The 288,358-nt window shown below is 41.6% G+C and overlaps 2 protein-coding genes across 5 annotated transcripts; one reads left to right on the plus strand and one right to left on the minus strand.

Annotated features, from left to right (window-relative positions):
- The first annotated feature begins 2,825 nt into the window (after positions 1-2,825).
- LOC134357391 (uncharacterized) lies at positions 2,826-134,916 on the plus strand. Its single transcript, XM_063068927.1, has 5 exons — positions 2,826-2,915; positions 16,263-16,369; positions 106,645-106,780; positions 125,290-125,419; positions 134,496-134,916. The coding sequence occupies exons 3-5, from the start codon at positions 106,660-106,662 to the stop codon at positions 134,914-134,916; spliced, it is 672 nt and encodes a 223-aa protein (XP_062924997.1). The 5' UTR covers positions 2,826-2,915; positions 16,263-16,369; positions 106,645-106,659.
- A 13,748-nt stretch (positions 134,917-148,664) lies between these two features.
- cnr1 (cannabinoid receptor 1) lies at positions 148,665-180,291 on the minus strand. 4 transcript variants are annotated; one of them, XM_063040366.1, is made up of 4 exons: positions 179,466-179,806; positions 159,789-160,957; positions 158,298-158,336; positions 148,665-153,912 (listed from the first exon to the last, which is right to left on the minus strand). In XM_063040366.1, the coding sequence occupies exons 2-4, from the start codon at positions 160,905-160,907 to the stop codon at positions 153,853-153,855; spliced, it is 1,218 nt and encodes a 405-aa protein (XP_062896436.1). In that variant the 5' UTR covers positions 160,908-160,957; positions 179,466-179,806; the 3' UTR covers positions 148,665-153,852. The 4 variants fall into 4 exon arrangements, with proteins under 4 accessions (XP_062896436.1, XP_062896435.1, XP_062896434.1 ...); XM_063040365.1 differs by adding an exon at positions 180,174-180,291 and having other exon boundaries at positions 148,665-160,957; positions 179,466-179,596; XM_063040364.1 differs by adding an exon at positions 179,876-179,966 and having other exon boundaries at positions 148,665-160,957; positions 179,466-179,596.
- Between the last annotated feature and the right edge of the window lie 108,067 nt (positions 180,292-288,358).

The following is a 288,358-nucleotide window of genomic DNA, read 5'->3' on the forward strand; positions in this document are numbered from 1 at the left end:
TGAATTGTTTGCCTGTGCTGTAGAAATTGAATTCTTTATCCAAATGCTTTGGGATTATCGTAACCATACTCCTTAATACACTTGTTCATCCTGTTAAGTGCTGTAGTAAAGCCGAACTTCACACAGTTAGTTCACTCACTCCTTCTGTATCTTCAATAGCCCCATACTCTGGCTTAGTTTTGTGACTCTCCTTCCTTCTCCTGTTCTATTCTATTCTATTCCCTCTATTCTTCTTGTATCCCCATTTCTCTCTCTCTCCCGCCCCCACACCTGTGAGAAAGGACTGTTTTTCTCAGTTATTGAGTCTTTGTTCTCCCTGCCCCTGTCTCCGCTTTGTGTGAGTGGGTGGGTCTTCTCGCCTTCAAACTTCTTCCTCTCTCTCTCTCTCTCTCTGTCATTCACAAACACACACACACACACACACACACACAGTCTCAGCAATCTCACTCCCCACCATTAAATCATCACTGTCCCCCCTCCCCTTATCCATCTGTCTCTCACTTGCTCAATATGCGCAGCACTGACGGAGGATTTCACACTGGAAGTTAACTGCAAATATGCCGATTGTGCAAGGATCATTTGTATCGTGAAACATCAATTACTATTATGTTGGTCTTATTTCACTGACAACCTCTAAATCTCCCTGAAATTGTACAAATTGCATTATCCTTCGCCCTTGCGGTTATTCTGATGAAGTAGGAGTACTTACACAGCATGAGACAGAAACTGTAACAATCTGCCCAAACCAGTGATTAAGTTATCTTATACAAACATCTGCTATTTTCCCCAATTCTATTATGTAGAAAATCAGACATTGAGATACAGATATTGCCTTCAGGATTGGGTGTATGCTGGAGTGCATTATACTGTTTTGCCATTTAGAGTTTTAGGTGAGTCTGGGGATATATAGATTTTGTTTCCATGAAATAATATTTCTCTAGGTAAAATTTCTTTGCTGAATTTTGGTAGGTGGTGCATGTTTACATGTTTTTGCCTGTACACTTTTTTTCATAATAAGAAGACAGACTTTACATCCTGTGGCCATACATCCTATAGGAAGGTTTAACATATCACAGCTTTGGCCAGAGAGCATGATTGACATCTGGTGTACAAATACAGGTGATTCCTACATTATGGTCATTCGGGTAACAGAAATTCGCCCTTACAGAATTCACAAATTGCTACCCAAGTATTTAAGATACGGAATAAAGTTTGCTCTAACTTAATTTATGTGAAAAAATAATAAATAAACAAACAAACAAAAAATTAATTATTTTCCAGGCAGCACAGCTTCATATTACAAAAAAATTGCAAGATGGCCCATTTTCAAGAAATGCAAGCACTCCGTAATGCGGAGGTCACTCACTTGTAGTATCACAGCGAGGAAGGTAGAGAAGAATATGGCCCAGAATTTGCAGTCAGCAGCAAAGCGTTGTCACCTCCCAGAGACTGAGCAGAGAGATCTCCATGGAGATCTAGCCATTCTGCATTAAGGATTTTCCAAGCACAAGTCTGACAACGTTGTCCTTGGACTTTGAAAGCAGAACTCAATATGCAAGTGCCCCTCTATCACTAGGTTAGCAGTACTCGTCCAAGGATGTATAGCTCCTTTCTGTGAATATAGAGATAGCCCAATGCTTTGTTATGATGGCGTTCATTCTGACTTCAAATTGGATTTCTATTTAATTTGTTATTTCATCCTTCTGTGGTGTAAGATCCCTTAAAATTTTCCATCATAAATATAATCTCATTCCAATACAGTGTGTTCTATTTAGACTGGACCACATATAGGCCAGGCAGATAAGTCTAGCTCAATTAGGCAGCTTCATTGACGTGGATGAGTTGGGCCAAAGGGCCTGTTTTCCACCCTCTGCACTTCATTGATTCCCTGTGACTCTATCACACCAATGAAACAACACGGCAGCAGTAAAGCTTATGACATGCCTTATGCTAGGAAAGGACAATCATTCTTCTAAACTCTAAAATACAGGCTTGGCCTTCTCAATCTCATACAGCATAGCGATTGTCCTTGGAACCAGTTCCAATGAACCCTCTATGAAGTGAGTAAAAAGAGTGGAGAGTCTTTGGAACCGCTACCTAAGAGGGCTGTAATTGCAATAAAAAAACTGTGATCAGTAGGTATCTGGATATTAGAGGAATTAGGAGATAGAAGTATCAAGCAGGATGATCATATTAAGATGCAAAATGGCCTGCTCTAGCTCTGATTTCTTATTTCCATTCTGTCACACCTCGCTATCAGCTGTGGGGAAGTGTGCCTGATGAGGGTCACCAGTTGGAAAAAAAACAGCACGTTAGTGCAAGGGGTATTATTTTGAGTGAGGTGAACGAAAAGAACAAAAGCTGCCCAAAAGTTGTGAAGAAAAAAATTATTTACAAATAGACAAACGAAAACAAATGTACAAAAATTTACAAATGTACAGAAGCTTTCTCCATGACACATTTTGTCATTAACTTTCCAGTATAACTATTCACCAACTGTCAAATCAAACCACCACACCTCTCAGCAAAGCCAAAGTGATGGTTTAAATCTGCCTGCGTTGGGTGTAGTGTGCCTGTTCCCCTTAACCCAGACATTATTTTAGAACGCCCCAAACTGTCCCTTGGGTCCTTTGGGCTGTTTGCTGTCTCCAAACCAATGTAACAAATAAATGAAACTGTTTGGAATGCCTGTGTCTAGAATCCTTATTTTTATGAGTTATAAACCAGTAGAGCACATTAGCTGAAGGGATTGTTTTGATCAGCTGGAAGGATTGTTTTGACTAGCCAAACTAGCAATTGTTTTTATTGTTGGAGTGTGTAAATGGTGAACTTCAAGAACTTCAGAAACGAAGGACAAAGTGTGTGAACTACTGGGGAAACTAGATCAGGGACAGAGTGACTAACCAGGCAAAAGGGTAAGATTAGCGGGGCAATTAGCATTGCCAATCCGTTCTGGCACACAATCTTGTGTATGTTCTTAAAGAAGAGTGGCAAAGCGGTGGAGATTTCATAACATTCTGGCACGAGTAATATTTCTACATTTTGTAATCATTTTGAGAAACAGAGTTTACACTTCAGGTCAGTGACCCTGTATTAGAACTCTGACAAAGTATCATCAATTTAAAACTTTGTTTCTCTTTCTACCAACGCTGCCCGACCTGCTGAGCATTTTTAACATCACTTCAGATTTCCAGCATCTGCAGTTTTTTTATATTCATAGTGTGATTTGAACTTATATTCTCTGTGTTAGCAGTCCTGCATCAGAATAATTATAGTACTGTATCCAAGAAGAGTGTTCACTTGCAGTCCTGGTAGGCCTTCTGGTGTTCTTTTTAGTGGTATTTAAATAGTGTGTCATCAAATGGATACTATGCCTGTAGTCTCTGCAGAACTTTGTATGATAGGCACAGGAAGGGTTAAATAGGGTTATATTCCATCTCTATCTGAAATGCTTTCACAGTGCTCCAGAAACTGCTGGCACTAGAAAAAGATCAAGTAGTCGTCCATCACATTGCTTGATGTGGGAAAATCTTCTCACAAGTTTTACAACCATAAACACCAAGGAGAAGAACATAAATTTCTACAGGGTCTGACTCCCTCATGGCAATGCAATGTGTAATGTGGCAATACGGGAATGATCATAGTCACCGATTATGTAAGAGATGCATTTGTACATAGTGAGCTCCCTCAAGCAGCAGTGTTGACGTTGATCGAGGAGTAATTATTAACATTTCAGTTTTCAAAATAGCATCATGGACTCTATTAGGTACAGCTGAGAGAGTAGGTGAGATGGACATCTCATCTGAAAGAAGGTATTTACAATAAAATAGCTCCTTCTTGTTATTCTTCTGGATTGCCAGTCTAGAATCTGCTTAAAACCCTGGTGTTAGACCTGAAACCATAGCCTCCTGACTCACAAGCAAAGTTTCTGTCAACTCACCTACTGCTGGAATAACAAAATTCCTGTTACTTACACAATAGTGAAGTATTTTGGCACACCTGTTTTATAATGTGTTGCATTAATGAGAATCAGCCAGGTATTGCCTGGAATTGCAAGCATTGTCAGAGGTAGTGGAAAATAAGATTAAGGAAGATACATTTGAATTGGTAAATTATTGTATATTATTATCACAAGTACAATGAAAAACTTGTTTTGCATGCCTTTCAGACGGACCATTCCATTACAACAATCCATTGAGGCAGTACGAGGGAAACTATAACAGAATTCAGACTGAGTTTGTGTGTGTTTTCATCCAATTTACCTTTTCCTGATTTCAGCTGATTCTTTTACTTAAGCCCACCACCTCTGCTGTGGCACAGGCCGCTGAGAGCAGCTCAGCAGGACCCTCTGTCCTGGCCAGTCTTTCAAGTTGCCTCCAGGTGTAGCCCGCCTTTGAAGATCCTTCTCCTCCCAGGAACGAGGTCTTTGGAGCTTCTCTCGGCATTTCTGTAGCTCTGGGTTTTTCTAGGTTGGGATTGCTAGCCCCTTGCCCAACCCTCCTACTTTCACAGCCAGGCTTGGGACTGTGCGTGGCAGAGTTATTTCAATGCACCTGATATCAACAAGTAGACGAGAGCAAAGGTAGAGCAATGGCTGTAGATGGAATAACATCCCAGCTCTCGAACCGAAGACATGCACTTGAGAACTAGCGACATCTCCAGACAAATGTTCCAGTATAGGTACAAAATTGACATCTATCCAGCAATGTGATCATCCAGTTGCCAGAAGTGACAATCAAGGAGCCTAGCACCAGCCAGGACAAAGCAGCCCACTTGTTACCCCATCCACAACCATCACCCCCTTCTCTCCACCACAGTTACAGTAAGGACCATCTGTAAAATGCACAGCATTTACTCACTCAGACTATTCTGACAGCAGTTCCTACACCCTTAAGTGTTACCACCCTGTAGGTCAAGTGCAGCAGGTACATGGAAACATCATCAGTAGCAGGCTCCCTTTCAAGTCTCTAACTTGAAAGCTGGTTGCTGTTTTTTCATCATTGCTGGGTCTAAACCAGGTGCAGAAGAACTGTGGAGGTATCTTCACCAGAAGCACAATGGTTCTTCAAAAAGTTGTTTGACATTTATGTCCTCAAGGGCAATTAGAAATGCCAGCTCTATCATGAGCACTAGCTTCTGTAGTATCCAGGATATCGTCAAGGAGTGGTGCCTCAGAAAGGTGGCATCCATCATTCAGGACCCTCGTTACACAGGTCATGCCTCGTTCTCATTAATACCATCTGGAAGGAGGTACAGAAGCCTGAAGGCACACATTCAACGATTCAGGAACAGCTTCTTCTCCTCTGCCATCCGATTTCTGAATAGACATTGAACCCGTGAACACTACCTCACTACTTTTTTTATTGCTATTTTTGCACCACTTATTTAACTATTTAATATATACCTACTGTAATTCACATTTTTCTATTATCATGTATTGCATTATACTGCTGCTGCAAAGCTAACAAACTTCTTGACATATGCTGGTGATACGAAACCGAATTCTGATTCTGCTCTCTTAGATCTAAATCACAGGAAAATTACACCTACTAACCATCACTTCTGCCAATAGGAGCAGTACAAAGAACCATTGCATAACGTGCAGTTGCTCTGTGGCCATAGGTTTCCGCACCCTTTACCATTTACATCTCCTGCCTTGTCCTCAGGTTGCTACTTTGAAGTGTTAAGGCAAGTCAGATTTTCCTTTGCTGACTATATTGTAAATCACTAGTGAAGCAAATGCTGGTTAATTTACAGTAGGATTTGAACTTGTCTGAGACAGGTATCACGTCAGGATAAGCCATGCTTTGAGACGTATTGGTTTTATTCTGTGCAAGTGTTTTTGATTATTTTAGAGGGCTGAGTGCAGAGGAGGCTCCTGAGAATGAAGGATGAAATATATAGTATTTGGTGCCAAGTCTGCGTTTTTATTTTCTGCATCTACTTGATTCTAATCAGCTTTCCATCTTTTCTGGATAAAATGCTGATCCTTTGGGCATGACTGCAATCCATTTACCCTCCTTATCTCCTTTAGAATCAAACCTCTTCAGCATTGTAGAGAATTAAATGAGTGCTACGAAGGCTGTACTGCCAATTAACTGTTCATTGAGGGATTATTTCATTAACAAGAGATGATTCGCTATTTGATAATTAGTATTCCGAAACCTGATGTTCTCAGGCTAACTCGCTGCTTGCTGGCTCAAATTGAACATTACAGAAATTTAGTTCTGTTAAACCACAGGTCCCCATCATTTTTAAAAGAACGTAGAGAAGTCCTCTCATGTTTGAATACAGAATATAGAACAGTCAAACAAAGTTACAGATCTTTTGGTCCACAATATCTGTGCTGATCATATATTAAAAAGAAACCCAATCCCAACTGTCAGCAAATGATTCAAATCTCTCTATTCCCTTTATGTCTGCAAACATGCCTCTTAAATGCCACTAGTATTTGACATTTCTCTCTGGGAAAAAGTCTCTGTCTGCCCTATTTATAGTCTTATCATTTTGTAAACTTCAATCCTGACTCCACTCGAGCTCTGCCACTCTAGAGGAAACAATCTAAGACTGTCTTATTTTCTTATTGCGAAAATCTTGGCGTAGATACCCCAGGCTTCCTATTCTAATTGGTTCATACCCAGTTTGACGCCCTTGTTGGGCGAAAAACATCAGCAAAATGATAATTCATATTGATCAATCAGCTGAATGCATATGGCCTTGGGGAGTAATGAGAACGAAAGAAAAGAGAGATAACATACCCACAATAGCAGAGTACAAGCTGGCGAGAATTGTCCTTTCACTGAACACTGAATAGTGAGAGATGTTCAGACTGTACCTTGAATCATATGTGCAGTTCTTGTCACAAGAATGAAAGAGGGTGTTCTTAAGAACAAAGGAACTAAATGCCTGGTGTTTGTGTAGAGAAAAGGAACAAGAAACAATGGAATCAAGGCAATGAACCACAGGAGAAGTTGCTCATGTTCCAATAACAGAATAGCCAGTAAGGAAACAGATTTTCAAAATGTAACATAAGCTGCTTAAAAGCAAATCTAGTCAAACAAAGTATTCATAAGTGGATTTTCAGGATACATAGTCTCACAAGATTCTAGATGGGTCATCGATTAATGTTTTGAAAAGGAATGTGGAGACCTTCCGGAATAAAAAAAATTTATTAAGCTGCCTGAAATGGCAAATGATATGTCGGAAAGAAATAATGACAAATAGACATCGAACTGATCCAAGACTGACCAAGAAAAATGTTTTTGTACATGGTGTATGGGAGTGCCATATTGAGTTATTTATCATTATACATACGATAGCAAAGACAAATATGTAAAATTGTTTCAAACAAAACCACAATGAGGTAATAATGCTGCATAGGTACAAACTAGTATAAGGAACATTGACTACAGCTCTGCCTTTAATACCATTATTCCAAGTAAACTGATTCCTAAGCTCCGGAACCTGGGCCTTAGCACTCAGATCTACAGCTGGATCTTCAACTTCCTCACAGACAGGACCCAGGCTGTAAAAATAGGGGACAAGCTCTCCTCTACAATCACTCTTGAGCACCAATGCCCCACAAGGCTGTGTACTCAGCCCCCGGCTGTACACCCATGATTGTGTAGCCAAGTTTCCATCAAACTCAATATATAAGTTTGCTGATGACACCACATCATCGGAGTGGGAGGAGAAGGTGGCGGTGCGCCTGAGCGTGTGCAGCCCTCCGGTGAAAAATGATATCGTATCTGTTAAATAGGGGCTGTGGACAATTCTGATTTGATAGAGAATGGACGTGAAAGCACAGAGGAACATCTGAAGAAACTTCTGAAACGCTCGTTCGCTGCTGTCGTTACTGCGTGGTCGGGAATCTTTCAGAGAGTAGGCCTCAAAATCCCCGGCCTTGCCTGCTTTTGGCGACCGAGAAGGAGGTTGAATCGTTTGGACAGAGATGGCACTCAGTACTTGGTGTCGGAGAGCTGATCAGAGCTCGAAGTTTTCAGATGACTCAGAGTTGGATTGTGGTCGGCATGGCAGGGAGAGTTTTTCTTCCTTCTCCTGTCTGCGTGAGATGTGGGACATTTGAGAGACTTTGAACTTTACTGTTCTCATGGACTTCTTCATCAAGTTATGGTATTGTTGCACTGTTGTAACTGTATGTTATAAATATGTGGTTTTGTCAGTTTTTTCAGTCTTGGTCTGTCCTGTGTTTTGTGATATCACACCGGAGGAAATATTGTATCATTTCTTAATGCATGCATTACTAAATGACAATAAAAGAGGACTACGTGTCTTCATAATCTAAATTGTAGGCCGGATCTCGGGTAATGATGAGTTTGAATACAGAGAGGAAATTAAGAACCTGGTGGCATGGTGCAAAGACAATAACCTTATCCCTCAACGTCAGCAAGGTGAAGGAATTGGTTGTTGACTTCAGAAGGAGTAGGAGACTGCACGACCCCATTTACATCGGTGGTGTGCAAGTGGAACAGGTCAAAAGCTTTAAGTTCCTCAGGGTCAATATCACAAACGACCTGATTTGGTCCAACCGAGCAGAATCCACTGCCAAGAAGGCCCACCAGCGCCTTTACTTCCTGAGGAAGCTGAAGAAATATGGCCTGTCCCCTAAAACCCTCACTAATTTTTATAGATGCACCGTAAAAAGCATTCTTCTAGGGTGCATCACAACCTGGTATGGAAGTTGTCCTGTCCAAGACCGGAAGAAGCTGCAGAACATCATGAACACAGCCCAGTACATCACACAAACCAATCTTCCATCCTTGGACTCACTTTATACCGCACGCTGTCAGAGCAGTGCTGCCAGGATAATCAAGGACATGACCTACCCAGCCAACATACTTTTCGTCCCTCTTCCCTCCGGGAGAAGGCTCAGGAGCTTGAAGACTCGTATGGCCAGATTTGGGAACAGCTTCTTTCCAACTGTGATAAGACTGCTGAACGGATCCTGACCCGGATCTGGGCCGTACTCTCCAAATATCCGGATCTGCCTCTCGGTTTTTTTGCACTACCTTACTTTCCCTTTTCTATTTTCTTTTTATGATTTATAATTTAAATTTTTAATATTTACTATCGATTTGTACTCCAGGGAGCGCGAAGCGCAGAATCAAATATCGCTGTGATGATTGTATGCTCTAGTATCAATTGTTTGGTGACAATAAAGTATAAAGTATAGAATTCTCAGAAAGTTATTGCTTCACTGATGTTTTGTGGGAGAGAATTGATGACCAACTGTCAATTCTTTGAGATTGATCCATATCAGAGCAATGACATTAAGGTAAAACAGGAGAAACTTGGTAAACCTTTGAAAGAAATTAGTCAAATAAATCAAAGTTACTAAAGAAGCAATAGGTTTATTGAGTATGCTCACAAGAAAATGGATCTCAAGATTGTATCTGGTGACATACCGCGTATATACTTTGAGAATAACATTTAGTGTTGAATTTTTGAACTTTTTTTAAAACAGGAAACATCTTCTCCACTCCCACTCTATCTATGCCTTCTAAAATAGGATGCTTAAAATTTTCTCCATGATCCTGCCCAAGTTATCTTTAGCAATACCAGAGTCGTCATTCTTTGCAGCAATGAGATTTCCAGCACAGGAAGAGCTGCTGCACATATCAAATGATATGTGATCCAGGGAATTGAGTTACTTCCCCCAATTAGGAACATCTAGCTTCTTTGGTGGGCAAACGGTGAACAAAATGGACCAGATTGACTTTCTTACCAGCTTTTTCAGTTATGAGACCATAAGATATCGAAGCAGAGTTAGGTCATTCAGTCCATTGAGTCTGCTCCACCATTCCACCATGGCTGATTTATTATCCCTCTCAACTCCATTCTCCTGCCTTCTCCCCGTAACCTTTGGCACCCTGACTAATAAAGAACCTATCAACCTCAGCATTAAATATGCCCAATGACTTGTCCTCCACACCCATTTGTGGCACTGAATTCCACTGATCCACTACACTCTGGCTAAAGAAATTCCTACTAATGTCTGCTCTAAATGGATGTCATTCTATTATGAGGCTGTGTCCTTAGTCCTAGATTCCCTTACTATTGGAAACATCCTCGTAACCTCTATTCTATTTAGGCCTTTCTATACTTTCCTACCCATTATCTCCCCCTCCATCCCCTCCTCCTCCCTTCCTTCTATGGTACACTCTCCAGCCCTTTACCCTTCCTACCCATCTGGCTTCACCTGTGACCTTCTAGCTATCCTTCATCACGGTGAAGGGCCAGATCCTCCAGGCAGCCGACAACTTCACCTACCTGGGCAGCATACTCTCTCGCGCAGTGAACATAGACGCTGAGGTCAACAACAGGATTGCCAAAGCCAGCGCCGCCTTTGGGAGACTCCATGAGAACGTCTGGGAGCGGAGAGAACTCAGCCTTACCACCAAGCTGAAGGTCTACTGTGCAGTGGTCCTTACCACCCTCCTTTATGCCAGCGAGACCTGGACTGTCTACAGCAGACACGCCAAACAGCTCAACCACTTTCACCTGAGCTGTCTCCGCAGACTCCTCCACATCAGGTGGCAGGACAAAGTCCCTGACACGGAAATCCTGGAACAAGCTGGGCTCTGCAGCGTCTACACCCTCCTGCTGAAAGCCCAAGCCAGGTGGGCTGGACATGTGGTCAGAATGCCAGACAGCCGATTGCCTAAGCAGCTGCTGTACGGAGAACTGTGTCAGGGCAAGCGCTCAGTTGGGGGGGGGGGGCAGAAGAAACGTTACAAAGACTGCCTCAAAGCATCCTTCAAAGGCCTGGGTGTCAACATCAACACGTGGGAGACGCTTGCCCTCGACCGTCCAGCTTGGCGCAGCAAGATCACCACAGGAGCCCATGCAGCTGAAGTCAGGCGCACCATCGAGGTGCAACGAAAGCGTGCTGTGCGCAAGGCCCAAGCAGCATCCACTGCCATGACAGCACCCACCCACTTGTGTCCCACATGTGGGCGAGCCTTCAGGGCCCGGATTGGCCTCATCAGTCACCTCCGGACCCACAGCCACCAATCTCCCATTTGACTTTGAAGCCATGGTCAACTTCGACTATGAAGGACGAACAACAACAACAACAATCCTCCTTCCCCTCCCCCCACATTTTTATTCTGATGTTCTGCACCTTTCTTTCCAGTCCTGAAAAAGGTCCTCAGTTTGAAACGTCAACTGTTTACTCAAGTCCATCGATGCTGCATGATCTGCTGAGTACCTCTTACATTTTGTGTGTGTTGCTTTCAGTATTAAATAGGATTCAATGACATCCTTCCTCATTCTTCTAAACTCCAATAAGTACGGGCCCAGCACAATCAAATAGTCCTCCTACATTAACCTTTCCATTCCTGGAATGTTCTCATAAACCTCCACTGAACCTTTTTCAATGCCAGCACGTCCTTTCTTCGATAAGGGGCCAAAACTGTTCACAATGCTTCACATGTGGTCTGACCAATGCCTTAAAAATCCACTGCATTACAACTTTGCTTTTATATTCTAGTCCTCTCAAAATGAATGTTAACTTTGCATTTGCCTTCCTTACCACCGACTCATCCTACAAGTTAACCTTTAGGGAATCCTACCCAAGTCCCTTTGCACCTCTGATTTTTGAACTTTCTCCCCGTTTACAAAATAGTCTACACCTTTATTCCTTCTACCAAAGTTCATGACAGTACACTTCCCTACATTATATTCCATCTGCCACTTCTTTGTCCATTCTCCAAATCTGTCTAAATCCTTCTGTAGTCTCTCTGTTTACCCAAAGTTACTTGCCCCACTACCTGTCTTCATATTGTCTGCAAACTTGGCCACAAAACCATCAATTCCTTCATCCAAGTCATTGACATACAACGTGAAAAGTAGTGATTCCAAAACCATCCCCTGTGGAACACCACTAGTCATTGGCAGCCAACCAGAAAAGCTCCCTTTATTCCCACTCATTGCCTTCTGCTAGTCAGCCAATCTTCTATCCATGCACACAGATCTTTCCTATAATACCATGCGCTCTTTTCTTGTTAAAGAGCCTTATATGCGCCCCTTGTCAAAGGCCTTCTGAAAATCCATGTAAACAACATCCACTGTCTCATTTTGTCTATCCTGCTTGTTTATTCCTCAAAGAATTCCAGCAGGTTTGTCAGGCAAGATTTCCCCTATTTTATCATGTGCCTCCAAATATCCCAAAACCTCATCCTAATAACAGACTCCAACATTTTCCCAACCACTGAAGTCGGGCTAACTGACCTTTCTTCTGACTCCCTCCCTTCCCAAAGAGTGGAGTGGTATTTGCAATTTTCCAGTCCTCCAGAACCTAGTGATTCTTAAAAGATCGTTACTAATGCCTCCATAATCTCTTCAGCCACCTCTTTCAGAACCCTTGGGTGTACATCATCTGGTCCAGGTGACATATCTATCTTCAGACCTCTCAGCTTCCCAAGCACCATCTCCTTAGTAATAGCAACTACACCCACTTCTGTCTCCTGACACATACAGATTTCTGGCGTATGGCTAGTGTCTTTTACAATGAAGACCGACGCAATTTCTTTCCAGCATAATTTTTCAGTGGTTGGATATCCACTCTTGCCTCTCTCTTACTCTTTATATATCTGAAACATATTTTGGCATCCTATTGGCTATATTACCTTCATATTTTATCTTTACTCTCCTTATGGCTTATTTTAGTTGCCCTCTGTTGGTTTTTAAAAGCTTTCCAATCTTCTAACTTCCCACTAATTTTTGCTATATTTTATGCCCCCTCTTTTGATTCTATGCTGTCTCTGACTTCCCTCGTCAGCCACTGTTGCATCATCATCCATTTAGAGTACTGTTTCATCTTTGAGATGTATCTGTCCTGCTCCTTCCTCATTGCTCTCAGAAATTCCAGCCACTGCTGTTCTGCCATCATCCCTGCTAGTGTTCCCTTCCAACCAACTTTGGCCAGCTCCTCTATTGTGCCTCAGTAATTCCCTTCACTCCAAGTAGTTCAATATGATAAAAAGAATGGAATGCAAATTCATATGATTACTTCCTTAGAGGGATTCCAAGTCTAGAATAAACTTGCATCATCTCTTCTAACAGAGCAGGTTGAACAATTTAATTTGCTAGGTATTGCATGGGGGTTGTGAAATGTAATCTAAAGAGTGGAAATATTTTGGCAAGAAAGAGAAGCAGCTGGGCCATCAAAGAATTTATTATGATTTTGTTCTCACAGCTATCACTATTAATGTGTTGGCAGAATTCCTTCACATGAACATACAAATTAGAAGCAGGAATAGGCCATACGGCCATTTGAGCCAGCTTCACCATTCACTGATATCATTACTTTCTATCATGTTGACTTTCCTGTCTGATCCTAAGCTCCGGAAACTAAAGAAAACTAAAGCTGAGAAAACTAAAGAAATTTGGCCTGTCCCCTAAAACCCTCACTAATTTTTATAGATGCATCGTAGAAAGCATTCTTCTAGGGTGCATCACAACCTGGTATGGAAGTTGTCCTGTCCAAGACCGAAAGAAGCTGCAGAAGATCGTGAACACGGCGCAGCATATCACACAAACCAATCTTCCATCCATGGATTCACTTTACACCGCAAGCTGTCGGAGCAGTGCTGCCAGGATAATCAAGGGCACGACCCACCCAGCCACTTTTCGTCTCTCTTCCCTTCAGGAGAAGGTTCAGGAGCTTGAAGACTCATATGGCCAGATTTGGGAACAGCTTCTTTCCAACTGCGATAAGACTGCTGAACCGATCCTGACCCAGATCTGGGCCGTACCCTCCAAATATCTGGACCTGCCTCTTGGTTTTTTTGTACTACCTTACTTCCCATTTTTCTATTTTCTATTTATGATTTATAATTTAAATTTTTAATATTTACTAATATTTTTAATATTTAATATTTGTATTCCAGGGAGTGGGAAGCACAGAATCAAATATCGCTGTGATGATTGTATGTTCTAGTACCAATTGTTTGGCAACAATAAAGTATAATGTATGATCCCTATATCTCTCGGTCACTTTAGTACTCAAAGAATGAGCACAAGTGTGCGTTCTCAAGCCTCTGAGGAAGAGAATTCAACCTTGTCATGTTGTAATTATAAGCCCCTCAAATGGTGTCGAGCTACGGCAGTAAAGTGAAATAGTGGTAGAGGATCAGTCAGATCTTAACAGCTGGTTGAACAGACTAGAGGGGCTCTATTGGTGAATTCTGCTTCTATTTCTTCTGCTCTTCTGTAATGATTTTCAATTTTGAGAAGAGGAAGGTGATATTGTTTTTCAAATAGAGTAGCTCAATTAATGTTTCATTAGTCTGTAGTTTGCTTTTATGATTTATTGTGGTCTTTTAAAAGAAGAAAGCTACTATTTGTTACATCAGCTGAAGCTATTTTAAAAAATCCACTAATGTTTCAACTTAAAATAAATGATGTACAAAGCACATATTTATACTTGCTTCTTCCACTCTACAATTGAGCTGCTGGAGAATTTCTCATAATAATCAGAGTTAGAACCAACCAAGACCAAACTTCTTATACTAACTGAATGATGATAAAATTGCAGAGCAACAGGTACACTTTTATATTAGTGGAACAATTTAAAACCGAGAATAGACAATTTTTCTTCAGAAGATTTCAAGGGTGATAGATAATCCATCACATCCTATATTGTGTGCTTTTATAATGGCACTTTGTTATACAGCTCGTAAATAAGCCCTTTGACCCAATGAGTTTCTACTAACCATCAGGCATCTACTTATACTAATCATATACTACTCACATTTTATTCTCCCCATGTTCCCCTCAATTCCCTCTAGATGCCACAATTCACTTACAGGCTCAGGATAATTTACAGTGATCAATTAATTTACTAACTCTGCTTCTCCAGATGTGAGAGGAAGCAAGAGAACCTGGAAGAAACCCATGTGGTCAAGCACGACAGCTCCATACAGACAGGAGTGGAGATCAGGACTGAACCTGGGTTGCCGGAGTTCTGAGGCACTGTCCTACCAGCGGCCACACTATGGCACCGCAGATCTGTCCTAATCCTACTGCAAGTCTGCTCCATTTTGCTCACCTTCCTATCCGGATCTAATCAGGATCTGTTATTTCTATACTGTTAACAATACTCAGTGTTTTAATCTTTTCTTTCCTCCATATCACACTCTGCACCACAGTTTCCAATTTGGCCAACTTTCACAACATGCTGTCTTAAACCACAAGGACTTTTAAAATTAAATCTAGGCCTTTAATTAGTGAGTAGTTCAGGTTTTAGTCACTTATTAAAATTTCCTTAGAATTGTTATTGATAGTCCAAATATTTCTGTTTGACTAAAGATGTTGACAGGAATCTTAAACTAATGGCTTAAAGTAGATCTGGGACAGGTTACCAAAAAGTGTTTCCCTTAGAAGCCCAATAAGAAGTTGGCCAGGCTTTGATCTATCACAATTTACCTTGCCCAAAGCGTCTTGCATGTGAGATCTGTTCTACAGTTTATCATGGTACTAATGAAATAATAAGGAAATGACTTTTGATTTATAGCTAGGGCCTAGATTAACTTTATTCAGACATTTCATTAGTAATCTGATTTGGATCAGGAAGTTTGTATTGCTAGAAATTCATCACTGGGGAATAGATTGTTAAAATGTTAAACCCTCCCACAAGCTGTTCATGCTGAATGAGTTGATATGTGTTATGTTTTGTAACTGCAAAACATAAAACTAATCAAAATAAAAACAAGAGAGTCTAGAATACGAGTCAAACTTCATTTTTACTTAAGTGAGGTGCATACTTATGATATGGAGGTGTGATGACATTTGCCATGTTATATGTAGCCTGTAATGAATTATCTAAACAACAAAGAATTCTTAATCAAGCTATATACACACACACACACACACACACACACACATATATATATATATATATATATATACATACATACATACATACACATTATTACTGATATATTAAATAGTTAAAATCCGGGCCAGTACAATGGTATATATGTGAAATGCCCAATCAAACCCATGGATACTAAAATTGTGAGAATAAACACCAAATAAATCAATTCAGACACTATTAAAGACAAGTTGGGACATGAAAGAGTCCTCTAATAAATGAGCCAAAGTCATACTGGGGCACAGGAGAGGGAGTGGGGAGGATAAAGGGAATTGTCCTAGACACTTGAAAGGGTGTTAGTTCTGTCAGCATTGGCTCTGAAGCATCATTACTGAATGAACTGTCTGACTCTTTCTTCACTTAGGGGGCAAACCTGTGTATATATCCGATGATGAGGTAGAGCTTCAGTGCATTTTCACTAATCCATCAAAGAAGTATGACTTTGTCTGGAAGTTGATAGCTACAGATCAGGTGAGTGATAATGCCAGCACAACCCTTCCGTGACTACTAATTTTATAACCAGCTATTGCACCATTTACAAGTTTTTTAAAAAAGAAAAAGAATGTCTGGCAAATGCTGCCACTTGTGAGGAATTGTATTTATCTTAACCAGAAAATATGAAGACCACTTACTGTGGTGCTAGAAACTTCGTAAACGCTGTAGAACTTTCTCTTTTTCTGCTTAAATATGACCTAAAATGTGATCAGATCTTCACGTAAATCCTAAAACTAGATAAAGAGAACCCAATTAACTAAATAACACAAGAAACATTATACTTGATCCAACATTACATGTATGTGTTTGAAAAAGTATGTGAACCTTTGCTTTCAGTAACTGGTACGACCCCCTTGTATAGCAATAACTTCAACCAAGCTGATCAGTCCTGCACATCAACTTGGAGGAATTTTAGGCCATTCCTCCTTACAAAACTACTTCAACTCTGGGATGTTGGTGGGCTTCCTTGCATGAACTACCTGCTTCAAGTCCTTGCACAACATTTCTGTAGGATTCAATAGGTTTCAATAGGTACACTTAAGGTCAGGACTTTGACTCAGCCATTCCAAAACATTGATTTTCTTCTTTTTAAACCACTCTGTTGTTGATTTACTCCTGTCTTTCTAATCCAGTTTCTGTTTATTAAGCTTCAGGTGACAGACTGCTACCTTGACATTCTTCTGTAAAATGTCTTGATATGATTGCAAGCTATCCAGGCCCTGAGGCAGCAAAGCAGCCCCAAATGATGCTCCTTCCATCAAGCTTCACAGTTGGGATAAGGTTTTGGTGTTGGTGTGCAGTGCCCTTATTCCTTCAAACATAGCACTGTGCATTTCTGCTGAAAAGTTCAACTTTTGTCTCACCTGTTCACAGAAGATTGTCCCAGAAGTGTTGTTGAATATCCAGATAGTCTTTTGCAAACTTGAGATGTGCAGCAATGTTTTTTTTTGAAAAGCAGTGGATTCCTCCATGGTGTCCTTCCATGAACACCATTCTTGTTCAGTGTTTTTCTTATAGTGGGCACGTGAACAGAAACCAAGTTCCAGAGATCCTTGCAGGTCTTTTGCTGTTACCCCTGGGTTCTTTTTCACTTCCTACAGCATTGTCCGTTGTGCTCTTGGTGTGATCTTTGCAGGATGTCCTCTCCTAGTGAGAGTAGCAACAGTACTGAGTTTCCTCCATTTGTAGATAATTTCTCTTACTGTGGACTGATGAACACTCAGGTCTTTAGAGATGCTTTTCTAACCTTTTCCAGCTTCATGCATTCCACAATTCTTCTTCTAAGGTCCTCTGAAAGTAGTTTTGATCGAGGCATAGTGCCAATAAATAGATCTTTCTTAAGAAGAGAAGTCTCTGACTTTGTGTGTCCTTTTTTAGGGCTGGCACCTCTACAATCCATACCTTCAATCTCACCTCATTGATTGGAACAACTGACTCCAAATGGCTTTTGTAGAAGGCATTACTCCAGAGGTTTACATACCTTTTCCAGCAAATACATGTAAAATTGGATCATTTTTGTCAATAGATAAATGAACAAGTATAATAGGTTTTTTTTGCTATTTATTTAGTTGGGTTCTCTTTATATAGTTTTAGGACTTACATGAAGATCTGATCATATTTTAGGTCATATTTATACAGAATTAGAGAAAATTTTACAGGGTTCATGAACTTTCTAGCACCACTGTAGATCTCAGTCTCTTCTCTGACTGCTCACTGAAGGGTCGTCTAATGCAAACCATCACTGCCCAAGTTTGTGGATCTTCATTTTGTACGATAAATCTTTGAAGTCTCCCTCTAAAGGGTCTGTTGGAGAAATTGGGGAAAGGGAGGTGAATGTGGTGTACAGGGAAGAGGAAATGAATGCACATGTGCGTGAGTACTACGCTTGCGCTCAACTGACACAGGTAGCATTTGATAATTGAGCAGTATACCTGGGCATTTTTTGAAAAAGTAACAAGGCTGTACCTTAAGTGGAACTGGTGGACGTACTAAGATTTTCACAAGATACTTGAAACTGTTCTGCATTAAAAGTTATTATGAAAAATAAAAGCTCATAGTGTAGGAGGTTACAGTAGATTGGCTGGCTAAGAGGAAACAGAGTAGGCATACTGCTTTTTTTTCTGTCTGGCAAGATCTAATGAACAGAGCACCACAGAGATCACTGCTGGGATCTCAGCCTTTCATGGATAACGCAGATGAAGCCACCAAAAGTATGAATGCTAAATGTTCTGACGACACAAGGATAAGATAGAAAGTGTGTTGTGAAGTGGATGTAAAGAGGTTAGAAATGAAGATAGATAGAATGACTGAGTGAGTAAGCAAAGCCCTTGAAAATGGCGAGTCATGTGGGGAAATGTGAAACTTGTGCAAAAATAAAAAGTTAGTATATCTGAGATGCAGAGGAATCCGGGGGGAGATTTATTAAAGGCTGCATGGAGGTACAGGCAGTATCTAGGAAAAGTAACACAATGTTATTATTCATTCCTGGGAGTGCTATAGCTTCTTATTTGAGGAAGGATGTTCATGCCCTGGGAAGCTGATATTAAAAAGAATGAGTCATAGAGCCATAAAACCTGGGAACAGCTGCTGAGTTCCTCCCGCATTTAATGTTTGCTGTGCAGGAGGCATGGAGCGTGCTGCTGTCTCTCCCGTCACGCATACCCACAGTCCTTTGCTGGTCCACTCAAGGGTCGGTGATGTTGATTTGCAAAGCACCCTCTGCAGCTGAAAAAGGGGTGCAACGAATTCATCTGGAGCTCCACGCAGCCAGTGGGCCGACAAATCATCCCATGCACACCTGCAGTGACTGGAATATAAATGAGATAGTTTTCCTTACAGACGGCTCACTGCAGGCCATGTATCTTTCATAGCCCTGCTCTTTTTAGATTTAGATTCAGGGACTCAGCACAGCAGTTTGGCCCTTCCAGCTCAACAAGTCCACGTTGCCCAATTATACCCATATGGCAATTAACCTACTAACCCTTATGACTTTGCAATGTGCAAGGAAACCAAAGCATCCCAAGGAAACCCACGAAGTCGTTGGGAGAATGTGCCAATTCCTTACAGACAGCGGCGGGAATCGAACTGGGGTAGCTGGCACTGTAGTAAAGTTACGCTACCGTGATCCAGTGAAAGTGATACATTAGGTGGGACCAAATGAAGAAGGATCACACATGTCACATTGATCACATTGCAGAGTCTTTGTACGCGCATCACTGCTCCCAACGTTCATCTGCTAGCTGGCAGGAATGGGAGCTGTGTCAGAGCTAAGTGCCAAAATGCGCTGTGTGGTGGGCATTGTGACAGATGCCTGTGATGTGAATTGTATGATCTGTTGTTGATGGTGGCAAGTACATTGAATATTCATACAGGGAGCATTTTTCTGAGTCATATTGGAACTGGCATTGTGCAGAGAAACTTGTCAGACCTCATGGGGTTAAATCTAAATGCTGCCACTCAAAAGCTGCAAAGTCCGCTCATGCTGTTCACAGTTGTCAGCAGGGGAAGAAGCGAAATAGGTGGCTGGACCGCCAACTTTTCTGCTTTGACAGACTGCAGGTTGGTTTACCCTGTTGATACCTCCAGGGAGAGCCAGAAATGACCCAGGTATACATAACATTAAAAACAATTATGAGCCTGACAATCCTGTGACTGTAGAGGGGTTTAGATGCTGATCTCTTTATGAAATGCCTTATATTGTAGAGCCCTAAGCAGTCAGCTTCTTTGAGAGAGATGTATGGCTCAGTGCCGCATCCAGATCCACTTATGTCCTTGACTTTATCCCCCAAACAGCACAAAGAATGAATGATTCACGGCAAGATTCATTACTGCAATTTTCCGATCATTTGCTCAAAATATTACAAATCATGAAGAAAAATTGGAGGTGTGTTTAGAATGCTTTCTCAGTTCTTCATTTCTGCCTACATACATCACGTCCACTTTGGGAAACTGTATGGAAATCATAGTGCATCCATTTTTAATGAACACTCAAATGTATTGGTGAAAATACATCAGCCACAATAGCAAATTTTATGCAAAATAAATAATTCTCACCCTATTTTAAGATTATAAACAGCAAACCAGTGGACTCTGTAATGAAACTTGTCTGCAAAATTTAAATGTTTTTTAAATGCAGCAGAGAACCTAAAAGAGCAATTCTAATATTTCAGGTAACTTGTCTGCAGCTATTTTCTCTGGTGTATTAATTATTCAGAGATTAAATTTAGTGGAATATTATAAAGAGGAAGGCAAAAATAATTTCCTGAAACTACAATTTCAAAACCGAGTTTACTTCACAGGATAGAATTGTTTATTTAGAAGACTGATTCCCCATTGGCATCCACCTCCAGAATATGAAAATTTCATTTCGGTTTTCCTTATATTGCCTTCATTTGGGCAGCGCAGCCATTACTTAATGATACGCTACTCAGCGGAGCTGGGAGGTAGACAGGCAGGTAATGATTTGTAGTAGAGGAATTGTTTATGGGAATCCAGCTGCAGTTCTGGAGCAGTACAATGGAGCAGTGCGTGGTGCTTCTACCTCACTGCTCCATTCGAACCAGACCTTCAGTTCCGAATGCTTGAGTTTGCCCGTCCTCTCAGTGTGAACACATGGGTTTCCCCAATTGCCCGGTTTCCCTCTCATATCCTAAAGGTGTACTGGCTGGTTGGGTCATTGGCCCTGGAGTAGTTGGGTGGCAGAAGAATCAGAGTGGTGTTGATGGGCATGTGAGAGAGAATTAAAGTGGGGAAAGGAGAATTGATGAGATTGCCTCATTGTGAGCCTATTGGCACTGCTCGTTGAGGAGGAACCTACACAGTGGTTCTCAAGAATCAACCTTATTCATCAGATACATTTACATGCATTGGGAATTTGCTGTGATGTTTTGATCAGGATGTAACGTGCAATAAAAAAGATAATTCAACTTTTGAAAGGTTAATAAAATTAGAGGTTAGATGACAGATATGGCATAAAATGTGTGTATATAAGTAAATACCAGAATGTGTTTACAATGTAAATCGCAACATAAAAAGTGGTTTAAAATGTCTACAGTGCAGTGACAGGGGTAATAGATTGAGGGGGTGGGTAGGCTGGTGGGGGGATAACTAGAATGGTGGAGCAGATTAATCTGGGGAAAGAATTTTTTAAGATGGCTTGAAGATTTTATCATAATAGCCCTACAGCACTTTACAGATGGGAGCTTTTGGAAAAGGCAGTTGGGTGTGTGCTCCATAAGCCCAGTCATATACTGGTTTTGGAGGTCCAGGTACCTGCCCTTCCGAGATCATGCAGACCCAGAGAGTCAGCTAGCTCCAAGCGGAGGAGCATGCATTTGCCATGAGTAGCTTGCAACTGAATCACTAGGGTGAATACTTTGGTTTAGCCTCCAAGAATAGTGGTTCAAAATAATGCCTTCCGATTTTCTGCTCACTCATCAACCCAGCCAGACAATTTTAATATAATGGAGAATTCAGGACAATTGTTGTCTGTAAGAAAATTAACGTTGTCCCTTCCGTTATATTATTGATAGGTGACATGTGGATGAGAAATAGTCAGTGGGAGGTGAGGGTGTATCTTTGGAGGACACCAGATATTATGTATAAGGAGGGATCTTTTGATGGTGGCTCCTTAGTTCCAACAGTGTGGTAAAGAAATTCTTGTTGCTAAACAATAGTGGAGAGGTCCATTGGAGATGGTAGCATCCACAGCAAAGGGTGAGAATGAATTTCCAATGATAATCGTCAGTGAAGCCCATTAGAACCATTATGGTGAGAAGCTAGGTGGAAGAATCCAAAGGTGATACGTTTAGATTTGGGAGGATAAGAAAAACATGCATTTCTTAATTTAAAGCTTTTGTGTTTGATTTAGTAAGTATCCGTAGCCATTCTTTTGGTATTAAAAGAGACTGTAACACAAATGTTGCGAGGGATGATTTCAAAGATTGCAGTACAGAAATTTCATTCACTGGGGAACTTACTTTGAGTGGTTGGTCCAACAAGAAGGTTACTCTACCAATGTTGCTGCTGGGAGCTGAGTTAGCTTCAGTTGAATGGGTTTCTGGTTAAGCAACATTTTGATTTGAAATTCCGTATCTTTGTTTTGAATTCCTCCCCCTATCTGTTGCACCCTTTAACCTTCTTCTTCGATGTGCTCCACCCTTTCTAGCTTGGATTTCTACTTCCAAGGCCATAATCTCTGGAAAATGTTCCCTTAATATCTTTGTTTCTCTACCAGTATTTCCTCCTTTAAAACACTCCTTAACACTATCTCTTTGACCATAGTTTCAGTCATACGTCCTCATTCCTAATGTATCATTATGCTACTTAGTGTCAGTAAAGTGCCTAAGGGTGTTTTACAACTTTATATAAGCTGCATAAATACCAATTGTTCTTATTATAGTTAAAACCATGCCTTAATTATTATTAGTCAGCACAGGAAAATGTCTCATGGTTGTAATGCACTATTTAAATTCAGCCACTGTCTGGACTGCTGATGTGCAAATGGACTAGAAATTCATTTTAATAAGGTAATTAATATTTAATCAGGACATTTTGATCTGCTGACTTTAACTACACATAAAACCAGCCCTGTCCGACATTGTGCATTAGCCTTGAATGCCAATGTATGTCTCAAATTTGCGAAAGCAAATCCATTGGGCATTGAAAGGATATTAACATTCATAATGCTAGCTCCATCTGAGGTTTACAATGTAGAAACAGGTATGATATAAAATGCATATCTGTTGTGCTCATTTGGTACACAGAATCTATAAGCATTCAAAACTAATATGTAGATTTTGTTTTCAATTTGGGAGTATATTTTCATTGATGGATGTAAATTTTAGCAAGTATTTTAAATTCCTATGTTTTACTACTGGAGGTAGTCAATGGAATTTTGTTTATTCATTTTCATGTAGAGTGGCTATCTATTGTAAATATTTTTTTGTAAGATGCTAATCCTATTTCCTGACTTCTCACATTCATTGATTGTTTAATGGCTCTGTTTACTAAATGATCCCAGCATTACTGCAGTTTAGGTGATAAAAATTCACTCTCACAGAGTTCACCAATCACTATGCATAAACTTGAGATATACAGAGTTTATGTGGAAAAAAGGAAAGAAAGAATTCCATTTCTTTTTGATCTCACATATGCAGATAACGTAGCTTCATATTATATACAGTTTACTGGGAATGTAACCCATCCCTCCCCCTTGTAACACGATGGTCACCTGCAATGGGAGCTTGCTTCACCGAGCACCTACGCTCCAGCTGCTAGAAAAAGCAGGATCTCCCAGTGGCCAGCCATTTCAGTTCTACTTCCCATTCCCATTCCAACATGTCAGTCCATGGCCGCCTCTACTGCCGCAGTCGGGGCACACTCAGGTTGGAGTCTGGGTAACCTCCAACCTGATGGCTTGAATGTCGATTTCTCAAACTTCTGGTAATGGTCCCCATGCCCCCTCTCCCTCACTATTCCCCATTCCCATTCCCCTCTCTGACCTTATCTCTTTAGCTGCCCATCACCTCCCTCTGGTGCTCTTCCCCCTTCCCTTTCTTCCACGGACTTCTGTCCTCTCCTATCAGATTCCTGCTTCTCCAGTCCTTTTATCTTTTTCACCAATCAACTTCCCAGCTCTTTACTTGACCGCTCCCCCTCTCCTGGTTTCACCTATCACCTACCACCTTGTACTTCTTCCTCCCCTCCCCCCACCTTCTTATCCTGACTTATCATCTTTTTTCCAGTCCTGATGAAAGCTCCCAGCCTGAAACGTCGACTGTTTACTCTTTTCCATAGATGTTGCCTGGACTGCTGAGCTCCTCCAGCATTTTGTGTGTGTTGCCTGTGTTCTCTGTTGGTATTGGTTTTAACCCTGGCTGATCAGTAAATGAGAGTGAAATTTGATTATATCTTTAGCGTATACATACATTTCCACTTATAACGTAGGTATATTTTAATGATTAAAATATTTCTCCTCTTGTGTCAATAAGTGATTCTCTCTGCTGTTGGAAAAATTGGCATTCTGAGCACAAGAGCAGGTGTGATTATGATTTTCAATTCACTTCACAAAGGACTTTTATCGTTATTAACTTCAGGTGTGCTGTTGTGCAATTAGGTATTGAATAGGATCGGCATATTCATGAATGCTGGACTACTCATGCAAATAACCTGCAGCTCTGAACCCAAGAGGAAGCTAAGGCAGATTGAAAGTTCAAACAGATGCATTAATACAGCTTTTATTCTTTCCTTAGGAATACACATAATATCTCAATACTGACCGGAATGAGTGAAATAAAACAACATTTTGTGCCCTGCATAAATGTCCCTATCTACCAACATGTACTATAAATGCAATTATATTGGATCACAAAGTTCTTTCCATCGTTCATCATATTTATGCATCGTATCAATCCAACCTTTGGGAAAGGTGCCCCACACTATAAATAAACATTCATTCAGATCACCTGAATCACTCAGTCACTCTTTGCCTTCTCTGCACTAGAACTAATGCTGTCTCTGACTTGCTAAGGGTAATAGAAACAGTTGCTTTCTGGCGTTCTTCCAACTCAAGCAGCTTGCTTCTTTATAAATCTTCCTTCCTGGGAGTTAACAGGGATGGAGATGCAAATGAAGAATTCAACTCATTTTTAGCAAGGTTGCATTGACGGATATTGTCTGCATAGAACGTGGCAACTGAATGATGATTTCTATTGCCATATTTTGTTTTAGATTCTGCTTGTTTGAACATTTTATAGGGATAAATTATTTGTTTTCTTTCACACTTTATCTATTTCAAGATTCGGTATTGACAAATGAAAAACATTACCAGATTTTATCATTGAAAATGCATGCAATTTACATACATGCAGAGTCAAATTCCTGAGCTCTGTTGATCTGCCACCAAACCTATTCTTTAACTCCTTTAATGCAGCAATGGCCTTTCTATTTCCTTACACCTCTCAGTGTTATGACTGACATGACTACTGTGCAAAAAAAACCGTGCACATCAATTTGTCCCATGCTGTGGAATTGGCCTCAAGAAGTGGATTGGAAGTAGTGGATTAGTTTAGTAAAGTGAAATTTTGTTGACCAAATTCTAAACAAATTCATCACCTCCCCTTCATCAACTGTCACTTGGAACCACTGGCATTGTAGCTGCTTTGGGGATATTACCAGTACAAAGTAATTGATATGTCCAGAACATTGACCCAAGGGTCTCAGTTTCATAAAACTGGAGACCTGTGGAATCTTACTGTAACTGTATAGCCGGTGACTTCTTAAAAACTGCCTGGTCTGACATCAATTCTTCATTTCAGGCTAAGGAGATCTGGAGAAAGTTATTCCTGCTCATTGTGAGCCTGCACTAAATGTCTTGTCTACTCTTCAGTGGCTTTTACACATAGCTTCACAATCTGCTGGTTAGGCCACACAAGCTTGAAAGTTATGCCAAGTTTCCCAACTTTCACCTGCAGTAGACACTTAGGCCCTTGAATAAAATACTCAAAGGTTTCAACTTTTCTATTTTGAGTGCAGTACTTAATAATTACTTGTTCAGTGACAATTGGGAACACATAATCAATCTCAGAAAATGAACTTCCCTACTTGTCCAGAAAATTGGCATGGCCTAACGAGATTCACTCCCCACCACCCCCATCAACATGGTCTAGTTTCCACTTGCAAGACAATAATCTAATCTCCTTTACTACTCCTATCATTAGGTGCAATATCAGGGCAGATTTTTGTCATTGCAATATACTGTCCACACTCAGTGCTGGCCTAAAGATGTGTCCTTGCCTGATGTGATTAATCCAGCAGAGCCTTGCCAGAAAAAACATTTCAGAAAAAATGCAAACTGAGGGAAGTAAAGACCAACACACACAAAATGCCGGAAGAACTCAGCATGTCAGCAATATCCATTGAGGGGAATAAATAGTCAACGTTTTGGGCTGAAACCTTTCATCTACAACTCAGTCCAAAATGTCAAAGGGTCTCAGCCCAAAATATCGACTGTTTATTCCCATCCATAGATGCTGACTTCTTGAGTTCCTCAAGCATTTTTTGTGTGTTGCTCAATATTCCCAACATCTGCAGAATCTGCAGAGTTTTTGAAAATAAAAACAAAGCTTATTCAGCCTAGTTTAAAGCTTACTGTAAGGTTACCCACAATAATTTGGAACTGAGTATGTTTTTTCCTGGCATCCGATGTCACGGTCCTGACTGTTAATTCCCCATATTCTCCTAATTCCCTTTGATTGCGCCGCACCTGATTCTCATCTAAACCTGCAGCATTACTATCCCAGCTTTGCATCCACTCATTGCCAGATCGTTGTTTTAGCCAGTGTGGTAACTCATGTTCCCGGCCGCTTAGGATTATGTATTCCAAGTTTTACTTCAGTACCGAGGTTTACCTGTGTAACTCTGTCTCTCCACGTCAAGATAAGTATTGCCTGCCATTTGCCTTTCCATTTGTCGCACAGCTCAGCAACACTCTGTGTCAATATAAGTATTGCCTGCTGTTTGTCTTTCCTATTTGCCAGTTAGCTCCAGCAACGCTCCGTATCAAGATAAATGTTGCCTGCTGCCTGTCTCCTGTTTGCCGTTCAGCTCCAGCCACGCTCACACCCTCGTCTGCATTCTAACTCGTTCTCAGTGCCAGTGCCCTGCGTTTGGGTTCACCCGTTCAGTTCAACCTCCTAACATTGAGTGAGATGTTAAAATTGTGTCTGCAGATAGGGGACAGTTCATTGGAAAGGCTGATGTAGGAAGTCACTCACGTGGGTTTAATGGCAGTGTGGACATATGTATAATCTGGAGGCTTTGATGATCTGGAGATACAAGTACACATCCTACCACAGAAGCTGGGGACCTTAAGTTAATTAAATGAATCTGGAAGTATGCTGATGTAAGCTACTGAGCTCTCATTAAAAAAAAAGTCCATTGAATTCATTAGTAACCTTTAAAGAAAGAAATCTTCACCAAAACCACCGCAGACTTACTGATTAACTTCTCACTGGTCTCTGAAATGACAAAATTTGAAATTGGCATTGAATGATGGTCATTCTAATGCACAGTAAAGAACATAGATCAACAATCGGCCCATCCTCTTAGGAGAGGTGGTCGGCCTCAACAGGCTCCAACTAGAAACTGCAAGGTAACACCAAGTAAAACACTGGAACAGGGTGTGTTGCCTTTCATGCTGTGTTGTATTTCACATTCATTGGCCATCCATGGCAAGGACCATAGTGCAGATTCACAGCCTCTTCCATGCATACAACACCTCATTCAATATGCAACTAGTGGCCTTGGAGTACTTACAAGGGGATCAAACAGTCAGTCAATAAAATACAACCCCGACGCATAGACATCCTACAATGCATTTGATCCTCAAGTTATATTTCAAGAACATGTTCCTACTTTCACAGTAAGATTGCATTGAAGGAGAATTATAATTCAGTTCCCGACAGGAAGCCTTTCCTATAGTGAATTCATTTTAGAAAATTTTGTGCAGCATGCCCTCAATTTTTCAGTGTCAATTCTTGGCAGGCAGCGTTTACTGCTGGCAGCAAAAATGCTGGGACATTACTGGTACAGAGACAAGCTAAAGAAAAATTGACAAACCATGTTACCTTTCCTTTATTAGGAAGAGCATCAAAACATGCAGAGAACATCCTCCCTAATCTCTTACTTGACATTAGTCTGTATTCTGTCTTGTTTTTTTTTATCCAGTCACATGAACGAAACTCACAAATACTATTTTTCAAACATAAATTCACTCTGTGACTGAATCAGGAAGATGGCTAGCATTCTAACACTTAACATAGAAACATAGAAAACCTACAACACAATACAGGCCCTTCGGCCCACAAAGTTGTGCCGAACATGTCCCTACCTTAGAAATTACTAGGCTTACCCATACCCTCTATTTTTCTAAGCTCCATGTACCTATGCAAAAGTCTCTTCAAAGACCCTATTGTATCCGCTTGTCCCTTTTCTGTTAACCGGGACCTGGAAAAGCTGCTTGCCATTGCCAGCCAAGGCACAGTATCCTGCATTCCTCTCACTGACGCTTGCTGGCACTAACACAACTTTACATGTTGGAAGATGCAGGTCACGATTTTGTTAAACTAATACTCCAGTGCAAAGTTGAAAGAATACTGTAATGGTGATTATGCAGTGGGTTTCCTCTGGTTTCCTCCACATTCCAAAGATGTGCTGGTTGATAGGTCAATTGGTCATTGTAAATTGTACCGTGATTAGCTTAGGGTTAAATCGGGGGTTGCTGGGCAGTGCAGCTTGAGGGGTCAGAAGAGCCTGTTCCACACTTTCTAACCACGTGGCCACATTGATGCCATCTTCAATTCTCTGCAACCGGCTCCAACTCATTCTGTGCACCCATAAACAACAAGTGACTTGTAAAGATGCATACACATACAACAGCAAATTTCATCCTCCAGGGATGGCCATTCCTCCCAGTTGAAAGGAGTCCTCACCACTTGTAAAGTTGACAGACATTTCCCTTTTTTAAAGTAAACGGATAAAAAAACAGGCCTGCTCTGAAATAACCAGATTGATAACCTATGTGAGAAAGTGTACGCCTACCACATCTATCTCCCCAGCAGCTGAATTGATTTCCTCTTCACACTCTGCACCATTCTTGAAAGCACCAAATCACTTGGTATTTGTGCAGTTTATTTCCAGCTACTAAATTGTAAATCAGACTGTTCTGGGAAATGGATGATACATCATAGTTTTGCTATGCAGTGAACTCTGCAGATTATATGAAGCAATGTACCAATGAAAATGTAGGCTCAACTAAGTTCAACCAAGATTAACATGATTTTTAAAGAATAACTTTCTATTTCCATTCCTGGGATTTCCTCTTTCAGAAGGGACAGTATTTTTTTTATCAGGAGTTGGTATCCAAACTCAACTTGTTTTCTAGATTCCAGGTGTGCCCTGAAATAATGGACCTCGATAAAACTAGCCAGAAAATTTCGTAAAAATCTTTGCCATTTTTCAATGGCTTTGATCAATCCCAACTGAATTATGTTGGTACTTTTATGTAACCTATGTTGGTTTTCTGGACACTGTGATTTTTTCGGTAACAAAACTGGATCAGAGAAGAGCTGAGAAAGAAATCCAGTTAGACTGATCTCAAAGGCACCAAGTTAATGTTCTATCCGATGGTTGTTTATAATGTTTTCTCCCTTAGTAGTAAGAATAGATGTCAAAGCCAAGAAGTGACAACTTGGCTCTCCTATAAGCCTTTCTTCAAATAGGTTAACTTATGGTTCTTACAGAGTTGTACATTTACTTCCACGTGAAAGATTACATTTAACCAACTGTATGAAAGATGTTGGTGCTTTACTTGAGCAGATAAAATATTGCAGCATTCTTTTAATTGAAAGTCAGCCTGAAAGTTCCTTTTGGGCAGTGACAGAAGTCAGGTGGTCATAAATCCAAGGCCTGCTTTCACAGAGAATGTAATGTGCACCTTTCCCTTCTCAAACTACATTTCTGTTATTTCACATATGCATCCTCGTACCTTCAACTTATTGAATTAGTGTGTGTAGATCAGGACTGGTTTGTGCCTGTTTTCCCATGACTGTGTAATCAAGGGCAGGCATGTGCGATGGACAGCTAAGCTGTTATCACTCATCCCCCAGTTCTACAAGCTATTTCAGTGAGCATCAGAGACACTTTTTTTTTGTGTGCCATACTCTACCAGAGTCTCAGCAACCACTTTTGCAAGTGGTTGTCTTGGAGGAAAGATTCTGTGACTGGTCCCACACGTCCTTCTCACAGCACAGTTTTTTTTTTACGAGGCCAAATTGCAAGCTTGACGCACAACCCAGCACAGATGGAAAGCGTGCCCGAGAGCGGCCCGACTGGATTCGAACTCGGGAACCTTCTCTTTGGAGTCCAGTGCTGATGTCACTGCGCCACCAGTCGTCAGAGACACTAAATCTCAAAATTTGAATGAAAAACATGGATTTTTGTAAGCACAATTTGTTATTTAGTGGCCTATTCAGCAAAAATTTGGTGCTTCAATTCCTAATGCCATCCCAAAATAGGTAAATAGAACATCACAAGGTAATTTTCAACTTAAGCACAGGGTCCTACACAATCTTGATCAATCTCAGTGCAGTTCAAATACTTCTGTAGAGCAACTGAGATTATAGACTAGACCAGGCTCTACAAGTATATAGGACACAGCTAATAAAAGTGGCCACTAAGGATATTTCTGAATGTTCATAGTTTTCTGCTGCTGCAGCCTATCCACTTCAAATTTCGACATGTTGTGCTTTCAGAGAGGCTCTTCTGCACACCGCTGTTGTAACACATGGTTATTTGAGTTATTGTTGCCTTTCTGTCAGCGTGAACCAGTCTAGCCATTCTCCTCTGACCTCTTTCATATTAACAAGGCGTCTTCACCCATAAAACTCCCACTCACTGGATGTTTTTATTGTCTTTTTTTTTGCACCATTCACTGTAAACTCTAAAGACTGTTGTGCATGAAAATGCCAAGAGACCAGCCATTTCTGTGATGCTGATGCCACCCCATCTGGCACCAACAAACTTTCCATGGTCAAATTAACTTACATCATATTTCTTCCATGTGATGATGTTTGGTCTGAACAACAACTGAACTATTTGACCATGTCTGCATAAAAGTTGCTGGTGAACGCAGCAGGCCAGGCAGCATCTCTAGGAAGAGGTACAGTCGACGTTTCGGGCCGAGACCCTTCATCAGGACTAACTGAAGGAAGAGCTAGTAAGAAATTTGAAAGTGTGAGGGGGAGGGGTAGATCCGAAATGATAGGAGAAGACAGGAGGGGGAGGGATGGAGCCAAGAGCTGGACAGTTGATTGGCAAAAGGGATATGACAGGATCATGGGAGAGGAGGCCTAGGGTCCCATGATCCTCTCATATCCCCTTTGCCAATCACCTGTCCAGCTCTTGGCTCCATCCCTCCCCCTCCTGTCTTCTCCTATCATTTTGGATCTCCCCCTCCCCCTCCCACTTTCAAATCCCTTACTCACTCTTCCTTCAGTTAGTCCTGACGAAGGGTCTCGGCCCGAAACGTTGACTGTACCTCTTCCTAGAGATGCTGCCTGGCCTGCTGCGTTCACCAGCAACTTTGATGTGTTTTGCTTGAATTTCCAGCATCTGCAGAATTTCCTCATATTTGTGTGACCGTGTCTGCATGCCCTTATGCACTGGAGTGCTGCCACATGATTGACTGATTAGATCTTTGCATTAACGAGCAGGTGTACAGGCATATCTAATAAAGTGGCAACTGATTGTATGTTCTGTAGTTGATAATACAAAATAAAATGCAACCATAGTGCTATAGGGAAAAAATGTATGACCACTAAGTTTGCTAAGTTATTGTATAAACCAACTACTGTCATTCAGATAAAGCAACCAGTGTTGCTTTCCTGCTCTGGTTATGTTGACTGATTCTCGGCAGCCTACACATATTGAGCATTCTTGATGGGAATAAAAATAGCTTTACTGGTATTCTTATGCTTAAAGTGAATACATTACAGAACCCTTTCTTTCAGGATAATGTATTTAAGCCTCCTGTATTTTTCTATCAGCTGTCATCAGTTGTTTGAGTAATCAGTACCTGTCTCGTCACATGTTGTTCCCATTCACCTGCTGGCTTGTTTCCTCAACTTATTTAGTTTAAAATTGCTTTATACAGTAGTTTTGAGTTTCCCTTAATGCTGCATCTGAGTTGTGAATTATCCGGTACAAGTCAATGTAAGGGAATTTTCACTGGTGCCCTGCAGTCTGTATCAGCTGTGAAAAGATTATTTTTTTTACTGCTGACATTTCTCTTTTGATTGCCTAGTTTTGCATTGCCTGGGACTCTGGGGTGTTTCAAAATCCAATAAATTTCAAGATCCATTAAATATTAAATATTTAACAGTGCATAATTATCTTGGCAACAAAATACAATCCCCTTTCATTGTTTGTGAACACCAATAGCACAGAGGCAACATGAAAATCAACAAAGAACAAGAGAAAATGTGCAGATGCTGGAAATCCAAGCAACACACACATAATGCTAGAGGAACTCAGCAGGCCAGGCAGCATCTATGGAAAATAGTACAATCGACATTTTGGGCCAAGACCCTTTGGGAGGACTGGAGAAAAAATGCTGAGGAGTAGATTTAAAAGGGTGGGGGGAAGGGAGAGAGAAACATAAGTTTATAGGTGAAACCTGGAGGGGGAGTGTTAAGGTGAGAGAGGGAAAAGGGGATGGGGGAAGGGAGAGCGTTACCAAACGTTTGAGAAATCGATGTTCATGCCATCAGATTAGAGGCTGTCCAGACAGAGTGTAAGGTTGTTCCTCCGTCCTGAGTGTGGCTTCATCACGACAGTGGATGGCCATGGATGGGCATATCAGAATCGGAACGGGAAGTGTAATTAAAATGGGCGGCCACTGGGAGATCTCGCTTTTTCTGGCAGACTGGTAGGTATTTGGTGAAGCAGTCTCCCAATCTTCGTTGGGTCTCACTGATATACAGGAGGCCCCACCGGGAGCACCGCACACAGCATATGACCCCAACAGACTTCACAGGTGAAATGCCACTTCACCCGGAAGGAGTGCTTGGGGCCCTGAATGGTCACGAGGGAGGAGGTGTGGGGACGGCTGTAGCACTTGTTCCGCTTGCAAGGTGAAGTGCCAGGAGGGAGATCAGTGGAGGGGGGCAACTCAACTAAGTGATTAAAGACCTGAAACACCTGAAGACCCCAGGTTGCATTACTGATGATATGTCCCAGTGCACACCCTGTTAATTAACAAACACAGGAAAAGAGCACTGCATCAGAGTAAGTGCATAGTGCTTTAACCAGCACAGCTACGAATCAGAAAGATGTCCTGGGAACTTGAACATAAAACACAGTATGTCTCAGCTGAGTTTACATTTATTAAAATTCACAGACCTTGGAATTCAAACACTCATGCACATATATGGCTACAAAGTTAGACAGGGTGGTAAAGAAGGTATAAAATATGCTTGCCTTTATTAGTTGATGAATTCACTTCAAGTGTTGGGAAATTATGTTGCAGTTTTATAAAACTAGCTAGGTTGAATTTGGAGTCTTGCATTCAGTTCTGTTCACCCTATTATAGAACTATGTTGAGGCTTTGGAGAGAGTACAGCAGAGGTTTACCAGCTTGCTGCCTAGATTAAAGCGCATGTGCTATAAGGAGAGGTGGGAAAAACTTGGGTTGTGAGAAAGGCTATGAGAAGATCTGACAAGAAATGAGAGGCATAGGTAAAGTAGACAGAGGCTATCTTTCTTCCCGGAGTTGAAATGCCGAATACTTGAGGGCAGGCATTTAAGGTGAGATGGTATAAGTCCAAAGGAAAAGTGTGGGTCAAGTTTTTTTTCACAGAGGAAGTGGTGGGAGCCTGGAGTGCACCACTGAGGTAGTGGTGAAGGCAATCCAGTAGAGGCATTGAGAAGGGCTCAGACAGGCACATCATTTGCAGGAAGTGGAAGGATATGGACATTGTGTAGGCAGAGGGGATGATCTTAAATGGACACTTGATTACAAATTTAATCAGTTCAGTGCAGCATTGTGGACCAACAGGTCTGTTCCTTTGTTGTACTCTTCTATGAGCTGTATGATTGATTTGAAATATAAAAATTGGTCATAAAATATGATCAACATTTTTAATGCATAACACAAAAGAACAGAAGAAAATAGGAGACCCTCGAGCCTTCTCCCACCATTCAAAATGATCATGATTCATCTACCTGACTTCTCTTCTTCTGTGCCAGTTTTCTATAACCCTTAATTCGATGACATAAAATGCTTATCTGTCTCCATACACCTCTAATGATTTGGAGTCTATTGCCCTCGAGGGCAGAAAATTCCAGAGATTAAGTTTCTATGTATCTCTGTTTTAAATGACAACTCCTATTTTGTATCTGTGTCCCCTCGCTTGTGACTTTCCCAATAGTGGAAACATCCCGATATCGACCATGCCAAGCCCCCTTAGATGTTTGAACGTCACCACTTGTTCTTCTAAACTACAAGAACTACAGACCCAGACTCCCAGCCTCTCTCGATAGGACAACCCACTCATCCCAGGAATTAGCCTGGTGAATCTCCTTTTTACTGTCTTCAATGCCATTATAACTTTTTTACTTAAAGGACCAAAATAGTGCACCATATTCCACCAAAAACCCATATAACTGTAACAAACCAACCTATTTTTAAATTCCTACTCCAGCTCCTTTACAATGAAGGCTGTTTTCCTTCTTAACTACTTGTTGGCCAGGTACCTAAGCATGCTTAGCCCACTGCTCTACTCTTTTTACACCCACAACTGTGTGGCTCGGCACAGTTCAAATGCCATCTATAAATTTGTCAATGATGTTGGCAGAATTTCAGATGGTGGCTAAGAGGATGATAGGAACGAGATAGATCAGCTGGTTGAGTGGGGTTGCAACAACAACCATGCACTCAGCATCAGTAAGTCCAAAGAATTGATTGTGGACTTCAGGAAGGGAAAGTCGATGAAACACACACCAGTCCTCATCAAGAGAGCAGCAGTAGAAAGGGTGAGCCATTTCAAGATCCTGAATATCAACATCTCTGATGATCTATCCTAGCCCACTATATTGATCCATTACCAAGAATCCACAACAAAGACTTGCAAATTTCTACGGATGGAAATTTCTACAGAGAGCATTCTAACTGGATGCATCACTGTCTGGTATGGTAGGGCCACTGCACAAGATCAAACTCAGCCAGTTCCATTGTGGGCAGTAGCCTCCCCAGCATCAGGGACATCTTCAAAAGACGATGCCTAAACAAGGAGGCATCCATCATTAAAGACAACACCCCGCCCCCCCCCCCAATCGTCCAGGTCACGCCCTCTTCTCAATGCTACCATCAAGGAGGAGGTACAGGAGTCTGAAGACACACACTCAATGTTTTAAGAACAGCTTCTTCCTTTTCACCATCAGGTTTCTGAAAAGATAATGTAACCCATGTACACTACCTTTTTTTTGGCTCTCATTTTGCACTACTTATTTAATTTAATTTTATATGTATATGCTGTATTTCTTATTGTAATGTATAAGTTTATTATATTATTATGTACTGCAATGTGTTGCTGCTGCAAAACACTGGATTTCACACCATTGATACTGAACCTGATTCTGATTCTGATCTTGTTAACTTATTGTGTTTCAAGCAGTAAACCACCTAAATACCTTTGAAATTCTCTCTCCATTTAGATAACAATCTGCTTCTTGATTCCTCTTACTGAAGTGCATGGACTGGCACTTCTCCACATTAAACTCTGTTTGTCAGGGTTTTGCCCAGTTAATCAAACTATCTTTGGCTCATTTCAGAATCACAATGCCCTTCCAACTAAAATCATATTGCTGACAGACAGACACCGCACATTTCATTCACTCCTCTAGTCCATTAATGTAAACAACTGTAAACAACTTTTGGTCATATTTATCTTTGCCTGTAATGCAAAATAAATGTGTGAGCTGCTATGATAGCACAGTTGTTAGAGCATCGTCTGACAGTGCCAGCAATCACCGGTGTAGCTATGGGCACCCGTATGGGTCCTACCTATGCCTGCCTTTTTGTTGGCTTTGTGGAACAATCTATGTTCCGAACCTATTCTGGTATCTGTCCCCCACTTTTCCTTCACCACATTGACGACCGCATTGGCGCTGCTTCCTGCACGCATGCTGAGCTCGTTGACTGCATTAACTTTGCCTCCAACTTTCACCCTGCCCTCAAGTTTACCTGGTCCATTTCTGACACCTCCCTCCCCTTTCTAGATCTTTCCGTCTCTGTCTCTGGAGACAGCTTATCTACTGATGTCTACTATAAGCCTACTGACTCTCACAGCTATCTGGACGATTCCTCTTCTCACCCTGTCTCTTGCAAAAATGCCATCCCCTTCTCGCAGTTCCTCCGTCTCCACTGCATCTGCTCTCAGGATGAGGCTTTTCATTCCAGGACGAGGGAGGTGTCTTCCTTTTTTAAAGAAAGGGGCTTCCCTTCCTCCACCATCAACTCTGCTCTCAAACGCATCTCCCCCATTTCACGCACATCTGCTCTCAATCCATCCTCCCGCCACCCCACTAGGAATAGCGTTCCCCTGGTCCTCACCTACCACCCCACCAGCCTCCGGGTCCAACATATTATTCTCCATAACTTCCGCCACCTCCAACGGGATCCCACCACTTAGCACATCTTTCCCTTCCCCCCCCCGCTTTCCGCAGGGATCACTCCCTACACGACTCCCTTGTCCATTCGTTCCCCCCATCCCTCCCCACTGATCTCCATCCTGGCACTTATCCTTGTAAGCGGAACAAGAGCTACACGTGCCCTTACACTTTCTCCCTTACCACCACTCAGGGCCCCAGACAGTCCTTCCAGGTGAGGCGACACTTCACCTGTGAGTCGGCTGGGGTGATATACTGCGTCCGGTGCTCCCGATGTGGCCTTCTATATATTGGCGAGACCCGACGCAGACTGGGAGACCGCTTTGCTGAACACCTACACTTTGTCCGGCAGAGAAAGCAGGATCTCCCAGTGGCCACACATTTTAATTCCACATCCCATTCCCATTCTGACATGTCTATCCACGGCCTCCTCTACTGTAAAGATGAAGCCACACTCAGGTTGAAGGAACAATATCTTATATTCCGTCTGGGTAGCCTCCAACCTGATGAAATGAACATTGACTTCTCTAACTTCCGCTAATGCCCCACGTCCCCCTCGTACCCCATCCGTTATTTATTTTTATACACACATTCTTTCTCTCACTCTCCTTTTTCTCCCTCTGTCCCTCTGACTATACCCCTTGCCCATCCTCTGGGTTCCCCCCCCCTTGTCTTTCTTCCCGGACCTCCTGTCCCATGATCCTCTCGTATCCCCTTTGCCAATCACCTGTCCAGCTCTTGGCTCCATCCCTCCCCCTCCTGTCTTCTCCTATCATTTTGGATCTCCCCCTCCCCCTCCCACTTTCAAATCTCTTACTAACTCTTCCTTCAGTTAGTCCTGACGAAGGGTCTCAGCCTGAAACGTCAACTGTACCTCTTCCTAGAGATGCTGCCTGGCCTGCTGCGTTCACCAGCAACTTTGATGGGTGTTGCTTGAATTTCCAGCATCTGCAGAATTTCTCTTGTTGGTATTTTTAAAATCACCGATCAGTGCTCAGTTCCCGTTGTTGTCTGTGAGGAGTTTGTATGTTTTCCTGTGAACGTGAGGGTTTCCTCCAGATACTCCGGTTTCCCTCCATATTCCAAAGACGTATGGTTAGCGTTACTGAGTTGTGGGCATACTACGTTAGTGCCAGAAGCCTGGCGGCACTTGCAGGCTACACACACTCCAGTGCAAACACAGCATGAGCACATTGCTCGGCACAACACAGAACACAACAAGCAACAACCAACAGCTAAAACATGGCCTGTACCTCCCTCCTAACCACACACATACACAGTCAGTCAGCCCCAGCACAGGGTTCCATGCCCGGCCTCCAGCACGTACAGACTCAGGTCTACAGACGTTGGGCTCTGACCTGCACAGCGGACTCGCAGATGTGGATTCGGCACAGTTACAGGGATGTTACCAGGACTGATTTAAAAGGTGCCCGAGGGGCAACCTTTACACACAGAGGTTGTGAGTAGATGGGATGAGTTGCTGGAGGAAGTGGTAGAACGAGCACAATTACAACATTTAAAAAGTATTTGGCCAGTTACACGGATAGGAAAGATTTAGAGGGACATGGATAAAACGCAGGCAAGTAGGATGAACTCAGGCAGCTTGGTTGTCACAGACAAGTCATCGAGTCACAGAGTCATAGAGGAAGACAGCACAGAACTAGGCCCTGCAGCCCAACTCGTCCATTGATTCCATTTCCCTCTGTACCTTTCTCATTTAAGTATCTGTTCAGGTGCCTCTTTAATGTTGTTATTGATCCTACCTCCAACACCTTTGTGGCTTATTCCAAATAGCAATTACCCTTTGTTTGAAAGTTTTCCATTCAGAACATCTTTAAGATTCTTCCCTCTCACCTTAAACCTGTGCCCTCTTGTTTTTGATATCCTTACCCAGGGAAACAGACTCTGCACAATTACCCGAGCCTCCCGTCATTTTATTGAATATTATCATGTCACCTGTCACCGCCTTTACTCCAGGGAATGCAGACCAGCCTATCCAATCCCTCCTTTTAACACAGCCTTCAGTCCAGGCAACACCTTAGTGAATATCTTCTGACTCACTATTCACTTTCCCTTTGAAGAAGCGCAAACATGATGTGAATTAACTGAGAAGTTTTATATTTCAAATGATCCCCTGAAATTATTCAGAGCAAGTTGCAGTAATGAATAATACCTTATGATGGGTCATCTGTGAAATTTATTGGTCTTTGCATAAGATGTAGGAACTGAAGTCCCATTTAGATCATGTCACTATAGACTTCCACACGTTTCGGTGCAAGTTCAAAGAATCTTACAGCCTGGAAGAGGTTTCTTGGTCAGTTGCATTAGCCCTTTGAAAGAGCTCTCAATTTATTTGCCACTCCTGCCCATTCCCAGTAGCTCTGCGTTTTCTTTTCAGATAGATTAATAGATAAAATTACAAGTTAGAAGGCATTACGCACTAGAAATTGAATATGTTGGGAAAACCCAGTTTCTTGTCAACCTATAACATGGATTCATCTCAGAATAATCTGGATATCTACTTGAGACAGGAAAAAAGAGGGGCACAGTTTAACTGCATGATGAACAAGGGTAGAAAGGAATCTGAAATGAAATACAAATGAGAGGTTGTACCCTTTGGGCAATGTAGTTAGTTTCCTTTGCATTTCTATGTAGGTTGATTTCCCTTCAATTAAATGAGTACATGGCCTTTTGCAACCTCATGGTAGTATTTGACATTTTCAATCAGAGACTCCTTCTGAAATGAGGCTGCCCTCAGAAATTTGTGGCCATTCTGCATTCCCACTATGATGAAGTGCAAACTATGCTCTTCGACAATAGGTTCATCACAAGCCTGGTCCAATGTAGACTGATATAAAAACAGACTGAGTAATAGCACCAGCCCTCTTCTCAATTTCTCTTGTAATACTGGACCTCACCTCCGGAATGGTTTCCCCCTGGAGTGCAGCTAATCTATAGGAAATTGTTGAACCTACACTAACTCTACATAAGAAAGCAAAGTAACCCTGAACTGAGTCATTGATATAAACCACCTGAAAACTAAACTCCTCCATTAAACTACCCTCACCATGCAACTGCACAACCCAATAATCAATATGACACTATAAAGTATGGACCACTTTCCATATCTTGTGAACTGCGTGTCTGCAAAGACAAACATCAATAATAACAAAATTCACCCGCAAAAGCCTTTGGCTGACTAAAGATAAAAAAAAAAGTGTTTGAAGACCAAGTCTATGCTCTACCATCCACTGGTGACCGCCACCCTCCTCCCTACTCCAGAGAATGCGCAACTTACAGAAAACACTTCAAAATACTGAAGAAACGCCATCAATTCTGTCTTCATAAAATCCTCCAGATCCATTGGCAGGAAAGAAATATCAATGTCAGTGATCTTTCTGTTGCTGTTGTTCATATCACTTTCTCAGTACCATCATTTCACCCAGCCCGAAGTGATGGTGAAACACTAAAACAAGAGGGAGACTTCATTTTAACAGCAAAGGTGGGAGGGAAAGGCCTTTGTCTGTGTGCCCTTGTGTGGGCTGCATCTCCATTTGCCTGTGGAGGGTGGTACAGCCAGAACACTGACCTCAGGTTCATTTAATTGTCTAGACAAAGAATTACATAGTGCTGAAAATAACCTGCACTATGCAATCCATTTTTGGAGTAGGTGGCATTATCTGCACTCTCTGCTGAATTGCACCAATTGAAAAATTGAACCAGCAGTTGCAGTCACAATGTTTGCTGGTTATCTAATAATTTTCCTGTTTCTCGATCAATTACCTTTCCTCCGCATTCTGATTTAAGTTGGAGTTGAAAGCTGCACACTGTTGGGGAAAAGTCGCATTTGAACTAGAAGTACGTGGTATCAGTCTGTTGCTTTTACTTAAAGGGACATTAATCAGGTCATGACTTTCCAACTGTGGTGCCTTCATGGCCGAGGATCAGCGTATAGTTTAATTCCAACTCTATTTGGTTTGTGTCTCTGCAAGCGTAGTTGTTTCAGTTAATGCTGCACCTTTCAGCCTATTTTAAAGGTTGCTTAAAAAACTTGATGCCTACAGCATGCTAGAATATGACCTTGGTCGACTTTTACGTATAAAAGGCCTTAAGAAAATAATTTACCGAATAGATCCCTGACTCTATTAATGGGGTTTATTTGAGGTAACACATTCCTTCTCTACAGAGTCCACCCCCAAAGTGGCTAATAGCTAACTCCTGTGGAGTACCAATTTCACTTATTCTTCTGAAAGAGAGATCTCATGCATTTCTTACTTCCCTGAGGCAGGGCAGGCTGCTGTTTCATTCTTCATTAAAATTTTTTCAACGGGTAATTCAGAGCTTCTCCATTTCTGTTTTGAGCACCAGAGGCTGGCCTTAGTTAGTAATGCCAGAACAGCCCATGAGGCAATCGAAGGATAGATTTCAGTACTCATGCCATATTCCATCAGGATGAGTCATTCATCATTTGAGAGATCTCCTTCAGAAGCTCCTTCTGATTGTTTCCTTTCAAGAAGCATAATCAGAGTCTATCTTGAGATTCCCTCTACACCTCCCCATTCCTCCAACCCCACTCCATCCACCCCATTCCATTTTCTTTCATAATGTTGGCTGAAACTGTCCTTGTGATTCCACAGGCCTGACTGCAGAAACATTCACCCCCATAGCTGCCCCTTCCTCCACAACTCCACCAAGAAACTTTGCCTCCTGTGTCAGAGCTGCCAATCTTCCCAGTAAGGTGCTGGGAGCCAAGAAATGTAACAAGCCCCTTGATTTAAAATCTCCCTGACCCTACATTTCCAAGGTTGTTATGTGATGCTTCTTTCCCTGACCCCATCTTATCCCCATATTGACTGAGATTAAACTGGAAATCAAGCTGCTTGTGAATAATTAAGTAGGTGAGGATACGGCAGCTGAATAGACGGCAAAGTGGATCTGTGTATCTGTAGTGGTTCCAGAGTCTGGTAGGCGAAAAGAGCAGATTGACAGGTGTTCCACAGGGGTTGGTGTTGATGATCAAGATGGCGCTGGTGACACATGGTGACATTTTGCAGGCTGCACATAAAACCTCTCCTGAACTACTATCAATGCAATTTGTAGTTTCCAGAAGTCAGCACAATGAAGAGGTTGTCATGAGAGGCAGAGGAGCAGCTATGGGATTGCTTCAAGTTGGTGGACTGGGCTGTGTTCAAGGAACCTAAGGAATGTGCCACAGTTGTCATGGACATCATAAAAACAAGTGTGTCCCCACAAAATTGTTCAGAGTCTTCTCCAACCACAAGCCCTGGATGAACCACAAGATCTGCAGTCTGCTGGGGGTCAGATCAGTGGTGTTTGGGTCTGGTGACCAAGTAAAATATAAGAGGTCCAGATACAATCTCTGGAAAGCTATCTCATATGCGAAATGGCAACTCTGGACCAAACTTGAATCACTGAAGGTTTCTCTCCAGCATTGGCAGGGCTTGAACTCTATCATTTCCCACAAAGTGAATCAAAGGTGGTGACAAATCAGCATTCAGGAGGGAGATTGAAAACCTGGCTGAATGGTGCCACAACAACCTCTCACCTCTCAACCTCTCAGTTCAGCAAGGCCAAGGAGCTGAATATTGACTTCAGGTTGAGGAATCTGAGGATCCACGAGCCAGTCAAGATTCAAAATTTGAAGTATATTTATTATCAAAGAAAGTGCAAATGATACAGCCTTGAGATTTGTTTGCTTACAGATAGCCACAAAGCAAGAGACCCGAAAGAACCCAATTAAAGAAGAAAATAAAAATGAAAAACCAACACCCAAAGTGCAAGAGAAAGGAAAAAAAAAATCTCAAATCAACAATATTCTGAACAAATTGAGTCCTCAGATCCGAACCCTTAAGCAGTCCAGAGTAGGCCCAAAGCCTCACTTATCAGTTCATCATATTAGCGGGCATGGAGCATGGCAGCTGGGGCAGTCTTCATAGCCTCAGCACCAATGGAGAGAGGACTGACCATTGTGAAGAGTGAGTGAAATCAGCTCTCACCTCAGATCCCGACACCTTGTCTTTTCAGCTTATCTGGGCCGGCGAGTAAATTGACAAAATGATAGAACAGCCAAAGGCTCTGATGCCCTGGAGAGAGGAGTGAACATTGAGGAGAATGAGTGAAATCAGCTCTCACCTCTGGGTCAGTGCTAAGCAGCAGACAGTGCCTTGCACTAAGACCCAACTGTTCCGAAGGGCGCAGAGCTTAGACCACACCACCTAGCGACTCGCTCTGGGCCCAGACTTTCCCACCCAGCCACTCTCAAACTCTTCAGATCAGCTCGGTGCCCAGAGCAATTCAACCTCACATCCGGGCCAGTTGTATGGGAATTGGAAACTCCACTGCCCCAACCTCTCCTCTCCGAATGGCTCAATCCATGGGCACTGATTCTCCAAAACACTATCCCAGCTCACCCCCCGAACTCGCCTCACCATCGCTTGCTCCCTTGTTTGTGACGATAATTTAGCACAATTTACCTCAGAAAAGGTGTTTTTAGTGATGCTTTTAGTCGAATCTCTTGCACTTTGAACTACAGTGAGCTGTCACACATGTTCGGTGGCACCATCTTGACTGGAAGTCAGAAAAGAAGAGGGTCACCAACTTTAAATTCCTTGTTATCATGCCCTGGATCCAGTATGTAAGTGTCTTTACAAAGAAAGTACAAACCTCTATAGACGTGCAGTGGAGAGTATATTGATTGGTTGTATTACAGCCTGATATGGAACTACCAATTCCCTTGAATGGAAAATCCTACAAAAAGGAGTGAATATGGCCCAGTCCATCATGGGTAAAGACCTCCTCATTGAGCACGTCTACATGGAGCGCTGTCACAGGAAAGCAACATTCATCATCAAGGACCCCCACCATCCAGGACATGCTCTGCCATCGGGAAGGAATCACAGCGAGCTCAGGACCTATTCCACCAGGTTCAGGAACAGTTATTACCTGCCACCATCAGGCTCTTGAAACAGAGGGTATAACTTCACTCACCCCATCACTGAACTGTTCCCACAATCTCTGGACTCACTTTCAATGACTCTGCATCCCATTTTCTTGATATTTATTTATTTATTTATCTATCTACTTAGTTACTTGCTTGCTTGCTTCTTTCTTTCTTTCGGTCTTTCTTTCTTTATTTATTTATTACTATTTCTTTTGTCTTTTGCAGACCGGTTGTCTATCCATCCTGTGGGGGGGGGGGGGTGGCGGGTCTTTCATTGATTCTGTTGTGTTTCTTGTATTTCCTGTGAATGCCCACAAGAAAATGAATCTCTGGGTTGTATATGGTGACATATATGTACTTCAATAATAAATTTACTTTGAACTTTGAAGATTGTCTCAGCAGCACAGTGTTCTGATGAGAGGTCCCCTCCCCCATCTCTGGAAAGGCCATCCTACAGCAACAGAAGTAGTCCAATTTGTCATAAGCTCACCGTGCTTCCCAAAGGATCTATCGTTGCTAATTATCTGGATGATTGAGATTCTTCCCCCTTGCAGCCGAAGACAGTCCACCTCAATTATCATAATGAGAAGCTTTGCTGATAGATAAACCTTTTGTTAACAGAAATCTTTCCTCCTTTCCACATCCCCTCCCCCCACCCCCCCATGACGCTGTGTGATGAACCTCATTAAAGGACAGACACAGCTACTTTATTTCACTTGCATTGTCCTGGAACAGTCCTCTACTTGAGCCACCACTGAGTCTGGTGCAAACCACACAAATTGGGCTAGTTATTCTGAACAGTATAATCACAATCTGTAAGCGAACATACCCTCAAATCTCCCTGCTTACAGCGACTGTCAAATTCTCTTTAAAGGAGATAAATGAAATCCCTCAAACAAAGAAAATGAATTGTGCAGTGCTTGTTATTATTTCTAAGACAAAAATCAGTTTCCAGTGCCTTAACCTTTTATGTCCTTTCCTCACATAAACTCAGAAGCTGACAGGATTGAAATATGCTTTGTATATAGCCAGCAGCTTCAGGGTTCGAAGTTAACATGGGAATGTTGATATTGCGGTCTATGTTAATTTTTCCACACTCCATCCAGCCCTTTCATTCGTTTATTCCTGGAATCAAGGCAGCATTTAACCAAGTATGGAATCAAGGAGCCATGGAACTCTAAAATCAAAGGGCGAGGGCAATGTCGAGGAATGTTGTGTTTAGGCTAGGGAAGGTACGAAAAAGATTCCCAAGGATGGTGGAGTCACAAGACCTCACAATTGCAGATACTGCCATGAAGTCTGCGTGCTCTTGCAGGCAGGTAGCTGAGAGAAAATGGCGATCACACATGTGAGAATGCACACATTCCAACCGGTTATGGTCTCTTTGTAATAGTATGTAACTCTCTCCCTTTTGGCTCAGTCTTGCCAAGTATTAATCAAGTACAGCAACAACAATTCTCCCTGCTTACATTAGTTCCCGTTCTGGGAAAGAAGATGATTTCAATAGGTGCTTTTAAAGGACTAGTATTAATTTAGTTCTAGGTTACACTTGAGCTGCAGTGACTGTGTTGGTGGATATGTTGGCCTAGCGTTTATTGTTTTCCTAAATTCAGAGAAGTTCTTAACAAAGCCCACTGAACTGTCCATTTTGTGTCTGTGTCTCTCCCTCTGCACCCGAGCCATCACGAAACTCCTGTCAGCAAGACTTGAACACCAAAGTGGACCCTGCAGAGAGGGAAGAGTTGAAATTAGCCCTGAGTTTTGTAGGCCAGGTGGGGAGAAGTTAAAGTCAGTAGAGGTTGGGTTAGCAGTAATAGTTCCCACAGTGTGACAGCTACTCTCAGAGTGGCAAGCCCAGTCCAAGCTGGAAGAACGGGTAACAGCATTTGAAACGACTGTTCAGCAACTCACGACAGACAGGTAGAATCAGCTGGCAGCCATTGCTGCTATTCTGCAGCTCTCAGCCAGGACAGCCCCACTTCCCGCACCAGCACCTTCACTATTGCGGTCTCATCAGCCTCTGCCACTAACTTCCCAATTCCCCTGGCTGTTTCCAGACCTGAACCAAGCATTCCTCCACCAGGTAGATACTCCAGTGACCTCACAGCTGCAGAAACTTTATTTCCCAGTCTGAGCTAATTTCCAAGCCCAGCCAGGTTGGTTCAGTGACGCAGCACATAAAATCTCTTATATGGACCCCGCACCCTACCTCCGCCCCACTCAGCCTGTTCAATGAGCTTCAAGGACAAGGTTCTCCTGCAGCCTGCTCTTTCCGGAAATTTGTAGTCGAGGTCGAGAGACTGTTTCATGAACAAAACAGCCTGGATGACCTAAAGAATTTGGCCATTCCGATAGACAACTGGACAGTGGAGTGGCCCAGGCCTTCTACTCACCAGGTCACTGCCTTTCCTACCGCCTCACTCATCAACCAGTGCATAGATTGTGGAGGAGTCCATGCAGGTTGAGGGCTTGCACCTTTCTCAGAAGGAATGAGATCAGCACAGAAGAACAGGTTGCTGCCTCTTCTGTGGCTCTCCAGGACATTTCTGGGCATCATGTCCCAAGTGACTAGCAAAAGAGGAGGTCTGTCAGTAAGGTGGGGAACTCTGATGGGTTGATTCTCCCTGCAAGCATCTTCCCCTAATTGAGCAATGCTTCCAACTTCCCTGTTGTGGGGGTTACAGACCCATGAGCTTCTGGCACTTATTGACTCTGGGGCATTCGGGAACCTCACAGATATCTCTCAGGCTCTAACGATGGGGAATTCCCACTCAACAATCGAGAGAGAATATTGATATCAAGACTCAGGATGGTCGGTCTCTGGGCAGCAGCAAGATTCACCTTTCTACAGAACCCCTGTAACGTACTAGAGGGCAACCATTGGGAACAGTTCTCCTTCTATCTCGTTGATTCACCAGAACTGGCACAGGTGCTTGGCCTTACCTAGCTCTCTCAACACAAACCACAGATCGACTGGAATGGGGACTGGAATGCCTGTCTACCTGCCTCAGGCCCCTGCCAGGGAAGCCCCTCGACCTGCCTGGTGTTCTGGCTGAAAATGCTGACCTTCTTGAGGTCTTCAGTAAGAAGTTGGCCACCTCCCTGCCTCCACACTGGCAATACAACTGAGCCATTGACCTCTTAGCTGGTTTTAGTCCTTCGCAGGGTGGCTCTTTTCCCTCTCTTGTCCTGAAATGATGGCAATGTAAGAATACATCAAGGGGGCAGTGGCCTTAGGATTTATCCGTCCATCTACCTCACCAGCAAGGATGGGCTTCTTTGTTGTGAGAAAGAAGGATGGCATACTCTGTCAACAACATCACAGCGAAGAACCACTACCCTCTTCCCCTACTTGACTCTGTATTTGAACACCTCCAGTGAGTAACCATATTCTCTAAGCTAGATCTTTGCATTGCTTACAACCTGATTCGCATTCAAGAAGGGAATGAGTGGAAGACAGCTTTCAACACCCTAACTGGCTATTATGACTCCCATGTGATTTCCTTTGGTCCCCAGCTGGTTTTCAGGTCCTGATCAATGATGTGCTCCGGGACATGTTGATCAGTTTGTTTTTGTGTAATTGGACGACATTCTTATCCACTCCTGCTCTCACCAGGAGCATGTTCAGCATGTTTGGAAGGTTGTCAACCTTTATACCAAGCCAGAGAAGTGTGAGTTCCATCAAGAGCCAGTGTTGGTCTTGGGCTACCTTCTCACCGTTTCCAGTGATCAAATGGACCTATATGGAATTCAGGCAGTGGCCCAAACCCTCTACGGTTAAACAGGTGAGGCGCTTCATGGAATTGCCGAACTTCATTAGGAACTTAATTTCCATCACGGTTCCCAAAAATGCACTGATCTAGAAGATCTCTGCAGGATCACAATGGACAAGTGAAGCAAATCAAGCATTCTCAAAGCTAAAGTGACATTTCCCCACTGCCCCATTGCTACAACATCCAGACCCATCCTGTCTATTTATCATTGAGGTTGATGCATCTGACGTTGGCATTGGAACTGTACTCTCCCTGCGTTCCTCAATAGATATTCATCTACACCCCCGTGCCTTTCTTTCCCGTCGCTTGTCTCCTGCAGATTATAACTATGACATTGGGAAACAAGAACCTCCAGGCCATCAAGGAGGCCCTGGAGACATGACAACACCAGCTGGAGGGAGCAGATCACCCCTTTCTGGTATGCTTATTAAGCCCTTCACCACTACTAGGGCATAGACTGCTTCTCACCAGGGACCTCTGTCCTGGGCCAGTCTTCCAGTCTTTCAAGGTGTAGCTCATCCATGATCCTTCCTCTCCCAGAGATGAGGTTTTTGGATCTTCTGTTGGCATTTCTGTAGCACTGGGTTTTCAAGGAATGGGTTTGCTAGCCCCATAACCAAGCCTCTTCCTTTTGTGATGGGCTTGAGACCACCCATGACGGAGTTTTTCTGGTATGGGCAGATCACAAAAGCTCTCCTACATTTGTGATGCCAAGAGACTCAACTCCTGTCAAGCCCGTTTAATTACACCCTCACCTACTGTCCTGGCAGCAAGAGTACCAAGGCTGCTGCTCTCTCCCGCGAGGTTGACATCTCTGATGACAATGTCAATCCAGAGCCCATCCTTCCCAGCAGATGCGTAGCTGCTTCGGTGATTGACGAATAGAAACAGCGATGTAGGCTGCCCAACAGTCGGATCCAGGCCCGGGTGGAGAACCTCCCGGCCAACTGTTTATCCCTGCCACTGTGCACCTCAGATTGTTGGAGTGGCGTTGTTCTTCCTGTCTTGTTCACCACCCAGGGATTCAACTGACCCTAGAATTTAAAGGAGATAAGTTGGATAGCTGTCAATATCCCAGGCTGTCCTCGATTTCATCTCTGCCTGTCCCGCTTGTGTCTAGAAGAAGACGCTGCTGGTCTGCTCTACCCACAGCCTGAGCCTCACCGTCCCTAGTCCCACCTCTCGGTGGATTTTATCACTAGTCTGCCTCTGCTAGATGGGAACACCACCATTCTGGTAGCTGTGCACAAGTTCATCTCATTGCTCTCCCCAAGCTCCCTCCAGTTTGTGAGAGTGCTACCTTCGTGCTTCAGCACGTGTTCAGACTGTACAGCTTCCCACAGGACATTGTGTCTGAACGAGGAACATCGTTCATGTTCTGTTTCTGGAAAACTTCCTGTTCTCTCTTGGGAACCACAGCCAGACTCTCATCAGGTTTCCACCCCCAATCTAACAACCAGACTGAGAGAGTGAATCGGGAGCTGGAGATAACCCTGTGCTGCTTTGTCACTTCCAACCCAACAACCTGCAGCTCCCAAATGGTTTGGGCAAAGATTGCCCACAGTAACCTCCAGTGGTCACCCACTGGCATATGCCCCCCCCTTTTGAATACCAGAAGGAATTCCAGCTGTCACTCCACCCTGACAAAGAGATTGATATGGGAGCCCCTGCTGCTGAACAGGTGACCCAACATTACAAGCACACGTGGAGATATGTCAGGGCTTCTCTGCTGCACACCCAGAAACAATACACCCAGCAGGCTGATCTGCTTCACCAGGCCCCTCAAGCCAGAGGAGAAAAGTCTGGCTGGTGTCTAAAGACCTTCCATTGAGAGTACAGACTGCAAGTTGCCCCCAGGCTATCTGGGACCATTCTCAGTGGAGAAGGCTATCAACGGAACCTCCTATAGGCTGCACCTACCATCATCCATGAAGATTCACCCAGTGTTCCATGTTTCCCAGCTCAAAGGGGGATCTTCCTCCCTATTTTTCCCATCACCCCTCCCCCTCCTCCCCACCGTGGATGGGTCCGAGGTCTATTCTGTGCATCTTGCCGGGTGGGGGTAAGTGTCCAGTACCTCACTGATTAGGAGGGGTATGGCCCAGAGGAACATTCTGGGGTTCCGGCTCAACACATCCTGGACAAGACTTTTAGCTGGGACTTCCAGAGGGCACAGGCCTCTGGCGCTTCAGGAGCTGCACCAGAGGAGGGGAGGCCTGTCACAACTATGGAGTCTGGGCACTCTCATAGGTGGGCAGCTGATAGATGGCAGCAATCATCTACATGAGAATGCACACATTCCAGTCAATTGGGATTTCTTTGTAATAGTATTTATCTCTCTTCCTTTGGTTCACACTCCTGGGTAATCGTATTTGTAATAGTATTTATCTCTCTTCCTTTTGGTTCACACTCCTTCTGGCAATGCCTTGATCACAAAAATATGTATATTTAGAATATTCATTGGTTATTGGCAACACACACAAAATGCTGGAGGAACTCAGCAGGCCAGGCAGCATCTATGGAAAAGAGGTCAGTGAACGTTTCAGGCTGAGAACCTTCATCAGGACTGGAGAAAAAAAGATGGGGAGTCTGAGTAAGAAGGTGGGGGTGGGGTGGAGAAGAGGAAGAAGAAATCCATGGTGATAGGTGAAACCTGGAGGGGGAGAGGTGAAGTAATGAGCTGGGAAGTTGAATGGTGAAAGAGGTACAAGGCTGGAGTAGTGGGAATCTGATAGGAGAGGACAGAAGGCCATGGAAGAAAGACCAGAGGGAGGTGATGGGCAGGTAAAGGAGATAAGATGAGTGAGGGTAATGGGAATGGGGAAAGATGAAGGGGGGGGGGTGGAATTACCAGAAGTTCGAGAAATTGATGTTTATGCCATCAGGTTGGAGGCTACCCAGATGGAACATAAGGTGTTGCACCTCTAACCTAAGTGTGGCCTCATTGTGACAGTAGACATGACAGAATGGGAATGGGAAGTGGAATTAAAATGGGTGGCCACTGGGAGATCCTGCTTGTTCTGGTGGACGGAGCGTAGATGCTTAGCAAAGCAGTCTCCCATTCTACGTTGGGTCTGACGCAGGGAGCACTGGACACAGTAAATGACCCTAACAGGCTCACAGGTGAAGTGTTGCCTCACCTGGAAGGACTGTTTAGGGCGCTGAATGGCAGTGAGGGAGGGGGTGTAGGGGCAGGTGTAGCACTTGTTCCGCTTGCAAGGATAAATGCCAGGAGGGAGGTCAGTGGGGAGGGATGAATAGACAAGGGATTTGTGCAGGGAGTGATCCCTGCGGAAAGCAGTAAATGTGGAGGAGGGAAAGATGTGCATGATGGTGGGATCCTGTTGGAGATGGGGGAAGTTAAGGAGAATTATGTGCTGGAGGCGGAGGCTGGTGGGTTGGTAGGTGAGGACTAAAGGAAGCCTACCCCTGGCTGGGTGGTGGGAGGATGGGGTGAGGGCAGATGTGTGCGAAATGGAAGAGATACATTTGAGGTCAGCGTTGACGGCGAAGAAAGAGAAGCCCTTGCTTTGAAAAAGGAGGGCATCTCCTTCGTTTTGGAATGAAAACTCTCATCCTGAGAGCAGACGTGGCAGAGTGAGAGGAATTGAGAGAAGGGGAAGGCATTGTGATCTACATTAGATATAGATCCAGATTATATTATTGACCTTAGCTTATCCCACAGAACTTATATAAATATATTCTGTTGGATGGCACATCACCCTTACTTTAATGCCTGCTCGCAATTCCATGGGTTTTAAATTCCTGCTAACAAAAATTCCTGCCAAGCTAACAAAATCTATTCCTTTTATAGTCCAGCCAATACCTAACTTTGCATTGGTTTCCTATCAAGATTCTTTTAAAATAGCAACCCTTCATTATTTAAAATAAAAATTTCAGGTTGTATACTGTATGCATTCTCTGATATAAAATGGAACCATTTTAATTATGCAAGCCATTATTAACCACTATAGTCGGATCCTTCTGAATATTTTGCATTTATAATACACGGGCTTCATTCAAGACGGCAAAGATAGAAACTTTTATTATGATCAACATACACACAAAATACTGAGGAGCTCAGTGCATCAGGCAGCACCTATGGAGTGAAATGAATAGTACACATTTCAGGCTGAGACCCTTCTTTTCCAGTCCTTTTACTGATTTTCAAAATTTTAAACATAACAATAATATTGATAAACAGAGAATGGGATTACGTTAGTGATAACCAACATTTGCAAATATAAAATTGCTGATAGTACAAGTATGTTAGATCTCCCCAACTCTAAGTATATTTGAACATTGTAGAGACCCTTCATCAGTACTAATGATCAAGGACAATGTGCCCTGATGTAGGTTCTCAGCCCGAAATGTTGACTGTTCATCTCCCTCCATAGTTGTCACCTGAGCTGCTGAGTTCCTCCAGCATTTTATGTGTGTTAGTCCAGATTTCCAGCATCTGCAGAATCTCTTGTGTCTAACTTTTATTATGATATACTTCAATGTCATAAAGGAGAAAACGTTGGATTGAGTACTGCTGGTGCAGATTTTGTAATGTTTACTTTTGCTCTTGTGTGTAGTTCATCTATTTTTTGCTAACAATTTGTGCACTTGGTTTGTCATCATTCTCCTGGGCAGTGGAGAGTTATTGCCCAGCTCTGTTGAGATTTTCGTTTTCTTATATTTGTGCGATTCCTTCTTAAGGAAGCATGACTACGCCTGAATACCCACAGCAAATTATGGGTTGAACTGTACTGCAGTATAGCTCTTGAAATCTGAACATAGTGTTATCTCTTCAATGAGTGTCAGGCGATGGCTATATAAACAGTAGACAGCATGTTAGACTATTTTGCTGTCTGACCTATCTGTGGCAATATCATGCCAAAATTTGTAAGAGCTTTGACTATAATCTACTTTATCATCATGGGATTCTTGATGCCCAAAATACTGTACATTCAAATTGTTCCAGCTGGACATTGAACATAATAAGAAATACAATATTTCAGTAAGAGTAAAACCTATTGATGCAGGTTCAAGTGCTTAACTATATTAAATAACTTTATATCATAACCTGAGATGATTTTAGGGTTTTGCACAAAATTCCTGATACAAAGATGACGGTGGCTCACTATTGTTGCACAATCTAGCATCCAGCTAATTTAATTTCTGACAGCTTGTCTTAATGTGTCAGTAAATCACATTTATTCTTCATGTTCAAAACCTATTCTGTGCAATTTCAATTCCAGGGAACAAGTTCAGTGCAAGTGACAGTCAATCACTCCTCGCTTTCTAGAAGTTGCTCCTGATTAATGTCCCTTCAGAATTCTTTTATTATCGGTCTGTGTCAGGAAGTGAAATGAGAAGAAGGTTTTTGCAGTTGATGCACAATTTGAAGTAATTATTCTTGGAAACAATTGCTGGGGATATGTGGTTGACCACATAATTTGTGAAACTTAGGACAGATCCTGCTGGAGTGAAGATCTAACACTTGTTTTCAGTTATTCTCCTGCACCATTTAGTTCAGTGATTTCTATGAGTTGTAACTTGCTGGCAGTATGAGTTTACAATAGGGAAACAAGATCAAGTAGCTATCTGCTACCTTGGGGAATGGCAGAGCCAACAATTCACCTTCTTAACCCATAGAATTAAGAAAGGAGGACAGAACTGTCCTCTGATTCCCAGCAGCTGAAGGTCTTCTTTTCCTGACAATATTGTTAAGCTACCAGGTTTAAAACTGGACATTCATGAGGACAGTAGGCCTTCAGCAGTGCATCACACCAGAACCTATCATGGCACTGTAAATCCTTCAAGTTATCATTACAAGGCAGAAAATCAACAGTGGCTCAGTGAGGATTAGTGAACATAGAACATAGAAAAGTACAGCACAGTACAGGCCCTTCAGCCCACAATGTTGTGCCGACCCTCAAACCCTGCCTCCCATATAAGCTCCCACCTTAAATTCCTCCATATACCTGTCTAGTAGTCTCTTAAACTTCACTAGTGTATCTGCCTCCACCACTGACTCAGGCAGTGCATTCCATGCACCAACCACTCTCTGAGTAAAAAACCTTCCTCTAATATCCCCCTTGAACTTCCCACCCCTTACCTTAAAGCCATGTCCTCTTGTATAGAGCAGTGGTGCCCTGGGGAAGAGGCGCTGGCTATCCACTCTATCTATTCCTCTTATTATCTTGTACACCTCTATCATGTCTCCTCTCATCCTCCTTCTCTCCAAAGAGTAAAGCCCTAGCTCGCTTAATCTCTGATCATAATGCATACTCTCTAAACCAGGCAGCATCCTGGTAAATCTCCTCTGTACCCTTTCCATAGCTTCCACATCCTTCCTATAGTGAGGTGACCAGAACTGGACACAGTACTCCAAGTGTGGTCTAACCAGAGTTTTATAGAGCTGCATCATTACATCGCAATGCTTAAACTCTATCCCTCGACTTATGAAAGCTAACACCCCATAAGCTTTCTTAACTACCCTATCCACCTGTGAGGCAACTTTCAGGGATGTGCCAAGGCACCACCTGATGTATGCAAAATGTGGTGCTGCTAAAGTTCAGTCAAGGATACTATTTTGTAAGACAGAAACCAAAAGTGATGGATACTGCCCAGTACATCACAGGCAGCCCCAACCCTGTTACCACCACCATTGAGCATATTTACAAGGAGCACTGCCACTAGAAAGCAGCATCCATTATCAAGGACCCCCCACCATCCAGGCCATGCTGACTTCTCACTGCTTCCATCGGAAAGGGGATACAGGAACCTAAAGTCCCATACCATCAGTTCAGGTACGGTTATTACCCCTCAACCATCAGGCTCCTGAACTTCACTCACCTCAACACTGAACTGATTCCACAACCTCTGGACTCACTCTCAAAGTCTCCATTAATCAAGTTCTCAGTATTATTTATTTATCTTTGTATTTGCACACATTGCCTTCCTTTGCATATTGGTTGTTAATTGGTCTTTGTGTTGCGGTTTTCCAGTCATTCTATTGTATTTCTTTGTTCTACTCTGAATGCCTACACGAAAATGAATTTTAGGGTTGTTTATGGTAACATATATGTACTTTGATAATAAATTTACTTTGAACTTTGAATATTTTTGATAGTACTGTATATGTGAATTAAATATAATAACTTATATACACCTTTAAGAAAATGCCTAACTACTCCCTGGGCATGTGTTGTTTCACTGAGAATACTGAACCTGTGTGAGATTTGACCCAAAGGAAAATAATGTTTTTCCTTTTCTGTACACTCTTTTGCTTAATAAAACTCTTTTGCTAGATTAACTTAATGACCTTCCTCTAGTACGGCGGCAGAAGCATTGGTGAATGAAATTATGTCATTTAAGCTCCATTCCAGAAAATTACACCAACACTCGAAGGGACACTGTGTGACATTGAGCTGTGTGACTCAAGTGAGCTATTTTGCCCCAGAACAACTAAAGGCACCCAGGCAAATAACCTGTCTAAAGAATGAAGACTGTGGAGGAAAGAGCTTACACTCTATTTTAAGTAGCTGATGTAAGATAAACTAGAACAGATGAAAGTAAACACGTTGTTAAATCTCATTGGACACGGGCAGAGTATTGTAGCACAGCACGAATTCCTGAGATGACTCCCTGGAGAATGCTTTAGATGCATTACAAGCACTCTGTAACTTACCTAGAAATGAAACAGTCAGTTCTCTCGTTGTAACCAGAAGCAGGCAAACTCCTTTGTTACTCGCTTAATAGAATATGGATTGTTGGTAGATAATTGCAAGTGAGCAGATTTGTAGGACTCCGTTATCGGAGATTGGAAAGCCATAAACTGCAGATGCTGGAAGCGCTGAGAAGCTCAGGGAGCAACTGCAGAGAAAATTACAGAACAAATACTTGGACAGTGACCATCAGATTTGTAGCCATGCAAGGAAAGAGAAGGTACAATTTGAGACAATATAACTAATATCAAATCAAGTGGTTTCCATGAAAGGAAGATGTACTGGATGCATATAGATCAGGACAAGTGACAATTCAGTATTACCTGGGAGTACTGTGTAATGTCCTCCAAAATGAGGTTCTGTTTCATCAAAAGACTGGATTGTTTATAGAATCCAGGAGTTCAGCTGAAGAGAAAAAGCAGGGATCTTTAGAAAAGTTAAAATGGACATGAAAAGCTGTTCTGCTGTTCAGAGCCAAGCTAGAAAAATGTGGTGGCCAACATTAGGAAGCTCATGCTGTGAAATATGACAAAAGACAGGAAAGTATTGCCAAGGTGGTTTCGATGTTGCATTTAGCGTGGAAAGTGGCATTTGCAACTGGAGAAGAAATTCCTTGAGAAAGGGAGTGAGTGATAGGGATTGTAAAATAATTTCTGCAAACAGAACTCTATGAAAGGTGTAGTAACTTCTACTTTGAAAAAGGCACACTTGATAACCTCATGCCCAAGAAACAACTTTATCTTGAACTTCAAAACCGTTATATATATACAGAGGCTTTTACAACCTGTACGGCATGGCAGGAGCACTATATACCAAGCACAATGGAAGTAAAACCCCCCCATTTCCTAATTAGTATTAACTTACTTTTAATAATGCTCACATTACAGCACTTCTCCCCCTTTAAAATCCAACATTCCCCAAATGTAAAAACTAGGAAATAAAAACAGTGGTATTAACTAACTTGCATACCCCTGAAAACTTATACTAGTATCTCAGCAACAGTTTATCAGTACAAAACATCTGGAAAATGTGACGGATTCAACATTCAATCTAACAGCAACAAAAAAAGAACTGTCCCGTCAAAGATTCAGTCTGTCAGGAGGTTTACGAGTGTGCTTTGATCTGCGCACTACCCCAGTGACGCAGCAGGCACTGCTGGTGAGGGTGTTTTGGGTGGATCTGGTGTTGGGGGTATGAGAGGGGTCTGTGTGTCTGCATGAGAATGTCCGTCCTCCTCAGGGGACCCCGACCCCTCTGCCAGCATCTCGCCCTCTGGCAAAGTCGCTGGTGGACATGCTTTCACAGTAGTCTGTCTCAAAAATGGAAACTCCATGGAACTGTCTGCCTTTGAGCCAGTATCATGATGCAGGCGCACATGGTCCTGATGTCTGTGGAAAACATGCCCATCAGTCAGATTAACAACATAGGAGATGGGACCACTCTGTTTAAGAACAACCCCAGGCAGCCATTGCTGATTGTTTCTCACACAGACATTGTCATCCGGTTTTAACTGTCTCTCTCGCGCATGTTGATCATGTACCTCCTTCTGCTTTTCCTGCTTTCTCTCCACTTTTGCCTTCATGTCCGGGCACAGCAGGTCCAATCTTGACTTGGGCCTATGCCCCATCAGCATCTCTGCTGGAGTGTCATAGTCTGTGGCGTAAGGCGGTATTTAAACAGGAAACGTGAAAGCCGCATGCTAAGAGAGTCCCCTGTCATCCGCTTCAGGCCTTCCTTCACAGTCTGAACAGCCCGCTCAGCCAAACCATTGGAGGCTGGGTGGAAAGGGGCCGTCTGAATGTGATGAATGCCATTCTGCTGCATGATCTCACTGAACAGCTCACTGGTGAATGTAGGGCCATTATCAGTGACCAGAGTGTCAGGCAACCCGTGGACTGCAAACACTTGCCTGAGTTTGTCTATGTGATGTTGCTCATGTGAGCTTCGATCCATTTAGAATGCACATCTACCATTACAAGAAACATCTGCCTCATAAAAGGGCCAGCAAGTCCAAATGTAGCCTAGACCAGAGGTGGTCTGGCCACTCCCATGGATGTAAAGGAGCTGGTGGTGGCATATTCTGATTAGTCTGACATTGCATGCATGATTTTACCTTGTTCTCCAGATCCTGATACATTCCTGGCCACCAAACATAGGATCTTGCAAGGCTTTTCATTCGAGACACTCCTGGGTGAGTCTCATGAATTTCCTTCACAATCTGTGAACGGCTAGGGGGAGGCACGATGACCCTTGCCCCCCCAGAAAATGCAGCCATCCTGCAGACTGAGTTCCGTCTTGCGTTTGGCATAAGGCCTCAGTTCCTCTCCTTCCACAACTCTGGGCCAACCTTGTAAAAGAAAAGTGTTGACTTGGGACAGGACTGGGTCCCTCTCTGTCCACTGCCTGATCTGGATTGCCTTTACAGGTGTCTCTGACAGCCTCTCCAATGAAAACACAGTCCCTAGAGGCACATATGTAGTAAGAAGCGTCTCAGGTAAAGGTAGTCGACTCAGTGCATCAGCATTTGCATTATTCCCACCCGCTCTGTACACTATAGTGTACCGTTAGGCAGACAATGTAAGAGCCCAACGCTGTATCCTGGCTGAGGCTAGCGGTGGGATGCATCTAGTCTCACTGAACAGGCTCATCAGTGGTTTATGGTCCATATAAATTGTAAATACGTGTCCATAAAGGTACTGATGAAAGTGTTTGACCGCAAAAACAATGGCCAGACCTTCTTTGTCAGGCTGTGAATATCCCTTCTCAGCAGCTGTCAGGGTACATGAAGCAAAACCAATAGGCTTCCCTGAATGGTCCCCCATTACATGTGGGCGAACTGCCCCGACTCCATAGGGCGAGGCATCGCATGCAAGGGTGATCTCCTTGTCTGGGTAATAGTGAACAAGCAGCTTTGCTAAGTGGAGGAGTTTTTTCACTTCCTTGAAAGCTTTCTCCTGCTCTTCACCCCACTGCCACTTAGTGTCATTGTGAAGCAGCTTATACAGTGGGGTCAAAACCCTTGAGAGGTCAGGAAGAAACTTGCCATAATAATTCACCATGCCCAAAAATGATCTGAGTTCCGTGACGGTCTTAGGGCTTGGGGCCTTCTTAATAGCTCTCACTTTGTCCTCCACTGGGCAAAGCCCCTCAGCTGTGACCTTGTGTCCCAGATAACTCACATTCATTCGATGCCAGGAACACACATTTTCCGCGTTTCAACCACAGCCCTGTGTCTGAGAGCCTCTTCAGCACCCGTTCTAAATTAGCCAGATGCTCCACCTCCGTAGCCCCCGTGATCAAAATATCATCAAGGTACACTGCTACGTGTGGAATCCCCTGCAGCTAAGTGTCCATTGTCCATTGGAAAATGGCAGGGCTGGACGCCACTCCAAACAGCAGGTGATTGTACTTGAATAATCCCTTGTGCGTATTAATTGTGACATACTCCTTTGAATCCTCGTCGAGCAGCAGCTGTTGGTAGGCGTGGCTCACGTCCAGTTTTGTGAACAGATTACCCCCTGAAAGGGTCGCAAACAGATCATCCGCCCATGGCAATGGGTACTCCTAGAGACCCGATTCACTGTAAATTTATAAGCCCTACATATCCTCATCATTTTGTCTACCTTCAAAACTGGAACAATGGGAGCCACCCACCTTGCAAACTGGACAGGCTTAATAATGCCCAGTCTCCTCAGCAATTCCATTAGCACAGAAAAACTGTCCCAACCTTTCCTCATACTCCGGCCAGTCCTCTATTCCTTCCAGAAATTCACCGATAGTTCCAAACGTAGCCATCTGAAATGTGAAGCTCCCGTTCGAAAAATGTGCCGATATGTTCACGAAACCAGTTCACCTCATCGCCAAAAATATGTAGTAACTCCTACTTTGAAAAAGGCACACTCGGCAACTTCATGTCCAAGAAACAACTTTATCTCGAACTTCAAAACCGTTATGTATAAACAGAGGCTTTCACAACCTGTACGGCATGACAGGCACACTATATACCAAACACACTGGAAGTAAAAAGAAACGGAAGTAAAACCCCCCCATTTCCTAATTAGCACTAACTTACTTTTAATAATGCTCACATTACAACAAAAGGGAAATTTCAAGTCCATACGAGTGAGTGACATGATTCATGGGAGGACCAAGACAGGATCAGATTCTGAGTGATTCACTCTGTTACTATTTCCCAGATGTCACTTCTCCTGCTGAGTCTTTTTTCCCAACACTTTGTTTCAGATTCAGAGTACCAAATGAAAACAATGTAGCCAGTGCCAAAGTCAGTTCTGACACCCAACATACCAGTGGCATGCATACGCCAAGGTGTCAGTGCCAGCACAACGGGTGGCATTTCAATGTATTGTGTGACTTCCTACTGAAGCAAGCTCATAAATCTTAAGACACCACAGTTAAAACCGACAAGCGGTACCCTGTTGATATTTGGTACATACAGAAGTCAAGAGAGAGGTGATCTCTGAAGATGGTAAACCTAGAAAATCAAGAGAGTGATGAAGTGGAATTAATTGCAGAAGACCAGAAGTTCACACCAATGGGACTGATGCAAATACACCCTGATAAAATCCTATAGGTAGCCCAAAGAACGAATCTATGCCACTATCACAGCTGGTAGAGTTTGTGACCCACAGCACCAGAATCCCAGCTTCAAAGCTGACCTCTGGCAAAGTGTGGAGTTTGCATCTCCTCCCTGTGATTAGGTGGGTTTGTCCCCACTTCCCAATTGCCTTTAGAGTGTAGGTGAGTGGTGGGGTCCAAGGGAATTGATAGGTACATGGGAAGAATGAAATGGGATTAGTACAGGATGGCTGCTCAGTGGTCTGAAGGTTCTGCTTCTTTCGATGCTGCATGAATTGAAGTACTAGAGGCCTGGCACAATAAAGTAGAGACAAATCCTTTATCTCACTAACTTCTGACGTGATAGGGGGCAATGCTGTCGAGAATTGTAGCTCCTAATCACGTGGGGTCATGATGGTGGAGACACTGCAAATCAGAGAAACAGCTGTAGAGCTGGATTCAGAAGCTCACGAAGAGTCCAGAAGAGTTGAGAGCTACATAGTGTTACGTACCCCGTAACTGGGTTGCCAAACCAGCAAAAATGGACCACTAGTTGGAGTCTGGATTACTGGAAACTAATAAAGTTTTATTAAAGAAATAAGTAACACAGTACTCTAATCGTAAGGATATAAATGCAACAGGTTAGCAGTGATAAAACACACATGTACACAGAACTATGGTAATAGGAATCAACCAAGCTCCATCGCAGTCTAGGGGTAAAATGATCAGTCTCTAGTCGCAGAGTTCAGTTCAGCTTAGTACAGTTCGCAGTAATCGCTGTTGTGCCGTTGGGGGGGGGGGGAGAGAGAGAGGGAGAGAGAGAGAGAGAGAGAGAGAGAGATGCAAATTTTGATTCAAACAGACCTTTGATGTTCTTCGCAGTTGACTTTCGGGCGGACCCTTTTATGTCTTCTATCCCGCTGTGGTCACAGACTGTAACCCCTCCGTTCCGGATACGACCGTTCTTCCGTGGTGAACCCGGCACCCAGGCAAGGACGGACACACACACCAGGTTCCCGCCGATCGTACCTTTTCACCCTGTGAGTCTATGGTCGGTTCCCTTGAACCAGGCCTCCAAACTCCCACCAACTTGTGGGGGCACACCGCTCTTCCAGGGTCTCGTTATCTCGTGATCTCGTGGTCTGTGTCATGCCTTAGTGAACCTGTTATTTTAATCCCCCTGCTGGGGTATCGCCTGTTCATCAAACTTCAAACAGTTCAGGTTCAAAGCAACCGGTCTGTCAACATTCTGAATTGTGTCTCTTTTCGTTAATCTCTCTCCTCTCTTATTAACATTTTGAACATTTCTCCATTTGTCTCCTTTATCTCTCTCTCATTAACATCAACCTACTGATAACTTGGTTTTTCGTCACACCCCTATCCTTCAAAATATTTTTACTGGGGTAAAAATTATGGGCATGAATACATTATCAGATACATGCTAATATACAGGGTCATCAGCTATTCGGCTAATACAGAGAACTTTAAGTTTTCAACACCTTGACAGACAGTCAGCAATCACATTGTCCGTTCCTCTTATATGTGTTATTTTAATACCAAATTCCTGTAAGACCAGGCTCCAACTTAGCAACCTTTTGTTTTTATCCTTCATTGTGGCCAAAAACACTAATGGGTTGTGATCAGTGTAAATTTTCAGTGGTTTCCATGCCGGACAAATATAACAAAGGTCGTCCCACACAAACTTCGCATTGTTTTGCAAGAGCTTAGTAAGAGGGAGGGTAATATCCGCAAAGTTTTTGCAAAACTTCCGATAGTACCCCACCATCCCCAAGAACCTTCTCAGGGCTCTCTTGTCTGTCGGGGTGGGGACTTCAGAGATAGCCCGCACCTTAGCCTGCATCGGTGCAAGCTGTCCCTGTCCTACCACAAATCCCAGATAAGTGATCTTCGCGTGGCCGAATTCACTTTTTGCGAGGTTCACTGTCAGGCTGGCATCAGACAGCTTTTTAAACAGTTCCCCTACTGCCACAATGTGTCCCTCTCACGTGTCACTCCAGACCACTAAATCGTCAATATACGCTTCTGCGTTCTTTAGCCTTTTTATCACTGAATTAATCATCCTATGGGGTGTTGCGTACTAGGCTGACCTGATGTGACAACAACACCATGTACAGGCTCTTTGCATCGCCTCGGGACATCCAGACATACGTCTGCGTGCCGGTTAATTAGCTTTCTCAGCGGCTCGCTCTGTTCGGGGGTTAAGGGAGAGACCTTATCAGCAAAGCTGGCCAAAACAATAGAGTTCTCCCATCTGGTCGGCACCATACTTACCTTTTCAAAATGGGTTTTCCCCTTATCAGGTGGCACCCTAGCCTCATTAATTTTCGTGATAACACCGACTAGGTCTGCTCGCTTATCGTGGCAAGCTGTTAACATATCAATAGACTATAACTGTGTGGGCTCACGTCTACAATACTCAATAATATCCTCCCTCATGCTCGGCCAGTAAAACTCTTTCATAATACTATTGACTGTCTTCTTCACCCCAAAATGTCCACTGAGGGGTATCTTGTGGGCCAGGTTAAAAATCTCATCCCCATAAATTTTTGGCACTACTACCTGGTGCACCACCCCCCATTCCTCATCTGCGGGCACGGTACTTGGTCTCCATTTCCTCCTTAGTACTCTCTTCTTCACATAATAGCCCACTGGCTCCATTTTTAATTCTGCTTCAGAGAGAGCTGTCTCCGTCAAAACCATCAGCTCCTCGTCTCGTTCCTGTGCCTGTATAAATTCCTTCCTCGCTAATGATAAATCTACCTCAACTCCCTCACTTCCTTCCACTCTACTAACCCCTCCTGGTACAAGGCTTCTCACTTTCTAACCCCTCCTGGTACAAGGCTGGTAAAAACGTCTCAGCTAAATCTACATTCGCTTTGGCAGCCTTTCTGGACATGCGCCGAGTCACTGCGCAAACGGGATAAACCTGTGAGTCCAGGGGTGGGGCTTCAATGTTTGTCAGTTTTACTGCTGGGTACACCTCTCCGCCGACGAGGTCATTACCGAGTAAGACCTCCAGGTCTTCCATCGGTAATTCGGGCCTCACCCCTATCGTGACCGATCCGGAGACCAAGTTGCTTTTTAGGTGTATCTGGTGCAAAGGTACTGCTTCAGTCCCTTTCCCAATGCCTTTTATCACCCTGACCTCCCCAGTCTCGGTCTCTGAACTGAAGTCTAAAATACTCCTTAAGGTCAGTGACTGACAAGCTCCAGTGTCTCTCCAGATCCGTACTGGAACCGGGTTTAACCCCTCCTTCACCGACACCAATCCGGCCGAAATAAACTTCTGGCACCCTTCCTGAACTTTATCAGACCTCTTCTCCCCTAGCGGTTTGTTTGCCAGCTCAATAGAGCCAGTCGGGGTTGTTTTTCCTTTCCCCGTCTCCTTCTTTGGGGCAAAGCACCTGGACGCAAAGTGACCAGCTTTCCCACAATTATAGCATAAGACCCCAGGAGACTTCCTACCAAACTGCTTCCTGTCTTCCTTATCCTTCTCACTAGTGCCTGGCTTACTTTCTGGCTTTTCCAGCGGACTCTCTCCACCCTCTTGACTACCCTTGTGGTAGCTTTTACTCGGGGTAAACTTCGCTTTGAGTGTTAACGCGTATTCATCCGCTAACTTAGCAGTTGTGGCTAAGGTTTCTGCCTCTTTCTCATCTAGGCAGGGTCTCATACCCTCAGGGACTCAACTTTTAAACTGCTCAATCAGTATTAGCTGTAGCGGTCTGTCGTAATCCCCATTGACCCCTTTCGAGGCGCACCAACGCTCACAATACATCTGCATCTCACAGGCAAACTCTAAATACGTGCGGCCCCACTGCTTCCTCACATTCCGGAACCTTCGCCGGTATGCCTCCGGGACCAACTCATAAATCCTGAGTATCGCCTCTTTCACCACATTATACCTCTGGGCATCTTCTGCGGACAATGCTGAGTAAGCTTGCTGAGCCTTCCCTTTAAGTACGCTCTGAAGCAAAACAGCCCACTTATCCCTCGGCCAGTCCTGACTTGCAGTGACTTTTTCAAAATGTAGAAAGTACCGATCAACATTGGCCTCCTCAAATGGGGGAACCAGCCTAACCTCCTGGGTCGCCCTGAACCCTCCACCGTGGTTCGGCATGGGCCCCTGCACTAGCGTCATCCTTAACTTCTCCAGCTCAAATTCCCTTTCCCTCTGTTTCTCTCTCTCTCTTGTCGTTCTAACTGCTTCTCTTCTTGTTCTAGCTGCTTGTCCCTCTCTTCTCACTCCAGCTGCTTTATTCTCTCTTCTCATTCTAACTGCCTGTCTCTCTCTTCTCGTTCCAGCTGTTTTACCCAGAACTCGTGCTCGAGTCTCAATTTTTCCATCTGCAGCTGCACTGCTTCTCCACCAGGTTTGCCCATAGATACCACCTCCAGCTCCCCGTGGGGAAACACACCTTTAGATACATAATGCTCAATGATAGCTCTGTGCATCTCCGCCCTCCTCATTGTCGACTTCCCCTTAAAAAGATTCAACCGTTTGGCAACAGTCGCCAATTCTGATTTCCTGGCATCCTCTAATGCCTCCAAGGTTGGCGCCTTTAGAAATTCCTCAATCTCCATTTCTGCTGTTTTCCCTTCCTTTCGTTTGGGAACTTTAACCCAATCAATTTACCCAGTCCCAAATTTGGCATTCAAAATCCCAGACGAGATCCCCACTTATGTTATGTACCCCGTAACTGGGTTGCCAAACCAGCAGAAATGGACCACTAGTTGGAGTCTGGATTACTGGAAACTAATAAAGTTTTATTAAAGAAATCAGTAACACAGTACTCTAATCGTAAGGATATAAATGCAACAAGTTAGCAATGATAATACACACATGTACACAGAACTAGGGTAATAGGAATCAATCAAGCTCTATCGCAGTCTCGGGGTAAAATTATCAATCTCAAGTGACGCAGAGTTCAGTTCAGCTTAGTACAGTTCGCAGTAATCGCTGTTGTGCCATTGGGGGTGGGGCGGGGGGGAGAGAGAGAGAGAGAAGAGAGGAGAGAGAGAGAGAGAGAGAGAGAGAGAGAGAGAGAGAGAGAGAGAGAGAGAGAGAGAGAGAGAGAGAGAGAGAGAGAGAGAGATGCAAATTTTGATTCAAGCAGACCTTTGATATTCTTCGCAGTTGGCTTTCGGGCAGACCCTTTTATGTCTTCTATCCCACTGTGGTCACCGACTGTGACCCCTCCGTTCCGGATACGACCGTTCTTCCGTGGTGAACCCGGCACCCAGGCAAGGGCGGACACACACACCAGGTTCCCGCCGATCGTACCTTTTCACCCTGTGAGTCTATGGTCGGTTCCCTTGAACCAGGCCTCCAAACTCCCACCAACTTGTGGGGGCACACCGCTCTTCCAGGGTCTCGTTATCTCGGGATCTCGTGGTGTGTGTCGTGCCTTAGTGAACCTGTTCTTTTTATCCCCCTGCTGGGGTATCGTCTGTCCATCAAACTTCGAACAGTTCAGGTTCAAAGCAACTGGTCTGTCAATATTCTGAATTGTGTCTCTTTTTGTTAATCTCTCTCTTCTCTCATTAACATTTTGAACGTTTCTCCATTTGTCTTCTTTATCTCTCTCTCATTAGCATCAATCTTCTGATAACTTGGTTTTTCGTCACAATAGAAACTGGACACTTACTGTGAAAGATTATTGTTTCTCATTATTAAAGGAGCTCCATGATGTTTGTGGCTTGTCTGACTACCCTTTAAGAGTCGTACCATATGATCAGCTGCTCTCCACGAGTGTGTTATTACACTGTGAGAACTGAACTGACTAGTTGCCCGCACATAAACAAGATGCTATGTCCCCCTTTATAAGCTTGTTTGCTGAAAAAAGCATTTTGCTACCATTCTAGTCCTGACGAAGGGTCTCGGCCTGAAACGTCGACTGCACCTCTTCCTATAGATGCTGCTTGGCCTGCTGCGTTCACCAGCAACTTTGATGTATGTTGTTACTTTAATACCTGCTATTCTGCTGTACCTTAGGGGAAGACATTGATGGCTTAAACAGAGTTAAGCACCCCCATAGCCAGTGGATCAGATAATAACTGACATATCTAGTCGTGAATTGTGAGGAACAGCTATCAGATGACAAAAACACGCTGTGAGTGTCCACATATGCTTCAATGACAGAGCTCGGTACCTGAAGTACAAATATAAACAGCAAACAGTTTATAACCATCTTCAGCAGAGAGGGTCAAATAGTGACCCACCGGTCCCCAGCATCACAGGTGAATCACTTTCACTTCACACAGTATCAGGTATGGTTAATTGCACTTGACATGACAAAAGCTGTGAACTTTGACATCATCCATTTGGTGTTATGATATCTCCCAATCCAAAGCTAACTGCAGCCCTCACCAAACTATTCCAGTAAGTTACACTTCTGGCATTCACCCAAATATAAAATTGTTCAAATAAATCCTCTTTTCAAAACGGACAATCCGATTCAGCCAGTTACCAAGTCATCAGTTTGCATGCAGTTATCAGCAGAGTGATGGAAGATGCAGTTAAAAGTTCGATCAAAGGCATTTATTCACTGCTCACCGATGTTCATTTTGGATGTTGGCAGCAATATTCGGTATAATATGGAATCACAGCCATGGTCCAAATGCAGATAACAAAGATGAGGTGAGCACAAGTGCTCCTGTTATCGAGACATCCTCAGAACAAGCTCAAGATTAAAGAGCTTTACTCAAATTGCACTTACAGAGAACCAGGGAGAAAACAAGTCAAGTCAAGTCACGTTTTATTGTCATTTTGACCATAACTGCTGGTACAGTACACAGTAAAAACAAGACGATGTTTTTCAGGACCATGGTGCTACATGAACAATACAAAAACTACACTGAACTACGTAAAAAACAACACAAAACTACACTAGACTACAGACCTACCCAGGACTGCATAAAGTGCACAAAACAGTGCAGGCATTACAATAAATAATAAACAAGACAATAGGCACAGTGGAGGGCAGTAGGTTGGTGTCAGTCCAGGCTCTGGGTATTGAGGAGTCTGATGGTTTGGGGGAAGAAACTGTTACATAGTCTGGTCGTGAGAGCCCGAATACTTCGCTGCCTTTTGCCAGATGGCAGGAGGGAGAAGAGTTTGTATGAGGGGTGCGTGGGTCCTTCATAATGCTGTTTGCTTTACGGATGCAGCATGTGGTGTAAATGTCTGTAATGGTGGGAAGAGAGACCCCAGTGATCTTCTCAGCTGACCTCACTATCCACTGCAGGATCTTACGATCCAAGATGGTGCAATTTCCGAACCAGGCAGTGATGCAGCTGCTCAGGATGCTCTCAATACAACCTCTGTAGAACGTAAAACATTCCTGCATCTGAAGTCGTACCTAGCACAAAAGTTGCAGACACAAGAGACTGCAGATACTGGAATCTGGAACAAAAAAAAAAAATTACTGGAGGAATTCAGCATGTCAGGCAGTATCTGTAAAGGGAAATCGTCAGTTGACATTTTAAGTCGAGATACTTCATCTGGACAAAAGTTGTAGTTGCTGGAGGTCTATCATCTCAAACCTAGGACATCACTGTGAAGTGTAGAGTTTATCTGCTCTTGCTCCATTACAGAGTCAGACATCCACTGGTGATTACTTTAATATATGGTGTCAATCGCAGCACTGCAGTTATTGAGATGTGGACTATATTCATCCCTGGGTTGGTAAGTAAGAAGTAGTGTACATGCAAGACATGTTTCAATCAGTGACCATCTCCAACAAGATGCAATCAACCCGCACCCTTTCCCTGCACTTGACATTCAAATTACTATTGCCAATTCTCATTCTCATTACAGACTGAGGTCAGTATTAACTGGATCAGCTACATGTAGGTACATATCAACTGCTCTACAAAGCTTTGTCAGAGATTTGGTACTTTGCACTTCTGACTTTCCAAGTTACCTATCTATAATTCACATCAGGGTTCTGATGGAATGTCGCTCACTTCCCTGGATGATTACAGTGTGATGCCATTCGGAAACAGGTATCCCAATGATCTCTTTATATCCTCCACTGGCTCATCAAATCTTCTTTGGCAACTGTGCAAGAATCTGTGACTACTACCTCCACAGGAAAGATAGATGCATAGAAACACTGGCACTGCCAAGTTCCTCTCCCTTTAAGTGCCATCTGGACTTGAAAACATATTGCTGTTCTTCTTCCTTGCTGGAACAAACTCCTGGAATCCTATCTAACAGTAACTACACAGCCACAAGGTTCAAGAAGATGATTCACTCTCACAAGGAAGGTTGGGGATTAAACAGCTGGCATTGCCCACAACACATATATCCTGTAAATGCACAAAGATAAAGCAAATTCCAGACATCAAGGTTCAAGGTTCAAGGTTCAAAGTATATTTATTATCAATGTATGCATGCAGTATACAACTCTTGAGATTCATCTTCTCCAGACAGCCATGGGACAAAGCAAACCATAAAAGTAGTTCAAAGAGAAACAACAACTCCCACTACCCACCCCCCCCACAACATGCACACATGCAAAAAAACAAATCGCGCCAATGGCCACAAGAACCTTACGCCCATGCACAAAAAACAAATCATGCAAATGGCTACAAGAACAGTATCCCCCTGTGCACAAAAAACAAATCGTGCAAATGGCCACAAGAACCTAACCCCTGTATTGGAGAGGTCATGACTGTCACGTGACAGCACTGCCCATTACCTGGTCGAAAGGCACACCACCTGCCAATCAAGGTTTGACCCCTCCTCACCTATTAATGCACACCTAACCATTGGCCCCTATAATTAGCCTTGTACTTGGCCTCAGGCAATTGGCCTTCCTGTGAATTACCTGGGTGGGACCCTTCAGCCCTGCTACACTATAAAGGGTGCCACGTGTGCTAGACCCTTCCTCTTTGCCATCTGAGGGATCACCCTGCTTCACTCCAGGCTGAGAACTGTGGAACAGTGCTGGAGAAATTATTGGTGAGTTGTGCATTGAATAGGGTTGGCAGCGTTGATACTTCAAGAGTCAAAAGACCCTGTCATCAAGAACACCCAGCCGGATGTGAGATCAGGCAGGAAGTGGTCAGCCCGTGTAGCAGTTGATGAGTCAGAGTCTAGATTGAAGCACAAGGAGACGGTTGGGGCTATCCAGCTAGGCTGCCAGGGACTTGGATGGACAACCCACAATTGGTGGTCATCTTCTACAGGTAAGGAGCGCTGTGAGCTTGTAACACAAGAAATACGAGAGGTAGAAGAGGGGAAGAGGTTAGCTAAAACAGCTGGCCTGGCCAAACAAGGGGCTTGGACCTGGCGGGAAAGTGTTGAACAACGGCAACTATCTCTGAATGTTCTGTGGCAGATGGAACTGCTCTGCATTTCTTTTCTATGCAGAGCAGCGTATGATCTGCTCCCAACACCTGCCAACCTCAGCACCTGGTATGAAGATAAGACAGACAGGTGTGCTGCTTGTGGCGAGGAGGGAACACTTCAACATATTTTGAGTGCATGTAGAGTCAATCTTTCCAGCAGCATGTACATTTGGAGACATAACAACGTTCTCAAAGTTGTAACAGAAGCAGTTGAGCAGAGAGTACTGCAGCACAACTTATCTCATGCCCCATGCTGCACAGAACATCGCATATCATTTGTGAAAGAAGGCTCCAAGTCAAGGGTGCACAGCGCAGGCTCATGATCAAGCATACTTTCTTCAGCCAATGATTGGTGTGTCAAGGCCGACCTGGATGGGAAAGGCAGTTTCCTGGAGCAAATAGCTTTCACCACATTGTGTCCAGATATAATTGTATGGTCTGACACCAGTAGAGAAGTGGTTATTGGTGAACTCAGTCCCCTGGGAAGACAACATCGATGAAGCACATGAGTGCAAGTTAACCAAGTATGCAGAATTAAGATCAGAGTGCAGAGACAGAGGGTGGAAGGTCTCACGCTATCCATTCGAAGTAGGCTGCCGTGGGTTTATTGTGTTCACTTTCCAGAAGTGGCTGCGTGACCTTGGCTTCACTAGAAGAGAGATCAAGTCAACCAGCAGGGCTGTAGCTGAGGCAGCAGAGAAAGGATCATCATGTGTGTGGACCAAGTATGTCCAGAGGGGCAGATAGTCAGACAGTGTATACATATTTTGCAAACCCTTCAGTAGTTGCACAGACACCTGAAGAGCAGACTATCTGTTGGATGGAAGTGACCAACAACTCTGATAGAAGCAGATGCCAAGTTTTTAAGCTCACCAGTGGGAGGTGGTGCTTTAGCACTGCTGGCCCACCACCTCAAGGGAGTCTTGATCATAAGCGGGCCGAAACTCCTGAAGACAGGTGGCAGATCAACTGATGATCCCACTGGTGATAGCACAGGACAGTTAACATCTTAGTCTACATGTATTTTTAATTCTTTGTCCCTAAAAGCAGAGAGTAGTGCCTGCACAGAGTTAAGGGGTGGCGGGTATCGTATTGACTTTTCCCTTGGTTGTAAGAGTGTGTGCATGTGCAGGTATTTTGTCCCCACGTGATTTTCCCACGTTCGTTATTAATCGTCTACTTGTGCTTTATTGCTGATCGGACTACTGTAAATTGTGCGCGTGTTGCTATTTTCCCACGTTTGCCTCCTGTAAATATAATCCTTTACACCAAGACTGTGTCCAGAGTCCTCGCCTTTGAGACCTATCAAATCTTTTTCCTCACTTACAACAACCCCCCATGCACAAAAAACAAATCGTGCAAATGGCAACAAGAACCTCAAAACCCAAACCCCCATTCGCACAAAAAAAAAACAATTTGCACAAACAGCAACAAGAAAGAAAGGGTAAAAGAATCTAAAAGCACAAAACTGAGAGTCCAAGTGAACTACAGTCCAAAGCATGAACCGTAAATCCAGAACTTCAGTCTCACCCTCCAACAGCATTGAGGGATATAGAGGCCATTTGAACACGAGGACCTTCCCTCGGCAGCATCTTCATAGAGTCATTGAATTAGAGTATACAGCACAGAAACAAGCTCTCCAACCCAACCCATTCATGACCTCCAAGATGACTATTGAGTTACTCCCTACATTTACCTGTATTGGTCTCATCCATCACCTTTTCTAGCTTGTCTAATTCGAATGTCGTTATTCTACCTGCCTCTACGGTTTCCACTGGCAGCTCATTCAGCACACACAACAAGCTTAGTATGGAAAGGTTTCCCCTTGGGTCCACTTTCATTCAGTCTTTCCTGTCTCACCTTAAATCTATGCCATTTAGTTTTAGACTCCCCTACCCTGGGAAAAGGTTTGAGGCCCTTCTCCTTATCTATGCCCTCGTGATTTTATACACTCTCTTTTCAATCTTTGGACCTCACTTTAATTCTCCCTTGAGATAACATGGCTGGACCTGTGAGTGTGATCATGCTGCACAGGGCATCATGTTGTGCAGCAAATGTGATAGACCAGCTGGACGTTTCTTGCCTTCATTAAGACTGAAATTTGTTTCTAGTCACCTGTGTGTGGGAGGATATTGGCTGTGGGTTGCATCACTACTCCCGCAGTTCGCTTGGCTCCAATGGAGCTGAGCCCATCTGGCAGCTGCTACTCACTTACGCATTAAGTACAGGATAATTTTTCTCCCCCATACATGAGCTCACAATAGCAGAGAAGGAGGGCAAATTAAAATGGGGTGAATTAGAAAGAGAAATAAAGTGAGAGAAATGAAGACCCATTTAAGAGAGAAGATAACACAAGAAATTCTGCAAATGCTGGAAATCCACAGTAACGCATACAAAATGCTGGAAGAACTCAGCAGATCAGGCAGTATCTGTGAAAAGGAATAAAGAGTCGACATTTTGGGCCGAGACCCTTCATCGAGACTCTGATGTCTGATAAGAGAGAGGAAAATCTGGATACAGAAAGAAAAAGTAAGCAGTACGAAATCTTTAGTCCACCTCCAATGACAATTTGACAACTTGAGGAATTAAACTGAATAGTTTAAATTGTAAATTGGTAAATTTGTTTATTACTGTCGTATGTATCAAGTTACAGTGAAAAACTTCGTTTTGCATGCCATATGTACAGATCAATTCATGACAACCGCGCATTGAGCTAGTACAAGGGAAAGCAATAACAGAATGCAGAAGTGTTACAGCTTCAGAGAAAGTGCAGTACAGGTAGACATTAAGATGCAAAATCTAACAAAGTAGATGCGAGTTCAAGAGTTCATCTTATCATACTAACAGACGGTCAATAGTCTTACAATTAACCATCTCGAAGTATGAAATTGAATGGTTTAAATTGTACCTTTTCTTGGATAGAGAGGCCAATTTTTATTGCATTAACAATTAGCATGCCATTAAAAAAGTACTTATGTTGTTTAGTTACAACCCTGTCAGTAATAAGATTAATGTACAAATCGAAAAAGCTTTCAAATAACAGGGAGTTTCAAGATGAGAAGCCCTTTATACAAGGGAAAAAAATAGAGCAACATAAATCAACCAGCGAGTTCCAAGATATCTACTATTACTGCTTCTGTCTGGGTCCTCTGAACTTCCTGCAGATCTGAGCATTAATAATGCGTGTGTCATTAGCACAATAAATTTTTCCAGCCATTACTCAGTTCAAAAATTGATGCCACCAAGTACTACTTTAAAGGAATATGCAATGAGCTGGACTAGAAGGTTCACTATACTGGTGTGTAAATGAGAAAAAAAAATTCTGAACTCAGTTTTGGAATCACAGAAACAGAGAGCAGAGGAAAAGGCAATTCAGCCAAATTTATCCACGCTGACCAGTGTGTATCCTTTCCACATTAATCCCATGTCCCAGACGCTGGCCCATCACTTTCTATACTATGGTGATTCAAGTACACATCTAGACACTTCTTAAATGCTGTCAGTGACCCAGCTTTTCTGGCTGTACATTCTAGGTAGTTACCACTTTCTGAATGAAGAGAATCCCTTTATATTCCCTCTAAATCTCTTCCCACTTATCACAAATTTTCATCCTCTTGCTTTATCTAGTCCTGATATGGGAAAATGTTTCCTACAGTCTAGTCTATCTATATTCCTCTATCATGTCCCCTCTTAATCTCATCTGAGCTTCTTCACACTCTCTCCTTATAAATTAAGTTCTCTATCCCAGTTCTGTTTAAATCAGAGATGCAAGAAGTTATACAGATGCTAGAAATCTAGTGCAACACACACAAAAATGCTGTAGGAACTCAACAGGTCAGGCAGCAACTGTAGAGGGAAATACACAATCCATATTTTAAGCTGTGACCCTTCATTAGGATATTTTAAATCAGTAATATTTGAAAAGCAGTCATGAAGTTCTAGGCCAGAAACTGTTGGGTAGCCCTTTGTAGCACCATTCTACATCAGCTTGACAATACCCTATTTTATTTATCTATTATAGCTGCTACACATTTGACATTAAGAGCCAACGCTAATGTAGATACATGCACATTAAAAACAGCACTCTTTCAGTGTTGCTGTTTTATGAATGGATGCTCTAATGAAGGAAGAAGGAAAGTAGAGTACTTCTAAGGGATTGCAGAGGCTGGGACAGGCTGGCGGGAGAACAGTTTTCACTGAGAGCATGACCATTTGTTTAAAGGGGCGGGAGTCCTCAGTGCAGCAATAAGTGGAAAATAGCAATATGTAGTGGAGGTCAATGACAGGAACCTGGAATTAGCGTGGGAAGTTGCTGTAGACATTACCTGGATCATCATGGGGAAAATCAGCACAGGCACAGCTGAGATCTGAGACTGTCGGAGATGACAGATCTCAGGTTAGATTGTGTTGGTAAAGCTTTGTCTGTGTGGACATCACTCCTTAGAGAAGATTAGCTATGAACATGAGACTCTGTAATCTGCATGTGGTGGGTCTTCTGACATGTCCAAATGAACCACACATGCTCTGAAACTAAGTCTAGATTCTACATTTTGTTTTATTTTTCTCTTTTGTGCTCCCTTAGTGTACTTGTGTATGGAATGATCTGTCTGGATGGAATGCAGACAAAAGCTTTTCACTGTGCCTCAGATAGATGTGTTAATAATATACCAACTACCAAGTACATGGTCCTGCTAACTGCCTGTATTTTCTCTGATGTTTATGGTCCTTTTGCATTTCATCTAACAAGAAAGCATTAAGAGCAGACAGCTAGCTCTTGGAAGTCAGAAAGATTGTTGACGATGCTGCAAGTAAATGTTAGTCTCAGCAGTGAGTAGAGTTAGCACTGTGCCTTGAGAGTTCTGTGGAGTGTGTTGGCAATGATTGCAATTTCAATGTATGTCCTTTAACGCAGCATGATTTCAGGGCAATCAATGTTTATAAAAGCTGTTTGTCTTGAAAATAGATAAGAGTTATTTCATTTCAAAGAAGCATTGTTGAAAACTATTCTGCAAAATTTGTTTGTACTGTTGTTGAAGTTGTTTCAGAGAAATCTTAGGTTAGAAGACTTTCTCTGATGTTGACAAAAATCCTACTAGAAAGTTAAGGATCTTGAAATAGGCACAATATTGTTTAATATATTTATTACAAAATTCTGAAAAAAACAGGGCCAGATAGTACTTGTAGAAAGAAAAACAGTTGACATTTTAGATTCAAGATTCTCTGATGAAGGAACTCGCTCCTGAAAGGTTAAGTTTTCTTTTCCTCAGATGCTGCCTGATTTGTTGAATATTTTTAGTATTTCAGAAGTTTTATTTGAAATTCATGGCGTCTGCTTTTTTTTAAACTTTTACAATATTACTTAACTGTGGTTTAGGGCTTTTGCTAAGTGTTTCATACCACCTTTTCAGCATGGTGAGAAGATTCCAGGCTACCAGCATTTATCCCAATGTCATTATCTATAATCTGATCATTCTGGCTCTGTGCAAAATTTTTTGATTTGTTGAATTCATTTCCATTCTGAAGAGAAATCCTACAGAATAGCACATATTTACTGTCCTTTGGCATTCAGGCCAGGCGTGAGCAAATGAATCCTCACAAACAACAGAATGTAATCCATTAGTACCATTCTGAAGTGGCTGAAGTTTTAAAGAGAATCAAAATTGTAATATTTTAGCAAATTCATGAATAAGATTGCAATGATAAGGGTAATGGTCTGGAACTACCCCAGGAAGTTAGACTCTGACATCAATCACTCACGTTATTTTTTTGTTTCCTGGACAATTTGCTCCATGTTAATAGTGCACACTACAATTAAATCATTACCCATTGTTGCTTTGTCCTTGCTACGTCTTTTATTATGAGCTGATGAGCAATATTATTTTATATTTTTAAATAGCATTTTAGTTGCTAGCTTTATCTAAATTTTACAAAATATTTCATCCTTTATTTCATATTCTGTGTAGTATTTAGCATGATAATTTTAAAAAAATATATTTATTTCCTGTTTTATCTTGCCTGTAAATTGTTCAAAGCAATACATTGCTTAGCCTGCTTGATGCTGTCACTGCTATTAGATGTCACAAATGCTTGACAACAGCTGACTTTGGGGGTGGTGAAATTCATTTCACTGAGATTGTTAGATCGTTCCAGGCAGTTCTTTTCAGATTAGCAGCAAGTATTGTTATTATATTACTGATGGGAAAGAGTGAGCCATGCCGCCTAGTAACTTATGTCAGTTTACCCTTTCCTCTCATCTTTTAATAATATAGAACCAATGACCATACACTCATGGCTGCTTTATTAGGTACAGGAGAGAAACCTAGTGTGGTCTTCTGTTGCTGTAGACCATCTATATCAAGGTTTGATGTGTTGTGCGTTCAGAGATGCTCTTCTGCACACCACTGTTGTAATGCACGGTTATTTGAGTTACTGTCACCTTGAACCAGTCTGGCCATTCTCCTCTGACCTCTCTCATTAGCAATATGTCTTCACCCGCAGAACTGCTACTCACCGGGTGTTCTTTTGTTTTTTGCACCATTCTCTGTAAACTCTAGAGACCTTTATGCACGAAAATCCCAGGAGATGATCAGATTCTGAGATACTCAAACCACCCTGTCTGGCACCAGAAATCATTCCATGGTCAAAGTTACTTAGATCATACTACTTCCCCATTCTGATTATTGGGACTGAAAAACAACTGACCATATCTGCAAGCTTTTATGCATCGAGTTGCTGCCACATGATAGGCTGATTAGATATTTGAATTAACGAGTAAGTGTACTGGTGTACCTAATAAAGTAGCCAGTAGCCACTGAGTGTAATTCCTACTTCTACATTTCATCCTGCCTACAGGGATTTTAATAGTACTTCAATCATAAATATCAATTATTAACCGCTTACATCCATCTTCCTGAAAAACCAAGAATATAGTCAAGAAAGAAAAATTAGTCGTGATGTGAAAATGAAAAAGAACCATTTAAATCAAGCCCCCTGATCCCCAAAGAGGTAGCTCTTTGGAAATAAAATTGTTCAAAATGCCATGAGTGTATCAGACTGATTGTTTAATCAGAAGAGAGCTGGACGGTGAAAGAAGTGAACTCTTAAAAATACAGGAAAGGAAAGGTACGTCACATCTGGAGTTTCTCCGGTTAGTGGACGATTTCCCTCCACGCCTCTCTGACGTAGTGGGGAACCGTGTATGAGGCAAGTTACAGCAGTGGTTTGTCATTGCTTTCTGCCAGGTGAGTTTCCAAAGAGATTACCAGCTTGTAACCCAGCACGGATGGAAAGTGTGCAGGGGAGCCGGCTGGATTCGAACTCGGGACCTTTCGTCCCGAAGTCCGGCACTGATGCCACTACGCCACCAGCCGGGTCTTAAAGATAGAACAGCTATTAAAATGTTACAATGTAGATGAGGCAACTTCAGGCTTACCCCAAAGTTGCTAACCAGCTCAGATGGTTGCTTACATAAGGTCTTAAGTTGCAGCTCTAGTTTAGTCTGTGAACAGTATTAAGTGCCATGACATTTATCATTAGTTACGTTTGGAAAACATGCCATATTGTACTATCAGTGCATTGATGCTATTGAATTCAAGTGCCACTATACTGTGTGTCTGAGGCAGTGGCCTAAGGTGAATTTCCCAATGAACGAGATGAAGCCATCATTGGTTAACAACTGCCCTGATGATTGTTAGAGAGCTGATTGAAAATTCAATTGCCTGCCGTTCTCTTCATGGAAGATTTTGGATGTCATTTTGTGAATAATGCATCATTTAGCAGCCTCTCTTAACAGACAATGCAAGTGAGTGAGTCATTGTTGAGCGCTACTTACAGCTAAATCACCTTTCCCTATTCATTTGCAGCTGAAGGATTGAAGATGACTTTTCAAGGGGAACAAGACACTCTGATTTACTTTGTCAAGGTGTCACTGATACTCTACCACTGTTCTCTGACGATGCCATCTGAAAAAGAAAGAATTCAGTAGCATTTCACGTATTGGATACATTATTGGAATTTCCAAGAGAAAGGGATTGCTTGGTCGTTGGGATAATAATTGTGCCTCAAGCTATGGTGCTTAGCAATTAGGACTAAAGTAGCATACTGAAAGCATACGTTTAAATGGCTGCTATAATGGGTGCAATTACCAGTGGGCAAAAGAACCTTTCCTTCCTAGACAGCCCTTCAAAATCACAAATGATAGATGGGCTTCCACTCCAGCTGTGTAGTTTGCTGGGTGGCCGTTAAGGGCAAAGAGCCGACAGATAAGTGTGGAGGTGTTTGACAAAGAAACTGAGTGAGTGCACTCATTCTGCTGTTAACGCTGGGCTTCTGCATGCTCCCATTGAACGGACTTGAGGTTCTCAAGACATTCTTGAAGACACATTCTCTACTTTGAGTGGTTATGGACCTGCGATTTCCCTGAGCCCCTCGGACTCTTGTGTCACAACCACGGATTCGGCCGCGCCGTAGATACGGCACCAGGTTCGGATAAGGCCCGAGTGTGGAGTGAGAGACATTGAAGCAGGTCGATAGTTCACAAAACTTTAATGCAGTGTTAAAGGGAAAATAAAACAATAAACATTGGGCCAAACAGGGCCGTTAACTAAACCTCTGAAACAGGAATCAAAGCCTACACTGTGGCTGAAAAGAAAGTCTAATTATTAAACAAATACCGCTAGTGTTCAGAATCAGTTGACCAGACAGTCCAATTTCTCAGGCAAGGCCGATGCAAACAAAAGCAAAGCATTGTTGTGCTCTGTCCACGTCTCGACAAGTACTACGACAACAAGTATGGAGTTAAATACTATCATGATTAAGTAATAATTAGCTGACACGTGCAAATTCACAAGCACAGTTGCTATATCTACTGTGCTGCCAAATCCATGGTTATGACACCTTTTTCATCGAGGCTTTGAGCACATCTTGAATCAATTTCTGTCTGCCTGGTTGTCTTTTGCCATGATGGAGCTCTGAATAGATTGTCTGTCTCAGGATTTATGCAATGGTGGAATGAAACTGCAGTTGAGAGCAACTAGGGTTCATTGTTTTGCTTTTGGTCTGGAAGAGTAAACTGACATCAGTTCATTTATCCTGCTAGTGAATTTGGAGGATTTTAGAGACCCATTGGTGGTCTCATTCTAGGTACCAGCTGTATTACTTTGAAACACACAGGAGGGCAAGGATCACTGTTGCCATATCAGGTTTGAAGGCTTGATCTTCAAACACTTTTCTCCTCACGTGGCTACCAATAATTGCCGCCTTTGAGATAACCATCATCACGTTTCTCAGGGAAGCAGCTGGACCTACCACACAATGTCTGCAGTCTGTTACATCTTACTCCAGTGGAGTCACACATGGCGTCAGCCTTGGCTCAGTGTTAGCATTCTCACTTCTGAAGCAGAAGGTTTAAGTCCCGCTCCAGAGATATCAGCATGGTTCTGAGAATGTATATGTTTGCTTGAGATGTTAAACAGAAAGCCATCTGCTTACGTGGGTAGATTTACAAGAACCTGTGGCTCTATTTAAAGAAGAGCATGGAAGCCCTCAGCAGTCTCAGTCAATACTTAGCCCTTCATCAACAAAGTAATGAATCTTGCACCAGGTTTTGACTTTCTTTCTAAAAAAAAACAGGCGCTGCTTCAATGGTGTTTCATTTCAGGATGTCCTGTTGTGTATAAAGCATTATTAAAATGCAAGTAATTCTTCCTTTCCATGTGGTATCCTGCTTTTCAAAGGGAATCCACAACATTCATGAAGGGAAAACACGTGCGGTGTGTTAATATTCATGTACATCTGCTACCATTATATAGGGTGAATGTTTGATGTCTCCCATCTGTAACCTCTGTATCCCAAGCTACTGAGCACGCTGAGCAATTTCAAAACTGCAGAAAATATATTTTGGACTAGATGCCTCATTTTTTCCTTAACTCAGCAGCCGCTCTGAAACAATACTTGTAAGAACAGATGGGAGCGATTAGGTTTGTCACTGTTCATGAGCCCATAATTGAAAACATTGATCTGGGTCTTCTGATTATAAGTTGAGTTATATTGTGGCAACACACACAAAATGCTGGAGGAACTCAGCAGGTCAGGCAGCATCTGTGGAAGGGAAAGAACATCAACGTTTCAAGATGAAACCCTTCATAATGTTGATTGTTTATTTCCACAGATGCTGCCTGACCTCCACCATTTTGTGTGTGTCTTGCTTTGGATTTCCAGCATCGCCAGAATCTCTTGTGTTTGTAAGTTATGCCTGGAAGTGCCAGCACTCTCTGGATTATCTCCAAAGAGCAGCAAGTGCCCATGATGGCATGCTTCACCTTTCTTCCTAGACGGTGACATTGAGCTCATACTTAAGCTCACCATGACAGCACAATCCTGTGGCTTTTGCAAGCGCTTTCTCACACAGGATACAGTCAGACTGCGCAACCCTGGAGGGTAGTCGGGGAGGTGGTGTGGTTGAGCGGGGATGTGCGAGGGGGAAGCTGACAAGTATCTAGGTCTCACTGTGTCTGGTGAAGGAGCAACCTTAAATGCGTGCTGCAACTGACTGTGAGAAGCCAGAGTAATGCTTCCTAACCTAGCATAGTACACAGAAACTTATTGTAAACTGTTGCATTTTGGGAGGTTAAAGGTAAGAGAAAAGTATATGGTAAATGCCAGCACACTGAGGAGCATTGATGTAAGAGGTATTTTGGAGTTCCAAGTCCATAACTCCCTGAAAGTGGCAACACAGGTAGACAGGATGTCAAAGAAGGCATAGGGCATGCCTGCCTCCATCATTTGGGTGCTGAGTATAAAAGTTGGAAATCCATGTTACAAGTCGAATAAACCTGTGGTAAGCTCACATGTGCAGTGCTGTTTGCAGTTCTGGAACGATGTGAAGGTTCACTGGGATGTTGCCCGGGTTGGAGAACATCAGCAATCAGAAAAGGGAAGGCAAACTTGGATTATTTTCTCTGGAGCACTGGAGGTTGAGGGATGACCTCACAGGAGTATACAAAGTTATGGGAAGCATAGATAGAGTGCACCATTCAGCTGGCATTGAGAGGCATGCAGAAGTGAGATCGACTGGATGGTTGACTGGGGACGCAACAACAACCTTGCACTCAGCATTAGAAAGTCCAAGTGGTTGATTATGGACTTCAGGAATGGGATGTCAAGAGAACCAACACTAATCCTCATTAATAACACAGAGAAGATGCTGCAGGAACTCAGCAGGTCAGGCAGCTTCCATGGAAATAAACAACCAGTTGACGTTTCAGGCCGAGACCCTTCTTCGGGACTGGAAAGGAAGGGGGAAAACACTGGAATAAAAAGGTGGGGGAAGGGAAGAAGGATAGCTAGAAGGTGATAAGTGAAGCCAGGTGGGTGGGAAAGGTAAAGTATTGGAGAAGGAATTTTATAGAAGAGAAGACTGGACCATAGGAGAAAGGGATGGAAGAGTGCACTAGGAGGTCATAGGAAAGTGAGGAGAAGCAGTAAGAGATCAGAGTTGGGAAATGAAGAAGAGGGAAGGGGTAGGGGAAAAAGCTGGGTTTTCCATGCTGGGTTGGAGCTGGCCCCTCCTATCAGTGCTGCCATCTAGTGTTTGATCGGTGGAAGGACAAGCTGGACTGCCTGCATGCATATGTATTTTCATCTGCTGGCCGTTGAAAACTGTTTGTTCTTGCTAATAACACCCATGCACCATCAGCTTACAGGACATAACATAAGAACATAAGAAATAGGAGCAGGCCTAGACCATCTGGCCCATCGAGCCTGCTCCGCCATTCGATAACATCATGGCTGATCCGACTTCTCATCTGACACTCAGGGACTTGGGCTATATATTTCTTGTGTGACTGTATGTTTACTTGCTATCATATATGTGCTGTATGTGCCTTATGCTGGGTATGACTGTTGGTACTGTGTTTTGTACCTTGGCTCTGGAGAATCACTATTTTGTTTGGCTGTATTCATGAGTATGGTTGACTGACGATTGAACTTGAATTAAATATGAGGTGTCACTCCTGCATCCTGAGACTCAACATGCCAAAAGGGGAGGCCATGGACAGACATGTCAGAGTGAGAATAGGGATAGGAATTCGAATCATTGGCCACCGGGAAATCGCGCTTTTTGTAGATGGAGTTGAGGTGCTCGACAAAGTGGTCCCCCCAGTCTGTGTTGGATCTCACCAATGTAGAGGAGGCCACATCGGGAGCACTGGATGCAAATACATTTATCCCACACAGCTGAGAGTAATGCATGAGGAAACTAGGAATTTGCAAGTACCTGACTATTAGCTGCTTGATAAATTACATATGGTACGAGCTTTGGTCAATTTTATACATAATGCTGTTCTTCACTGGTGATTGGTCTAGAGCAATATATATATATAGCTCCTGTATATGCACCAGTCATCATAATAAATGCTTATGAAGTACTCACTGGCCTCAGATTACACTGTATGTTACAGGCAGAATGAGTTTCTAACGAACAATATTGAATTCAGTATGAACTTTCATTTTGTGTAGGAAATTATACCATGTGCTATTTTGGATATCAAATCCATACTGTGTGCTGAGTTTATTAAAATCACATATTTGGATCCATAAATAAGGTCACTATACTTGTTGTAAATCATTTTGTAAAATAGGTCACCTGTGCCTGACCAGCTACCTTGCTCAGAATACTGCTATGCCAACAGCTCAAAGCACTCACCTGCTCTATAAAAAATAATAGTTTGTCCCTTCAGGCTATCATTAAATTCTGGGGCTATTTTCAGAGTTACAAGGGAACTTGAAACTCTGCTAACAAATACTTGTTAACACTATATTACTTTTCTTGGCTCCAAGCAATTTATTACGGCTATGGGTTATGTGCTCAGCCTCTATTTGTAGAGTATATGTGATTTCATCCTCCAACTAGTAAGCATTATCAGGGCAGCTAACTCCAAGTGACTCATCCTTTGGGCACTCATCAGTACCAGATTAATATCTGCTGCATAAGGTTGTTGAATTGGCTGAAGTTTCCAATCTATGCTTTACTCTGCTCAATCACAAGTGCAGTTTTTAAGTTGTGCTCTTTCCTACAATCCAGGTTCAAGACAACCACTGTATTATCCCTCATTATCCTTCATGGCTCTGCCTCCTTCTACTACCCATTGTGTTTTCCCCTATTCCTTCTTCACCTTTCCTGCCTATCACCTCCCCGCTTCCCTTCCCCCACCCCTTTATCTTTCCCCTTACTGGTTTTTCACCTGGAACCTACCAGCCTTCTCCTTCCCACCCTCCCCCCACCTTCTTTATAGGGCCTCTGCCCCTTCCCTCTACAGTCCTGACGAAGGGTTCCGGCCCGAAACGTTGACTGATCGTTTCCACGGATGCTGCCGGACCTGCTGAGTTCCTCCAGTGTGTTGTGAGCGTTGCTATTGTATGATTATGCCCAGGTGCAGATGTATAATCTCGGACTCCCACAGACCACTGGTATGTTTACCAGAAGCCTGCCTATCCTGCAGTATGGAAAACCAATAGCCCAGCAGGCTAGGCAGGAAGGAGATACAAGAAGTTGCCTTTGCTGGCTTCTAGAGCAGAAAGTGGACAGTTGAAGGTTTGGGTCGAGACTCTTCACTTGAACTCAAACTAGACAGGATTGAATCCTTGGCTCAGCATCCAAGAGGTCTGAATCAAATTCATGCTCTGCAACGCTCATCTAGCTTGTGAACTACAGAGAAGGCATGGCTGATACATGATGTGCCTTGAGTGCTGGTCAAAGATTGTCCTGAAGTGGAAAACTTATCTTACAAAACCTCATTTCACCATTCACAAGGCACAGGACAGGACTGCAAGGAAACACTTTACAGCTGCCAACAGGAGTGCAGCTCTAATGATACTCAAGAATCTTGAGTATAAAAATTGGCAAGTCACATTGCAGCTGTAAAAATTTGGTTCGACCTCATTTGCAGTATTGTGTTTGGTTCTGGTCTGCAGGCTTCGGAAATGTTAACCTAGCTTTTGCCTGGATTAGAAAGTTTTAGCTGTAAGGAGAGGTTGCACAAACCTGGATTATTTTCTGAGTTTCAAAAGCTGAGTAGGCCTAACAGAAGTATATAAAACTATAAGCATAGAGATAGGGTAGACAGTCTTTTTCCCCAAGGTAGAAATGTCAGATACTCAATGGCATGGCCTTAAGGTGAGAGGGAGAAAGTTTAAAGGAGATTTACAAGGTGAGTTTTTCCACACAGAATGTGACAAGTTCCTGGATTTTGATGCCGGGGGAGGTAGAGGAAGCACATATGGTATCAGTTTCCAAGAGGCATTTAGATGGGACATGTACAGATGGAATAGAGGGATGTAGACCATGTGCAAGCAAATGATATCAAGGTCAGGAGAAGTGTCGTGGGATGAAAGGTCTGTCCTGCGCTATGCTGCTCTGTGTTCTCTGTACAGACTTTATACAGTGAGGCTTTCTCAGGTCACTGGAACACATTAGGAAATGTTTATGGGCCAAACCAAGACTAAAATTGATGGGAACATTGATCAGCATGGACCATTTGGGCCCAAGGAACTGTTCCTATGCTGTATGACTCTATGATGCTATGCCATTAGATTCTCCACCATGACAAACTTCCAGACCAAGGTGAGAAAGCCAAGGGTTTCCTTAACTCTTAGCTAACATGCACCTGTCAATTACCCATCCTACAGACCCCTGCATCTAACAATAGAAGATGTGTTGAACTTTTTTCTGAGTTGCTGCTTTCTGGGGCGGCTGGAGATCCAACAACTTCTTCAGAAAGGCTGCCAATTACCTCCCTGAAAAGGCACAGGGGACTTGGAATTTTCAGTACATGAAATGAAAGAGCAGCATGACTGGAAAGCAGAGGGGAAAAGCTTGTTGAGACCAAGGGAGCATTGGTAAGGTGTTAAAGTTGTTGGATGAGGACTGTAATTGGTTGTCCAGCGGGAAAGTCGATCCCGCTCCTGACGAGACAGCTGAACCTCAGCAACCCTAAATCTATAAGATGAAAGAGCCATTGAAAATCTTAGAAGCAGACTCTCAGCTCTCAGAATATGGCTGCAGTTCAGAAAATCTCGACGATCTGAGAGCAGGGGTTCCCAACCTTATTTAAGCTATGGTCCAATACCATTAAGAAAGGGGTCCGTTAACCCCAGGTTGGGAGCCCCTGTCTTAGAGAAACAGCCCACCCATTTACATCAATTATTTTATTCTCAATGTATTGTATTCAGAATGAGCCTTCTCAATTTCTGTTCAATATTCTATATACCATTCCTCCCTCTCCTACTCTGCAGCTCTTGCTTGTTCAGACTTATCAATGCCCATTACCCCACGTCCCCCAGGCTGCAAATAGAACTGTGAACAATAACACAAGCTAAGCTTTCAAGTAACTTTCTGGGGTCTTCAGGAGTCCAATTTATTTTTCTGCAGATCACAAAAAGAATTGTGTGGCTAAGCAGCACAAATCCTGAGTTGTCTTTTAATTCAGTGCATTCATTTCTGGGAGCTGTGCCTTGCTGATAAGGCCAACATTTTATTGCCCATTCTTCATTGCCCTTGAATAGAGTCCAGACCATTTCAAAGGGCAATTGGGGGTTAAGCACACTGATGGGTCAAGTGTCATAGGCTGGAGAGGGATGGTAGATTTTCTCCCCTGAAGGACGTTAAGTGAACTCGATTGGTTTTTATGGCAATTCAGTAGTATTCTGATCATTATTACCAATAACAGGGTTTTAAAAAAAAATGTCAGATTATTAACTGCAACAGCTGTGGTGGATTTGAACTCAGGACTTTGGATTGTTAGTCCGGGCCTCTGTATTTTAAGAATGAGGTACCCTCCCCCCATTTCTTCCAGTCATTTTAATTCTCTAACAACATTCACCTCTCTTAGAGTGAATGTCACCTTAAAGAGATGGTGGTTGTATTAAAATGTAATTGCTGAAAGTTGACTTTTTATCCTCAAACAGACGTGTACTAATAAGCTGTGTGGGCAGCTGAGAGCAATGCCTGGGAAATTTCTGGTTCTCCCTACAGTCCCATGAACAGGCATGCACAGTGAATCTCATTCATTGTGTTTCTCTTTTCAATTACAATTAAATCTTAGAGCCACTTCTACTTTTCCATTCCAAACAAACCCCCCCCCAATGTTAAAATAATCACAGATCAAGTTGGCGCGATATGTCAGGAGAATGTCTGACGACAGAATACCTAAGCAACTACTGTATGGAAAGCTGACTGAGGATAAACTATCACACAGTGAATGGCATAAGAGAGTGAAAGGCTCTCTTAGACCATCCCTGAAGATTCATACCATTGAGAACAACAAGCATCGGATTGTCCTGTTTGAAATTCCCGCAGAAAACAAAACGACACTCACCCAGAAAAGGAAGCAAGAATGCAGGAAGTGAAAAGGAACAGAGAATCTCAAAGCTCAAGAATCATCGATGCTACGCCATCCCTACACCTTTGACACCAGTGTGGAAGGAAATTTCAAGCCGCAATTGGCCAGATCAGCCATCTCCGTATACATTGCAACACTAGACTAGGTATTATGGTTTCCTCAACAATGATCAGCTAATTTTTTTATGTCCAGCTTAATTTTGTAGCCATTGTTAGAATAATGGTGAAACTATTAGACGGGACCTTAACATATGGAGTGTATTTCTGTTAAGAAAAATGGAAAGTGAAACCTCTGGAATAACTTGATGACTGTGTACTGTTACAGTACATGACAGGCAAAGGCTCTGGGAGAGTTAAAATTAGGCAAAAGCTTGTTGTTATTCATATCAAATAGAGTGATCCAATGTAAAAAATGAGAGGACAGCTCATTGATAATAATTGGAAAATTGTAGAGAATGTAGATCTAAATTTATAATCTCTGCCACAGTGAGTAATAGATTGTAGAAAAATAAAATGAGCTCACAAGTTCATGCCTTGCATGACAGCCAGATGCACAAAGTATAGCCTGCTAATGTAGTGTCACCACTGCATAAAATAACTTTGTGTCAGGTCATGGAAACACTAGTATAGTCAGTGTTGTTCTATTGTATAGATTATAAGCAACTGTTACATACCTTTATGTTGCAATAATCATTAACTTAGTGAACTGAGAAATGGTTTATATGAGATTATGAGCTTGTGAATCACTAAAGAATAATAATTTAAAAGATTCTTTCATTTAAATTCTAGATTTTGATTCTGAGTCCAGACTTGTGGGCTGCATAATTTTTTTTTATTTTAGTAGGCCAAGTGGCCATTTGTTACCTACATTCAGTGGCCACTTTATACTTTATTGTCGCCAAACAATTGGTGCTAGAATGTACAATCATCACAGCAATATTTGATTCTGCACTTCCCACTCCCTGGATTACAAATATTAAATATTAAAAATATTAAAATAGTAAAAATTAGTAAATATTAAAAATTTAAATTATAAATCATAAATAGAAAATAGAAAAATGGAAAGTAAGGTAGTGCAAAAAAACCGAGAGGCAGGTCCGGATAGTTGGAGGGTACGGCCCAGATCTGGGTCAGGATCCGTTCAGCAGTCTTATCACAGTTGGAAAGAAGCTGTTCCCAAATCTGGCCCAACGAGTCTTCAAGCTCCTGAGCCTTCTCCCGTAGGGAAGAAGGATGAAAAGTATGTTGGCTGGGTGGGTCGAGTCCTTGATTATCCTGGCAGCACTGCTCCGACAGTGTGCAATGTAAAGTCACTTTATTAGGTATGTCTCTATCCCAGCTCATTAATGCAAATATCTAATCAGCCAATCATGTGGCAGCAACTCAATGCATAAAAGCATGCAGACATGGGCAAGAGGTTCAGTTGTTCAGATCAAACATCCGAATGGAGGGGAAATATGATCTAAGTGACTTTGACCGTGAAATGTTTGTTGGCGCCAGACGGATGGTTTAAGTATCTCAAAAACTGCTGACCTTCTGGGATTTTCATGCACAACAGTCTGTAGAGTTTACAGAGAATGATGCAAAAAAACAACAAAAAAAAAAAAATCCAGTGAGCAGCATCTCTGTGAGCGGAAGTTCCTTGTTAATGAGATATCAGCTGACAGGAAGGCGACAGCAACTCAAATAACCAAGCATTTAAAGAGCGATGTGTGGAAGAGCATCTCTGAACAAACAACACTATGAACCTTAAAGTGGATGGACCACAGCAAGAGAAGACCATGAACATACGCAGTATCCACTTTATTAGGTACAGGACGTACTAATAAGAGCAGAATCGGGCCATTTGGCCCATCAAGTATGCTCCCCCATTTGATCATGGCTGATTTATTTTCCCTCTCAACCCCATTCTTCTGATCTTTGAAGGCCTTATTAATAAAGTACCCATCAACCTCTGCTTTAAATATACCCAGTGACTTGGCTTCCACAGTTGCAGGCAGCAATGAATTCCACAGATTTACCACCCTCTGGATAAGGAAGTTCCTCCTGATCGCTGATCTAAAGAGGTATTTTTGTATTCTGAAGCTGAGCCCTCTGGTTCTAGACTCTCCCACTATTGGAAACATTTTTTCAATGTCCACTTTATCTAGGCCTTTAACATTCTGTAGGTTTCAATGAGATCCTCTCTCATTCTTCTAAACTCCAATGTGTACCGACCCAGAGCCAGCAAATGCTCCTCATTGAATGAATCCTTTCATTCCTGGGACTATTCTCCTAAACGTCCTCTCAACCCTTTCCAATGCCAGCACATCCTTTCTTAGATATGGAGCCCAAAACTACTTGCAGTTCCCCAGTCTGACCAATGACTTATAAAGTCTCAGAATTAGATCCTTACTAGTCCTTTTGAAATTAATAGTAGCATTGCAAATGCCTTCCTGACTACAGACTTGCAGGAGATGGCATTCACATGCATTAGTCTCTGGTGATAGAGTTCATATATAGGAAGCAGTTGTGTGTGGGTTGTGATATTTCTGGAAGGCATGTCAGCCATAGTTCAATAAGTATGAAATATAGCTTGTAAAGCTTGTAGTAGAGGTAGATGTTTGAGACTATTGGGTTACCTGAATGTTGGATGGATGAGCTGTTGGAAAGAGGTTATTAGTAAGAGTGTAATGCACATACTTATTGTGGAGGCCAAGGTGCAGCTATCAGGCAGCAGAGTTTGCTGATGTCTCCACTGACTTTGACTACATGTGTTAAGTCATGAAGCTTCTTCTGCCACTGCTTCATCTCCTAGCATTGATCTTGAATACAGTCTTATGCTTAACTATGAACATGAACAAGAAGAAAGCCTCTTTACCTGACTTATCCACCAAGTTCTTCATCACGTTTTCCCCTGCTATATCAAGTGCCTTAAACCTGTAGAATGAAGTACATCTCATGTAAGATCAGAATCAGGTTTATTATCACAGTTTTATATGACATAACATTTGTTTTTTTACATGCAAAGCCATAAAGATGTATAAACTGTGACCATTTCCCCTTTAAGAGATGTAGCCCTTCAATGGGCTGAAGATAGATTCAGCTGGTTTCAGCCAGTCATGAACTTGACCCCGGAATACATGCTGAAAGCAGCATGTCCAGCACTGAAATCCTGAAAATGAGATGGGACCATGAATTTAATGTGCATCTTGCACCAGGTTAGATGGGCACTGGTTAATCATGCACTGAGACCCCGGTGTATATTTTCCTGCAGTCTCTAATTAGGACCTTTGGACTTTGAGAAGATGACATAGTTGCTCTTTATCATTTGGAATCATCACATCAGGAAGTCCTTCCAAGATGGTTTTTGCAGATTACCAGACTGACTTTGAAGCTGGTTCTGAACAAGGTTGATGTATTACTGCACCTGGAGCACTCATGATCAGACATTTGTTATTTCCAGCATCAGTCTATGTCCTATGCTGAATGCTTACTTCAGATACAAGTGGGATCCAAATCATTCTCTGAGCATTCAGAACTGATGCATTCACCATGTTCAATGTTTATTTAAAGGCTCGGTATAATGAACAAATGAAAGGAAAGACCACAGAAACCAATATCAAAGTGCCCATATAAAGCATGTAAAATCAGAAAAATGTTATTTCTTTGTCCATTTCATTTAGGAGATTTTCTCCCATGTATGAGTCAGTAAATTACCATTTAAGCTTTAGTTCTGATGGGCAAGACCAAAAGCTAAGGAAAAATATTAGTTCATTATTGAAGCTATAGGGTATTTCTTATCCGTATCCTAGTTTAATATCCAAAGTTGTTACTATACCTATTTATGTGGAGTTAAACATACTTCAATGAACATAATTTTTATGTTAGTAATTTGGAGACGATGCTGAGTCAGAAGAGGCTAGCCATGAAAATTTACCCTGAGGCTGCATCATCAGAAATTGTATTTTCACCTATGATTGTGTGCGGAGGACCAAGGAGACAGAAATTCCTCTTTTTACTTACACTACTATGCAATAAGCATTCAGTGGCATTTTATTTGGCTCCTCCTGTATCTAATAAAGTGGATACTGAGTGTATGCTAATGATCTTCTGATGCTGTAGCCCATCCTCTTCAAGGTTTGATGTGTTTTGGATTCAGAGATGTTGTAATGTGTGGTTATCTGAGTTACTGTTGCCTTCCTGTCAGTTTGAACCAGTCTGGCCATTCTCCTCTGACCTCTCTCATAAACTAGGCGTTTTCGCCCACAGAACTGCTACTCGCTAGATGATTGTTTTTCATAGTATTCTCTATAAACCCTATTAACAGCAGAGGTTCCCAACCTTTTTTATGCCATGGACAAATACCATTAAGCAAGGGGTCCATGGACCCCAGGTTGGGAACCCTTGGTTTATAGAGACTGTTGTATGTTAAAATCCCAGGAGATCAGCAGTTTCTGAGATAGTCAAACCACCTTGTCTGGCATCAACAATCTTTCCACAGTCGAAGTTACTTAGATCATACTTCTTCCCCATTCTGATGTTTGGTCTGAATGGTAATTGATCCTCCATCATGCCTGCATGCTTTTATGCATTGTGTTGCTTCCACATGATTGGCTGATTAGATGCTTGAATTAATGAGCAGGTGTACAGGTGTACCTAATAAAGTGGTCATTAGCAAATACATGTCATAATTTGCTTCGGAAATTTGGTTCCATTAACTTTACATTTACTACAAAGGACTTTGGATGAATTCCTACTCATGTTTTAAATCTTAAAAAAAAAAAATCTGCTTATTTTGCAGCTTTTGTTTCCTCAGAACAATTGTAATATGTTGTAACTTTGGTAGTGATAGAATAATAATTGGATCAGAAGGCTTATTGCTTTTCAATTAGTTTTGAGTACATAGTAACATTCACATGAGAACATAGAACATAAGAGCATAAGAAATAGGAGCAGGAGTTGGCTATCTGGCCCGTTGAGCCTGCTCGACCATTCAATAAGATCGTGGCTGATCTGGCCGTGGACTCATCTCCACCTACCTGCCTTTTCCCCATAACCCTTAATTCCCCTACTATGCAAAAATCTATTCAACCTTATCTTTACTGAGGTAGCCTCCACTGCTTCATTGGGCAGAGAATTTCACAGATACACCACTCTCTGGGAAAAGCAGTTCCTTCTCGTCTCCATCCTAAATCTACTCCCCTGAATCTTGAGGCTATGTCCCTTAGTTCTAGTCTTGCCTACCAGTGGTCAGTAAGGACAGTAAGGGTGTCCTTACTGAGAAGGAGAACAAAGGCTTGATTTACTATTTTATCTGAAATTGAACTCCTTCAACAGTGCAGTTTTCTCTTAAGGATGAGCAAGGATTATATAATAGAAAGTCAAGAATAGGGCTTGAACTCAGTCCAACTGGAGTTAGAAGGCCACAGCGATGGTCACCCAAAAGAACTTGTGCATTAATTAACAGTCATGAAGGGTGTCACTTTTTTGACCTTTCCGTACTCTTTATACTCTGGATGTATTTTATTTCATTGTTTTGGCCCAAATTCATGTTGAGTCTTTCTCTCCACATCCGTAAGAATTAACACACCTGCCCTTGGTGACTGGGGAAATATAGCACACCCAAGCTAATGATCAGACATTAATTTACAATAATCTCTGCCAGTCTTGTATTCAAATTTCTTTATAGAATTACATAGGCTTGGAAACGGAAGAACTGATAAAACATCTGCATGACTTGTCCCCATATTTTACCTTGAAATGCGAAACATTTTGTTATAAGTCAAATGAATAAGCAGACACAAAGTGAATATATTTACAAGTTAATTTTCAACAAATACTCTGTACAGTATATACAGCAGAATCCAGAGCTAGATTGAGGGCATTACTTTTCATGTAGATGTTTTATCAATTTTCCTTTCCAATTACAGAAGTTGTCAAGCTTCCAATCAAGCAGTAATTCAGAGTTTATAAACTCTAAATGAAGCTCAGTGAAGAAAAACAAAAATTGGCTAATAAAGGATCCTAGTAACAGAGCCAGAACCAAGCAATTACTATCTGTTAAAAGCTAACTGCATATCAAGCATATTTGTAAATTGGATCACTTTGTTTAGATAGTTACCTTAGTGCACAAAATTAAAAGTTCATGGGATTGTGGTAATATATTGTAACGTCTCAGGGGATCTATCCTGGGTCCTGCACATTAGTGCAATCCCAAAGAAGGCACACTATCAGCTCTACTTCATTAAGAGTTTGAGATATGGTTGGTCACCAAAGACTGTAGCAAATTTCTACACATGCACAGCGGACAGCATTCTGACTGGTTGCACGGCTGCCTGGTTTGGACCCAGGAAGCTGCAGAGGCTTACAGGCTCAGCAAGATCCATCATGGGCACAGCCCTCTGTACCATTGAGGGCATCTTCAAGAGGTGGTGCCTCAAGAAAGCAGCAACCATCATGAAAGATGCTCAGGGTTAAATGTAGCTGGGTTTCTGGGTGGTGTGGCTCATTGGGCCAGAAGGTCCTGCTCCGTGCTGTAACTCTAAAAATAAATAAACGTGCCCTCTTAGTGTTACCTTCTCTGAGGAGGGGCTACAATCTGGGCCTGAAGACCCACAATCAATGTTCTAAGACCAGCTTCTTCCACTCTGCCATCAGATTTCTGAACGGTCCATGAACACATGAACCTTATTATTCGTCTTTCGCACTACTTATTTATCTTTTAACTTACAGTAATTTTTATGTCTTGCCTTGTACTGCTGCCACAAAACAATAAATTTCACAACATAGTTCAGTGGTAATTAACCTGATTCTAATTCCGATACTGATTACCATGGATGGCAAAGTGGTTGTCAAACAGGATTTCAGTCCTTTGTGGGGGGGCGGGTAAGCAGTAAGCCATGGGATACGGCATTTATGTTGATGATTCAAATGTAAAACTTTAAAATTTTGTTAACAACACTGAACTGGGTAAGATCGTGAACTGTTAGGAGGATGCAGACAGGCTTCAAGATAACTTAAGATTGAATGGGCAAACACATTGCAGATCTAGTATGACATGGAAAATTTAAGCTTACCCATTTGTCAGAAAAATGGAGAAAAAAATACGTTACTTAAATTGTTCCAGACAGGAAGTGGTCATGTTTTTCAGAGTCTTGCCATAAACTTTTATGTTTGGACGGTACTGTGATGTAGGAGGGGTAGGCTGATACACAACTTTTGCCTTACAGATGTTGAGTATAAGGCCCATCCTCATGAGTAATTCAGTGTAAATGTCAATAATGTGTAGATACTTGGCCTTTGAGTCTTTACGAACACAAATATCGTGACGGCTGAGGTTTGCGTATCTTTAGTTCTGTCATGTGGCTGTCATACGGCAAGCAAGTTCTCAGTTCTGAAGCTTAGTTTCACTCCTGCAGCATCTTTGTTAAAAATGAAATTCAGTATCATAACATAAAAGATCGAGAATACCATTGGGACAATGACGCCACTTTACTTGACACCAGTTTTCACTGAGAATAATTCTGTTGTAGACCCATTGGTCAATATCATGGTTTCATAAAATCCTGATGAAATTGGTGAAAAAATAACAATTCTTAAGATAAAATCTTTATCTGTGCAGTTCTGACTAGAGATGTATGCAGAACATGTAGCTACCATACCATTGCGCTGCTTGCAACTGAGAAACCATAAGGCATAGGATCAGAATTAGGCCATTCGCTTATTGAGTCTGCTCCACCATTCCATTATGGCTGATTTATTATGCTTCTCAATCCCACTCTCCTGTTTTCTCCCTGTAACCTTTGATGCCCTGACTAATTAGGAAACTATTGACCTCTACTTTAAATATACTCAATGACTTGGCCCCCACAGCCATCTGTAGCAATGAATTCCACAGATTCTCTACCCTGTGGCTAAAGAAATTCCTCCCCATCTCTGTCTAAATGGACATCCCTCTGTTCTAAGGCTGTGCCCTCTAGTCCTAGGTTTCAATGAGATTCCCCCTCATTCTTCCAAACTCCAGTGAATACAGGCCCAGAACCATCGAACACTCATCATACATTAGCCTTTCCAATCCTGGAATCATTCTTGTGAACCCCCTCTGAACCCCCTCCAATGCCAGCATATCTTGTATTATATATCGGGCACAAAACTGCTCACTGTATTCCAAGTGTCATCTGACCAATGCCTTATAAAGCCTCAGCATCACATTCTTGCTCTTGTATTCTAGTCCTGTTGAAATGAATGTTAACATTGTATTTTTCCTTCCTTACAAGTTCAATCTTTGAGTTAACCTTTAGGTAGTCCTGTACGAGGATTCCCAAGTCCTCTGAATTTTTCATTTTCTCCCATTTAGAAATTAGTCCATGCCTTTACTTACAGCAAAGTGCATGACCATACATTTCCTTGCATTGTATTCCATTTGCCACTTCTTTGCCCATTCTCCCAATCTGTCTAAGTCCTGAACAAAGAGTTCCTGCTCCCTCAATGTTAACTGTCTGTCCACCTGTCTTTGATTGTCTGTAAACTTGACCATGAAGCCATCAATTCCGTCATCCAAATCATTGATTATATAACGTGAAAAGGAGAGGATCAAATTCTGCTGCTAGTCACTGGCAGCTAACCAGAAAAGGCCCTTTCAATTCCCACTCTGTCTCCTGATAGACAATCTTCTATCCATGCTAGTATCTTTCCTGTAATACATGGACTCTTATCTTGTTAAGCAGCCTCATGTGCAGCACCTTGTGGAAGGCCTTCTGAAGATCCAAATAAATAATATCCACCGGCACTGCTTTGTCTATCTTGTCTGGTATTTCTTCAAAGAATTCCAACCGATTTGTCAGGCAAGATTTCCCCTGAAGGAAACCATGCTGACTTATGTGCCTTCAGTAACCATGAATCCTCATCCTTAAAAATATGCTCCAACATCTTTCCAATCACTGAAGTCGGGTATAACTCATCTATAATTTCTAGAATTTCCTTTCTTTTGACTCCCTTCATCTTAGAGTGGAGTGGCATTGTAATTTTCTAGTCCTTCTAGTGATTCTTGAAAGATCATTAGTAACACCTCCATAATCTATTCAGCTACTTCTTTCTGTAAGTCCCTCTGATCCAGCTGACTTATCTACCTTTAGTTTCCCAAGCACCTTCTCCTTAGTAAAGCAATAACACTCACTTCTGCCCCGACTCTCTCAAATTTTGGCGTACTGCTAGTATTTTCCTCAATGAAGACTGACACAAAATACTTGTTTGTCGGCCAGTTCTTGTACCTCATTACCAGCTCTCCAGTGTCATTTTCCAGCAGTCCAATGTCCAGTCTCACCTTCTCTTTTATTCTTTATATATCTGAAAAAACTTCTGGTATACTTTTATTTTACTGGCTAATTTTACATCATATTTCATCTTTTCTCTCCTTGTGTCTTTTTTTAGTTGCCTTCTGTTGGATTTTAAAAGCTACCCAATTCTCTAACTTTCCACGAATTTTTGTTATATTCTCTACCTTTTACTTTTATGCTGTCTTTTACTTCTCTTCGCCCATGGTTGCCTCATCTTCCCTTTAGAATATTTCTTCATTTTTGGGATGTATCTATCCAGTGCCTTCCGAATTACCCCAGAAATTCCAGCCATTGCTTTTCTGCCGACCTCCCTGATAGTATCACCTTTCAATCAACTTTGGCCAGCTCCTCTCTCATGCCTCTGCAATACCCTTTACTGCACCGTAACACTGCCTCCTAAGAGTTTCTTTCCCTTAAGCTCACTACTCAAATCTGGTTCATCACACAACACCCAGTCCAAAATTGCCTTTTCCCTAGTGGGCTTAACTACGAGCTGCGAAAAAGCCACCTTATACGCACTCTACAAATTTCCTTCTTGCACCAACTGGATCTTCCCAATTTATCTGCATATTGAAATCCCCAGTGACTATCATAACATTGCCTTTTTTTACATGTCTTTTCTGTTTCCTGTTGTAATTTGTACCCCACATCCTGGGTACTGTTCAGAGACCTGTATTTAACTCCCATAAGGATCTTTTTACCCTTGCAGTTTCTGACCTCTGCCCACAAGGATTCTGCATCTTCTGATCCTACGTCACCTCTTTCTAAGGATTTGATTTAAATTTACCAACAGAGCCACACCACCCACTCTGCCTACCTGCCTGTCTTTCTATGCAATGTGTATCCTTGGATGTTAAGCTCTCCACTATGATCTTCTTTCAGCTATGATTCAGTGATGCCCAAAATGTCATAGTTGCTAGCCTCTAAATGCACAACAAGATCACCTACCTTATTCTGTATGCTGGGTGCATTCAAATAGATCACTTTCAGTCCTGTATTCATCATCCATTTCTATGTTGCCCCCATGTTACACTTCAACTTATCCCACTAACTGCAATTTTGTCTTATTATATCCCTATCCTTGCTCACAGTGCCCCATCCTTAGCCACAGCACTCCGGTCTCCATCCCCCTGCCATATTAATTTAAATCATTCCCGACTGCTCTGCAAGCCTACCTGCAAGGATATTGGTTCCTCTTGTCCTTTTTTACAGGTCATACCTTCCCCAGAAGAGATCCCAATGATCTAGAAATCTGAAACACAAAATAAACTGCAGATGCTGGGGTCAAAGCAACACTCACAACACACTGGAGGAACTCACCAAGTCCTGACGAAGGGTTCCGGCCTGAAATGTTGACCGATCTTTTCCATGGATGCTACCCGACCTGCCGAGCTCCTCCAGCGTGTCGTGAGTGTTGCTAGAAATCTGAAACCCTGCCCGCTGCACCAGTTCTTCAGCCACACACTTACCTGCCAAACCATCCTATTCTTACCCTCACTGGTGTGTGGCACAGGCAGCTGCCCAGACATTACTACCCTGAAGGTCCTGCTTTTCAGCTTCCTACCTAGCTCCTTCTATTCTCACTTGAGAACCTCCTCCCACTTCCTACCTATGATGTCAGCACCAATATGTACCACGATTTCCGGTTGCTCACCCTCTCCCTTTATAATGCTGTTGAACCAATCTGACCGTCTCTGACTCTGGCACCTGAGAGGCAAAATGCCATCTGGATGTACTTTTCACATCATAACTGCATAGAACGTAGGACAGGACAGGAACATACTCTTCAGACGGTGATGTCTGTGCCAAGCATGATGCCAAATTAAACAAATCCCTTTTGATTGCATGAATTCCAAATCCATCTAACCCTGCATATTCATGTCCATATGTAAAATCCTCTTGAATACCACTATTGTATTCATTTCAACCACCACCCCTGGCAGTGCATTCCAGGCACCTGCCATTCTCTATGAAAATTAACAGCCTGTGCATCCCCTCTGAACTCTCAGCTTCTCAGCTCAGAGCTGAGTCCTGGAAGAACGTTGTTCATGGCACAATCATACAGCAGCATTTAAAAACTCCCATGAGACTGAGGGAAAATGAAGGGTGAGACGGAGACACAATATTCTCTCAGGTGGCTGGGCTTTCCCTGCAGGATGGGCTGCCCTGGTGGAACTTTGTGCTGCAAAGGCTCACACTCCCAACATTGTGCTGCAGTGGAGGAAGCAGGCTGCATGACCTTCTAATGCCATTAGAGCTGTCTGTGACTTACACTGGGAAAATGCCAGGATGCTATAGGGGAATCCAAAGTTTCAACATTACTTTTCTGATGTTTGTGGAGGTTACACATTCTCCTTATAACCACACAGTGTTCCTGTTTCCTTCCACACCTCCAGGACCTGGTTGTTGGTCAAACAACTCTTGTAAATTCCTCTATTGAAGACAGGTGATTGGAGAGTTAAAACTTGTAAGTGAGTATGTCACAGGGAAATAAATTGAGGAATGTAATTGCTCAGAGCATTGGCTTGATACACCATTCAGCCTACAATAGTCTCAAAGTTTAAAGTAAATTTTATTATCAAAGTATGTATATGTCACTATATACTAGAGATTTGTTTTCTTGCAGACATTTACAGGGAATATAAAGAAATACAGAAGAATTTATGAAAAACTATAAATAACCAAGACTGATAAACAACCAATGTGCAAAAGACAAATTGTACAAATAACAAAAATAATAAAAATTATCTCCTCCAATATTACAATGAAAAATAAAGCAGGACACAGAAATAGCCAATAGTTTTGATCTAACAAAAATACATAAGACCATAAGACATAGGAGCCGAATTAGGCCATTCAGCCTATTGAGTCTGCTCTGCAATTCCATCATGGCTGACGTGTTCTCCCTCTCAACCTCATCCCCTTGTCTTCTCCCTGTAACCTTTGAATCCCTTACTAATCAAGAACCTATCAAACTCTGCTTTAAATATACCCAATGACTTGCCCTTTACAGCTGTCTGTGCCAATGAATTCCACAGATTTACCATCCTCTGGCTAAAGAAATTTCTCCTCATCTCTATTCTAAAGAGATGTCCTGCTGTTCTGAAGCTCCACTCTCTGGTCCTAGACTCTCACTAATCAAAGCATTCTCTCCATGTCCACTCTATCTAGGCCTTTCAATATTCAGTAGGTATAAACGAGATCACTCCTTATTATTCTGAACTCCAGTGGGTACAGACCCTGAGCCATCAAACACTCCTCATACATTAACCCTTTCATTATTGGGATTATTCTCGTTAACCTACTCTGGACCTTCTCCAATGCCAACACATCCTGTCCTACATAAGGAGCCCAAAACTGCTCACAGTACTCCAAATGTAATGCATCAGCATTACATCCTTGCTTTTATATTCTCTTCGGTTGTCCATCGAAAACCAATGACGATGTCCACTCCTTTAATGGTGAGATCTTTGATGACTATACAGTCCTATCCTGGACCCACGAGCTCTATTGCAGGTGGGACATGTATATGTAGTATTGGTGGTATTGATGGCAACCATGACTGCATTTCTCCTGGCTCTCTTCTGCTGTCTTCTGGTTGGTCTTTCCATCTCCAGAATACGAACCCGTCCCTACACAGCTGTCGCCAAGTGGTACGGTCAGCAGCAGCAGCCTCCTCCTCCAGGTCCTCAGGTCTGATCTTGTACTTCCTTAAAGCATTCTTCATCTGATCCTTATAGCGCTTCTTAGGCCCTCCAGCTGAGCGTCGACCATGATGTAGCTGGTCGTATAACACTCTGCGGGGTAGCCGACATGGGGGCATCCTTATCACGTGCCCCAGCCACTGCAGCTGACATTGGGTGATCATGGTCTCAATACTCCTGCAGTTGGTCTTTACTAGTATTTCAGTGTGAGGCATCCGCTCACGCCAGGTAATTCCCAGGATGTGCTGGAGGCAACTTATGTGGAGGCGCTCCAAAGACTTGATGTGACGGCTGTAGGTTACCCAAGCTTCACAGCTATAAAGGAGGGTGGTGACACAGACCGCTTGGTATACGGTGACCTTTGTGGAGAGAAGAAGGCTCCTGTTCTGAAAGACTCTACACCGAAGTCTCCTAAAGGCAGCCGATACCTGTTTAATGCGGCTCTGGATGTCGTTGTCAATACCGCTATCCTCAGAGAATGCTCCCCAGATATCTGAAAGATGGCACTACTGACAGCTTTTCATCACCAACAGTGAAGGCAGGTAGAGTGGGTGGGACACTGGTACTCCATTTGCAAACCACTTCTGTCTTGGTGGTATTGACAGTCGGCCCCATCCTGCTGTATGCTCTCACTTTTATACTCTAGTCCTCTCAAAATGAATGCTAACATTGAATTTGCCTTCCTTACTACATGCTCAACCTGCAAGATAATCTTTAGAGTATCCTGCACTAGGACTCCCGTGTCTTTATAAAAATAATTTAAAATACAACTCTTGAATACAAAACATCCACAAGTTAGTCCATGCATTCCTTTCTTTTTAAAAAAAGAGAATTTATTTATTGCTCTATAATTTCAGTAGAATATGGAAAAACCAATATAATTTCTAGATTTTGGAAAGAGATAGCCAAACAAGAAACTATTGGTAGATGAAATGACTTTGCACTGTTCATTTTTTAATAAGGTGTTAAACTGGCCAAGGCTAAAATACAGTACATCAGTGGGTGATTGGAGATGGGAAGGAGAGGCATATGGTGAGACTGATTGCTGTTTCAATTCTGATCTGGACCCAGTTGCAGGCAATAAAGGAAATGAAGGATTTTAGTAAACATTAAACATGTATGAGTTTCAGTTCATTTGGGAAAATGCTTTAGAACAAAATTATAATGAACCATGTCACAGGTTCTACAGGGAAATGTCTCTAGCTGCCTCATCAACAAGCCACAGAATGAACTAATAGGAGGTGTGACTAGCTGTCTGGGCCACACAAGAATAACCAGGACTACATTGCACCTTCAGAATTTTCTCCTCTTCTGTGAGAAAACAAGTGAATTTTCCTTATAATTCCAAAAATCGTAATGGTAAACTGTGAGATGCCATGAATGTGACTCTTCATTCCAGAGCAGGATGGTAAGCGCAGCCCTACAAATCCTGTCATCTCTTGAAGGACTGCTGAATCAGAATGTGCTGGACACTAATTTTTACACAGTCGGGTAGTTATTACAATCTAAGGCCAGCAGTGTGGAATCTAAACCTAGCCTTTGCAAACATGAGAAAAATAGAGCACAAGAAATCTCTCTCATAGTTAACAGAGTTAACTCTTGCTCATTGTCAACAGAGTGAAATTCTTTACCAATAAGATGAGCGTGTGATGGAGTGAATCATCTCATTTTTGATAAACTTCCAATATTTGGGGTAGACCTATCATTTCATTTTCTCAATTATAATGTCTTTGATGCATTGTTCCTGGGAAACAAACTTATAATCCCATTTCCCTTCCTATAGCCCTGCAATTGAACCTCCCTCATACATGTTCATTAACTCATCTCCGATTCTTATTGCCATTAAACCACCCAAAGACATAATTTAAGTGGCCATTTAGCAAAGTTTTATGTCTTTGGGATATGTTTGACAAACCTTATCAAATTTTTTTGAAGAGGTTACTAGGAAAGTTGATGAGGTTAAAGTGGTGGATGTTGTCTAAATGGACTTCAGTAAGGCCTTTGACAAGGTTCCACATGGAAGGTTAGTTAGGAAGGTTCAATCGTTAGGTATTAATATTGAATTAGTAAAATGGATTCAGCAGTGGCTGGATGGGAGACGCCAGAGACTAGTGGTGGATAACCATTTGTCTGATTGGAGGCCGGTGTCTAGTGGTGTGCCTCAGGGATCTGTACTGGGTCCAATGTTTATCATATATATGTTTATGATCTGAATTAAGGGGTGGTAAATTGGATTAGTAAGTATGCAGATGATACTAAGATAGGTGGGGTTGTGGATGATGAAGTAGGTTTTCAAAGCTTTCAGAGAGATTTAGGCCTGTTAGAAGAGTGGGCTGAAAGATGGCAGATGGAGTTTAATGCTGATAAATGTGAGGTGCTACATTTTGGTAGGACTAATCAAAACAGGACATACATGGTAAATGGTAGGGCATTGAAGAATGCAGTAGAACAGAGGGATCTAGGAATAATGGTGCATAGTTCCCTGAAGATGGAATCTCACGTGGATAGGGTGGTGAAGAAAGCTTTTGGTATGCTGGCCTTTATAAATCAGAACATTGAGTATAGGAGTTGGGATGTAATGTTGAAATTGTACAAGGCATTGGTAAGGCCAAATTTGGAGTATTGTGTACAGTTCTGGTCACCGAGTTATAGGAAAGATGTCAACAAAATTGAGAGAGTACAGAGAAGATTTACTAGAATGTTACCTGGGTTTCATCTCCTAAGTTACAGAGAAAGGTTAAAGAAGTTGGGTCTTTATTCTTTGGAACTTAGAAGGTTGAGGGGGGACTTGATAGAGGTATTTAAAATTATGAGGGGGATAGATAGAGTTGACATGGGTAGGCTTTTTCCGTTGAGAGAAGGGGAGATTCAAACAAGAGGACATGACTTGAGAGTTAAAGGGCAAAAGTTCAGGGGTAATATGAGGGGGAACTTCTTTACTCAGAGAGTGGTAGCTGTGTGGAGTGAGCTTCCAGCAGAAGTGGTTGAGGCAGGTTCGATGTTGTTATTTAAAGTTAAATTGGATAGATATATGGACAGGAAAGGAATGGAGGGTTATGGGGTGAGTGCAGGTCGGTGGGACTAGGTGAGAGTAAGAGTTCGGCACGGACTAGAAGGGCCAGGATGGCCTGTTTCCGTGCGGTAATTGTTATATGGTTATATGAGATGAAACACCCAGAGAAAACTCATACTATCAGGGAGAAAATGATAGAATTCTGCGGAGGGGATCAAGACCGAACTTGGGCCCTGGGCAATAAGATGGCTTTGATATCTGGTGAGGGCCCACCCCTGTGCTCACTAGTGATCAAATCTGCTAATGAAATTGAAAGTTGATGCTCAATAATATTAAATATTAAATATAATACTAATAAAGCTAGAACTACTAATTAATTTTAAAATAACACTCATACAGCACAATAACAAGCCCTTCAGCCCATCTGGTCCATGCCAACCAAGATATACATCTAAACGCATCCCATTTGCCACAACCCTCTAAACCCTCCAAAACCCTCTAAACATTTCCTACACATATACCTCTCCAAATGACTTTTAAATGTTGTTAATGTACTTGCTTCAGTCATCTCCTCTGCTGCCAGCAGAAGTCCTAGATGCGGGTTCAATTGTAACATTTATGAGAAGTTTGGATAGGTATATGGATGGAAGGGCTATGGTCCTGGTGCAGGCAGATGGGACTAGGCTGAAGATCAGGTTGACATGGACTAGACGGCCCTTTTCTGTATAGTAATGTTCTATTACTCTGAGGAGTGATTGATAAGTTTGTGGCCCAAGGTAGAAGGAGATGAGTTATTAACGTCAAACTTTCTGCATTATCACTCAAAGAGTTGAACTGCATGTGCATGTAACGAGAGCGTCTTGGACCTCCAGGTGGTCCACAGCAGAAGTGATTGATAAGTTCGTGGCCTTGTGTCAAAGGAGATGAGTTATACAGCTCTCGTTACATGCACGTGTAACAAGTAATCTCATAGGCATTCAACAAATTCCCTCTCTTGTGATCCAACACCAACCTGATTTTCCCAATCCCCTTGCATATTGAGGACCCCCATTACAATGGTGACATTACCCTTATTATATATCCTTTCCAGCACTCTTTGCAATCTCAACTCCACATCTTATCTACTATTTGGAGTCCTATATATGATTCCCATAATAATTTTTTTACCTTTGCAGTTTCTTAACTCCACCCACAAAGATTCAACTTCCTCTGACCCCATATCACCTTTCTAAATCCATCTCTTACCAACAGAGCCACACCATTACCTATGCCTTCCTGCCTGTCCTTTCAATACAATGATACAATCCTTGTCAATAAGCTCCCAACTATGACCACCTTCAGGCATGACTCAGTGATGCCCACAATGTCATACCAACAAATCACTAATTGCACCATGAGTTCATCTACCTTATTCTGAAAACGACATGCATCTAAATATAGCACCTTCAGTCCTGCGTTCTTTTGAATTTTGCCTCTATGGTACAATTTAACTCTTTACACTGTCTGCATTTGTACCCAATTATTGGCTTGACCTTCCTTACATTCGTATTAGACCCATAATCTACTTGTAAACCTGCTGGCTCATCCTCAGCTCTATCATACTGCTTCCCATCCCCCTGCATTGTTAATGTAAACCACTCCCAACAGCTCTAGTCAACCTGCCTGCAAGGATATTGATCCTTATCGGATTCAACTGCAACCCTTCCCTCTTATTCAGGCCACACCTGCCCCAGGAGAGCACCCAATGATCCAGAAATCTGAATCCCTGCCCCCTGCTCCAATTCTTCAACCACGCATTTATCCTCCACCTCATTCTATTCTGATCCTCACTGTCGTGTAGCAGAGGCAGCAATCCCGAGATTACTACCCTTGAGCTTCTCAACTTCCTTCCTAACTCCCTGTATTTTGTTTCCAGGACCTCCTCCCTTTTTACACCTATGTCATTGGTACCAACTTACGTGACCTTTGGCTGCTCAGCCTCCCTTTACAGGATATTGTGGACGCGTTTGTAAATTTGGACCCTGGCACCTGGGAGGCAAACTGCCATCCATGTTTCTTTTTTGTGACCACAGAATAGCCTATCTGTTCTGTTAAATATAGAGTTCCCTGTGATTGCTGCCATCCTCTTTAATTCACTACCCATAGGGCCAGGCTCAGTGCCAGAGGCCCAGCTGCTATTGCTTCCCCCAAGTAGGTTGTCCCCCCAATGACAGAAGTCAAAATGGAGAACTTATTCTTGAGAGGGACAGTGCTTGCCACTATCTGACATTTTTTCCTTCCCTCTCTTGACAGTTACCCATTTATCTATCTCCTGTAGCCTTGGTGTGATTACCTCCCTGTAGTTTCTGTCTATCACCTCCTCACTTTCCTAAACAAGCTGAAGGTCACCGAGCTGCAGCTCCAGTTCCATAACATGGTTTCCAAGGAGCTGCATCTCGATGTACCTATGCAGATATGATCTCAGGGGAGGCCAGGAGTCTCCTGGAAATCCCACATCTGACACGCAGAACAGAACACTGGCCCTGCAGACATACCCCCCATTCTTTCAAGAGTTAGCTTAACAAAAGATGTAAGAAATATACTTACTTTCTTACGTCGTTTCCGCCTGTTCTCGCCGAAGCTTGCAGAGCCAAAGCTTCACCACCCTAGCTCAGTCTACTCCAACAATAACCGCTCCACTAGACGGTACCTCTCTTTTATGGACATTGGGTTTTTCAAGCTACCCTCTAGACCTGTGCAGGAATGCTTCTATCACATTTGTGCCGCTGTTCAATCAAAGACTCCCGCTGAAAACTGGCTGCTTTCTCAGGTTCCGTTCCAGACCTGCGCAGAAATGCTTATACTACGTCTGGGCCATTGTCCAGTCCTTCACAGTTGAGATGAGGTTTTGGTGTTGGTGTGCAGTTCCCTTTTTCCTCCAAACATAGCAATGTGCATTTCTGCCAAAAAGTTCAACTTTAGTCTCATCTTTCCACAGACCATTGGTTCAGAAGCATTGTTAAACATCCAGGTGGTCTTTTGCAATCTTGAGACATGCAACAATGTTTGTTTTGTAGAGGAGTGGTTTCCTGCACGGTGTCCTTCGATGTTCAGTGTTTTTCTTGTAGCGGACACGTGAACAGAGACTTTAGCAAGTTCTAGAGATTTCTGCAGGTCTTTTTGCTGTGACCCTTGTGTTTTTTTTCATCTCCTTCAGCATCACATGAGGTGCTCTTGGTGTGATCTTTACAGGACACCCACTCCTAAAGAGAGTAGCAATAGTACTGAATTTCCTCCATTTGTAGACGATTTCTCTTGCTGTGGACTGATGAACACTTTGGTCTTTAGAAATGCTTCTGTAGCCTTTTCCAGCTTCATGCATCTCTACAATTCTTCTTTAAGGTTTTCTGAAAGTTGTTTTGATCGAGTCATGCTGCACATAAACAGATCTTTCTTGGGAAGAGCAGGCTCTGTCAGTAACCTGACTGTGTCTTTTTATAGGGTGGGGCACCTCTACAACCCACACCTCCAATCTCATCTGATTGATTGGAACACCTGACTCCAAATAGCTTTTGTAGAAGGCACTACCCCAGAGGTTCACATACTTTTTCCAACAAATACATGTAGTATTGTATCATTTTTCTCAAAAAAAATAAATGAACAAGTATAACGTTTTTGCTGTTATTTACTTAATTGTGTTTTCTTTGTCTAGTTTTAGGACTTGTGTGAAAATCTGATATTTATGCAGAAGTAGAGAAAATTCTACAGGGTTCACAAACTTTCTAGCAGCACTGTATGACATGCAATGAACAGTTCATAGAAGCAGAAACTTTCCTAGAACATGGGGATAACCTGTATTACTTGAGCCTCCCTTCCTTGTCCCTATTTGATTTACTCTGGATGTGCAACCCTTTGCATAAAGGTTGGGATTCTAGTTTAGTCGATGAGCCATTGCTGTCAGATAAGTTGTTAAAAAGAGATCCGGAAAATGAGTCACTAAGAGACCAAAATTTCAGCATTGCACCCACCAGATGTTGTGATGGTTGATCAGCATTCCCAATTACTTATCAGGAAGTGCATCTGAAACATATTTTGTTGATAACAGATATATATATATATATATAAAAACAAGTCTCTCACGGCATGAGAGACTTGTTTTTGTCTCCATTGATCACAGTTTTGCCTTGTGTTTGTCACTGTAAATATTCTGCATAAAAGAAATTAACGTGGTTATTGATTTTCCCCATTTCCACAAAGAGTCTTGATTAGCCAGGGCATCAAAGGGTATGGGGAGAAGGCAGAGTATGACTGGAAGAATGGGATCAGCCCATGATTGAATGGCGGAGCAGACCCGATGGGATGAATGGCCTACTTATGCTCCTATACCTTATGATCTCATGATCTTTCTTTCTTTATTAATCTTTTTATTGAATTAAAAAAAAATATAGATGCAATCAAGAGGAGAATTAGTTCAAATATATACATCAGTAACCAAAATTAAAATAGACACTGTCAAAATCATAGATATTGTTAAACTAGTATAAAATATATAATAAAAAAAGAAAATAACAATTCTCCTCTTACCAGTTAAAAGGAGAAAGGAAAAAAAATGGGTTTTAAATAGAGGGGGAAAAAACCCTCTACACTATATATAAAAAAAACAAAACAAACAGAACGAAAAAAAAGGGACTGGGCAGTCCATTTTCAGGAAACAACCAAAACAAGAGAAGAGAAAAACTTTCTGATCAAATCTAAAACCTCGAGGAAAAAAAAACTTGTAAGAGTAATAAATCAAATTAAATGAAAATATTCGATAAAAGGTCGCCATATTTGTTCAAATTTAGGTCTTATGGTCTTATGTGTCCCTGCTTTGGGAGCTTACTCTAGGCATTTTTCACTTTCCTCTAGGCTCTTTAATATAACCACCATCATGAAATCTGGCAATTGGCCCAGCAACACTATCAAAAGTTTGTCAAAGTTTGCCTAAGTTTGCCTCTTGTTGCTGTTTCAGACAGTTTGAGAATAGTACAAACACTCTACTTACTGCACCAGTTACTCACCAAAATACTCAGGAGAATGGGTATAGCAGGCAATCTTGGATATATATCCAAAGTCATCTGTGTGGGAGCGGGTATCAGCTTGAGAAATGTTTACTTTTATATCTTTGTCTGGACAAGTTCTATTTAAACCTGATGTTTCACCTCTGGCCAGGAACCAACTATTCTTATGGACAATGAACCTACCATCCATGTTGAAAAGGAAGACCAACCAGAAGCTTACCAGTGTGACACAATACTTGAAGATGAGATTGTGGCATCTATAAAGTACTCAGTGTATACTAATACTGGTATGTATTAAGGAAACTTTAGCCTTGATGATGCTGCATAGAACATTTTCTGAGATTCATGATGTTACATACTAATTAAACATATTGGAAGAAATTTACAGTAAGTGTGAAGCTAATCGCCAGATTAAATTACTAATGCAGTTGAAGTATGCCGCAGACTGAAGGAGAAAAGGCTAATCAGAAACACTTTGAATCTTCTGAAAAGTAGGAGTGAACTTAGGGACTCTGCTGTGCAGACACTGCCTCCTGCATCCCCATTGATATCTATTCAGATTCTCCCACTTGCACCTTTATCCCTGGAGTTCACTCCCTTGCACTGCAGGAGCTGACCAGCTCCCAGCTCAGTTACCACTCCTGCCCACTAGCTTCCTTACACATTTTGCACATTATGCAGGGCTGTGGCCCTACAATTAATATCAGCCAAAGCAACTTTCTTTATAATTGTCGGATGTGTATTTCACTTTTGCAGTGAAGTGCCACACCTGCTTCTCCAACTCCCACCAAAGCCAGGGTTGTTAGAACCATCAGACGTTATGCCTGTTTTCTGTTCAGTGCCTGTAATGTTTACTTATCTAACATCATCATGTCCTTGACACACTCGACCAATGTACATATTTAAAATAAACAGCAAAACTGAGTGTTTTGAAAAAATATACTGTATGTAACACAAATCTCAAACACAAGAGGTTCTGCAGATGCTGGAAATGAAACCTGATATCTTGATGAAGGATCTTGACCCAAAACATCTCAATTCTTTATTCCTTTCTATAAATGCTGCCCTAACCTGCTGTGTGCTCCTCCATCATTTTGTGTGTGCTACTGTCATGCAAATTTCAAGCTTGTTTAAGAGATCATACTACTACTTGACACAATTATTGTTACATTGTTTACCTTCAGACTCTTCACAATGCAAACCTGCTTCTAAATAGCTTTTGGGAAGCAACGACACTTGGAGATGTTCCTTTACAGTCCAGTGTTCATTGTCTATTCATGGAGCACAGTGGTTTAAGGGGAAGAGAAGTGTCAACCATTTCATTATTGGCTGGACTGTTAAGGACAGATGTTTCTTTCCCTAAGGATCTCAGTGAACAAGTTGATTTTATATAATAATCTGGCAGCTTCCTGGTCATAACCATTATATGGGAATCTGGACTGGAGATAATTAATTGAAGTTTCTGTTGCCCATTATATGACCTAACTCCTACTTCTAGTCCAGAAGGATATCACTCTGTAGCTGCCCTATTATAATTGTTTGAGAATATCTGGAGGTATCTGAAATCCCTGAATTTGACAGTGCAGCTGAAATCAAGAGGTTTGCCTGTTACAACTGTCCATCATTACAACCACTATTTGAAAATAGATCAGCTGTAAACCAGTCTAATCAATCTTAAGCTCTTATTATTTACCCTATTATTTTGATTTTGATAAATATTGTTCCTTAAATGTTTTGTCATATTTTGAATTATTTTATTGTAAGTGCACTTATAAATTTCCATAGGAAGGGAAACTGAGGTAGAAATCCATTTAGCATGTAAATTGCAATGTTTTATCATCAAGCATGCCCGACTTTTCTATAATTACCAGGATTGCACACATTAACAGGGTTAAGTAACTCTTGTGATGGCACAGCTCTTTATATAAAACCTGATTATTAATATACTTCAATGAAAATAATTTTACATTTCTCCCAAATTATTGCCATGTTCCCCAGTGCCTTGAAATGTAATGTTCAATTTCCTATAAAAAAAACACTTTCAATGAGGTTACGAAATTAATCCATTTTCCCAATCTAGACTATTTAGACTTGGATTATTTTCCAGTTTCCTTTACAAATGTGGGTCCCTTACAGAGACAGAAGGATTTATAGTGGGGAATATACGTAGATATGGCAGAGGAATTTAACAAATACTTTGTGGCAGTCTTCACAGAAAACTAAAATTAAAATTCCAAGATTCCTAAAGAATCAAAGGTCTTAGCAAGTGAGAACTGAAAATAAATTGGCATTATTAAAGAGGTTAATGAGCCCGAAGTATGATACATCCAGAGCATCTGATGATCTATATCCCATTTTGAAATAGATGGCATTAAGATAAATGGATAGATAGAAGAAAGATGGTGACTGGCTCTGTTTATCATTTCCATTCTTATATGACTGAGCAGATTCAACATGGCTTTATGATAGGGAAATAATGTTGAACTAATTTACTGGGGTTACTCAAGGCTGAATCTAGTTGAGTAATGAGAGTAACCAGAAATCTGCAGCAGATACAATCTCACCAGCTCTCCATTTGACTCTGGAGCACCCAGATAGAAAAAGTACATGCTTCAGGCTGCTATTGATTGATTACAGCTTGATGTTCAACAGCATCATCCCCTCACTACTAATGAACAAAATCCATAACCTGGACCTCTGTACCTCTTCCTGCAACTTGATACTTGATTTCCTTATCAAGAGACCACAATCAGTGCTGATTAGTAATAACATCTCCACCTCGCTAACAGTCAACACAGGCATCCCTCAAGGGTGAGAGTTCAGCCCACTGCCCTACTCTTTCTGCACTCAGGACTGTGTGGCGAGGCATAGCTCGCAAGTTGCACTAATTATTTAGCTAGGAGGGAGCAAATACAACATTTCCAGTTTGCTGGTGCCACCAAGCTAAGTAGGATGAGTAGTGATAAAGATGCAAAGAGGCTGCAAGGGGCTATCGGCAAGTGAATGTGTAATAAAAAGACAAATGGAGTACAATATGGAAATATGTGAGGTTATCCACATATAGAAAAGAACAGTAATTCTGAATATATTTTAACATAACTTTAACAATACAGAAACAGCTTCTTCCTTTCTTCCATCCAATTTCTGAATGGATATTGAACCCATGAACAGTACCTCACTTTTTTTATTTCTATTTTTGCATTAATTTATTTAACTATTTTATATATAAATATGTACACTTACTGTAATTCATAGTTTTTATTTTTTTTCTATGTATTGCATTGTACTGCTGTGCAAATTTAACAAATTTCATGACATATGCCGATGATATTAGATCTAATTCTGATTCTGGTTATATTCTATATTTTAAGAAACATTGATATAAAAAGGGACCTCATTGTCTTTTAAAATGTCATTTAAATTAACATGCTGGTCTACTAGACGATTAGAAAGGGAATTGGTATGTTGCCTTTTATTGCAAGAGAACTGAGTTGGGAAGGCATTACTGTCATATCAGGAGAGACTGAGTATACTAATACTTAAAACACATATGAGATGGCCTTATTAGAGAGCTTGACAGGGAAGAAGTAAAGATAAGGAGTCTAAAGCTAGGGAATGGTAGGGTAGGTTGTTTGGATCTAATTGAGGAGAAAATTCTCCAATAAAAGCACTATGACTTTTAGAATTGTTTATCTTGAAGGGCTGTGGTAGATCAGATATTTTCATTCATATTAATAGATATCAGGACATTAAAGGAATTAACCAAAATGGGGTTAGGACAGGGAAATAAATTACCTTGTTGAATAACAGAATAGGTTCAAAGGCCTAAATGGGTCGAGTCCTATTCCTGTTTCTATGTTCCTACAAAATAAACCTTGGAATTTATTTCTATCTCCCTTTCAGAAGTCCATCTGATATCAAAACAACTCATCACGATTATATTAAACCTCCTCTGCACCTCCATCTAAGGCCTAAAGGGTGTTGTCCTGAAATGGACCAGTTCTAAAAAGAATCTCAGGTGCTGGCACAGAATAGGATCTTCCTACATTTGGCCTTTTCCAACAAGATCCAATGATCTGGAATGTAATTGAACCAGCAGTCCATTACTTTTGACACGGTGACATCATCTTTTTCAAAGTCCAGTATCAACAAGTTCAATGTAAATCTATTAAATTACATATACGTCGCCATATACAACCCTGAGATGCATTTTCCTGTGAGCAAACTCAGCAAGTCTATAGGATTGTAACTATAACCGGATCAATTGAAAATCAAACAGATCAAATTGCAAAGGCAAATATAAATAATGAGAACCTGAGATAATAAGACAGAGTCCTTAAAGTGTGATCATTGGCTGTGGGAAAAATCTCAATGATGGAACAAGTGAGTGCAGTTATCCCCTTTTATTCAAGAGCCTGATGGTTGAGGGGTAGAAACTGTTCTTGAGCCTGGTGGTGCGAGTCCTGAGGCTCTTGTACCTTCTACCTGATGGCAGAAGCGAGAAGAAAGCATGACCCTTGGTCTTGAGGTTTTCCAACGTAACATTTGTTGTATCTGGTGATTTTGTGATCCAAAGGTTCTTTGAAAGTCGAGAAGAAGGCATAAACTTGTTGGTTACCTCTGTTTATTACAGTAAGTGTTTTAAGAACAAAGAACAAACAAAGAAATAAGACAAAAAAGCAAAGAAGTCATGGGCATCTTATATTAAAAGCTAACTCAGATGAGACAAATAACAAGATATTCCAGTGCTCAGTAATCAATGAAATAGACAGCTTCAATGGTGTGGCACCCACTGCAGAGAAACTTCTGGAAAAATACAGAATCAGTCAGCTATACTGCAATTACAGAAAAATTCACTGAACAATTGCATGCACATATGTAGGTGATTATATAAAAGTACAAACGAGCATAGGGAAAACTAAACTATGAAAAAAATACCATTTTAACACACTAAATCCAACGCACTACACATGACCATCATGGACAGGTATTGACAGATGGGCAAGCTTTACAGTGGGATTTGAGGTGATCAGAGATTGCAAAGCATGTTGAGTCCACTGAAATTATGGCAGGTTGTGGTACTTTCTATTTGGGAGAGTTGGGGTCCACTCAGTCTATTATTTACAAGGCAATTGAGTTTCTCCCCCTCACATTTTCCACATGTTTGGCTTGAGATTAGCACATGCTTTAGAATCTATATAAAGCATCAACTCTTGCAGCCTAATTCTCCAGCCTGAAATCCTGGGACTTAGATTTCACTTAAAATCATGCATGCTGAGGTCAGGGTGCTCGCTGCACTCTGCAGTTACCATGTTGCACCTCAGATTTAATCCATATGATCGGCATTTTTCATGGCATAGATCGTTGACTGCTTTTGTTTTGGTGGGCACTGGTGAACGATTTCATACTCCCATTTACTATCATCGGCAATGTGCGCAGTCGACCAAATATGGGGCAACAAGTCCCACACAGGTGGAGCAGCAGCAACTGTGAAAAGTGAAATCTTGTCCCATCAAGCTGGTGGAAAAACTTTAAGCAACAATTCTATCATCAAGGAGAAAGTATTGTACAGGAGGCCAATGTGATGACTACAGGTCCATGGCAGCATGACCAAAAGCAGTTTTGTATCCTCAGAAGGGTCTGTAACTTGTTCTGATATTCTCTGGTCATATTGCTCAGTCTCCAGCATTACTCAAGTTTGCTCCCCATGTGTCCCGTGAGTCTCCTGCAGTCACAGCATCACACTTCAGCTGGCTCCTACTCACACTCACACTGACACACTCACACGTACACACACGGAAACACAGACACACACACGTACACACACCCACCCACTCCTTCTTGTCATAGACACTTGCAGATCGCACTACCTCATTCCCGGGTTCACACTGAGCACCAGATCTCCCAACATGATATTACACTCTCCAAGCACTAGATGAGAGCCTGACTTACACACTCACACCATTCTTGCAGGAGAAACTTGCACACAGCAAGCCACTAGCTAAGAATGTGAGTCCAACTGTGTGCCTTTTGCCCTTTAAAATAAAGCTGTGGGCACAACAGTCTTAAGAGGCACTGTGGTACTGTGGAGATGCTTGCAGGGATAGTCAGAGTCATAGACAGAACCTGGCCCTTCAGCCCACAAACTGATGCTGACCATCTTCTATTATTTCTCTTGTTAATCTGCTCTTCATGACATGCTTTCACAGGCCACATCCCTCAATACTCTTGATAATTTAACTTTTTAGGTGGTGAAGACTTGGATTCCCCTCTGCCACCTCAGGAGGAGGAGTCAGTCTTGATGCTGCAGATCTCACTTTTGTGAGTACCTACTCAGAGGCAGATATCACTCAAACGTTAGAGGTTCAACCAGTAGACAAGTTTTCAGGAGTTATGGCAGTAGACTTGGATTCAACAGCTTCTTGTCTATGGGTGTGGTTGTTAAACCCACTGCACTGGTCTCAGATGAGGACTTTAAGGAGACAGGCTATAGAGGAAAACGGGTGCTGGGTAAAGAGAAAGGCACAAGGCAGGCCAGCAGGTCAAGACTTTGCACAAATCATGGAAACCACTCTATTCAATGTGGACCGGGGAAATACTCTTTACTTTCCAAGCGTACAGTCACAAGAATTGGCCTTGTTGAAGAAGAAACTTATAGCCTTCCATGGGTTGTCAACCGACCTCCCATGCAGCACTCTACCAATGGCAGTTGGCCAATGCCACGATGATGCCGTTGGTAACCAGACTCTTAAAACTCACAGCTAGTTGAAGTTGCCCTCACTCTCACCTGATGCTCAGGAAAGTGGGGGGAGAAGGCTGGAGAATGGGGTGGAGAGGGATAATAAATCAGCTATGATCGAATGGCAGAGCGGACGCAATGGACCAGATGGTTAAATTCTGCTCCTATGTCTTGTGGTCTTCAAAACTGTGATGACTGGTGAAATGCTCCATAAGAGCACTGGATAGTTTGACAAACCCATAAGGAGTTGTAGGGTGTTTCTGCATGAATGATTATTACTGTTCATTATTAGATTCAGTTCAGATTGAGTCAGTGAATGAATTTGGAACTTTTGATGGTGCTTATATCTTTAATGAATGGAGTGAAGGGGAAAGCTGAGCTGAAGCAGAATAATTGGATGTGGTTAGGTGGACATCACTGCCCTGAATTATGACACTCTTTGTGAATTGGAGATGTAGATGAAGGCTTAAATAAACAATCTTCAATAAGTTGCTGATTGTTTTGAATAAATTATGTCTGCCCTAATTATTTTAAGTACAATGGATTTCAGTTAATTGTGGAGCCGCTTATTTGGGAGAACTCTTATGGATCAAAAACTAATCAAAAAATATTGTTGGGATTTGCTTTGTTTGTTTGGAACACTATGCTACTTAATTTGGGCAGGTAACTTGCCGAACAGTTTCTAACTAGTGTCAGTCACCTTTAGACACTACACTGTGCTTAGCGTGATGAGTTTTTAAAATAGCGTCACTAGTGTGTGCTTGTGTTATGTTATCCATTTGGGCTGACAGATTCCGATTCAAAAAGCAGCAGGAATATGAAGACAAGGAAAGTTTTGAAGATGACCCACCTGAACTTGAGCTGGTGTCTACAGAAGGTGCCAGGGAATTTATTGCTGGGTTTTGATACCGCTTCATGCAGGAAGGCAATGAAGGCAGTCCATTACCTGCACTGGGTGTCTGTGCTGATCTTGTTCATTTACAGTCAATCAAAAGACCACAGCAATGTACATTGGATGAACTCCTCTGTTGATAACTATTTGGAAATAATATACAGTTTTATAGTACTGTAGTAGTAGTGGCAGTGTTCTAATTTGTTCTGTATTTCATTTAAATATATAATTTAATACTCAGTTAAATCGTAGCTTGTCTTTTTTATACGTTTTTAGCTATTTCCATGGAACTTTGGCTAATTGGGGCCACCACATAATCGGGCCAAAATGTATGCATCCAGATGTGTCCCAGTTAACCAAAATCCACTGTTAGGCAATCCTGGCAATTACCTGTACAGGTGGTCACTGTTTCACTGGACCTTCCAACTACAGTTGTATTAATGCCTAAATGATGTTAAAGATCTACTTCCTGTGAATAAAACAATGCAAAAATGACCACAATTCTGAATACTTCCTCTTGGAATAATTAAAAATGCAGAAGTGTTTGTTGAATAGACCAACTATTTATTCAGTAATGTTTAGGCAGTACCTTTTTCCCAGGGTTGAAATATATAATACTAGAGGGCATGCATTTAAATGGAAGGGAGTAAGTTCAATGGAGATGTGCTGGACAAGTTTTTTGCAGAGTGGTGGATGGCTGGAATGTGGTAGTGGAGACAAGAATGACACGGGTATTTCAAAGGCTCTCAAGTAGGTACATGAATGTGCAGAGAATAGAGGGATTTAGACATTGTATTATGACTGACATATGATGTGAAATGTGTTGTTTTGCAGCAGCAGTACAGTGCAAAAATATTAATATTGTTATAAATTACATAGCAAATAAATTGTGTAAAATAAGGGAATGACGAGGTAGTTCCAGAGAAGGCGGTGAGAGGGAAGGATGGCTGAGGTCAGGGATGCCATAAGGATGAGCTGTTTTGGTCAACCAAACAGTGGATTAATGGGATCTGATAGAGAATGAGAATAAAAAGTAAATGAGTATTAAAGCTGCAAAACACAGGGCTGTGGGACATACCCAGCAGGTCAAGATTTGTTAATGGAGAGACAAAAACTGCGCCAATGTCACAGGTGGATGGTTTACAGTAGAAATAACCAGTTGTGATACCAACAAAGTGAATTGTAGAATTCAGTCTCGAGTCCTTAAGCCTGCAACTGATATCTGGTCCAGATATTGCCATTTTTACTTTCTTCTGCTGAGACCCTGGTTGCTTCAAAGGCAGTCTGATGCATTGCTATTTCTTGGTCACTTAGCTCAAATCTGAATGATGTGTTTACCTGTGCCTAAATATCAGCTAACATTGGATAATCATTGTAGTCTATGGCCTAAAGGTCAAACATCAATATGGTTGACTGTCACAGGCAGCGCCGTCAATAGTCAAAAAGTCGTTTCGGAAGTAACATGGTAATAGTATCCTTAATGAATGCTGCTTTGCTACTCTAGAAGGTAACATGAGCGAAGTGCTCTCTTCATGGAGAAACATCCTGTGACATGCTCTCTCAGATTTGTACCCCAGCAGATGCTCATTCCCCCTGAGACCCTTACCTGTCATGGGCAGTTGAGGCAATGTGTCAGGATACTGTCAGACGAAATGAGGAAGGAATGTTAGGCAGATTTTAAAGCTCAAGGGCTCTAGTTGCGAACAAGAGCATTGCTTAAGCTGTCAGTCCCCTCCTCCAGGTTCTGCCATTCAGTTTGATCTCTGTTAATTCCTGTGCTCAGAGTGGAGGGGGCCAAGTTTCTGGTGCACCCTCTCCAGATGAACTGGTGTTCTGTGAAGTGGTTAAACACTATTTCACAAAGCACCCTAGCAATCAAACTGGCAAGTGTGCTTTGGATAATCTGGAATGGCTGCGTCACAACACTTGCCTCAGACTTTTGGTGAAGCACAATATTGCAAAATATTCCAAGCCATAGATTCAAGGGGCATTATCGCACAGTAAAGTAACCCTGGACATAGAATTATTACGTCCCTCTCCATCCATCCCACCAATAGATTGACTGGATTGGTATGACTTCTATACATGCTCAAGTTTGTGGTTTTCAATAGATTTGATAGGTACATTAAATGTCTGAGAAATGTATACAATATACATCCTGAAATTCTTTTTCTTCGCAAACATCCACGAAAACAGAGGACTGCCCCCAAAGAATGAATGATAATTAAATGTTGGAACAACAAAGTCCCTCCCCAGCTCCCGTATCTCCCGCACGTAAGCAACGATCCCCCTCCCCCCCACTGGCAAAAAAAAGCATCTGCACCCACCACCGAGCACTCAAGCGTGCAGCAAAGCAACAGCAAAGACACGGACATGCAGTACCCCAAAGACTACTTGTTCACCTGGTATTTGACATAGAAACATAGAAAAAGCAAGAGGGGAGACATAACAAACAGCTTGCTGATTTACAGTGTTAAAAGTCTGTTGTGTCGCTTTTTTTGAGCTCTGCACCCAAAGAGTCAGCCCTAGAAAGTTTCAGGTCTTTGGACACACAGCCCACAGTGTTATGTTACTTCTATTTAAACGTTCCATGGGTTAACAATTAAGAATCATATTCTGGAAGAATTAGAGAACTTTTATTTACAGAAATAAAACAAACGCATCTTAACCCCGCCACACGCTAATACATTCTGGCAAACCCCGCGCATGCTCAGTGCTCTCCAATCAGGAACTGGCACATCATTGCATGTGATATCACCACATCTTCCCTTCCTTAAAAAGAAAAAATAAAGAACAACATTAATCAAAACAAAGGCATAACTCAACAAGTCTCAGTCAGTCTCTCTGTGGGTTTACGTGTTTTATCTTGCCTGCATCAGTTAACTGAAACTCTGAAGAATCACATCATCTTTTCCTTAAAAAGAAAAACAAATAACAACATTAACCAATAAACAATCTATATTAGCTAACTGAAACTCTGAAGCTGGTTCTTCGCTATCTGTGTCATGACTCTTCTTGTGCTTCTTCTTTTCTGCTTTAAGCTTTTCCTCATGTATCTCAACTAATCTTTTTGGCATAGCCTCACATGTCTCCTGGTTAGAATCTGGAATTTCAGGTAAGCAGTTCACGCTATCCTCTTGAGCAATCTGCTTCCCTGCTTCTGTTTGGACTGTATCTTTCCTTATTCCTTCCACTTCCAATTGTAATGAAATACAAATCTTTTCTTCATCTAATTCATTCATTAACTGTGTAATCTCTTTTTTATGCTGAGACTTCATCATTTCAGTAAAACTTCTGAATTCCATTACTTGTGCTTTCACTTCTTGCTTATACTGTGCCCACTGTGAGCGTTCTTGCTCTAGGCGGTGATTAGACTGAATCTCATATTCTCTCAGCGTCTCTTTCATTATCGCTTGCACTGAAGCAACCTCTTCCTGCCATTGCTTTTTCACATCATCAATTGCCTCCTGTTTGGTCGTCTCAGACACTGCAGCTACTGCTTTTATATTCTCCATGTCAGCATTTTCATAAAGTGCATCTTTTTACTTTACTTTATACTTTGCATCTATATAAAATTCCTCACGTTCATCTTCAATCACTGCATTTACTTGTTTCATTTCATTTTCCTTCTTTCTACTTCTACAACAGCATGAAAAATGATTAATCTTACCACCGTTATAGCAAATTTTGCTGTATGCGAAACATTGATTTGGGCTGTGTTCCCGCGCACAGCCATCACATGACTTTTTTTTCAAATGCCATCTTGCTCTCTGTCAGCTTTGTCGACGTATTATTATATTTCTTAATATATTCGCACTTGTTTACAGCACTTATATTGTAGTTTTCAACACAAAGCTCTTCAGCCTGCAACATTACGGTCTCAGAAGCTTTGCAGAGCGTGAAAGCTTGTTCACAATTTAAATCTTGCTCACGCAGAAGCCTTTCTCTCAGAGCATTATCTCAAATGCCACAAACCAGTCTATCTTTAATAAGAGATTCTGTGAGCAATCCGAACTCGCACATTCTACTACGCTTTCTTAACGCAGTCACATATTGATCAATTGTTTCAGTAGCCTTCTGCGCACACGTGAAGAATTTGTATCGCTCATGTTAAGATCCGCTTAGGTATACAAAATACTTCAAATCTGTCCATTATTGACTTTAAATTGAAATTATTTCCATCTTCAAAGACAAAATTATTGTATACCTCTACTGTGTCAGTCTCGATTTCATGGAGCAAAAGCGTCACTTTGATTTTTCTTCATAATCGATCGCCGATAAGTACAGTTCAAACTGTTGCTTGAAGATCCTCCAATTCTCAGCTACATTCCCAGTCAGCTGCAGTTTTTGTGGGGGTTGTAAACCTTCCATGTTTTACAAATTATTGTTCAAACTTTTTTCTTTTTTTTCAATTATCTTCGATTCTCGATTCTCCTGTATTATTCTTCCAAAAGCACGTCTGACACCATGTTATGTTACTTCTACACAAGTGCATCTTAACCCCTCCACATGCTGATACATTCTGGCAAACCCCGTGCATGCTCAGTGCTCTCCAATCAGGAACTGGCACATCATTGCATGTGCTGTCACCACACACTGCTGCTCCTGATGTTCCGTGTTCTCCTGTGACACTTCAGTCAGACACCGGCCTAGAATCAGCTTGGCTGCAGAGCCACGAAAATCCAGCACCCTGAGGTGCACTAGCCCTCCAGGTTGTGTCCTTGGGGTATTGAAAAGCGGCCGGTCGTGAGGCCCTGAGAGCGGGTCCCATTCCTGCAAAGAGCCGAATACAGAGCGTAACTCCAGATCAGGGTCTTCAAAAGAACTTTGAAAAGGAAAACAAAAGATATCAAAGATAAAAAAACAGAGCTGTCTCCGAAGATACAAGCAGTCGCCGTTTAGTGCCATCATCACTTTGCTCCGCCCCTCCGCATTTTCTGATTTTCTGACTTTATTATGAGTGATAATCCTTTCTCAATTAATATATAAATGGTTCAGCTGCTATATTTTACTGATGTGTAGAACATAATACTTATATTCAAATCTAACCAGTCAAACCAATTATAGTCCCTTCTCTCTGAAACAGAAAGCCAATAAAAACAGTGCTATATCGTTTCAGTAAGAGGACACAGTTAACCTTCTCTGGTCAGCTTTATCACTCACGTTCTCCTGACACATGTGGCTTACTCTTAAACTAATTAACCGGTTCATTGTTTAGCTTCCATACTATGGCCCACTTTTAAATCAGGTGATTTAGCTACGGATTCAGTTTAAAAAGTAACTCATGGATCATCAAACATTATGGAGTATTTTAAATTTTAGGCCTCAGTATAAATAAATGACAAACAATATCAATAAATATTGACTGTTCATTCATTTCCATCGATGTTTTCCTTCCTGCTGAGTTGCTCCGGCATTTTGTGTGTGTTGCTTACTATAATAATTTTCTTCCTATTATTTTTACACAAAATGAAACCCAATATTCAGTGTAATTTCCAACATGCCAGCAAAGGCCTCTCGTCAGCATTGAACTTGCCTATTAAAGCAATTTAACATTCCTTTCTGGAAAACGTCTTTGGAGTGGTGGAGGAGTGAACTGCATCAGAGAGAGCCACCGGTAAGCTTCTCTAGGGGACTTGTTGGAAGAGGTCAGGGCAATGAGGGAAGCTGTTCTTTAATCAGTGGGAGGAGCAGTTAGACACAATCATGGGGGTGGATTGCTGCCACTGTTAGTCCCAGAAGCATCATTCTCAGAGATTGCTTCAGCAGCCTCATTAAAAACCCTGAGCAATCAGTCTTTCCTACCTCCTCCTCCCCCGCCCATCTCAGCAATTCCACCCCCTTCATCACACCTTTCAGATTTACATCACCACTTCTCTCTCGCATTACAAACTCACACGTTCCTCTCTTGCTTGCTGCCCTCACAATAGCCATCAGCAGCATTTTCCTGTCACAGTGGCTAACCCTTACAGAACGATTCTGACATCCTATGCTCCAGATACACGACCTTCACAATTGGGATCACTTTCCTCCTTTTCCCCTCTCAGAACAACCATATAGCAGACATTCATCATCTCTCATTCTGTGCTTTTGCAGGAGAAAACAGTGCATTACTCTCCAATCACCTCCTGCTCCCCTGCCCGGTCTCACAGGGGAGAGGAGGCTGGGCGGGGGATCAGGAGGTGACAGGAGAATAGTTATCACGATCCTCCCAAAGGTGCAGCAACTTCCCAGCCTGAAACAAAGTGGGATGTTTCATAGTTGGAGGCTTTGTTGAATACGGCCTGTCACTCTTAATCGTATCTCTGCATACATCTGTGAGAGACAGATTACCAGGCGGTTGACCACATTGTTAACTTTTGATGCTTGATATTTTCTGCAAACCAGCCTCCAGTTGCTGTGCTAACTCTTGTTTCTTTTCTGTGTCCTCCAGGTTCTTCACTCAGAGGAACAGCGTGCGCAGGAAAAGGTGCCGTCAAGTGCCGCATCCTTTCCAAGCACTGATGCCTATTTCTGGACCTAGATTGAATTAGAGGCAGTTGTCTGCACAAAGTAATGGAATATGAATGGTAGCAGGTGGACTGTAGGTAGCAGAAGACACTGATGCTGCCAATGGTACCACGAATGAAGGAAGTATCTGTAGATGTTGGAAGGCTGGCTGAAGAATTTCAAACCAGCCTTCAAAAGAATGGAGGAGTCTGCTTTCAGCTTGTCTGTTACCATGAAACTGCATCTCCTTGGCAGTTTCCAGCCTACCGAAAGAATGTTCAGGATGCTGAGCCGGATTCTCACTGCAGCAGGATACACTGCTTTGGTGCGAGAATAAGTGGCTGTGCCACACCTGGGAGTGATGCACATCCGCCAGGAAAAAGCTACGAGGAGTAATGAATAAGGTTTTCATGGTCTCGTTTATATTCTGCCGTCTGCTCACCAGCAGATCAGTGGTTGTGATATGGGAAGAGATTTACCTTCTCTCAGGTTATTAGAATGACAGCTTCTCACCCACCACCTTGTTCCCACTCTCAGAGTACACTTGCACCCTCATTAGACATCGCTGATGCTCAGTTTGTAAAACAGGATGTTTGGAAAGCAAATATAAATACAGAATATGCAGTTATTTCTTTAAAGTTTTGCATTTCTTCCTTTCTGCTGTTGCATTGAGTATGTTGCTTCTACCCTTCCCCAGTTCTCCCAGGTCTTCTTTGGGCACTGTGCTACAATGACAAGAGATTCTTCCTGTGATATCATAATGCATTAGCAATGCACTGCAAATCTATTTTACTCTATTGGAGCTTCCAAGTTCAGTCTGACTTATGGTGCCAATACTTTGAAGCTTTTTATTCAGAATTATTAACAAAAGATGAATGTGACTTTGATGTGTAATATCTTCAATTGATAGTAACAAGTAATTTAGCCACACATAAATATTCCCCTATTTATCACAAGGTTTTAGAAGTTTCATATTTTTGTAGAATTTTAAAATCGAAGTTGCCCCTATTGTGTGAAGGTATTTTCAATCTGGCGTGTTAATGAAATTCTGGTGTAATAGTGCATAAACATCTTTAAAATGCTTTTTAAACACAAAAGTTATTCACTTACTCCACTAAGTATGCTGATGGATCACTACCTCTATATTATTTCTTTCAATGCTGTAGTGGTCTGCCCGTTAAATGAAAGTGAGTTCCAATGAAAACATTCATTGCCAAGTAATAAACAGTGGCAGGCAATTTACTGTGCATAGATATATCTCACCTACTGACTATATTTTTAAACAGTATTTTACTTTGAGAATTCTCTCCATCATTGTGGAATGAGAGGTGTGGCAAAACATACAAAATGCCTATACTCAATCAGCTGTATGAATACCACTCTCTGCATTAAGATGATTATTAACTAGAAAGTATGAATAACTTATAAATGTAACCATTAAAATATGCATTGACATTACAGCCAATGGTAATTAGAAAGCAGTCAGTGGTGTGCATTGATGCCATTGACAGATGGTGAATACTGAGTTCTTCTACAAGTGGTATAGTTATACATGTTTGTTAACATATGTCAGAAGCAAATTAATTGAAAGATTGGAGATAGGTTATTTAGAGGGGTGGGAGAAGGTAGTTTTCTGATCCATTAAGTCATATCTCTTAAAGCCAGGTTTAAGACCAAACTTACTAGCTGCAATTTTTGCTACTGTTATTTATTTAATTTGTGGACCGCGGAATTATAATTGACATCCATATCAATATTGACTTGTATTCTAATGTTTGCTGGCGCCAGAGCAGTTTGGCATCCTGATACATTGAGCTCTCAAGTTTACTGCCAGACTTCTTGGCAGTATTACCCTGATGCACTGTGCCACTCAAAGATCGTCTCAGGAGCTGGTTCAGTAAATCTATCGCATCACTTATCTTCTCAGAATCTCAGGCATCACAACATAACATCTACCTTAATTTCTACATTCTGTCTTCCTGTTGTGCCTCACAGGGATAATTTGTTTTCGAGCTAAACGACGTGGATTGAGACTGAATGGAACTGATAACCTCTCAAATGGATGAAATAGATGAGTGTGTGAAAATGTTAAACATTGCAGAGGAGAAACTTGAGTTTGTTTTTTTTTAAGTATTACTATCTGATTTCATTCCATACTTTTGATCATCAATAGTTAGTTTGAAGGGTAGCTCTGATACCTGCTCAGTAGTCAATGGCCAGTTACACATATAAACCTGTGATGAATCCATGCATATTGGTAAAGATGGCACTACAATCCTGCAACTAGTCTCCAGATACCAGTGTCCAACCTGGCACCTGAAAGCAGAAATAATCAAGGTTTATTAATGTATGAACCTGGATCAGTTCTCTTCTGGAACTGTTTAAAACTGCTTCCAATATAATGATGAACGTTGGAAATTGTGACGAATATCACACCATATATGTTCAACGCAGCACTCACCTGATATATAAAAAGTTTTTAAAACACCAACAAAAGGTGTCGGGTCAGAACAGACCAGGATTAGTTAGAAGTGGGATGTTAGCATGGAGTTGATAGGAAGTGGACCTTTTAACTCTACCAGTTTACCCAACACCCAACTCAGGTTCCTGATCACTCACTTCTTTTCTTAGCTGAGATTATTTGATAGGGATCTAGTCAGAAAATTTCTTTCTTCAAAACAGTCAACATGAACTCTTCTCCAAAGAAGTTGTCCAATTTAAATTATGGTAATTAAAATTGAAGTTCCGGGGGAGAAACATCCTATGATGTTTTGTTTAAGTTGTGTAATTTCATTGAGTAATTCTATTCATTCTCCTCCTGCTCCTCAGCTTTTCCACTGACCATGCCATCCTCCACTATCGATTCTCTCCATCACCTATTACAGGTGGATTGGTTTTACAAGATTACATTCCTCATTTTCTGATCAGGAGCTGAATATCTCAGGCAATACCTTTTCTCTCTACACCGTCGATTCCAGGATTTTCAATGATTTCTCCTCTGTCATCTATTTTTTTAACACACTCTCTTTTGCTGATGTCCTTCCCTGCTTATAATTTGGAATATGTGACTTCACCTGTGATCATGACCTGGATCTGTCAGCTACAGAATAGGAAACTACTTACATAGAAGTTCTCCCTTCCAATCAGAGCTCTTACTTCTATGCTCTTTTAAGAGGCTTTACCCAGCATAAAGTGATGAAAAATACTTGAACGCAGCACCTCTAGTTTCAGACTTAATTCGACATTTTTTGGCGATGTTAGTCAAGTTGGATTTCTTTTCTTTTCTTTGAACATGTGCAGCTTCTCCACTTGAAAGAGATTGAGTGCGTCTACCCAAAGGTTTTTTTAACTGGATTCCACTCAATGACCAAACAACTTTTCCTTTCTCCCCCTTTCATTTTTCGCAAGTGCGGCAATTTGATAGTTCCATTAGTTCCATCAACCATTAGCCATTAGACCTTAGTCATTAGTCGTTAGTCATTAGACATTAGTCATTAGTCATTAGGTGAAAAAACTGGCTACCTCTCCGGACCTTTGTAGACGGATTCGACCTACACAGTCTCCACTCACTAATAGACCGGTACGTTTTCAAACTGGACGACCCTTCCCGAAGGTTCCGGAGCTCTTCTTAAATCTTGCACCATTTCCCAGAAGTGCCTATGTGCGATGATCTCCGTGACGTGAAGCTCACACTAACCCAAAATGCAGTGACATCAGTGCTCTTTTCCATGAAACAGTCTCTCAAGTTATTTAAAGTTCAGCATCTTACCGCAGATTCCAATGCTGCTCCCGGACTGCCGCTGTGATGTTGCGGGGTCGCCCCAATGTTCTGGGCAGAAACAGCACTCAGGCAGTGGGTTCCATCCGGTCTATCAGTGGATTCTTGCTATTACTTTTAAATCTTATTTTCTTTTGCCTCTAGGTCCCAATACTTTCTAGAAACTCTAGTTTGACTTGACAATGTTCTTGCCTAACATACAGTGAGTGGGCCAGCACAAATAAATATCTTAACACCACTTTCTTTATCATTAACTATTCAAATACCCCTGTTATTACTTTGCAACCTCTTCTCAAGCATCAATAATTTGCAACTGGTCTAAAATCTGCCAGATAAATCTTGGTTTCGGTGAAGTCCCAGTTACAATATTCACGGCTCATTGATCCACATTAGTTCCCCTTCGCATTTAAATTAAATTTCTAGCTTGCCACCCTATCATTCTAAAACAGAACATTAACTTGGCAATTTTCTGTAGACCTGTAATTCTTCTGAATGTTTTGATCCTATGGCTCCAATGTCTTGTGTATTTTTCCTTCCTATCAATCTACCTTTGACGAAAGAGGCTCAGTTATTTTTGTCCTCTTTGCAATTTATGTCCTAATGTACCTTCTCTTGCAATTCTTTCACTTACAATAACTTTTTTGAATTAACTTTTCTTCTTTCTTCCTAAACTTTTCTCTTGTGGCTCACTACCCAACTTTCCATCCAGAAATATGTGCTTTGGAATTGTATTACTGTTTCTATATGATGCAAGATCTATTGTTAGAAGTTTAAGCATTAAGGTAAAATATAAGAAATTTTGGGCTGCAAACCATAGTGGCGCCATGATGTAATTTTGTGTTTTCCATGCACTGTTTTCTGGTCAGAGATCCTACTACTTAGATTTTACTTTCTTCAGAGGGTTTAAGAGAAACTGGAAATCCTTCTTTGGGAGTCAAGTCGCAGATAGTTTTGATGGCTGTTGCCGGAGGAGCTCTCATGGTTGTTATAAGCATAATCTGTGGAATTATCTTCTTCTGCCTTAAAAGGTGAGTGAACAGCATGTTTAATAAGCAACATAAAAATCTTTCAAATGTGAATATTAAAGTATATTTATTTCAGTTCACTATCTCGGGAATTTCAAATGATTTAATATGGCAAATGCTCTAAAAAGGTCAATCAACGAACTCATTCAATTGCACCAAATTTTATTAAAGCCACCAAATCCACAATTATAACTTGTCAGACACTAGCTTTAGATTGTAGAGCAAGCCATAAGAATGTCAAGGGTGAAGAACGCAGATGAAGAAGAGTTTGGCATTGCATTGTTTTCACCTTCCTAATTGACTGCAAATGCTGAAACAAGTTTTTGCATAATCGTAACATGCCCGATCCGTCACTGTCTTTCAAATACAAAGCCCCAGGCCTTGTGTCCTTGCCCTGTATCACCATCTGCTACTTATATTCAAGCAACCTAATTGACTACACAGGGATTGTAGATACATATAAGTAGCAGCAATAAAATTGTATGCATGTTTTCAAGAATGAAACAGAGCAGTTGTTTAAAATCATGGGTGAGACTACTTCATTCTGTATTTCCATCTTTTCTTTGGATACTTATAGCAGCATTTGGCCCATTCAGAGCATTCCCATTCTTCCATTAATCTTGCTTGCCACCTACTCACTCCACTTTCTCATCTAGGGTGACACAGTAGTACAGCTGTTAAAGTAATGCTATGATAGAGAGAATGACCTGGGTTAATTTCCACCACTGCCTGTAAGGGGTTTGGGCATTCTCCCCGTGACCATGTGGGTTTCCTCCAAGTGATCCAATTTCCTCCATTCCAAAGAAGTATGTGGTGGGTTAATTAATCACATGCGTGTGATAGGGTGGTGCAGGCTCATTGGGCTGGAAGGGTCTGGTACTGTGCTGTATTTTGAATGAGACCGAAAAAATAAATAAATCCCTCCACTCACCAGATTCTACTACTCATCTACATATGGGCGGCAGTTTTACAATGGCCAGTTAACTTACCAATCAGCATGTCTGGGATGTGGCAGGAAAGCTGTTCAACCAGAGGAAACCCACTTGGTCACAGAGAGAACATTGACGGCTTCAGAGGTCAGGATTGACCTTGGTTGCTGGAGCAATGGGACTAGTTGTTCCCCTGTGCAGCCAAATTTTAAATTATGGATGTTCTGGAAAGCTCCATATTCCATGGACATATTACAATAGATATTGCTTGTTTTTATATACCTGTACTGGAGGCTGGAAAGATCTTAAGTAATAGCATGCACTCGCAGGAAAGGTTTAATCCAACTTTCTAAGAAAGCAATGTGTTAGTCCTGTTTTCCCATGGACTTTCCTTCTTATGGTGTTCCCAAGTTTTTTATTTAAAAACTGCCTTTTAACAAATGCATTCCCTTCCCTTCTACTCGCAGCTGAGTCTAAAGCAACAAAGGTTGTTTGGAGTATACCACTTTCTCTTCAAGCAGTGTTAGGAAGGAAAACATGAGAGAATCATTGATTATTGTTGTAATTTCCATTTGGGTGGGAAATCACAGGAAGTAGTATGTGTGGCATGAAGATGAAACCCTAACCAAGTTTCTTCCTCTCCTTACCAATTGTCTTTATTTTGATCACTTTATACATTCATTATGCCATATTTCATAATTTAGCTCCAGATCTATTAAGTGCCAAACCATGTAACATGGATTGTAAGTCTGGTCAGTTTATTTTAAGAGCCCCAATATAAATACTGTACAAGTTAATCAACTGCCTTCCTTTCATACAAACCTAATACCTTGGGTCATCACTTACAACTGTTTAAAGCAGAATATACTGCGTCTAAAACCAATGTATTTAATGTATCCAAACAATATATTAAAATAATTCATATGTATCTGAAGCATATCTAGGAGCAGTTGCAATTGTTCCCAAGGAAATTGGATTTTGAACCAAGCTGCAGACTGTTTTATAGGAAAAACCCATTTTTTTTCCATTCTTTTGGAAGTTCCATAAATTTACCATACCATTTCAAGTCAGAAGAGATACTATAATGTATTTTATAATGCATTATATGGGTCACATACTTTATTCTGTTGATTCCATCTCAAGATCTATCCTGTTCCCAGCTTTGGACACTTAAGTGAGATGTTATTGTGTCTCATTGTTCAAAATGCAAATGACTTTAAATATGCCGTCCTTTATTTGCAATTGTATAAATCAGTATTGATGCTGAACATTCCAAGCAGAAAATCCCTTGAATTGGGCAAATACATTTCGTGTTATTTTATTTTCTCACTTGATTCTCAAAAGAATGCCTTTTCTTTCCTCCTTAATCTCTCTCCACTAGCCCTTGTTCTTTTGTCTTTATGCTATATCCCCGTGGGTTATGACAACTCACATAATCATCTAAGTACTTTTTAAAGGCAATGAGAGCTTCTGCCTCCACCACTATTTCAAGCACTGCATTCTAGACACAAACTACCTTTTGGATCCAAAATCCTTTCTCGACTCCACCCTTACCTTTCAACTGATTACCTGGTCATAAGAGTTGTATAGAATAGAACTGGCCCAACTTAACCAAGATGCTTATGAGTTTGTCCTATTTTCTTGTCTTTGGCCCATTTCCCTCTAAACATTTCTTATCCAAGTACCGGTCTAAATGCCTTTTAAGCATTGTAATTGTACCCTCCGCTACCACTTCCTTTGGCAACTTGTTCCACATACTCACCACCCTATGTCTGAAAGAGTTGTCCCTCATGCCCCTTTAAGTTTTCCTCTCACTTTAAATCTACGCCCATAAAAATTGCTGGTGAACGCAGAATCTATGCCTTCTGGTTTTAGACTCTCTTATTCTAGGAAAAATAATGTGACAGCCTCCTTTGCTCCCGGGAGAATAAAATAACTTAAACATCACTTTCCATATCTCCACAGTGACATATATATCCGCAGTGAAGTGGGCATTTGGAATTTTGACAGCTGTCTGCATCATATTTTTGTTTGTTTTTCACCAACATTGATGTCTGGATGATTTCCTTGTCAATCAGTTTTGTTTCTAGTAACAGTTGTGGGCAGTTACTCTTTAGGTGACATCTGAACCATCACGATTGATATGTAGCATGGGCATCACATTCAGTTGACTCAAAGTTTATATTTATGGCACTGTAAAAAGATCACAATAAATGATTTAGGCCACCCAATGCAGCAAGACAGCCATATAGTTTGATAAATAATCTACTGATTATATAAGAAAATAACTAATCTGGAAGAAAGAGTCATTGTCATGTCAGAAAATAAAATCACCAGCACCTGAGCCTATGTGTTTTTACTGTCTTTGACAATTTCTTCAGTGAAATAACCATGCTTTCAAAAGCCTGGCCATTGAATTTCCCTAGAGCTAGCAAAAAGAATGTCAAAGATATAAAGATAAGCCATTCAGCTGATTTTGAACTCTAGCACTACTTTGTAAGAATTAGAGAAGGAATATATTTAATTCCCTACAGCATGCTGGTCCAGGCCTGGTGTGCACAATTGCACTTACCTTTAGCAGCTATAGAGAGGTATATGAGTGATATGAAGGCCACAGGCTGTTGAACTTTAAACTCCCCCAACAGACAACATGTTTCCAGAAGTCTAACGTCTCTGATAACCAGATAAATTTTGAAATAAGTAAAATACATATAAATATTTCTTCAAAATAAATATTTCAAAAAACTACAATTAATGTAAATGAATAAAATATTAACATCTGTTAAGATAGCCACTCCTTTTCACCTTCTCTGATGATCCCATTCACTGTATCTGGCATAAAGCTGACCAGCTGGATATGAAGCCCATTTGGCCCCTCAGTTAGTACCTCACAGAACTTCCATCACCACCTCCAAACGCCCACCCCCCGATCCTCCAATTCAGCATTAATCCCATGGGTCAACAGGAATGTCAGATACACTAGCACACATGCGGACACCAGATAAAGAAGTAAGATTAACCACAACACATAACCTGAAGCTAGTTAACACTGCTGTTAACACTTGGACCAATATTTCCACATACAAATGACACTGGAAGAATGGTAACTGATGCTTGACAAGTTGTTAATTTCATCTTTGAGAATGATAGATTTTTTTTAATCAAACGTGTTGGGAGACACAGATTAAAGGCCCATAAATGCAGTTAACTCACAACGGGACACAGCCTCACTGAAATAGACTGGAGTGACCAAACGCCTCGCTCCTATTCTATCAATTGTACTACTATATTTAAGAAAAGATTTTCAAATTGTGCTCATATTCTTCAGAACAAAGACAATACTGGGCATGCAGTATTTTGTATGAGTTTTCCTATCAAAGAAGTTCAATTTAGTAAGAGAATAATTGGCTTACACAGACTACATAATTAAATTATCTTTTCAATGATTTTAAGTCATGTTTTCACAGATGGACTGCACACCCTTTTATTGCGATAATGGAAAGGAGAAAAAACTGTTTCATTATATAGTCCGGTTTTGCTATCTCTTAATTTCTGAGTCATCATGAGAATCAATTTTGTCAAACCTTCAAATGCAACTTAATCAATGCAATTTTATGCACATTTCAGGTGCAATTTTGCAATTGTGCTAGTGCAGAAGCCATATTCAATTACCTTCAGAGTATTGTTCATTTATGTAATGACAGCTTTCAGATGCACAGATTTATTTATATGTGCAGTTTGAATGTGCTCCTTGTGCTATTACAATATTGCAGAGCATGCAGTGGATGAGAAAACATTTATTTTCCAGGATGCTTAAAAAGATGTTCAATGTTTAACATAAATCTCAGGTAATTCTTTCCATGGTAATGTACTATCTAGTCCCACATTAATGTGAGCCCCAATGCTCTGTAATCAACACCATCAAAGATTGGCTGGTAAGTGTGAGAGAAAAATCTCAGTACCACTTCAGAAATACCTATGAAATATTTGCTCTTTATAGTTGATGATACTGTCAATTGCGGTATGTACTTTCCTAGCTGTCAATCCAGGAGTTCCAGAACTAAACAAACTTCTTAGTATCTGAAAGCTGGAAATTGGCGTCATATATCTATTTTCTGTGGTCATGTTTGATGCTGGTGCTAAGTTGCATCCCACTCAGAAAATTGTGAAATTGATCAAAAACAAGTTTGCAATAGAGTTAGTTCGGATTATAGCCAGAAAGAAACATTAAAATGTAATCTGCACAATTCCTGAGGGAAGCATGCTGAACTCAGTACTGTGATACAATCAGAGAAAATCATCCGAGATTGAAAGCACATTCCCCATAGCAGAAGCGTAGTGGCAATACATGGTGTAGTTGAATTTTCAAAAAGCTTAGTATCCCAAATAGAAGGTTGGTTAAGGTTAGACCATAGGGAATTCAAGCAATGTAGAGATTGAAATTGATTATCAGTCAGGAAGCAAAGAACAGGAATGAATGGATCTTTCTCAGACTACCAGGCTGTCACTAAGGGTTACAACCAGGTTGGTGCTTTGACCCCAGCTATTCATGAACCATATCATTGATTTGGCTGAGGAGACCAGGTGTGATAATTCCGAGTTTTTGCATGATGCTGAACTATGTGGGATTGTGAACACCGAAGAGGCTTGAAGGGGTTGTAGACAATCTGACTGTGTGAATGAAAAATGACTAATTGAAAATTATGCAGAATAACATCAGAAAAAATATCACTTTGGTGCACAATGGATAAAAGAGCAGTTTTTAAAGATTATGAGAACTTGGGTAGTATTGACATTCAAAGAGACCTAGTTGTATACAAGTCCCTTAAAGACATCGTTTAGTGCAAAGGACAGTTAAGGAGAAAATATTATGGCGGTCATCATTTCTGGAAGCTTTGCAAGCAGAAGAAATAAAACAGGAGAAATAATTTGGTGAGATGGCACAAGGAACGTTGTCTACATAACTTGACATTGAAGTTACACTGCAGTGGTTCTAGACGTGGCAGATTTGCTGTTTGAGGAGTGAGTAGGCCTATAGTGCCTATAATCTCTGATGTTTCTGAGGATGAGAGAAGACGCAAAACTCTTAAAGAGCTTGGAAGGGTAGATGCAGGGAGAACGGTTTATCTGGATGGGGAATCTAGAATCAGGGACCAGTCACAGAAAAAGCAGTAGACTATTTAGGACTGATATGCAGAGAAAACAATCAACAGATAGTGAACGTTGAAATTCTGTATGCCAGAGGGCCGTGGTTGCAGAGTTAGTGTATTTATTCACAACAGAGATTGATAAATTTCTGGATGTTAATGGAACCAAAGGAGTTATCAGGGGGTCTCACCCTTCTGCTCACTGAGTCCATGATGAAGCACCCATTTATACTAATCCCATTTTACTGACCCACAATTCCCCCAGGTCCTATTGCTATCTCTACACCACTACCTACTAGAGGCAATGCACAATCAAACCATAGGTCTTTGGCATGTGGGAGGAAACTGGAGTATATTGATGACTCCTTTGGTTCCATTAATATCCAGAAATTTATCAATCTCTGTTGTGAATAAACACACTAACTCTGCAACCACGGCCCTCTGGCATACAGAATTTCAACGTTCACTATCTGTTGATTGTTTTCTCTGCATATCAGTCCTAAATAGTCTACTGCTTTTTCTGTGACTGGTCCCTGATTCTAGATTCCCCATCCAGGTAAACCATTCTCCCTGCATCTACCCTTCCAAGATCTGACATAGAGAGGACATGAAAATTTCACACATTTTGCACGTGGGAGAAGGCTATTAGAGTCAGATGACCCAGTCCTGCTCTTGCAGTGTTGTTAGTCTACTCCTAACAGTTCAATGAGGGAGGGAGAGGCTACCAGGAAGAGGGTGAAAGCTGTCAGATCTTTGAAAGTCCGAAAAGTGATTGTAGTAAGTAGGATGCATGCTAGAAAAGAGATACAGAGTAATAGACAAGGGGATGGGTACAAGGGACCTGTTAACCCTAAATTCAGAGCTCTATAGGAGATGATCAGAATGGTCGTTTCCATGAATGAGAAGCACCATGGGGGAACAATGCTGAAAAAAACCATGACTTCACAATCATGTCAGAGTTCACTGCACACCATTAAAATCATTGTGCTGTCATACAGACACTTAGGCAGGCAGAAACACAAGTGGACAGACACAAATGATTGACCTACCAAATACTACTCTCTTCTGCACCAACTTTTCATTCAACATCATCGTCATTCTAATGCATCCACACCCCAGATGTTAAGTCTCCAAAGGATGGAAAATTAAAAGGTATCCAATGTCCTTTATTTCCTCATATGGACTGAAATAACAGAAGGAAGGCCACACTCCCAGGATGGGAGCTGGGGGTATTCTCTTGCTTTCAGTGTAACATTAGACATTTTAGAGCCCTTCATCTTTGTGATCAGAGGAACCTTCAGGTGTGAACTACTTATGAGCAGAGGCAATGCAAAATATGCCAAGTGGTAAAAATGTTTCATTGTCGTTTTCTACAACCCCTTTACTACATCTTCATTACCATGTGAAAGGCTGCATCACATTCAGGATGTTTGACTTTGAGCATATGAAGGGAAGACAGATATCCCCTCATCAGAATAACATGGATCAGTACAGGGGAAGCTGGGGGACACATGATGGAGATGAGGAGGAGGAGGAGGATGATAGTGATGAGGTGTCAATGATCATAGTTTTCACAGTGCACTTGACAACCCACTGAACAATCTCCGAAGAATTATGCAGCAAAGTATCAGCTCATTCATTTTGCTGGACAAAGGGTTTATTTTTGAAAACTGGGGCAGATTGTGTAATATTGATGTTCGAGGAGACCTAGTCTGCATACCGGTTACTGAAAGATAATATTTGGGTGCGATGGACAGTGGCAAATAGTATGTTTGCCATCATTACTGGAGCAGAAGAAATGAAGGCTTACTATAATTGTATAGCAACTTGGTGAGATGGCACAAGGAATACTGTCTACTGCCTCAGAAACTGACATTGAGGAATGAGCAAAGCAGTTTAGAGGGACACAATCCTTGAGGATAAACAGCCTACAGCCTAGCATGAGTAGTAGTGAGAGAGATGGGTATCTGTAATGCCTTGAGCACATTTGGGATGCTGATGTACATGCAGAATGAGATACTTAGTACATTGTTGGACTTGAAAAGAGAGATGCACCAAAACCAGACACTACTCTCCTTCTTACATATGAGCAGATGGGAAGGAGGGTGATCTGTAAGGAACCAAACTGAGGGGCTAAATAACCTTCATATCTGGACTCCCAGCTTTATGCCAGCCATACTTAATTGGGTCAGTGAAATTGGCTTGCGTCATTGTCACAGAGCTGAGATGTGGGCAGACACAAATCACGCGCCTGGTCCCTGCTTGTCTTCCCTCTTGTCCTTGCTGTCAGCTCTCTGTGTATTCCGAGCATGGGGAGGGGCGAGAATGCTCCTGCTACTGCAGAAGAGCAATGAGCTGATATGTACCTCATGCAAGGTGGATGCATCACAATGTCAATGGGGGATGAAGATTGGAGAGCTGGCATAGGAGTCTGATGTGATGGATTAACATTTCGCTTTCATGCACAATGAAGATCAAGTCACTGAATGCATCTAAAAAGTTGATAGATCTCTCAGCACAAAATGCATCAAGGAATATAGAGTGTTGAGACTGAGAATCAGTCACTATTGTATTGAATGACTGGACAAGCACTCAGGTTTGAGTGGCCAACTCGTATCAAGTAGAAATATCTCCATGTCAAACATTTTCTCTAGCTAAGATGCTATTGCCAGGTAGATTAACAGAAAGTGGAGGAAGCACTCAATAGGTCTGACAGCACCCGTGAAAAGAGAACTAGTGTTCATGTTCAGGTCAAAGATCTTTCGCAGTTAGCACTCAAAGCCTTCAACCCAAAGTGTCAACTGTTTCTCGCTCTGTAGATGCCGCCAGCCAGCAGGGGTTTCCCCCGCACTCAGCTATTTTTGATTTCAATCGCCTGGATTTTCAGCAGATGCTGCGGCTTCAGTTTAATCGTAAATACTTAAGAGAATTGGAGTGAGCAGAACTGGAGAGGAGGGCAACGTGGCTGACTACAGCTCATGTTCTCCCTTCTTTATGTTTCAGATCTAAGAAACGGGAGATCAAGAAGAGACCACCTCCCCGTCCTCCATTGCCATCCCAATACAATTCAAGGAAAGAACCAAAGAGGTTGTCAAAACCTGGTGCCAAAATCCCCCAGGCACAGCAGCCGTATCCTACTCAGCAACGCACCCGCTCACTACCTCGCCCACCGCCATCCTCACCTAAACAGCCCCAGTGGTCACGGCGATCCCTCACTCGCCCCCGTGAGCCGCCACCCCCGTGCCCGAGCAAGGTGCCACCTTCGAGCCCGCCTCCGCGTCCACGTGGCTCATCATCGCCGCAACTTGGCAAGCACGGACCACAACCAGTGCCGGACAATGAAACTAGTTATGCAGAGGAGCCAACAGGCTATGTCGATTACATTACAGCTTATGACAGTACCGAATATATGAAACACTTATAGATTTAAATCAAGTGATGAATGCGGTAGACTCAGACCAGTTCCTTTCTATGTATAGCTTCATCTTATTTAAATATAATCAAAGAGTATTGAATGAATAAAAGTTTTGTTGGAAAATATCTCTGTACCACTTAGTTAATTATTATTTTAAAGGCACAATGACAATGTTTTAGAGTTGAATTTGGTGTTCTCTCTATTGCTACCATTTCATAAACTACAATAATACACATATATATCACTGGCCAAGTTGTTAACCCAGTTGGGCAATTCATCCAAACCAAGCAAAATCCTGTTTCTGTGTTTGAAGTTTGACTGTCTCTTGGAAGGTAACAACCTACCTAAGCCTTCTAACCCATTTGCAGTGTGTATATTAAGTGCTATTTTTGACCCAAAAAGTACAAAGTTAATTCTCCAGATGGAAGCCCATGGTGACTAGGATGCCTAAGGGGTTAGTGTTGAAAACTCTGTAAATAATGTCAATATGAGTGTCGTCATCGTGGCTATCCCTCGAGGTCGAGGATGATGGTCTTTGTTCTGTTGATCTACTTATGGGCTCTCAAGTGGCTTATGAGTCCAATCTTGGCTTTGAAAGTTCTTCCACATTCAGGACAGGTAGTTCCAGATGGAAGATTGGGCTTTGGTTGTTGCTGCTTCTCTTTCCATTTTCTTCTCTTTTCTTCTAATTCTGCACATCTGTTGGCTTCAAAAGTTGCTGTTCCTTCTCGGATGACGGCTTGCCAGAGTTTCCTGTCCTTGGCATTGGTTTCCCAATTGTTGATGTCGATGTTACATTTCTTCATGTTGGCTTTTAAGACGTCTTTGAATCTCTTCTGTTGTATGTAAATAATGTCAATATGAGTGTACGCAGGGGATCTTGTTGATAGTGAACAGGTTACAATGAATTACTGAAAGATCTTGATTATTTTGGGAGCTGGCTGAGGAAAGAAAAGTAGTTTTGAATCTAGATAAGTGTGAGATGATGCATTTTGGGCAGTCAAACCAGGCTAGGGCCTATACAGTGAATGGCAGGACACTGACAAGTGCTGTGGAACAGAGGGACCTGGAAGTACACAGTTAGCTAAAAGCAGGCACTCAACTAGACAGGATAGTGAAGAAGGCATTTAGCATGCTGCCCTTCATTATTGAAGGCACTGAGTTTAGGATTAGGAACATGATGATACAAGTGACACCACAATTGAAATATTGGTCACCATGTAATAGAAAGGAATTTGTTAAGCAGGAGAGGGCACAGAAGAGATTTATGAGGATACTGCTGAGTTATAGGGAGAGGTTGACCACACTGGATGTTTATTCCTTGCAGTACAGGAGAATGAGGGAGACCACGTAGAAGAAGGTAAAATAGTATAACCATGCCTGACATGATGGAATACATGGTGACACAGGACAAAATAGTACAAAGTCAGCATGGTTTCCTTCAGGGAAAATCCTGCCTGCCGAACTTGTTGGAATTCTTTGAAGGGATTACAAGTAGGATAGGTAAAGGGGATGCAGTGGATGTTGTGTGTTTGGACTTTCAGAAGCTTTTGACAAGGTGCCACACATGAGGCTGCCAAGTTAAGAGTCCATGGTATTACATGGTAGGTTAGGAAAGTTACTAACATGGTTAGAGCATTGGCTGATTGGTAGGAGGAAGCGAGTGGGAATAAGAGGATCCTTTTCTGGTTGGCTGCCAGTTACTAGTGGTGTTCCACAGGGGTCAGTGTTGGGACTACTTTTTTTATGCTGTATATAAATGATTTAGATGATGGAATAGATGGCTTTGTTGCCATGTTTTTAGATGATACAAAGATTGGTGGAGGGGCAGGTAGTATTGAGGAAACCGGTAGGATGCAGAAGGACTTAGACAGATTAGGAGAATGGGCAAGAAAGTGGCAAATGAAATACAATGTTGGAAAGTGCATGGTCATGCACTTTGGTAGTAGAAATAAATGTGTGGACTATTTTCTAAATGGGGAGAAAATCCAGGAATCTGAGATGCAGAGGGACTTGGGAGTCCTTGTGCAGATCACCCTGAAGATTAACTTGCAGGCTGAGTCGGAGGTGAGGAAGGCAAATGCCATGTTAGCATTCATTTCGAGAGGTCTAGAATACAAGAGCAAGGATGTGATGCTGTAGCATTATAAGGCCTCACCTCGAGTATTGTGAACAGTTTTGGGCCCCTTATCTTAGAAAAGATGTGCTGGCATTGGAGAGGGTCCAGAGGAGGTTCACAAGGATGATTTCAGGAATGAAAGGGTTATCATACAAGGAACATTTGATGGGTCTAGATCTGTACTCGCTGGAATTCAGAAGGATGAGGGGGGATCTCATTGAAACCTTTCGAATGTTGAAAGGCCTAGACAGAGTAGATGTGGAAAGGATGTTTCCCATGGTGGGAGAGTCTAGGACAAGAGGGCACAGCCTCAGGATAGAGGGGTGTCCCTTCAAAACAGAGATATGGAGAATTTTCTTCAGCCAAAGTGAGGTGAATTTGTGGAATTTGTTGCCATGTGCAGCTGTGGAGGCCAGGTTGTTGGGTGTATTTAAGGCAGAGATTGATACATTCTTGATTGGACATGCTATCAAAGGTTACGGGGAGAAGGCTGGGAACTGGGTTGAGGAGGGGATAGAGAAAAGGATCAGTCATGATTGAATGGCAGAGCAGACTCGATGAGCCATATGCTCTTAAGGTCTTAAGTTTATAAAATCTTGATGGGTAATCATACACTTTCCACAGGGTAAGAGAGTCCAAACCTAGAGGGCATCGATACATGATAAGAGGGGAGTGATTTAAAAGACACCAGAGAGATAACTTCTTTATCCAGATGATAGTGAATACCTGAAATGGGCTGACAGAGGAAGTGTTGAGGTGCACTTCATTTAAGAGGCATTTGGATAGGTACATGGAGGGGAGGAGCAGGGAGGGGTATGGGCTGAACATGGGCAACTGGGACTAGCAAAGAAGATCCCATGGTCAGCATGGACTAGTTGGGCTGAAGACCCTGTTCTGTGAAGTATAAAAAAGTTATATATTTCCAGGTGTAACCTGAAGTTGAATCAGAAGGTAGTGAAGACCTGATGTCTATGCTTTATACACATTGGTGCTGAACCCTGGATCCTCTGAAAGAATAATACTGAGGGGTTTAAAATTGCTCTGATTCCTCGATGAGGACTGGCTTATGGACCTCTGGTTTTTCTCTCCTTGGTCTTGCTGACATTGAGTGAGAGGTTGTTCCTTGGCACCTCTCAGCCAAGTTTTCAATCTCCCTCCTATATGCTGATTCATCACCACCTTTGATTTGTCCAGTGACAGAGGTGGTATCAGCACTTTGCTTAGCCTTATAGGTATAACATGAGTAGAGCAGGGGGCTAAGCACACAGCCTTGTGGTGCAGCTCTACTGATAAAGATTGTGGAGGAGATGTTCTTGACAATCTGAACTGACTGGGGTCTGCAAGTGAGGAAATCAAGGATCCAGTTGCACAGGGAGGTACTGAGGCCAAGGTCTTGAAGCTAATTAATTAGTTTCGAGGGGGTGACGATATTGAATGCCAAGCTATAGTCGATAAAGAGCATCCAGATGTGTGTATCTTTGCTGTCCAGATGCTCCAAGATTGAGTGAAGAGGCAAGGAAATGGCATTTGTTTTTGACCTGTTGAACCGGCAGACAAGTTGAAGTGGATCCATGTCACTTCACAGGCAGGAGTTGGTATGTTTCACCATCAGCCTCTCAAAACATTTCACCACAGTGGATGGAAGTGCTGCTGGAGGATAGTCATTGAGGCAGGGTACCATGCTCTTCACAGGCACTGGAATAATTGAAGCCTTCTTGATGCAGGTGGATCATTCAGACCGCCTAAATGAGAGGTTAAAAGATACAGTATTGGTGAACACTCTAGCCAGCTGATCAGCCCAGATCTTTGGTCCTTGGCCAGGTACCCCATCTGGGCCGGATGCTTTCCGTGGTTCAACCTCCTAAAGGGTGCTCTCACAGCGGCCTCAGAGACTGAAATCACAGGGCCATCTGGGGCTGTGGGAGTTCATGAATGTGTCTCCAGGTTTAGATGGTCAAAGCGAGCGTAGAAGGCATCAAGCTCATCTGGAAGCGGAGCCGTGTTGTCACTTGGTTTCACTTTGTAGGAGGTGATAGCATTCAAGCCCTGCCACAGCTGTCCAGCGATTCAAGTTTGGTCCAGAACGTGGATGTCTTGTACCTTACTTGGTCACCAGACCTGAATGCCACTGAACTTCCCCTCAGCAGATTGCTGATCTTCTGGTTGGGGAAGGCTGTGAAAGACTTTGTGGGGCACACTCATCTACGACTGTTTTCTTAAAGTCCGTGAACACGGTCCTCCATTGATTGGAAGCAATCCTGTACCTGCTCCTCTGCCTTCCACAACTACCTCTTTGTTGTCCTCACCTCTGGAGGCTTGCTCTTTAGCTCTGCCTGTATGCAGGTAGGAGAAGGCCAGCCAAGCAGTCAGTTTTCCTGAAATGTGCTCCAGGCATGGAATCGTAGGCATTCCTAATCACAGTACAGCAATGGTCGAGTGTGTTGGGGCCCCTGGTGCTGCAGGTCATTTACAGATGGTAACCAGGCAGAGGTTTTATCAAACAAGCCTAACTGAAGTTCTTGACTGTGATTTGAAATGCCTCAGAGCAGGCTGTTTATATTTCGTGAGGACAGCATTCAATTTTGTGAGTGGCAAATTAACATCAGCTTGCGGCGGTAATATAACCTGCAGTCAGGATCACAGAGAATGCTCTTGCTTAGTAGAATAGTTGGCATGTAATTATCAGACATTCCAGGTCAGGGGAACATGACTATGACAAGGACATTGTGTCCAAGCATCAGAAAGAGATTATCATGATACACAGACCCCCACGTTTTGTCTTCTCCAAATCAGCAGACTGGTCCTGTATTGTATCAAGAAGCCTCTTAGGTCCTACCAACATATCCAGTGTCTCCAGAGTGAGCTATATCTCACAGATAACAGCAATTCCTCATTTCTTTGCATAATAGCAATCTTGCCCTTGGGTTCTCAATTTTGTCCTCCAGTGACTGTACATTTGCTAACAAGATGCTGGGTACAGGAACTTTCATTCCTTTATGATCCAAACATTAGAATGGGGAAGAAGTGTGATCCAAGTGACATTGAGATAAATGTGATCCAAGTGACAAGGAGCACCAAGATGGCACTGGTGAACCACAGCGACATGTTGCAGACAGCTTACAAAACTTCGAAATACTCTTCTTCTGAACTACTGTCACTGCAATCTGGAGCATGTAATTTTCCTTTAAGAGGCATACCTTTGAACCATCTTAATGAACTAGAGGTTTCACAGAATTCTGAAGGAGTCAATGGATTTAATTCTCAAACATACAGGTACCGCAAGTTTAAGTAGATATTAGTGCATCACCATGTCTGGAAGAAAGGGAGGAGGCTCTAAAGCAGACTGAAATGACAAGGAATAAAACTTCCATGATTCTTTATCAGGAGATCGGAGGTGGAGGGAGCTAACATCTTTAAGTTCCTTGGTGTTATCATTTCAGAGGATCTGTCCTGAGTTTCAGTATGTAAGTGCCATTACAAAGAAAGCATGGTGGTTCCTCTACTTTCTTACAAGTTTGCAAAGATTTGACATGTCATCCAAAACTTTGACAAATGTCTATGGATGTGGAGCGGAGAATATATTGACTGGTTGCATCACAGTCTGATATGGAGACACCAATGCCCTTGAATGGAAGAGCGTACAAAAAGTAATGTCGATGGTCCAGTCCATCACGGGAAAAGCCCTCTCCACCATTAAGCACATCTACATAATGCGCTGCCACAGGAAAATAGCATCCATGGTCAAGTATCCTCACCATCGAGGCCATGCCCTCTTCTCCCTCTGCTGCCATTAGGAAGAAGGTACAGGAGCTTCAGGACCCACACCACCAGGTTCAGAAAGTTACTATCCCTCAAATATCAGGCTTTTGAACCAGATGGGATAACTTCACTTAACGTCACTCACCCCATCAATGATCAGTTCTCACAACCTATAGACTTGCATTCAAGGATTCATCATCTCATGTTCTCGATATTTATTACTTTTTTTTTCTCTTTTTGTATTTGCAGTTTATTGTCCTTTCATTGATTCTATTGTCTTTCTTATATTTGCTATGAATGCCCACAAGAAAATGAATCTCCGAGTTGTTTATAGAGACATATACTGTATGTACTTAGATAATAAATTTACTATGAACTTTGAAATTTTTGAATGTGGAGTGATTGTTGACGCCAGAAAGAGTGGTTTGAGTATCTCGGAAACTGCTGATGTCCTGGGGTCTTCATGTGCGACAGTCTTTAGAGTTTACAGAGAGTGGTGTGAGAAATAAAAAGCATCCAGTGAGTGGCAGTTCTGTGGGTGAAAGCACCTTGTTAATGAGAGAGGTCAGTGGAGAATGGCCAGACTGGTTCAAGCTCATAGGAATGGTGAGTAACTCAAATAACCATGCGTTACAACAGTGGCGTCCAGAAGAGCATCTCAGACATATGCTCAACATCTCGTACCTGGAAGTGGATGGGTCCATGAACATATACTCAGTGGCCACTTTATTACGTGTAAGAAGTATGCAACGAAGTGGTCCACTGAGTGCCGATGAATGCGCAGTAAGGCAGTTACATTCGTGCCTGTTCAGTTTAGTTGTTGCCTGCAATTATTTGCTAATTGTCATTTTCTATCTATGGCTGAATTTTGTCCTGAGCTTATGACATGAGCATCAAATGCTTCATTAGCTGAGGAATTATAAACTGAATTGAACACTACGCAAAAGCCAGTGCCCATTTTCCCTTTTCATCAAAGCTCACCAGCTCTAAATGCATTCAATATACTGGGTTTTTTTTTGATTCTCGCACCGTTCTCTATAAACTCTAGACAGTGGTGTGTGAAAATCCCAGGAGACCAGCAGTTATTGAGATACTCACACTTCCCCATCTGGCTTCAAAAACTGCTCCATTGTCAAAGTCATTTATGTCGCATTTCTTTTCCATTCTGATGTTTAGCCTGCACAACAAATGAACTTCTTGACTGTGCCTGCATTGAGCTGCGGCCACATGATTGGCTGATTAGATATTTGCATTAATGAGCCTGTGTGTCTAATAAAGTGGCTACTGAGTCTATACCTAATGCAAATGCTCTCCTGTGCCCTAATAAAGCCCGCAAAAAGTCCAGAAATTAGTTATTGAATGCTTAGAACACATTCTGTACAGTAATACATTGACGTATGTGAATGAAGATGCAATTTGTGAAAACAGAGTAGAAAAGTCCTTTATCCCGTTACTTCATGATGCACATTTCTGGCAGCCATGTGTCAAACTCAGATGCAGACACTGACTTCATAATAACATTATAATGTTAACTTCATAGTAATACCATACGGATATGATAGTGATTCCATCATGCCTTTAATAATATATCTAAGTCATCCACATTGAGGAGGCAGTTTCTCTCCCTCTACAAAGGATGGAACTATTCTCTTGGGAGAAACATAGGAATAATATGAGAAAAGTCACACATACTTGCCTCTCTAATTTTCTGCTCATTAACTTTAATTTTAAAACTACAGACCATGGTAACCACTTTCCCCACTGATTGTAAAGGATGAGCTGAGAATACTGAAGTGAGAAATTTTCATTTTAATGTGTGCAGGGCACTGTGTCACAAAGGATACGTGTGTATAAACAGAACTGCAAAGATTGCTTTAATGGCTTTGAAGCCGTATCCCCATCCTTAATCTGCATTTCTTATTGAATATCTTTTTGGAAGGTCCTCATGATGCCAAGTTCTAGTTCCTACTAGCTGTTTGCCAAGTGCATCAATGTGCCATGAATTAGGTAAATGCTTCATGAACTTTTTTATATGGCGTAAAATGTCAGGCAGACAATAAGGTTACTTGAAAAACGATCTCTGTGCCCACTTGCTTTGGAAAGAGTGGGACTGGTTGCACCACAGGGTGTTTGATGACCATGTTGCTTGTTTCCTCTGCGCCACCCAGATTCCAGTATGCTAGGATTCTGGTGTTAGAGCAGAATTAACACCAGTAAGCAAAGTCTGAGCACCACCACTGTGAAGATGTTACTAAACAGCACCCCCCCCAAAATGGAAGTAAGTAATTTGTGGTCTACAGATGGGCTAGTGTAGCAGATGGGGGTAGCAAGGCTCCAATCGTCAGTGGGTTGCTGTATCTAATGCATACTCAGTACCTTCCTAACATATCGAAGAGAAAAGATCAGCTTCATTTGTCATTTATACATTGAAACATACAGCGATATGCGTCGATTTTGCATCAACAAACAACACATTCCGGAGATTGTACTGATAGCAGCCCACAAGTGTCACTAGGCTTCTGGCGCCCTAAGAGCACACCCACAACTCACTGAACATCATCATTCATCTTTGGAGTGTGAGAAGAAACCAGAGCATTTGGAGGATACCAACGTAGTTACGGGGAGAATGTACAAAATCCATAAGATAGCAACAGGAATTGAACCCTGATTAGTAATCGCCGGTGTCACAAGCGGTTGTGCAAACCTCTACAAAAGTCTACACAATCTCTCCTGAGCCTATGAATCAATCTGTTGTGTCTGTGCTACACTCTCATCCAAGGCAAGCATTTCCTTTTTATTAGGTAAAGAGACAAGCAGCAGTTTCATAAAAGCCTTCTACAATTTTAGCAAAGTTTCCTAATCCCCTTGCAACAAAGAAAGAAGTATTGAATTATTTTGCAATAAAGGTCAAGTAACTAATTTTTTTCTGAAGCATTTCTATTTTATATACAAGTGTATCTTGCATTGACCCAATTATTAGTTTGACCATTGACTTAAGTTAAAGAGCAAGAAAAAAAATAATACTACTCACCAATTAATATGGCTGGAACAATATTGAATATTTTGTAAATTTCTCTGCACCAGTTGTTCCTTCAATTATACAGTCAGTGGCCACTGTTTTAGATACATCTGTACACCTGATCATTAACACATATATCTGATCAAACAAGCATGTAGCAGTAACACAATGCGTAAAAGCATGCAGACATGGCCAAGAGGTTCATTGTTGTTCGGACTAAACATCAGAATAGGGAAGAAATGTGATCTTAGTGAGTTTAACTGTGGAATGATTGTTAGTCCCAGAGAGGGAGGTTTCAGTATCTCAGAATCTCCTGACCTCCTAGGGTTTTTATGGACAACAGTCCCTACAGTTTACAGAGAATGGTGTGAAAAGCAACAAACATCCAGTGAGTGGTACTTTTGCGGGTAAAAATGCCTTATTATTGAGAGAAGTCCGAGGAGAATGGCCAGACTGGTTCAAGCTGACTGGAAGGTGACAGTAACTCAAGTAACCATGCATTATAACAGTGGGGTGCATGAACATCAAATGTCAAACCTTGAAGTGGATGGGCTACAGCAGTAAACCATGAAAGTACACAGGTATGTTTATTAGGTACAGATGGTACATAATGGAGTGATCACTGAGTGTAATTCTCCATTTCATAAAACTTTCACATAATGATGCCCTCTCTGCTTTTGAGTAATGATTTTGAGGTGCTGTTACTTTTCAGATGCCCAGCCTACACTTCAGCAAATCGCATTCATCAGACAGCTATATCAAAATTCATTTCTTTAATCTTTGAAATAGATGGAAAAATGTGATAACATTTTTAATCCTGTTATTTCTTCCACTTTATTCCACATTGGGAAATGAATATGAATAAAAAACAGTGAAAGATCTTCCAGGTAGTCATTCATTAGCAAAGGAAAACAGGTGAAGAACCATTGCAGTAAGTATGGATTTTTCCTCAGTATACAGTTAATGGTAATTTGATTTGCCATCTTCCCTTACATACTCTCTCATACCCTACTGTTTGGATCCCATCTTTGTCAGCTGCTTGCATCCTCTGGAAGAATGCAACATCCTTGAGACTACATTGCAACAGCACATTCACCTCACTGGGAATCTAGTTAATCTGGATGCTCGGTGTCCTTTGCTTCTTGGCCACACCAAGCTGATTGTGGTCTTCAGAAAGGGTAGGACGAGGGAACACACAACAATCCTTATAAAGGGAGTAGAAGTGGAGAGGGTGAGCACTTTCAAGTTCCTGGATGTTAATATCTCGAGGACCTAACCTGGTCCCAGCATTTCGATGCAGATATAACGGCAAGACAGTGGGTATATTTCATTCGGAGTTTGAAGAGATTTGGAATGTCACCTAAAACACTTGAAAATTTCTACAAATGTAGCACAGAGAGCATTCTGATTGTCTGCTTCACCATCTGGTATGGGGGTATGGGGGTGGGGTGCTACTGTGCAGGATCAAAGTAAGCTGCAGAGGGTTGTAAAATTAGTCATCCCCATCATAGGTTCTGGCCTCCGTAGTAACCAAGACACTTTCAGGATCAATGCCTCTGAAAGGTGGCGTCCATCATTAAAGACCCTCATCACCCAGAGTATGCCCTTTTCTCATTGCTACCATCAGAAAGGAGGTACAGACGCCTGAAGGCACACACTCAGCGATTCAGAAACATCTTCTTTCCCTCTGCCATCCGATTTCTGAATGGACATTGAACCCATGAACACTACCTCACTACTTGTTTTTAAACTTATGTTTATTTAATTTAATTATTTGATATACTGTACATCTGTAATTCATAGGATTTTTTTCCTATATTATGTATTGCATTGTACTGCTGCAAAGTTAATGGATCTCATGATAGATATTGGAGATATTAAACCTGATTCTGATTTTGATTCACACACTGAGTTAGATTATGGTAGCATGAAGGCCATAATGTCAATAATGGAATTTAAATAATTAGATAAATCTGGATTATTTTGTTAACAGTTTCGGTAACGTTAACCATGGAAACACAAGATTGTGAACAAAAGGAAACCTACTGTCCTTACCTGTCTAGTCTAGTCCCACCCATCTGATTCTCAATTGCCTCCCCTGCTCAGTGACGGATAATAACATTTCCAGAAGCACCCACACCCAAGGAACAAATAAATAGAAAATCATCTTTCTCCTGTTGACTTTACCTTGTCTCACCTTCACTCCTGAACTCCTCTTTCTTTGCAGCCATTACAGTATTCTGATATATTTTCCCAATTATATTCATACCTTCAAAAATGCTCAGATTTGCTTTTATTGCTGTTAATGGCCACTTTTCTGTGACGAATCACAATGTATTTAAAATCTTCCTGCACCTTTGTTCCTATCCAAGCAGTAAGAATACATTTATCACTTTAGCTGATAGTATTAAGCAGCAGGATGTACAGAAGCTGGTACAAAGCCTCAGCAGTGAATTGTAATCTTGTTTCTATGCTGCCTTCTTCAATTATAACAGTACTGCACTTTGAAAAGTATTTTATCATCTATAAAGCACTTTGTGACAGCTTGAGAGTGTAAAAAAGGCCAAATAAAGGCACGTACAACTTACTTTGCTTTCATGAATTCATATTTTTATCAATTTTAATTAAGTGACTACATTTTTAAATTTTCCACCTTTACCTGTGAGCCAAAAGTGACACAAATATGACTTGACTCTTACCCACAGCATGTCGAGTTCACGGCCTGAATAGTTTCATTGTTCCTTTTACTGTGTACCCTGCAATGAAACTTTCTTAAAAATCGCAGGCTATGTGCAATTCACTACGTTTTAGCACAAAAGTTCCAATAATATCACAATGGCACAGTGCCAGCATGCTGTGATGCAGACTGACCCAGCATGAATCAATGCCCAGAGTTCACCAGTTTCAAACAGGTCGTGAAGAAATTCTCACCATGAGATCTATGCTACTCTGCAGGGAAAATCAGAAGGAGAACTATGGATCAATTTATGCATCTTCAATCATTGGTAAGAAAATAGCACAGGCTCAGAGATCTGTGGCAGGCATCAGAATCCAGTCAGTTCCAATACTTAACAAATCGTTGGGAGTATGCCATCTGTCTACTCCAATCCTTGTTGGTTTTTAATTCAACTGGATCCCACTGTCCAGGATGTTGGGCTCTCGAGTTAAAAAAAGCCATTGGAAAGCCGGCAGCCGCTGTCATAGAGTGGTAAAGCACTACAGCACAGAAACAGGTCCTTCAGCTTACTTCGCCCATGCTGCACTGCTATTCTGCCTAGACCTATCAACCTGCACTTGGACTTAGCCCTCCATACCCATACCCCTCCCATCCATGTACTTATCCAAACTTCTCTTAAATGTCGCAATCAAACCCCAATCTACTGGCAGCTCGTTCCACACAGGCAATAAATACCCCCTGAGTGAAGAAGTTCCCTTCAAGTTCCTTTTAAATATTTCACCTGACCTCTACTTCTGGTCTTACCCAACCTCAGTGGAGAAATCCAGCTTGAGTTTACCCTATCTATCCCCCTCATAATTTTGTACACCTCTATCAAATCTCCGCTCATTCTCTTATGCTCTAGGGAATGAAGTTCTAGCCTATGCAACCTTTCCCTGTAACTCAGGTACACAATTTCTGGCAACATCCTTGTAAATTTTCACTGTATTTTTCAATCTTATTGAAATCTTTCCTGTGGGTAGGTGAACAGAACTGCACACAATACACCAAATTTGCCCTCACCAATATCTTATACAACCTCAGCATAGCATCCCAACTCATGTATTCATTAATCTGATTTATGAAAGCCAATGTGCTATAAATTCTCTTTGCAACCCCATCTACCTGAAGCACTACTTTCAAGGAATTATGGATCTGTATTTCCAGATCCCCTTTGTTCTGCTGTACTATTCTCAGAGGCCAGTTTTCATTTTAACTGGCAAGTTTTCTTCTAGGATGAACAGATCTGGGAGAATATCCCACTTGCTGGAGAATCCACAACAAGCCTTAGGATAAGCAGTTAGACATTTTGGGCACAAGTTAGGAGGACTTCCTTCATTCCGAAAATTCAAAGCCCTTGAAGTATTCTTTAGTTAAAACAGGGTTCTTGAGTATGAAAGTTGAGCTTCGCTGATTTTTGGAATTCAGGAGAATGTCCATTGTTAACTGAATAAAGTTATAAAACTTCGAAAATCTATTCACATTTGTGTATCATCTTGGCATTCACCCCAGCTCTTCCTGTCAAAAGAAAAGTCCACCCACAATTGTATCCCTTTATTATGGGAATATACTGCTCAACTACAGAGCAGGATGTTAAATAATGTCAATGTTAATTTAATTCATATAATCTCACATAATCACACTTACACTGCTTCAAGTTTGAGTTGAGAGTTTGTCTGTCCATCACCATTACTATTATATTACTGGCAAAATAAAACTTGACAAAAGTGATTGCTACCTTGATCTCCAAATTATAAATAATAGAGAAGGTTAGGATTTATTTGTGTGATTCTGGAGGTTGTGATCAGTTTGACAATTCATTTGAACTTTGTTATTATTAATCAAGTGTTCTGCAGTACTAGATGTTTTACTACCTCTGCAAGACCTTTACAGAGATCTAAGAAAATAATATTTTATTCCTTTAACATCTTACCATGCTTGAAAATTTAAAGCTGTTTGTATCAAAGTAAATATTAATATTTAGCAATGTTAGTTCTTGTCAATATCATTTGAAGCAGAGTTCGAATTGGCAGGAACATAAATAAAAATATCAGCCTTTCTAGTTTGATACTTTACTGATGCTGTACTAGATTACTCATGTGCCTAAATACAGTTTGCCAGAATGTAACATCACACTGTTATTAACGTCAAACACCTCTTTATTTTACACGATGCCAAGGACTATTACATTGAATGTTAGGCATTAATAAAAAAAATCACAAATAGCAATTGGTTTTGTCCTACAAAACCAGGAGTTTATCTGATTTATACAGTTAACATGCAAAATTCATCAGTCTTAAAGTGCAGATACAATTACATCCTGGCACATGGGGCATGACCAGAGATTGACAGTAGATTTCATAAATAAATAATGTTGCTTCCCACTGGAATAACACAAGGAAAATGGACTCTAAAAGCCAAGAAGCAAAATCACATTCTATCTGCTAAAAACCATGTATCTCAGTTAACAAGGTGCACAATCCTAGGACATCTACAAATCTTAGTTTGTTATTTTAAGAATAACATGTTGCACTTTGCATTTGCTCAATGTAAAACTCAGTCTCATTTGCTTTTCTTTCTCAGCTTTTACTGTCAAGTATGCTTAAAACAAAATTTACGTGAATTCTTTTCAAATAACAAGTCAATTAACTTTGATGGAGTTGCATGGGTCTTTTATTGTTGCACTTTAAGTAGCACTAACAGAAAGACAGCTGACCATTATTTTAAAATGTGCTATCATTCCAATAGTTCAGCATTAAATTTTGTTATCAGGTGGAGTAAAGTGCAAGATAGCAATTATGTGACCTATTGAAGATTATGTTTTTGTTAAACTAGTTCTTTAAAAACTGTCGTAATTGGGAAATCTAATACCCTTACTGGTTTTAGCCAATGGCAGCAGATAGCACATCTATGTGAGGTACAGCACATCGGTTTATTTGGATTTGGAAATGCAAGTGCTGATGAAGGATAGTTAGCATGGTTCTGTTTGAAGAAGATCATTTCTCACAATTTGATTGAGGAGGTGACCAAGAAGACTTGACAGTGTGGTGGACATTGTCAATGTGGCCTTTAACAAAGATCCACCACATGGTAGGCTGGTCCAGAAGGATAGATCACATGGGATCTAGGGCAAGGTAGCAAATTAAATACAAAATTGGCTTGGTGGTTGGAGGCAGAGAGTGGTAATGGACGGTTGCTCTTCAGATTGGAGACCGGTAACTAAAAGTGTGCTGCAGGGAGTGGAACTGGGTCCTTTACGTTTCATCATAATTATTTGAAAGAGAATGTAGCTGGCATGATTTGTGATAATGCAGATGACACCAAGACTTGTGGTGTTATGGACAGTGAAGAAGATTGCTTAAAGTTACAATTGAATCTTGATCAACTGGGAAAGAGGTCAAGGGACTGGCTGATGGGATTTAACACGTCCGAGGGTAAAATAATGCATTTTGGGAAGTTAAACCAGGATAGCACATACATAGTGCACGGCAAGGCCCTGAGGAGTGTTACTGAACAGCATGACCTTGGGGTCCAAGTATGTTTCCCTGACAGAGTAGTAGGGATGGCTTGTGGTATGCTTGCCTTCATTGGCCAAAGCAATCAATATGGAATTAGGACTTCATGCTACAGTTGTATACCCAGTTGTTACACCACATTGAAATTATTGTGTGCAGTTCTGGTCACCATGCTTTACAAAGGATGTAATAAACTGGAAACAATGCAAAAAGGAATCGTATGAATGTTGCCGGGACTGGATGACTTAAGTTATAAAGAGAGATTTCTCTGGAGCAAAGGAGACTAAGGTTTATAAAGTTATGAGGGACAGAGCTTGGGTAGACAGTCACAATCTGTTCTCCCCAGGGTAGGGTAATGCAAACTTTGAGGACGCAGGTTTAATTTGGGATAGGAATCTGAGCACACAGAGGATGGTGGGTCTATGGAACAAGCTGCCAGAGGAAGTGTAGAGGTAGGTACAATAACAGCATTTTAAACACTTTTGGACAGGTATATGAGTAGGAAAGGTGTAGGGCAGTGTTTCCCAACCTGGGGTCTATGGACCCCTTGCTTAATGGTGTTGGTCCATGGCATAAAAAGGGTTGGGAATCCGTGCTTTAGGGGGATACGGGCCACACACAGGCTAATGGAATTAATGTAGGTAGGTATCTTTGTCATTATGGTCAAGTTGAGCCAATAGGCCTGTTTCTATGCTGTATAACTCTATGAATCTGTGATCCTTTAGCCCTTTGAAGAGCAACTCTAATTTCATTATTTCCCACAGCAGCTATTCTTGTGCCTCCCTGAGTGAAATTATCAACTTCGTTAAAAAAAAAGTAAAGATCAATTAGCGCCATGGATTCATGTATACTGGGGACTGATTTAAAACTGCTCAAATCCTTCCTCTTCAAGTAACAGATTGTTTGCATCTTTCTGAGCTAGCCATGGATCTTGATTCGACAAATATGGAATCCATTGCGTCACACAGCTGCCAACTGCCAGTATTTATAGAATAAGATTTACCGAAGATGTTTAAAGGGATGCTGTGACTCCCGTTACACTCATGAATCAAATTGTGGCTGCACTGCAGTCTCTTGTTTTTTCTCTGCTTTTGCTCTGAATGAACTGTGTAAATCGGGAACTAATCCTGATCTGAGATACAGTTGCCATATACAGCCAAGTTTGAAGAAACACAATTTCCATTTTCTAATTTGAAGTACAGAGTAAACACATTCCACTATTCACAGCTAAACATTTTTACAATAACAGATGGGAGATGGGCGCCTTGTACTTCTTTTTATAACCCAACTTTATATTGTTCATTCCAGCAACAGAATGTAAATCACACAATTTGCAGCTGACAATGCAGCCTTTATAATGCAACAAGTCCTTTATTACATTAAATTTGCACACTGGTCAATGATAACAGTTTCTAGTACATAACATTTGTTAACAACAAATGTTGCTCTATTATACATTTTAAATATTGGTGAAGCTAACTTCTAAGATCTCGATGAAGAAAGCGAAGAAATGTTTACCTTGTGCTTTTTCCCCTTAGGAGTTAGTGGAAGTACAAGCAAATTAACAGTGAGTGACAAGTATAATAGCCACCTGGTTCTCTTCTCACAGAACCTTTTATAATTACAGAGGCCAATTTTCAATTCAGAGATCCAAAAGTTCTTGTCCTCCCCATTTTGTGATTCAGTCATTTAAATCTCCTGCGATGGCCATGGTCACTGACCTCAACCAATTTTTAAAATTACTGTCAATATTCTCACTCATTAGACCTTCCTTAAGTAGAACTTTAACTAAGCAGACACACCTCAAGGGACTGCAGGTGTGGTTTTCCATCCATATCATCACATCCTAGAAGCTGACTGTTGATCAACAGTTCATTTTTGATTTTAGAAAGCTTCAAAGTATTTCAGTTTGTTCAGCGGACACTAAAAACAACATCTTTCTTGTTGCATTATTTATTCTTCACAAGGATTTCGTTAGGACATTACAAATTTGAGACTTTCTTTTACTTAGCTTTGAGCTTTTAATCTAAACTGCACTTTGCATGATGATTAACTTTGACAAATAATACAATTAATGAAAATATCTAACAAAGTTGTCTATTAAGTAGCGTTGTTAACCATGAGACATTTAGCACTCAGGAGTACTGATAACAGTGCAAATTAACAAGTCTCAAAATGCTGCAATTTATCAGTGCTCTGATAGCCAAAATCAATTTTAGTTTAATATTAGGCTGGGTTTCCCACTGATTGACAAGCTCCTGAAGCACACTGAGGCCCAGTGAGCAGACTTCGTTGGGGAGCTCAACTTCAGGCTGAATGAGGTGCAGGTCATTCAGTCCTGCAGGTACCTCCAGAATGGCTTTGACAACCATTGAGAACATGCTGTCCAACCACAGGCTCACCAGCTGTTAATGCCATCATGAAACTGAAAAAAATCAAGCACTATTAAATATTTTTAACCTAACTAACCTTCACTCAGATAGGCTCACTTATCATTCTCGTAGTGATTGTTTTGTCCAGATATACTTTAACTAGGTCACTGAACTGCACAGGATTCTCAGTGTAAGTGCTGGGAAATCTGAGGAAGGAAGCTCAGTCCCATTGGACTCTAAGGGAGATGCACCCGTGCAATGCAGGTGTCCTGGGACTGACACTTACCACGAGCATAAAAGCTCCACTTCAGTCTGTACTCAGGCGTCCCAAGCTTCCACACAGTTAAGTGCTTAAAAACTGGCAGATGCAAGCATATTTAGTGACTTTTAAGCATACGTTCTGCAGCAAATAAAAAAGGTGAGACTTTATAAGGAAGATAGGGTTTCAGTGACACAGCCAGAATCAACAGCAGTAACTGAAAAAAAAACTTTGTGTTCTTGTTCTACCAATAATGGTGCTGAGAGCAACTACCACAGCAATGCTAATGGCAGCCTAGCACAGATTGCAGACTGATCTTGAGTCTTTCCTGATATGTTGGGTTTAAATATTCACTAAATAAGCTGGTCAAATTATTACATCATAAAAACTGCGATCTCTGAAAAAATCGTAACATTCTATAGTGAACATATGAATGTAACTGAAAGTGGAGGGTTGAAATCCCAATACTGAGGTATTCGCCACCTACCACCATGCTGTTAATTATTTCAGGTTTACATATAAATGGTAATTTACAATATACACACTCCTGATACACTTGGGGATATCGCACTGTCCTTACCATTGATATGACAATGTTTCAGAATCCTCAGTGATTAAAACACTTTTAAACTTGGCTCACTCTTTGAACAACAATTAAAAAAATAAATGTTGGAAATCATTAATGGCAAAAATAAATGCAGAAAATATTCAGCAGATCATGGTGTAGAGGAAGGAACAAAATTAACATTTGAGGTCGATGGAAAATCCCCGGGTTTTGCTCAGCTCACTGAGTATTTCCACCATTTTTTACCACAGCCTTTATTAGAGGAAAATCTATTCTGTCATTCAGGGAGAAAAGGCTATTCAAAGTGATGGAATTATGACCACTCTTCAACATCTATGCTATGTGAATACTATGGGATAAAACTGCATTTACTGTATTGGTAAAAGTGCAACTCCTCTCCTTATAAGGAAAAAAAAACTAACAAAGTAACATCCACTAAAAAATAAAACAAATAAGGAATTACTTCGAAGAGAGCTTCATAACCATAACGTGAGGAAAACATGGAACTTGCCACCAAAGGAAATGGTTAAAGCAAGATTTCAATGGAGGAAAGGGTTGGAAAAAGGGAAGAGGGAATATTCTCATATTTGGATTAGGAAGGACATCACAGAGAAGTAGTAACTAATCATGATCAAAAGCTGAATGGTCTATTTTGGAGGAACTCAGCAGGTCAAGCAGAATCTGTGGAGGCAAAAAGGATGGTCAATGTTTCACGCTAAGAAACTGCATCAAGACTGAGAGTTTAGAGGAAGAATAGCCAGTGATGAGAGAGTGAGTGAAGGATGAGAAAGGAGCTAGTAGGTGATAGGTGGAACCAGGTGAGGCAGGGAATGATTGGCAGATGGAGCCAGGTGGGGAGGGAGGAGAAGGGCTTAGAGACAGAGGCTGGTGGGTGACGGGTGGAAATAGATAAGGAAAGAAGCTATTAGGCAGATGGAACCAGGAGGGAGAGGGGAGGGGAAAACTAAAATGTGCAATTTTGCAATGTCAACATAAAGCCAACAGATCTAGGAAAAATATGATGTACAGTACATTTATGAAAGGCTCCAGATTATTTTACATCCATTTAGCATTAGGCATTCAAAGAATTTAGATACTCATGCATTATAAGATCTTTTTTCCTGACATTTTAAGAAGCTTTTGAAGATTAAGATTTCTTAAAATTGGTCACAACTCTGTCATTATCTACCAGAGAGGAATTTTCCAGGGTCAAAATATAAATTTGTTTCTCATATGAAGGGGAAAATGAACTTTTATTAGCAATACATTTCTGATCTTGAGTATATGAGTTAAAGCATAGGAGTTGTCTCTTTCTAGAACTTCCTATCTGGACATTTCTAGAAAGTGAAATTTCATATTTGAACTGGAATATTACAAATGCAGCTCTATTATTTCAAAATAAAGACCAGTCTATTGAATGAGAAAGTGGGAAATGTAGATTCTTTAATTTAATATTAGTTATGAGCAGTCATAGCAAAATATCTTTAAGGATAAAGTAACAAGTATCAGTTCATTAACAAGGATTGCCACAAATTTCTAAGTAACCTGGTTTTTTTTATGTTGCTATTGATCTGGTGTACAAAGTGATAATGCGTATAGTAATTATAGTCATTTCTAATCAACAAGCTCCAATACCTGGGCCTCTGTACCTCCCTCTGCAACTGGATCCTTGACTTCCTCACTGGGAGACCACAGACTGTGCTGGTCAGAAATAATATCTCCTCCTCACTGACAATCAACTCTGGCCCACCTCAGGGATGCGTACTTAGCCCGCTGCTCTACTCTCTCTACACTCACGACTGCGTGGCAAGGTACAGCTCAAACGTCATCCATAAATTTGCCAATGATACAATTACTGTTGGCAGAATTTCCTATGGTGATGAGAAGGTATACAGGAGGAAGATGGATTTCGCTGGTTGAGTTGTGTTGCAACAATAACCTTGCATTTAATCAAGGAATTGATTGTGGACTTCAGGAAGGAGAAGTTGAGGGAACATACACCAGTCCTCACTGAGAGAAGAGAACTGGAAAGGGTGAGCAGTTTCAAGTTCCAGGGTGTCAACATCTCTGAAGATCTATCCTGGGCCCAACATATTGATATAATTACAAAGAAGGCATGACAGTGGCTATATTTCATTAGGACTTTGAAGAGACTTGGTATGTCACCAAATACACTTGCAAATTGCTACATTCTAATTGGTTGCACTACTGTCTGGTATGGAAAGGCTATTGCACAGGTTTGGAAAAAGATGCAGAAAGTTGTGAACTCAGCCAGCTCCATTATGGGTGTTAGCCTCCTCAGCATCAAGGTCATCTTCAAAAGGCGATGCCTCAGAAAGGCGGTGTCAATCATTAAGGTCCCCATCACCCAGAACATGCCCTCTTCTTATTGCTACCAGGAGCTTTAAGATACAAACTCAACATTCCAGGAACAACTTCTTCCTCTCTGCCATCAGATTTCTGACTGCACAATGTATCTATGAAAACTACCTCACTATTTTTCCTTCCTCTCCTTTTGCATGACTTAATTAATTTATTTTTTTAATATATACTTAATGTAATTTATAGTTTTATTATGTTTCGCAATGCACAGCTGCAACAAGATCACAAATTCCATGACATATCCCATTAATATTAAACATGATTCTGATTCTGAATTAATTACAGTCTTTGAAAACTTTCTGCAAATAACTTATTATAAAAAATTGTAGTGCATGAAATTGAACACAACATTATTGCTAACTGGGAGGCAAGGTTTACAGAGGAAGGATTGAGGGTTTGTTCTTTGATGGACAGGATGTGACAAGTGGAATTCTCCAGAGGGATGTTGCTGGACCTAAGTTCAAGATTAATTTGGAGCCAGTCATTTAGGTCAGAGTAAGGAAATGCTTCATGCTAAGACACCAGCAGCCATGGAAGTTCAAAATAGTGACCTTGCACAAAAATCATGAAAAACTAATGTACAATTTGTGAAAGCATAAAAAGTTCAGTTATCTAATGCCCTTTATTATAAGGGAGATCGGAATATAAAAGTTAAAGAGATGCTGTCAAAGAGCACTGTGTTCAGCTTTGGGTACTACAGCTTAGAAAGGATATACAGTTTGCTTTGTGATGGGACAAGGAATATTAACATATACACCAGAATGGTGTTGTGGATTAAAGGATTAAGTTATCATGTCAAGTTATAAAAAAACTTAGTTTGTTTTTCTTTGAACATTTAGAGATGCATGCTTAAAATGATCAAGTGCTTAATAAAATGATAAAAGAATGTAAATAAATTCCTTTGATGAAGAAATAAAGCATGAATGGACGTAATCATAAAATTAGTGAGAAATAAGCTTATCACCATGGCAACCCTGGCTTCACTTTATCAGAGATATTCCCTTTGTTCTATCTATCCCTCCTCCAACAATTCTGCACTTTAAAACTATTTTTCTATTTTTCCTAAATACTAATAAAGGGTTTTCAACCTGAAATGTTAATTTATTTGTTTCTATGGATGCCTCCTGACCTGCAAACTGTTACCACATTTTCTGGTTTTATTTAAGATTTACAGCATTTGCAGTATTCTGATTTTCATTTAAGGGTTGAATTGATCTACTGCTCTTTCTTTGTCTTATCCAAGAGCTGAGCATGTCAATAAACAAAAGAGATTTTTATTGACAGGAAGGATTTCAAAATAAAACCACTAATATGTTTCTATAGCTTCTGCTTTCAATGTCAGCAGAAAGCATTAACAAGAACAGATTCCTCTTTCTGGATTTTGCTGTGATTGTAGTCCTTGAAAAAGATGTCCTTGAAATATTTCTTGTATGAGGACTATGAAAACTATGAATTATGGTGTCACCTTCTTAGTTTTTTTTTAGCCAAGAGCTGCATAGGTATAGATGTATTAAATAATATCCCAATTGTGCCATAAATTATGATCCCACTTAGATAAATGCAGCATTTACATTTATATTTTATATATTGCTTAAGCATGCTGCATAATTAGGAATTATGAGCACACTTCTCAATAATGTGAACACGTCACACTCATAAATTTTCCACCATCTTCCTCATCTGAGAATTAAACCAACCACTTTCCATGTTCAGACAATATGCCCTTTATGTTTAGATCTACTGCAAAGGTTTTGCAACTGTTTTAAAACACCTGGCTCTTTCATACCTGCACCTGAGGTAGATATCCTTCTTCAAATGAAACACTACAATTGTAAACAATAATAATTTTAAATCATGATTATAACTAAAAAGATTTACCTTCATAATGTAGTGCCTTTCCTGAAGGCCTATCCATTCCATGGACCCACCACTTAACTACGTTAACTATAGGAAAAGTGGGTGTCCTGATTTTACAGAAATTTAAAACTATTTTTTGGAATGGATCCTCTCAAATAATCAAAGTATTACTAAACAATCTTCAACATCCATACTTTGTCTGCAAACTGATCCCAACTAGCATAATCATGTTATTATAAGCACATATAAACTCTGAATGTTATACAAAGCCTTAAGGACATGTGACGCTATGTTAATTGTGCTTATGTAGAATATATATATAGTTGTGAGGAACTGTCCAAAATGAGTATAATGTGTTGTTATTTATACATTGATATTGTGGCAGTAGGCTATTAATATCAGAAATAATTTATTGGGATTCAATAATAAATATTCCACATGATGAAATAACCTTCCTCAATGGAGGTCTCATGTCACCCAAGACAATTCACTTGGCAACGTAATTTCTTGAGTATCAATTTTCATTCGGCCAAATATATTGAGTGACTTTTTCTTGGAATTCAGGATATGGTGTTAATAAAATAGATTGGTGTAGAAATTATTGTTTAACATGAATGCACCTAATATTAAAGCATTGTATGATATTCAGGCATTTAATATAAATGCTTGAGTCAAAATGTTTGGCAGAAAAAGTGCTACAAAAATGTGAAAAACCGTAATCTGATTTTTGGTCAGACAATAGTCTCCAGAGTAAAATCACCCTTTTTTAATTCACAAAAATGATGCAATAATTTATAAAGCTCATAATAAATAAAAATAATAATCACCTTTACCTGTGCTGCATTCATTAGGACCAAGAGTTGAGTCTAGAAAAAAGTAATTTCATTAGCACATGCTTTCTATTTATATCAACTCATTCTGGCAGTATCTATACAATATTATTTCAAACAGCAGCTTAAAGTAATGTCAGAAATGGAGCAGTGTCTGACAATTAAAGTCTCTCCTCAAAATCACCTAATTAATTATGCCAAATAATGACCAAATTTAAAAAGGAAATTACCATCTAACCATCATTGTCACTTTAATAAACACTGCTAAATTACTAAATGAATGCACATTTACTTACATTTAATTTCCTCCTTATTAGTTTTGCCTGAATGATAGCATACTTCATGTATTACTCCCTTCTAAGGTATTTCTGAATTCAGATTACAAAACCAATCTGTGGCAAACAGTAAAGAGTGAATGGGACTTCTGTTTGGCCCATGACATTATCAGATAGCTGCACAAACATTTATGTTGGTTCTGGGACTTTCTTTATCCAATATTTAAAAGCAAGTGATTGGAATTATGTCACATCTTATTTTGTTAAGATCGCTTATATACATGCAACAAGCAGCATTGCACATGGAAATGAATCAGTCAGGTCAATATCTGCCACATAACCAAAAAAAGAAGGAAATAAGTAACCTTAGTTTCTAGGGTACAGTGAATATATTATTTCATTTTTAATAGACATTGATCTGTAAATTTAAATATTAATATTGGAGGGAATACATATCTGAAGATACCAATACTAGACCACTTAATAAGAGTTGCTTGCTATAATTAATAAGCACAGCAATATTGGAGAGTGTTAGTATTGTTGTACATGTGACAGACATTAGTTTAATGAAACTCTGAAAAGGACCTCTCTGTTTCCAAACAATTTAGACTTGTCCTAAACAACAGGAGTATAATGAGATTTACTATATTCCCACTCATACTACTGTTTTTAGTATTACAGTGTAAACCAAATTCTTCAAATCAACAGCTTGGCTCTCATTTGATGTGTGCGAGCCAGATGGGCGAATGCAATCACTAAATTGCTTTTGCTGCAGATTCCAAGCTAATACAAGTGTTTTCTTTTCATGGCAAATCAGTTGGAAATGCTGCCCGAGTCTTCTTTTTAAGGGACCTTGAGAGAAATGTGATTTGATCATTCAGAATTATTGTCGGCAACAATCATCATATCTCTACATTCACACAGCCTCAGCTGATGTCTCCGTGGAGACTGAGATGGCCACTTGAGCTACTTTCACAGTGCTTTTGATGCAGTTCCTGGCTGCCGCTTGCATGGTGCCAGGATAGTTCGCCTGCTTCTGCTGGCAGTCTGACTCGAGGCTGTTTTCCAATGGCTGGGCTGAAGCTGCCTTACAGGAGCAGAACATGCTACGGAAAGCATGCCTCAGATCTTTGCTCCTCAGAGCATAAATAATAGGATTGACTGTTGAATTGAGCAAACACAGCATACTGCAGAAGGCAAATATTGTCTTTACCAGTTTGTTCATTTTCCCAAAGACATCGTACACCATGATGGCGAGGAGAGGACCCCAGCAGATGATGAGAACGACAAGGATGAGGACAAGTGTCTTGGCCAGTCGGATGTCCATGCGAGTTTGATCAAGTCGAACAGTCTGCACCCTGGTGCCTTCGGCCACCTGGACAATTATGCTCTTCTGGGTGCCACGTTGAATCATGCGGACAGCATGGGCATGAGCCTTCCACAGTATGTAGACATAGGCATAAATGATAAAAATCAACAAAACGCTAGTAATACCAATCCAGAACATTAAGTAATTCTCATCAATGAGTGGAAAGATATCGGAGCAGACAGATTTCAGTTTTTTACAGTTCCAGCCCAACAGAGGGAGGACAGCAATTATTATAGATATGGTCCACATGACAGTGAAAGCAACAACTGCCTTTGGCCGCGTGACAATCCTCTTATAGGCAAGAGGCTTGTGTATGGAGATGTACCGGTCTATGGCAGTCAGGAAGAGGCTACCCACTGAAGCAGTGAAAGAAGCTGTGACGCCACCTAGTTTGAATAGGAAGACACTTGGGCTGTCTTTTGTTTGAAACACGTGGAAATCTACAAAACTATATACAAAAATCACACTGCCCAAAAGGTCAGCCACAGCCAGGCTGCCAATAAAATGATAAGATGGTTTGTATCTGAGAGTGCGAGATCGGATAATAACAAACAGAATCAATACATTCTCTAGAACTGTGAAAGTCCCCAAGGTCAATGCCAATACAGCAATAGCCATCTGTTGACTGGGGGTCAGAATCATAAAGCATTCCATGTCCATGAAGTTTTCTCCACACTTTATTGTATCATTCATAATTGATTGGTTGTACAGGAAATTACTAGCATTCATTGAATCATGGAGGTTGGCACTGGATAAAAGTTCTTCCCCTGATGTCATTTTTTCTAGGTGGGGGTTGCCTTTTCCAAGGGAGGGGTGCCGATTCTGTGTGACATAACCAACTTTTGTCATGTTGAGGTCCAACTTACTGTCATCGTATTGAACTTCATTAGATGCAATATAAAGGAGGTCTGTCGTAATTGTCCTGAAAGTTGTGTCTGAAAGGGCTTCTAGTAGAGATTTCATGATTAGCTTTTAGTGCGTCTTTCCAAGAATGCAAATGAGCTGAGGAAAAGCTAGGATGAAGGAAAACAGCAATTATTAAACATGCGTATTATAGAAATGAACATAGTTACACAAACCTTTATATGATTGAAATATCATAAAACTGTTTAATTTTAATATATTTCCTTTATTGTATTGTTTTATGTACAGTAGGAACACCCAGCCAGATTGCAGATGGTTTGGTTAATTGCTATGGGGTAAATGCAAGCAGGCTTTTTCCATTGAGGTTGGGTAGAACCAGAACCAGAGGTCATGGGTTAAAGGTAAAAGGTGAGAAACTTAAGGGGAACATGACAGGAAACTTCTTCACTCAGAGGGTCATGAGAGTGTGGAATGAGCTGCCAGCATAAGTGGTTCATGTGAGGTTAATTTCAATATTTAAGAGAATTTTTGTACATGGATAGTTGGTGTATGGAGAGCAGTTTGATGGAGGTAGACAGTTTAAATGGTTTTGGCCTATTTCTGTGCTGTACTTCTCTATAACTCTGTGAACTACTCTGTAATAATTTCTACTCACTGCATTCTTATGGTGAAATGCGGTTTGCAGTGTGCAATAATACTCAATCGCCTTACTTTTGTTTCATTTTCTCTCGTATGTAAAGTGTTTTTAAATAGACTTTGTAGATTGCTATGTGTGTTGTGCTGTTTAAATGAAATCTGCTTGATTTCTGTAGAGACTTTTTGCTGTGAATTGTGTCTTAAATTCTGCTCTGCCCTGCCCCTAACTGATTATTCACATCATTGTAGTCAGCTAGACACACTGTACCACCACTCAGTGAAGAGCTCCATAATAATTACAAACAGGAGTCAGTCATTTGGCCCTTTGAGCCTGCTATGCAATTCATTAAGATCAAGTCTGATCCTTAAACTTGGCTCCATTTTCCTAAGTTATTCTCCAAAGGATTATGAAATATTTGCAGCACAAAGACAAAATATTCAGTCAAAATATTCTCATCCTACTCTTCTCTATCTAATCCCATTAGAGTATCATTTTGACCTTTCTGTTATGTATTTGTCTTTCCCTTAAACTTTCTATTTGCTTAAATTATTCCTAGTTCCACATTCAAACCATTTGCTGGATAAAAAAAAATAAAAGTTTCTTCTGAATTCCCCTTTTGATTTATTACTGGCTCCCTTAAACATAAGCTATTACTGATAAATTCTTGTCTTGCCTGCAAGCATAAAAAATGCAGCATCATGCTCATCAAACTACATAGAATCATACAATTTTCTGTCAAATAATGCTGAAGGTTGATTTTAATAAGAGTAATTTGATTGCTTTAGGCAAAGTGCAAAGTGGAATGAAGGATTCAGAGAGGAAAAGAAGAAAGTTAGTAATGTCATGTCTAAGGATTTGATGTAGGACTGGAAGGATATTAATTTTCGGTGACATTATATACTTGTTACAAATGGGACTTACTCGGTGATTTGGATGTTTTGATGTTAAGGATATATAGGTCCTCTTGTTTGGTGTATGAAATGATAAAAGAAAGATTTTAAAGATTATCTTTATTCGTCACATGTTCATCAAAATATCTGGTGAATTCTGTCCGCTTTGCATCAAATCTAATCAAGTCAGCAAAGATTGCACTGGGCAAGCCAGCCTATTGCCACTCTGCTGGCAGCAACATAGCATGGCCATAACTCACTCACCCTAACCATACATCTTTGGCATGTGGGAGGAAACCCACATGGTCTCGGGGAAAACGTACAAACTCCTTACAGACAGCCTTGGAATTGAACCCCGATCTTACAGCTGCCTATTGTAAAGCACTGTACTATCTGCTACGCTGCCCTGCTGCCCTAAAAGATGTAACTGAACAGTTTAAAGGGGTCACCTCAGATGGCTTAGTTGAAAATAACTTATTTTGATTCTGTTTCGTAATGCTTAAGTAGTGGGAGGATTTTGATAAAGAGGAAGCAGTGTTTGCTTTCCATGATCGGATTAGATAAGAGTGACCATACCAAGCCAAAGAAAGTTTTTCTTACAGTGCAAAAGCAGACATGTCACTTTGATACTGTGCAATAGGATAAGACTAGTTGCATACTTGGTATAGTTTTCAACAACAAAAAAACTGAAATTTATTACATTTCCTTGTATCTATAAAGAAGGTTTGCAATTTAATCAAACATATCTCGGCACAGGATGAGAATTCATGCCCATATAATGAATGCCAATCTTGGGTAGAATGCTTGTGCACTGAATATCTTAAAATAATGAGTTGAATCATCATGGGGCTTTTCTGTGTACAGTGTTAGCAGTGGTCTCCATGCAGAACTGATTTCATTTCCCTGAGCTGGAAATGTTGAATCCCAGAAGGGGCACCCTAAAAGGGGTCAGGGAAATTATTGGCAACCAGTCAGTATGTGCACATGGAATAAAATACCAATCATTTGGTATGAGCGTCATTAAACATCACTGTTGCTTAGCATTGTACTGTTGCCACAAAGCAACAGATTTCATGTTATGTAAGACAGTGATATTCTGTCTGACTCCGAGATGATTCGACATGGCAGGAATACACAAACAGCACAGTAAAAGCACATCATATCAGTGGAGAACACATGATATATACAAGAGATTCTACAGATACAACATTTTCGGTGTGCTACCCTGGAGTATGAATGACATTGTCAGAAGGAATGGATATCCTGGGAGGGATTCTGATAAAAGAGATCACTTTTCCCAAGTTTCATACCATTGATTGCAGTTATTTCAATTATTCAAGGGTATCCACTCAGCTAACCTTCTGCCCCTTCTGGTGGGAATGTGGGGAGGGAGAAACCTGCAGTTTTTCCTGCTACAAGACAATCAATCCAGTAACATAGCCATTATGCCAGATATTGTGTAAGGCTTCGGATCGTCTCAATCCAGAGACTGAACCAAGGTCAAATTTCACTCTCCAGTACCATACTGAGCAAGTGCCTTACTCTTAGATGTGCTGTACTTCAAATGTGACATTAACACAAGGCCACACCTGCCCCACAGACCCCTATTTAACTCCTCTGGCAATGTTCACTCCTCTATCCACAAGCGATTATTTATTCATGATCACAATTTAGATTTTTAGATTTTAGATTTAGGTTCAACTTTATTGTCATTGTGTCGAGTACAGATACAAAGCTGGTGAAATGCAGTTAGCATCTAACCAGAAATGCAAAGAATAGTGTTATTTACAAAATAACTGCGAATAAAAAGTAAGTGCTACAGCACACAAATATAGAAGTACTGAGACAGTACAATATGGATGCAATACTGCTTAGCGCTGTGATGTGAGGTTCAGCAGGGTCACAGCCTCAGGGAAGATGCTCTTCCTGTGCCTGCTGGTGCAGGAGCAGAGGCTCCTGTAGCGCCTACCGGATGGGAGGAGAGTAAAAAGTTCATGGTTAGGGTGAGATGCACAATGACTTGTTGCACATAGATTTGCCACAATGTATCTACTTTGATATAGTAATTACATTTGAAAAACCTTGTTTGCACAAACTATGGGAAAAAAAACACTTCTCCTTATAAGTAGAATTCATAGGAAAACAAAATTGAAGCAAATTAGTTATTTTCTACAAGTATTTAAGCTCCACTTTTGCTCCTGCATTGACTTGAAATGCTGAGCTTCAATGCTAACTGTCATCAAGGAGCTCATTTTAAATGCAATTACAATTTAAACAGCCAACAATTGTTGAAATTGGCTAATAAATAATGATGTTCAGAAACCTGTTTGCCCTAATCCAAAACAACTTTGTGCAGGTTTCTGGTTAATCCTTGGGATTTTCTTTCTCCTTAGCAACTTGCCAAACTCCCAAAAATGGCACAAATGTAACTTGCAAGTTAGTCTCGTGTGCAGGCGGAGCAGTGGTGCAGCAGTTAGCGTTATCATCACAAAGCGTCAGTGACTCAGGTTTGGTCCTGATCTTTACGCTAACTATGTGGAGTATGCATGCTCTCCATTTTATAACGCTGGTTTTCCCTTGCTGCTGTGATTTGCTCCCACGTCCCCAGAGATGTGCTGGTAGGTAAATCAGCTGCTTGAGTTGCTCCTGCTGAGGGAGGGCAGGGTGGTGCTGAGGGGAGAAAGGGCTACAGGGAAGTGTGTGGGGCACAGAGTCTTCAATTCAAAGAGTTATACATTACACAAAGAGACCCTTCAGCTCATATTATGCATGAAATAATGAGAGCTGGCATATATCTTTAGGGCAAATGGCTTCTTCCAAGTAGCTACAAAACATGAAATCTTCAACGTGACTGGTCCAAATAGCAACTCAAAGAACATCTAACTTCCTAAACTTCTTTCTCTTGAAGTAATATTTCTAAAAGAAATGTACTGTACATAGTTTGCACTCACTGAGATCTGTGACCTCCCTCAGCCATAAATAACCTAAGATAGGTGTAATAGTAGTTTTACAGGTAGAGCCGCGGTTACTCTTAGCTTTCTAGCCTTAGGGTCATTTTACCCTGCTGCTGTTTTTCTGTGTTACAAATTAGTTCGCTGCTCATGGCTGCACTGTTATGCTAATAGCTCAAGAGTCAGAATGATGGTAAACATAAAAGCAATGCAAATGCGTGACCAGTGCAGCAAAGCCACATTATGAAAGAATGATGTTTGAGGTGATTACCTAAGAACCGATGATTTCACCCTGAGATTGGCTGTACAAATCTCAGTCAAAGTAACACAATGAAGCATTTCTTTTTATAATCATATGCCGTATATTAAAATAAATTAAAATCCACATGTATTAAGTGACAGACTATCAACAGTGCTAAATTTGGGGCTGAATTGAGGGTTAACACAGAGGTTTTGCAGACTTCTTCCCCCCCTTTCCATTCCTGATGAAGGGTCTCAGCTTGGGACAATAACTATTTATTCCTCTCCATAGATGCTGCCTGACCTGCTGAGTTCCTCCAGCGTTTTTTGTGTCGCTCTGAGTTAAGATTTATATTTTGTTGCTCGCTCTCAATGGATTGGTTACAATTTTCATGTGATATTTAGCCATGGACTTGAATTTTCTTGAGCTAAAAGGCGATGGGCATGTTCCCACTGTTCATAAAGAACCCGTGCTGAAGTTAATGCAGGTTAGTTCACTGAAGTGCCAGAATACAAAAATCTATGATTCTGGATTCAAATTGTTCAATGTCATTTCCTATACACAAGTGTAAAGGAGTACAAAATAATTGTTACCCCAGATCTGATGCACGACAAAAAAACACAACAGATAAAAAACGTAATAATAATAAAACAAACACAATAAATAGAAATACATATGATAGCTTATATATATAGATATAGATTGATTGATTGTGTGTCCATAAAGTGACACTAGGCTCTATATAAGGCGATTGACAGGAAATAATAAAGTAGTGGTGGAGTTAGTGTGTGGAGGTATTGATCAGCCTTACTGCTTGGGGAAAGTAACAGTTTCTGAGTCTGGTGGTCCTGGCTTGGATGCTGCATAACCTCCTTGCTGATGGGATTGGGACAAACAACCTATAATCAGAGCTGACATCGAAAAACAGGGAACATTAATTCAGTCCCCTGAACTTAGTATCAGCAGTTGAAATACTAATGAGATAGATATTTCAATTCAGCATTCACACTGCAGGTACATGGTATAGACATATCAGAGTTTGGCAGCATGTACTGAACTGCTAGCTGTGGATGAGTTCTTAAACTTTGGAGAATCTGATTCAAATCCAGCCAATGCCAATAGGATGCACCATTGTTCTATTGGTTGTAAAAATTATTCATACAATGAAATTGAAGGGTCTTAGCTCAACCTAATGTGGTTTACTGCAGAGTACAAAAATGCCCTTAGTTCAGCAATAATCTGCCAATTGATAATCTGTTGTTTGATACTCTTGGATTTCAATTTACACTTTCAATCCTTATTTTAAAGCCAATAACATTCTCTGCTCTTCACCAAGTTTCAAAGGTTCCATGAAGCATATGAAAGCACCACAAACATTGCTAGTGTTATGTGACTGTTCTGGAAAGAAATTGCAATGGGCAACAACAGAAAACAGTTTATTTAGTTGCAAACCAAGACCGTGCTAGGATTTTCTCACTGTGGCCTTAGGATATACAGTTGAAAATGCCTGGTGAGGCTGTATTAGAAGTAGGGTTTCATCATTTCCACAGTGTATAATAAAACGTGCAAAGTTTTGAATGAATTTGCAACTCCATGGTGGTTAGGGGAATTGCAGAAGCAGTTGAAAAGTTAGATTTTTGAAAAACATGGTGGGGCTCCAGTTTAGAAATTAACAGCTAAGGTAAATGGCCATAGAAAAAAAGATATAATACTAATAGCAAACAACAGGAATTCTGCAGATGCTGGAAATTCAAGCAACACACATCAAAGTTGCTGGTGAACGCAGCAGGCCAGGCAGCATCTGTAGGAAGAGGTGCAGTCGACGTTTCAGGCCGAGACCCTTCGTCAGGACTAACTGAAGGGTCTCGGCCTGAAACGTCGACTGCACCTCTTCCTAGAGATGCTGCCTGGCCTGCTGCGTTCACCAGCAACTTTGATGTGTGTTGCTATAATACTAATAGCACAGCTTTGTATTCTGCAATCAACCATACCAGGAAATGGGCGAAGTTTCTTTAGTCTCTTTCACTGAGATAGGAAACTGGATGCATTGGAGAATGAGGGATGATTTGATAAAGGTATACAAAATTATGTGTGGTATAGATAGGATAAATGCAAGAGCAAGAGGTTTTTTCTACTGAGGTTGGGTGAGACTAGAACTGGAGGTCACAGGTTAAGGATGAAAGGTGAAATATTTAAGGGCAACCAGAGGGAGAATCTTTTCCACTCAGAGGGTGGTAAGCGTGTGGAATGAGCTACCAGCAGTAGAGCTGGATGCAGGTTTGATTTCAACATTTAAGAGAAGTATGGATGAGTACATGAATGGGAGCGGTACAGAGGGCTGTGGTCCAGGTGCAGGTCACTGGGACTAAGTAGAATAATGGTTCCTCATGGACTCATTCGGCTGGAGGGCCTGTAGTGCTCTATGACTATGACACCATGATGACAAACAGATCATTCAAGGTGGTTCATTATGGTGATTGCAAGCTGGAAGTAGAGAAAGAAATGAATATCAGTAGGTTCTAGTCTGTCTTAAAATGAGATAGTGGCTGTAGGTGCAGTCCACCGTATGTCAGCTCGGTCACATTGGTTCTGTGGGTTTGTGTATTAAATCTACGTGATGGAGAGCCCACAACCTAGACCAATAACCCAACTTGTATGGAGGGAATGTGACACCATCTAGAAAGATACACATTGTACTATATTGCAAGAAACCATACTGAATATGGGCCCAAAGAAGTGCAGCTGATCAGGCAGAATTTCAACCAGCAGGATAAATAATTGAATCAAAAAGTACAAACAACTTTTTAGAAAAACCATATTCTTATAGTTTGGCTCATCAGCGTATCTCTTTATTTTCTTCTATTACACACAGCTCTTTTCACCTACCAATACTGAAATGCCCGGATAAAGTGGATGTGGAGGGGATGTTTCCATTAGTAGGGGAATCTAACTTCCAAAGGCACATCCTGATAAATAAATGTCCCTTTAAAACAGAGATGAGGAGGAATTTCTTCAGCCAGAGGGTCTTACATGGAACTGTGAAATCTCTTGCCACAGAAGGCTATTCAGGCCAAGTTAATGGGTGTACCTAAGATAGAGACCAATAGGTTCTTGATTGTTAATGGGGATAAAGGATAATGAGGTGAAGGCAGGAAACAGGGTTTAAAAAAATTCAACGATGATCGATTGGTGGAGCAGACATGATGGGCTGAATGGCCTAATTCTTTTCCTATAACTTATGGTCTATATATGATCTGGAAATTCTGATCTGAAAGCGTAATAGAAGAAAACTTAAAAATAAAAATGATATTAGTTGCAGGGATATGGGTACAATATAGGGAAATAGAAATAATTAGATAATTCTTTCCTCAACTCCTCTTGTGCTGCTATTTTATTGTAAGTTTTACTGTAGAAATAAACTAAAAGAATGTCAGTATGTCCTGGTGCACAAAAGCTTTGGAGTACACACTAGAACAGCAGGTGCAATCCCTCTTGTAATGAATGTATAACATCCCTGAAAAAGGTACATCTCAATGGAGCTGATGAAATTGGTGTACAACTTGACTTTTTTTTTCCTGAAAGGAGAAACAGAAACAGGAGGATATTCAAGAAAGCAATTGAGACAAAAGAATCAAGGAAATTGGGCCATAGCTGGGAGAGTAGTTAAAGAACAAGATTATATAGGCACCATATGGTCTTCTCCTTCTGTTTCTTATAGATTTACAAGCCTTGAATATTAAGTGTAGTCTGTAGGAGGAAAGGAAGTAAAGGCAAGCTACCTCCCACAAGGCAGGATGAAACTTTTAGGGTTAGTTAACCTAAACCTCTCTATTACAGCAGGAATCTGGAAAATGGCTAATACAACCCCACTATTTAAGATAAGTGACCATTATATGTAGCCTTTGAAATACTGCACCTGGAATCTTATATCTAGATTGGCAATAAAAGAAGGGTAAATCAATAGTAGAGGGAGTACAATATAGATGCACCAGATTGATTCCTGGAGTTTGTTTTACGAGACTGTGCGTGTAAAATTAGAAGAACGAGAGCTGATCTCATTGAAACATACAAAATCTGTAAGGGATTTGATAGGACAACTGAAGGGATCATTTTTCCCCTGGCTCAAGTCTCTAGAGCCAGAGCACAGTCTCAAAACAGAGAGGTCTCCATTAAGGACTGAGATAAGAACAGATTGTTTTCATCTAGAAGGTAGAGAATCGCTGGAATTCTCCACCCAAAAAGATGTGGAGGTTGCATCTTTTCAAGAATGAAAGCGTTTTGGATATTAAGGGAATTAGTGGTTAATGTAGTTAATTGAGCTAACAGATCAGCTATTACCTTATTGAAGAGTGGAGCAGGCATGAGGAGCCAAAGAGTCTTTTCCTGCTTCTGTTGCTTATGCTCTTGTATTCTGATATTGATTGCAAACCATTAACTGCTGGTTCCATTGATCATCAGTCAGAGGGGCACAGTGCGCGCGCTAAGGAGGGGAATGAGAATGGTGTGGGTGCCATGGTATGGAAGGGAAAAGGAGACTCCAAAAAAAAAAACACTTGATTGCATTAACATTGAAAATCTGCATGTTCCCATGTCTCTGATGAGCTGCTTTAAACAAAAAGAGAACAGGATAGATGCAGTTTTCAAAATCATTTTGCCAGACATGACCAGTATTTATTGACCATCCCCATTCACCCTTGAGAATGTGGTAATGATACCTCAATCTTTCTAATGAGGATGCTTACACCATGCTCTCGGATAGAAAATTCCAGAATTTGGGCCACTGATATATTTGCACTGATGTGTGACTTGAAGCGAAGCCTGCAGGCTACGGTGTTCCTATCTGTCTCCTTTATCCTTCCTGGTGGCAGAGGTCATGGGTTTGGAATGTGCCGTCAGTCACCTGAATCAGAACCTGCATTTTGCAAATGAAGCACACTACAGCCATTGAGTGTTGGTGATGAAGAAAATTAATATTTAGGGTAGTGATTGGGGTGCGATTTCAGTGGGCTGCTTTGTCCAGGAGGATGTCAATCTTGAGCATTGTCCACATTGAAAGTATGCCACTGCGCTCCTAACTGTGCCTTGTAGAGGACAAAAGAGTCTAGAATCTCAAGTGATGAGATACTTCCCATAAGAAACCTTCCCTCTGTTGTGCTTATGTGGCTGGTCCAATTGGCTTTCTGGTCAGTGATGGCCTCCAGGGTATGATGATGGAGTGACTGAGTGATGGCAATGTCAAGGTAAATGGTTTAATTTTCTCTTGTTGGAGATGGTCATTGGCTAGCACTTTTGCATCAAGAATGTTATTTGCCACTTGCTGGAATGTTGCCTAGTCCTGGCTTTATGCAGGCATGGTCTGCTTCATGAGTTGAAGAGCTGCACTCCTGAGCTTGTGATGGAAGGAAGACTATTGATGAGGCAGCTGACGATGACTGGGCCCAGGACACAGCCCTGAGGAACTCCTGCAGAAATATGCTGGGACATGGATGGCTGACCGTTATCATCTTCCTTGGTGCAAATCCAAGCCTTGCAGCAATATCCCCTAAACAGCCAATGCCTTTTACCAGAGCTCCTTGAAGTCACACTCTATTAAGTGCTCCGCTGGTGTCTCACCTCTCCCCCTGAATGTAACTCACTGATCCATATTTGGATCAAAGTTATGATCAAATCTGGAGAGAGCATGATCCTAATAAAAGTTAAAGTTGTAAAATTATTGGTGAGCAACGTATGATTAATAGCACTGTTGATGGAAACTGCCACCACTTTGCATATGACTGAGAGTAAACCTTTTGGAAGGTTATTAGTCAAATGTGGTTTGTTTTTGCGTCAATAAATCAACTTTCCACATGGTCCAGTGGATGTCCGTTTTCAAACTGCACTGAAACAGCTTGATTACAGGCAAAGTTGTTTATAGCAGAGGATCTGTAGAGGGAAAAGGGTTGGATCTGTGTCAGACTGGGTGGCAACATAATCCAAGAATATATCTACATACAGTACCTTTCCAAATATTGTATGGGAAAAGAAACAACCTATATTAACCAAATAATAAAACCATGCACTATCTTGGAAAGCAATGAAAAGGTAAAATCTCACATATATCTAAGTTAAGAAAGTAAGCTGCTGTAATAAAATTAATTCTGTAAAATAAAACATTAATTATGGGGCACTGGTTATTTTCCTTAATATGTAATCCAAAGGCCGTATAGTAACAGCTGATTGATGTTTTGCTACAGTCACTAGAGGTCGCCCTCCACTGGGGGAGTGAGGGGGGCAAACCACTGATTTGACTGCAGAACAAACACAGTAACATATTGTGTAAGAGGAAACAAACATATTAATTGTCTCTCAGAGTGCTAGTTAAGCTTCCTCTGGCATCCCTCCGTGTGCAGATGATCATTTACTGGGACACAATATTCAAAGTACGCTCGCAGGTGAATCAAGGCACAGGAGAAACTGCAGATGCTGGAATCTGGAGAGAAAAAAATAATAAACTGCTGGAGAAACTCCAACTGTTTGTTCTTTGACTCATGATAACAGTTTTCGCTTATAAACTGCAGATTATTGGCTGCTTATCTTGGTGTCACGTGGCTTTCAGCTAACAGGAATCTCATTTAAATAATGCACCATGAGATTTTCTGGAGGTAGTTCCATTTACGTTGTGACAATGATTGTGTGTGGCATTACTCTGTGATGCTAAATGATGCCCTCACAGGGAGCTACAGACACTTAGCTCCTCGCTCTAATAATAGATCATTGGGAGTTAAATCCTCCATTTGCCGGGAAATTAAAGAAAAATAGGTACAGTTAAAGCTCCAGTGGTTTTTACTGCCTATGACTGTACTGAGACTGAATTCTTTAAACTCCCAGTGATATTGTTAGGCAGATGGCAAAACAGAACGAGTATTAACAAAAGCAAACTGGTGTTGATATGGCACAGAAGGTATTGGAAATTCTCAGCAGCTCATGCTGTGGAGAATGAACCACAGTTCATGTTTCAGAACTGAGAAAACTGGAAAAGCAGCAGCAAGAGCAATAGCAGGAAAAGGAATTGGGGAGCAAAGACAAGAGGGAAAGGTCCATGAGAGGGCAGAGGGCCAAAGTGATCAGGCATTGAATGGGACACCACAAAGGGGCGCAAAGACAATGTAATAGATCCTTCAGCGTGCAATGGTAGCTTTACTGTAGGAAATATTAAAAATACACACAAAACACTGGAAGAACTCTACAGATCAGGCAGCATCTATGAAAATGAATGAACAGTCATCATTTCAGGCCGAGACTCTTCCACAGAACCAGCATCTGCAGAATCACTTCTGTTTATGTAAAACAAAATTACTTCTCAAATGAGTTTCCAATTTTGCCCAGACTTGAAAAGAAGCATCTTTCATTTATTATGTGTATCTATATTGGTGATATAGATGCACAGAGAGTTGAAGACCTCTGGAGAATATATTGCCTATAAATTTATCCAGTTTTGATCATAGTAACACCAAATCTACTTTCACTTTCAAAATTCAATAGAACCTACTTTTGTACTTTGTGACAAATTTCTCCATAGGTATGATATCTGATAGCCGTAGCTTCTGACATTTGGTACCCAATGTTAAAATAATAAAGGAGGCACATTACTGGCATCCGGAGGAATAGACAACAAACTGCTGGAGGAATTCAACAGGTCAGGCAACATCGGTGGAGGAAAATGGATAGTTGACATTTTGGGTTGAATCTGCATACATGGTCTTGACCCAAAATATTGACTGCTCAATTCCTTCCACAGATTCTGCCTGACCCACAGAATCCCTCCAAGTTTGTTGCAAGTCTAATATCCAGATAATCTGGGAAATTCATCAGAAACGAAAATGTTGATGGGGACTAATACCTCTATACAGTCACTGGTAGCATCTGTTAGAATGCTGCCAACAATTTAAGGCAACAAACCCTGGGAAAGGAGTCAATGTTTTGGAAATAATATGCAGCAGATTAAATATAATTAAACCATGGATGAGGGACTTCCAATTGTGATGAGATTAAAGTACTGGGTTTATCTGCAGAGAAGCAGAAATTTAATATAAATGTAGTTTAATATTATGAATGATTTAGATGGAGAACCTGCTTTATGGGTTAGTAACCAGAGGTCACAGATTTAGTATCATTAGCAAAATAATGTATTGATGGGGATAAAGATGTTTTCTTTCAATGTAGCAGGTTGCTATGGTCAAGTACACATGACCTATGAAGACATATGCAACAGTAACTTTTGAAACAGAATTGAATAAATATTTAATGAGGAAACATTTGCATGGCTGGGGAACAAGCGCCGAAGTGGAATTAACAGGATAATTACTTCACATAGCCTTTCAGACATAATAAGCTGAAAGGCCCCCTTCTGTGTTGTTTGACTCCATGCTCAAAACTCGTGGAAAATATTCCAAAATGTTCTCAATAAGAAACAAAATAGACTTGGTGGTTTCCCAGTATTGGGTATGGAAAGAGGGGTGAGATCCAGATGGGGAACTGAAGCAAAAGCTTAGTGAAGCATCTAGGAAAGGCTTTTAAACAAGGCTCTGACAAAAGCAAATTGATCTGAAAAGAGATTTCAGGGGTAAGATCAGAGTAACTAAAGAAGGGGCAAAGCAGAATGATCCATACTCACAATCTATTTAGCAGATCAGAAGGTCCTTACAAGAAAAGTCTAGAAGAGTGAGACTGGTGTTGGTTGATGGAGTCGAGTAGGGAAAGAAGGGGGACATGATGGGAGGGTTCAGCAGCGTAACAAAGTAATGATTGAGAGCTTTCAAAATGATATCCTTCACCATGAAGGTGCCCGAAGACTGGAGAGGTCTGAGGCAAGAAGTGTATGGAATTCAGTGTGAATCAATATAGATGCCGTACATATTGAATCAACTAACTATGTGAAGGAGGATATTGGAAAAGTCAGGTCTTGTTGTGATGAAGACTTATATATGACAATGGCTTCAATGTAGGAATTAACATGGATAGTGTGGAAAGTAATATAGGGATTGATTTTAAAAAAGCAGATTAAAAATGTTGACAGTAATCTTTGGGTCAATCAGAAAAGCAATATTATACTGGTGAGTAACATCATTACCCATATACTTCTGGAAAACGTCAATGAAGAATCTAATAAGGATATAGAACTGAACATTCCTGTTCATCTGAAGTGATTAGCCAAAGGACAGAGGAGAAACAACAGTTGAGCTGCCTACGCCAACAGTATCTGTAGTTGAGGGAGGTGGAATGACAAAATGCAAAGACATTAAAGGGAAATGAGGAGAAACCTGGAAACAGCAGAAGCCAGATCGTAACTAACTGAATAATTGCAATTAAAGGAAGAGTCTGGTATGTGTAACAGAAGATTGAAAATAGAAAAAAGCATGCAAATTTATGTCAGAGCAGGGACAGAGGAGATAAAGTGAAGCCACAAATGATAAGCTGCAGGAACACACCAGTTTGAGCACCATCTGTGGGAGGAAAGGAATTGTTGTTATTTCAGCCAGAAACACCAACATTTCCATTCCTCCCACAGATTCTGGCTGACCCAACAAATTATTTGTTCTTTCAGTTTCCAGCATCTTATTTCTCCATGGTAAAGTGAAGAAGGTTTGGAGCAGTATTATGGTAATGAGATGTGGACTTCATGAATCTCATCAATATGTTTGCAGTAAGGGAAGGGAACCCACAACAGGATGGAAAGAGGAGGCATCAATGTAAACTGAAGGGTCTTAACTAGAAACTACAAGTGGCTTTAATTCCAGTCCCAGACAGTCTGAGAATACCTCAGTGTCTTGATTCAGCAGTCTGAATGGAGGGTGAAATAGGCGAAGACCTGAGATGGCAACTTGAAGGTATTCCTGTATTTCAGGTGCAATTTGGAGTGGCGGGTGAATTTGGATAGGGAAGCAGGTTCAATTGCAAGGTTACAAGCATGGGGAAGTGGGATTTGAGGAAATTTTAACAGTGGAGTGAACATTTGAATGGAGTAAATCAATGTGGATTGAAGTGGCATGTCAGGTACCAACCCACAGGATGTTAGTGGTAGGGGAAGAATTTTTTACACAGCATATAATGAATATATGAGGGGTTGGAGGACTGTTTAAGGGAGAGAACAAAATGAAATGACAGGAAACAGAATTGCCAACATCACTTCCCATTGTAAACTCCTTAAACATAAGCTTATCTGAAGCTGTTTTTCCCACCTTCCAATCTGCCCATCAGCAGCCATGCACTCACTCGCTTCTAATCGATGCTTGTCTAGCAATGACTTGGTTCTTTTCTAATTCTTTAACTTCTGCTCAATATTAAAGCAATATTAATATCATTGCAAGTTGTTGCTGAGTCTGTAACAGTAAAAAGATTGAAATAAAATTTGAAAAGCTGCAGATGCTGGAGCTGAGTTCGGCTGAGTTTTTCTAGCATTTTCTGGTTTGGATAAAGTTCGAATTGTCTGATCAAAAGTGTTAGTTTACGTACACTGAGTGGTCACTTTATAGTTACATCTGTACACTTGATCATTAATGCAAATATCTAATCATCCAATCATGTGGCAGCAACTCAGTGGAGAAAAGCATACAGACATGGTCAAGAGGTTCATTTGTTGTACAGACCAAACATTGGAATGGGGAAGAAATGCGATCTAAGTGACTTTGACCATGGGATGATTGTTAGTGCCAGACCGGATGGTTTGAGTATTCCAGAAACTGCTGATCTCCTGGGATTTTCACACACAACAGACTCTAGAGTTTACAAACAATGGTGAGAGAAACAAAAAAAAAATACAGTGAGTGGCAGTTCTGTGGGCAAAAATGCCTTGCTAATGGGAGAGGTCAGAGGAGAATGACCAGACTGGTTCAAGCTGACAGGAAGGTGGCAGTAACTCAATTTAACCAGGCGTTACAGCACTGAAGTGCTGAATCTTGAAGCTGATGGGCTACAGCAGCAGAAGACCACAAATGTACACTCAGTGGAACAGGAAATACCTAATAAAGTGTCTAATGTGTAGATGAGAGAGGCAAGCAGGGAGATATTAGAGGAGGGGGGTTAAGGAAATTTAGAATGGGGACTAGCATGTTGCAAGGAGGATGTGGTTCTGTTCAGAAAAATCATGAATGTCAGAATAAGCTGTAATTAACAAGGGAGGATAATTATTGAAGTGAGTGGAAATAGTGGAGGTAAAATGCGTAAATGAAGAGGAAAATATCAGCAGAACTTGATTTAATATTTTAAAATATGGCATCGTTTGTGCAACAGTTGAAATGGGGAACACCTTACAATATTAAGTTCATGAAAAGGAGTGAAAAAGTTTCAGTTAATTGAAATGATGCTTCAGAATAAAAGAACTTGCATTTAAGTAGCAACTTCAATGCAGTAAAGCATCACAAGTCGTCTCCATCTGGAACTGCTGTGTAACTAGAAGCTCAAAGGATAGAACAAAAGGCAGGGTGGAATAAATTGGAGACTTATAAGCAAACATTTAGCAAGGGCAAAATAAATGATGGACTAGTCTGATGCAGCAAGATTAATAGAAGCAAATAGAGATGAGAACATGCAGTATTCACTAACTAATGAAGTTAACAGTCACATTAAATTAACAATGCCTGAAGACAGGTATGAAACACGGGTATGGATAATGGAACAGAGGGTGGGGTGGATTGGTAGGGAGGTACTTAATTCTGTCACAGCAGTTTGAGGAGTTGGCAGACAGTGAAGAGGAGGAAAAGACTGGAGCTGCATCTGGATTTGAGATGAGCACAAACAATCCATGATTAAGAAGTATTGTGGGCATCAACCTCTCCAGGTATTTGCCACACTGAACTTGAGTCACTGCTCATCGACTAAAGGCAATACAGTGTAATGTACCTTTCAGCTTTGCTTTGTGTTGCCAGACAAACGACATCTATGATGGAAGTGACATTTGCTATGCTAAAACCACTTGTGGTGGAGAGCACTGAAATAATATAAACAGGATGGTTTCAGGTGTTGCTTTAGTCATGCATGCTCTTTCAAATAACTTAAGAGAAAGGGTACACTTTAGTTAATAGATGTGGAGAATTTCAGTGTAATATAAGAGATAGAACAAGAGGTATGGTAATGTTTCTCAGCCATTTAGGAATATTGCTCAAGAAAACTATTGTTACTGAAGGTGCTATTGGAAAAGAGAGAGCTAGGCTTCATTGTTCATGTGAGTATTTGATGAAATAGTCTACTCTAAATTACACCAACCTCAAGTAACTCAACGTATTCCCCAGTACTGTGATCTGCATTATCCAACTGATGTCAAGCCCAATTTTTGGAAGTTCGTTTTTCTCTAGGCTAATTTTTCACTCTCAGCTATTAAACTAGGGATCTCCTTTGCCTTTCAATTTTTTTTATTATTAATTAGCGAAAAACATAGTCATCTATATAATATTAACAAAGGCTTTGTAGAGGCGCGGGTTGTTCCGGATTTCACAGAGGCGACCTTCGATACGATTTGGCTTGGTATGATCATTCTCATTAAATAAATATTAGTCTCTTTACACATACGCGCACATTTACAGGCAAACCCATAAGCATATTGGGATGTTTTGCGAGATGAGTCGAATTGCCAGTGGTGGAAGCTACCTTTCTTCCAAATCACACCTTCGTACTGGTTGATGTGTGTTATCAGTTCAGATTTATCAATTTACGAACTTCCACGCCACGTCCCGACACTCAATGCAACCTAGAACTAAACCGTGATAATACAGAATCAGTCCACTAGAGCTCAGTCAGACGCCCGACGAATCGCAAACTGACGGGATTTTTTTTAAAGGAACGAATATAATTATATTGTTAAAACAAGAATTGTTGTACAGAGAGATAGCACACGCAGATCAATTAGTTTTAATTGCTGTCAGGCATCCGATGTAAATGTTTTTTTGTTGTTGAAATTTTATCCAATCTCTGGTGTTATTAAGGATGATAGGCGTCTCGCCCACTCATTCCGTGCCTGGCTGATCATTGAAAAAACCAGATCATGTGATGATTGATTGTTTTGGAGACATGAAACATTTGGATACAGACTACTGAATTACCTGAAGTGACGGAGCGCATTATGTGGGACATTGTTACGTGCGCGAAATGATTCTCCTTGAGCCGTCAATTTTTTGGGTTTCACTTAACAATATGCACAATATTTTTTGTAAACAAAAATGAATCTTACATTCAACAGGGCACACTGGGAGCTATTCAGACTCCCTATCCTGGCTGATACTTCTTAAAATATAACTCAAGCCATTGTGTTTATATTAAAAGTTAATAACATGAACTTTGTACGTACAGTATTCTTCTTCCTTCCATCTGAAGTTTCTCCTCTGCTTTTTTTGCATTATATAGGTGCATTTATTGGGGTTTGCTTTCAAATTACTTTTACATTAAGGGACGGGAGTTGTTTTTAACGGGATCAAAATTCACTGTTTATGATCACAATAACGAGATACTAATCCACTAAATCAGCTTAAGTGTGCACCAAAATAACTGTTTATTATCAACGTCCAAAGTAATGGAGACAAGAAAAAAAAGGTAGATACATTCTTCGCACCTGCCCCTCCGAGGGGAACCATCAGCCACAAAAGACAACATGCCGGAGATCCAGTGCAGGAGAAATGTATGGTCCGTTCAGAAATTACGGAGCTCTCCCGTTTTTACTGCGCCTGGGGTTTTGGGAATTAGCTGCATTTTTCAGATGACAACGTTCAATTGAAAATGCTACTTGTTTACAAAAAAAACCCACCGCAGTTTAAATCAAATCAAGTTTGTCACCAATTTAACTTCAATTGTAATCATTATAAAACATCAACGCATTTAACTGCATCCTAACGAGTTGAAACATCTTGGCAAAATCGCGAGCTTGAGGCGGTAGAAACTTATTATCATCTAATTATATAAATATTAACTTACCCTGAATTTACACCTCGGGAGAGCAATTCGGGTCGCGTTTTGAGCTCGGGGTCTCTTTTGTTAGGCTGGATAGATTCGGCTCTCAAGCACTTTCTGTTCTGTCCCTTTCCCCTCCTCTTCAAGAGATTTCTCTAGTGAAAGGAATTGGAGATTGCATTAATTCGCTGCTGCCTCCCAGAGAGCGCTCGGTCGATTTGATTTCCATTTACTCTGTGAGGTGGGGCCAGTACCGAGATCACTCCGTCCCCCACTTGCACATCTCGCTTTGCTCTCTCGGGAACTCACACCGCTCCCCCTCCCGACCTGCGCTTTCTTTGCGATTCTCTCTCGCTCTCGGCTCCCTCTCTGTCCCTCCCTCTCTCTTTCAACCCCTTTCACTTCTGCCAGCACATTTATGAAGCTCTTGTCACCTTATCACGTGTTGACACCCTGTCAAGGAGATTCTCGCAGGCTCGACCGCGCCGGGTGCTCCGTGAAAGTGAAGAGTGAAATCGACTTCGCTTTTAGAAAAGGGGGTAAGGGGGAAGACAGGACACATGCGCATATTTCACACACATGCAAAACAGATCAGTTATTCCGGCCAAGCAATAAACCCGAGGTCTCGTTTTCACAAATACATTTTCCCTGTGTTTTCTAACATCCTCGAAAAATCCCTATATTTCTTTGGAGTGGTCTGAAGCAATTTTTTATTTTAATTTTTACATGTACCTAAAAAGGCTGATTCAAACATCGTTTGACTGTTATTCTCAATAGTAATCTTTAAGTTAAGGCTTCTTGGGGAGCACCAGGAGAGAATGTCAGCAGAGAGACCATGGCCGTCTCCGAGGGACCATGGTTAGGATGGATGGCAATATCAGATCAGACCTAATTCCCCCTCTTCATCGTTTACTGTTCAGCTTCCGCGGCGGCAGTTTCACCTGACCAAAGCGGGTTGTTTTGCGCACGTAAGTGCACCCAGGTCCAAGTTTTCTCAAGACAACGACACGAGAAACCACATGATGCTTAGAGTAGTAAGACCCGAGAAGATGAGGTAAACAGCCAAGTGTAAAGACCTGTCAGGGAATTGTACGGCAGACAGCACTGGCGAGTTTTCATTGTCAGATGATCTCCGGCCAATGTTCCGTTTGTTGTCTGAATCGAGCCTCATAGATGAAAGCACTCGCTGTCAGGACTTAATAGAAAGCGACCGCTGTTTAACGGGTGCAACCTCCAGCTATTAATAATGATCTATATTCCATGGCCATCAGTAGACAATGCAATACACACTCACACCTAGAGACCATTGCCCAATGTTTGCCAGACCATCGCCCTTCCATTTAAAAAGACCCTCTTCTCCCCGGGGTGCGCCAGAACCCCAGTCGTTACCATTCTGCTTTGAATTCCTGCCAAACCACCCCCACCCAGCCACATTTCAAAGGTCGCCGGCATGAAACATTAACTCCTTTCCCCGACCTGCTGAGTATTCTCAGCATTTTCCGTTTTGCTTTATTCTTCAAGGTAAAGCTGCCCTTTGGCCTTTAGGAATTATGGACCGGTCACATTATTAAAGCTGGTTTCGTTTAACAGGTTGGGAGGACTCATTGTGAGCGTTGCACGCCCCACACACAGACACACACACACACACACACACACACACACACAGTTTATTTGCGTCCAACAATTCTTAGACCTCGAAGTCCTATTCTCTTTCTCTCCAGTTATTTCCTGTGAAAATTAATCGATCGGCAGCAGCTCCAGTGATAAGACAGATAGCTCTGGCTAAGTTTTGCTTGATGACTCAGTCCCCACCCCCACTCCTCCCCACCTCCGGCTGCCTCTCAGCAATACCCCAGAGGCTGGTTTATCACACCAGGACATCCCGTAGCACCGCGGAGAATATGAAGGAAGGGTACTTTTGCAGCTCATCCAGGAAGTAGGAAAGCGGTGTCAGCGCTGCCCGAGTGCGCAGGGACTGGGCTGTCACTGCGGCCCCCGAACCCTCCCATTGTCTCCTGTCCAACACTGTTTGACTACGGCTGGGAATTCACGCCTCGCTCGTGTCACCCGAAAGTACGAATGAACATCGAAATCGATTCCACATAAATATCAGCATTCCCGATTTCAGTTTTTGCTAAATTGCAGTTCGACCCGTGGAAACCTTAGGCGTAATTTGTAGTGGGCGAATTTAGCACAAAGAGGCAAACACAAATTAAACCATGTTTACTGAAGAAGCCAAGGAGAAGTGTCGATCCCATTTAAAACAAATTGAACCTAGGGGCATTTGAACACACCGATTGCGTTGGGCTGATTGTGGCGACTTGAATCGTGACATTTGCAGAGTTTATATATCTCGAATGCCTGCCATAAGATGAACGTTCACGTTGTTTGGGTTATGATATTATTCAAAAAAGTACTGGATCTATTTAATGTCAAACGCCCAGATGACGAGTTAAACCCTGACTATAATTGTACTAAAGGTCAAAATATTTTCAGCTGTAACGTTGTCCCAAAGGTCTCAATTTATAGGGAGCAGCACTATTATAGATTAAAACGTCTTTGATGATAACCACGAAACCACGAGTAGTCAGATCGCAAATTAGCTCTTTAACCTGGACACTGCTCCCTCATCCCAGTAAACTAGAGTCTGAACATACTTTCCGATATACTTATTCCCATTGCTTGATACATATCTATAGCGTCATACTTTTCCAGGCTGTGGAAACGTTTGAAAACTACCATAGAAGTGAAAAAAAAGCTCAACAGAGTATGAAGCTGAATCCCAAACAAAAACAACCTCTTCAAATAAATTAGCATGTAAAGTGGAAGAAAAATCATTATCATTGAACGGGAATATAATCCTGAAAGGAATTTCTGAGATTGCGGAAGCCAGCAAAAAATAACATACGAGTGAACAGCAAAATAAAATCTACAGTGCAAAAGTGAAACAATTTTGTTTGCTGCATCAATGTCTTTAATAACTGGCAGAGCAAAGGTAAAACTCTTAAAAGTGTAAAACAGCTGCGAGACTTCAGAGGGACCGAAATCAGAGCATTAACTTAATAATTCCTAAAAGAATTCCCAGAAGAATGAAATGATGGCATATTATTGAATATTTTTATACATGAATATTCCAGAAGACACTGAAATTTTGTGACAGGCATCCTTGATAAGTTGAAAGGATGAACAAACAGGCTTAGCATGTCTTCTCGGCTAGATGGAGCATATTTGAGACGTATAAGGAGTGGAGCTAAAATTGCCCAGGCACTTACTATAGTTATGAATCATTGAGTCCTAATGGAATTCTGTGGGACTGGTAGCAAACAAATGTATTAGCAACATTTTTTTAAAAAAGCACAGACTTATTCCACAGATTGAAACGCTGCTAATGACAGTGAAAGCACAATGAATCCAGCGGAAGACATGAGACTAGTTATAAGATGTGGGAGGAGGTGGAGTGGGGTTTGAATTTCAGGAGATTGAATTTCAGAAATGATTGTAGTGGAATGGTGAATTATACTGATGGTGCTAAAATACCGACGCATTTGCGAGTAGCTTATCTGGTTGGTAAAATGAATTGCAAGTTAAACTAAAAGTACAGCAAAGCAGAAGGAGGAATAACGACAGAGAATGTTTATAATTTGCAGCGTAAATTGATTTAGATCAATTAATGAGGAAAAAGCAAGCAAAATTAACACTAGATTAAAGTTGATCCTAAAGATTGCATATAGCATATACTGTATCACGATGAAATGAATAACGCAAGCATGATTAATGTTCAATAGTTTAGTATGACTCAGAGATATCCAGGAAATATGATCAGAAGATTGAAGGCAACCAGCGAGAAGAGAAATGTACCATGTGGCAAGAGGATCAATGCATGTAACGAGCTGCACAATTATACATGGCAAAGGAGATGCCTGTCTCGGATAGATTCTCTGTTACTGTGTCAATATCTCTGCCCAGAAATTAATTAAGTCATGCTCAACGGCTGACACTAACTGCTCTGGAGAGTATGCATATTAATAGACAGTGAATAGTTGAATTCAATTATACTGATGACTGAAACATTAACACTAGAGGTTTGAGAAAAATTGTAACATCCTGAAATTAATATTGTCTTCATAATTTTGGAGTTTTGCAGTGCTCAGTGTCTACCTGTGAATTTCAATGACTTTAATATAATTCACCAAGTACCTTGTGGCAGTAAATGACTACTTCAGTTATTTAGCTTTATGTCTGGAGATCTGAACTCTTTGGATTGTTCATAATTTAAGAAATTTGCATTTAACCAGAGATTGTTTTATTTAAGCGAGCTTTGTCTGTCTACTGCAGCTTGCTTGATGAGGTTTGGAGACCTTGTTCTGGAGCCTAGTTGCCATAGGTAGAACAATTTACCTTTGTTCTGAAGTTTAATTCCATTCTCACAGAGAGTTTTTTGGATGTGAAGTGCATGAAATATTGAGAAAGATATTGGGACATTGACTCAGTCTTGCTTGACACAGTTCTTCATTGAGGTTGCTTCTGTTGCAGATACATCAGTTAGGATCATGGCTTGTGCACTGTCATGAAACAAATGTAAAATGATGATTCTATTTTTTGGGGGCCAATTGAATTTAGGTTTGAGAGTGTTACAAAATTCCTTATGATTGAAGTCAATTTTATGGTGAGATTTTAAAAGATAACATGATAGGCTGGTGCTGCTCCCCGCATTTTTTCTTGAAGTTATCTTGCGTTGAAGTTCATGTCCATGGTGGCTCTGGTTAAACAGAATTCACACTGATGTGGAAGCAGTCCTTCCTATGACTGTGCGGAAGGACCTGAGGAGGATCTTGGTGATGGGTTACCCTATGGGAGACCCTTCTGTAGTTACCATTATTGGAACTGCATCCCATTATGAAGATGATCACAATAACATTTCAGACCTCTTGGTGTACCTTCCTCATCCACTATCCTGTGGATATTGTACTTGTGGATTTGTGTCAGAAAACTTCATTAAAATATGGGCTGCTCCCAAGGGCTTGTGATTATGTCTCTGTGGGTGACTTCATCAAGGACAGAATCAGGGAGATACTTGAAGAGTTCCTTCCAGCAAGCCTTTGCTGACTCTATATCCTTGAAGACATTACACCTGGTGATACTTTCATTTGTGTTTGCATACACTCAGAGACAGAGCCCCTAATCATAGTTGGCTCATTCATTACAGTTTATGAGAGGATAGGCCTTATACCCAGTACACACAATGCAACAGTTCATCAATCTACCTGCATTGTGCAAAAAAGGTTCATGACAAAACTCAGAAAAACATGAACTTCTTGGAATATATTGAGATCCAGCTCTTGGTGAAATCAAGCACCAATGATGAATTTTATTGTTGATTGCAATTGCGCCTTTGTTTGACTGAGGAAAAAAACTGTTTGAAGATGAATTCTCAGACCAGCAGACTACATATAGTTTACCAGGCAGCAGTGATCCCTACAATCCAATAATCTTCTGAGTCCTGGACTACCCACAGCAGGCCTCAAAAGCACTAGAAAGTTACCACCAACGTTGTCTTTCCAGATTCACTGGAACGATAAGTGAACTGATGTCAGTATCTTGACTATGCATCATCCCCAGCACCGAAGTCCTAGAAACACATATTTTACTCCACTGGGCAAGCCATGTTGATTCTGTCCTTGACATCAGAGTCTCGAAATAGACAATCTATTATGATCACAGTTGTGGAAAGGGGTTACAAGGCAAAAGAATAAATCCAAGGATGTGTTCAATGCCACACTGACCCCTAAAAATCCCTGAAAATGGGGAAGGAGTATTCTGGATGGTGTTGAGAACTTTGAGCCTATGCGTTGGAAGTACACTAACTTTGTATTTATTGATAGAAAAAGTGAACCACCACACAAACTGCATACCAACCTGCCCTATTGGACATCTCCTGCTCCATCTGTGGAAATATCTGCAATTCCCAAATTATCCTCACCAGTCCTCTTAAACTCCAAAAGTCACCTTCAAGTTGTAGGAACTGCCTAAAAAGCCTTTTACCAAAATTGTCCTTTAAGCTCTTATGTACTGATTCCACTGTAAATGTTGCTCTGACATACTGCTTCTGTGCATCATTTATTTAGAAATAAATTAGTCAGCAAGTAAGCTATGCATATGTGTCTCTGTTGAAACCATTGAAGAAGTTGATGACAAGCTTATCTGCTCTCCAATGTAAAGATCAGAATCAAAATGCATTTACTAATCCGGGGGCATTCCACTTCACTCGTGACTCATTTTAGCTTAAAGGAATTTGGTCCATGAAGTCCATCATCTTGCTATGATTATAACAAAAATGTTGGGAAGACATACAAATTGTAATGATAAATAATTATGCACTGCAACTTGAAAACAAATATTTTATCACTTTTAATGTCAAGGAGGTATGCAGAAGCAAACAAATAAATGAACTTATTGATATTGCTTGCATTTATGTAGCACTTTATCATTGAAACTTCCAGCAATACAAGTAAGCTGTATCTAGAGTGCCTGTTCTTATACAAACACTGTCAGAAGATCTTATCCACCAGCAAATACAAAGTGATGAAGGAACACAATGATCCCCTGTACATTTCTATATTTGTGCAGAGAGTTTACATAAGACTACATCAATTACTTTTGGAGCATTCAAAAATGTGACTTTATGGAAACGTGAAATGCTTAGGCTACATGTCAGGGTTGATATCGAGATAGGTCCACAAGGTATAGTTAAAAAATTAGGGAGAAGTTATTTATAACTGAAGGGAGTGGAACTTCTTGTGGAGAGCAGTGAACAATGTTCCCTTTAAGCTGTACATGTGTGCATGCACACACATCTTCTGCTCCTAGCCCACAAAGGAATTTAACCTGCGCACAAAAGGTTGTCACCCTATCTACCTCATTGGTATGTTAAGTATATTTCACGATCATACACAATCAAATTTCCTTTTCCAGCTTCTGATGCAGATGGTGTTGACAATATGGGGTTTGGAGTCTGCAGATTTTAGAACTGGCTTATTTATACTGTTTTTATTGAAGGAATTATTGATTCTCTATGTCGAATTCCAAAGAAACAAAAGGCATGAAACACAAAAAGACTGGTAGTCATTTAAAGCGGAATGGCTGAATAACTTGCTGGCTGTTAAAATGAATACCTTTATATATATATATAAAGTCTGCAGGTGTCCCTTCCCCCTCCCACTGCCTCTGTGAGGCATCCCCTTCCCTCGGACTCTGGATCTCCTCCTTCCGCTTTTCTTGGTCTCTGGATCTCCTCTCCCCTTTCCTTTGTTTCCAGATCTCCTCAAGATCATAACCCATAGGTGTAGAGTCTGCTCAGCCATTTTCTCATGGCTGATCCATTTCTCTCTCAACCCCATTCTTCTGCCTTCTCGCCATATCCTTTCACATCCTGACTAATCAAGAACCTATCAACCTCTGCTATAAATGCACCCAGTCACCGACCTCCACAGCTGCCTGTGGCAGTGAATTCAACAAATTCACCAGCTTTTGGCTCAAGAAATTTCTCATCTCCTTGCCAAATGGATGTGCCTTTATATGAAGCTGTGCCCTCTGATCCCAGAATCCCGCCCACCGCCCCCAAAGGAAAAATCCTCTTCACATCCACTCTACCTAAGTCATTCATAGATTTCAAAGAGTTCCCCACAACACATTTTTCTAAATTCCAGCCCATTCATTCCCAGAATCACTCTTGTGTACCTCCTTTGAACCCTCTCCATTGCTAGCACATTCTTTCTTAAATAAGGGGTTCCAAATTGCTCATGATACGCTAAGTGTTATGGTCCAGTTCGTGAAATCCGAATTCCGGTTCATGGTCCAGTCCGTGGACTCAGGACTCCGGGTCTTCCAGCTGTCCCTTGTTTTGATTGAGTGAACCATAGGCACCTGAGTCCCATCCTGGGGCTTGGAATATAAATGGCCTTGGGGTTGAGTGTGGGCTGCTGGTTTGTCTTGTCAAGATCCCCTGGGAGCAACTTGCTGGTGGAAGGCTAGAGTGGCCACTTGCCATCTTTAGGCCACTTTGGGGAACCAGCCCCTCATGCAGCCTTGCTGGCAGTAGAGCTGTCTTTGTGGTATGGATTTGGCTATTTCCCAGGCCAGCTGAGTGGCCATCAGCCACTCTGAGCTAGGTAGGGATCTAGCTGTTTCCATAGCCAGCTGAGGTTGCTGGCTGTAACTGCTACTTGGAGCAACCCTGATACAGAGATGGAACTGTCTGTCGTTCTTTGGTGTTTGTCTTTTCTTGTCCTCATGTCTGTGGGGTAAGTCAGGCTGTTCTGCTGTTGCCCTGTGGGGGGTCCTGTCTTGTCTTGTCTTGACTTTGCCTCTGTTGGGCAAGTCTGGCTGTTCTACCATTACCCAATGGAGGGACCTGTCCCACCTTGGTGTGGAGATGAAGTTGAGTCCTGGCTTGTCTAAGGATAAGTCCTGGTTCTATGTCTATGTTCTGTCCAGTCTCATGTTGGTGTCATGTTAAAGATGAGTCCTGGCTTTTTGAAGGGTAAGTCCTGGCTCTGTGTTGATGTATGGTTCCCAGTCTGCCTCCACGTTCCAGCCTCTGAGTTATCGTCAAGAGCCAAGACCCCAGCCTCAAGCCTCAAGAACCCAAGTTTGCGTTCTTGTCCCTGCTCCTTTTCTGTATCCTGTCACCTTCCTGTTCCTTGTACTTCAGTGTCTGTGTCTTGCATTTGGGTCCACTACCAGTGTCCCCTTTGTGACACTAAGTGAGGTCTCACCTTACACAGCCTCGGCATTACATGTTTTTATATTCTAGTCCTCTTGAAATGAATGCTAACATTGTATTCACCTTCCTCATCACCAATTCAACCTGCAAAATAACCTTAAGAAAATCCTGCACAAGGACTCCCAAATCCCTTTGCACTTTGGATTTTGAATTTTCTAACTGTTTTTATTCCTTTGACCAAAGTGCACTCTCGACACTGTATTCCATCTTCCACTTCCTAGTCCATTCTTATAATCTGTCTACATCCATCTGCAGCAACTCTGCTTGCTCAGTACTACTGCACCTCCACCTATCTTTGAATCATCCACAAACTTGCCCCGAATGCTTATGAATTCCATCATCCAAATTGTTGATATAGAACATAAAGAAGCAATCGCAACGCAGATCCCTGTGGAACTGTACTATTTACATGCAGCCAATCTGAAAATGATCCCCTTACTGCCACTCTTTGGCTCCTGCCAATCAGCTAATGCTCTATCCATGCTAGTATCTTGCCTATATTACCATGGGCTCTTACCTTGTTTTACAGCCTCATACGCGGCACCTTATAAAAGTTCCTTTGAAATTCCAGGCACACAGTATCCACAGATTTGTCTTACCTATTCTGCTTGATATTTCTTCAAAGCATTCCAAAAGATTTGTCAAGCAAGATTTCCCCTTAAGGAAACCATTCTGACTTTGGCCTGTTTTATCATGTGCCTTCAAGTACCCTGAAAACTTCTCCTTAACATTCAACTCCAATGTTTTCCCAACCTGGGAGTTCAGGGTAAACAGGTTTCTCAACAGAGTTTCCGTGAAATATCATGTTTTTAAAAAAATGATTAAAAAAGAACTTTGCATGCTGCTAGCACTCACAGAGGTGGGCAGTGACCAAGTAGCCCCATTAGCAATCTCGTTAGAGGTCTCACAGCCCAGTATGGCAGTGCGTAGTAGGACTGTTTATTTGGTTGAGTCCTCTCCCTCCCAAATTACCTCCCCCAACTTCCCCTTACACACCGCTAACCGACTAATGGGAGCAAACGAACTCTACCGGTGTAGTAGAAAATTTGACGGAAATTTTCATTTTAAAGATGGTCCAATTTTTGAAAGGGAGGTGTGAGATGGAAGAGGAGGATTATAGACCTAGACCTACAAATAATTCTGATAAAGTTAATGATGAAGGACTACAATCTTTTGAGTCACTTCACTACACTAGTGCCGCAACGGACACAAAAAGTTTGTCTTTACAATGAAAACTACTTATCAATGGGTTTTACATGGACTGATGATCCAAGTTGTCCTATTCTATCATGCCTAGTCTGTGGCAAACAACTGACATATGATGCAATGGCTCCAGCAAAATTGAAAAGACACATTATTTTAAACAGCTATTCGAATCTCAAAACAGAGTGAAGCTTTTGTTAAATTCACAGTCAGTAAAAGGATTCAGGAAGAAAGTTAGTTAGTAGCTTAACTTATTACCCAGTAAAGGAAAAGTCACACAGTTGGTGATAACCTAATAATGCCAACATGTAAAACTATAATGGGTAAGATGCTAGGACAAGAAGCAGTGTGAAAATTGAAAAGGTTTCACTCTCAAACGGTACGGTGAGTGGACATATTGATGACATGTCACATGATACTGAAGAGGTTTTGTGTGATAAACTGAAAAACACAGCTCTATCCAGGTCGATGAGGCAACAGATTTCACCAATAATTGTCATGTTGTAGTATTTGTAAGATTGTAAATGATGGTGAAATTCAAGAAAACCTTTTCTATTTCAAAGAGTTGTCTGAAACAAGCAAGGACCAAGATATACTTAAAGTATTGTTTTCATATCTGGAAATAAAAGACCTGTCTTGGATGTGTTGGCATCTGTACTGATGGTGCCCCATCAATGGTTGGCTCTGTGAGAGATTTTCTTTCTCCTGTATAAAAAAAAAAGAAAATTCTGACATTGTCACAACACACTGCTTTCTTCACAGCGGGATGCTGATGTCAATAACTCTTGGAGATGAAATGAGAAGTTCTGAATGACATAACAAAAATGGTTAACTTTATTAAACTAAGATGAGGTCACTCGAGAATGTTTAAAAATCTGTGTGAAATGGGGGACAAACAGCACACCAATCTCCTGCTACATACAGAAATCCAGTGGCTTAGCAGAGGAAGAGTTCTCAACAGGGTGTGTGAGCTGAACAGTGAGTTGTGGGAGTATTGTCAAACAGTAGGCCAGGTTTTGCTGAGTGCTTTGAAGATGACAAACGGCTGCAGAAACTAGTCTACTTAGCAGACATTTTTCATCATATGAAGCAGTTGAACAAGAACCTGCAAGGCCCTGGAGAAAGTGCTTTGACTCCAAATGACAAGATTCCTGGATTTCAAAGGAAACTGAATCTTTGGAAAAATCATGTTGCAAAAAGAAATCTTGAAATGTTTCCACTGCTGCCTGGGCCTGAGAGTGAGGAAGGATATCAAAAAGTCCTGAGTCTTATTGAAAAACACCTGGAAGAATTGTAGAACGATATTGAAGAGTAATTTTATCCCCTTTTAACACAAGTGTATAACTGGATGAGAGACTTTCTCGAACCTTCTGTCCTGCCTGAGAACTTCTCTTTGAGAGAAGAGGGAGAAGTTTGTGATAGTGCAGTCTGATTGGAACTCAAGATGAGATTTACTGACCTGTCCCTGGACAAGTTCTGGATTTCCATTCTAAGGAGAGCAATGAACATTTCTCTGCGTACATGCATGAACAAACCTTTTCTTTCTTAACAAGCATCAAGAGCAAGGATAGAAATCGTCTCACTTTAGTTAAAGGTGAAATCCATGTGTGCTAATCTCAAGTTCAACCCAGAATTGAGTATTTGTACAGCAAAAAACAAGCACAGATTTCACATGCTAGGCCTATATCTGAACCTGATCCTGCCACTTAGTATGAAAATGTTTTTTCAAAGTCTTCTGTATAATTGTGTCTTAGGCTATATTTTTATTCATATTGCCTTGGCTTACGGTTATTAATAACTTTGCTATTCAACATTGTCAATACATTTTCATGTTGTAAATAGTATTTATTAAAATCAATTATAACCTTTATTTTAGTTAAATCTACTGTCTACCTTTAGAAAAATTAAATCCCAAATTGGCCTAAGCCAGCTGTTTAACAGAAATTTATTATGTTTGTCTTTTGAGTTTTTAAAATTTATGGAAGGGAAAGAAAGATTAATTTCAAGAAAGGTAATCTAAGCTTAACTACCTTTTTTTTCAAGAACAATGACTAAAATTTCGTTCTCTACTCAAAATAGCATTGACAATTATTTTTGGATTATTATATCTATAACTTACTGATCACATTAAGATACTGTGAACTGTAGATATAATAATTTTTCTGCAGGGGTTTCTGAGACCTGAACATTATTTCAAGTGCAAAAAGGCTGAGAAAGGCCGGGCTATAATTATGTTTCTTCTGCTTCCCCTCTTCCTGAAGGATGGAGTGACATTTGCAATTTTCCAGTCCTCCATAACCATGCCTAAATCTACTGATTTTTTGAAAGATCATTCCTAATGCCCCCAAAACTTCTTCAACTCCCTCTTTTAGTATCAGGGGTGTAGTCCATCAGGTTTAGATGACTTATCTATCTTCAGAACTTTTGGTTTCTCCAGCACCTTCTCCCTAGTAATGGCAACTTCACTCACTTGTATCCCCTGACACTTACAAACTTCCGGCATACTACTAGTGTCTTCCACAGTGAAGACTGATGCAAAATACTACTTCAGTTTGTCCACCCTTTCCTTGCCCACATTACTACCTCTTCAGCATCACTTTCCAGTCATCCGATATCTACTCTTGCCTCTCTTCTACACTTCATGTATCTGAAGAAACTTTTGGTTTCCTCTTTAATATTATTGGCTAGCTTACAATGTTCCCTCTAAGGTGAGTGTGTGTGAGTGTGCACACACTTCTTCTGCTACTAGTGCACAAAGGCATTTACACTGTGCACAAAAGATTGCCACCCTCTACCTCACTGGCACGTTAAGTATATTTCATGATTATACACAAACACATTTCCTTTTCTGGTTTCTGATGTGTATGGTGTTGACAACGTGGAGTTTGCGTGACTTATCTACAGATTAGAGGGAACATTGGTAATGAGTCTTTGAAATTCAACATTCCAGATATTTGTGAAGGCTAGATCATCTAAAAAGGAGGTAGTTAAATCTCTGAAAGATGGGAGAATTAATTACTATGGAGAACTGGTTGATGCTTGATGGTTGAGTGGTCTTTCCTGCTCTAATTGTCTTATGTTCTTCAGTTAAACTGCAAAGCATAACTAACCCAAACTGCACTTCAATGTTCGATTTACTGAACTCTACATAAATCATAAACAGACCATGTCTAACCAGTCATTGCACGTGTTCTGCTGCACTTGAACCCTCTCCTATTTACATCCAACCCTAAGAATAACCTTCAGTCTTTCTCCATCCCTTCTCCTGTATCTAAAGTGGCCACTGAGTGTATACTCATGGTCTTCTGCTGCCGTAGCCCATCCACTTCAATGTTTGATGTTTTGTGCATTCAGTGATGCTGCTATAATGTGTGGTTATTTGAGTTACTGTCAGCTTGAACCTGTCTGGCCATTCTCCTCTGATTTCTCTCATTAACAAAGCCTTATCACCCACACACTGCTGCTCACTGGATATTTGTTTCTTGTACCATCCTCTGTAAAGTCTAGTCTGTTGTGTGAAAATCCCAGGAGATTAGCAGTTTCTGAGATACTCAAACCAGCCCATCTGGCACCAACAATCATCCACAGTCAAAGCCACTTAGATCACATTTCTCCCTCATTCTGATGTTTGGTCTGAACAACAGCTGAACCTCTTGACCATGTCTGCATGCTTTTATGCATTGAGCTGCTGCCACATGATTGGCAGATTAGATATTTGCATTAACAAGCAGGTGTACTGGTGTAGTTAATAAAAGTGACCATTCAGTGTAAATCTTCAGTTTAGGCAGACAGATTGTAAATGTCCAGTTACTAGACTTTGTCCCCATACTCCCAGCTCTACTGCCAAGTTGGGACATGCTGGCGTTTTCCAAACCATGCACTCTATGGTTCCAGACCTGTTGGAGCTAGCATGAAACTGGCATCCTCTTATCTTTGACTCAATACTCCTGACATGTAAATTGGAAAATAAAAAAGGTTCAATTATTTATGTTTCATATATTCAACATACTACAGTCTGCAATTATTTTCTACATCTTGAATAAGTATTTGCAATAATTTTAATAGCTTCTTAAATGGTTCTGAATACAGGGATTCTTTACGAAGACTTCATCTGTGTAGACCACTGCCTTGTGTCCTGCCTGTTCCTGGGATAGGTCCTCTGTGATAACCTGCCCTGGGGCCTAACTTCTGCTTCCTGTTGTAGAGACCTTGCCTGGCTCTCTGCACCCAGTTCAGATAAAGTGTGAGCAGACAGAACCACAGATGTCTAGTCTGGCCAACAGCCGGATTCAACTCGACTTGGCCTCTTGTTCATCTCAATCATTCCCTGTAATAATGACTTCCATATTCCAGCTAATGTCTCGTAAAGAAGTTGCCGCTTCATTCCCTGGTTAATTCTTTGAGGCTTGTCCTATATCAATAGGCTCTAGTTTTCCACTACCAGCCTTTTTTTCTTTGCACCATTTCTTGTTCTTTTTTATATAAACATTCTTCAAGGCGACTCTTCAAGTCCGGTCTTAACAAAGTTCAATTTAAAGTTTAGTTTAACTTTACTTCCCCATCTACTGATTTGGCAAACTTTACACTGCTTGGTTTGTTCTTGTCGTGACCTGACCCAAGCAACCTTTGTTGCTTCCTTCAAAAATTTGTGTTTGTATTTCTAGATCCCTTTGATCTCATCTGCAACCACCTTATTTTTTTTTCAAACCAAGAAGCAATAACTCAGTTATTGTGTTGAAATACCTTTGACAATTGCATGTACCTTCTCCATGTTTAGTCACGTCTTCCAATATGTAACATTTCTCTTCCCAGTAATGTTTAAATTCAACCCTCTACCACCAACATCCTCGTTAACTTGATATAATCAGAGGCAATAGATCTGAGGTGAGAAGGGGAAATTTTAAAAGGCATTTGCCTGCCAGCTTGTGCTCCACCCCCTCTCCTTCACCTTATTCTGGCTTCTGCCTTCTTTCTTTCCAGCCCTGATGATGGGTTTTGGCCCTAACTGTTTTCTGTTTATTTCTCTCCATAGGTTTTGCTTGAGCTGCTGAGGTCCTCCAGCATTTTGTGTGTGTTGCTCAAGATTTCCAGCATCTGCAGAATCTCTTGCGTCTCAACTCTCTGAGGTAACTTTTTATGTAGAGTGGTAGGCACCTGAACCCCACTGCCGGGGAAGTGGTGGAAGCAGCTATAATAGCAATGATTAACTGGCATTAAGACAGGCAGCTAATGGAGTGATACAGACCATGTGCAGAGAGGAGGCAGCAGTTTGGACAGGCATCATGGCCAGCAGAGATTTTCTGGCCTGAAGGGTCTGGTCCTGTGCTGCACTCTGTGTTCCAGGTTTTATTTGCAAATTTAGAAAATCAGAAGACTACAGTGATATAAATCTGAAATGAAAAACAATCCTGGAAGCACTCAGCAGGCTAAGTAGCATCTGTGAAAATGGAATCAGTTGATATTTCAGACAAAGAGCATTTTTCAGAACTGGGTAAGCGAGTAAACAAGTTTGTTTTAAGTTCCAGTAAGAGAAGAGGAGGGATGAACAGGGTAGATAAATCCCCAGGACCATATGAGAGTTATCCTAGAATACCATGGGAAACTAGAGAGGAATTTTGCACTTTATTAGCTACCAACATTGTACCAGAAGACTGGAGGACAACTTTTATTTAGAAAGACTAGCAGGTACAAACCTAATAACAATGGGCTGATGAAACTTATATCAGTGGTGGAGGAATTATTGGAAAAAACTTAAAGGATGCAGAATTACTTCCATTTGGGAAGACAGGGACGGATCAGGGAAAGTCAATGTGACTTTTGCAGAGGAACTCCTGTCTCACTAGCTTGATTGTGTTTTTTGAAGAGGTAACTAAGGGGAATGATAAAGGCAGGGATGAATATGCTGCCTCTATTGACATTAATAAGGCATTTGACAAGATTCTCCATAATAGGAGAAAGCACATGGGATCCAAGACAAACTGGGTAAAGGGATTCAAAATTGGCTTGGTGATAAGAGGCAGAGGGCATCAATAGATAGGTATTTATAGCCCATGATTAGTGATGTACAATAGGGACTGGTGCTGGGACATTTGCAGTCTGTGGTATTTATTAGTGACTTGTATGTGAATGTAGGAGTTATGTTTAGTAAATTTGTGGATAACATGAAAATTGGCAATATTGTGGATAGTGAAGACGACTGTCAAATCTACAACAGAATGTAGATCAGATGAAAATTTGGGCAAAGCATTAGCAGAAGTTTGATCTCAACAAGTGCAAAGTGATGTTTTGAGAAGGCAAATGGAGAGAGACCATGTATAGTAAATGGTGGGGTACTAAGGAATGTTAAACAGAGACATTGAAGTTCAAGCCCATAGTTCCTTGAAATTGGCAATGTAGCTGGATAGGATTGTGAAGGTGGCCAATGGCCCTCATAGATTGGGGTCATAAGATATAGGAGTTGGGATATCATGTTACAACTTTACAAAACACAGTTAGAATGCATTTGGAGTATTGTTCTTCCAATTGCCACACTAAAGAAAGAATGTGTGCGCACTGTATTGAAGGACATTAGTTAGGAGAGAAGTTTGATGGGCTGGGCTTGTTTTCCCTGTAGTAAAGGAGGACCTGCTGAAAGAATTCAAGATTATGAGTAGCATAAATAGGGGAGATAGTAGAAATCTTTTGCCCATTGCATGGGTATCATAAAGAAGGGATGGTTTTAAGGTAAGAGGGAGAAGAGTTAAAGTGTATCTTAGAGGTTAGAGTTTTACACAGAGTGATGATATCTAGACCGTACTTCCAGAGAGTAAAAGAATCAGAAACAATTGCTATATTTGGACCATAAGACATAGGAGCAAATTAGGCCATTTAAGGAGCATTTAGATGGCCACTTAAACATGCAGGGATATATTCATGGAGAATAGAGTCAGAAAGTATGGAAGAAGGCCATGTTCAAAAATCTGACATGCACGTTATAGGTAGGTGCTCCTGAACCAGAGGGCAATGCCTTGTAGCTGTGCCACACAACCCTACCCTTCCATTATATCTTGGTTTCAAAGTTCAAAGGGATTTATTATTGAAGTACATATATGACACCATACACTACACGGATGCATTTTCTTGCAGGCATTCACAGAACAGAAAAACAAGATAGAATCAAAAATCTACACAGACTGACAAACCGATGTGCAAAAGACAAACTGCACAAAATAATACATAAATAAAGCAAGCAAACAAATAAATAAACATACGGATAAATACATAGACAGATAAATGGATGAATGAATAAATGAAACAGGGAATATGAGCAGTAGAGTCCTTGAAAGCGAGTCCATAAGTTGTGGAATCTGTTCTTTAAGCAATCCCTTGAGATGGAGAATGACCTGTTTCCTTTTCAGTTCTGTGGCCAAGGTGCACGAAGAGGCCAATGTCTGAACTGCAGATGCTGGCAGACCAGATAGGTGGGTGCGTAGTTTATTAAGTCATAGCTTTGTGAGGTGATTGCGTTTGAGTTTGTGTTTGTGTGTTTCTGATGCATGGAGTCAAATTCCTCATTCTGCTTCCCTACTTTGAGCAGTTGAGGGTCAGGAGTCACTGGTGATGCTTATTTTGAAGGACCTTCTAGTTTAGTGCTGTGTAATTCGATGAATCCATGAACCAACCTCAAATCTGCAGAATCCAAATCAGGTTTGTTATCACTAACACATTGTCAAATTTGTTTTTATGGCAAAGTACAGTATAGTCCAAGATATGAAAATAACTGTTACAATAAAAAATAAATTAGTGCAAAAGAGGAATAGCGAGGGTTCATGGACTGTTCAGAGATCAGATGGCAGAGGGGAAGAAATTGTCCCTAAAACAGAGTGTGTGCCTTTGGAGTTCTGTATATTCTCCTCTTGGTAGAAATGAGAAAAGGGCATACAAGAAGCTGGTGTGCCTTCTTTCTGATTGCATCAATATGTTGGGCCAGGAGAGATTCTTGAGATGTTAATGACAAGAAACTTGTGTTTGTTCTCCCAGCTTCTCCTTCCTGAAGTCCCCCTATCAATTCTTTGTTTTCCTGACATTGAGTGCAAGGATATTTCAACACCACTCAACCAGCCAATCTCACTCCTGAAAACCTCCTTTATTGCTATCTGAAACTGCCAACAAGTCATAAACACGAGGAAATCTGCAGATGCTGGAAATTCAAGCAACACACAAAGTTGCTGGCGAATGCAGCAGGCCAGGCAGCATCTCTAGGAAGAGGTACAGTCGAGGTTTCAGGCCGAGACCCTTCGTCAGGACTAACTGAAGGAAGAGTGAGTAAGAGATTTGGAAGTGGGAGGGGGAGGGGGAGATCCAAAATGATAGGAGAAGACAGGAGGGGGAGGGATAGAGCCGAGAGCTGGACAGGTGATTGGCAAAAGGGATATGAGAGGATCACGGGACAAGAGGTCCGGGAAGAAGTCACTTTTTATTGTAATTTCAACGATAACTGCTGGTACAGAACATAGTAAAAATGAGACGACATTTTCCAGGACCATAGTGCTACATGAAACAATACAAAAACTACACTGAACTACACAAGAAAAAACACAAAAACTACAATAGACTACAGACCTAGCCAGGACTGCATAAAGTGCACAAAACAGTGCAAGCACTACAATAAATAATAAACAAGACAGTTGGCATAGTAGAGGATATAGTAGGTTGGTGTCAAGCCAGGCTCTGGGTATTGAGGAGTCTGATGACTTGGGGGAAGAAACTGTTACATAGTCTGGTAGTGAGAGCCCGAATGCTTCGGTGCCTTTTTCCAGATGGCAGGAGGGAGAAGAGTTTTCATGAGGGGTGCATGGGGTCCTCCATAATGTTTGCTTTGCAGATGCAGTGTGTGGTGTAAATGTCTGTGATGGTAGGAAGAGGGACCCCGATGATCTTCTCAGCTGACCTCACTATCTGCTGCAGGGTCTTGTGATCCGAGATGGTGCAATTTCCGAACCAGGCCATGATGCAGCTGCTCAGGATGCTCTCAATACAACCTCTGTAGAATGTGGTGAGAAGGGGAGGGGGTGGGAGATGGAATTTTCTCAGCCTTCGCAGAAAGTAAAGACACTGCTGGGCTTTCTTTGCTATGGAGCTGGTGTTGAGGGACCAGGTGAGATTCTCTGCCAGGTGAACACAAGAAATTTGGTGCTCTTAACGATCTCTACAGAGGAGTCGTCGAAGTTCAGTGGAGAGTGGTCGCTCCGTGTCCTCCTGAAGTCAACAACCATCTCTTTTGTTTTGTTCACATTCAGAGACAGGTTGTTGGCTCTGCACCAGTCGTTAGCCGCTGCACCTCCTCTCTGTATGCTGACTCATCATTCTTGCTGATGAGACCCACCATGGTCGTGTTAGCAGCGAACGAGGTGTGGTTCGAGCTGTGTGTTGCAGCACAGTCGTGGGTCAGCAGAGTGAACAGCAGTGCACGGGTTCCCTGTGCTCAGTGTGATGGTGTTGGAGATGCTGCTTCCAATCTGGACTGACTGAGGTCTCCCAGGCAGGAAGCCTAGGCTCAGGTTGCAGAAGGTGGTGTTATCAGTGAATTTTAGATTGTGTTTGAGCTGTGCTTAGCCACAGTCATGAGTGCAAAGACAGTAGAACAGTGGGCTAGCACACATCCTTCAGGTGTGACTGTTGATCATCAGTGAGGCAGAAATGTTATTACTGATCTACACTGACTGTTGTCTCCTAATAAAAACAAACAAAGATCCAATAGCAAAGGGAGATAGAGGTCCAGGGCTTGAAGCTTGTTGATTAGTATTGAGGGGGAGGATAGTGTTGAACACTAAGCTGTGATTGATAAACAGCAGCCAGACATCAATATTGCTGTTGCCGATTTGGGGCTAGGCTGAGTGGAAAGCCAGTGAGATTGAATCTGCTGTGCACTTCTGATAATCTCTTCTTCTAACAGCACTTGGAACAGAGTGCTATATTTCATGGGTCTGCTATATGCATGTACAAATGATACGTCCTATGGAATGAGACTGACTGTGCAATTAGGGATCTTTATTAGGGCTGCTTTTATTACTGATGTTCTGAACTAAAATTAGGAAGTCTATTTTAGTTATAAATTTCAAAGTATTTATTTTGTATTCATTCTTAGTGCTTGCATTTGTGTTTGCAATGTGGTCACTTACCTTTTGTAGGCTTCTTCACCATGTCATTTAAAAAATTTGCTTAGTTTGTTCCTTCTGAGCCTGCAGACAGTCCTACGATGCTTTGTGCTCTCCTCATGCCCTGTCCGGTGTTGTCAGTATTGTTACAAGGTAGCAAGAGAACAGATTGATGAGAAGAGACATCATAATTATGAGAGGAAATTTTATTTGACAAACCTATTAGAGTTTTGAGAATGCAAGCAGCAAGTTACTTCAAGTGGAACTAATGTTTATAAAATACTTAAATTTTCAAAAGCCAATTAATCACAACAAAAATTGTTACAGTAATTAAAGGTTTACAGGTTTAGGTTCAAGATATTCTCAGATAATATTTTAATTTCAGGACAGAAAGAAGAAAGTGGTTTCTGTCCTTAAAACACTATCTATGATAACAGAATTAAATAAGACCATTTCTAGGGTTGCAAATTATTCCTAGAAGTCAGCACAAGTGTTAGTATTGAGTTCCAAGCTATTGACAGTTTGTACTAATGAATGTGCTCTGCTGAAAGTATAGGCTCCTTCGACAGTCCCTCAGGATCAATGATGACTTGCTTTCACTCCATGTCATGTAGATTCTGAAATGACTAATGAGGCCAATGTAAGAGCCACAGACTCATCCACCGGTGGGACCAGGGGTGTGTGATGGGGGAGGAAGGTGGATAGTTTGTGAGGTGGTGCATTCCTTTGCTGCTTATTCAGCACTTGTGTGATCCCAGTTAAGGGGGCATGAGGTTCTAAGTATCAAGGTGAATACTCTTCCATTTTGAGTGATTATGAGCCAGATATTTCTAGGAGCTAATGATAATTTTGTGAAATTCAAAGGGGCTTTTCCGCTATCAATTGGCTAATCTCTTCCCATGACAGTGATTGGAATAGAATATCTAGTTTGGGGTCAGCACCCAGACATGTGAAGGACATGGTCTGTCCATTGGAGTTAACAGAATGCAACCTGGGCCTCATTGCTGGGTTGTTAGTAGGTGGGGGGATAGTGACATTGATTTAGTTCATTTCTATTGAGTTTGGAGGATTTAATAGAGCTTAATAGATCATAGCAACCCCCCCATAGATGGTCCCAAGCCCAGCTGCAAAAAGGAAAAGTTGGGCATAGGGCTAGCAACCCCATCCTTTAAAAACCCACTGCTACAGGAATGCCAACACAGGCTTCAATGACCTCAGCCCCAGGAGAGGAAGGGTCTTCAAAGATGGGCAACACCTGGGGATGACTTGAAAGACTAGCCTAAGACAGAGGACTCTGGTGAGCTGGTGTTGGCAGCCTATGCCACAGTAGGGCTGATGGGCTTAAGAAGGAGAATAGGTCATTGTGCTTACAGCACAGACAAAGGCCCCTTGGTCCATATGAACCAAGATGGACATTCAAGCTAATCCTACTTTCCAGCACTTGGTCCATACACTCCTCATCCATCTATCTGTCCACATACTTAACAGAAAAGTATGTTAGAGATTTGTATTTCATTAAAGAAAGTACCATAAGTATTAGACCACTTTTCAAATAAAAACTTACTTTGTAGGTATATAGCCCAGTGCGCGATTAAGCAAAGATAACAAACATAACAAAGATAACAAATGAGTTAAATGATCTAAACTAGTTAAATGAAACAGAAATTAGTGCTGATGAAATCAAACTTGAAGGAAACCAAACTAAAAGATGAGGGTGTGGCAGACATGACTGTTTAACTTTCAAATGATCAATTCTTACACCATGGCAAGAGTGAGCACTGCAACAACAAGAAACAAGGTGGTCATTCTACTTCAGCAGGATCTCTCCCAAGCAGAAATTTTGCAAGAAACACAGCAAGGCTACAGTCTCACTCCAGTGGTAGAAACTTTGCTTTTCCCAAGCAGAAAGTTTTGGGATGTGCTGTCCAAGCTCTTCTGAAGAAGCACTAGGAAATGAGCAAGATTGAGGACCAGAAACAATGGTCAGCCACAGAAACTGAGTGCAGCAGGCAAGAGATACATCAAACTGACATCCCTTCTAAGTTGGAAGATGTCCAACATTGATATCAGTTCTGAACTCAGAAACCACTAGATTCCAAGTTTAGCCCTCATAGTCTGAAGAAGTCTTATCAGAAGTGGTCTTCATGGAAGAGTTGCTACCAAAATGTCATTCTTCCAAAGTGGAAAGAAAGGCAGAAGGTTCACCTACACCAAAATTCAAGAACTAGTGCACTGAACAATGGCAGGAAGTGCTCTGGACTGATGAAATTTTTGTTTCGAACAGGCGGCAGTTTGTCCATAGAAGAGCTGGAGACTGCTACATGGGCGAGTGTCTACAGCCAACAGTAAAGCAGTGTGGAGATTCCCTGCAGGTTTGTGGCTGCATTTCTGCAAGTGGAGTTGCTCTGGTCAGAATTAATGGAATCCTCAATGCGAAGTACAAGCAGATTCTCATCCATCATACAATACCATCAGGGAGGCTTCTGATCGATCCCAACTTCATTCTGCAGCAGGACAATGACCCCAAACTGTCATAAAGGGGGTGTCATTGAGAGGACCCAAATGCAACACACATACACTGAAGTACTAGGAACAGTACTTTAGAGAGCTGGGACAAGAACACAGACTTGGGCTAGGACATTGGCTAGGCAAGCAGGACCAGGACAAGGAACTGGGAACTAGGAGCCTGGGCTTGGACTCCAAGCCAGAGACTGGACAAGGACCCAGAACCTGGGTCTTGACTCGGGCTTGGAACCCAGAACTAGGCGAGGATATGACGTGGCTACAGGACACAATGAGGCTTAGGTTCTTCAAGGTAAGGACACAATGAGGCTTGGGTTCTGACTCCAAGCCAGAACCTAGGTCTTGACTTGGGCTCAGACAACAGGACAAGGGAACTCCCGGACTTGAAAGACAGGAACACAGAGACAGGACCCTTCCTTGGGAACAGGACTTGGGGCTGGGGCTCTACACAGAATGCTGAACATAATAAGATGGTTCCCAACACTAGGTAGCAGCAAACAGCCAGACCTACATAGCAAAGGCATGGACACAGAGACAGTTCCAACTCAACCACAGACAGTTCCTTATCTTGACACAGCAAGGCTACAGTCTCACTCCAGTGGTAGAATTTGACAAGGTTGCAGGCAAGGCTCCAGAAGACAGGGGAAGGGAACAGTCCAGCCTCAGGGTAACAGCAAAGACAGACTGGCTTACCCAACAGAGGCAAGGACAGGAAGGGACAGATCCAACCACAGAGTAACAGCAAAGAAAGCCTGACTTACCCCACAGAGATAAGACAGGATACTGACAAGACAAACCAGCAACCACACTCAACCCCAGAGCCACTTATATTCCCAGCCCCAAGATGAGCATCAGGTGCCTATGATTAAGCCCAACTGAAACAAGGGACAGCCGGAAGACCCGGAGTCTGGAGTCCATGGACCGGACCATGAACTGGAACGTGGACTTCACGAACCGGACCATGACACAAACACACGGCCAAGGTCAGTGAAAAGAGGAAGATGGAGTTCTGTAACAGATATATGGCCTCCAAAGAGCCCCAATCTCAACATCACCGAGGTTGTCTGGGATTACCAGGAGGGACAGAAGCAAGCAAGACAGTCAAAGTCTGCAGAATTGTGGCAATTTCACCAAGATGCTTAGAACAACCGACCAGTCGATTTTCTGATAAAACTGCACAACTGTGTACCCAAGCGAACTGATGCAGTTTTAAAGGCAAAGGGTGGTCACTCTTTTTTGTACTCTTTACTGCTCTTTTTAGAACATTTTTTGATATTTGGAAACTTTTCATTTCATTATTTTTGAAAACATCTTTGCTTCACAGAATTCTTTTACATTTGGCTAAGACTTTTTCACAGTACTGTACGTCCTCCAGTTTTTGAGTCCCAACTCCAGAGGGGGAAAAAATGCTCACCTTATCTATCTATGATTTTACATACCTCTATGAGATCACTGCTCAGTTATCCATGCTCCAAGGTGTGAGGGCACAGCTTGCCTAACTTTGCACTATGACCCAGTCCTTTGAGTCTTGGAAACATCCTTGTAAATCTTTTTTGCACTCTTGCAAAATCTCTGTAATTTATCTCACCCCTTCCTTAAATCGGGCGTCACATTTGCCAATTTCCAAAGATCAATCAAATCTGAATAAATTACCTCTGACCGTAAGACCATAAGACATACGGGCAGAATTAGGCCATTCGACCCATCGGGTCTCCTCCACCATTCCATCATGGCTGATTTATTATCCTTCTCAATCTCATTCACCTACCTTCTCCCTGTAACCTTTGATGCCTTTACTAATCAATAACATATCAACCTCCACTTTAAATATACACAATGACTTGGCCTCCACATCCATCTGTGTAATGAATTCCACTGGTTCACCACCCTCTGACTAAAGAAATTCCTCCTCATCTCTGTTCTGTGGGGACGTCCTGAGGTTGTGCTTTCCAGTCCTAGACTTCCCCCACTACAGGAAATATTGTTTCCATGCCCACTCTATCTAGGCCTTTCAATATTCAATATGTTTCAATGAGACTCCCCTCATTCTTCTAAACTCCAGCAAGTGCAGATTCAGAGCCATCAAACTCTCCTCATACATTAACCTTTTCATTGCAGGGATAATTCTTGTGAATCCCCTCTGGGCCCTCTCCAATGTCCAGGACATCCGTTCTTAGATCAGGGGCCCAAAACTGCTCACAAAACTCTGAGGTCTTCCCAGTGCATTATAAAGTCTCTTTATCAACTTCTTTAAGAACTCTGGATATATGCTGGCTGGCCAAGGATTTGTTGGCTGTTAATTTTCCTTTTTTCGTTGTTTTATGCTTCTCCTTCTATTTTGTCCCATTTTTTTCTTATTTGGATGCTTTTAGTGCAGGGAGAGAGATAATGCATGTTTTCTTATGTGTTTCCTCACTTTTTGTTATCGGCTCCCCAATCTCATTCCCCAAGGGATCAATATTTACCCCAGCTACTCTTCCTCACTATATACTTACAGAAGCCCTTACTTTTTTGAACATTTCTTGCTATTTTGCTCTCATTTCTTTTCTTTTTTTTTTGTTTTTTAAGTCATTCTCTGCTGGTTTCTGTAATCATCTTATTCATCTGGTCTCTCACCAGTATTTGTAATATTGTATACATTTTCTTTCTAAATGCACACCATTGATAACATTCTTAACATCCTTGATTAGCTAAGGATGGTTTATTCTTCTTCATATTTCTTAATGAAGTATACCTTTATTGAAAATTATGAGCTATAGTTAGCTTAAATATCTACCCTGATTATTTACTCTTACCTCTTTTTAATTCTTCTAGTCAGCTTTAGCCAATTTTGCCTTCTTGCTTTAGTTAAATTTGAATACGTTTGTTTGAGTCCTAAATTTCTTACTATCAAAGTGAATGTGAAATTCTATCTTGTCATGATTTCTTTCACTCAGAGAACTTCTTAACATCGGTATTGATATCGGTTATTTATTGTGGACCCGGCTGGTGGCGTAGTGGCATCAGCGCTGGACTTCGGGACGAAAGGTCCCGAGTCGAATCCAGTCAGCTGGCTCCCCTGCACGCTTTCCATCTGTGCTGGGTTACGAGCTGGTGATCTCTTTGGAAACTCACCCGGCAGAAGGCAATGGCAAACCACTGCTGTAACTTGCCTCGTATGAGATTCCTCACTACGTCAGAGAGGCGTGGAGGAAAATCGTCCGCAAATCGGAGAAACTCCGGATGCGACGTACCTATTTATTGTCACATGTACCTCGACGCAGTGAGAAACTTGTCTTGCACACTGTTAGAAACATAGAAAACCTACAGCACAATACAAGCCCTTCGGTCCACAAAGCTGTGCCGAACGTGTCCTTGCCTGAGAAATTACCTAGGATTATCCATATAGCCCTCTATTTTTCTGAGCTCCATGTACCTATCCAGGAGTCTCTTAAAAGACTCTGTCATATCCACCTCCACCACCGTCACCGGCAGCCCATTCCACGCACTCACCACTCTCTGTGTAAAAATCCTACCCGTGACATCCCCTCTGTACCTACTTCCAAGCACCTTAAAACTGTGCCCTGTCGTGCTAGCCATTTCAGCCCTGGGAAAAAGCCTCTGACTACCCACACGATCAATGCCTCTCATCATCTTATACCCTTCTATCTGGTCACCTCTCATCCTCCGTCGCTCCAAGGAGAAAAGGCCAAGTTCACTCAACCTATTCTCTTAAGACATGCTCCCCAATCCAGGCAATGTCCTTGTAATTCTCTTCTGCACCCTTCCTATGGTTTCCACATCCATCTTGTAGTGAGGCGACCAGATCTGAGCACACATTTTTTCATACAGATCAAATCATTGCACTGTGCATCGAGCTAGAATAAGGTAAAACAATACCAATGCAGAATGAAGTGTAAAAGCAACTGAAAAAGTGGTGTGTAAGGAAATGATAAAGTGCAAGATCACAATAAGTTAGGTTGTGAGGCTAAGAGTCCACCTTATCATACAGGTGGTCTGTTAAAGAGTCTGGTAACAGTGGGATGTAATCTGTCCTTGAGCCTGGTGCCACAGGCTTTCCAGCTTTTGTATCTTTTGCCTGATGGCAGAGGAGTGAAGAGAGTATAGACAAAGTCGATAGAGGATTGCTTGGTTCCTGGTAATGTGCTGAGCTGTGTCCACAACTCTGCAATTTCTTGCACGTGCAGACAAATTGCTGTACCAAGCTGTTATGCATCCCGCAGAATGCTTCAATGGTGCAACAACGAAAATTGGTAAGAGTTGACGGGGAACATGCTGAATTTCTTTAGCTTTCTGAGGAAGTCGAAGCGCTTGTGAGCTTTTCTTAGCCGTGACATCATTGTGGTTGGACCAGGGCAGGTTGATGGTAATGTTCACACTAGCAACTTGAAGCTCTCAGACCTCTCAATCTCAACATCATTGATGTAGACCATAAGACAAAGGAGCAGAATTATTCCATTCAGCCTATCGTGTCTGCTCCACCATTCCATTATGGATAGGAGCATGTGCAATGACCCCCTTTTGGAGCCAATGACAAGCTCATTTGTTTATAAGAACACGAACTAATTGTGTCTCATTGCACATGACCTGATCGAAAATCAGTGTTTCCTAGATGGTCCTACAATGTCTATAAAACTATTCCAAGTTCTGAGAAGCCGCTCAAGTACATTCTGTGAACACATCCTCAAAGGTACTGTACCATTGCCAATCTGTCAAATCAATGAGAAGATTAAAATCACTCTCTATCATGGCAGTACCTATTTCACAAATGCTATTATGTTTTGATTTATACTCTGCCTTGCAGTGTAGACACTGTTGGAAGGCCTGAACACTACAACCACCGTTGATTAATTTCCTCTGTTTTTCTCCTTATCATCACCCAAACTGATTTTACATCTTGACCTTCTGAGCCACAATCATTTCTCACTTCTTTATTGATATCATCTTTCATTAATGGAGTATGCACCCCTTACTTTTTCAGTCTGTGCAAATGTGATGTCTAGTACGACTGAATGTTCATTTTCATCTTTTGGGTCACCTTGTAAACACATCTATATAACAGCGATCAGATCATAACCATATAATTCTGTATGTTGTTCTATTTATCCTATAATAAATAGTACATTAATTAAATAATGACCCGTATAGTTTGTATTTTCATCATTGTTACTATTCAGAACCTACTTGCAAATGCACTGCTCTGCATTTCACAACTCCCACATTCTTTTGCCTGTGTTCTCTAACTGCTCCCATTCACTCATTGACCTGATGACCTTGTTTACAGCTTATCCCTGTGGTCCCCCTTTTTTACCTCCTAACAGTCATTCCCCTCCTTTGAGCTGAACAAGCTTCTTTTGTCTCCTTCCCAGTTCTGACAAAGAGTCTTTGACCTGAAACACTAGGTCTGGACACGGAGCTACTGAGTATTTCCAGCATTGTTTGGTTATATTTTAGATTTCCAGTTTCTGCAGTTTGATTTTCACTGCAATGCTTACACATTCTGCTCATTTCTGCTATATTCTGGTTATCCTTCCCCACATCACTGGCCTGCATTATTGCCATCTTTCCAGTTTCCTTAACTTAGAAACTTCCCCTTATCTGAGTATTTCTCCATTTCCAAACCTCCTATCCACTCACTCACCAACTGTTAGGCTTAAAACCCTGTCTAAAGGCCCGGTTATTCAATTCTCCAGGATACTGATTCCACCTTAATTGAAGAGAAGCCTATCTCAATAGAAGAGTCACCTCTCTCTCTGATATTCTCTGACCTTACGTGGGTCAGGTCTCATATTATTAGTTGTGTGATTCTGCACTTTAAATTAGACTTTAACTGCTCATTTTTCCTCATCTGGATCTGTAGTCTGTCAAGTTCTGGTGCTATCTACTCAGACCATGACAGTTAGATCTTTCACCACCCCCTCCAAGTTCTTCTCCAAGGTCAAGGCAATGCTCCTAACCTGGCAATGGCTATGGAACGCCTGCAAGGTACAATATCTGTCCTAACTTTATGATCTTCTATGACTATGACATTCCTTTTCACTCTTCGGACTTGCTTGGCTCCTTATACTGTTCCCTTAGTGAGTCTGCTCAGTCTCACGTTGGTCCACTCAGACTACAGGAACCTTATACTTAGCAAACAAGTCCAAGAGCTGAAACTCTTCCAACACCACCTAGAATCCCAACGAGTAACTTATTTGTCTTATCCTCATGTCCTTGTGCATTGACCAAATCTATAATAATTAATGTAAAGTATGCAACTCTCTCCTAGTGCAAAGCTTCCAGATAATCACAACATCGCTAGTTTAGAATCCAGTCGACCAGATCTGAGCTAGTGTTAAATGAGCTGCAAACGGTTCATGTAGCCACTGTGAGTCACAGCAGTCTCTACAACATATCACCTGTGTTTCTCATTAATTCAACCCAACTTTCTTCTTTCAAGTGCAAACATGGCACTGCTTTGCCCTCTTTCACTTAATTTCCTTACTAGACCTCTGTTCTCTGTTGATATTCACTCAGGTGAAATGCACCCTGAGCTCATACCCTCTTAGCTCTGTTTACACACACTGCATAATGTCATATAATATCAGGTTATGGCTTTTAGCAGAAAGAAAAACAAAACAGGAATGGTGAGAACTGGTAAATATTGGTGTACAGAAGCACACCAGTGCTAATGTAATACTTCATGTGCAAATACAGCAAGTGGTTAGCAAGACAAGAGGAGTATTCACCTTTATTACAGGAATTTGGAGTACAAATATATGTTGCTTTAAAAAGGAAGTGGGTAGCATTAGTTTGTTATGTTTTACACGTAACACTATGCTTGAGCCCACTGGAAAATAGACCAGTGCAATGATTCCTACTGGCACCATCCACAGACATGATGGTGTTATTAATGTGCATGGTGCTCATTTATGCTTTTCTGGTTGGAATTCAATCTAAGTGTACTGACTCAAAACCTTCGTCCAACAAGAGCAAATCCCAAAGCATGCTGCCAGCCATGTGTGATGTCATGCCCCAATGGGATATTGATGTTTGTCCACAGACTCTGTCACATCAGTTCCATGTGCTGCACTCACCCACAGAGATATCACTGACTAGCTTCCCAGGTTCTGTATTATGCCAGATGCTGTAATGACTGGACCCATCAGGACCCCAGACCCAGTGGTACTCGTGGACACTCACTTACATTTTACCATCACAAAAGGCACGCCAACCCCAGTGCAGAGCCCTCTTTCCCACCTTATTTCCTCTTTTTCCTGACCTTCATGGCAGCTTAATTCTGCTGTGCTTTGGTTGCCATGGTGAGAGCACTTCAGGCTATTGACTCACTTCCCAGCATTCAGTGTGGAATGACAACAACACAGCCTCAAACTCCACATACAGCTGTCCTTAGCAAATGTACAGAATGAATTTCAACTAAAGTGTTTCAAAACACCCACACTATTTCTGATAGGTACATTTGCAGAATTTTCGTAATTTTTTAAAAATGAGTCTACTGATAAATTCAGCACCCATTTAGTACACCAGAAATGGACAAAATCCAATTTCAAGGCAAGTAAGTCTTATTGCAATTGTACAACTCTTTTGAGAGGTCTTCTTTAGCATGTATAGTTCTGGTCTCCTGTCTCAAAGAACCTATACTAACCACAGATTTCTTAAATAATTTCTGAGCTGAGGAGCCAGTCCCTTCAAGAAAGACTATACAGACTGAGCCAATGCAGAATGGAATTTAGAATGCTTATCTTATCGCAAGATTTAACACAATGAAAATCTGTTCTCCACAGTTCTCAAGGAGATGTTGGATTGTGTGTAACTAGGCACATGGCATTAAACAGAAGTTTGGTTTAAGTGGAGTGACCATTGTGGGAGTGGCTGTTGTGTGGGTGAACCAGTATTAGCGAGAGGAGTTAAGACTTTAGATTTTTGTTCATTAAATTTTCTTTTTTTCTTTCTCATTGCAAATTTACAGCAGTGGGGATGCCAGACAGGGTAGTGGAATGCTCCTCTTGTGGGATGTGGGAAGACGGGGAGATCTTCAGTGTCCTGATGACTAAGGCAGGGAGACTTCCTATGTTGCTAATGAATGTTCCTTAAGAAGAACATGATAACCAGCCTCAGTAACTTCACTTGCCCCATAACTGAATTGTTCCCACAATCTATAGACTCACTTTCAAGGACTCTTCATCTCATGTTATTGATATTTATTGCTTGCTTACATATTTATCTATCTATCTATCTATCTATTTATTTATCTTTTGGTTTTGCATAGATTGATGTCTTTTGCATACTAGTTGTCTGCCTTCTTGGGTGTGGTCTTTCATTGATTCTATTACGGTTATGGATTTACTGATTATGCCCATAAAAATGAATCTCAGGGTTGTACATGATGATATACGCATTTTGATAATAAATTTACTTCAAAATTTTTGAAAGTTGATGACTGCACCTGCAAGAAATTCATCCAGCTGAAGCTTCTTACGGACTGTATTAAGGAACTGGAGCCGGATGAACTTCCGAACATTTGGGAAGCTGAGGGGTTGATCGACAGGACCTACAGGGAGATAGTTACACCCAATTGGAGAGAACACTGGAAATGGGGTGACTGTCAGGAGGGTGAAAGGGGATAGGCAGCAAGTTCAGAGTACCCCTGTGAGCACTCCCTTCAATAACAAGTATACTGCTTTGGATACTATTGGAGAGGAAATGACCCAGCAGACAAATGCTCGATCAGGTCTCTGGCAATGAGTCTGTCTCTCTGGCTTAGAAGGGAAGGGATAAGAGGTTTAAGGAAACTTTCAAGAGATATTAAGTAGAAGGAGATGCAGAGCTAAGGGCAGGAAAGAACAAATTAGGTACTTGAGGAGCATAAGAATTGTAAGAGAGCACTTGAGGGCAATCAGGAGGACTAAAGGAAGGCATGGCATTGCTCTAGCAGACAAGGTGAAGGAGAATCCCTGGGACTTCTACAAATAATATTAAAAGCAAAAGGATAGCAAGGGATAAAATTAGTCCACTTTGAAGATCGGAGCTGTCATCTTATGTATGGAGCTGAAAGAGATGGGGGAGAGTTTAAATGGATATTTTGCATCTGTGTTTACTCAGGAGAAGGACAGATGATAGAAATGAGGCAAAGCAGTAGTGAGGTTAGAATCAGAATCAAGTTTAATACATTGGCATATGTTATGAAATTTTGTGTTTTGTGGCAGCAGTACATTGTAATAAATAAAAATAACACTATACATTACAATAAGATACATCTTTTAAAAAAATAAATTAAATTAATGGTGCAAAAAGACAGCAAAAAAAGTGAGGCAGTATACATGCTTCATTGTCCATTCTGAAATCTGTTGGGGGAGTGGAAGAAGCTGTTCCTAAAATATTGAGTGTATGCCTTCAGGCTCCTGTACCTCCTCCTTGATGGTAACAATGAGAAGCGGGCATGTTCTGGGTGATAGGAGTCCTTAACGATGGATGCTGTCTTTTTGAGGCATCATCTTTTGATAAGTCCTTGATGCTGGGCAGGCTAATGAACATGATGGAGCTGACTGAGTTTGCAACTTTCTGCAGCTCTTTTCAATCCTCTTCAGAGGAAGTTACCAGGAAAGGTGATGAAGGCAAGAGACTGTATGTTGTCTACATGGACTTCAGCAGAGCCTTTGACAAGGTCCTGCAATGGAGGTTGGTCAAGAAGGTTCAGTTGCTTGGTGTTCAGGATGAGGTATTAAATTGGATTAGACATTGGCTTTGTGGGAGAAGCTAGAGAGTGGTAGTAGATGGTTGCCTCTCTGACTGGAGGCCTTATCTAGTGGTGTGCCACGGGGATCAGTGCTGGTCTGTTGTTGTTTGTCATCTTTATCAATGATTTGTGTGATGATGTATTTAACTAGCTCAGCAATTTTGCAGATGACACCAAGATTGGGAACGTAATGGACAATGAGGAAGGCTATCAAAGCTTGCAACAGCATCTAGACCAGCTAGCAAAATGGGCTGAAAAATGGCAGATGGAATTTAATAAAGACAGGTGTGAGGTGTTGCATTTTGGAATAACAAAGCAGGGTGGAACTTAGAGTATAAGCAACAGTTAGGGCATTGAGGAGTGCAATAGAATAAAGGGATCTGAGAATACAGATCCATAGTTCCTTGAAAGTAGTGTCACAGGTAGATAGAGTCATAAAGAGAGCTTTTGACACCTTGGTCTTAATAAATCAACATATTGAGTACAGGAGTTGGGATGTTATATTGAAATTGTATTAGAAGTTGATGAGGCATAATTTAGAGTATTGTGTGCAATTTTGGTCACCCATTTGCAGGAAAAAAACATCAATATGAATGAAAGAGTGCACAAAAATTTTACAAGGATGTTTCCAGAACTTGAGGGCCTGAGCTATAAGGGAAGTTTGCATAGGTTAGGACCTTATTCCTGAGTGTAAGAGAATGAAGGGAAATTATATACAAAATTATAAGGAAACAGATACAGTAACTGTAAGCAAACACACACAAAATGCTGGTGAACACAACAGGCCAGGCAGCATCTCTAGGAAGAGGTACAGTCGATGTTTCGGGCCGAGACCCTTCATCAGGACAAACTGAAAGAAGAGATTTGAGAGTGGGAGTGGGAGGGGGAGATCTGAAATGATAGGAGAAGACTGTAACTGTAACTGTAAGCAGCTTTTCCCACTGAGGTTGAGTGACACCAGAACTAGAGATCATGGGTTAAGGATGAAAGGTGAAATGTTTAGGAAATGTTTAAGGAGAACACGGGGGAAAGCTTCTTCACTGAGAGGGTGGTGAGAGTGTGGAAAGAGCTGCCAGCAGAAGTAGTGGATGCAGTTTTGATTTCAACATTTAAGAGAAGTTTGAATAGATGCATGGACCAGAAGGTTATGGGCTACGGTGCAAATGCAGGTCCATGGGACTAGGCAGATTATTAATTTGGCATGGACTAGATGGGCCAAAGGGCCTGTTTCTGTGTTGTGTTCTATGAGAGGGTAAAGGCTAATTGGCTGTTTCCTGTGGCTGGCAAGCACAGAATTATGATGCATAGTTCCATGGAATGGGGCTATGTTTTACTGAGATTAGGGCAGGTTTCTTCACTACATGAGGTCCTCCCCAGTGTCTGTGGCATACAGCCACCGGGTTTACTATTATTTTGTCATGAGGGTAATTCCTATGACATAGGGGTACAGCAGGAAAGTAGCCTCGAGGTAAATTATCTATGTTCTTTTTGAAAGGCAGAGTACGGATCATATAGCCTACGCCTGCTTCCCTTTCCTATGTTCTAATACACTGACTTTGAACACTATGTGGGTTTCCCTGGGTGCTGCGGGTTCCTCTCACATTCCAAGATGGAAGTGTTAGTTAGTTAATTGTTCAGATGAGTGTAATTCTGCAGGGCAGGTTAATTGGGCTTTCCTCTCCCAATTCATACTTGGCTTAATGTACTGTTAACGTAGCATGCTGCATGAAAAAGATCTTTTCATCTTTTTGATGAAAAAACATCAGAAGTTATTTCAAGTGCATGGAGCTGTGCTAGGAACATATTTCACACAATGTGGAGAATGGAACTTTACCTAAAGTTTCTAGAGCATTAAATGAATGTCACAGTTAAAATAGTCAAAGGATTGAAAAATGAGTCAAACATTACAAGTAAAAGACATTTATTTCAAAACAGAATAGACAAAAAATTATGTTACACTTTATCATATTTTAATAGCCTGCAGTTCAAATATTTTCAATGTATTTTTGATTAATTTGGTGACTAGCTTTCTCATTGGTTAGAAAATTCAGTTTGGTGTGAACAAGCTATTACTGGAAATTAAAATTATTACTATTTTAATAATTACATGTACTGAGCTTACTATGTGTATATATAAGCCTTTATGCATGTCACAGAAAAGAAAGTTGATTTATTATAGTGTGCATTATTATGATATGAATTTAAATGAAATGCCATTATATTAAGGAGAGAAGTTAAAAAACAGCAATAAAAAAAAGTAGACATTTTGAAGTATGCGACATGGTGCTAGCTCAGTTAAATCCAGCTCCAATAGATTCTTGATGGTCAAAGACAAAGATCGTGAATAGAGTTGAAAGATACAGTGCAGGTATGAATGACAGAAAAATTTCCAGAGTGTAGAACACTTCCTGCTATTCTACAGCATGTATTTATGTTAAACATCTTCAGTTATAAATTACACTTAAGGCCACTGGAAAAATGTGAATGATTATTGTTGTGCATTTAAATATATATATATATATTTATGTATTTATTTATTTATTAAGCATTCTTGTTCTTTAAAATAATTCATATAAATACATGAATTGCATCCATCATCACGCTACCACATGACACGTTCATGCCTCACTTAAAGTTAACACAAAGCTAGACCCACATTTTTGGACTCCTATGTCTTCCTCTGAATTAGTTTAATGTTCTGAAGTTGCAAAACATAACGATTATAAGATTTTTTTACATGATGTCACTTACTTCTCTATTTAGGTTTGGTTCATAGTGTTTCTATTGTTTTCCCCCTAATTTGTAATTAATTGTAGTTGTTTAATTGATTTTTCATAGTTTTTATTATCATAGAAATCTACAGCACATTACACACCCTTCGGCTCACAATGTTGTGCCGACCATGTAACCTATGGTATAAGCTGCCTAGAATTACCCTACTGCATAGCCCTCTAAGTTTCCAAGCTCCGTGTACCTATCTAAGAGTCTCTTAAAAGCCCCTGTTGTATCTGCCTCCTCCACCACTGTCACCGGCAGTGCATTCCATGCACCCACCATTCTCTGTGTAAAACACTTAACTCTGACATCCCCCTTGTACCTACTTCCAAACACCTTAAAATTATGTCCCCTCGATAGCCAATTCAGGCCTGGGAAAAAGCCTCCGGCTATCCACACGATCAATGCCTCTCATCATCTTATACACCTCTATCAGGTCACCTCTCATCCTCCGTCGCTCCAAGAAGAAAATGCCAAGTTTACTCAATCTGTTCTCATAAGACATGCTCTCCAATCCAGGCAACATCTATGTATCCTTCCTGTAGTGAGGTGACCAGAACTGAGTAATCCATACAAAATGCTGGAGGAACTCAGCCGACGTTTCGGCTGTTTTGCTCAGATTTCCAGCATCTGCAGAATTTCCCTTGTTTGTGACCAGAACTGAACACAGTACTCCAAGTGGGGTCTTATATAGCTTTAACATGATCTCACAGATCTTGAACTCAGTCCCACGGTTGATGAAGGCCATTAAACCATACGCCTTCTTAACAACACTATCAACCTACGCAACAGCATTGAGTGTCCTATCAACACGGACCCCAAGATCTTGCTGATCTTCCACTTAGCCAAGAGTCTTACCATTAATATTATATTCAATATTAATTTGACCTACCAAAACAAACCACTTCACACTTATCTGGGTTGAACTCCATCTGCCACTTCTCAGCCCAGTTCTGCATCCTATCGCTGTCCCGCTGTAACCTCTGACAAACCTCAAGACTATCAGCAACATCCACAAACTTTGTGTCATCAGCAAATTTACTAACCGCTCTTCTACTTCCTCATCCAGGTCATTTATAAAAATCACCAAGAGGAGGGGTCCCAGGACAGATCCCTGTGGAACACCACTGGTAACCGACCTCCATGCAGAATACGAACCATCACCGACCACCTTCTGCGGACAAGCCAATTCTGGATCCACAAAGCAAGGTCTCCTTGGATCCCATGCCTCATTGCTTTCTGAATGAGCCTGGCATGGAGAACCTTATCAACTGCTTTACTGAAATCCTATACACTACATCCACTGCTCTACCATCATCAATGTGTTTTATTACCTCCTTGAAGAATTCAGTCAGGCTCGCAAGGCGCGACCTGCGCTTGACAAAGCCATGCTGACTATCCCTAATCAGATTACATCTCTTCAAGCACCTTTTTACGTGTTTCTGAAAGTCAGGGGATGTACTTTACACAAGTAACATCTGATTAAGCTAGGGTGCATAGAGATTTGGCAAAATGATAAAGCCAAAAAATTTGCAGGTGCTGGAAACTTGAAATAAAAATAGGAAGTACTGAAGACACACAGCAAGTCAGGGAGCATTGGGAAAGAAAGGAACGATGTTTCAGAGCATTGACCCTACATCAGGTTAGTTGATTGTAAAGGGCTTGATTTGGCTGTTTTGGTCAGCAGGGCTTGTTCAATGGTGCTTCCCCTCCTCCCACTCCCCCCACCCCCACCACCCCACGTGACAGTATTGCATCATGTAACATTTAGGAGCAGGATGATCCCGGAAATTGTTAGCAATTTGACACTAGTAGATCTGCAAAACTTAGGTTTTAACTTACCACAGACGGCAGTGATATGCACAGGCAGCTTGGCTTGTCAGCCAGTGATGGCTGAACATTTCATTGCAAAATTGTTGACAGAAAGTCATTAAGATTTTATCTGTTCTTTGTTCTTCAGTGATTAGGCTAGAAGCAGTACAGAAGTTTACACTGATAGCTTAAACTCCTGAATGTGAGAGTCATAGAATTACATTGTAAACCCTTTGATACACTGTGTCAATGTCAACCATCAACCCATCTATTTACAGTGATCCTACGTTAATCTCATTTCATTCTCCCCCATCCCCATTACAGTCAATTGCTGCTGATTCTACCAATCACCTACACACTGGGGACAATTAACATAGAAACATAGAAACATAGAAAATAGGTGCAGGAGTAGGCCATTCGGCCCTTCGAGCCTGCACCGCCATTTATTATGATCATGGCTGATCATCCAACTCAGAACCCCGCCCCAGCCTTCCCTCCATACCCCCTGACCCCCGTAGCCACAAGGGCCATATCTAACTCCCTCTTAAATATAGCCAATGAACTGGCCTCAACAGTTTCCTGTGGCAGAGAATTCCACAGATTCACCACTCTCTGTGTGAAGAAGTTTTTCCTAATCTCGGTCCTAAAAGGCTTCCCCTCTATCCTCAAACTATGACCCCTCGTTCTGGACTTCCCCAACATCGGGAACAATCTTCCTGCATCTAGCCTGTCCAATCCCTTTAGGATCTTATACGTTTCAATCAGATCCCCCCTCAATCTTCTAAATTCCAACGAGTACAAGCCCAGTTCATCCAGTCTTTCTTCATATGAAAGTCCTGCCATCCCAGGAATCAATCTGGTGAACCTTCTTTGTACTCCCTCTATGGCAAAGATGTCTTTCCTCAGATTAGGGGACCAAAACTGCACACAATACTCCAGGTGTGGTCTCACCAAGGCCTTGTACAACTGTAGTAGTACCTCCCTGCTCCTGTACTCGAATCCTCTCGCTATAAATGCCAGCATACCATTCGCCTTTTTCACCGCCTGCTGTACTTGCATGCCCACTTTCAATGACTGGTGTATAATGACACCCAGGTCTCGTTGCACCTCCCCTTTTCCTAATCACCCACCATTCAGATAATAATCTGTTTTCCTATTTTTGCCACCAAAGTGGATAACTTCACATTTATCCACATTAAATTGCATCTGCCATGAATTTGCCCACTCACCCAACCTATCCAAGTCACCCTGCATCCTCTTAGCATCCTCCTCACTGCTAACACTGCCACCCAGCTTCGTGTCATCCGCAAACTTGGAGATGCTGCATTCAATTCCCTCATCCAAGTCATTAATATATATTGTAAACAACTGGGGTCCCAGCACTGAGCCTTGCGGTACCCCACTAGTCACCGCCTGCCATTCTGAAAAGGTCCCGTTTATTCCCACTCTTTGCTTCATGTCTGCTAACCAATTCTCCACCCACACCAATACCTTACCCCCAATACCGTGTGCTTTAAGTTTGCACACTAATCTCCTGTGTGGGACCTTGTCAAAAGCCTTTTGAAAATCCAAATATACCACATCCACTGGTTCTCCCCTATCCACTCTACTAGTTACATCCTCAAAAAATTCTATGAGATTCATCAGACATGATTTTCCTTTCACAAATCCATGCTGACTTTGTCCACCGCTTTCCAAATGTGCTGTTATCACATCCTTGATAACTGACTCCAGCAGTTTCCCCACCACCGACGTTAGGCTAACCGGTCTATAATTCCCCGGTTTCTCTCTCCCTCCTTTTTTAAAAAGTGAGGTTACATTAGCCACCCTCCAATCCTCAGGAACTAGTCCAGAATCTAACGAGTTTTGGAAAATTATCACTAATGCATCCACTATTTCTTGGGCTACTTCCTTAAGCACTCTAGGATGCAGACCATCTGGCCCTGGGGATTTATCTGCCTTCAATCCCTTCAATTTACCTAACACCACTTCCCTACTAACATGTATTTCGCTCAGTTCCTCCATCTCACTGGACCCTCTGTCCCTTACTATTTCTGGAAGATTATTTATGTCCTCCTTAGTGAAGACAGAACCAAAGTAATTATTCAATTGGTCTGCCATGTCCTTGCTCCCCATAATCAATTCACCTGTTTCTGTCTGTAGGGGACCTACATTTGTCTTTACCAGTCTTTTCCTTTTTACATATCTATAAAAGCTTTTACAGTCCGTTTTTATGTTCCCTGCCAGTTTTCTCTCATAATCTTTTTTCCCCTTCCTAATTAAGCCCTTTGTCCTCCTCTGCTGAACTCTGAATTTCTCCCAGCCCTCAGGTGAGCCAGTTTCTCTGGCTAATTTGTATGCTTCTTCTTTGGAATTGATACTATCCCTAATTTCTCTTGTCAGCCACGGGTGCACTACCTTCCTTGATTTAACCCACCAACTTACATATCTTTGGGATGTGGGAGAAAATGCTGGCGCATCTGGGGAAGTGACATGGTGACAGAGAGAATATCCAAGCTGAGAACAGACATTACCTGAGGCCAAGATTGAACCAAACAACTCCACCCGAGAACATTGGTTCTTGGATCCACACACTAATCTTTGTTTCAACATGCAGCCCCGCATCAGAACCACCAGATGCTTCCTCTGGGGTCTCAGTAGCATACCATGTAACAGCTTCAAACAACTTGAAATGATGGAAGTTAAGATGAACCTCGCATATCCAAACTCCTCAATAATCTCCAGCCACACTAGGCGGTGCCAGTAAGTTAAGTCATGTCTGTATATATCTGAGCCAATGTCCATTTAATAATGAGAGATTATTGACAGAAAAAAAATGACTCTGCTTTTCTCTCTATAAATGCTGTCTGACCTGTTGAGTATTTCTGGAATTCTGTGGTGTGGTTTTCTATTGCTGACTGATCACTGCAATTTTTTTCTTCAGCAATTTTCCTTATCATTTCAAACCATCATTTGTTTATTACAGCATATTACTACAAATATCAACTAGTCCGAAACATATGCCAAGTACCTCTGACATTCGAATACATTGAATGACTTTGCCAATGTACCCTACTTGTGCCCTCTTGGCTGTCTCCTTCTGAGCTCCGTTCACTTGTATTGCCTCTTTCTAGCACGGCCACGAGAAAGCTGTGTCCGTCATCAAGGACCCCACCATCCAGGCCATGTGTTCTTGTCGCTGCTGCCATCAGGAAGCATGTACTGAAGCCTTAGGTCCCACACCATCTGGTTCAGGAACACTTTTAACCCTACAACCTTGAACCAACATGGATAACTTCATTCAGCACATCTCTGAGCTGAATCTACAACCCACAAACTCACATTCAATGAATCCTTAACTCATGTTCTCAGTATTATTTATTTACTTACTTATTTATTATTAATATTTGTTCTTTTTTTGTATTCACACAGTTTGCCTTCTTTTGCACATCAGTTGCTTGTCAGTCTTTGTATGTAGTTTTTCATTGATTCTATTGTATTTCTATGTCTATTGCAAGAAAATGAATTTCAGGGAGGTGTATGGTGATATATAGATACTTTGTTAATAAATTTGCTTTGAACCTTCAACATTGAAAGTTACACTCTTTGTCTTGCTGCTCTTTCTCTAAGCTGTAGACCCACCAGGAACAATACGTTCCTAATACACAACATGAGACCCAGACCAGTACTCCCAGCATCGTCACTTTGATGTTTGTCATTTAGCCTCCTCAGACTTTTACATGATATAGGAAAAGCTCAGTTTGTACACGAGCAACTAAGCACAGAGCTCCTCAGTGTTCTGCCTCCAAGCCAGCTGCAATTCTACAACAGTGCAACTGCTTGTATAATACTGGCAAGGCCACACTGATGAAAAGCATTAAGAATGTCCAAGGTGATCTTTGTTTAATATTCAGCATGTACATCTTATTTCAAATTGTATCGAAAGGACAGGCAGGTAGGCAGAGCCAGTAGCGTGTGAACAATGAAATCAAATCTTTTGAAAGAGTTGACAGAGAATCAGAGGATATAGAAACATAGAAAACCTACAGCATAATACAGGCCTTTCAGCCCACAATGCTGTACTTACTTTAGAAATTAACTAGGATTACCCATAGCTCTCTATTTTTCTAAGCTTCATGCACCTAACCAGGAGCCTCTTAAAAGACCCTATTGTATCTGCCTCCACCATCGTCACCAGCAGCCCATTCCACTCACTCACCACTCTCTGTGAAAAAAATACTTACCCCTGACATCTCCTCAGTACCTCCTTCCAAGCACTTTAAAACTGTGCCCTCTCATGCTAGCCATTTCAGCCCTGGGAAAAAGCCTCTGACTATCCATATGATCAATGCTTCTCATTATCTTGTACACCTCTATCAGGTCACCTCCCATCCTCCGTTGCTCCAAGGAGAAAAGGCCAAGTTCACTCAACCTATTCTCATAAGACATGCTCCCCGATCCAGGCAACATCCTTGTAAATCTCCTCTGCACCCTTTCTATGTTTTCCCCATCCTTCCTGTAGTGAGGTGACCAGAACTGAGCAGAGGACTCCAAGTGGGGTCTGACCAGGGTCCTATATAGCTGTAACATTACCTCTCGGATCTTGAACTCAATCCCATGGTTGATGAAGGCCTATACACTGTATGCCTTCTTAACCACAGAGTCAACCTCCGCAGCAGCTTTGAGAGTCATGTAGACTCAGACTCCAAGATCCCTCTGATCCTCCACACTTCCAAGAGTCTTACCATTAATAATATACTCTGCCATCATATGTATTTGACCTACCAAAATGAACAACCTTACACTTACCAACACACATCAAAGTTGCTGGTGAATGCAGCAGGCCAAGCAGCATCTGTAGGAAGAGGTACAGTCGACGTTTCAGGCCGAGACCCTTCGTCAGGACTAACTGAAGGAAGAGTGAGTAAGGGATTTGAAAGTTGGAGGGGGAGGGGGAGATCCAAAATGATAGGAGAAGACAGGAGGGGGAGGGATAGAGCCAAGAGCTGGACAGGTGATAGGCAAAAGGGGATACGAGAGGATCATGGGACAGGAGGTCCGGGAAGAAAGACAAGGGCGGGGGGGGGGAGCCAGAGGATGGGCAAGAGGTATATTCAGAGGGACAGAGGAAGAAAAAGGAGAGTGAGAGAAAGGATGTGTGCATAAAAATGAGTAACAGATGCGGTACGAGGGGGAGGTGGGGCCTTAGCGGAAGTTAGAGAAGTCGATGTTCATGCCATCAGGTTGGAGGCTACCCAGACGGAATATAAGGTGTTGTTCCTCCAACCTGAGTGTGGCTTCATCTTTACAGTAGAGGAGGCCGTGGATAGACATGTCAGAATGGGAATGGGATGTGGAATTAAAATGTGTGGCCACTGGGAGATCCTGCTTTCTCTGGCAGACAGAGCGTAGATGTTCAGCAAAGCAGTCTCCCAGTCTGCGTCGGGTCTCACCAATATATAAAAGGCCACATCGGGAGCTCCGGATGCATTATATCACCCCAGTCGACTCACAGGTGAAGTGTTGCCTCACCTGGAAGGACTGTTTGGGGCCCTGAATGGTGGTAAGGGAGGAAGTGTAAGGGTATGTGTAGCACTTGTTCCACTTACACGGATAAGTGCCAGGAAGGAGATCAGTGGGGAGGGATGGGGGGGACGAATGGACAAGGGAGTTGTGTAGGGAGCGATCCCTGTGGAATGCAGAGAGAGGCGGGGAAGGAAAGATGTGCTTAGTGGTCAAATCCCTTACTCACTCTTCCTTCAGTTAGTCCTGATGAAGGGTCTCGGCCTGAAACGTCGACTGTACCTCTTCCTACAGATGCTGCTTGGCCTGCTGCATTCACCAGCAACTTTGATGTGTGTTGCTTGAATTTCCAGCATCTGCAGAATTCCTGTTGTTAACCTTACACTTATCTGGGTTGAACTCCATCTGCCACTTCTCAGCCCAGTTTTGCATCCTATCAACGTCCAGCTGTAACCTCTGACAGCCCTCCACACTATCCACAATACCCCCAACCTTTGTGTCATCAGCAGATTTACTAACCAATTCCTCTACTTCCTCATCCAGGTCATTTATATACATCACAAAGAGAAGGGATCACAGAACAGATCCCTGAGGTACACCACTGGTCACTGACCTCCATGCAGAATATGATCTGTCCACAACCACTCTTTGCCTTCTGTGAGCAAGCCAATTCTGGATCCACAAAACAATGTCCCCTTGGATCCCATGCCTCCTTACTTTCTCAATAAGCCTTGCGTGGGGTACCTTATCAAATGCCTTGCTGAAATCCATATACACTATATCTACTGCTCTACCTTCATCTACATCTTCGAAAAATTCGATCAGGCTCGTAAGGCACGACCTGCCTTTGACAAAGCAATGTTGATTATTCCCGATCATATTATGCCTCTCCAAATATTCATAAATCCTGTCTCTCAGGATCTTCTCCATCAACTTACCAGCCACTGAAGTAAGATTTACTGCTCTATAATTTCGTGGGCTATCTCTACTCCCTTTCTTGAATAAGGGAACAACATCTGCAACCGTCCATTTCTCGGGAACTTCTTCCGTCCCCATTGATGATGCAAAGATCTTTGCCAGGGGCTCAGCAATCTCCTCCCTCACCTCCCACAGTAGCCTGGGGTATACCTCGTCTGGTCCCGGTGACTTATCCAACCTGATGCTTTTCTTGATGTCTATATGCTCAACCATAGAAACCATAGAAACTACAGCACAGAAACAGGCCTTTTGGCCCTTCTTGGCTGTGCCGAACCATTTTCTGCCTAGTCCCACTGACCTGCACACGGACCATATCCCTCCATATACCTCCCATCCATGTATCTGTCCAATTTATTCTTAAACGTTAAAAAAGAACCCACATTTACCACCTCGTCTGGCAGCTCATTCCATACTCCCACCACTCTCTGTGTGAAGAAGCCCCCCCTAATGTTCCCTTTAAACTTTTCCCCCCTCACCCTAAACCCATGTCCTCTGGTTTTTTTCTCCCCTTGCTTCAGTGGAAAAAGCCTGCTTGCATTCACTCTATCTATACCTATCATAATTTTATATACCTCTATCAAATCTCCCCTCATTCTTCTATGCTCCAGGGAATAAAGTCCCAACCTATTCAACCTTTCTCTGTAACTGAGTTTCTCAAGTCCCGGCACTATCCTTGTAAACTTTCTCTGCACTCTTTCAACCTTATTTATATCCTTCCTGTAATTTGGTGACCAAAACTGAACACAATACTCCAGATTCGGCCTCACCAATGCCTTATACAACCTCATCATAACATTCCAGCTCTTATACTCAATACTTTGGTTAATAAAGGCCAATGTACCAAAAGCTCTCTTTACGACCCTATCTACTTGTGACGCCACTTTTAGGGAATTTTGTATCTGTATTCCCAGATCCCTCTGTTCCACTGCACTCCTCAGTGCCTTCCCATTAACCCTGTATGTTCTACCTTGGTTTGTCCTTCCAACGTGTAATACCTCACACTTGTCAGTATTAAACTCCATCTGCCATTTTTTAGCCCATTTTTCCAGCTGGTCCAAGTCCCTCTGCAAGCTCTGAAAACCTTCTGCACTGTCTACTACACCTCCAATCTTTGTATCACCACTTGCTGATCCAATTTACCACATTATCATCCAGATCATTGATATAGATGACAAATAACAATGGACCCAGCACTGATCCCTGTGGCACACCACCAGTCACAGGCCTCCACTCAGAGAAGCAATTCTCTACCACCACTCTCTGGCTTCTTCCATCGAGCCAATGTCTAATCCAATTTACCACCTCTCCATGTATACCTAGCGACTGAATTTTCCTAACTAACCTCCCATGCGGGACCTTGTCAAAGGCCTTACTGAAATCCATGTAGACAATATCCACTGCCTTCCCTTCATCCATTTTCCTGGTAACCTCCTCGAAAAACTCCAACAGATTGGTCAAACATGATCTACCACACACAAAGCCATGTTGACTCTCCCTAATAAGTCCCTGTCTATCCAAATGCTTGTAGATTCTGTCTCTTAGTACTCCCTCCAGTAACTTACCTTCTACCGACATTAGACTTACTGGCCTATAATTTCCCGGATTACTTTTCGATCCTTTTTTAAACAACGGAACAACATGAGCCACTCTCTAATCCTCCAGCACCTCACCTGTAGACAGCGACATTTAAAATATTTCAGCCAGGGCCCCTGCAATTTCAACACTAGTCTCCTTCAAGGTCCGAGGGAACACCCTGTCAGGTCCCAGGGATTTATCCACTTTAATTTTCCTCAAGACAGCAAGGACTTCCTCCTTTTCGATCTGTACAGTTTCCATGATGTCACTACTTGTTTCCCTCAATTCCATAGATTTCATGCCAGCTTCCTTAGTAAATACAGACGCAAAAAACCTATTTAAGATCTCCCCCATTTCCTTTAGTTCCGCACATAGCCGACCACTCTGATCTTCAAGAGGACCAATTTTATCCCTTACAATCCTTTTGCTCTTAATATAACTGTAAAAGCTCTTTGGATTATCCTTCAAGCTTTTCAATCTGCTGTAAGTCATCCCTACAATCACCAAGGTCCTTTTCTGTAGTGAATACTGAAGCAAAGTATTCATTAAGTATGCCTGCTACCTCCTCCAGTTCCATACACACTTTTCCACTGTCACACTTGATTGGTCCTATTCTCTCACAGCTTATCCTCTTGCTCTTCATACACTTATAGAATACCTTGGGGTTTTCCTTAATCCTGCTCACCAAGGCCCTCTCATGGCCCCTTCTGGCTCTCCTAATTTCATTCTTAAGCTCTTTCCTGCTAGCCTTATAATCTTCTAGATCTCTATCACCTAGTTTTTTGAACCTTTCGTAAGCTCTTCTTTTCTTCTTGACTATATTTTTACAGTCTTTGTACACCATGGTTCCTGTACCCTACCATCCTTTCCCTGTCTCACTGGAACGTACCTATGCAGACTGTCACACAAATATCCCCTGCACATTTGCCACACTTCTGCCATACATTTCCCTGAGGACACCTGCTCCCAACTTATGCTTCCAAATTCCTGCCTGATAGCTTCATATTTCCCCTCACTCCAATTAAACATGTTCATACCTTGTCTGCTCCTATCCCTTTCCAATGCTATGGTAAAGGAGATAGAATTGTGATCACTATCTCCAAAATGCTTTCCCCCTGAGAGACCTGACGCCTGACCAGGTTCATTTCCCAGTACCAAATCAAGTACAGCCTCTCTTCTTGTAGGTTTATCTACATATTATGTCAGAAAACCTTCCTGAACACACCTAACAAACTTCACCCCATCTAAACCCCTTGCTCTAGGGAGATGCCGATCAATACTGGGGAAATTAAAATCTCCCATCATGACAACCCTGTTATTACTGCACCATTCCAGAATCTGTCTTCCTATCTGCTCCTCCATGGCCCTGTTCCTATTGGGTGGTCTATAAAAAACACCCAGTAGAGTTATTGACCCCTTCCTGTTTCTAACTTCCACCCACAGAGACTCAATAGACAATCCCTCCTTGACTTCATCTTTTTCTGCAGCTGTGACACTATCTCTGATCAGCAGTGCCATGCCCCCACCTCTTTTGCCTCCCTCCCTGTCCTTTCTGAAACATCTAAAGCCTGGCACTCTAAGGAGCCATTCCTGCCCCTGAGCCACCCAAGTCTCTGTAATGACCACAACACCATAGCTCCAAGTACTGATTCATGCTCTAAGTTCATCTGCTTTGTTCATGATACTCCTTGCATTAAATATAGAATCCTTGTAGGTAGAGTTGAGAAACTACAAGGGTAAAAAGACCCTCATGGGAGTTATATACAGGCCTCTGAACACTAACCAGGATGTGGGCTACAAATTACAATGGGAAATGGAAAAGGCATGTGAAAAGGGCAAATTTACGATAGTCATTGGGGAATCTTCAATATGCAGATAGATTGGGAAAATCAGGTTGACACTGGATCCCAAGTGAGATAATTTTGTAGAATGCCTATGAGATGGCTTTTTAGAGGAGCTTGTGGTTGAGCTCAACTGGGGAAAGGTTAGTCTGGTTTGGATATTGTGTAATGAATTGGATTTGATTAGGGATAAATTGTGTAATGAATTGGATTTGATAAGGACAAAGGAACCCTTAGGAGATAGTGGTCATAATATGATAGAGTTCACCCTGCATTTTGAGAGGGAGAATATAACTTCAGATGTATCAGTATTACAGTGGAGTAAAGGGAATTATTGAGGCATGAGAGAGGAGCTGGCCGAAGTTTATTGGAAGGGACACTAGCAGGGATGATGGCAGAACTGTTAAGACTGGAGTTTCTGCAAACAATTCAGAAAGCACATGATAGATACAGCCCAGCAAAGAGGTATTTTAAAGGCAGGATGACACAATCATGGATGACAAGGGAAGTCAAGGGCAACATAAAAAGAAAAGAGAAGGCATATAATAGGACAAAAATTAATGGGAAATTAAAGGATTAGGAAGCTTTTAAAAACTAACAAAAGGCAACTAAAAAAGCCATAAGGAGATAAGATGAAACATGAAGGTAAGCTAGCTAATAATATCAAAGAGGATACTAAAGTTTTTTCAGCTATATAAAGAGTATAGGAGAGGGGACAGTGGATATTGGACCACTGGAATTAATGCTGGAGAGGTAGCAATAGGGGACAAGGAAATGGCAGATGAACTGATTAAGTACTTTGCATCAGTCTTCACTGTCAAAGACACTAGCAATATGCCGGAGGTTTGAGAGTCTCAGGGAACAGAACTGAATGCAGTTATTATTACTAGGGAGAAGATGCTTGGGGTGTTGAAAGATCTGAAGGTAGATAAGTTACTTGGACCAGATTGACTATGCCCCTAGGTTCTGAAAGAGGTAGCAGAAGAGGTTGTGGAGATTATTGATCTTTCAAGAATTACTAGATTCTGCAGTGGTTCGGGAGTACTGAAAAACTGCCGAATAGGAGAGAGGCTGAAGAAAGAAAATGAGAAGCCAGTTAACCTGATGGTTCTGGAGTACTCAAAATTTTCCAAATAGGAGGGAGACAGAAGAAAGAAAATTATAGGCCAGTTAGCCTGAATTCAGTGGTTTGGAAGATGTTGGAGTTGACTAGTAAGGATGAGGTCTTAGCATACTTTGAGGAACATGATAAAATAGGCCAAAGTCAGCACAATTTCCTTATGGGAAATTCTTGCCCAATAAATCATTTGGAAATCTTTGAGGAAATAGCAAGCAAGATATACAAAGATGTACTTGGATTTTTAAAAGCCTTTGACAAGGTGTTACACGTGAGGCTACTTAACAAAATAAGAGCCCATGGTATTACAGAAAGATACTAGCATGGATAGAGGAATGGTTTGTTGGCAGGAGACAAAGAGTGGGAATAAAGGGAGCCTTTTTAGGTTGGCTGCTGAGGACTAGTAGTGTTCCATAGGGTTCATTCTTTTTATGTTACATGTCAATGAATTGGATGACAGAACTTGATGGTTTTGTGACCAAGATTGCAGAAGATGTGAAGACAGACGGAGAAGCAGGTAGTGTTGAGGAAGCAGGGAGGGTACAGAAGGACTTAGGCAGATTAGGAAAATGGGCAGCAAAGTGGCAGATAAAATACAGGATCAGGAAGTGTACAGTAGAAGGAATAAAAATGGCAATGGAGGCCAGTCATTGGGTTTATTTAAGGTGAAGGTTGATAGGGAAATTTGGATCAGTTATGATGAAATGGTGGAGCAGATGCAAGGGACCAAATGGCCTAATTCTGCTCTTATGTCTTCTGGCCTTATGGTCTTGTGTTATAAAAGCTGCAAGTAAAACCGAACTACTCAGAATTAGCACTGTCTGTGGAAAGAGAAAAAAATTAATGCTTCAAATTAAAGACCCTCCAATAAAACCATAAATTCTCATCTGCTAAGTATTTCTGAGATAGTCTGTTTTCACTTTTTATGGATGTCAGATTAATAGTTTAGTTACACTAACTCAAATGTAACCATTTATGGTAGCATTTTTAAATGCTGAAATGTCCTTGTAACATTTGTGATGAACAAAGTGGTTGAAAACTCAGGTTCAGTATGAAAGGTCTCCTTAGAATCTCCTTCAGAAAATATAATGGTGAGTAGTGTTGTATGAATTCAGTACACTTGAGATACTGCTATACCCAGGCACTGCAGTTTAGTTGAAAGATATTCAATAAATGACACCATTTCTAACTCTAACTCTGTCATTTGCCTGTGCATGCAGCAACACAGGCACAACAGCTTCCTTTAAATATTTATCTTTAATACATGATTATTACCTTCTAGCAATAACAGAGCTCAAATTCACAGCCATTTACCTTTCTGTAGTCTTTTCCTTTCTATGTTAGAAAAACATAAACCTCTCTTAATGAATTCTGATGAAGGGTCTTGACCTGACATGTTATTCCTTTCCATAGATGCTGCCTGTCCTGTTGGGTCACTCCAGCATTTTGTGGGTGTTGCTCTAGACTTCCAGCCAGCCACAGAACCTCCTGTGTTTTCAATATTTAATATTTTAAATACTTGATTGAAAATTAAACATTTGAAAGAAAATAAGTTAAAAACCGTTCAGAATAACGAAAGAAATGAAATTGCTTTTATGTATCACCTTTGCTTTACCTCTGCCCATCTTGAAGTATTTCACGGCCAGACATAATTGTGAAGTCTAATGACTGTTGTATTTTTAGGACAACAGTCTCTGGCCTGACGTCTCGGCACAGAAGTCTACAAGCTCAGGGTTGAGAATGGAAGCGCTGAGGCAAGACTTGTTGGAATTTACTCTGCACCAACAGCAACAGAAGTAGGCATCCTTTTGCATCGGTGCACGGCTGCATGGTTCTGGAGCTGAGCCGGAGGAACACTGGAGCAGCATCCTCTGGGGCATTATATTTCCAGCTCATACTCTCCACCCGCTCTGGATTGGTTGTCATCAGCCAACTGCATTCTAGAATGTGCATCACGGTCCTATGCAAAATTGTATTCAATGTGATAATCGTGTTGTACGTCCACATCTGACTCTAATATCTAACTTTCACAGCAATAACAGAAGTGCGGCCAGTACCAATCAACCCATTATCTTTAACTGCTTCTCCCTCTGTATTCATGACAAGAAACTTCCAGCAAGCAGAAATGATTACCCAAACGTATTAGCCTTGCAGGAACAGTTCGTGACTGTGTCACGTTTATAACATATTAAAGATCGGGGATTTTTGTAGCACAACCTGGTCTCCAAGGGCTTTAATCAAGTCAAGATCCTTAATTTTAGAAAAGAAGTTTCACCTGCAGACACTAGAATAGATGCAAGTATATAATTGTGCTCAAGTGCTCCTGGGGGGTTGTGCATTTGAATCATAAGTAGACACAAAACATGCTGTGCCTTGGGGAATAAAAACAAAACCATTGATCTTACTAATGAGGATCAGTGGCAGTTCTAATGGTGGAGTGATGGCTGCTTTATGTAAGGTTCCAAATAAATCATAGGAATACCGGTGGAATTTCAATCACCACATACTGTGCTATTTGCAAAATTTTATTGTAACTTTTAGAGTTTGTAAGCCCTCTCGTTGCCCCCTTTTTTAACAGTAAATAATGCATTTAATGACAGGAACCCCTTTTCGCTTTGGAAATAAGTGGGGTACATCACTTGAGTGTGAGCCAGGAATGGGGGGAAACGTGAACTCTACAAGGTTGTGAAACTCTGGCTCACCTTAATGGCCATCATTTCCATTAATCCTGTGGATGATTTATCCAAACCCAGAGAAAAGTTCAATCCTGGTGTTTGAGCAAACATTCGTCAGAAGGAGCCACAACTAGTTTATCACTGGACAGCTCCGTGCATTTGGATAACTTGTGTGGGGAGCCCAGATTAAGTGAGATGAAATATCGGTGACAGAAACTGGAAAAGGACCCTGGATTCTTTAGTACGCAAGGAAAATGACAGTAAAATTTAAAACTTGTACGTGGGGCCATTTCTAACACACAAAATAACACATCAGTTCTAAATGGGAAGGTGGCAATTGCTCCAGCCTTATCACTGTAAAACCTCATCCTCACCTGCAGAGAGTTGTAACGGTGGTCAGCCCCATCATGAGCACCAGCTGCCATAGAATCCAGGACATCGTCAAGGAGCAATGCCTCAAAAAAGCGGAATCCATCTTTAAGGACCCTCAACACCCGGTTATGCCCAGTTCTCATTGCTACCATCAGGAAGGAGGTACAGAAGTGTGAAGGCACACACTCAATGATTCAGGAACTGCTTCTTCCCCTCTGCCATCCGATTTCTGAATGGACATTGAGCCCCTTGAAAACTACCTCACTACTTGTTTTTTTAACTCCTATTTCTACACTGCTTATTTAATTTAACTATTATAAGTATATATACTTGCAACACACATCAAAGTTGCTGGTGAACACAACAGGCCAGGCAGCATCTCTAGGAAGAGGTGCAGTCGACGTTTCAGGCCGAGAACCTTCGTCAGGACTAACTGAAGGAAGAGTGAGTAAGGGATTTGAAAGTGGGAGGGGGAGGGGGAGATCCAAAATGATAGGAGAAGACAGGAGGGGGAGGGATGGAGCCAAGAGCTGGACAGGTGATTGGCAAAGGGGATACGAGAGGATCATGGGACAGGAGGTCCGGGAAGAAAGACAAGGGGGGGAACCCAGAGGATGGGCAAGGGGTATTGTCAGAGGGACAGAGGGAGAAAAAGGAGAGTGAGAGAAAGAATGTGTGTATAAAAATAAATAACAGATGGGGTACGAGGGGGAGGTGGGGCATTAGCAGAAGTTAGAGAAGTCGATGTTCATGCCATCAGGTTGGAGGCTACCCAGACGGAATATAAGGTGTTGTTCCTCCAACCTGAGTGTGGCTTCATCTTTACAGTAGAGGAGGCCGTGGATAGACATGTCAGAATGGGAATGGGATGTGGAATTAAAATGTGTGGCCACTGGGAGATCCTGCTTTCTCTGGCGGACAGAGCGTAGGTGTTCAGCAAAGCAGTCTCCCAGTCTGCGTCGGGTCTCGCCAATATATAGAAGGCCACATCGGGAGCACCGGACGCAGTATATCACCCCAGCCAACTCACAGGTGAAGTGTCGCCTCACCTGGAAGGACTGTCTGGGGCCCTGAATGGTAGTGAGGGAGGAAGTGTAAGGGCAGGTGTAGCACTTGTTCCGCTTACAAGGATAAGTGCCAGGAGGGAGATCAGTGGGGAGGGATGGGGGGGGACGAATGGACAAGGGAGTTGCGTAGGGAGCGATCCCTGCGGAAAGCAGAGGTGGGGGGGAGGGAAAGATGTGCTTAGTGGTGGGATCCCGTTTGTAAGTATATATACTTACTGTAATTCACAGTTTTTTCTCTATTATTATATATTGCTTTGTGCTGCTGCCACCAAGTCAATAGACAATAGACAATAAATGCAGGAGTGGGCCCTTCGGCTCTTCGAGCCAGCACCGCCATTCACTGTGATCATGGCTGATCATCCACAATCTGTACCCTGTTCCTGCCTTCTCCCCATATCCCTCAACTCCACTATCTTTAAGAGCTCTACCTAACTCTTTCTTGAAAGAATCCAGAGAATTGGCCTCCACTGCCTTCTGAGGCAGAGCATTCCACAGATCCACAACCCCCTGTGTGAAAAAGTTTTCCCCCAACTCCATTCTAAATGGTCTACCCCTTATTCTTAAACTGTGGCCTCTGGTTCTGGACTCCCCCAACATCGGGAACATGTTTCCTGCCTCTAGCGTGTCCAATCCCTTAATAATCTTATATGTTTCAATCAGATCCCTTCTCATCAATAAACTTCACGACATTTGCTGATGATATTAAACCTGATTCTAATATTCTGATTCTGAACTTGCTAATTGAGTGCCAGTGACATAATCAAAAACGATCTGCATATTTAGAGAAGGACAAGACTGGCTTCTTGTAGATCCAGTGTTAGCTTAACAAGGGGGTTAAGGTCTGGATATAAACACCAGAAATTCCACAGATACTGGAAAACATGAGCAACACATAAAAATTGCTGAAGGATCTGGAGAAGTCAGGCAGCATCTATGGAGAAAGATAAACAGTGCTAGTGAAGAGATTCAGCCTGAAACATTTGCTATTTATTCTTCTGCATAGATGCTGCCTGACTTGCTGTGACCCTCAAGCATTTTGTGTATGTTGCTAATTATTGGACGTATTTAAAAATATTTCGCAATTTGCTCCACACTGCCGCATTTTAAAAAATCACAGACATTCTGTGCTCTAGAGAAATAAATACATCTTCTTCTCTCTTGGTAGAGACCGGCTGGCAGTGAGAGCAAGTGGATTCATCATGTATCGAGCTTCCATAACATGGAAGTCACAGCAAAATGGATCTAGGGCTCTGCTTTTATAAAGTTTTCAATCCTAGAATACTAGTCAAAAGTACAAAGCAAATCATTGGGATAGTTGTCACAGTAACGTAGCAGTTAGTGTGACACTATTACAGGTTGGGATGTTCCATTCCGGTACTGTTCCTGAGGGAGTCTCTGTATGTCCTCCTCCCTATGGAAAGCATGGGTTTTCTCTGGGCCCTCTGCTTTGTCAGGGGCTGCTGAAGTGGTGTGGCTCGAGGGGCTGGAAGGGCCTATCTGCATTGTATCACAAAATAAAAATAAATTTCACTTTTAGTCCACCTGTTACATTCTCAACCTAATGGGAGCGTAGCTGCTGGGAGACATGGGTATCCCTTCCTTAGCTGGTTCCCACTTCTATGCAATGCTTATGGGCATGGACAGAATGTACCCATAACTTGGTGCTTGCAACAACCCTCGACCTCAAAGAGCACATCATCTGCCAAGACAAATAATGTATCCACTGCCTACTACAAAGCCATCAATTCCTTAATCCAAATCATTGACAAACAATGTGAAAAGAAGTGGACCCAACACCAACCCCTAAGGAACAACACTAGACATCGACAGCTTTTATTCCCACTCTTTGCCTTCTGCTAGTCAGCGAATCTTCTATCCACGCTGGTACCTTTCCGATATTACCATGGGCTCAAAGCTTGTTAAGCAGCCTCATGAGCAGTACTTTGTCAAAGGCCTTCTGAAAATCTAAATAAACAACATCCACAGACTCTCCTTTGTCCATCCTGCCTGTTATTTCCTCAAGGATTTCAACAAATTCTCCAGGCAAGATTTCCCCTTTAGAAAACTATGCTGACTTGGGTCTATTTTATCATGTGCCTCCAAGTACGCTGAAATCTCATCCTTATTAATGGACTCCAAAATCTTTCCAACTATTGAAGTCAGGCTAACTGGCCTATAATTTCCTTTCTTCTGCCTCCCTCCTTTCTTAAAAAGTGGAGTGACATTTACAATTTTCCTCCTCAGGAACAATTCCAGTATCCAGTGATTTTTGAAAGATCATTACTAATGCCTCTGCAACCTTTTCAGCTACCTTGTCCAGTACCCTGGGCTGAGGTCCACCTAGTCCAGGTGACCTATCTAACTTCAGGCTTTTCAGCTTTCCAAGCACCTTCTCCTTTGTAATAACGACTACACTCATTTCTGCTCTCTGACATTCTCACATTTCTGGCATTCTGCTAGTGTCTTCCACAGTGATGACTGATGGAAAACATTTATTAAGATTGTCCACCATTTCTTTGTCCCCTATTACTACGTCTCCAGCATCATTTTCCAGTGGTCCTTTATCCACTCTCATCTCTTTTTCACTCTTTATATATCTGAAATAAGTTTTTTTTGCATTGTCTTTTATGTTATTGGCTAGCTTAATTTCATATTTCATCTTCTTTCTACTGATGACTTGTTGAGTTGCCTTCAGTTGGTTTTAAAAAGCTTCCCAGTTCTCTAAGTTCCCACTAATTTGGGCTTTATTATATGCCCTCTCTTTTGGATTTATGCTGTCTTTGACTTCCCTTGCCACCAACATTTGCTTCATCCTCCCTTTAGAATACTTCATCATCATTGCCACGTACTTTTTCTGCACCTTCTGAATTTCCTCCATAAACACCAGCCATTGCTGTTTTGCCATCATCCCTGGTAGTGTCCCCTTTAGATCTACTTTGTCCAGCTCCTCTCTCATGCCTCTGTAATTCACTTTACTCCACTCTAATACTGATACATCCAACTTTAGCTTCTTCTTCTCAAGGTAAGTATCTCATATGATGACTTTTGTCTCCTAAGGGCACATTTACCTTAAGCTTCCTAATCAAATCTGAATCATTACACGACACCCAATCCAGAATTGTCTTTCACCCACTGGGCTCAACCACAAAGTGCTCTAAAAAAACATCTCATAGGCATCCTACAAATTCCCTCTCTTGGGATCCAGCACTGACTGGATTTTCTGAATCTACCTGTATATTGAAATCCCCCATGATTATAGCAACATTACCCTTTTTTACATAACTTTTCATCTCCCAATGTAATTTGTAGCCCACGTCCTGGCTGCTGTTCGGATGCCTGTATAAAACTCCATTCAGGGTCTTTTTACCCTTGCAGTTTCTTAACTCTTACCCATAATGATTTTACATCTTCTGATCCTATATCAGCTCTTTCCAAGGATTAGATTTCATTTGTAACTAATAGAGCAACCCACCCCTCTGCCAATTTGCCTATCTGCCATAGTTGAAGCTCTCAAATATGAGCTCCTTCCAGCTAAGATTTAGAGATGGCCACAACATTACACCTGCCAATCTCTAACTGTGCCTTAAGATCATCTACCTTATTCCATATACTGCATGCATTCAAGTATAATACCTTCAGCTCTGTATTCATCACCCTTTTTGATTTTAGTCCCATGTTACAGTTTAACCCATCCCACTGACTGTTTAAATCCTCCCCAGCAGCTCTAGAAAAACTGCCCCCAAGGATATTGGTCACCCTCGGGTTCAGGTGCAACCTAACCTTGTTGTACAGGTCATACATTCCCTAGAAGAGATCCTAATCATTCTATTCTTACCCTCTCTGCCACGTTGCACAGACAGCAAAACAGAGGTTACTACCCTGGAAGCCCTGCTTTTAAGCTTACTGCTTAATTCCCTGTATTCTCTTTTCAGGACCTCCTCTCTTTTCCTACCTATGTCATTGGTTTCAACAAGTGTCATGGCTTCTGGCTGCTCACCCTCCCCCTTTAGAATGTTGTGGACTCAATTCAAGACAGGCAGGCAACATACTATCTGGATGTCTCTTTCACATCCACAGAATATGCTTTCTGTTTTCTAATTATGGAATCCCCCATTACTACTACACTCCTCCTCCCCACCCCCTTCAGAGCCACAGAGCCAGACTCTGTGCCAGAGACCTGGTTGCTTCAGCTTCTCCCAGTGGTTCATAGAAACATAGAAAACCTACAGCACAATACAGGCCCTTCGGCCCACAATGCTTAACTTTAGAAATTAACTAGGGTTAAACATAGCCCTCTATCTCTCTAAGCTCCATGGCTCTTAAGCCCTCTATCTCTCTAAGCTCCAAGAGTCTCTTAAAAGGCCCTATCGTATCTCAGCCCATTGCATTAACTCACCACTCTCTGCATAAAATACTGACCCCTGACATCTTCTCTGTACTTACTTCCAAACACCTTAAAACTGTGCCCTCTTGTGTTAGCCATTTCAGCCCTGGGAAAAAGCCTCTGACTATCCAGACGATCAATGCCTCTCATCATCTTATACACCTCTATCAGGTCACTGTCATCCTCCATCACTCCAAGGAGAAAAGATCAACCTATTCTCATAAAGCATGCTCCCCAATCCAGGCAACATCCTTGTAAATCTCCTCTGCACCATCTCTATGGTTTCCACACCCTGTAGTGAGGTGACCAGAACTGAGCACAGGACTCCAAGTGGGGTCTGACCAGGGTCCTATATAGCTGCAACATTACCTCTCGGATCTTGAACTCAATCCCACGGTTGATGAAGGCCATTACACTGTATGCCTTCTTAATCACAGAGTCAACCTGAGCAGCAGCTTTGAGTGTCCTATGGATTCGGCCCCCAAGATCCCTTTGAATCTCCACACTGCCAAGAGTCTTACCATTAATACTATATTCTGCCATCATATTTGTGGTGTTGTGGGACATGACCATATTCCTGTGGTCAATGAAGATGCTCACTGCTGGAGGGGGCCAGAGAAATTCTGAACTTTAGGACATTGTACAGGCTTTGATATGGCAGTTAAAGTAACTTTAAAAATGTCCATATATTGATCAGGTTTGATCCTTAATAGTTAGCTTGGTTAGAACTAATTAATATGTGCAATCATTTAAGAGTATGATAGGTTTGTAGTGTGCCAAGATGGGCTGACATAAAATGTAGGAATATTTTACATGATTGGGGTGTAGTGAACAGTGAGGAAAACTTTGATGGCTTACAGCAGGGTCTGGAAAAGGTTGAAAAATGGGCTAAAAATGGCAGATGGAATTTAATGCAGATAAATGTGAAGTGTTAGTTTAAAACAGTAAAGGGTAGTTTTAAAACAGTAAAGGATAGGGCACTAAGGAGTGTAGGAGAAGAAAGGGATCTGGGAATATAGATCCATAGTTCATTGAAAGTGGCAACACAGCCAGATAAGGTTGTAAAGAAAGCTTTTGGCACTTTGACCTTCATAAATCAAAGTATCGAGTACAGGAGATGGGGCATTATGTTAACGTTCTATAAGACATTGGTGAGGCCTAATTTGGAGTATTCTGTAGATTTGTTCACAGGAAAGATGTAAATAAGGTTGAAAGACTACAGAGAATATTTAGAAGGGTTTTGCCAGGTCTGGAGTACCTGAGTTATAAGAAAAGTTTGGATTGGTCTTTACTCCTTAGAATGAAGAAGATTGAGAGGAGATTTGATAGAGATATACAAAACTATGAGGGGTATAGATAGGGTAAATGCAAGTAGGCTTTTTCCTCTGAGGTTGAGTGGGACTACAACCAGAGGTCATAGGTTAAGGGTGAAAGGTGAGAAGTTTAAGGGGAACATGAGAGGAAACTTCTTCACTCAGAGGGTCGTGAGAGTGGAATGAGCTGCCAGCACAAGTGGTGCATGTAAGCTCGACTGCAACATTTAAGAGAAGTTTGGGCTATGGTCCTGGTGCAGGTTGATGGGAGTAGGCAGTTTAAATGGTTTGACACAGACTAAATGGACCAAAGGGCCTGTTTGTGCTGTACTTTTCTGTGACTATGACGCTATTACATGATTTCCTTTGTTCAGTGGAGATATTTTCTGAGACATTCAGAAGCTTGCTCCCCACTGCTGTAAAATAATAAACTTCGACCAACTGAATGGGTCCAGTGTTGAATTACTCTTTGATCATTCGATTTTTCCTAACACCAAAACAGAAAATGAGGAGATACAAAAGATAACAAAGAAATTCATGGGTGCCATTTTGATGACTGCTTTTTGATGAAAGGGATCCGTTTTTCATCATGGCTTTATGTCTGCAGCAATTTGGTTGAAGCATCCTTTTGCAAAGCTCTTTGATTCCTTTCATTCATGTTCAAGTTAATTCTGTTAGTGTCCAATCAATGGTGTGTAATTTATCCTTTCATGTTTTAATGTAGAATGTGAGTTTGAGATAGAGAGAGAATGCTTCCTTTTGGAATGCCATTTCTATTGAACACATTTCGACTGGCAAGCCAGCTCTTAAAGAGAGAAAAAATTAAATTGCTGAGCAGTTGAATGAGTTTTGATCTTTTGTGATGCACTTTCATATTTGTGTCCTAAATTCAGAAAGGCAGAATTGATAAAGCCGAGAGTTAAAAATTCTGAAATGATTGAAAAGTCTTATTGTATTTTTATTATTATTTCAGACCCTGTTGTTATTGGATCAGCATTTTATGGAAAATTGTAGAAGTACCCAGTGTTAGGGAACATTCTGGAGTTATGACAATATAGATAGAATAATTATGGATCAATTAAAATAGGAACCAACTTTCAGGAAATAACCCTGAACACAATTTAATGGGAGATTCAGATTCTGTCTCATTGAGACTACATAGGGGAAAACATCAGCTTACCTGCCAACATATATACGTATATATACAGAAAACTGCCAGAAAAGGGCCAGTAACATCATGAAGGATCCCAACCATCTTGTTCATAGACTGTTTGTCCCACTCCTATCGGGGAGAAAACTAGATGGCAACCATGACAGGACCAGCGGACTCAAAAACTGTTACTTTACCCAAGCAGTAAAACTGATCAACACCTCCACTCACTAACCTACCCCTCCACACCCCCAACCACCTTATCATTATCATTTCCTGTCGGTCACCTTATGTATGGACACTGCTATGCCAAGTATCATTTTATGGACATACAATCAATCTGTGTATATAAACTATATTATGTATTTATATTTATTGTGTTTTTATATTATCATTGTGTATGGTTTTTTTGGGCTGCATTGGAGCTGGAGTGGCAATTATTTCATTCTCCTTTATACTTGTTCACTGAAAAGCATAAACAATCTTGACCCTTGAGTCTTGAGATAGATGAAAGTTCCTGCTATTAGCACATTGTTAAAGGTGCATTCTTGCCATTTAAGGCACTGTGCAGGACAGATCTGTTTTGTCTCTTAAACTTCTGGTTAGTTGTATATTCATGGAGCCATCTGTAACAAAAGGGGCATGCATTAGATGTCTGGCTTTTGGAACAGACACCAGTATTGAATATTCAATGAGTTTCCACTGGGATGTGCTACCATTGTAAATACATAATTCTGTACACTTATATAAATATATAGAAAATGTTAAAGTTAAGCAGGTGATTGAAGCAATTGGAATGGTATTTAATCATTTATTGTTAGCTTTGTGTTGAAGATGTATAAAACGTTGTGTCAGGAGAGTGAGAATCTCCTGGACTCTCTCTCTTGAAGGTCTGCTGAGTAAATACGGAGAACATCAATAGTTTTGCCTCCAACTTGGGAGGACTCTGTGGGACTGGATGAGTCCAGTCCTGCCAGAAGTGTACATTTCTATGCTTCTAGCTGGCAGCATTTCAGACTGATGATGAAGGCGATCATTGCCCACATCTACAAGCAGAAGGGGGACAGGGATGACATCAGAATTGGAGACTCATTTCATTGTTGAATGTAGACAGCAAGGACCTGTCCAAGGCCATTGCTAACAAGATCAAGTCTGTTCAGGATGTTTGATCTATTCAGAAAAAATCTGTGCTAAGAAGATCTTTGATAGCCTTGTGCTGTTTAGGAAAAACTTACTTGCAGCCACATCACAGGAGCATCATAGAGTGCAGGAACAGGCTCTTCAGACCAACTGGTCCATGCCAACTATGATTCCCATTTAATAAGACAAAGGGATCAGTTTCCTATTAAATATCTCCCTTCTCATGCTAAATCTTTACTAATATTACTTAATAATAATACTTACTGTCGATTTGTACTCCAGGGAGCGCAAAGCGCAGAATCAAATATTGCTGTGATCGTTGTACGCTCTAGTGTCAATTGTTTGGTGACAATAAAATATAAAGTAAAAGTAAATCTCTATTTGTTGATTGCCCAACTCTGGGAAACTAGTATGCACTTTCATCCTATCTATGCCCCTCATTCTTCTATGCTCCAATGATAAAGTGCCAACCTCTCTCCAAACTCCCTTCAGACCGGGACTCCCTTGAGTTCCAGCAACAAATTCATAAATTTTCACAGCCCTCTTTCCCGCTTAATGACATCTTTCTTCTAGACAACACCTAGAGAATAAATTATATATTAATTATACATAAATACCATCGATAGCCTAGTTGGGAGTGAGAGTCGGGTAGCTCAAGGAACATCAGCAGTGGGGAACTTACAGGATAGGGGAGATTGTTAGCTATGAGGGGATGATCAGCCAAAGGCTGATAGAAGACCCATTAGCAGAGGGAGATGAGGAGATCATTAACAACAGGAGACAGAAGTTCTTGCAGGGTTTGAATGTAATGAGCAGACCTGTGGCCCAAGGACCAGAACTCCATTAGTCACTCACTCCACACTTGGTAGTCTCACCCAGTCATCATAGTCTGCAGGTAAGGTGACTTCATCCGCATGAGAGAGCCGGAGGGGAGAGAGATTGGGAAAGTGCGGGGAGTTGAGAGTGTGGGCTGCAAGGAAAAGGGAGGATCTATGAACAATTGTAAAATTGTTAGCATAAGGTGTGATGGAAAGTAGTGCTAAAAATTAAGGACAAAAGAATCATATTGCAAATAAATAAAATAAGCAAATGCTAGCATTTCTGTTAACTGAAAAGATGCTGCAAGAATGTAATATTGTTTAAATGTGTATCTGCTAAAATAATGTTTTCTGTTCAGTAACCACTAATGCAATAAGGTCTGACAAAAGTAATAGGCCAGTCATATTAATTGTTCCTCTTTCCACATGTGCTGCCTAACCTGAGTTTTCTTTGTATTTCTTGTTTTTATTTCAGCATTTCAGCATCCATTTTTATATTTTCAATTCAAACAAGGATGTGGCACATCGAACCTGTATGCCATGACTCTAGCCCTTGATCTTTCCCACCCACCTGGTTTCACCAATCACCTTCTAGCTAGCCCCTTTCCCCTTTTAATTCAGGCATCGCCCTCCCCCTTCCCCCTCAGTCCTGAAGAAGGGTCTCAGCCCAAAACGTTAACTGTTTACTGTTTTCCATAGGTGCTGCCTGACCTGCTGAGTTCCTCCAGGATTTTGTGTGTGTTGCTTTGGATTTTCAGCATCTACAGATTTTCTTGAGTTTGAGATTTACTGTATAATTCTATTAAGCAGGGGATTTCTGTGTGATTGGTGAAACTTACATTTCCCAGTGGTGAGTGATCCAAGGGCAGTACTAATGGATATAATCTGGCCAATATCATGTATAGAGTGTTTTCTTGGTGGACGACTTTTTCCAGTTATTTATATGGAAAGTAAAAAATAATTCAGCCAAATGAAGATGACTTAATATAAGATATTAATACAATGTGAGGTATAGTCATTAGAAGAAGTGGCAATGCTAATTGAAAACTGGAGGCAGAGATTATAAATTACCAATTAATCAAGCTCTAAAATTAATGAACTGTACGTCATAGCACTATGCACAGTGATGTGCTGATAAGAACTATGTGAGAAATGAGGTAAGAATTTCCTGGAGCTCAAAGATCGGCTGCCACAATGTCACTGTGACATTTTGTGGCAGCTGTTCAGGCTGCAAAAGTCTGTCATAAGAGATCTCAGTTAAAGATATAGTTCTGGGGGTATATTCAACAACCAGAGAGGCAGTTATCTGATGCTCAAGGGGCAGTCAGGAAAATACTGAGCCCACCCCACTAAGAAGCAGACAACTGTTATTCTTCCTACCAAGTACTAGAACCCCAGGGGAAGTTGCAGAGACCAGAATTAGTGGTATCACCACAATTACAGGATCTTGTCTAGATCTGACTGGGTAGATGATTTAGTTGATTCCTGGTGTAGTTATTTCTAGGATTATAAAATGCAGACACATTAAAGCATCTGGCTTCTCGCTTTAACAACTCGTTTCATCCTATCGCAGTAGTAATCATGATTTATGGGCAGAAAGCCCAAGATATCAATAGTTCCATATAGTCATCCCTTTGACCAAGTTAGGCTTCAGGTCTACAGAAATGAGGTTCAATCCTATTAACACTGAAGATTTCCAAGGATTATAAATCTGTAGTTTATATGCAAATGGTATACATGTGGACTATTAGAAACATAGAAACATAGAAAACCTACAGCACAATACAGGCCCTTCGGCCCACAGAGTTGTGCTGAACATGTCCCTACCTTAGAAATTACTAGGGTTACCCATAGCCCTCTATTTTTCTGAGCTCTATATACCTATCCAAAGGTCTCTTAAAAGACCCTATCATATCCGCCTCCACCACCATTGCTGGCAGCCCATTCCACGCACTTACCACTCTCTGAGTAAAAAACTTACCCCTGACATCTCCTCTGTACCTACGCCCCAGCACCTTAAACTCATGTCCTCTTGTGGCAGCCATTTCAGCCCTGGGAAAAAGCCTCTGACTATCCACATGATCAATGCCTGTCATCATCTTGTACACCTCTATCAGGTCACCTCTCATCCTCCACTGCTCCAAGGAGAAAAGAGGGAGTTCACTCAACCTATCCTCATAAGGAATGCTCCCCAATCCAGGCAACATCCTTGTAAATCTCCTCTGCACCCTTTCAATGGCTTCCACATCCTTGCTGTAGTGAGGCAACCAGAACTGAGCACAGTACTCCAAGTGGTGTCTGAGACCAGGGTCCTATATAGCTGCAATATTACCTCTCAGCTCCTAATTTCAATCCCATGATTTATGAAGGCCAATGCACAGTATGCCTTTTTAACCACAGAATCAACCTGCACAGCTGCTTTGAGCGTCCTATGGACTTGGACCCCAAGATCCCTCTGATCCTCCACACTGCCAAGAGTCTTACCATTAATACTATATTCTGCCATCATATTTGACCTACCAAAATGAACAACTTCACACATATCTGGTTTGAACTCCATCTGCCACTTCTCAGCCCAGTTTTGCATCCTATCAATGTCCTGCTGTAATCTCTGACAGCCCTCCACACTATCCACAACACCCCCAACCTTTGTGTCACCAGCAAACTTACTAACCCATCCCTCCACTTCCTCATCCAGATCATTTATAAAAATTACAAAGTGTAAGGGTCCCAGAACAGATTCCAGAGGCACTCCACTGGTGACCAACCTCCATGCAGAATATGACCCGTCTACAACCACTCTTTGCCTTCTGTGGGCAAGCCAGTTCTGGATCCACAAAGCAATGTCCCCTTGGATCCCATGCCTCCTTACTTTCTCAATAAGCCTTGCATGGGGTACCTTATCAAATGCCTTGCTGAAATCCATATACACTATGTCCACTGCTCTATCTTCATCAAGTTGTTTAGTGGCATCCTCAAAAAATTCAATCAGGCTCATAAGGCACGACCTGCCTTTGACAAAGCCATGCTAACTATTCCTAATCATATTATACCTCTCCAAATGTTCATAAATCCTGCCTCTCAGGATCTTCTCCATCAACTTACCAACCACTGAGGTAAGACTCACTGGTCTATAATTTCCTGGGCTCTGTCTACTCCCTTTCTTGAATAGAGGAACAACATCCACAACCCTCCAATCCTCTGGAAGCTCTCTCGTCCCCATTGTTTCAGTTAACCGCTATTCGGGTCGTTGGTTTTGTAATTACCCAAGGTACTGCTCGAGAAGTGAGGTTAAATGTCAATATCCCTTTGTTAAATCTGCCTATATATGCAGCAACTGTTACTGACGACAGCTCAGCAGAGTTCTCTGTCCTGGGCTAGCCTTTCAAGTTTTCCCCATCTTCTTGGTATCAGGGATGAGGCCTTTGGAACTTCTGTTGACATTTCTGTAGCTCTTGGTTTTTACAGGATGGGGTTCCTAGCCCTATGCCCAACCCTGATAGCTGGGCTTGGGATCATCTATTTTGTATTTTTAATATAGTCCATAGGTGTTTTTTATTCATCTCTAATGTTTTCAAAGGACAGAAGCCACTCTGAAGGTCTTTGGAGACATAAAGTTTGACAGATATAGTCTGAGCAAATGCAGAATTCATGATTAGCATATCTTTATTTTAAGTACTGTATTCTTACTAAATTAGATTATGTTTTAGCCTAGAAACATGGTTAAAATATTTATATCATTTTAAAAAATACCACCTTAAGAAAGTGATGTCATAGAACGTAGAACATGGAACATAAAATGGTACGGAACAGTATAGGGCCTTCAGCCCGTGATGATGTGCTGACCTTTTGACCCACTCCAAGATCAATCTAACCCTTTCCTCCCACATAACTCTCCATTTTCCTGTCATCTTTGTGCGTATCTAAGACTCTGTTAAATGTCCCCAATGTATCTGTCTATGTCACCACCCTGGCAGTGTCATGGAGAAACCATTTATTTTATATTCATTTCTTAAATTCCAAATATAAAATGAGCAAACAATGGCCTTGAAATTCAATGTGCATACTCAATTTTTTCCTGTGGCATAAACTCTCCTTTTGTACCATCCCTTGGGGGTAAAGGATGACTTTTTTTCAACTCAAACCCATGGGTTTTGGGATGGTTGAAGAGATCAATGTGGGAGCTGCAATTTCTATGGTAAGTGGGCCAGGAAGAGTTTAACTGAGCAGGTGGATGATCATGGGCAGTAGTGTGCGCCTTCTCCTTTTCCACGTGACCTCCCCATTCTCCTGCCGATCAGCTTCAAGGTTCCCAACGTCACCCCGAATGCTCCTTCTTCATTTGAAGCTTTAATGAAGATATCACAATTCTTAAAGGCGACTTTCCAAACTATGTTGAAGTTTCTCTTTTGTCTCCAGGGTAATTTCTCGCCATGATGGCATTTTGAGTGGAAAGTGACTTTTGTAAGTCTGGTGCTAGGCATGCAAATAATATGTTCTGTTATCAGAGCCAAGTGACACCACCGGTGGTATTACTCCATTGTCTGAGGTGCTTGATGTAGATTAGCAGTTGCTGGTAGACTGTGAGTTTAGTGCCATGTTGAGATGTTGATCTTGCAGAATTCTTTATCTCAGATAGCCAGAGCCAGCACCAGCATACTGGAGGCAGGGGTGAATTTCATCATCAATGCTTGCCTTCACTGAAATGACTTTTGAGATATGAAAACAAACATTTTTCCAGGTTTTCATCTCAGGATATCAAGGTACTCTATATTAGAGGTTATGAGCTATAAGGAGAAGCTGGACAAACTTGGGTTGTTTTCTCTGGAGTGTCAGATGCCGAGGGCTGATCTGATGAAAGTTTATAACATTATGAAAGACATAGACAAGGTACATAGAATATTTTTCCCAGGGTGGAAATGTCAAGTACTAGAGAACAAGCTGAAGGGGAGAAGAGTTTAAAGGTAATGTGTGGGGCAGTTATTTTGCACATTAAGTGGTAAAGAATAAAGATTAGCTTTATTTGTCACATGTACATCAAAACATACAGTGAAGTGCAAACACGAGGAAATCTGCAGATGCTGGAAATTCAAGCAATAGATGCTGCCTGGCCTGCTGCGTTCCACCAGCATTTTGTGTGTGATACAGTGAAATGTATCATTTGCATCAAATCAAATCAGTGGGAAGGCCACAAGTGTCACCATGCTTCTGGAGTCAACACAGCATGCCCACAACTTACTAGCCCTAACCCGTAGGTTTATGGAATGTGAGAGGTAACCAGAGCTCATGGAGAAAACCCACATAGTCACAGACAGTCATAGTCATTAAAAACTCCTTACAGACAGTGGCAGAAATTGAACCCCCAATCAGTGATTGCTCCGGCTGTAATAGCATTATGCTAAATGCTATGGTTCAATCCAACCCCACTTGGAATGGGCTAGGAGGGGTATTGGGGGGAGTGAATACAATAGTGGGATTTAGGTCAGCGCATGAAAAGGCTGGGAGTGGTGGGGCATTGATCATATGCAGGCAGATGAGATTGGTCTAATATTTCATCGTGGATAGCACAGGCACTATATGAACTGAAGGGCCTGTTTCTGTGCTGTACTGTTCTATGATCTATAGACTTATTATTGGAGGGTTGTGGTGTTGACGAGGGACAGATTGACGGAGAACCTTCGTTTTGCAGATATTTAGTGCGACGTGTTTGCTCTTGTACATTTTAATGAATGAATCAATGATGGCTTGGAGCACAGCCACTGAATGTGTATGTTGGCACCGATCTACATACTTCAGCTCAGTGACTGAGGTGGAAGTGATCTCACTTCTGGAATGAAAGCAATTGATTTTGAAGAACCCCAGTTCAGTGGGGGTAAAGCTCAAACTAGTGGAATGAAGGATTGAGAAGTGGGGTGGAACAGTACTGAACCCTTGTAATTGGCTCTGACATCAGGTAGCAGACATAAAATAGTGACTGGTTTCTGGGTTGGCAGAGTCAAGACTTCTGGAAGCTCAAGAGATATTTATTCCAGTTTCATCCTTAAAGCACAATTATAAAGATGTGCAGGCAACATGACTTTGAAATTCAAGGAGCATATTTTTATGTCTAATACGCCCCCTGACAGTCAATGGGAATTGGAGGAGCAGATATGTAGGGAGATTTCAACTAGCTGTCTGATCAGTTGGAGGCCTTTAAAAGTGTGAGGTCAGGAGTTCAGGGCCTGCTTGTTTCTATTAGGGTGAAAGGCAAGGTCAGCAGATTTCAGGAACCCTAGAAGATGTGAGCTATTAAGGCTCTGGTTAAGAAAATGAGGGATGCATACAGTACCCATAAACAACAGCCAACTAGTGAATCTCTTGATGACTTCAAGAAGGTTAGTTAGGAATTAAGGAGATGGGATTAATTTCTAATGAATATTTATCTTTAGGTTTTTACAACGGAAAAAACAATGGAAGCTAAGGAAATGGGAGAAAGGAGTGGTGTTCTTTTGAAAAACCTAAGAATTAGCAGGAATAAGGTATTGGAGGCCTTAAAGTGCATTAAGGTGTATGTATCCCCAGAGCTTGGCCCGTTGTGTTCTTGAACCATGAGAGAAACTACAGAAATTGTAGAGGTCCTTGTAGAGATTTGGCTCTGGTCACTGGTGAGGCTCCAAAGGATTGGACAGTGGCTAATATGGTACCATTATTTAAAATGTGTAGCAAAAGCAATTTAGGAAACTACAAGACAGTGAATAAGACATTAATGGTGAGTAAATTGCTGGAAGAGACTCTAAATTACAGGATCTACCAAGACTTGGAGAAACAGGGCATGATTGGGGACGGTCAGCACAGCTTTGTGCATGGGAAGTCATGCGCGACAAAGTTCTTGGAGTTCATTGAGGAAATTAACAAGAGTGTAGATGGGATAGGACAATATGGACCTCAGTAAGGCTTTTGGCAAGATTCCTCATGACAGATTAATCTGAAAGGTGTAATCACATAGGATACAGGGTGATAGCAGATTGGATCATAATTGACTCCGTGTAGGAATCTGAGGGTGATGGTCAATGGCTGTTTCTCAGACTAGACATGTGTCACAGGGTCAGTGTTGGAACTTCTGTTGTTTTTATTGGCATAATTATTTTAGACGTGAATGTACAAGGCATGTAGAGTAATTTTGCAGATGATACTAAAATAGGTGGTGTTGTGGATAGTGTAGAAAGTTATGAAAGATTACAGAAGGATCTTGATCAGCTAGGTATGTGGTATGAGGATTGGTAAATGGCTTTTAATCCAGATAAATGTGAGTTATTGCATTTTTGGAGATTAAGCAAGGGTTGGACATACACTGTGAAAGGTAGGGTCCTGGGGAGTATTATGGAATGCAACAACCTAGGAGTGCAGTTGCAGAGTTTACTGAAAATGCCATCATAGGCAGATAAGTGGTGAAGAAGGCAGTTGACATGAGACGTTACGTTGCAGTTATATAAGGCATTGTTGAGACCACACTTGGCGTACTACATACAGTTTTAGTCACCTTGTTATTGGAAAGATGTTACTAAATTGGAAAGAATACAGAAAATATTTACTGAGATGCTGTCTGGAATTTGGGTCCTGAGTTACATGGATAGCTTGTGTAGACTAGAACAAGATCATAAGGAGCATAGACAGGGTGAAACTATATAGTCTTCTTCCCAGTGAGGCACAGCTAAAAACAAGTGATCCATAAGTTTAATATTAGAGGCCAGCAATTTAAAAGGGACATCAGGGGCAACTTCTCACGCAAAGGTTTGTGCATCTTTGCAATGAAATGCTAGAAATAGTTGAGGTGGCTCAATAGCAACATTTAAAAGCTAAATAGCCAAGTACATAGATAGGAGAGGTTTAGAGGGCTATGGGCCAAAAATGGACAGAATGGGATGTGCTTGCTGGGCAACATAGCCAATGTAGATGAGCTGGACCATGGGGCTTGTTTCCATGCTATATGACTGACTCTGTGATGTCTCTGTGTATGACTCTGACACTGTGATGTCTCTGTGTATCTGATGTGTGTATGTCTCTGTGTATGACTCTGACTCTGTGATATGTGCATGACTCTGTGTATGACTCTGACTCTGTGATGTGTGCATGACTCTGTGTATGACTCTGACTCTGTGATGTGTCTATGACTCTGTGTATGACTCTCACTCTGTGTATGACATGAATCTGTGATACGTGCATGACTCTGTGTATGTGAAGTGCGTATTGTGACGACAAACCAAGTTATCAGAAGATTGATGCTGATGAGAGAGATAAGGGAGACAATGGAGAAACATTCGAAATGCTAATAAGAGAGATTAACGAGAAAGAAACACATTTCAGAATATTGACAGACCGGTTGCTTTGAACCTGAACTGTTTGAAGTTTGATGGACAGGTGATACCACAGCAGGGGGATAAAAAGAACAGGTTTGCTAAGGCACGACACACGCCACGAGATCACAAGATAGTGAGACCCTGGAAGAGTGGTGTGCCCCCACAAGTTGGTAAGAGTTGGAGGTCTGGTTCGAGGGAACCAACCATAGATGCACAGGGTGAAAAGGGTACGATTGGTGGGAAGCTGGTGTGTGTGTCCGCCCTTGCCTGGGTGCCGGGTTCACCACAGAAGAACGGTCGTATCCGGAACGGAGGGGTTACAGTCGGTGACCACAGAAGACATAAAGGAGTTCGCCCGAAAGCTAACTGCGAAGAACATCAAAGGTCTGTTTGAATCAAAATTTGCATTCTCTCTCTCTCTCCAACAGCACAACAGCGATTACTGCGAACTGTACTAAGCTGAACTGAACTCTGCATCACTTGAGACTGATCATTTTACCCCTAGACTGTGATAGAGCTTGGTTGATTCCTATTTCCCTAGTTCTGTGTACATGTGTGTTTTATCATTGCTAACCTGTTGCATTTATATGAATACAATTAGAGCACTGTGTTACTTATTTCTTTAATAAAACTTTATTAGCTTCCAGTAATCCAGACTCCAACTAAGTGGTCCATTTCTGCTGGTTTAGCAACCCAGTTAAGGGGTACGTAACAGTATAACTCTGTGTATGACTCTGACGTTGTGATGTGTTCATGAATCTGTGTCTGACTCTGACTCTGTAATGTGTGTATGACTCAGTGTATAACTCTCACTCTGTGTATAACTCTGACTCTGTGATGTGTGTATGACTCTGTGTATCTGATGTGTGTATAACTCGGTGTAACACTCTGACTCTGTGTATGATTCAGACTCTGTGATGTGTGTATGACTCTGACACTGTGATGTGTCTATGACTCTGACTCTGTGATGGGTGTATGACTCTGTGTATGTGATGTGTCTATGACTCTCTGCATGACTTTCACTCTGTGTATGACTCTGTGATGTCTGAATGACTCTGTGTATGACTCTGACTCTGTGATGTGTCGATGACTCTGTGTATGTGAAGTGTGTATGACTCTGACTCTGTGATGCGTGTATGACTCCGTGTATGCGATGTGCGTATAACTCTGTTTATGACTCTGACTCTGTGTGTCATTCCTACTCTGTGTAGTGTGTGTGACTCTGTGTATGACTCTGACTCTGTGTGTGATTCCTACTATGTGTAGTGTGTGTGACTCTGTGTATGACTCTGACACTGTATATGACTCAGACACTGTGATGTGTATTTGACTCTGTGTATGTGATGAGTGTATGACTCTCATTCGTGATGTGTGTATGACTCTGTGAATGACTCTCACTCTGTGCATTACTCTGACTCTTTGATGTGTGTATGACTCTGTGTATAACTCCGACTCTGTTATGTGTGTATGAATGACTCTGTGCATGACTCTGACTCTGTGATGTGTGTATGACTCTCACTCTGTGTATGACTCTGACTCTGTGATGTGTGTATGACTGGGTGTATGACTCTGCCTATGTGTATGATTCTGACTCCGAGATTTGTGTATGACTGACTCTGTGACGTGTGCATGATTCTGTGTATAACTCCAACTCTGTGTATGACTATGACTCCGTGATGTGTGTATGACTCTGTGTATGACTCTAAAACTGTGTCTGACTCCGACTCTGTGATGTGTGTATGACTCTGACTCTGTGATGTGTGTATGACTCTGTGTATGACTCTCACACTGTATATGACTCTGACTCTGTGATGTGTGTGGGACTCTGTGCATGACTCCACTCTGTGTATGACTCTGACTCTGTGATGTGTGTAAGACTCTGTGTATGACTCTGACTCTGTGATGTGTGTATGCCTCTGACTCTGTGTATGACTCTCACTCTGTGTATGAGTGTATGACTCTGTGTATGTGATGTATGTACCACTCTGACTCTGTGATGTGTGTATGACTCTGTCTATGAATCCGACTCTGTGATGTGTGTATGACTCGGTGTATGACTCTCACACTGTGTATGACTCTGACTCTGTGATGTGTGTATGACTCTGTGTATGACTCTGACTCTGTGTATGACTATGACTCTGTGATGTGTGTATGACTCTGTATACGACTCTGAATCTGTGATGTGTGCATGACTCTGTGTATGACTCTGACTCTGTGATGTGTGTATGATCTTGTGTATGACTGTCACTCTGTGTTTGACTCTGACTCTGTGATGTGTCTATGACTGTGATGTCTCTGTAAATGACTCTGAGTCTGTGATGTGTGTATGACTCTGTGTATGTGAAGTGTGTATTATGACGACAAACCAAGTTATCAGAAGATTGATGCTGATGAGAGAGATAAGGGAGACAATGGAGAAACATTCAAAATGCTAATAAGAGAGAAGAGAGAGATTAACGAGAAATGACTCTGATACTGTGATGTGTGTATGACTCCGACTCTGTGATGTTTGTATGACTCTGTGTATGTGATGTGTCTATGACTCTGTGTATGTGATATGTGTAACACTCTGACTCTGTGATGTGTGTATGACTCTGACTCTGTGATGTGTGTAAGACTCTGTGTATGACTTGGAGTCTGTGATGTGTGTATGATTCTGATACTGTGATGTGTATATGACTGCGACTCTGTGATGTTTGTATGACTCTGTGTATGTGATGTGTCTATGACTCTGTGTATGTGATGTGTGTACCACTCTGACTCTGTGATGTGTGCATGACTCTGTGTATGACTCTCACTCTGTGTCTGACCCTGACTCTGTAATGTGTGTATGACTCTGTGTATGAATCTGACTCTGTGATGTGTGTATGACTCTGTGATGTGTGTATGGCTCTGTGTATGACTCTCACACTGTATTTGACTGACTCTGTGATGTGTGTATGACTCTGTGTATGACTCCACTATGTATATGACTCTGACTTTGTGATGTGTGTAGGACTCTGTGTTTGTGATGTGTCTATGACTCTCTGCATGACTTTCACTCTGTGTATGACTTTGACTCCGTGATGTCTGAATGACTCTGTCTATAAATCCGACTCTGTGATGTGTCGATGACTCTGTGTATGTGATGTGTGTATGACTCTGTGAATGACTCTGACTCTGTGATGTGTGTATGACTCCGTGTATGCGATGTGCTTATAACTCTGTTTATGACTCTGACTCCGTGTGTGATTCCTACTCTGTGTAGTGTGTGTGCCTCAGTGTATGACTCTGACACTGTATATGCCTCAGACACGGTGATGTGTGTATGACTCTGTGAATGCCTCTCACTCTGTGCATAACTCTGACTCTGTGATGTGTGTATGACTCTGTGTATAACTCCGACTCTGTTATGTGTGTATGAATCTGTGTATGAATGACACTGAATGACTCTGACTCTGTGATGTGTGTATGACTGGATGTATGACTCTGCCTATCTGTGTGATTCTGACTCCGAAATTTGTGTATGACTCTGTGAATGTGATTTGTGTATAACTCTGACTCTGTGATGTGTGCATGATTTTGTGTATAACTCCAACTCTGTGTATGACTCTGACTCTGTGAAGTGTGTATGACTCTGAGTATGACTCTAACACTGTGTCTGACTCCGACTCTGTGATGTGTGTATGACTCTGTGTATGACTCTCCACTGTGTATGAGTCTGACTCTGTGATGTGTGTATAACTCTGTGTATGACTCCACCCTGTATATGTGTCTGACTCTCTGATGTGTGTAAGACTCTATGAATGACTCTGACTCGGTGATGTGTGTATGACTCTGTATATGACTCTGACTCTGTGATGTGTGTATGACACCACTCTGTGTATGACTCTGACTCTGTGATGTGTGTATTACTCTGTCTATGAATCCGACTCTGTGATGTGTGTATGACTCTGTGTATGACTCTGACTCTCTGATGTGTGTAGGACTCTGTGTATGACCCCACTCTGTGTATGACTCTGACTCTCTGATCTGTGTAAGACTCTGTGTATGACTCTGACTCAGTATATGGCTCTCACCCTGCGTCTGACCCTGACTCTGTGATGTGTGTATGATTCTGTCTATAAATCCGACTCTGTGATGTGTGTATGACTCTGTGTATGACTCTCACACTGTGTATGACTCTGACTCTGTGATGTGTTTATGACTCTGTGTATGACTCTGACTCTGTGAATGACTCTGACTCGGTGACGTGTGTATGACTCTGTGCATGACTCTCACTGTGTGATGTGTGTATGACTCTGTATATGACTCTGACTCTGTGATGTGTGTATTACACCACTCTGTGTATGACTCTGAATCTGTGATGTGTGTAAGACTCTGTGTATGACTCTGACTCTGTGATGTGTGTATGATTCTGTGTATGACTCTCACTCTGTGTTTGACTCTGACTCTATGATGTGTGTATGACTCTGTGCATGAATCTCGCTCTGTGTATGACTCTGACTCTGAGATGTGTGTATGATTCTGTGTATGACTCTCACTCTGTGTATGACTCTGACTCTGTGATGTGTGTAGGACTCTGTGTATGACTCCACTCTGTGTATGACTCTGACTCTGTGATGTGTCTATGAGTCTGACTGGGTGATGGATGTATGACTCTGTGAATGCCTCTCACTCTGTGCATAACTCTGACTCTGTGATGTGTGTATGACTCTGTGTATAACTGCGACTCTGTTATGTGTGTGTGAATCTGTGTATGAATGACACTGAATAACTCTGTGTATGACTCTGACTCTGTGATCTGTGTATGACTCTCACTCTGTGTATGACTCTGACTCTGTGATGTGTGTATGACTGGATGTATGACTCTGCCTATCTGTGTGATTCTGACTCCGAAATTTGTGTATGACTCTGTGAATGTGATTTGTGTATAACTCTGACTCTGTGATGTGTGCATGATTTTGTGTATAACTCCAACTCTGTGTATGACTCTGACTCTGTGAAGTGTGTATGACTCTGAGTATGACTCTAACACTGTGTCTGACTCCGACTCTGTGATGTGTGTATGACTCTGTGTATGACTCTCCACTGTGTATGAGTCTGACTCTGTGATGTGTGTATAACTCTGTGTATGACTCCACCCTGTATATGTGTCTGACTCTCTGATGTGTGTAAGACTCTATGAATGACTCTGACTCGGTGATGTGTGTATGACTCTGTATATGACTCTGACTCTGTGATGTGTGTATGACACCACTCTGTGTATGACTCTGACTCTGTGATGTGTGTATTACTCTGTCTATGAATCCGACTCTGTGATGTGTGTATGACTCTGTGTATGACTCTGACTCTCTGATGTGTGTAGGACTCTGTGTATGACCCCACTCTGTGTATGACTCTGACTCTCTGATCTGTGTAAGACTCTGTGTATGACTCTGACTCAGTATATGGCTCTCACCCTGCGTCTGACCCTGACTCTGTGATGTGTGTATGATTCTGTCTATAAATCCGACTCTGTGATGTGTGTATGACTCTGTGTATGACTCTCACACTGTGTATGACTCTGACTCTGTGATGTGTTTATGACTCTGTGTATGACTCTGACTCTGTGAATGACTCTGACTCGGTGACGTGTGTATGACTCTGTGCATGACTCTCACTGTGTGATGTGTGTATGACTCTGTATATGACTCTGACTCTGTGATGTGTGTATTACACCACTCTGTGTATGACTCTGAATCTGTGATGTGTGTAAGACTCTGTGTATGACTCTGACTCTGTGATGTGTGTATGATTCTGTGTATGACTCTCACTCTGTGTTTGACTCTGACTCTATGATGTGTGTATGACTCTGTGCATGAATCTCGCTCTGTGTATGACTCTGACTCTGAGATGTGTGTATGATTCTGTGTATGACTCTCACTCTGTGTATGACTCTGACTCTGTGATGTGTGTAGGACTCTGTGTATGACTCCACTCTGTGTATGACTCTGACTCTGTGATGTGTCTATGAGTCTGACTGGGTGATGGATGTATGACTCTGTGAATGCCTCTCACTCTGTGCATAACTCTGACTCTGTGATGTGTGTATGACTCTGTGTATAACTGCGACTCTGTTATGTGTGTGTGAATCTGTGTATGAATGACACTGAATAACTCTGTGTATGACTCTGACTCTGTGATCTGTGTATGACTCTCACTCTGTGTATGACTCTGACTCTGTGATGTGTGTATGACTGGATGTATGACTCTGCCTATCTGTGTGATTCTGACTCCGAGATTTGTGTATGACTCTGTGAATGTGATTTGTGTATGACTCTAACTCTGTGATGTGTGCATGATTTTGTGTATAACCCCAACTCTGTGTATGACTCTGACTCTGTGAAGTGTGTAAGACTCTGTGTATGACTCTAACACTGTGTCTGACTCCGACTCTGTGATGTGTGCGTGACTGTGACTCTGTGATGTGTGTATGACTCTCCACTGTGTATGAGTCTGACTCTGTGATGTGTGTATAACTCTGTGTATGACTCCACTCTGTATATGACTCTGACTCTCTGATATGTGTAGGACTCTGCGTATGACTCAACTCTGTGTATGACTCTGACTCTCTGATGTGTGTAAGACTCTGTGTATGACTCTGACTCTGTGAATGACTCTGACTCTGTGATGTGTGTATGACTCTGTATATGACTCTGAATCTGTGATGTGTATATTACACCACTCTGTATATGACTCTGAATCTGTGATGTGTGTAAGACTGTGTATGACTCAGAGTCTGTGATGGGTGTATGAGTCTCTGATGTGTGTATGACTCTGTGTATGACTCTGACTCTGTGATGTGTGTATGATTCTGTGTATGACTCTCACTCTGTGTTTAACTCTGACTCTGTGATGTGTGTATGACTCTGTGTATGACTCTCAAACTGTGTATGAGTCTGACTCTGTGATGTGTGTATAACTCTGTGTATGACTCCACTCTGCATATGACTCTGACTCTCTGATGTGTGTAAGACTCTGTGTATGACTCGGAGTCTGTGATGAGTGTATGAATCTGTGATGTGTGCATGACTCTGTGTATGACTCTGACCCTGTGATGTGTGTATGACTCTGTGTATGTGAAGTGTGTATTATGACAACAAACCAAGTTATCAGAAGATTGATGCTGATGAGAGAGATAAGGGAGACAATGGAGAAACATTCAAAATGCTAATAAGAGAGAAGAGAGAGATTAACGAGAAATGACTCTGATACTGTGATGTGTGTATGACTCCGACTCTGTGATGTTTGTATGACTCTGTGTATGTGATGTGTCTATGACTCTGTGTATGTGATATGTGTACCACTCTGACTCTGTGATGTGTGTATGACTCTGACTCTGTGATGTGTGTAAGACTCTGTGTATGACTCCACTCTGTATATGACTCTGACTCTCTGATGTGTGTAGGACTCTGTGTATGACTCTGACTCTCTGATGTGTGTAAGACTCTGTGTATGACTCTGACTCAGTGTATGGCTCTCACTCTGCGTCTGACCCTGACTCTGTGATGTGTGTATGACTCTGTCTATAAATCCGACTCTGTGATGTGTGTATGACTCTGTGTATGACTCTCACACTGTGTATGACTCTGACTCTGTGATGTGTTTATGACTCTGTGTATGACTCTGACTCTGTGAATGACTCTGATTCGGTGACGTGTGTATGACTCTGTGCATGACTCTCACTGTGTGATGTGTGTATTACACCACTCTGTGTATGACTCTGAATCTGTGATGTGTGTAAGACTCTGTGTATGACTCTGACTCTGTGATGTGTGTATGATTCTGTGTATGACTCTCACTCTGTGTTTGACTCTGACTCTATGATGTGTGTATGACTCTGTGCATGAATCTCGCTCTGTGTATGACTCTGACTCTGTGATGTGTGTATGATTCTGTGTATGAGTCTCACTCTGTGTATGACTCTAACTCTGTGATGTGTGTAGGACTCTGTGTATGACTCCACTCTGTGTATGACTCTGAATCTGCGATGTGTGTATGACTCTGTGTATGCGATGTGCATATAACTCTGTTTATGACTCTGACTCTGTGTGTGATTTCGACTCTGTGTAGTGTGTGTGACTCTGTGTATGACTCTGACACTGTATATGACTCAGACACTGTGATGTGTGCATGACTCTCACTCGTGATGTGTGTATGACTCTGTGAATGCCTCTCACTCTGTGCATAACTCTGACTCTGTGATGTGTGTATGACTCTGCGTATAACTCCGACTCTGTTATGTGTGTATGAATCTGTGTAAGAATGACACTGAATGTCTCTGTGTATGACTCTGACTCTGTGATCTGTGTATGACTCTGACTCTGTGATGTGTGTATGACTGGATGTATGACTCTGCCTATCTGTGTGATTCTGACTCCGAGATTTGTGTATGACTCTGTGAATGTGATGTGTGTATGCCTCTGACTCTGTGTATGACTCTCACACTGTGTATGATTCCGACTCTGTGATGTGTGTATAACTCTGTGTATGACTCCACTCTGTATATGACTCTGACTCTCTGATGTGTGTAAGACTCTGTGTATGACTCTGACTCAGTGTATGGCTCTCACTCTGCGTCTGACCCTGACTCTGTGATGTGTGTATGACTCTGTCTATAAATCCGACTCTGTGATGCGTGTATGACTCTGTGTATGACTCTCACACTGTGTATGACTCTGACTCTGTGATGTGTTTATGACTCTGTGTATGACTCTGACTCTGTGAATGACTCTGATTCGGTGACGTGTGTATGACTCTGTGCATGACTCTCACTGTGTGATGTGTGTATGACTCTGTATATGACTCTGACTCTGTGATGTGTGTATTACACCACTCTGTGTATGACTCTGAATCTGTGATGTGTGTAAGACTCTGTGTATGACTCTGACTCTGTGATGTGTGTATGATTCTGTGTATGACTCTCACTCTGTGTTTGACTCTGACTCTATGATGTGTGTATGACTCTGTGCATGAATCTCGCTCTGTGTATGACTCTGACTCTGAGATGTGTGTATGATTCTGTGTATGACTCTCACTCTGTGTATGACTCTGACTCTGTGATGTGTGTAGGACTCTGTGTATGACTCCACTCTGTGTATGACTCTGAATCTGTGATGTGTGTATGACTCCGTGTATGCGATGTGCATATAACTCTGTTTATGACTCTGACTCTCTGATGTGTGTAAGACTCTGTGTATGACTCTGACTCTGTGAATGACTCTGACTCTGTGATGTGTGTATGACTCTGTATATGACTCTGAATCTGTGATGTGTATATTACACCACTCTGTATATGACTCTGAATCTGTGATGTGTGTAAGACTGTGTATGACTCAGAGTCTGTGATGGGTGTATGAGTCTCTGATGTGTGTATGACTCTGTGTATGACTCTGACTCTGTGATGTGTGTATGATTCTGTGTATGACTCTCACTCTGTGTTTAACTCTGACTCTGTGATGTGTGTATGACTCTGTGTATGACTCTCAAACTGTGTATGAGTCTGACTCTGTGATGTGTGTATAACTCTGTGTATGACTCCACTCTGCATATGACTCTGACTCTCTGATGTGTGTAAGACTCTATGAATGACTCTGACTCAGTGTATGACTCTCACTCTGTGTCTGACCCTGACTCTGTGATGTGTGTGTGACTCTGTATACGACTCTGAATCTGTGATGTGTGTAAGACTCTGTGTATGACTCAGAGTCTGTGATGAGTGTATGAATCTGTGATGTGTGCATGATTCTGTGTATGACTCTGACCCTGTGATGTGTGTATGACTCTGTGTATGTGAAGTGTGTATTATGACAACAAACCAAGTTATCAGAAGATTGATGCTGATGAGAGAGATAAGGGAGACAATGGAGAAACATTCAAAATGCTAATAAGAGAGAAGAGAGAGATTAACGAGAAATGACTCTGATACTGTGATGTGTGTATGACTCCGACTCTGTGATGTTTGTATGACTCTGTGTATGTGATGTGTCTATGACTCTGTGTATGTGATATGTGTACCACTCTGACTCTGTGATGTGTGTATGACTCTGACTCTGTGATGTGTGTAAGACTCTGTGTATGACTCCACTCTGTATATGACTCTGACTCTCTGATGTGTGTAGGACTCTGTGTATGACTCTGACTCTCTGATGTGTGTAAGACTCTGTGTATGACTCTGACTCAGTGTATGGCTCTCACTCTGCGTCTGACCCTGACTCTGTGATGTGTGTATGACTCTGTCTATAAATCCGACTCTGTGATGTGTGTATGACTCTGTGTATGACTCTCACACTGTGTATGACTCTGACTCTGTGATGTGTTTATGACTCTGTGTATGACTCTGACTCTGTGAATGACTCTGATTCGGTGACGTGTGTATGACTCTGTGCATGACTCTCACTGTGTGATGTGTGTATGACTCTGTATATGACTCTGACTCTGTGATGTGTGTATTACACCACTCTGTGTATGACTCTGAATCTGTGATGTGTGTAAGACTCTGTGTATGACTCTGACTCTGTGATGTGTGTATGATTCTGTGTATGACTCTCACTCTGTGTTTGACTCTGACTCTATGATGTGTGTATGACTCTGTGCATGAATCTCGCTCTGTGTATGACTCTGACTCTGAGATGTGTGTATGATTCTGTGTATGAGTCTCACTCTGTGTATGACTCTAACTCTGTGATGTGTGTAGGACTCTGTGTATGACTCCACTCTGTGTATGACTCTGAATCTGCGATGTGTGTATGACTCTGTGTATGCGATGTGCATATAACTCTGTTTATGACTCTGACTCTGTGTGTGATTTCGACTCTGTGTAGTGTGTGTGACTCTGTGTATGACTCTGACACTGTATATGACTCAGACACTGTGATGTGTGCATGACTCTCACTCGTGATGTGTGTATGACTCTGTGAATGCCTCTCACTCTGTGCATAACTCTGACTCTGTGATGTGTGTATGACTCTGCGTATAACTCCGACTCTGTTATGTGTGTATGAATCTGTGTAAGAATGACACTGAATGTCTCTGTGTATGACTCTGACTCTGTGATCTGTGTATGACTCTGACTCTGTGATGTGTGTATGACTGGATGTATGACTCTGCCTATCTGTGTGATTCTGACTCCGAGATTTGTGTATGACTCTGTGAATGTGATGTGTGTATGCCTCTGACTCTGTGTATGACTCTCACACTGTGTATGATTCCGACTCTGTGATGTGTGTATAACTCTGTGTATGACTCCACTCTGTATATGACTCTGACTCTCTGATGTGTGTAAGACTCTGTGTATGACTCTGACTCAGTGTATGGCTCTCACTCTGCGTCTGACCCTGACTCTGTGATGTGTGTATGACTCTGTCTATAAATCCGACTCTGTGATGCGTGTATGACTCTGTGTATGACTCTCACACTGTGTATGACTCTGACTCTGTGATGTGTTTATGACTCTGTGTATGACTCTGACTCTGTGAATGACTCTGATTCGGTGACGTGTGTATGACTCTGTGCATGACTCTCACTGTGTGATGTGTGTATGACTCTGTATATGACTCTGACTCTGTGATGTGTGTATTACACCACTCTGTGTATGACTCTGAATCTGTGATGTGTGTAAGACTCTGTGTATGACTCTGACTCTGTGATGTGTGTATGATTCTGTGTATGACTCTCACTCTGTGTTTGACTCTGACTCTATGATGTGTGTATGACTCTGTGCATGAATCTCGCTCTGTGTATGACTCTGACTCTGAGATGTGTGTATGATTCTGTGTATGACTCTCACTCTGTGTATGACTCTGACTCTGTGATGTGTGTAGGACTCTGTGTATGACTCCACTCTGTGTATGACTCTGAATCTGTGATGTGTGTATGACTCCGTGTATGCGATGTGCATATAACTCTGTTTATGACTCTGACTCTGTGTGTGATTTCGACTCTGTGTAGTGTGTGTGACTCTGTGTATGACTCTGACACTGTATATGACTCAGACACTGTGATGTGTGCATGACTCTCACTCGTGATGTGTGTATGACTCTGTGAATGCCTCTCACTCTGTGCATAACTCTGACTCTGTGATGTGTGTATGACTCTGTGTTTGTGATGTGTCTATGACTCTCTGCATGACTTTCACTCTGTGTATGACTTTGACTCTGTGATGTCTGAATGACTCTGTCTATAAATCCAACTCTGTGATGTGTCGATGACTCTGTGTATGTGATGTGTGTATGACTCCGTGTATGCGATGTGCTTATAACTCTGTTTATGACTCTGACTCTGTGTGTGATTCCTACTCTGTGTAGTGTGTGTGACTCTGTGTATGACTCTGGCACTGTATATGACTCAGACACTGTGATGTGTGTATATCTCTCACTCGTGATGTGTGTATGACTCTGTGAATGCCTCTCACTCTGTGCATAACTCTGACTCTGTGATGTGTGTATGACTCTGTGTATAACTCCGACTCTGTTATGTGTGTATGAATCTGTGTATGAATGACACTGAATGACTCTGACTCTGTGATGTGTGTATGACTGGATGTATGACTCTGCCTATCTGTGTGATTCTGACTCCGAGATTTGTGTATGACTCTGTGAATGTGATTTGTGTATGACTCTAACTCTGTGATGTGTGCATGATTTTGTGTATAACTCCAACTCTGTGTATGACTCTGACTCTGTGAAGTGTGTAAGACTCTGTGTATGACTCTAACACTGTGTCTGACTCCGACTCTGTGATGTGTGCGTGACTGTGACTCTGTGATGTGTGTATAACTTTGTGTATGACTCCACTCTGTGTATGACTCTGACTCTCTGATGTGTGTAAGACTCTGTGTATGACTCTCACTCTGTGTTTGACTCTGACTCTATGATGTGTGTATGACTCTGTGCATGAATCTCGCTCTGTGTATGACTCTGACTCTGAGATGTGTGTATGATTCTGTGTATGACTCTCACTCTGTGTATGACTCTGACTCTGTGATGTGTGTAGGACTCTGTGTATGACTCCACTCTGTGTATGACTCTGACTCTGTGATGTGTCTATGAGTCTGACTGGGTGATGGATGTATGACTCTGTGAATGCCTCTCACTCTGTGCATAACTCTGACTCTGTGATGTGTGTATGACTCTGTGTATAACTGCGACTCTGTTATGTGTGTGTGAATCTGTGTATGAATGACACTGAATAACTCTGTGTATGACTCTGACTCTGTGATCTGTGTATGACTCTCACTCTGTGTATGACTCTGACTCTGTGATGTGTGTATGACTGGATGTATGACTCTGCCTATCTGTGTGATTCTGACTCCGAAATTTGTGTATGACTCTGTGAATGTGATTTGTGTATAACTCTGACTCTGTGATGTGTGCATGATTTTGTGTATAACTCCAACTCTGTGTATGACTCTGACTCTGTGAAGTGTGTATGACTCTGAGTATGACTCTAACACTGTGTCTGACTCCGACTCTGTGATGTGTGTATGACTCTGTGTATGACTCTCCACTGTGTATGAGTCTGACTCTGTGATGTGTGTATAACTCTGTGTATGACTCCACCCTGTATATGTGTCTGACTCTCTGATGTGTGTAAGACTCTATGAATGACTCTGACTCGGTGATGTGTGTATGACTCTGTATATGACTCTGACTCTGTGATGTGTGTATGACACCACTCTGTGTATGACTCTGACTCTGTGATGTGTGTATTACTCTGTCTATGAATCCGACTCTGTGATGTGTGTATGACTCTGTGTATGACTCTGACTCTCTGATGTGTGTAGGACTCTGTGTATGACCCCACTCTGTGTATGACTCTGACTCTCTGATCTGTGTAAGACTCTGTGTATGACTCTGACTCAGTATATGGCTCTCACCCTGCGTCTGACCCTGACTCTGTGATGTGTGTATGATTCTGTCTATAAATCCGACTCTGTGATGTGTGTATGACTCTGTGTATGACTCTCACACTGTGTATGACTCTGACTCTGTGATGTGTTTATGACTCTGTGTATGACTCTGACTCTGTGAATGACTCTGACTCGGTGACGTGTGTATGACTCTGTGCATGACTCTCACTGTGTGATGTGTGTATGACTCTGTATATGACTCTGACTCTGTGATGTGTGTATTACACCACTCTGTGTATGACTCTGAATCTGTGATGTGTGTAAGACTCTGTGTATGACTCTGACTCTGTGATGTGTGTATGATTCTGTGTATGACTCTCACTCTGTGTTTGACTCTGACTCTGTGATGTGTCTATGACTCTGTGCATGAATCTCGCTCTGTGTATGACTCTGACTCTGAGATGTGTGTATGATTCTGTGTATGACTCTCACTCTGTGTATGACTCTGACTCTGTGATGTGTGTATGACTCTGTGCATGAATCTTGCTCTGTGTATGACTCTGACTCTGAGATGTGTGTATGATTCTGTGTATGACTCTCACTCTGTGTATGACTCTGACTCTGTGATGTGTGTAGGACTCTGTGTATGACTCCACTCTGTGTATGACTCTGACTCTGTGATGTGTCTATGAGTCTGACTGGGTGATGGATGTATGACTCTGTGAATGCCTCTCACTCTGTGCATAACTCTGACTCTGTGATGTGTGTATGACTCTGTGTATAACTGCGACTCTGTTATGTGTGTGTGAATCTGTGTATGAATGACACTGAATAACTCTGTGTATGACTCTGACTCTGTGATCTGTGTATGACTCTCACTCTGTGTATGACTCTGACTCTGTGATGTGTGTATGACTGGATGTATGACTCTGCCTATCTGTGTGATTCTGACTCCGAGATTTGTGTATGACTCTGTGAATGTGATTTGTGTATGACTCTAACTCTGTGATGTGTGCATGATTTTGTGTATAACCCCAACTCTGTGTATGACTCTGACTCTGTGAAGTGTGTAAGACTCTGTGTATGACTCTAACACTGTGTCTGACTCCGACTCTGTGATGTGTGCGTGACTGTGACTCTGTGATGTGTGTATGACTCTCCACTGTGTATGAGTCTGACTCTGTGATGTGTGTATAACTCTGTGTATGACTCCACTCTGTATATGACTCTGACTCTCTGATATGTGTAGGACTCTGCGTATGACTCAACTCTGTGTATGACTCTGACTCTCTGATGTGTGTAAGACTCTGTGTATGACTCTGACTCTGTGAATGACTCTGACTCTGTGATGTGTGTATGACTCTGTATATGACTCTGAATCTGTGATGTGTATATTACACCACTCTGTATATGACTCTGAATCTGTGATGTGTGTAAGACTGTGTATGACTCAGAGTCTGTGATGGGTGTATGAGTCTCTGATGTGTGTATGACTCTGTGTATGACTCTGACTCTGTGATGTGTGTATGATTCTGTGTATGACTCTCACTCTGTGTTTAACTCTGACTCTGTGATGTGTGTATGACTCTGTGTATGACTCTCAAACTGTGTATGAGTCTGACTCTGTGATGTGTGTATAACTCTGTGTATGACTCCACTCTGCATATGACTCTGACTCTCTGATGTGTGTAAGACTCTATGAATGACTCTGACTCAGTGTATGACTCTCACTCTGTGTCTGACCCTGACTCTGTGATGTGTGTGTGACTCTGTATACGACTCTGAATCTGTGATGTGTGTAAGACTCTGTGTATGACTCGGAGTCTGTGATGAGTGTATGAATCTGTGATGTGTGCATGACTCTGTGTATGACTCTGACCCTGTGATGTGTGTATGACTCTGTGTATGTGAAGTGTGTATTATGACAACAAACCAAGTTATCAGAAGATTGATGCTGATGAGAGAGATAAGGGAGACAATGGAGAAACATTCAAAATGCTAATAAGAGAGAAGAGAGAGATTAACGAGAAATGACTCTGATACTGTGATGTGTGTATGACTCCGACTCTGTGATGTTTGTATGACTCTGTGTATGTGATGTGTCTATGACTCTGTGTATGTGATATGTGTACCACTCTGACTCTGTGATGTGTGTATGACTCTGACTCTGTGATGTGTGTAAGACTCTGTGTATGACTCCACTCTGTATATGACTCTGACTCTCTGATGTGTGTAGGACTCTGTGTATGACTCTGACTCTCTGATGTGTGTAAGACTCTGTGTATGACTCTGACTCAGTGTATGGCTCTCACCCTGCGTCTGACCCTGACTCTGTGATGTGTGTATGACTCTGTCTATAAATCCGACTCTGTGATGTGTGTATGACTCTGTGTATGACTCTCACACTGTGTATGACTCTGACTCTGTGATGTGTTTATGACTCTGTGTATGACTCTGACTCTGTGAATGACTCTGATTCGGTGACGTGTGTATGACTCTGTGCATGACTCTCACTGTGTGATGTGTGTATGACTCTGTATATGACTCTGACTCTGTGATGTGTGTATTACACCACTCTGTGTATGACTCTGAATCTGTGATGTGTGTAAGACTCTGTGTATGACTCTGACTCTGTGATGTGTGTATGATTCTGTGTATGACTCTCACTCTGTGTTTGACTCTGACTCTATGATGTGTGTATGACTCTGTGCATGAATCTCGCTCTGTGTATGACTCTGACTCTGAGATGTGTGTATGATTCTGTGTATGAGTCTCACTCTGTGTATGACTCTAACTCTGTGATGTGTGTAGGACTCTGTGTATGACTCCACTCTGTGTATGACTCTGAATCTGCGATGTGTGTATGACTCTGTGTATGCGATGTGCATATAACTCTGTTTATGACTCTGACTCTGTGTGTGATTTCGACTCTGTGTAGTGTGTGTGACTCTGTGTATGACTCTGACACTGTATATGACTCAGACACTGTGATGTGTGCATGACTCTCACTCGTGATGTGTGTATGACTCTGTGAATGCCTCTCACTCTGTGCATAACTCTGACTCTGTGATGTGTGTATGACTCTGCGTATAACTCCGACTCTGTTATGTGTGTATGAATCTGTGTAAGAATGACACTGAATGTCTCTGTGTATGACTCTGACTCTGTGATCTGTGTATGACTCTGACTCTGTGATGTGTGTATGACTGGATGTATGACTCTGCCTATCTGTGTGATTCTGACTCCGAGATTTGTGTATGACTCTGTGAATGTGATGTGTGTATGCCTCTGACTCTGTGTATGACTCTCACACTGTGTATGATTCCGACTCTGTGATGTGTGTATAACTCTGTGTATGACTCCACTCTGTATATGACTCTGACTCTCTGATGTGTGTAAGACTCTGTGTATGACTCTGACTCAGTGTATGGCTCTCACTCTGCGTCTGACTCTGACTCTGTGATGTGTGTATGACTCTGTCTATAAATCCGACTCTGTGATGCGTGTATGACTCTGTGTATGACTCTCACACTGTGTATGACTCTGACTCTGTGATGTGTTTATGACTCTGTGTATGACTCTGACTCTGTGAATGACTCTGATTCGGTGACGTGTGTATGACTCTGTGCATGACTCTCACTGTGTGATGTGTGTATGACTCTGTATATGACTCTGACTCTGTGATGTGTGTATTACACCACTCTGTGTATGACTCTGAATCTGTGATGTGTGTAAGACTCTGTGTATGACTCTGACTCTGTGATGTGTGTATGATTCTGTGTATGACTCTCACTCTGTGTTTGACTCTGACTCTATGATGTGTGTATGACTCTGTGCATGAATCTCGCTCTGTGTATGACTCTGACTCTGAGATGTGTGTATGATTCTGTGTATGACTCTCACTCTGTGTATGACTCTGACTCTGTGATGTGTGTAGGACTCTGTGTATGACTCCACTCTGTGTATGACTCTGAATCTGTGATGTGTGTATGACTCCGTGTATGCGATGTGCATATAACTCTGTTTATGACTCTGACTCTGTGTGTGATTTCGACTCTGTGTAGTGTGTGTGACTCTGTGTATGACTCTGACACTGTATATGACTCAGACACTGTGATGTGTGCATGACTCTCACTCGTGATGTGTGTATGACTCTGTGAATGCCTCTCACTCTGTGCATAACTCTGACTCTGTGATGTGTGTATGACTCTGTGTTTGTGATGTGTCTATGACTCTCTGCATGACTTTCACTCTGTGTATGACTTTGACTCTGTGATGTCTGAATGACTCTGTCTATAAATCCAACTCTGTGATGTGTCGATGACTCTGTGTATGTGATGTGTGTATGACTCCGTGTATGCGATGTGCTTATAACTCTGTTTATGACTCTGACTCTGTGTGTGATTCCTACTCTGTGTAGTGTGTGTGACTCTGTGTATGACTCTGGCACTGTATATGACTCAGACACTGTGATGTGTGTATATCTCTCACTCGTGATGTGTGTATGACTCTGTGAATGCCTCTCACTCTGTGCATAACTCTGACTCTGTGATGTGTGTATGACTCTGTGTATAACTCCGACTCTGTTATGTGTGTATGAATCTGTGTATGAATGACACTGAATGACTCTGACTCTGTGATGTGTGTATGACTGGATGTATGACTCTGCCTATCTGTGTGATTCTGACTCCGAGATTTGTGTATGACTCTGTGAATGTGATTTGTGTATGACTCTAACTCTGTGATGTGTGCATGATTTTGTGTATAACTCCAACTCTGTGTATGACTCTGACTCTGTGAAGTGTGTAAGACTCTGTGTATGACTCTAACACTGTGTCTGACTCCGACTCTGTGATGTGTGCGTGACTGTGACTCTGTGATGTGTGTATGACTCTCCACTGTGTATGAGTCTGACTCTGTGATGTGTGTATAACTCTGTGTATGACTCCACTCTGTGTATGACTCTGACTCTCTGATGTGTGTAAGACTCTGTGTATGACTCTGACTCTGTGAATGACTCTGACTCTCTGATGTGTGTATGACTCTGTATATGACTCTGACTCTGTGATGTGTATATTACACCACTCTGTATATGACTCTGAATCTGTGATGTGTGTAAGACTGTGTATGACTCAGAGTCTGTGATGGGTGTATGAGTCTGTGATGTGTGTATGACTCTGTGTATGACTCTGACTCTGTGATGTGTGTATGATTCTGTGTATGACTCTCACTCTGTGTTTGACTCTGACTCTGTGATGTGTGTATGACTCTGTGTTTGACTCTCACACTGTGTATGAGTCTGACTCTGTGATGTGTGTATAACTCTGTGTATGACTCCACTCTGCATATGACTCTGACTCTCTGATGTGTGTAAGACTCTATGAATGACTCTGACTCAGTGTATGACTCTCACTCTGTGTCTGACCCTGACTCTGTGATGTGTGTATGACTCTGTCTATAAATCCGAATCTGTGATGTGTGTATGACTCTTACACTGTGTATGACTCTGACTCGGTGATGTGTGTATGACTCTGTGTATAACTCCGACTCTGTTATGTGTGTATGAATCTGTGTATGAATGAATCTGAATGACTCTGTGTATGACTCTGACTCTGTGATGTGTGTATGACTCTGTGTATGACTTTCACTCTGTGATGTGTGTATGACTCTGTGAATGACTCTGATTCGGTGACGTGTGTATGACTCTGTGCATGACTCTCACTCTGTGTATGACTCCACTCTGTGTATGACTCTGAATCTGTGATGTGTGTATGACTCTGCGTATGACTTTCACTCTGTATATGACTCTGATGCTGTGATGTGTCGATGACTCTGTATATGTGATGCGTGTATGAATCTGAATCTGTGATGTGTGTATGACTGTGATGTCTCTGTATATGACTCTGACTCTGTGATGTGTGTATGACACCACTCTGTGTATGACTCAGATTCTGTGATGTGTGTAAGATTCTGTGTATGACTCGGAGTCTGTAAGAGTGTATGAATCTGTGATGTGTCCATGACTCTGCATATGACTCTCACTCTGTGTTTGACTCTCACTCTGTGTCTGACCCTGACTCTGTGATGTGTGTATGACTCTCACACTGTAAACGACTCTGACTCTGTGATGAGTGTATGACTCTGTGTATGATTCTGACTCTGTGAATGACTCTGACTCGGTGATGTGTGTATGACTCTGTGCATGACTCTCACTCTGTGATGTGTGTATGACTCTCACACTGTGTATGACTCTGACTCTGTGATGTGTGTATGACTCTGTTTATGACTCTGAGAATGACTCTGACTCGGTGATGTGTGTATTATACCACTCTGTGTATAACTCTGAATCTGTGATGTGTGTAAGACTCTGTGTTTGACTCGGAGTCTGTAATGAGTGTATGAATCTATGAAGTGTGCATGACTCTGTGTATGACTCCGACTCTGAGATGTGTGTATGACTGTGATGTCTGTGTATATTACTCTGACTCTGTGATGTGTGTATGACACCACTCTGTGTATGACTCAGATTCTGTGATGTGTGTAAGATTCTGTGTATGACTCGGAGTCTGTGATGAGTGTATGAATCTGTGATGTGTGTATGATTCTGTGTATGACTCTTACTCTGTGTTTGACTCTGAATCTGTGATGTGTTTAAGACTGTGTATGACTTGGAGTCTGTGATGATTGTATGAATCTGTCATGTGTGCATGACTCTGTGTGTGACTCTGACACTGTGATGTGTGTATGACTCTGTGTATGACTTTAACTCTGTGATGTGTGTATAACTCTGTGATTGACTCTGATTCGGTGACGTGTGTATGACTCTGTGCATGACTCTCACTCTGTGTATGACTACGACTCTGTGATGTGTCTATGACTGTGATGTCTCTCTATATGACTCTGACTCTGTGATGTGTGTATGACACCACTCTGTGTATGACTCAGAATCTGTAATGTGTGTAAGATCCTGTGTATGACTTGGAGTCTGTGATGAGTGTATGAATCTGTGATGTGTGCATGACTCTGTGTATGACTCTGATGCTGTGATGTGTCGATGACTCTTGTATATGTGATGTGTGTATGAATCTGACTCTGTGATGTGTCTATGACTGTGATGTCTCTGTATATGACTCTGACTCTGTGATGTGTGTATGATTCTGTGAATGACTCTGATTCGGTGACGTGTGTATGACTCTGTGCATGACTCTCACTCTGTGATGTGTGTATGACTCTCACACTGTGTATGACTCTGACTCTGTGATGTGTGTATGACTCTGTTTATGACTCTGAGAATGACTCTGACTCGGTGATGTGTGTATTATACCACTCTGTGTATGACTCTGAATCTGTGATGTGTGTAAGACTCTGTGTATGACTCGGAGTCTGTGATGAGTGTATGAATTTATGAAGTGTGCATGACTCTGTGTATGACTCTGACTCTGTGATGTGTGTATGACACCACTCTGTGTATGACTCAGATTCTGTGATGTGTGTAAGATTCTGTGTATGACTCGGAGTCTGTGATGAGTGTATGAATCTATGAAGTGTGCATGACTCTGTGTATGACTCCGACTCTGAGATGTGTGTATGACTGTGATGTCTGTGTATATTACTCTGACTTTGTGATGTGTGTATGACACCACTCTGTGTATGACTCAGATTCTGTGATGTGTGTAAGATTCTGTGTATGACTCGGAGTCTGTGATGAGTGTATGAATCTGTGATGTGTGCATGACTCTGTGTATGACTCTGATGCTGTGATGTGTCGATGACTCTTGTATATGTGATGTGTGTATGAATCTGACTCTGTGATACTAGTATGACTCTGTGTATGACTCTGACTCTGTGATGTGTCTATGACTGTGATGTCTCTGTATATGACTCTGACTCTGTGATGTGTGTATGACTCTGTGTATGACTTTCACTCTGTGATGTGTGTATAACTCTGTGAATGACTCTGATTCGGTGACGTGTGTATGACTCTGTGCATGACTCTCACTCTGTGTATGACTACGACTCTGTGATGTGTCTATGACTGTGATGTCTCTGTATATTACTCTGACTCTGTGATGTGTGTAAGACTCTGTGTATGACTCGGAGTCTTTGATGAGTGTATCAATCTGTGATGTGTCCATGACTCTGCGTATGACTCTCACTCTGTGCTTGACTCTCACTCTGTGTCTGACCCTGACTCTGTGATGTGTGTATGACTCTCACACTGTGTACGACACTGACTCTGTGATGAGTGTATGACTCTGTGTATGATTCTGACTCTGTGAATGACTCTGACTCGGTGATGTGTGTATGACTCTGTGCATGACTCTCACTCTGTGATGTGTGTATGACTCTCACACTGTGTATGACTCTGACTCTGTGATGTGTGTATGACTCTGTTTATGACTCTGAGAATGACTCTGACTCGGTGATGTGTGTATTATACCACTCTGTGTATGACTCTGAATCTGTGATGTGTGTAAGACTCTGTGTATGACTCGGAGTCTGTGATGAGTGTATGAATTTATGAAGTGTGCATGACTCTGTGTATGACTCCGACTCTGAGATGTGTGTATGACTGTGATGTCTCTGTATATGACTCTGACTCTGTGATGTGTGTATGACACCACTCTGTGTATGACTCAGATTCTGTGATGTGTGTAAGATTCTGTGTTTGACTCGGAGTCTGTGATGAGTGTATGAATCTATGAAGTGTGCATGACTCTGCGTATGACTCCGACTCTGAGATGTGTGTATGACTGTGATGTCTGTGTATCTTACTCTGACTCTGTGATGTGTGTATGACACCACTCTGTGTATGACTCAGATTCTGTGATGTGTGTAAGATTCTGTGTATGACTCGGAGTCTGTGATGAGTGTATGTATCTGTGATGTGTGTATGATTCTGTGTATGACTCTCACTCTGTGTTTGACTCTGAATCTGTGATGTGTTTAAGACTCTGTGTATGACTTGGAGTCTGTGATGATAGTATGAATCTGTGATGTGTGCATGACTCTGTGTGTGACTCTGACACTGTGATGTGTGTACGACTCTGTGTATGACTTTAACTCTGTGATGTGTGTATAACTCTGTGAATGACTCTGATTCGGTGACGTGTGTATGACTCTGTGCATGATTCTCACTCTGTGTATGACTCTGACTCTGTGATGTGTCTATGACTCTGTGTATGACTCTGACTCTGTGATGTGTCGATGACTGTGTATATGTGATGTGTGTATGAAACTGACTCTGTGATTTTAGTATGACTCTGACTCTGTGATGTATCTATGACTGTGATGTCTCTGTGTATGACTCTCACTCTGTGTTTGACTCTGAATCTGTGATGTGTTTAAGACTCTGAGTATGACTCAGAGTCTGTGATGAGTGTATGAATCTGTGATCTGTGCATGACTCTCTGTATGACTCTGACTCTGAGATGTGTGTATGATTCTGTGCATGAATCTCACTCTGTGTCTGACCCCGACTCTGTGATGTGTGTATGACTCTGTTTATGAATCCGACTCTGTGATCTGTGTATGACTCTGTGTATGACTCTGATGCTGTGATGTGTCGATGACTCTGTATATGTGATGTGTGTATGAATCTGACTCTGTGATGTTAGTATGACTCTGTGTATGACTCTGACTCTGTGATGTGTCTATGACTGTGATGTCTCTGTATATGACTCTGACTCTGTGATGTGTGTATGACTCTGTGAATGACTGACTCGGTGATGTGTGTATGACTCTGACTCTGTGATGTGTGTATGACACCACTCTGTGTATGACACTGACCCTGTGATGTGTGTAAGACTCTGTGTATGACTCGGAGTCTGTGATGTGTGTATGATTCTATGTATGACTCACTCTGTGTTTGACACTGACTCTGTGATGTGTGTATGATTCTGTGCATGAATCTCACTCTGTGTATGACTCTGACTCTGTGATGTGTGTATGATTCTGTGCATGAATCTCACTCTGTGTATGACTCTGACTCTGTGATGTCTGAATGACTCTTTGTATGACTCTGATGCTGTGATGTGTCGATGACTCTGTGTATGACTCTGACTGTGAATGACTCTGACTCGGTGACGTGTGTATGACTCTGTGCATGACTCTCACTGTGTATGACTATGACTCAGTGATGTGTGTATGACATCACTCTGTATATGACTCTGGATCTGTGATGTGTGTAACATTCTGTGTCTGACTCGGAGTCTTTGATGAGTGTATCATTCTGTGATGTGTGCATGACTCTGTGTATGACTCTGACTCTGAGTTGTGTGTATGACTCTGTTTATGAATCCGACTCTGTTATGTGTGTATGACTCTGGGTATGACTCTCACACTGTGTATGACTCTGACTCTTTGATGTGATTATGACACCACTCTGTGTATGACTCTGAATCTGTGATGTGTGTAAGACTCTGTGTATGACTCGGAGTCTGTGATGAGTGTATGAATCTGTGATGTGTGCATGAATCTGTGTATGACTCTGAATCTGTGATGTGTGTGTATGACTCTGTGTATGACTCGGAGTCTGTGATGAGTGTATCAATCTGTGATGTGTGCATGACTCTGTGTATGACTCTGACTCTGAGATGTGTGTATGATTCTTTGTATGACTCTCACTCTGTGTTTGACTCTGACTCTGTGATGTGTGTATGATTCTGCGTATGACTCTCACTCTGTGTATGACTCCAGTCTGTGTATGACGCTGAATCTGTGATGTGTGTATGACTCTGCGTATGACTCTCACTCTGTGTATGACTCTGACTCTGTGACGTGTCTATGACTCCGACTCTGTGATGGATGTATGTTTCTGTGAATGTGATGTGTCTATGACTTTCTGTATGACTTTCACTCTGTGTATGACTCTGTGATCTCTGAATGAGTCTGTGTTTGACTCTGATGCTGTGATGTGTCGATGACTCTGTATATGTGATGTGTGTATGAATCTGACTCTGTGATGTTAGTATGACTCTGTGTATGACTCTGACTCTGTGATGTGTCTATGACTGTGATGTCTCTGTATATTACTCTGACTTTGTGATGTGTGTATGACACCACTCTGTGTATGACTCAGAATCTGTAATGTGTGTAAGATTCTGTGTATGACTCGGAGTCTGTGATGAGTGTATGAATCTGTGATGTGTGTATGATTCTGTGCATGAATCTCACTCTGTGTATGACTCTCACTCTGTGTCTGACCCTGACTCTGTGATGTGTGTATGACTCTGTTTATGAATCCGACTCTGTGATGTGTGTATGACTCTGTGTATGACTCTGACTCTGTGAATGACTCTGACTCTGTGATGTGTGTATGATTCTGTGCACGAATCTCACTCTGTGTATGACTCTCACTCTGTATCTGACCCTGACTCTGTGATGTGTGTATGACTCTGTATATGACTTTGACTCTATGATGTGTGTATGACACCACTCTGTGTATGACTCTGAATCTGTGATGTATGCATGACTCTGTGTATGACTCTGACTCTTAGTTGTGTGTATGATTCTGTGTATGACTCTCACTCTGTGTCTGACACTGACTCTGTGATGTGTGTATGATTCTTTGTATGACTCTCACTCTGTGTTTGACTCTGACTCTGTGATGTGTGTATGATTCTGTGCAGGAATCTCACTCTGTGTATGACTCTGACTCTGTGTATGACTCTAACTCTGTGAATGACTGACTCGGTGACGTGTGTATGACTCTGTGCATGACTCTCACTCTGTGATGTGTGTATGACATCACTCTGTGTATGACTCTGGATCTGTGATGTGTGTAATGTTCTGTGTATGACTCGGAGTCTGTGATGAGTGTTTGTATCTGTGATGTGTGTATGATTCTGTGTATGACTCCACTCTGTGTATGACTCTGACACTCTATATGACTCAGACACAGTGATGTTTGTATGTCTCTGTGTATGTGATGTATGTATGACTCTCACTCATGATGTGTGTATGACTCTGTCAATGACTCTCAGTCTGTGTATAACTCTGACTCTGTGATGTGTGTATGATTCTGTGCATGAATCTCACTCTGTGTATGACTCTCACTCTGTGTCTGACCCTGACTCTGTGATGTGTGTATGACTCTGTCTATGAATCTGACTCTGTGATGTGTGTATGACTCTGTGTATGACTCTCACACTGTGTATTACTCTGACTCGGTGATGTGTGTATGACTCTGTGTATGACTCTGACTCTGTGATGTGTGTATGACACCACTCTGTGTATGACTCAGGATCTGTGATGTGTTTAACGTTCTGTGTATGACTCGGAGTCTGTGATGAGTGTTTGTATCTGTGATGTGTGTATGATTCTGTGTATGACTCCACTCTGTGTATGACTCTGACACTGTATATGACTCAGACACAGTGATGTGTGTATGACTCTGTGTATGTGATGTGTGTATGACTCTCACTCGTGATGTGTGTATGACTCTGTCAATGACTCTCAATCTGTGCATAACTCTGACTCTGTGATGTGTGTATGATTCTGTGCATGAATCTCACTCTGTGTATGACTCTGTGTATGACTCCGACTCTGTGAATGACTCTGACTCGGTGATGTGTGTATGACTCTGTGCATGACTCTCACTCTGTGATGTGTGTATGACTCTGTATATTACTCTGACACTGTGATGTGTTTATGACACCACTCTGTGTATGACTCTGAATCTGTGATGTGTGTAAGACTCTGTGTATGACTCTCACTCTGAGATGTGTGTATGATTCTGTGTATGACTCTCACTGTGTTTGACTCTGACTCTGTGATGTGTGTATGATTCTGTGCATGAATCTCACTCTGTGTATGACTCTGACTCTGTGATGTGTGTATGACTCTGTCTATGAATCCAACTCTGTGATGTGTGTAGGTCTCTGTGTAAGACTCCACTCTGTGTATGACTCTGACTCTGTGATGTGTCCATGACTCCATCTCTGTGATAGATGTATGACTCTGTTTATGTGATGTGTCTATGACTCTCTGTATGACTTTCACTGTTTATGAGTCTGACTCTGTGATGTCTGAATAACTCTGTGTATGACTCAAAAGGTGAGATGTGTCGATGACTCTGTATATGTGATGTGTGTATGACTCTGACTCTGTGATGTTAGTATGACTCTGTGTATGACTCGGTCTATGTGATGTGTGTATGACTCTGTGTATGACAGTGACTCTGTGATGTGTGTATGACTCTGTATATGACTCTGACTCTGTGATGTGTGTATGACACCACTCTGTATATGACTCTGAATCTGTGATGTGTGTAAGATTCTGTGTATGACTCGGAGTCTGTGATGAGTGTATGAATCTGTGATGTGTGTATGACTCTGTGTATGTGATGTGTCTATGACTCTCTGTATGACTTTCACTCTGTGTATGACTCTGACTCTGTGACGTCTGAATGACTCTGTGTATGACTCTGATGCTGTGATGTGTCGATGACTCTGTATATATGATGTGTGTATGACTCTGACTCTGTGATGTGTCTATGACTGTAATGTCTCTGTATATGACTCTGACTCTGTGATGTGTCCATGACACCACTCTGTGTGTGACTCAGAATCTGTGATGTGTGTAACATACTGTGTATGACTCGGAGTCTGTGATGGGTGTATGAATCTGTGATGTGTGTATGATTCTGTGCATGACTCTCACTCTGTGTGTGACTCTGACTCTGAGATGTGTGTATGACTCTCTGTATGACTCTGACACTCTATATGACTCAGACACAGTGATGTTTGTATGACTCTGTGTATGTGATGTGTGTATTACTCTCACTCGTGATGTGTGTATGACTCTGTCAATGACTCTCAATCTGTGCATAACTCTGACTCTGTGATGTGTGTATGATTCTGTGCATGATTCTCACTCTGTGTATGACTCTCACTCTGTGTCTGACCCTGACTCTGTGATGTGTATATGACTCTGTCAATGAATCTGACTCTGTGATGTGTGTAGGACTCTGTGTATGACTCTGAATCTGTGATGTGTGTAAGACTCTGTGTATGACTCGGAGACTGTGATGAGTGTATCAATCTGGGATGTGTGCATGACTTTGTGTATGACTCTGACTCTGAGATGTGTGTATGACTGTGATGTCTCTCTATATATTACTCTGACTCTGTGATGTGTGTATGATTCTGTGCATGAATCTCACTCTGTGTATCACTCTGACTCTGTGATGTGTGTAGGACTCTGTGTATGACTCCACTCTGAGTATGACTCTGACTCTGTGATGTGTCTATGACTCTGACTCTGTGATGGATGTATGACTCTGTGAATGACTCTGATGCTGTGATGTGTCGATGACTCTGTATATGTGATGTGTGTATGAATCTGACTCTGTGACGTTAGTATGACTCTGTGTATGAGTCTGACTCTGTGATGTGTCTATGACCGTGATGTCTCTGTATATGACTCTGACTCTGTCATGTGTGTATGACTCTGTGAATGACTCTGACTCGGTGACGTGTGTATGACTCTGTGCATGACTCTCACTCTGTGTATGACTATGACTCTGTGATGTGTGTATGACTCTGTATATGACTCTGACTCTGTGATGTGTGTATGACACCACTCTGTGTATGACTCAGAATCTGTGATGTGTGTAAGATTCTGTGTATGACTCGGAGTCTGGATGAGTGTATGAACCTGCGATGTGTGTATGATTCTGTGTATGACTCTCATTCCGTGTTTGACTCTGAATCTGTGATGTGTTTAAGACTCTGTGTATGACTTGGAGTCTGTGATGATTGTATGAATCTGTGATGTGTGCATGACTCTGTGTATGACTCTGACTCTGAGATGTGTGTATGATTCTGTGTATGACTCTCACTCTGTGTTTGACTCTGACTCTGGGATGTGTGTATGATTCTGTACATGAATCTCACTCTGTGTATGACTCTCACTCTGTGTCTGACCCTGACTCTGTGGTGTGTGTATGACTCTGTGTATGACTCGGAGTCTGTGATGTGTCTATGACTCCGTCTCTGTGATGGATGTATGACTCTGTTTATGTGATGTGTCTATGACTCTCTGTATGACTTTCACTGTTTATGAGTCTGACTCTGTGATGTCTGAATAACTCTGTGTATGACGCAAAAGGTGAGATGTGTCGATGACTCTGTATATGTGATGTGTGTATGACTCTGACTCCGTGATGTTAGTATGACTCTGTGTATGACTCTAACTCTGTGAATGACTCTGACTTGGTGACGTGTGTATGACTGTGCATGACTCTCACTCTGTGTATGACTATGACTCTGTGATGTGTGTATGACACCACTCTGTGTATGACTCTGGATCTGTGATGTGTGTAACATTCTGTGTATGACTCGGAGTCTGTGATAAGTGTATCAATCTGTGATGTGTGCATGACTCTGTGTATGACTCTGACTCTCAGATGTGTGTATCATTCTGTGTATGACTCTCACTCTGTGTTTGACTCTGACTCTGTGATGTGTGTAGGACTGTGTATGACTCTGACTCTGTGACGTGTGTATGACTCTGTGTATGACTCTGTCTCTGTGATGTGTGTATGACTCTGTGTATGACTCTGACTCTGTGATGTGTGTATGACTCTGTGTATGACTCTAACTCTGTGAATGACTCTGACTTGGTGACGTGTGTATGACTGTGCATGACTCTCACTCTGTGTATGACTATGACTCTGTGATGTGTGTATGACATCACTCTGTGTATGACTCTGGATCTGTGATGTGTGTAACATTCTGTGTATGACTCGGAGTCTGTGATGAGTGTTTGAATCTGTGATGTGTGTATGATTCTGTGTATGACTCCACTGTGTGTATGACTCAGACACAGTGATGTTTGTATGACTCTGTGTATGTGATGTGTGTATGACTCTCACTCGTGATGTGTGTATGACTCTGTCAATGACTCTCAATCTGTGCATAACTCTGACTCTGTGATGTGTGTATGATTCTGTGCATGAATCTCACTCTGTGTATGACTCTCACTCTGTGTCTGACCCTGACTCTGTGATGTGTGTATGACTCTGTCTATGAATCTGACTCTGTGATGTGTGTATGACTCTGTGTATGACTCTCACACTGTGTATTACTCTGACTCTGTGATGTGTGTATGACTCTGTGTATGATTCTGACTCTGTGAATGACTCTGACACTGTGATGTCTGAATGACTCTGTGTATGACTCTGATGCTGTGATGTGTCGATGACTCTGTATATGTGATGTGTGTATGAATCTGACTCTGTGATGTTAGTATGACTCTGTGTATGTGTCTGACTCTGTGATGTGTCTATGACTGTGATGTCTCTGTATATGACTCTGACTCTGTCATGTGTGTATGACTCTGTGAATGACTCTGACTCGGTGACGTGTGTATGACTCTGTGCATGACTCTCACTCTGTGTATGACTATGACTCTGTGATGTGTGTATGACTCTGTATATGACTCTGATTCTGTGATGTGTGTATGACACCACTCTGTGTATGACTCAGAATCTGTGATGTCTGTAAGATTCTGTGTATGACTCGGAGTCTGTGATGAGTGTATGAACCTGCGATGTGTGTATGATTCTGTGTATGACTCTCACTTTGTGTTTGACTCTGAATCTGTGATGTGTTTAAGACTCTGTGTATGACTTGGAGTCTGTGATGATTGTATGAATCTGTGATGTGTGCATGACTCTGTGTATGACTCTGACTCTGAGATGTGTGCATGATTCTGTGTATGACTCTCACTCTGTGTTTGACTCTGACTCGGTGATGTGTGTATGACTCTGTATATGACTCTGACTCTGTGATGTGTTTATGACACCACTCTGTGTATGACTCTGAATCTGTGATGTGTGTAAGACTCTGTGTATGCCTCGGAGTCTGTGATGAGTGTATCAATCTGTGATGTGTGCATGACTCTGTGTATGACTCTGACTCTCAGATGTGGGTATCATTCTGTGTATGACTCTCACTCTGTGTTTGACTCTGACTCTATGATGTATGTATGATTCTGTGTATGAATCTCACTCTGTGTATGACACTGACTCTGTGATGTGTGCAGGACTCTGTGTATGACTCTGACTCTGTGATGTATCTATGACTCCGACTCTGTGATGGATGTATGACTCTGTGAATGTGATGTGTCTATGACTCTCAGTATGACTTTCACTCTGTGTATGACTCTGACTCTGTGATGTTATTATGACTCTGTGTATGAGTCTGACTCTGTCATGTGTCTATGACTGTGATATCTCTGTATATGACTCTGACTCTGTCATGTGTGTATGACTCTGTGTATGACTCTAACTCTGTGAATTGTGTATGACTGTGAATGACTCTGACTCGGTGACGTGTGTATGACTCTGTGCATGACTCTCACTCTGTGTATGACTCTGACTCTGAGATGTGTGTATGATTCTGTGTATGACTCTCACTCTGTGTTTGACTCTGACTCTGTGATGTGTCTATGACTCCGTTCTGTGATGGATGTATGACTCTGTTTATGTGATGTGTCTATGACTCTTTGTATGACTTCCACTGTTTATGACTCTGACTCTGTGATGTCTGAATAACTCTGTGTATGACTCAAAAGGTGAGATGTGTCAATGACTCTGTATATGTGATGTGTGTATGACTCTGACTCTGTGATGTGTGTATGACTTTGTGTATGACTCTGACTCTGTGATGTGTGTATGACTCTGTGTATGACTCTGACTCTGTGAATGACTCTGACTCGGTGATGTGTGTATGACTCTGTGCATGACTCTCACTCTGTGATGTGTTTATGACACCACTCTGTGTATGACTCTGAATCTGTGATGTGTGTGAGACTCTGTGTATGACTCGGAGTCTGTGATGAGTGTATCAATCTGTGATATGTGCATGACTCTGTGTATGACTCTGACTCTGTGATGTGTCTATGACTCCAACTCTGTGATGGATGTATGACTCTGTGAATGTGATGTGTCTATGACTCTCTGTATGACTTTCACTCTGTCTATGACTCTGACTCTGTGATGTTAGTATGACTCTGTGTATGACTCTCACTCTGTGTATGACTCTGACTCTGTGATGTGTGTATGACTCTTTGTATGTGATGTGTCTATGACTCTGTGTATGTGATGTGTGTACGACTCTGACTCTGTGATGTGTGTATGACTCTGTCTATGTGATGTGCCTATAGAAGCCATAGAAATCATAGAAACTACAGCACAGAAACAGGCCATTTTGGCCCTTCTTGGCTGTGCCGAATCATTTTCTGCCTAGTCCCACTGACCTGCACACGGACCATATTCCTCCATACACCTCCCATCCAAGTATCTGTCCAATTTATTCTTAAATGTTAAAAACAAACCCATATTTACCACCTCATCTGGCAGCTCATTCCATACTCCCACCACTCTCTGTGTGAAGAAGCCCCCCCTAATGTTCCCTTTAAACTTTTCCCCCCTCAGCCTTAACCCATGCCCTCTGGTTTTTTTCTCCCCTTGCCTCAGTGGAAAAAGCCTGCTTGCATTCACTCTATCTATACCCATCATAATTTTATATACCTCTATCAAATCTCCCCTCATTCTTCTATGCTCCAGGGAATAAAGTCCTAACCTGTTCAACCTTTTTCTGTAACTGAGTTTCTCAAGTCCTGGCAACATCCTTGTAAACCTTCTCTGCACTCTTTCAACCTTATTTATATCCTTCCTGTTTGGTGACCAAAACTGAACACAATACTCCAGATTCAGCTTCACCAATGCCTTATACAGTCTCATCATAACATTCCAGCTCTTATACTCAATATTTTGATTAATAAAGGCCAATGTACCAAAAGCTCTCTTTACGACCCTATCTCCCTGTGACGCCATTTTCAGGGAATTTTGAATCTGTATTCCCAGATCCCTCTCTTCTACTGCACTCCTCAGTGCCCTACCATTAACCCTGTATGTTCTACGTTGGTTTGTCCTTCCAACGTGCAATACCTCACACTTGTCTGTATTAAATTCCATCTGCCATTTTTCAGCCCATTTTTCCAGCTGGTCCAAGTCCCTCTGCAGGCTCTGAAAAACCTCCTCAGTGTCTACTACACCTCCAATCTTTGTATCATCAGCAAACTTGCTGATCCAATTTACCACATTATCATCCACATCATTGATATAGATGACAAATAACAATGGACCCAGCACTGATCCCTGTGGCACACCACTAGTCACAGGCCTCCACTCAGAGAAGCAATTCTCTACTACCACTCTTTGGCTTCTTCCATTGAGCCAATGTCTAATCCAATTTACCACCTTTCCATGTATACCTAGCGACTGAATTTTCCTAACTAACCTCCCATGCGGGACCTTGTCAAAGGCCTTACTGAAGTCCATGTAGACAATATCTACTGCCTTCCCTTCATCCACTTTCCTGGTAACCTCCTCGAAAAACTCCAATAGATTGGTCAAACATGACCTACCACACACAAAGCCACGTTGACTCTCCCTAATAAGTCCCTGTCTATCCAAATGCTTGTAGATTCTGTCTCTTAGTACTCCCTCCAATAACTTACCTACTACCGACGTTAAATTTACAGGCCTATAATTTCCCGGATTACTTTTCGATCCTTTTTTAACAACAGACAACATGAGCCACTCTCCAATCCTCCGGCACCTCATCCGTAGACAGCGACATTTTAAATATTTCTGCCAGGGCTTCCGCAATTTCAACACTAGTCTCCTTCAAGGTCCGAGGGAACACCCTGTCAGGTCCTGGGGATTTATCCACTTTAATTTTCCTCAAGACAGCAAGGACCTCCTCCTTTTCAATCTGTACAGTTTCCATGATCTCACTACTTGTTTCCCTTAATTCCATAGACTTCATGCCAGTTTCCTTAGTAAATACAGATGCAAAAAACCTATTTAAGATCTCCTCCATTTCCTTTGGTTCCGCACATAGCCGACCACTCTGATCTTCAAGAGGACCAATTTTATCCCTTACAATCCTTTTGCTCTTAATATACCTGTAAAAGCTCTTTGGATTATCCTTCACTTTGACTGCCAAGGCAACCTCATGTCTTCTTTTAGTCCTCCTGATTTCTTTCTTAAGTATTTTCTTGCACTTCTTATACTCCTCAAGCACCTTATTTACTCCCTGTTTCCTATACATGTCATACAACTCCCTCTTCTTCTTTATCAGAGTTGCAATATCCCTTGAGAACCAAGGTTCCTTATTCCTATTCACTTTGCCTTTCATCCTGACAGGAAATATACAAACTCTGCACTCTCAAAATTTCTCGTTTGAAGGCTTCCCACCTACCGATCACATCTTTGCCAGAGAACAACCTGTCCCAATCCACGCTCTTTAGATTCTTTCTCATTTCTTCAAATTTGGCCTTCTTCCAGTTCAGAACCTCAACCCTAGGACCAGATCTATCCTTGTCCATGATCAAGTTGAAACTAATGGTGTTATGATCACCGGGAACAACGTGCTCTCCTACATAGACTTCCGTCACTTGTTCTAACTCGTTTCCTAACAGGAGATCCAATATTGCAAACCCTCTAGTTGGTCCCTCTATATATTGATTTAGAAAACTTTCCTGAACACATTTTGCAAACTCTAAACCATCTAGACCCCTAACAGTATGGGAGTCCCAATCAATGTACGGAAAATTAAAATCCCCTACCACCACAACTTTATGTTTCCTGCAGCTGCCTGCTATCTCTCTGCAGATTTGCTCTTCCAATTCTCGTTGACTATTGGGTGGTCTGTAATACAATCCCACTAATGTGGCCATACCTTTCCTGTTTCTCAGCTCCACCCATAAGGACTCAGTAGACAAGCCCTCTAAACTGTCCTGCCTGAGCACTGCTGTAATATTTTCCATAACAAGCAATGCTACTCCCCCACCTTTCATTCCTCTGCCTCGATCACATCTGAAATATCAGAACCCTGGAATATTAAGCTGCCAGTCCTGCCCCTCCTGTAGTCAAGTTTCACTAATTGCTATAACGTCATAATTCCACGTGTCAATCCACGCCCTCAACTCATCCGCCTTCCCCACAATACTCCTAGCATTGAAATATATACACCTCAGAAGATTTTTACCACCACTCATAACCTTTCTATTAGCGGATTTGCTTGAACTTTTAACATCATTTATTTTCACCCCAGCCACACTGTCAGCTCTGGCACTCTGGTTCCCATACTCCTGCAAATCTAGTTTAAAGCCTCCCCAATAGCACTAACAAACCTCCCTGAAAGGATATTGGTCCCCCTGTAGTTCAAGTGTAACCCGTCTCTCTTGTACAGGTCCCACTTGCCCCAGAAGAGGTCCCAATGACCCTGAAATCTGAAACATTGCCCCCTACACCACTTCCACAGCCACCTGTTCATCCTCCAGAGCATCCTATTCCTACCCTCACTGGCACATAGCACAGGTAGCAATCCTGAGATTACCACCCTCGAGGTCCTGCTTTTCAACTTCCTACCAAGCTCTCTATACTCACTCTCCAGGACCTCCTGGACACAGTATAACTCTGTGTCCAAATCTGACACTGTGTATGACTCCGACTCTGTGATGTGTGCATGACTCTGTGTATGACTCTGATTCTGTGTATGACTCTAACTCTGTGTTTGACTCTGACTCCGTGATGTCAGTATGACTCTGACTCTGTGATGTGTGTATGACTCTGTGATTGACTCTGACACTGTGGTGTGTGTATGATTGGGTGTATGACTCTGACTCTGTGTATGACTCTCACTCAGTGATGCGTGTATGACTGTGTATGACTCTGACTCTGTGATGTGTGTATGACTGTGTGTATGACTCTGACTCTGTGATGTGTGTATGACTCTGTGTATGTGATGTGTGTATGACTCTGACTCTGTGTTGTGTGTATGACTCTCACTCTGTGTATGACTCTGACTCTGTGATGTGTGTATGACTCTCAGTCTGTGTGACTCTGACTCTGTGATGTGTGTATGACTCTCACTCTGTGTATGACTCTGACTCTGTGATGTGTGTATGACTATGTGTATGACTCTGACTCTGTGATGTGTGTATGACCCTGTGTATGACTCTCCCTCTGTGTCTGACTCTGACTCTCCCTCTGTGTCTGACTCTGACTCTGTGATGTGTGTATGTCTCTGACTCTGTGATGTGTATGACTCTATGTATGACTCTGACTCTGTGTATGACTCTGACTTTGATGTGTGTATGACTCTGTGTACGACTCTCACTCTGTGATGTGTGTATGACTCTGTGTATGTGATGTGTGTATGTCTCTGACTCTGTGATGTGTGTATGACTCTGACTCTGTGATGTGTCTATGACTCCGTGTATGTGATGTGTGTATGACTCTGACTGTGATGAGTGTATGACTCTCACTCTGTGCATGACTCTGACTCTGTGATGTGTGTATGACTCTGTGTATGTGATGTGTGTATGACTCTGTGTATGACTCTGACTCTTTGACGTGTGTATCACTCTGTGTTTGACTCTGACTCTGTGATGTGTGTATGACTCTGACTCTGTGATGTGTCTATGACTCTGTGTATGTGATGTGTGTATGACTCTGACTCTGTGATGAATCTATGACTCTGTGTATGTGATGTGTGTATGACTCTGTGTATGACTCTCACTCTTGGATGTGTGTATGACTCTGTGTATGTCTCTGACTCTGTGATGTATGTATGTCTCTGACTCTGTGATGTGTCTATGACTCTGTGTATGTGATGTGTGTATGACTCTGACTCTGTGATGTGTGTATGACTCTCACTCTGTGTATGACTCTGACTCTGTGATGTGTGTATGACTCTGTGATGTGTGTGTGACCCTGTGTATGACTCTCCCTCTGTGTCTGACTCTGACTCTGTGATGTGTGTATGACTCTCACTGAATACAACAATGTTTAAGTTTCATTCTGAAAATCTTTCCTTCCTTATCCTTTGAACAGCCCAGGCTCCCAGTGCAAGCCTTGACCTTGAGCATTTGTTTAACAAATTTAGATACAATATCAATTAGTCCCATTCTATGGCTGTACAAATCATTGAATGAGCTAGTGTCCTCAGTAAGGCTTTGAAAGTATATTGTCTCTTAAGGCAGTCACCTAAAAGCAAATGAGCAAAGATAGTGAAGGATCTTGTTGTATAAGGTGTGAAATTATTCCGTTTAGCAAGTTTTTAGCACATGCTAATTGTTACTGAGGTTGGTGAACAGATTGCATTAGTTATTTCAATCATCTTCAGGGCAATAGAAATTGTTATAGGTTCTGTGAATATATTCCATTGTTTCTGAGGACTAAATGTATGAAAATGGGTGCACATTCTAAACTGTCTATACACTCTGGAGGAAACTTTACAATACTTTATGTTTGGCATTGACTTTGCTAAATGGATGCATATACCATGAGTTATTTAATTAACAGTGTTATGCTTCTTCTCAGGCAGCCTCTTAGATTTGAGAATGACTTAATTCTATACCAGTTTTGTGAGCCTGGCGACAGCTGAGGATGCCAATGTGGAAACTGAGGGCTCTCCGCAGATTCAGTAGGTTATGGTTGAAGGTGCGGGTGAGTAGTTAGACAGCTCATACAATGGTGTGTTCCTTCCACCTTGATGCCTGGACACATTCTCAAATGCTCCTTCTCCTGTTTGGGAGATTATGGGCTGGAGATTCCCAGGGTTCCATGGAGATGTTGCATTTTTTTGAAGGAGGCTTTAAGCACATCTTTGAACCTTCCTCTGTCTGCCTACACATCTCTTCAGGATAGAATGCTTTTATGAGAGTGGGCTTCCAGGCACACAAAGAACATGACCAGTCCTACATTATTTTGTTCGCTTGTTCATGTTATGCCGTGTCATATGACGTAGGCAAGTATGGTCTTTCCATGACCATGATTGGTCTTGGCAAATTTTTCTCCGGAAGTGGTTAACCATTGCCTTCTTCTGGGCAGTATCTTTACAAGACAGGTGACCCCAGCCATTATTAATGCTCTTTAGAAATAGTCTAACTGGCGTTAGTGGTCATATCACCAGGACTTGTGTTATGCACCAGTTGCTCATACGACCATCCACCACCTGCTCCCATGGCTTCATGTGATCCTGATCAGGTGGCTAAGCAGGTGCTATACCTTACCCAAGGGTGTCCTGTAGGGTAGCAGAGGGAAGAAACACCTTTCACCTCCTTTGCTAGAGACTTCGTTGTTTAGGGCTGCTAAATTGTGACATTAGGCTTGTGTTTTTTCAGATTTCCAGTGGATTTGGAGGATTTATACAAAACACCACCAGTGTATTTTACTGGTATCTTGAGATCCTTGCTGTAAGTCATCCAGATCTCAGAAGCATAGAAGAGGGGGGTGTTCATTATTGCCTGGCAGGCTATGGTTTTTATGCCAGATCTTGATCTTTGAATCCCCTCTTCCAAAAGGGAAATTTCACCACCAATGTTTGCCTCTGTCGATAGGTGGCCCTTGAGATATGGTAGGTCTTCTACTTTGCTCAGTATCTCATTGTAAACCTTCATCATTGGAGGCCAACTATTGGTGGTGCACCAGGGGTAAGTTGGTGGAGAAGACGAACCTTGTGGAATATGAGTGTTAAGATCTTCTCATCTGCTTCAGTGGAAGTTTCTTGAAGCTTGGCCTTTCAGAGTGCACAATACAAAGATTGTAATGATTGGGCAAGGATCTAGAAAATGAATGCTGTGAAAATTAGAAACATAGAAAACCTACAGCATAATACAGGCCCTTCAGCCCACAATGGTGTGCCAAACATGTACTTATTTTAGAAATTACCTAGGGTTACCCATAGCCCTCTATTTTTCTAAGCTCCATGTACCTAACCAAGAGTCTCTTAAAAGACCCTATTGTATCTGCCTCCACCACCATCGCCAGCAGCCCATTCCACGAACTCACCACTCTCTGTGTAAAAAACTTACCCCTGACATCTCCTCTGTACCTACTTCCAAGCACTTTAAAACTGTGCCCTCTCGTGTTAGCCATTTCAGCCCTAGGAAACAGCCTCTGACTATCCAGATGATCAATACCTCTCATCACCTTATACGCCTCTATCAGGTCAACTCTCATCCCCTGTTGCTCCAAGGAGAAAAGGCCAAGTTCACTCAACCTATTCTCATAAGTCATGCTCCCCAATCCAGGCAACATCCTTGCAAATCTCCTTTTCACCTTTTCTATGGTTTCCACATCCTTCCTGTAGTGAGGTGACCAGAACTGAGCACAGTACTCCAAGTGGGGTCTGACCAGGGTCCTATATAGCTGTAACGTTCTCGGCTCTTGAACTCATTCTCATGGTTGATGAAGGCCAAATAACTGTCTGCCCACACAGTCAACCTGTGCAAATTGTGAATGATGTGGTTGTAACTTTGCAAGGATCACGTGTTCCTGTTTATACTGTGCTGGTTGGCTATACATGCTCAGCATAGTTTTCCATTTATTATGGAAGATTAACCAAAGGCAGCATTGGTCTGTGTCCCCGTCAGTTGGGGCCAGAAGCCTTAGAACATTCTTTTGTAACAGTTTTATAAAATCACTCCTTCATTAGCCAGACTAACAATATTTTGGAACATCAGAATAGGAGCAGATCACTTAGACCCTTGAGCTCAGTGAGATCATAATCAGCTTGAATAGGCCCGTGTAACCATTTTTGCCCCATAGATATGGCTCCATTGTGCTTCTGAAGCAGAAGTTCCAGGATTCAAGCCACAATCCAGAGATCCGAGTGCAAAACTTTTGCCTGGCACTTCAAGGCAGGTGTTGCACTATCATCTTGTATATGAGACATTAAACCAAGATTATCCTTTCAGTCTGTTGTA

The sequence above is a fragment of the Mobula hypostoma genome, chromosome 2 (assembly GCF_963921235.1).
Source record: "Mobula hypostoma chromosome 2, sMobHyp1.1, whole genome shotgun sequence".
NCBI lineage: Eukaryota > Metazoa > Chordata > Chondrichthyes > Myliobatiformes > Myliobatidae > Mobula > Mobula hypostoma.

Coding starts and splice junctions, on each gene's coding strand:
- cnr1 (XM_063040365.1), bottom strand. CDS start 160,907: ATGAAATCTCTACTAGAAGCCCTTTCAGACACAACTTTCAGGACAATT.
- LOC134357391 (XM_063068927.1), top strand. CDS start 106,660: ATGGACAATGAACCTACCATCCATGTTGAAAAGGAAGACCAACCAGAA. Junction 106,781..125,289: donor CTCAGTGTATACTAATACTG/GTATGTATTAAG, acceptor TACTTTCTTCAG/AGGGTTTAAGAGAAACTGGA. Junction 125,420..134,495: donor ATCTTCTTCTGCCTTAAAAG/GTGAGTGAACAG, acceptor TTTATGTTTCAG/ATCTAAGAAACGGGAGATCA.